Consider the following 269,959-nt stretch of genomic DNA (forward strand, 5'->3'; position numbering starts at 1 on the left):
TGTTCAAAAATTACTTCATGGCTGGGTGCTGTGGCTTATGCCTGTAATCCCAGCATTTTGGGAGGCTGAAGTGGGAGGATCCCTTGAGCCCAAGAGTTCAAGAAATTTCAAGACAGCTTCTTTCAATTTCTGTAGCTATCCAGTTGCAGACTGGTGAAATTTGCAAACCGTTGTTAAGCACAGACCACACTTTGAGTAGCACCAAAGAGAGGCAACAGAACAGAATGTATATATGTGGCCCTTAGAGCAGGAGGGCAGAAGGCAGAAAAAGAAGATTCTCTTAAGCAAACAGATAATAACCACATCATCAGTAACTACAAAAGCAATCCGTTCTCTGTACTAAGATATGGGTAACCCGGGGCAGTGCGAGTGCAGAGGAGGCACCTAGGCCAACCTGGGTATCAGGGAAGGCACAAGACAGGTAGGAGTCGGGTGGGGGAAGCACTAGTGATGAGTGGGAAGGACACTCCAGGCAGAGAAACAAGTTCTGGAGTCATTCTGCAGCATATGGGTTAGGGGATGACCTTTCCTGTGATTTGATGGTTACTTGTCTCTGAGCATCAGCATTCATTTTCCATGTGTATAAAATAGATATGATAATCCTTTCTTTGAATCACAAACAAGAGAGAAAGCATGAGATGTGCCTGCTACAATGCCTGGTGCTTGCTAATGTTGTTGTTTTGTGTGTAAAAGATGCAGGAGTCAGAGCCGCCACAGACAGCGAGTTGCAGCACTTTGCAGGGGACAGTTCATGGACCCAGGACTGGAGCCCAGAATGACCAGGGTTCTGGGAGGTAACAGGGAAAATGGCAGAGGGGTGGGCAGCATGCCTGCCCCTGAGTCACGCCCAGGCCCAGGTGTGTGTCTCCAGGATGGACTGTCAGTGGAGGATAGGGTGCAGTGTAAGGTTGGGGGAGGAGGCAGGACCCCAGGGCAAACTCCTCTGACCCACAAGCCCTAGGCATTCCAGATGTCCACACAAAAATTGGCTCAGAATTAAAAGGCTGAAAGGTGGGGCTGGCTCTGTCTTATTTTGATATGTTTTGAGGCATTTGATAAAGATGTTAATGGGATCATTCATAAATCAGGAAACTAATCCTCTGAGGTGCTGGTTGCTAATGAAGCAAGTGAGAATCAGAAAGATGAAATCACAAATTTCAAAATCTCAGGCTGGAATTTAATTCCAGACCTTGAGTCCAGACTTCATCTCAAGCAGATGGCACCGTTCGAAACATATACCGACTGCAGTAGTCACTTGGAAATGAGTTCCCAGTGGTCCTTGCAGTTCACCCAAAGACTACTCCTGGGAATGGGACACGGAAATGGGAGGTCGGGGTGCAGCAAAGGCTTCCTAAAGGAGGTGACCCCAAGGGAGAGTAGCCTATAGTAGACACTCATTAAATGTTGGTAAAACAAATGCGATTAGTAGATGAAGAAATGGGGGAAGAACATTCCAGGCAGAGATAATACAGGGCCACCTGGCAGGGTCAAGAAGACTTACAGCCCCTGGGCATATTAAAGTGGGCGGTGGTAGCAGTCTGTCCACGTGCAGGCTAGAAGGGGTGTATATCTATAAAGAGCTTAACGATAATAGATCCAATTAAAAGTTGGTCTGCCTTTTATTATTGCTGTGTGCCAGTAATTTTTAAATACTATTGAAATACTCCTCTCCTAAAAAATATTTTGTTGGTTTAAGTTCTAAATAATTGCTATAGATACTGGATTTTATTTGTATATGTAAACTTCACACTAACACTTTTTTTTTTTTTTTTTTGAGATGGAGTCTCACTCTGTTGCCCAGGCTGGAGTGCAGTGGCGAGATCTCAGCTCACTGCAAGCTCCGCCTCCTGGGTTTACGCCATTCTCCTGCCTCAGCCTTCTGAGTAGCTGGGACTACAGGCGCCCACCACCACACCCGGCTAGTTTTTTGTATTTTTTTTAGTAGAGACGGGGTTTCACCCTGTTAGCCAGGATGGTCTCGATCTCCTGGCCTCGTGATCCACCCACCAGGGCCTCCCAAAGTGCTGGGATTACAGGCTTGAGCCACCGTGCTCAGCCACACTAACACATTTTTATTAGCGATCCTTTAATAAATACTGCATTCTATGTAGAAATTCATTTGGAGTATGCTCGGTTATATAGTCACACCAATACCCATGTTTGGAGCTCACTTTAGGCAAGGGTCAGATCTCTAACCCCTGTGGTATTAGATACATCCAAGTTTACACTGTAGATTCAAAATAAACAATCATGAGTTACTGTCAGTGATGACAAAGACAAACAGGGCTTAACTTTTTTCAATTCTGTCATTCTTTGTAACCAGTTGGACTTTTGTGTTAAGACAGTGGGACAGGCCGGGTGCAGTGGCTCACGCCTGTAATCCCAGCACTTTGGGAGGCCGAGGAGGGCGAATCATGAAGTCAGGAGATCCAGACCATCCTGGCTAACATGGTGAAACCCCGTATCCACTAAAAAAAATAATAATAATCAAAAAATTAGCTGGGAGTGGTGGCAGGTGCCTGTAGTCCCAGCTACTTGGGAGGCTGAAGCAGGAGAATGGTGTGAACGGGGGAGGCGGAGCTTATAGTGAGCTGAGATTGTGCCACTGCACTCCAGCCTGGGCGACAGAGCGAGACTCCATCTCAAAAAAAAAAAAAAAAACGAAAAAAAAAAAAAAGTGGGACAGAGTGCAAACTGAGAGGCAAAACATTTTTGTTTGTTAAGTGCAAATTTTTAATTTGTACATGAAATATTTTACTGAATTTGAATAAAAATGTACCTTTGAAATGAAAACCTATTCCTTTAAACTTGTTAATGGTTTTGAAATGAAAGATGAATAAAGGAAATAAATGTTGTGGCCTAAGTGTTGTTGCCTATGTTGTATCTTATTTAGATGTTTTGGTTTTATTAAACTTGACTTGTTGGTTGCTGGATGATTATTTACATAAGGGAGTATATCAGATTGTAAGGAAAGGATCAAAATTTAAGCAGGTAGATGTGAAAGTGATTGAAATAAATAGTGTGCCTTTTTCATTTTTTGGAGCCATAATATTAATTTTATTATTTATTTTATGATGTGAGTATGCATACAAAGTTTTGGCAAATAAATTTTTCACTTTTGCCTTTCCTTTTTCTGGCCATTATTACAATTTGTTTCATTTTATAATCATGTGAAAATATGAAATTTGAATTATGGAAATAATTTGTTTTTTTTTGTTTGTTTGTTTGTTTTTTTGAGACGGAGTCTCACGCTGTTGCCCAGGCTGGAGTGCAGTGGCGCGATCTCGGCTCACTGCAAGCTCCGCCTCCCAGGTTCCCGCCATTCTCCTGCCTCAGCCTCCTGAGTAGCTGGGACTACAGGCGCCCACCACCGCGCCCGGCTAATTTTTTGTATTTTTAGTAGAGACGGGGTTTCACTGTGGTCTCGATCTCCTGACCTTGTGATCCGCCCGCCTCGGCCTCCCAAAGTGCTGGGATTACAGGCTTGAGCCACCGCGCCCGGCTATAATTTGTTTTTTTTTTTTGAGATGGAGTCTTGCTTTGTTGCCCAGGCTGGAGTGCAGTGGTATGATCTCCGCTCACTGCAAGCTCTGCCTCCCGGGTTCACGCCATTCTCCTGCCTCAGCCTCCGGAGTAGCTGGGACTACAGCGCGTGCCACTACGCTCATCTAATTTGTATTTTTGTTTTGTTTTGTTTTGTTTTTTTGAGACGGAGTCTCGCTCAGTCGCCTAGGCTGGAGTGCAGTGGCACGATCTCAGCTCACTGCAAGCTCCGCCTCCCAGGTTCACGCCATCCTCCTGCCTTAGCCTCCGGAGTAGCTGGGACTACAGGCACCTGCCACCACGCCTGGCTAACTTTTCTGTATTTTTAGTAGAGACGGGGTTTCACCGTGTCAGCCGAGATGGTCTCGATCTCCTGACCTCGTGATCTGCCCGTCTCGGCCTCCTAAGGTGCTGGGATTACAGGCGTGAGCCACCGCGCCCGGCCTATGGTAATAATTTTATCTTTAGAGGAGGGGAGTATAAAAATGATCTGCTCTGTGTGTCAAACATGATCCATTCTACGAATATCTCCTAAATGCCAAGTTAGGAGAAACACTAGGTATGTGAGAACTGAAAGAGGCATCAAATGGGAGTCAGAGATGGCCCCAGAAGGAGGTGATCCTGGAGTTGAGAGCTGAGCAGTTGTTAGCCATAGAATCATAGCCACCACTTCTCAAGGGCCTGCTCTCAGCCCCACTTCATGCTAGTAGTTGGGGACCCTAAGATACATAAGAGCCTTCTTACCCACTTGTTATGATAGAGCAAATATCCCTGCTCTCACCAAAGGCCCACTTGTCTATTGGTACTCCAGATCCTGTCCTTTCGTAATTCATCCACGACTTTGCTCTTATAATTGAGCCCTCTATTTCTGTGTCAGTTTCTCCTTTGGTGCATCCCCATCAGCCTATAATATGCCCTCCCTTAACTGCCACCTCATTTTTCTGCTCTCATTCGTAGCAAAACTTCTTTGTTTAGAGTTTAGAGACAATGTCCCACTCCATCAACTCCTGTTCCCTTGGCAGTCCAGTCCAATCAGGCTTCCATCTTACTACACTTGGTTTTGGCAGAGTCACCAGTGACCTCTGTCTTGCCAAATCCAGTAGTCACTTACCTGTTTATCTCAACCTCTCAGGCTCTTTGGATGACTTTGCTGTTCTGCTGGGCCTTAAATGTAAGAGTCCCCAGGCTCTGTCCTCTGTCCTTTCCTCAAACTATCTCCAGTGTTGATAGCATCCACTCTAACTACCATCTCTCTATGCTGACAACACCCAAGTTTACATTTATAGCCCTGACCTTCTCTGAGCATAATTAATAGACATCTCAAAATCAATGTCTAAAATGGAATTCTTGTTTCAGCCACTTCCAAATCTGCTCCTCTTCCTATCTTTCCATATACCAAGTGGCACGATCATCACACAGTTGCTCAAGCCAATAATCTAGGAGTCTCTTTGATTCCTCTTTCCCTTCCTTCCTACCCCCTTCTGATCCATTACAAGTCCTGTTTTTCTTTTTCTTTTTCTTTTTTTTGGAGATGGGATCTCACTATGTTGCCAAGGGTGGAGTGCACTGGCCATTCACAAGTGCAGCAATCCCATTACTGATCAGCATGAGTTTTGACCTACTCCATTTCTGACCTGGGTCGGTTCATCCCTCCTTAGGCAACCTGGTGGTGCTCCACTCCTGGGAGCTCACCATACTGATGCTGAACTTAGTGTGGACACCAGATCAGCACAGCACACTACAGCCCAGAACTCCTGGGCTCAAGTGGTCTCCCGCCTCAGCCTCCTGAGTAGCTGGGACTACAGGTGGGCACCACCTCCATGACCAAACACTGACATCTCCTTCTTGGACAGCTCCTTTAGATTTATTTATTTTATTTTATTTTTTGAGACGGAGTTTCACTCTTGTTGCCCAGGCTGGAGTGCAATGGTGCGATCTCGGCTCACTGTAACCTCCGCCTCCCAGGTTCAAGTGATTCTCCTGCCTCAGCCTCCTGAGTAGCTGGGATTACAGGCATGCACCACCACGCCTGGCTAATTTTGTATTTTTAGTAGGTTTCTCCATGTTGGTCAGGCTGGTCTCAAACTCCCAACTCAGGTGATCCGCCCACCTCAGCCTCCCAAAGTGCTGGCATTACAGACATGAACCATTGGCCCAGCCACAGCTCCTTTAGATTTCTAACTGGTGTCTCTGCACCCCTCTGGCCCTTTATAATCCATAAGGAGCCAAATGGCTTATTTTAAAAACATGTATCAGATCATATCAAGTTCCAGAATAAAATCCAAACTCCTTTCTACTGTCTTCAAGGCCCTATCCCTCTGTCCTCGTGTCACTGCCCATGCGGTATCACTGTGGTCACCCTGCCTTCAATTTCCTTCTAGCACTGTCGGGCTCTTTCTTGCCTTAGAGCCTTTCAATCTTCCTATGGCTGGCTCCTTTCAGGCATTTCGTTTTCAGCTCACATTTGTCTTTTGGTTTTCCATAGCACTCACCACCATCTAAAGTTATAATAGTTAACAACTTTATTACTCATTTCTTGTCTGCCCATGTAAAATGGAAATTGACAGCAAGGACTTTGTTCTGTCCTGTTCACCATTTTACCCCTAGTTCAGAGACCAATGCCCAACACACACTGGGCACTCAGTAAACACTGTGGAATAAATAGATTGTGCCATGAAGCTCGCAGTCTTCAGTTCGTGCAGACAAGGGACAGAGGTGCACAGACTGTAGCAGAAAAGCTCCAGCCCTCCCAAAGCTTATGGCAACTCCCGACCTGATAGAGTGCTGGTGGAGGCTCTCCTGTCGGCAGACGCCCTACACCCAGCCTTGCCTCTCTCCAGCCTCCTCCTGGGTGGAGTCTGAGACCTGGGGGTCCTCAGCCCCTACTTGGGTGAAACAGTTGCTCAGACTGAAGGGTGGAATGGGTGGGTTGGGTGGGCGGACCAACTTCCTTTAGGAAGCGTTCAAGGCCTAAGGTGGCTGTCCGTGATGCCGCCTTGGTTGGGGTGGGCAGCCTAGGGCAGGGCTGCGGGGGCGGCGCAGGGCGGGACGGGTGGGGCTGACTCCGCCCCCTGGCGCAGTTGTAAATAGGTAAATAGAAGGTGATTGTGGCGTGGCGATGTCCCGATACCCGCCTGCGACGCCGTGGTGGCTGGTTTCCTGTCTGTTCAGTAGAGTCTAGACCCCACCCAGTCTTCATGTACAACCGACCGCGGGCTGAGATGGAACAGGAGGCTGGGGAGCTGAGCCGATGGCAGGTGGCGCACCAGGCTGCCCAGGTGAGTCAGGTGTCAGCTCCTGGCAGGCCGGGGGCGGGCCCAGGCTAGGGGGCGGCGGGGAGAGGAGGCCGTGTAGGAGAAGGGAGGCAGAGGGAAGCAGAAACCCGAGGGGTGGAAATCCGAGGGGAGGGGTTGCAAAGGAAGGAATGGGAGATTGGGGAGGGGCTGCAAAGGGAGGGATGCGAGATTGGGGAGGGACTGGAAAGGGAGGGTTGTGAGATTGAGGGTGTAAATCATACGTCGTTTATTCCAATAATGTTCGCCCAGCAGTAGAGCTTGTGTTGGGTGCATCGGGGGTAAGAGGGTTCCAGGCAACTTTCTGGCGAGGGACTTGAGTAGGCAGGACAGCAAAGACCAAGTTAAGAAGTGAGCAGAAAATGACAGGAAAAAAAAAATGTTAATTGGAGCCCTACTAAGTGGTAGGCTTTTTCCAGACCGTGGAAATACAATGATGAATTTACCATGAAACAGATATATATAAAATTTTATTAATAAATCGTTAGCTGAATGATTGGAATTGTACGGCGTTACATGAAGGAGAAGTCGGGGGCGCATGGGAGCAGATACCAGAGGTGTTTGACCCGATTTGGGAGGCTTAATGACAGCTGAGACTCTGTTCTGGGACTAGAGAACCGGTCAGGTGAAGGGTTCCCCGGTCTAAGACCACAGGCTGTATGCTTCCTCTTAGGAGGAACTGAAAGACCAGGGCCTAGACAGTGATGGGAGGGTGGCCCCAGGGACACATTGAGATCATTCAGGGCTTGTTTATTCCAAGAGCAGTGGGAAGCCATTGATGAGTTTAAACATAGTCTGTCTCAATTAGATTTGCATTTTCAAAGGAGTGTCCTGGTGGATGTGGGCTGGATTCAAGGCAATAGTTAGAAAGCTTTTGTGATAATCCAGGTGAGAATTCAAATGGCGGCCTACCTAGAGAAGTGAGAGTGGAGATGGAGAAGCTAGATGTATCATAGATTGTGGAGATGTTTTGGAGACAGGGATCACAATCATTGCTCCCAAGTGGTGAGGGAGACATCTAGAGTAACAGATTTCTTGCTTGCACAATTGAGTGACAGCAGTGATATTTTCTGAGCGAGAAAGAAGGGTGAGAAGGACTAGGTTAATCCGTTGTTTGGGGGAGGTGGGCAAAGATGATAGTGAATTTTGGACACAGTCCATTGGAAGAACCCGTGGGCCATCCAAAAAGACCCAAACAATAGCTAGCTGGAAAATGCAGGAGCCATCTTCGCCAGAGCCATAGATTTAGGAATAGTTGGACTGTAAACAGAAACAGATCCACTGGCATGGGGAAGCTTGCCCAGAGAGAGTAGAGGAAGAGAAATCTGCAAAAGAGACTGTGAAGGAGGGGGTCTGAGAGAAAGGAAGGAGAAAAGGTCGGAAAGTGTGTCCATGCGTGTGAGAGGCCAAGGGAAGCATTATAGGAAGGGTGTGGCCAGTGGTCGTATAAACTGAGAGGTCAAGCCAGGAGTCTGGAAAGTGCTGCTTGGTCATAGTGGGATGGAAGTTGTCAGTGGTGACCTTTATGCAAGCTGGCTCTGTGGAGAGATGGAGGCCAGAGCAAATTTGGGAGAATCATAAGGCAAAGTAGTGGTGAAGGCATGTTTAGACAACTTAATTTGCCATGAAGGACTGGGAAAATGAGAGGGCCATTGCTAAGAGTTAGGGAAGACAGGCTGAGCACCCCAGAGGTGCCCACCCAATAGTCATTTACCTAGTTCCTATTATATGTCTGTCTTATGCTAGTTGCTGAGCATATAGTGGTAAATAAAACTGATAAGGCCAGGCACGGTGGCTCACACCTGTAGTCCCAGTGGCCCGGGAGGCTGAAGCAGAAGGATTGTTTGAGCTCAGGAGTTTTAGGCTGTGGTGCACCGCAATCACGCTTGTGAATAGCCACTGCACTCCAGCCTGGGCAACATAATGAGATCCTGTCTCTAAAATTATTTAAATTAAAAATAAAACAAGATCTTCCCAACTCTTCTAGAGTTTTTTTAAAAAAGAACATTTTCCTCTATAGCCAAAACCACATAATCAAATGTATCAAAATTGTATATATATATATATGTATATGTGTATATATGTGTATATATATATACACTGTTTTTTGAGACAGGGTCTTGGTGCTGTTGTCCAGGCTGGGATGCAGTGGCGCCATCTCGGCTCACTGCAACCTCTGCTTCCCAGGTTCAAGCAATTCTGGTGCCTCAGCCTCCCCCCAGGTAGCTGGGGTTATAGGCGTGTGCCACTCCACCCAGCTAATTTTTTGTATTTTCAGTAGAGAGGTTTTGCTATGTTTGTCAGGCTGGTCTCAATCTTCTGCCCTCAAGTGATTTACCCGCCTCAGCCTCCCAAAGTGCTGGGATTACAGGAGTGAGCGGCCACGCCCAGCTGATAATTCCTTTAAATCATCTTAGATGCAAGCCTTATTCAAATGCCCCTAGCTATTCCTAAAATGTACTTCGTAGCTGGTATGTCCAACCAGAATTTAAGACCATACACTGTATCTGGTGATTATGTCCCTTGAGTCTCTGAAATTAGAATAGTTTTATTTTTTCATGATTGGGATTCAGTTTTTCATGATGCTGACTTTTGTCTTATAGCATGTTCCTTTCAGATATATCAGATTGCTTCCTCATGATAGCATTTAGCTTTATCTTCTATCACTTGTATTACCTTTAAGTTATGATTAGAACTTACAGCTTAACTGGATTCAAGATTTTTGGCAAGAGTGCCTCATGCCTCATGCAGGTTTTATCCTGCATAACATCAGGAGACACACCTGGCTACCATTTGGTGATACTTGTATTAAGGTAGTGAAAAGCTTCATTGATCTCTCTGTTGATATTTACCTTGCGGTCGGAAAGTAATCTGTGTGATTCTGCTTTGTGTGTATCCAATGTCCAGTTCCCTACCAGCCATTCATCTACTGGTTTTAACACCACATTTAAATTTTTCCTCAATTAAATTTCCTTAGGGGTGGCAAAATACATTTTCTTTTCCTTTTTTTTTTTCTCTTTTCCTTTCCTTTTCTTTTCTTTTCTTTTTTTTTTTTTTTTTTTTTTTTTTGAGACAGAGTCTCACTCTCTCCCCCAGGCTGGAGTGCAGTGGCACAATCTTGGCTCACTGCAACTTCTGCCTCCCAGATTCAAGCGATTCTCGTGCCTCAGCCTCCCGAGCAGCTGGGATTACAGGCATGCACTACCACGCCCAGCTAATTTTTTGTATTTTTAGTAGAGACAGGGTTTTGCCATATTGGCCAGGCTGGTCTTGAACTCCTGACCTCAAGTGATCCACCCCCCTCGGCCTCCCAAAGTGCTAGGATTACAGGCGTAAGTCACTGGACCTGGCAGAAAAATAAATTTTGTAATTCCACCATTCATTCTACATTTATTAGTTTGTATTCTTCTGTAAAGTAGGAATTAATATTTAACTGCAATCATTTGGTAATTTTGAAATTTTTTTTCTTTTAGAGGCAGAATAAATGCTTAATTTAATCACTTCAATTAGTAATGTTCAAAGTTAGGATAAGAGCTCAGCTTTTTCACTTGAGGTTGCAGTGAGCCATGATCATACCACTGTATTCCAGCTCAAAATGAGCCATGATTGATTGCACCACTCACATCTCAGCCTCTGGAGTAGCTGGGACTACAGACACTTGCCACCACACCTGGCAATTTTTAATTTTTTTTGTAGAGATGGGGGTCTCACCATGTTGCCCGGGCTGGTCTTGAACTCTGGCCTCAAGTGATCCACCTGCTTCATAGTCTCAAAATGCTCAACCTGTGATAGTCTTGATAGGTTTTGTATTTCTAGGAATTTGTCCATTTTATCCAGGTTATCCAATTTGTTGGTGTGCAATTTATCACAGTACTGTATTATAATGTCTCCAATTTCATTTCTCATATTTAATCATTTGAGCTTTTTCTTTTTCCTTAGTTGATCTAGCTAAATGTTTCACAATGTTGTTAATCTTTCCTAAGAACTTAGTTTCATTGATTTTTCTCATTCCTTCCTTCTGCTGGTTTGGGGTTTAGTGTATTTTTCTAGTTCCTTAAGGTATAAAGTTAGGTTGTTGGTTTGAGATCTTTTTTATTGTAAGCATTTAAACCAGTAGATTTTCCCCTTACCACTGCTTTTGCTGTAGCTCATAAGATTTGGTAGCTATGTTTTCATTTTTATTGGTCTCTAAGTATTTTCTAATTTTCATTGTGGTTTTTTTATTTGCCCCATTGATTGTTTCAGAGAGTGCTGTTTAATTTCCAGAGATTTGTAAATTTTCTAGTTTATCTGGTTGTGGGTCAGAGAATATTCTTTGTATGATACCTTATGATACCTTTTTTTTTTTTTTTTTTGCTTTTTTTCTAAAAGCGGCAAGAGAAAAAATATCTTTCTTTTAAAATCTATTGAGACTTAATTTGTGATCTACTATCCATTTTTAATCCATTCTACCAATATCTGTCTTTTGGAAATTATTATCCATTTACTTTCCAAAGTATTTTACTTGCAAGGAAGGATTTAATTTTGCCATTTTTTTCCTCATTTCCAGCATTGTCTTTTTGTTTAATTGATTTTTTTTAAGTGAAACTTACATTTCCTTATAACACAATTTCTTTTTGTGTGTGTGTGTGTGTATATATATATTTTATTTTATTTTTTTTTTTTTTGAGACAGAGTCTCACTCTATCGCCCAGCTGGAGTGCAGTGGCTGGATCTCAGCTGACTGCAACCTCCACCTCCCAGGTTCAAGCGATTCTCCTGCCTCAGCCTCCCAAATAGCTGGGACTACAGGCATGTGCCACCATGCTCGGCTAATTTTTATATTTTTAGTAGAGATGGGGTTTTACCATGTTGGCCAGGCTGGTCTCGAACTCCTGATCTCAAGTGATCCACCCACCTTGGTCTCCCAAAGTGCTGGGATTACAGGCATGAGCTGCTGTGCCCGGCCCCTTTTGCATATATTCTCTAGCTATTTTCTTTGTGGTTGCCATGGGGAATACATTTGACATCCTACTTATAACATTCTAATTTGAATTTATACCAGATTAACTTTAATAGCACATAAAAACTGCTTCTGTATAGCTCCATTCCCACCTCTTTTCAGTTACTGATCTCACAAAATGACATTTTTATGCATCGTATGTCAAAAAATAAAATTATAAATTTTATGCATTCTTTTAAATCATGTAGAAAACAAAAAGTGGAGTTATATATCAAAGTTAAAATAATACTCATTTTTATCATTGTCCATATATTTACCCTTATCAGAAATTTTTCTTATGGCGGATTTCTTCACATGGCTTCAAGCTACTGTCTAGCATTGTTTCATTTCAACCTGAAGGATTGCAATTAGCGTTTCTTGCAGGACATGTCTAGTGGTAATGGTCTCTCAGCTTTTGCCTATCTTGGAATGTCTAATTTCTTCCTCATTCTGGAAAGACAGTTTTGCCATATATAGGATGGTTGATAGTTATTTTTTTTCCTTTAGTACTTTGAATATATCAACCCATGGTCTTAGTGTCCAAGGTTTTTGATTAAAGAACTACAGGTAATTTGTGGGATCCCCTATAAGCGATGAGTCACTTCTCTTGCTATTTTCAAGATTCTCTTTGTCTTGGGTTTTCAACAGTTTTATTTTTATTTTTTATTTTTGAGATAGGGTCTCGCTCTCTGGAATGCAATAGCACGATCTTGGCTCACTGCAATCTCCGCCTCCTGGGTTCAAGCGATTCTCCTGCCTCAGCCTCCCGAGTAGCTGGGATTACAGGCACCTGCCACCACACCTGGCTAATTTTTGTATTTTTAGTTGAGACGGGGTTTCACCATGTTGGCCAGCTGGCCTTGAACTTCTGACCTCAAGTGATCCACCTGCCTCAGCCTCCAAAAGTGTTGGAATTACAGGCATGAGCCACCGCGCCTGGCCTCAACCGTTTTATTATAATGTTTCTTGGTATAGGTCTGTGAGTTTATCCTACTTGAATTGTGTTGAGCTTCTTGGATGTTTGTATTCATATCTGGAAGTCTCTTCAGTGGGAAGGGGTGGGGGTTGTAACATTGGGAGTTAAGTTGCCACAATGGCTGCCTACCTCTGTCTGCACCTCATAATCAGAAACAGCAAATAACAATCAGGACATAGATCCCCAGTAGTTGGAGGACAAGGTTTTTATTGCCCATTCTGGCTCGTGCAAGTTGCTCCAGGAACATGGGGTGTGTATGGGGAGTTAATACCTACCTAAGAATTTAGGTTGACCAAAATTAACTGCAATTTACTTTCAAAGCCTTCCCTTGGAAGGTACAAGCCTTAAAACCCTGCACCATTCCAAAAAACTTATAACAGGCAAATGCTACCAGTGCGATAGTTACCTTGCTGGGGATACACGTTCCTGGTGCTTCCTACCCTGCCGTCTTCCTTGATATCACTTCCTGTCTCTTTTTGACCCAGTCCTAATCTTTGAAAGCTCTCTTATTTTCAGGCACGAAATGTACCAGCCTCCCTTAAACCTTCCTTTTCCCAGTCTTGGAGTCAGGAAATTCTTGGTCTAACTTCTAGCAAGGAATAGAATTAGAGACAAGTCTAGGTTCTAGAGGCATGCATTGTTACTAGAGTCACAGTTGCTTCGATGGGCTATTTTACTGGACAGAGCTAAAAATATATATATATATTTTTTACACTGTGAATTTGTATAGAATATTGCCTATTTAAATTTAGCATTATTATTATTATTTTTTTTTGAGATGGGGCCTCACTCTGTCACCTAGGCCGGACCGCAGTGATGCGATCACAGCTCACTGCAGCTTCGACTTCCCAGGCTCAAGTGGTCCTTTCCACTTCAGTTTCCTGAGTGGCTGGGACCACAGGCACATGCTACCATGCCTGGCTAGTTTTTTGTTCTTTGTAGAGATGAGGATTCCCTATGTTGCTCAGGCTTGTCTTGAACTCCTAGACTCAAGCGATCCTTCCACCTGGGCCTCCCAAGGATCTAGGATCATAGGCATGAGCCACTGTGCCGAGCAATACTAACTTATTTTAAACCATATTGCTAAAAATAACACTCAAACAGAAAAGTGAATGTAAGTACAGCTTCTACAAAGTAATGAACTGTTACAAAGTAAAACCTGTGAAACTGTCATTCAGGTCAAGAAATAGAAGCCCGTCCAGTGTCCCTTTCTTATCTTTCCCCATTTCCTACTCTCTAATATAACTCCTATCCTGCTATCTGGATGTTTTGTTTTGAATTTCCCTATTTCTGACCTGTGATGTTCCTATAATTGCTGCAAAAGTTGTAATTGCTTCAAGTTTTGCCTTATTTCCTCCCTTCCTTCCTTCTTTCCTTCCTTCCTTCTTTGAACTCCTGACCTCAAGTAATCTGCCCGCCTCGGCGAGTCGATCTCTTCTCTTCTCCCCTCCCCTCCCCTCCCCTCTCCTCCCCTCCTCTCCTTTCTCTTCTCTTCTCTTCTCTTCTCTTCTCTTCTCTTTCTTGTATTTGAATGTTGTTACATTTTCCCTTGATTTGTAGTAATAATTTCTGGTGATTTTTTTTTATTGCAATCTTCAATTTCTTTCTTGATGGTTTAGTATCTCGTATGGATACCCTACTTTAAACTTCTCTTTTGGTTGTCATATTTGAATGGATTGTTCTTTTCTGGACCATCCCAATTGAAGAGTGAATAGGATGATGGGGTAGCTTTATTTGTTTCTCAACTCAACAGCTCCCTCTTCTATTGCTACAGTAATGGATTTTGTTGTTGTTGTTTGTTGCCTGTCTTGTTGAGATAGGGTCTCACTCTGTCAGCACAGGCTGGAGTACAGTGGCACAATCTCAGCTCACTGCAACCTCTGCCTCCTGGACTCAAGTGATTCTCCTGCCTCAGCCTCCCAAGTAGCTGGGATTACAGGCACACGCCACCATACCTAGCTGATTTTGTTTTTGTTTTTTGAAATTTCTGAGCTCAAGCAATCCACCTGCCTTGGCCTCCCAAAGTGCTAGGATTACACAGTTGTGAGCCGCCGTGCCTGGCCTACTGACAGGTTTTAAAAACATGGTTCTTGGCTCCTATCCTATTTTAAGACCTTCTACCACCAATCTCTTTCCTACCCTTCATGCAAGTCAGTCATCGAGGGATACTGCCCCTGACTTCCAGACAACCCCCATCCCTTTTTTTAAGAAGTGTTTTTGTCATATCTGCCTTTTCCCCATATCTCCACCAATGCTTGATCTCCGACCTGCCCAGGCAGTTCCCACTCAGGGCAGATGCTCTTCCATAGGCAAATATTTGCAGATGATGTCTAAGTTTTGCTAAAGCCAAGACCCATCTGCAGCCTCAATTCCTTCTATCTTTGTGGCTTTCTGCACCCGTTCTGCTGGTTTAGGATGTTCTTTCACTTTCACACTTATGTATAATTTGGAGTTTGGGCTGGGCGCGATGGCTCACGCCTGTAATCCCAGCACTTTGGGAGGCCGAGGCAGGCAGATCACCTGAGATCGGGAGTTCGAGATCAGCCTAACCAACATGGAGAAACCCCGTCTCTACTAAAAATACAAAATTAGCCGGGCATGGTGGTGCATGCCTGTAATCCCAGCTACTCAGGAGGCTGAGGCAGGAGAATCACTTGAACCCAGAAGACAGAGGTTGCGGTGAGCCGAGATTGCGCCATTGCACTCCAGTCTGGGCAACAAGAATGAAACTGTCTCAAAAAAAAAAAAAAAAATAAATTGGAGTCAGAACATTTTCTCAGAGTTTTGCTGAAGGTGTAGGTTATGGACTGTTTTATTTGTTCTCTTTGTTGCTTTGTGTGAAATAAAAACCAAAAACATGTCCGAGAGAAAGTGGCATGAGTTACGGCTAGGCTTCTATGGGGCTTGTATCAGCTAGACCGCATGTGAGAAAGCCCAAGCTGGAAAATGGTCTGGAGGCAGGATATTTTTCAAGCAAGAGATGGAAACAGAGGGCTGGATTAGGATGGGGTCTGGGAATGAAGAGGAGGGACATGTGGAACTGGAATTTGAGCAAAAATCACCTGACTCTTTCTCCCCAAGGATAATGAGAACTCAGCGCCCATCTTGAACATGTCTTCATCTTCCCGAAGCTCTGGAGTGCACACCTCTTGGAACCAAGGCCTACCAAGCATTCAGCACTTTCCTCACAGTACAGAGATGCTGAGGTCCCCCTTGGTGTCTGTTGAGGCGCCGAGGCAGAATATGGATGAAGGAGGGCCACAGTTCAGTATGCCACTGCCTGAGCGTGGTGTGAGCTACTGCCCCCAAGCGACTCTCACTCCTTCCCAGATGATTTACTGTCAGAGAGTGTCTCCCCCTCAGCAAGAGATGATGATTTTCAGTGGGCCCCAACTAATGCCCATAGGAGAGCCCAATATTCCAAGGGTGGCCAGGCCCTTCAGCGGGAATCTAAGGATGCCCCCCAATGGGCTGCCAGTCTCGGCTTCCACTGGAATCCCAATGATGTCCCACGCTGGGAACCCTCCAATGCCTTACCCTGGCCTCTCGACAGTGCCTTCTGAAGAAACATTGTTAGGCCCGACCATGCCTTCCACTGAGGCCCAGGCAGTGCTCCCATCCATGGCTCAGATGTTGCCCCCACAAGATGCCCATGACCTTGGGATGCCTCCAGCTGAGCCCCAGTCATTGCTGGCTTTAGGGTCTCAGGACTCTCTTGTAACTCAGCCGGACTCTCAAGAAGACCCATTTCTACCAGAGCAGCCCAGACTTGCTCCACAGACAGCAGAGAAGAACTCCAGGCCTCAGGAAAGGACTGGTAGAGGGGGCTCCTCGGAGGCAAGGCCTTACCGCTGCAACTACGAGAACTGCGGAAAAGCTTATACCAAACGCTCCCACCTGGTGAGCCACCAGCGCAAGCACACAGGTGAAGGAGGTGTCAGGTGGGGTGGGGATGGAGGAGTCTCTGGGCTTTTGATTTGTCCTGGGACACTGGTGGGTAATTGTTTGGGATGAGCCTTTCCTCTTCCAAGCTTGGAACTAAGCTAGACTGGCTCCCCGACTTGCCATACAGGAGGACTGGGGTGGGCACTCCTGATTATGTTGCCTCTCCCTGGTTCCCTGGACCTTCCCTTTTGAATCCTCAACCTGGACTGCTCTGCCTCAGAGTCGGACCCCTTCCTTCCTACTCTATTCTAAATTCCATCTCTCCCTTGTCATTCCCAGGTGAGAGGCCCTATTCTTGCAACTGGGAAAGTTGTTCGTGGTCTTTCTTCCGTTCTGATGAGCTGAGACGACATACACGGGTACACACCAGATATCGACCATATAAGTGTGATCAGTGCAGCCGGGAGTTCATGAGGTCTGACCATCTCAAGCAACACCAGAAAACTCATCGGCCAGGACCCTCAGACCCACAGACCAACAGTAGAGAGAAGGACGGTCCTCCTGCTGCTGGTCCTTAGGTCAGTCTCCTCTCCTCATTCTGGCTTTTTCCTTTTTTTTTCTTTTTTTTTGAGATGGAGTCTCACTCTGTCTCCCAGGCTGGAGTGCAGTGGCGCGATCTGGTTCACTGTACCCTCAGCCTCCCGAGTAGCTGGGACTACAGGCACGTGCCACCATGCCTGGGTAATTTTTTGTATTTTTAGGAGAGACAGGGTTTCACCGTGTTAGCCAGGATGGTCTCAATCTCCTGACCTCGTAATCTGCCCACCTCGGCCTCCTAAAGCGCTGGGATTACAGGCATGAGCCACCATACCCAGCCTCATTCTGGCTTTTCTACACAGATCTTACCTGCCTCTGGCTAGATCTTCTCTTCAGCAGGTGTAGGATTAGATGAAGATAGGAAGATTATGGGTCAGTGTTGAAGCCCACACGAAGTTCTGCAGCCAGTTAGAGACTCCTCAAACCTTGTCTTGGATGCTGTTAACCTCTCTGGGGCCACCTGCTTCTGCTGGAGTTTAGTCAGATGGGAATGTGGAGTACAGTAGAGATTGGGAGCTTCATTTAAAAGCTCTTGATTTCTTTTTTTTTTTTTTTTGAGACGGAGTCTTGCTCTGTCGCCCAGGCTGGAGTGCAGTGGCTGGATCTCAGCTCACTGCAAGCTCCGCCACCCGGGTTTACGCCATTCTCCTGCCTCAGCCTCCCCAGTAGCTGGGACTACAGGCGCCCGCCACCTCGCCCGGCTAGTTTTTTGTATTTTTAGTAGAGACGGGGTTTCACCATGTTAGCCAGGATGGTCTCGATCTCCTGACCTTGTGATCTGCCCGTCTCGGCCTCCCAAAGTGCTGGGATTACAGGCTTGAGCCACCGCGCCCGGCCTTAAAAGCTCTTGATTTCTTGTCGCTCTCCAGCTTAAAACCCTTTAATGACTCCTTCGCTTGCTACATAAAATCCAGTTTCCAGAGCCAGACTATTTTTAAATCCTGAATTTGCCGCTTAATATCCTTGTGACCTTGGGAAAGTTCTTGGATCCCTATGCCTTGTTTCTTCTTCCAGAAAATGAAAAAACTAGTTTTGGACTGTATTGGACATGGCACATATGGCATCAGATTCTCTCTGGCACTCACTGGCCACATACCCAGAGTTTCTGTTTCTTCCCACCATTTCACAGACTTGGATGGAATGCCCTAGCATAGGGCATGGGATCTGGCATCCCAAGTTGCTGCTAGCAAACTTAGAAGTATGGGGAAATTTATTTATTTATTTGAGACAGAGTCTTGCTCTGTCACCATGGCTGGAGTGCAGTGGTGCAATCTCAGCTCACTGCAACCTCTGCCTCCTAGGTTCAAATGATTCTCCTGAGGCAGAAGAGCCTGGATAGCTGGGATTACAAACACACGCCACCACGCCCGGCTAATTTTTGTATTTTTTGTAGAGACAGGATTTCACCATGTTGGCCAGGCTAATCTCAAACTCCTGACCTCAAACGGCCCACCCGCCTCAGCCTCCCAAAATGCTGGGATTACAGGCATAAGCCACGGTGTCTGACTGGGAGTTAGTATTCATGGGATAAAATTTGAGGCCGGGTGCGGTGGCTCATGCTTGTAATCCCAATGCTTTGGGAGGCCAAGGCAGGTGGATCATAAGGTCAGGAGTTCGAGACTAGCCTGGCCAATATGGGGAAACCCTGTCTCTACTAAAAATACAAAATTAGCTGGGCATGGTGGCGTGTGCTTGTAGTCCCAGTTACTCGGGAGGCTGAGGCAGGAGAATGGCTTGAACCTAGGAGGTAGAGGTTGTGGTGAGCTGAGATTGCACCATTGCACTCCAGCCTGAGTGACAGAGCAAGACTCCATCTAAAAAATAAAAAATTTTTGGCTGGGCGCGGTGGCTCAAGCCTGTAATCCCAGCACTTTGGGAGGCCGAGACGGGCGGATCACGAGGTCAGGAGATCGAGACCATCCTGGCTAACACGGTGAAACCCTGTCTCTACTAAAAAAAAAATACAAAAAACTAGCCGGGCGACGTGGCGGGCGCCTGTAGTCCCAGCTACTCGGGAGGCTGAGGCAGGAGAATGGTGTAAACCCAGGAGGCGCAGCTTGCAGTGAGCTGAGATCCGGCCACTGCACTCCAGCCTGGGCAACACAGTGAGACTCCGTCTCAAAAAAATAAATAAATAAATAAAATAAAAAAATAAAAAAATAAAAAACTTTTTTAACTAGTGGAAAATGAGAGCTAGTTGAGACTCGGGCAGATCAATTCTCCCCTTTTCCCTCCCTTTCATGAATTGCTGCCTGGCACCAATTCTCCAAAACAGTACCATCAATAGGGAGACCTCCCAAGTAGCTGGTGGACACAACTACTGTGGCCTCCGCAAGGCGCCGCAAGGCTTGTCATGAAGCAGTGCCCAGACTGCTAAATACATCACCTTGGGTTACTTCCCTTTCTTTCCTGCCTTTCTTCCATTTTCTCACTTCCAATGCCTTGGGTTTGCACCTCTCCAAGTAAAACACCAGTACTGAGTTCTTGTTTTCAGGCTCTATTTTCTAGGTGACTGAGGGCTAGGAGGGAAAGGAGGGCCTAAGACTGGGGCAGATAAGGATGAATCCCACTGTAACTTCTGCTCCTCCCACCTTCCTTAGGTCCCTGGACTACCAAGCACCAGATATTAAGTGGCCTATCTTTCCCTGCTGTCCCTTGGGGTTAAGGGGATAATGACTATCCTGGCAAACCAGCCAGGTTGTTTAGAACCTCATATCTAGACTTGGCAGGCTGTTTTACTCTAGCAAACTGATAGAGAGAAAGGAACTTGGCCAAGCTATCAAGTGCAGAGCTAGAATCCCAACCAGGATCTGTCTGCCCCAGAGGTGGTCTCTTCCCTAAGAAGATGGTGGCTTCTATGGGTGTTTCCTGAGCCCAGGCTGGTGCCAAGCACAGATGAATCAGAGCTGGTTTCTGTGCTCAAGGGACTGTCTTAATCTGGGGACTCAGAGGTCCACCTCTGTACAGTGGCCATGGGGAGGAGCCCCTAACTGGAGGGGTCAGAAAGGCTTGTCATGAAGCAGTGCCCAGACTGCTAAATACATCACCAGGTAATCCCTGGGCCCAGTAAGAGTGTAACACCTAGTAATCCCTCAAATTTTGAAATAAACTGAACAGGTGAATGAAGAAGGAAGAGGATTCCAGGCAGAGAACACTGGACGTGGCAACTGCTCAGAGGAGAGGCAGTCTTCAAGTTCTGCATTCATTCAGCAAATGTTTTTTGAGCCTACAATGCTGAGCGCACCAAGGCTGTGGAGACCCATGGTGAGGAGCATGAAGGTAACTAAAGGATGTGTCAGAGAAAGACTTCTCAAGGAGATGCCTCCGTGAGACCCGAAGGACTCATGGGTGCTAGCTGCACCTCCCATTTCTTGGACATATACCGTTGGACATGTCTATCTTCTGGAAACTATGGCATGGACAGTAAGGATTCAGAGGTGCATGAAGGCACCCTGCCTCTGCAGAGCAGAAAGATCATAGACAACATTTTTGAATGTACCCAGGGCTGCCAAGAAGAGAAGCTGGTCCTCTGCAGGTTCAAGCCTATCTAGGCCTCTGGGGAAGCCCCACAGCCTTGGCTGTGCCTGCCCCTGCCCTCCCACCCCTACCCTGACCCTGTCCTGCTTTGCTGCCTTTGTCTGTGTTACTAGTGGCCCCAGTATACCTGGGATGGACATCCAGGTGCCCTTCATCCAAGCTCCCACGTGAGGGGAGTGGACATGATTAAAAGAACAGGGGCAGAAGGGGCTCACTTATGACCCATTCCCTAGCCCCAGGGATTGAAGTCTTGGGTACTCAAAGTTTCTTTCTACCAGGGCACCAGATCCCTTCCATGGAGCAGGCCATCTCGGGTTCACTGGGCCAGGGCTGGTCTCTGTTCCCCAGCCCACCTGGCTCACACACAGCCTCGTGGGTAGGGTCAGCAAACCAGATTACTTGATATTGGAATGTAGGATGAGAGGTCTGCTTGGTGATCTAGCATTTTCACCAAGAAATGGATGTGGAGAGGACCAGAGTGATCAAGGGCGTGTGATGTGCACTACAACGGTGGGCAAAACAGGCTCCTGCTCTTGTGGAGATCACAGTCTAGTGGAGGAGGGGTGTTACTAGAAGTGCACAAAGTGGGCCCGGCGCGGTGGCTTACGCCTGTAATCCCAGCACTTTTGGAGGTCGAGGCAGGCGGATCACTTGAGGTTAGAGGTTCGAGACCAGCCTAGCCAAAATGGTGAGACCCCGTCTCTACAAAATACAAAAATTAGCCTGGCATATGGTGGGTGCCTGTAATCCTAGCTACTCGGGAGGCTGATGGGAGAATCACTTGAACCCGGGAGACGGAGGTTGCAGTGAGCTGAGATCTTGCCATTGCACTCCAGCCTGGGTGACTGAGCAAGATTCTATCTCAAAACAAACAAACAAAACCAAACAAAAAAGATCTGTGAACTCTTTAGTAGATTTTGAATCCTGCCTCTGCCGTTTCCTGGCTATGAGGTGTCTTGGGAAATGTACTTGTCACTCTTGCTTCTGATAGCAAAGGGGATGGTGAGATAGATTCAAGATGGAGAGAGAAGGTTGAAAGTGTTTTCTTTGGCTGCAATGTGGAGATAAGATTAGAGCGAGGCTGTAAGGGAGAGGAAGGGACATAGCAGTATTTCAGGTGAGAGTCAAGGTGGCTTTGGCCAGGGTGTGAGAGTGGAGGTAGGGAGAAGTAGGAAAGCGATAGTTAACTGGATTTGGTAGATGAGGGCGAGGTCAAGGGTGACTTCCAGGTTCCTGGCTTGTGTTATAAGTAACACAGAAGAATGGATGAACTTCATTTGTTTTCCATTGATTGTGATATCTATCATAACCTGCAAGAAATATTTTGTATATCTCCAATTTAATAATAAAATGCACTCATGTTAGGAAGGTCAAAAAAAAAAAAAGGAAAAAAAATAATAAAAATATTTAGTTACCCCTAAGATCAGGCCTGTAATCCCAGCACTTTGGGATGCCAAGGCAGAGGATAACTTGAGGCCAGGAGTTTGAGACCAGCAAGACCTTGTCTCTATAAAAAATAAAATAAGAAAAAGAAGGAAAAATAATCTAGTACATTTAAAAAGCTTTGAATTCCCCATCCTTCTTTGCAGAGGTAACCACTATACTGAATTTTGATTAATCTCGCCTTAGCTATTTATTGTTTTTACCACATAATGTATCTGTTCTTAAATATAGTGATTGGTTTTGTATGGTTTTGAACTTACCTTTATTCTGTTTAGGATTCATTGAACTTTTTGAATCTAAATGTTTAGTAGTCTTAATAAAATTTGGAAAAATTTTGGGCATTGTTTTGTCAAATTTTGGGGTTCTCCTCCACCTTCTATTTCTGACATACAGTCTGCCTGTATGATGGAGCACTTGATATTGTCCCTCAGGTCACTGATGCCCTGTTTATTTCTTTCAGTTCTCTTTTCTTTTCTTTCTTTTTTTTTTTGAGACTGAGTCTTGCTCTGTTGCCCAGGCTGGAGTACAATGGCTCGATCTTGGCTCACCATGACCTCCACCCCCCGGTTCAAGTGATTCTTATGCCTCAGCCTCCCGAGTAGCTGGGATTACAGGTGCGTGCCACCACACCCAGTTAATTTTGTATTTGTAGTAGAGACTGTGTTTCTCCACGTTGGTCAGGCTGGTCTTGAACTCCTGACCTCAGGTGATTTGCCCTCCTCGGCCTCCCAAAGTGCTGGGACTACAGGTGTGAGCCACCACACCTGGGGATTTTATATAATGTGAAATCCTTGGTGGATTGTTATATAAGGGTTGTAGTGAAATTTGAAGAAATATTTGGTGTTTTTGAATGGGTTGGAAATATGTTACTATTTTTCATATTTAGGTTAATGAAATAAAAACTTTAAAAATTCATGATCTAGCAGATTAGATCTGGATAATGAGGAACAGCTGTATGATCTTTTCTTTTTATAATTGTGCTTCATGTAAGACTCTAGTGCATTCTCAGATTTCTCTGGTCTCTCACACCCCCGCCCCCACCCTGGTGTGTTAACAATGTAGAGAAGTTTTGTTTGGGGTTGTTATGGATTCTTTATATTGACCTTAGTAATAACATGGATGAAATCTTAGAGATATGTGTTGAAAACAAGGGAGTTTCAGAAGACTATATATAGCTCAGTATAATATTTATGAAGCTCAAAATAAAAAAACCTACAAATTATCTTTGAATACATGCATTTTTGATAAACGTATCAAAGGGATTTATATATACAAAATTCAGGGTAGTCATCAATTCTAGAAGATAGAAGGATGGGTAGGGGAGCTCACCAGACTTGGCACACAGCCAGGGCATTGCAGTTTTCTGAAAGGAGCCATAGTCAAGGACTTGGCATCCCCACCGTAAGGCAGATTCACTGTGCACTGGTTATCAGCTTGTCTGAGTCCAGTGAGATCCAATGACACCCATACACACAACAAGCTAAATAAAACAGGTTTATTACTAACAGGCAGCAAAGGACAACAATCTAGGATTCCTTGGGAGTTAGTCCCCGAAAGTTCAGGAAAGCTGCCCGGGGGGATGGAGTCTTAACTGCATGTGCCCCACTTGTACCACAGCTGAAGGGCCCCAGAAAGCAGCCAGCCCAGAGTTTTATACCTTGGGTTTATGTGGGTCGTTGAAGGATGATCGTGCTTCCGTGCAGAGGCCTCCTTATTTGGGGTCTTGGCTAAGGCTGTCTCTCCTATCTGTTCTGTAGCAGTCAGTAAATAAGGCTTCATCATTCCTTCCATCTGGCTCATTGTTCTGACTGGCCATCTCAACACTTGATTGCATGACACTGATTGCATGACACTGGGTGATGAGCTCTTACAGGTGCTCATTTTTTTCTACTTATAACTTAAATATCTTATTCAATATATTTCATATATAATATTACACAATATCTTTTTTTTCTTTTTTTTGAGACAAGGTCTCACTATGTCACCCACGCTAGAGTGCAGTGGTGCAGTGGTGTGAATACAGCTCACTGCAACTCCAACTACTGAGCTCGTGATCCTCCCACCTCAGCCTCCCAAGTAGCTGGGGCTATAGGTGCACACCACCACACCCAGCTAATTTTTTTTTTTTTTTTTTTTTTGTAGAGGCAGAGTTTCACCATATTGCCCAGGCTAGTCTAGAACTCCCCAGGCTCAAGCAATCTGCCCATCTTGGCCTCCCAAAGTACTGGGATTACAGGTGTGAGCCACATCTGACCCAGGTTGAACTTCTGAATAGGCTAAGTACTCATCTAAGCAAAGTCCATTTAACCTGAGACCACTTTACACTGGACGTGACTGAGCATCCCCTCCTTTTCAACACAGGAATGAAACTCCAAAGAAACATAGACTCAGCTACAGACAAAAAAAAAGTTCCATATTCTTTACCCTCTAAGTTATATACATATCAATCTCAATCATCTACACAGATACATTTTTACAAGTACACATACAGGTAAATGCAGAGTAAGATCTAGAAGGATTCACAGCATGCTGATAAAAGCAGTTACCCTGAGAGAGGGCAATGAATGAAGAGTGCTTCCGGTTTCAAGTTGAAAGTCATCCAGTTTTTATATGAAAATCCATATACCTATTTTCTCTGTATGTTTTAGAAAACTTATGAATATTAAGCACCTACTAGCTACTGGCATAGGGAAATAGGGGAGCTTGTTCAAGGGAAACAAACTCAGTAGGGAGAATCTTTTAGCTGTACACATTTCCTCATGGACTGAAGGGTTCATAATCCTGGGTGAACGTTGTGGACCTTTGCATGCTGCTTTAGGTGATCAGATCTTGCAAAATTCTTGTTGCATATTGAACACAGGTAGGGCCGTTCCCCTGTGTGCCTTTTCTTGTGTCTGTTGAGCTCATCTGAGCGGGTGAATTTCCACATACATCCCTCTACATCGCATATGTAGGGCTTCTCCCCTGGACCAGACAGAGAGAGAGAGACCCGTCATACATCAGGGTGAGGTAGGGCAGGGACATTGAAAGTGAACAAGAAAAAGTTTTTGAGCAAGTTGGAGTGGGAGAGGGAGAGCCAAAGGAGACGGAGGTGGGGGAGGTGAGTGAAGGAGGGGAATGAGGGCCACAAAAGCTGGAAAGACAAGAGGAAAACTGTGAAGAAGGGAACAAAAGGAAAGGAAGAAGAAAAAAAAAACAGGAGGAGAGACAGTTATTGGCAGGCAAGTTAGTGGGGGGAATAAGGAGGATGAGGGAAGTGGGGCCTGGGGGCGCTGTCACTATGAAGTGACGATCCCAGTAGAAATAGCGTCAAGAACATCTACCTGCAAGAGGCCAGAGAAATCCCTTCACTTCTTCCCATCAAACCAGCAGTCAACATCACTAAAGGCTATAGCCAGCCTGGCTCTGGTCCAAGACTAGAGCCTGTCCCTAGGACTGCTTTATCCCCGCTTCTGAAGGTGCCAACCTTTTCTATTATAGAATCTTCTTGAATTCTTGGCTTAAAGGAAGTGGCAGCAATCTCAAATGCTCCCAGGGCTTTGTAAAGGCACAAATCTGTAGCCACTTGCCCCTAACCCCGTTCCCAGGCCCTCACTCACCGGTGTGCTTGCGCATATGGGTTCGGAGGTGGCAAGCCTTTTTATAAGACTTCTTGCAGTTCTCGTAAGTGCAGATGTAGGGCCTCGAAACCTCAGGATTCTTCCAGAACTGGCAGCTCTGTGTCTTCTGCTTTTCTGGAACTTGTCCTTGAATCAAATGGGAACTTGAAAAGCATGGGAATCCTGGGTGTGGCAATGATGAGAACTGATGGGATATATATCCCCCATAAAGGCTGTGGTCATTAGTGAGCATTGTCATATTGCCCACCTGAAGAGTCAGCATCTGGTCCCCATAGAGGGTCGGGTTGCCACTATATGTTGCCATCTGGCCTCCACAGAGAGCCTGGTTATCAATGGAGGTCATATTCTGCCCCCCATAGAGGGTCTGATTACCAGTGGAGGTCGTCACCTGCTCCCCACAGAGGGTCTGGTTACTAGTGGAGGTCATCATCTGCTCCCCACAGAGGGTCTGGTTACTAGTGGAGGTCGTCATCTGCTCCCCACAGAGGGTCTGGTTACCAGTGGAGGTCGTCACCTGCTCCCCATAGAGGGTCTGGTTACCAGTGGAGGTCGTCACCTGCTCCCCACAGAGGGTCTGGTTACCAGTGGAGGTCGTCATCTGCTCCCCACAGAGGGTCTGGTTACTAGTGGAGGTCGTCACCTGCTCCCCATAGAGGGTCTGGTTACTAGTGGAGGTCATCATCTGTCCCCCGTAAAGGGCCTGGTTACCAGTGGAGGTCGTCATCTGCTCTCCACAGAGGGTCTGGTTACCAGTGGAGGTCGTCATCTGCTCCCCATAGAGGGTCTGGTTACTAGTGGAGGTCATCATCTGCTCCCCGTAGAGGGTCTGGTTACCAGTGGAGGTCGTCATCTTCTCCCCGTAGAGGGTCTGGTTACCAGTAGATGTCGTCATCTGCTCCCCGTAGAGGGTCTGGTTACTAGTGGAGGTCGTCATCTGCTCCCCGTAGAAGGTCTGGTTACTAGTGGAGGTCGTCATCTGCTCCCCGTAGAAGGTCTGGTTACTAGTGGAGGTTGTCGCCTGCTCCCCGTAGAGGGTCTGGTTACTAGTGGAGGTCATCATCTGCTCCCCGTAGAGGGTCTGGTTACCAGTGGAGGTCATCATCTGCTCCCCATAGAGGGTCTGGTTACCAGTGGAGGTCGTCATCTGCTCCCCGTAGAGGGTCTGGTTACCAGTGGAGGTCGTCATCTGCTCCCCGTAGAGGGTCTGGTTACCAGTGGAGGTCGTCATCTGCTCCCCGTAGAGGGTCTGGTTACTAGTGGAGGTCGTCATCTGCTCCGCGTAGAGGGTCTGGTTACTAGTGGAGGTCGTCATCTGCTCCGCATAGAGGGTCTGGTTACCAGTGGAGGTTGTCGCCTGCTCCCCATAGAGAGTCTGGTTATCAGTGGAAGTCATCATTTTCCCTCCATAGAGGTCTAGACTGGTTGTCATCTGGCCCCCAGAGAGAGCCTCATCGCCACTGGAAGTCACTGTATGACCATCAGTGAGGGTCTGGTCACTACTGAAGGTCACCTGGTCCCCACAGAGAGTCTGGTTATCACTGAGGGTCTTCATCTGATCTCCATGCAGGGCTGGTATCTGACTCTCATTGAGGGTCTGGTCACTACTTGGAGTGTTCAGCTGGTTACTTTCACTGGAGATTGTCATGTTGCTTGCAGTGATGGCTGTCTTCTGACAATCAGTGGGTGATGACTTTGGGGTGTCTGTAACATCTGTCATCTGGGAGCCTGCTGTGTGTTTTATCTGATCAAAGGAAGTCACTTTCTGGCCCATGGAATAAGTCTCATTTAGGTCTTCAAGTGCCATATCAAGGGCTTTAAGAGGGTGCATTGTTAAGTCCTGGGTGAGAACTGTCCCAGGGATGTTAGTGTATGCAGAAGTCATCATTGTGGGCCCCAAGGGAGGCATCGTCTTGCTCCTGGTTGACTCATGTTGGCTCTCCTCAGCATGGGCAGTCAGAGGCATACAGTTCTGTGGTTCTGGTGCATCTGGGGTTTCTGCCTGTTTTGTATGTCGCTCAGAGAGATGCTGGAAAAAATTCTCAATTTCCTCAATTGCCTGGAGGAGACTGGAATCCATCTCTTTGCTGTTGCCTGATAACTAACTGAATCTTTAGTTATGGGATCCTGCAAAAAAGTTAATAGGTCAGGGGTTCATCGCAGCTCAAATTCTCCTTCTCCATCCCTGTTGAGCCCACCATTATCTCTTGCCTAGAAGCCTGTAGTTGCCTCTCAACTGACTCTGGAGTTAACTTCATCCAGTGTACCCTCCACACACAGAGTAACATTTCAAAAGCGAAAACATTTCTCAAATGCAAACTTTTACTAAGCCACTCCTATCTACCAATGGAGGCAAGAATCTAGATGGATGCTGTGAATGTCCCATTATCCTCTGAAGAGATCTGACCCCAGAGACTTTTCCAAAGTCTCCTCTCCAGACATCTTACCGGAGATTCAGCTGATTAAACTTTCAAATAAATTATCTCATTTCATTTCCACCATGACCCCAGAAAATAAGGGTCACAATTAATCTCATTTTAAAGAAAATAGAGGTCCAGGGAGGTGAATTGGCTTGGCCCAGGTGGAAGACTCTTAACTTGTACTGGACCTATCTGGCTCTGGGTCCTTACAGTCCCCTAGATAAATGGGGACATTTCTCCCAGAGATCTCCCTGGGGGCACCCACTGATTCTGGCCTCCTGAGAACCATCCTGGAAACCACCAGCTTCTAGGAACCATTCTACTATGGACTGAATGTGTTTCTCCAAATTTTGTATGTTAAAACTGAATTTCCAATGTGATTGGAAGGTAGGGCCTTTGGGAGATGATTAGGTCATGGAGACAGAGCCTTCAAGAATGAGATGAGTGTTCTTCTAAGGGGCTGAGTTCTCTACTTCTACCAAGTGAGGACCCAGCTAAAAGGTGCCATCTATAAATCAGAAAGCATGCCCTTACCAGACACCAAATCTACCAGCTCCTGGACAGAACAGACTAAGACACATTCCAAGGAGCAGTTTCTTTGGAGACAGAGGCGTAATTGTGCATATATTTCTGTTCAAAGTGGCCATCCATATGCTTCTAGGCTTCCTATGTCTCTGGTATGATGTGTATGTATGTATGTATGTATTTATTGTTTCCTCTGCCCCATATGATCTGCAAGAAAAGTGTCAAATTTATAATGAGCTCCCCAAAGCCATTATCTGGGTAGCCTCACATCTTTTTCATTCCCTGTGCTTCTTCCCTGCTTTTGTCCTACTCTGGCCAGATCAGTCCACTCAGTTTTGCCATGTTCCTATCCAATCCATTGCTCAGTCTGCCCTACCTAGCCAAGTTATCTTATCTAATACGTTCTCCTTTCCTATCTCTGCCATCAAAGCCTGGTCCCTCCTGCCTTGTCCTGACTCTCAGAATAGAGAAATACCATAATTCTCCCAGGCTGTATTCAAAATGTGTGACAGGACTGCCATTAAATATGGTGGACTGAGGAGACCCTGAAGTCCTTCCCTTCTATACCAAATCATAGAAATGATAGATGGCTTTAAATATGTACATATATACAATGTATATATATTATATCAATATTTATATATACGTTTTTTATATTTTTATTTTATTTATTATTTATTTTATTTTATTATATATATATTTATATATATTTATAATATTTATATATAATACATATAAATTATAACATATAAAAATATTATATATAATATATAACATACAAATATAATATATAATATACAATGTTTAATATTATATAAATATATATTATATACACTTAAAGAAAAAATTTTCTATAAGTATTATATATACTTTAAAAAATTTAAAAACTGCAAAGAATATATATATAATATATATCTATTTATGGTTGGAAATAAGTGGAATTTCCCAAGAACTAGGAGGTACCCTTAAAAGAAGGGAGATAATTAAAGCCATAGTGGAAGCAGAAGCCACTTTCACTTGGAGGTCTAGGCTGATGCCACTTCCTATGGTGACACCCTACCAAGAGGAGCTCTCAAAACCTAGGAATTATTTTTATTTTCAGAGTTGGATTCTCTCCAAGTTGCCCCAGCTGGATTTGAACTACTAGGCTCAAGCGATCTTCCTGTCTCAGACTCCCTAGTATGTGGGACTAGAGGTGCTTGCCACCACATCCACCTCTAAATCCATAATAGAAATCCATAATAGAAGTAAAACTGGAAGGCTAGGCATGGTGGCTCACACCTGTAATCCCAGCACTTTGGGAGGCCAAGGCGGGTGGATCATGAGGCCAGGAGTTCAAGACCAGCCTGGCCAAGATGGTGAAACCCTGAACCTACTAAAAATACAAAAATTAGCTGGTGGTGGGCACCTGTAATCTCAGCTACTTGGGAGGCTGAGGCAGGAGAATCGCTTGAACCTGGGAGGTGGACTCCAGCCTGGGTGACAGAGTGAGACTCCATCTCAAAAAAAAAAAAAAAAAAAAAGAAGAAGAGGAAGAAGTAAAGCTGGAAAATTCACAAATTTGTGGAAATGAAAGAACATACTCTTAAACAAACAATGGATCAAAAAGAAATCACAAGGGAAGTTATAAAATGCTTACAGATGAATGAAAATAAAAACACAATAGACCAAAATTTATGGGATGTAGCAAAAGCAATGCTAGAACAGAAATTTACAGCTATAAACACATTTCAAAAAACAAGAAATAGCTCAAATCAGTAACCTAACTTTACAATTTAGGGAACTAGAAAAAGAACTAAAAGTTTGCAGAAGGAAGAAAATAATAAAGAATAGAACAGGCCAGGCACAGTGGGTTAGGCCTGTCATCCCAGCATGTTGGAAGGCTGAGGTGGGAGGATCCCTTTGCCCAGGAATTCTAGACTAACCTGGGCAACATAGTGAGATCCTGCCTCTACAATTTTTTTTTTTAATTAGTTGAGTGTGGTGGCACATACCTGTAGTCCCAGCTGCTTGGGAGGATGAGGCAGGAGGATCACTTGAGCCCAGGAGATGGAGGCTACAGTGAGCTGTTATTGTGCCACTGCACTCCAGCGTGGGTGACAAAGCAAAACCCCATCTGTAAAAAAACAAAACAAAAAAGAACACAGCAGAGATAAATGAAATGGAAATTTTTTTTAATTTTTAAAAATAGAGAAAAATTAATGAAACAAAAAATCAATCTTTGAAAAGATCAGCAAAACTGACAAACCTTTAAGCTAGGTGGACTAAGAAAAAGAGACTCAAATTACTAAAATCAGAAAGAAAAGTGGGGACATTACTACTGCTTCTACAGCAATAGAAAGGATTTTAAGACAGTACTATGAACAGTTTGTACACCAACAAATTGGATAACCTAGGTAAAATGAAGAAATTCATAGAAACACAAAACCAGGCCGGGTGCGGTGGCTCAAGCCTGTAATCCCAGCACTTTGGGAGGCCGAGAGGGGTGGATCACGAGGTCAGGAGATCGAGACTATCCTGGCTAACACGGTGAAACCCCGTCTCTACTAAAAAATACAAAAAACTAGCTGGGCGAGGTGGCGGGCGCCTGTAGTCCCAGCTACTCTGGAGGCTGAGGCAGGAGAATGGCGTGAACCCGGGAGGCGGAGCTTGCAGTGAGCTGAGATCCGGCCACTGCACTCCAGCCTGGGTGACAGAGCGAGACTCTGTCTCAAAAAAAAAAAAAAAAAAAAAAAAAAAAGAAACACAAAACCTACCAAGACTGAACCATCATGAAGAAAGAAAATCTGAACAGGTCTATAAACTAACGAGATTGAATCAGTAATCATTATCTCCTAATGAAAAAAAAGCTGTGGACCTGATAGTTTCACTGGTCAATTCTACCAAATTTCAAAGAACTAATATCAATCCTTCAAACTTTGACAAAATATTGAAGAGGAGAGAATACTTCCTAACTTACTCTATGAGCCGAGCAAATACCCAGTGTCAAAGCCAGAAATGATGCTGCAAGAAAAGAAAACTACAAACTCATATCCCTTAAGAACATTGATGCAAAAATCCCAAGAAAATACTAGTAATCCCAATTCAGCAGCATATTACAAGGATTAAACAACAAGACCAAGTGGGATTTATTCCCAGAATGCAAGGATGGTTCAACATATGAAAATCTATTTTCAATATATTTATTGAAAAAATATAGCTATAAGTATATATGCAGTTCAAACCTATGTTGTTCAAGGGCCAAATGTATACACAAACAACTGAATATACAACTGAATATCCAGCCTTAAAATGGAAGGATATTCTGACACATGCTACAACATGGATGAACTCTGAGGATATTATGCTAAGTGAAATAATCCAGCCACAAAAAAGTGACTCGCATAAAAAAAATCATGTGATTCCACTTATATGAAGTATCTAAGAGTAATCAAACTGAGAGGCAGACAGATGGTTGGGGGGGAAGCGGGGAGGGGGAGTGAAGAGTTAACTGTAACTGGTACAGAGTTTCACTTTTATAAGATGAAAGAGTTCTGGAGATGGATGGTGGTGATGATTGCACAATATTATGACTGTATCTAAATACTGCCACTGATCTGTAAACTTAAAAATGATTAAGATGGTAATTTTATGTTATATACATTTGAAGATCATACAAATAACTGAGAAAAATTAAAAAAAAAAATCCCAAACAGGAAATCTTTGAAATTATATCCTCTGAGATTAAAATCAATCTCTAGCTATCACAGCACCTCTAGCTCTAGGTACTCAGAGGCTGTGGGGTGAGGTTCCCTTGAGCCCAGCAGTTTGAAGCCAGCTTGGGCAATATAGCAAGACCCCCTCCTCTCTAAAAAGTAAATACATAAAATTAAACTTTAAAAATCAACCTCTGATAGCATCTTACTCTTACACTTAGTTTCCCACCATTCCTGCCCATGTAAAAGCTTAACTCCTGTCTACCCCATCTCCCCACTAGAGCTCCTCTGAGCAGAACTCTATTTCATGCTGAGCAAGGCCTGATGGATCCCACTGGGAACCTTAGAAAACAGGAACTCAGTGAAGGACTCATTCCCACTCCACCTGCTCTAGGTCTGCTTCTGGTCCCTAAAGTTTCTGGCCCTTGGAAAAACAGATGGATTTCATCCCCAGTTAAAGGAATTATTAAAACGATAGTTCTGGCTGGGAGCGATAGCTCAGGTCTGTAATCCCAGCACTTTGGGAGGCCAAGGCAGGCAGATCACCTGAGGTCAGGAGTTTGAGACCAGCCTGGCCAAAACAGTGAAACTCTGTCTCTACTAAAAATACAAAAAAAAAAAAGAAAGAAAGAAAAAAAAAAAATTAGTCGGGCATGGTGGTGCACATCTGTAGTCCCAGCTACTTGGGAGGCTGAGGCATGAGAATTGCTTGAACCTGGGAGGCAGAGGTTGCAGTGTGCGGAGATCGTGCACTCCAGCCTGGGCGACACAGCAAGACTCTGTCAAAAAAACAAAAAACAAAAAACAAAAAACAAAAAAAACAAACCCATACCAAACCAAAACAAACAATAAACCCTGATAGTTCCATCCACGGGCTATGCCTCCTTCTCTTGATCTCTAATAATTCAACCGAACCCACCCAGGCCCCTCTGACTCATGGGCCTAGCATTCCTTGTATATTTCCATGAGCCTTCGACCAGACCACGATCTCGTCCTGGGCTCCTGCCAACATGATAGCAAGACTTCGGGTGCCGTTGAGAGACCCCCAGGAATTACAACCACAGCTGCCTCTGCAGACCCCGCGTCTGTCTGATGAAAGGCATGCCCTGCACAGGGCAGGCTCGTGGAAGTAAAAATGATCCTCAATAAATGAACCGTTTCAGACACCTCTCTGTCCTTCCCTATTAATGGGTTCCTTTGCTAGCATTCTGGACGCCTACATCTTTGAATTTCTGACCTACCGCTCCATGACACCAACCTTTGCCCTTTCGTTTGGAGGCAGACTCACCAGAAATTGATCCGTATTGCAGGCCGGGCACTTTGCTACTTGCAGACAGAAAGGAACACACTCTGAAACTGCTGGGCGCCTTCTGGGGCCTGGGCTTTTATAGAGCCTGGCCGGATGCACCCAGGTCACTGCTTTGCGTCTTTGGTCGGCCACACCCCTCGGGGCGGAGCCCAGGGCACCAGAGACCTACCGCCTGTAAAAGCAGACTGATTGAGCTACCTACCAGAGGCCTCCGGACATTAATGCAATCACTGCCCCTGTTCTCATTGTGCCCGCAAGCAATTGGCATTAATTAGCGAATTTTACCCTCACCAGTATTAGGAGGTGGATTTTATCATTGTTATCATGTAAAGCAAAAACTGAGACTCAGAAATATTAAATATTTGCAGGAGGTCGCAGAATCAAACACAGATAGTAGATTTGAACTCAAACGGTTTTGCTCCTACGATCTGAGTCCTTAAACACACTAGAGGCGTCAGATTCAATCAGCTGTTCACTTATGCAGACTCCACCTCTTTGGCAGCTGTAAACTTAATCAAATTATTTCTACTATGAAATCCTGATAATTCCATCAGTTTACCCTGAAAAAGATTATGACTTTTTTTTTTTTGGCTGTGATTTTGACTTATTTACTTATTTATTTATTATTTATTTATTTAATCTTGCATAATTATCTTGATAATTCCATCAGATTACCCTAGAAATTATCATAGTACCCTTTTTTTCTTTCTTTCTTTTCTTTCTTTTTCTTTCTTTCTTTCTTTCTTTTTTTCTTTCTCTCTTTCTCCTTCTTCTTTCTTTGTTTTTTTCTTTCTCTCTTTTTGGCTGTAGTTTTTACTTACTTATTTTTAATTTTATCTTGCCATTTATTTAGTTTTGAGACAGGGTTTTACTGTGTTGCCCAAGCTGGAGTGCAGTGGTGCAATCATGGCTCACTGTGGCTAATTTTTAAATTCTTTGTAGAGATGGAGTCTCATCATGTTGCCCAGGATGCTCTCAAACTCCTGGACTCAAGCAGCCCTCTCACCTCAGCCTCCTAAAGTGCAAAGATTACAGGCATGAGCCACCATGCCCAGCCTTCATTTTGAATGTAAAAAAACAGATAATTTTATTTTACATACAGAGCATGTTCATCCACTCATCGTTGATAAAGTTTTAGAAATATTTGCTATACAAATTTAGTATTTGGGAATTAATTTTTGTTTCGTTCTGTTTTGTTTTGTTTTTTTTGAGATAGAGTCTCGCTCTGTTGCCCAGGCTGGAGTGCAGTGGTACGATCTCGGCTCACTGCAACCTCAGCTTCCTAGGCTTAAGTGATTCTCCTGCCTCAGCCTCCCAAGTAGCTGGGATCACAGGTTATGCTGCCACGCCCGGCTAACTTTTTATATTTTAGTAGAGACGGGATTTCACTGTGTTGCCCAAGCTGGTCTCGAACTGAGCTCAGGCAATCCACCCACCTCGGCCTCCCAAAGTGCTGGAATTATATGTGTGAGCCACTGCACCCAGCCAGGAATGAATATTACAGCGTGATTTCCACAGGCACAGAGTTCCCATACTCACCCTCATTCCTACTAATTCTGAGAAATTCTAAAAACACGGAAAAGTATAAAAGATAAGACTAGAGATCCACATACTACAATCCAGAATTATCAGTATCTTCATCTATTTACTTGTAGTCTTTTTTTTTTTTCTTTTTTTTTGACACGGAGTCTTGCTCTGTCGCCAAGGCTGGAGTGCAGTGGCGCGATCTAGGCTCACTACTTGCAGTCTTTTTAAAGAGAAGAAGATATTTAGACACAAAGCTGAAGTCTCACACTCACTCTTCCCTTCTTCACTCTTCACAGGCGACCACTAGCAAGTGTTGGGCTATATTCTTCCAAACCATTTCAGAAACATTTACGTACATACATGTATAGTATGTGTATAGTACTGAATTTTGTGAGGGAACTTTTAATTCAAATTTACAAAAAGTGGCTGGACATGTAACCCTACCCTTTGAGAGCCTGAGATGGGAGAATTGCTTCAGTCCAGGAGTTCCAGACTAGCCTGAGTAATGTAGCAAGACCCTGTCTCTATTTAAAAATAAATTAAAAATTAGGTCGGGAGCAGTGGCTCACGCCTGTAATCCCAGCCCTTTTGGAGGCTGAGGCGGGCGAATCACTTGAGGTCAGGAGTTGGAGACCAGCCTGGCCAACATGATGAAATACTGTCTGTACCAAAAAATACACAAAAACTTAGCCGGGAGTGGTGGCATGCACCTGTAGTCCCAGCTACTCAGGAGGCTGAGGTGGGAGAATTGCTTGAACCTGGGAGGTGGAGGTTGCAGTGAGCCGAGATCACGCCACGGCACTCCAGCCTGGGCGACAAAGCGAGATCCTGTCTCAAAAATAATTAAACAAATAAATAAATAACACAAAATAGCAAACACATTTACAGAAAATCATTGTACTATAGCATCATTCTGCAACTTGATATTCCCCCCTCTCAACATGATTCTGAGATCTTCCTGTTAATACATGCGGATCTCAGGTGTTGCACTTACAGATATATATTATTCTATCATAAGAATTTCTCCTTTTCAATGTTTCTAGTTTTTGACTACTACAAATCAAACCGTAGTAAATATCCTAGTACATATTTCCTGAGCACACACATTCAAAAGTAGAATTGCTAAGTATTTCTGAAGTTGTTACAAGGAATGTTTCCCTACTCCCAAAGTCATACAATTTTAGTACATAGCTTTTTCTCTTTTTTTTTTTTTGAGACGGAGTCTTGCTCTGTTGCCCAGGCTGGAGTGCAGTGGCATGATTTCGACTCACTGCAAGCTCCGCCTCCCAGGTTCACACCATTCTCCTGCCTCAGCCTCCTGACTAGCTGGGACTACAGGCGCCCGCCACCACGCCTGGCTAATTTTTCTGCATTTTTAGTAGAGAGGGGGTTTCACCGTGTTAGTCAGGATGGTCTCGATCTCCTGACCTTGTGATCTGCCCTCCTTGGCCTCCCAAAGTGCTGGGATTACAGGCGTGAGCCACCGTGCCCAGCTGTACATAGCTTTTTCAATGCCTGCTTTTCATCTCTGTGGATTTTACTTTTGTATATAGTTCATGGTCTATTTTCCCCCACTTGGAGAACAAATTACCTCCAAACCATTTTCAAAATTGTCCCATATTTCCTCCCATCCTGATCCACTTCTATCATTATCATATTCCAAATTCAAATAATGCATAGGTCTCTTTCTGAAATCTGTTCTGCTCTGTTCAGTCAACACAAGAGTCTTATATATTTATAGATGATCATATCTAATTTTGTGTCTTCCTTTCCAATGCTTACAACTTACTGCACTGGTGAAGATCTCCAGATCAATGCTGACAGTAATGCTAATAGGCATCTGTTTTCTGTTCCCAATTTTAGTGGAAATGTGTCTAAAGATTCATCATTGCCTTTGCTGTAGGTTTCTTTGTTGGACCTAGGCTTTTTTTTTTTGTTTTTGAGATGGAGTCTCACTCTGTCGCCCAGGCTAGAGTGCAGTGGTGCCATCTTGACTCACTGCAACCTCTGTCTCACAGGTTCAAGTGATTCTCCTGCCTCAGCCTCCCAAGTAGCTGGGATTACAGGCACCTGCTACCACACCCAGCTAATTTTTGTATTTTTGGTAGTTACAGGGTTCACCATGTCAGCCAGGCTGATCTTGTACTCTTGACCTCAGGTGATCCGCCTGCCTCAGCCTCCCAAAGTGCTGGAATTATAGGCATGAGCCACTGCACCCGGCCAGACTCAGGCTTTTTATCATATGAATACCCCTCTCTTCAGAAGGACATTGAATTTTCTGATGTCCCACAAGTTACATACATAAAGTATCTGTTAAAATTTACTTTATTGATGGTGCTTTGCTACAAAATGATTATTTCTGATGCATTATGAGGTGTACATTCCTGATAAAAGCGTTCCCATTTTCAAAGTTTTTATTAATTAATTTTTTTTTTTTTTTTTTTTTTTTGTAGAGGCGGGGTCTCCCTATGTTACCCAGGCTTGTCTTGAACTCCTGGGCTCAAGTGATCCTCCTGCCTCAGCCTTTAACAGTGTTGGGATTATAGGCGTGAGTCATCACGTCCTGCTGTGGTTTTTAAATGAGTATGACTTTTCTGGAGTCTGAGGCGGTGTGACTTCTGGCTGAAAGCTTCCCACATTCACCATATTGATAAATCTTCCTACCTGTGTGGATTCTCAAATACAGAGCAAGAGTTGAGAATTAGGAGAAAGCTTCCCTGTAGCCATGGAAACCACAGGGCTGCTCACCTGCGGGGCTGCTCACACACACAGGAAGTGATGAACTCTGAGACAAGGCTCTTCCACAGCAAGTTCATAGGGTTGATCATCTGAAATCTCACATCTACACTAAGGGGTATTTGCTGACAGAAGATGTTTTCACATTCCTTACACTCATAGCATTTCTATCCAGTGTGTATGTTTTGGTTTCTTATGAGGTATTTCTTCTGGCCAATAGCTGTTCCACACCCACTACATTTAAAGGGTTTCTCTCCAACATGAAATGTCTCTTGCTCAGTTTTGATTGTCCACTCAAGGTTCTTCCACACTCCTTACACACGAAGGGTTTCTCTTCCGTGTGCGTTCTCTGGTGCTGGATGAGGTTAGACTTCCGAATAAGAACTTTCCCACAATCTTTACACTCAGAAGGTCTCTCTTCAGTGTGAATTTTCTGACTGGTAAGCAGACTTTCCTTCTGGAAAAAGAATTTTCCACATTTCTTATATTCACCAAGCTTCTCTGTGGTGTGAGCGTTCGGATGGTTAATCAGATACTGCTTTTAGTAAAGGCTTTTCCACAGTCATTACATTCAAAGGGTTTCTCTCTACAGTGAAAATGCTCGTGCGCAGTGAAACTGACTCGTGGCTGAAGACTTTCCCACATACCATGCAGGCGGAGGGGCTTTCCCCACAGAAACCCTCTGCTGACTGAGAGGGATGTCCAAACAAAAGCTTTCCGGCATTCACGAGGTTTCTCTCTAGTGTACCTTTTTTTTTTTTTTTTTTTTAATGATTTACTTTTGGCTGAAGATATTCCACACTTCTTACCTTTATAAGGTTTATCTGTGTAAGAACTTTCAAATGCAGGGTAAGGAATAAGGTGTGAGAGAAAATGTTGTCATATGTAGCACATTCAAAGCTTTCTTTGCAGTATAAATTTTCTAATATTCAATGACGTTTTTGCTGCTTTCACTGGCTTCTCTCCAGCATGAATTTTCTGCTGCTTTATGAGGCTGGTAATCTAGCTAAAGGCTTTTCAGTATTCCCTAGAGGCACAGGGTTTCTCTTCAGTGTGACTTCTATGTTCCATGAGATGGCATGTGAGTAAGTTTCCCCACATTTTGTAACTTCATACTTTCTCTTCAGTATGAATGCTCTTGTCTCAGATGGGGTACAAATTTTTTTACCCCATCTGAGGTAAAACGCCTTTTTAAACTGAAGGCATTTTCACACTGATGTATACTTAAAGGAGGTTAATATCATAAGGAGTAAACTGTGGTGGAGGGGATTCAAATTAATTAAATGAATGATTCTTTCCTACACAACATCCCTCGTGATTAACTCCAAACTGTGTTTCAAACTCAAAACTTCAAAAGTATATTTCCTAAAAAGAAATAAGGTCTGAGATCAGAGGAGGTAGTTTTCCAATTTTCTTTTTTTCATTTTTATTTTAATTTTTTGAGACAGGGTCTTGCTCTGTGGCGGAGTGCAGCAGCTTGATCTTGGCTCCCTGCAGCCTGGACCTCCTGGGCTCAAGCAATCGTCCCACTTCAGTCCCCAGATTAGCTGGGGCTACTGGCACTCTCCACCACACCTGGCTAATTTTTAAAATTTTTTGTAGAGATGGAGGTCTCACTATGTTGCCAAGGCTAGTTTTGAACTCCTGGGCTTACACGATCCTCTTGTCTCCACCTTCTAAAGTATTGGGATTATAGGCATGAGCCACCATGCCCAGTCTGCCTTCTAAGTCTTGTTACCTCTCTATCTGCTAATCATCTTCTCAGGCTTCTGGATAGATTTCTTTTTGACTTCTTGCTCCACCATCCAGTTTGTCTTCTTGCTTCAATAGGGGATCATATAACCTACTATTGGGGAAATGACACAGCACTCCAATGTTAATGCTAGGGCTGAAGTACCATCCTAGAGCTCAGGATGAGACCTGGGGCCTCTCAGCCTTCTCCAGGATGAAGAAGGCAAGATGAAGTTTCCAAGTTTGCACAAGGAAGCAGCCCCATTGGGCAATTCCACCGGTAGCAATAGATTTTAGACATACTCCTACTTTTATTTTTAATTAATTTATTTATTTATTATTTTTATCATTTTTATTATTATTATACTTTAAATTCTAGGGTGCATGTGCACAACGTGCAGGTGTGTTACATATGTATACATGTGCCATGTTGGTGTGCTGCACCCATTAACTCGCCATTTACATTAGGTATGTCTCCTAATGCTATCCCTCCCCGCCTCCCCTCACCCCACGACAGGCCCCAGTGTGTGATGTTCCCCATCCTGTGTCCAAGTGTTCTCATTGTTCAATTCTCATCTATGAGTGGAGGTACTCCTATTTTACCCCACATGGACCCAGGGACCATACTGACCCTGCCAGTAAAGATCAAAATGTCTACCCATAATGGCGTTTTTTAAAAGCCAGCCAAATTTCGCAGTGGGGGGTTGTATACCAACTTTAGCAACACTAATGTTGATAAGTTCTGATAACCCACTATCATTGGGCCAGCCATGATAATGGCATTTTTTGATGTCCATCTCTTCCCTGTCTCCAGGTCCAGAGACTATTGCACCCTAGCAGGGCCCAACACACACTTGGAGTCACGCAAGTGACTTCTGACTTCATTCCGACTCCACTCTAAGTCTCCGTTGGGTCCTCATCACTTCTGGCTCATCCATCACCAACAAGCCCTGGGCTCTACCAATTTTTAGAACGACCAGTCCCACCCAAGGCCACCCCTCTTGGCCCAGGGTTCTATAATAAAATTTTTCACCAACATCCCCTGGAGAGTGAGGAGTTTAAAAAATGGTCCATGGTATGAGTCTGTGATTTTACCACTATGAGAAATAAACATGCAATATATCATTTTAACTGATGCAAGATTGGATTTTGTTTAAATAAAAAGGCTAAATTAATCACCTAAATTATTTAGAATTGTTTATGAGTCTTATAGTTTATTACTATTTACACTATTTTAAAGAATCCTAAATGTAAACATGGATATACAATTAAGTTGAATCCTAATTTAACCAATGTTTTTATAAATTCTGTTCTTGTAAATCTGAGACAAAACTGAAACTTATGTGAATCTGTGGAGTTACTCTATCTACACTAACTGGGGCACATTTTTATTTGTTTAGTTTTTAGAGACAGGGTCTTGCTATGTCACCTAATATTCTTGGCCTCAAGCGATGCACCCGCCTCTGCCTCTCAAAGTAATAGGATTATAGGCCTGAGCCACTGGGCCCCGCCCACCTGAATAAAGTTTTAAGGGGTCATATTTCACTGTCAGATTCTTAAGATTAACAGTGATTGTATCATTCTTTAATGACAATTTAATTATGTTATCCAAAATGAACTGACTTAAGGATCTTGGACTTAATACCACATTGAAATAATTAGTAATCACTGTTTACCTGGAAGCCTTCAAAGAAATTAAAATTCGGAGAAGAGAAGTAAATAAAATTCATAATAGCCGTAGACTATTCAAATGAATTTTATTCTGAATATATATTTTAATAATACGGGCTTTATTCATAAATAAGACTCCATAAAGTTAAAAGCAGGAACAGTTCCTGTTTTAAAAAGGGAATATACAAATGCAACATGCCATTTTATTTATAATTGCAAATTAGGTTATTTTAGATGGATGAGAATTGAGATATCATTAAATCCCATTCCTGCTTCTCAGATGCCACAAAATAATAGAACCTCAAGTCCTCAGATCTAAGCAATCATAGCAGATTCCAAATGGCCTCTAAATATTGGCGGCAACAGCCCAGTTTCTTCTCTTGCAATAAATGTGCATCATTTGGTAAACAAGGGAACATGGCATTCAGATTCCTACACGATTGTGTCGTAGAAGTAACTTCCATGTCTTCATTCCCAGTGTGTATTCTCACCTTTATTTCCCATTCAGTAACACGGCCAGTTTCATCATCTTTCGTTTCAGCTTTATTTATGAGAGAATGCTGATTGCAGACAACATACAACAGAGGCATTTCAAATCAGACAGTAGAGTTACTTGAGATATACTTGATTTTAGTTTCAGGCAGAATGACTTCCTGGAGAGTCTTAGTTACAATACCACAGTAATGATGATGGCAGAAAAATTTACAATAAACATTTGGCAAAATGTTAGGTTACAAGGCAGTCATCACCTAAAAACATTTCATCAGGGTGCATATACGAATTGTGAAATATCGTGGATTTAAGCCTGGCACAGAACCAAAACTGGGTGCGCTGGACTTGAACAGCTGCTCAGTCCCCAGCACAGGTCCATATCAAGGAGTGAACCAGAAAGAGCCCTTTTAACCCCAGGAAAGTCTTCATTTGCCCAGACTAGAAACCGAATCTCATTCAGAAATCAGTTATAGGCCGTACAGTGACTCACGTCTGTAATCCCAGCACTTTGGGAGGCAGATGCAGATGGATCATTTAAGGTCAGAAGTTCGAGACCAGCCTGGCCAACGTGGTGAAACCCTGTCTCCACTAAAAATACAAAAATTAGCCAGGTGTGGTGTCATGTGCCTGTAATCCCAGCTACTCGGGTGGCTGAGGTGGGAGAATTGCTTGAACCTGGGAGGCAGAGGTTGCAGTGAGCCGAGATTGCACCACTGCACTCCAGCCTGGATGACAGAGCAAGACTCTATCTCAAAAAAAAAGAGAAAAAAAAGAAAATAGTTATGCATTTTTGACTATGTATTTGTTCTTCATGATGTTCAAATTAAGATAATAAAGCCAAGTCTTAAAATCATTGCTCCAAGATAGCACCTTTGGGCTGGGGGTGGTGGCTCACATCTGCAATCCCAGCAGTTTGGGAGGCCGAGAGAAATAGATCACCCGAGGTCAGGAGTTCAAGACCAGCCTGGTCAACATGGTGAAACCCCACCTTTACCAAAAATACAAAAAAATTAGCTGGGTGTGGTGGCACACTCCTGTAGTCCCAGCTACTCTGGAGGCTGAGACAGGAGAATCGCTTGAACCTGATTGTGCCACTGCTCTCCAGCTGGGCAAGACAGAGAGAGACTCCATCTCAAAAAACAAAACACAACAAAACAAAAAACACGAAATAGCACCTTTGCATTAACTTTAGCGTTTGTAAGCACCACCTGGAGAATACATTCAAATACAGATTTGTGGGCCCGGCCAGCCGGGCACAGTAGTTCACGCCTGTAATTCTAGCACTCTGGGAGGCCGAGGCGGGTACGTCACTTGAGGTCAGGAGTTTGAGACCAGCTTGGCCAACATAGTGAAACCCCGTCTCTACTAAAAATACAAAAATTAGCCGGGGGCGGTGGCTGCATGCCTGTAGTCCCAGCTACTTGGGAGGCTGATGCAGGAGACTCACTTGAACCCGGGAGGTGGAGGTTGCAGTGAGCCAAGATCACACCACACTCCAGCCTGGGCAACTGAGCAAGACTCCATCTCAAAAAAAAAAAAAGAAAAGAAAAGAGAAAAGCTTTCAACAAATAATCATTTAATCATGTTGTTTGGTGTGACTATATAAATATGTAGATGTACACACATATATACCAGTGCATAATAAAATTATTGAATATAATGCCGGGCGCGGTGGCTCACGCCTGTAATCCCAGCACTTTGGGAGGCCGAGGCGGGCGGATCACAAGGTCAGGAGATCGAGACCACGGTGAAACCCCGTTTCTACTAAAAATACAAAAAATTAGCTGGGCGCGGTGGCGGGCGCCTGTCGTCCCAGCTACTCAGGAGGCTGAGGCAGGAGAATGGCGTGAACCCGGGAGGCGGAGCTTGCAGTGAGCCTAGATTGCGCCACTGCACTCCAGCCTGGGCGACAGAGCGAGACTCTGTCTCAAAAAAAAAAAAAAAAAAAAAAAAAAAAAAAAAAAAAATTATTGAATATAAGGAATGTATAAAAGAGATACTGGTAGCTCAGAGAAAAAAGAATTGTGCTCTGGGTATATAATCTGTTTTCAAAATTCTGTACAAAAATATTCTTTGTTTTTCATCTCTTAGACAAGGATCTCACTCTGTCACCCAGGCTGGAGTGCAGTGGTGCAATCACAGCTCACTGCAGCCTGGAACCCCTGGGCTCCAGAGATCCTCCCACCTCAGCCCCCAGAGTAGCTGGAACTACAGGCATGTACCACCATGCCCGACTAATTTTTGTGGTTTTTTTTGTTTTTTTTGGTAGAGATGAGGTTTTGCCATGTTGCCCAGGCTGGTCTCGAAGTCCTGGGTTCAAGCTCTCCGCCAGCCTTGGCCTCTCAAAGTGCTGGGACTACAGGCACGAGCCACCTCAACCAGCCGCCTGGCTAATTTTTTTCTTCAATTTTTATTTATTTTTTTATTTTTTGAGACAGAATCTCACTCTGTCACCCAGGCTGGAGTGCAGTCGTGTAATCACAGCTCTCTGCAGCCTCAACCTCCTGGCTCAAGCGATTCTCCCACTTCAGCCCCTCAAGTAGCTGGGACTACAGGCATGCCCTACCACGCCTGGCTAAGTTTTGTATTTTTTGTAGCGATTGGGTTTCACCACATTTCCCAGACTGGCCTCCAACTGAGTTCAAGTAATCCGCCTCCCTTGTCCTCCCAAAGTGCTAGGATTATAGGCGTGAACCACTAACCGCGGCTCTGCTGATTTTTAAAATAACTTTTTTAGGTTCGGAATGATTGCTTGTGGGTGGAGTCAGTGGAAGGAAACCGTGATCAGGCACAGTGTGGCTAATTCCTGTAATCCCAGTGCTTTGGGAGGCTTCGGCAGAAGGATTGCTTGAAGCCAAAGTTGGAGACCAGCCTGGGCAACAGAGAGAGGCCGTGTCTTTAAATAATAATATGTGTGTATGTGTGTGTGTGTGTGTGTATATATATATATATATATATATATATATATATATATATTTTTTTTTTTTTTTTTTTTTTTTTTTTTTTTTTTGAGACAAAGTCTTGCTCTGCCGCCAGGCTGGAGTGCAGTGGCAAGATTTCGGCTCACTGCAACCTCGGCCTCCCAGGTTCAAGCGATTCTCCTGCCTCACCTTCCCGAGTAGCTGGGACTATAGGTGCACGCCACCATGCCCAGCTAATTTTTATATTTATACTAAAGATGCAGTTTCACCATGTTGGCCAGGATGTTCTCAATCTCTTGACCTTGTGATCCGCCCACTTGGCCTCCCAAAGTGCTGGGATTACAGGCGTGAACCACTGTGCCTGGCCTAATAGCAATACATTAAAAAAGAAAAATAAATCAATAAATTAATAATTTTTTAGGCATGTGGCCTCACTCTGTTGCCCAGTCTGATCTGGAGCTCCTGGCCTCGAGATCTACAGCCTCAGCATCTTGAGTAGCTGAGATTACACACATGAGCCACCACGGGCTTTTATCTCTTCTGCCTATGCTGTCTCATGAGGCTACTCCCTGAGAGTGTTAACCTTCGGGTTGACTTGCATTACATTTTTGGATAGTTCGACTTGGGACATCTTTGAAACCATAAGGCATCTTCCATTTGAAGGAGTATTTCTAATAATCCTCATGTAACTTTCTGTTGAGATGTAATACAAATATTCTCACTGATTAATAACATAGGCAGACGTGTGGCTGTTGCTCATTGTCAAGTCACCTTTGGTCTTATCTCTGTGAACCGACCCGTTCTTTCTCGCCACTTTTCCTGATACTGCCTTTCTCTATGATCATGGTTTCTCTTGCACCCAGGCTCTTTTTGCCTGTGCCCCTCCCAGATGGCCACTTAATAGCATCAAAGATTTGCTTCCTCATTTTGCTTGGGCATCCAAAGGCAATGCACCCTCAAAGGCATTCTAGAAACAGTTTGCTACACTCCAAGTTCTTCTAGAGTTGTTCAACGGTATATTAAAAATTGCCTTGTCATTTTTACAACGTGGGAAAAACTGGCAAGACAAAGAGAAAAACATTACGGGTGCCGTAAGGTTGTTTCTACCCGGAAGAGTACTAAGTTATCTTCTGGTCATATTCCCTGGGGAAGGTGCTTCAAGTCTGTGGAATTCTTTCCCCAAACCTATAACCTCAGCCTGATCATGAAAAACCCAAATTGAGGGACATTCTAAAAGAATATGTGGCTAGGCATGGTGGCTCATGCCTGCAATCCCAGCACTTTGGGAGACCAAGGTGGACGGATCACTTGAGGTCAGGAGTTCGAGACCAACCTGGACAACATGGCGAAATCCTGTCTCTACTAAATATACAAAAATTAGCCAGGCGTGGTGGTGCACACCTGTAATCCCAGCTACTGGGCAGGCTAAGGCAGGAAAATCGCTTGAACACAGGAGACAGAGGTTGCAGTGAGCCGAGATTGCACCACTGCACCCCAGCCTGGGTGACAGAGCAAGACTCTTCATCTCAAAAATAAATAATATAATATAATATAATATAATATGTGACCAGCACTCTTCAAAAATGTCGAGGTCATGAAAATCAAGGCAACACAGAGAAACTCATAAATTGGTGGAGAGTGATGAAACATGCCAATTAATGCTATGTGGTATCTTGGCCTGGATTCTGCAAAAGAAAAAAGAGTCTAGTGGACAAACTGTTTTAAACCAAATATAGTCCTCTTAGTCAATCTAGTTAAAGGTTCATCAATTTTGTTAATGTTTTAGAACAACCAGCGTTAGGTCTCATTAATTTTCTATTTCTGTTTTCTATTCTTTATTTCATCTCTGCTCTAATCTTTGTTATTTCCTTCCTCTTGCTAGTTTTGGGTTAGTTTGCTGTTCTTTTTCTAGCTATTAAAGTCTAAAGTTAGGTTGTTGATTTGCAATCTTTCTTTCTTTCTTTCTTTCTTTCTTTCTTTCTTTCTTTCTTTCTTTCTTTCTTTCTTTCTCTCTCTCTCTCTCTCTTTCTCTGTCTCCCCCTTTTTTTTTTTTTTTTTTTTTTTTTTTTGAGACAGAGTCTCACTCTGTTGCCCAGGCTGGAGTGCAGTGTTACGATCACAGTTTACTACAACCATCCAGGCTCAAGCGATCCTCCCACCTCAGCCTCCTGATAACTCTCCTGATAACCGGGACTACAGGTGCACACCACCATGCCCAGCTAATTTTTGTATTTTTTTGTAGAGACAGGGTTTTGCCATGCCCAGGTTGGTCTCAAACTCCTGGACTTAAGGAATCCACCCGCCATGGCCACCCAAAGTGCTGGAATTACAGACGTGAGCCACAGCACATGGCCTGATTTGAGATCTTTCTTCTTTTTTAAAGTTAAACATTGACAGCTATACATTTCTCCCTTAGCACTGCTTTTACTACCTCACAGAAGTTTTCTTTATTTTTTTGAGATGGAGTCTCGCTCGTCACCCAGGCTGGAGTGCAGTGGCGCGATCTTGGCTCACTGCAAGCTCTGCCTCCTGGGTTCATGCCATTCTCCTGCCTCAGCCTTCCGAGTAGCTGGGTCTATAGCCGCCCGCCACCACGCCCGGCTAATTTTTTGTATTTTTATAGAGACGGGGTTTCACCGTGTTAGCCAGGATGGTCTCAATCTCCTGACCTCGTGATCCACCCACCTCGGCCTCCCAAAGTGCTGGGATCACAGGCGTGAGCCACCACGCTCGGCCAGTTTTCATATTGTTATTAGGTATTTTCATTTATTGAGGAAATAAAAATAGTGTGTTTTAAATTCCATTTGTCTCTATCTCCTAATTTCTCTAGGATTTCTTGTTTGACCCATTGGTTGTTTAAGAGTGTGTTTTTTAAATTTCCACAAATTTGTGCATTTTTCAGGTTTTATTCTGTTATTGATTTTTAACTTACTTTTGTGGTCAGATAAGGTACTTTGTATCACACCTATTTTAAAAAAATCTATTGAGAATTGATTAGTGGCCTACTCTGTGGTCTATACTGGGGAAGGCCCACGTGCGCTTGAGAAGAATATGCATTGTGTTGTTGTCGGGTAGTGTTCTGCATATGTCTGTTAGATGTAGTCGGTATATTGTGTTGTTCAGGGCCTCTGCTTCTTTCCTTATATTCTGTCTGATTGTACTATCCATTATTGCGAGTGGGGCATTGAGGTCTCCGATTTCTTTCTTTTTTTTTTTGAGAGATGGTCTTGTTCTATAGCCCAGGCTGGAGTGCAATGGCACCACCTGATCTCGTCGGCTCACTGCAACCTCCATCTCCTGGGTTCAAGTGATTCTCCCGCCTCAACCTCCGAGTAGCTGGGATTACAGACATGTACTACGATGCCCAGCTAATTTTTGTATTTTTAGTAGAGACAGTGGTCTCTGCCATGTTGGCCAGGCTGGTCTTGAACTCCTGGCCTCATGTGATCTGCCCATCTCGGCCTCTGAAAGTGCTGGGATTACAGGCATGAGCTACCATGCCCAGCTCATATCTCTGACTATTATTGTAGAGCTGTTTCGTTCCCCCTTCAATTCTTTTTTTTTTTTTTGAGACGGAGTCTCACTCTGTTGCCCAGGCTGGAGTGCAGTGGCTGGATCTCAGCTCACTGCAAGCTCCGCTTCCCAGGTTTATGCCATCCTCCTGCCTCAGCCTCCCGAGTAGCTGAGACTACAGGCGCCCGCCACCTTGCCCGGCTAGTTTTTTGTATTTTTTTAGTAGAGACGGGGTTTCACCGTGTTCACCAGGATGGTCTTGATCTTCTGACCTCATGATCCGCCCATCTCCCAAAGTGCTGGGATTACAGGCTTGAGCCACCGCGCCCGGCCTTCTCCCTTCAATTCTATCAGTTTTTGCTTTATATATTTTGATGGTCTGTTATTAAGTACATAAATGTTTATAATTGTTTTATCTTCATGCTTTATTTTACCTTTTATTAACATGTAATCCATTTCTTTGTCTTGTGTAGTCTTTTTTGATTTAAAGTCTGTTTTGTGTGATGTTAGTATAGACACCCCACTCTCTTTTGTTTACTATTTGTATATAATATCTTTTTCCATCCTTTTACTTTCAACCTATTTGTGTCTTTATCTAATGTGATCTCTTGTAGACATCATATATTTGATTCATGTTTTTTATCCATTATGCTGATTTCTGTATTTTGATTGGAGAGTTTAATCCATTTACATTTAAAGTATCTACTGACAAAGAGGGATTTAATTCTGTTTTCTATATACCTTATAGCCTTTTTGTTCTTCATTCCTTGCATTACTGTCCTGTGTTTAGTTAAGATTTTTGTAGTGAAAAGTTTTAAATGCTTGTGTGTATGTGTGTGTGTGTGTTTGTATCCTTTTGCACATATGCTATGGATGTTTTCTTTGTGGTTATCATAAGAATTACATTTGACATCCTGAAATTATAATACTAATTTGAATTTATTTATGTATTTATTTAGATGGAGTCTTGCTCTGCTTCCCAGGCTAGAGTGCAGTGGTGCAATCTCAGCTCACTACAACCTCTGCCTCCCTGTTTCAAGTGATTCTCCTGCCTCAGCCTCCTGAGTAGCTGGGATTACAGAAGTGTGCAACCATGGCTAACTTCTGTATTTTTAGTAGAGATGCGGTTTTGCCATGTTGGCCAGGCTAGCCTTGAACTCCTGACCTCAGGTGATCCACCTGCCTTGGCCTCCCAAAGTGCTAGGGTTACAGGTGTGGGCCACCGCGCCCAGCCTAATTTGAATTTATACCACCTTAACTTCAAAGGCATACAAAAACTCTGCTCCTATACAGCTCTGTGCCCATCCGTTTCAGTTACTGATGTCATAAAATTACATTTTTGTGCATTGTATGTCCAAAAACACAAGGTTCTAATTGATTTTTTTAATGCTTATTCTCTTAAATAACATAAACAAAATGTGGTGTTTTAAATGAAAGTTACATTAATACTAGCTTTTATAATGGCACATGTATTTTTTTGTAGAGATGGGGTCTCACTATGTTGCCTATGCTGGTCTCAAACTCCTGGGTTCAAGTGATCCACCCATATTGATCTCCCAAAGTGCTGCGATTACAGTTATGAGCTACCATGGCTGGCCTCTTAATTTCTTCTTCATTTTTGATGGACAGTTTTGCCAGGTAGAGGATTCTTGCTTGACAGTTTTTTCCTTTCAGCATTTTTGCATCTATCAATCCACTGCCTTCTGGCCTCCACAGTTTCTGGTAAGAAATCAGGAGACAATCTTATTCAGAATCTCTTGTATGTAAACAGTTGCTTCTTCCTTGCTGTTTTCAAGATTTTCCCTTTGCCTTTGGCCTTCACAGTTTAGCTATATTTCCTGGTGGGACCTCTCTTGAGTTTATTCCACTTCAACTTTGTTGAACAACTTGCATGTTTGTATTCATGTCTTTCATCCAGTTTGGGGCATTTCTAGCCCTTATTTCTGGAAAAAAAAATTCCTTTTTCCCTTTCCCTCTTTTTCTTATGAAACTCCTACAGTGCATATGTTGGTCTGAATCTTCCTTCTACCTACTCAAATCTGCTTTTTAATCCCTTTAGTCAAATTTACATTGTAGTTATTGTACTTTTCAGTTCCAGAATTTTTTCTTCCTTTCTATGTTTTCTGTCTCTCTGTTGAAAGTTCCATTTTATTTATATATCATTTTCTTGACTTTGTCCACATCTTCATTTAGCTCTTTGAGCATCTTTAAGACAGTTGTTCCGGAATGTTTTCTTTTTTTTTTTTTTTTTTTTTTTTTTTTTTTTGAGACGGAGTCTCGCTCTGTCTCCCAGGCTGGAGTGCAGTGGCGCAATCTCGGCTCACTGCAAGCTGCGCCTCCCGGGTTCACGCCATTCTCCTGCCTCAGCCTCCCGAGTAGCTGGGACTACAGGCGCCCGCCACTGCGCCCGGCTAATTTTTTCCATTTTTAGTAGAGAGGGGGTTTCACCATGGTCTCGATCTCCTGACCTTGTGATCCGCCCGCCTCGGCCTCCCAAAGTGCTGGGATTACAAGCGTGAGCCACCGCGCCCGGCCCGGAATGTTTTCTGTTGACATTTTTTTCCTTAGATAGGCCACACTTTACTGTTTCTTTGTATGTCTTGTGATTTTGTTGTTGTAGTTGAAAACTGGACTTTTGAATCTTATAATGTGGTAACTCTGGAAATAAAATTCTCTCCTTCCCCAGGGTTTTTTTTTTTTTTTTTTTTTTTTTTTTTGGCACATGGATAAAAAAGCATGCTGTTTTTATTTTATTTTATTTTATTTTTATGGTCATATGGTGTCTCTAAGCTGGGGATAAGATTGGGAAATAAATTGAAGGTCTTCTCTGAGTCTGTGCCTTTCCCTGGACATGCATTGTGACTTTCCATATTCCCTTGTATATGTAGTTACTTTGGATGTCCTAGTCCTTAAATGTCTGGCCCCTAAAAGGGGGAAAAGGGAAAGATGAGGGGAGAAAAAACAGTCATTGGCTTTTTAAGTCTCCTGGAAGTCACTTTTCCAGTGTGGATTGTAAAAATGGCAATGGGAGTTACAACAATGGCAGCTCACTTCTGTGTCTACACCTCTGCCATCAGAAGCAGCAATCAGAGATCAAAACATAGATCCCAGATACATGGAGGACAAGGTTCTTATTGCCTACCCTGGCTCCTGCAAGCCAAATTCAAATTGCTCCAAGATTGTGAGAGCTGAAATTGACTGAAATTAGCCACAGTCTTCTCCTGGAAGTTGCAAGCTTTGTAATAGATTCCAGAGTTCCAACATAGTTATATCAGACAGATTCTGTCAGTACAATGACTAGATAGAGAGATTGATTCCTGGTGTTTTCTACTCTGCCACCTTCCCTGATGTCATTATGATCTTATTATTTTATTTTGAGACAGGGTCTCACTCTGTCACCCAGGCTGGTGGGTGACAATCACAGCTCACTGCAGCCACAACCTCCCGGGCTCAAGTGATCATCCCACAACAGCCTCCTGAGTAGCTGAGACTACAGGCACCATGCCACCATGCCCAGCTAATTTTTGTTGTTGTTGTATTTTTGTAGAGACAGGGTTTTGACACGTTGCCCAGGCTGGTCTTGAACTCCTAGGCTCAACCGATTTACCCACCTCAGCCTCCCAAAGTGCCAGGACTATAGGCATGAGCCACCGCACTCAACCCTTATTACTTTGTATTTACTCTTTTCAATAGTTATTTCTCACTTGTCATTTATTTGATTTTTATTGTTGTTGTTGTTGATTTGTTTTTGAAACAAGATCTCACACTGTTGACTACCTGTGTAATGTTGCAGTCACGACTCACTGCAGGCTCAGCCTCCTGGGCTCAAGTAATCCTCCCGCCTCAGTCTCCAAGTAGCTGGCATGTGCTACCATGCCCAGCTAATTTTTAATTTGTTTTGTAGAGACAGGGTCTCATTATGTTGCCCAGGTTGGCCTTGAACTCCTGAGATCAAGCAGTCCCCTCACCTTCGCCTCCCAAAGTGCTGGGATTATAGGCATGAGCCACTGCATCCCATTCATTTGTCATTTCTTACTTGGTTATGCTAGATAATGGTTTTCTATAGTTTTGATATTTTTCAAGGAACTAATTTTTAATTGCTTGATTAGCATACTTTTAATTATGTAGACTTTTTTGTTTTCTGATTCAATATTTCCCGTTTTCATATTTAGCAATTTCATCCTTCTGTATTTTTTCAACTTGCTTTGCCATTCTTTTCCTTTTTGAGTTGTGTGTTTAATCCGTTTATTTTAATCCACTTATCAATCATTTATTTTTGTTTTCTTCTAATAGGTCTTTTAAGCTTATTTACATTTATTTATACAATGTATTTGTTTAGTCTCAGTTGTATTATTTTGCATTATCTTTTCTGAATTTTCTGTTTTTACCATACTCGGTTGTCTGTTTCCTTTGCTCATTTTCATCCTTAAAAAAAAAAAAAACTCAGAGCAGCTGAACCACTGCAAATGGTACAAATAACAGATTTATTATAGGTACTAGGCCTTATATAACTTTAGGATTTAGTGAATAAGTCTTTGTGTCTCAAAAGACTTTGCCTGTGTGACTGATGCTGGTCTGAAGTCAGCACGGCCAGCAGTAAGGAAGGGAAGATGGATGCGAAGTTAGGAAATCAGGGATGGGCAAACGGGAACTTTTGAGGACAAACTAGAATGGCATCCAATCTCATGCCTCAGGTCTCAATGTTGTAGGTGACCTGTAGGAGAAACTGGTTCTCTTCACCATGGGTAGCACACACACCTGGCCCAGGATTCAGAGAATTTGAGAGAGATGGGACAGGAGCTGGGGTAGCAGCTGGTCTGGCTGTCCCACTGCAACAAAGTGAGCAGTAGATCAGGAACAATGCAACTATAATTGTATCTTGTGGCCAATCCTAACTCAGAATGATACAGGGAAGGACATTTGGAGAAACCGTTTAAATGGATTTAGCCAAACTGAAACATCACAAAATCCGTGTGTGTGTGTGTGTGTGTGTGTGTGTGTAAAATGTAAGATTTTAATTTTTTCTAATATTTTGTACTTTCAGTTCCCACTTTCCTTTAGGCAATGACTTAAACAAAATTTTTTAAACAATATTTTCTGTAAGTTGTTACTTTTTTAAGAGATGGGATCTCACTATGTTGCCCAGGCAGGTCTTGAAGTCCTGGGCTCAAGCAATCCTCCCACCTTGGCCTCTCAAAGTGCTAGGATTACAGGCATGAACCACCAGGCCTAACCTCCTTTTGTTATAAAACTATTGTTATAAAATTAACTTGTGCCAGGCACAATGGTTCATGCCTGTAATCCCAGTACTTTGGGAGGCTGAGACAGGCAGACTGCTTGAGGTCAGGAGTTCAAGATCAGCCTGGCCAACATGGTGAAACCCCATCTCTACTAAAAATGCCAAAAATCAGCTGGGTGTGATGGTGGGCGCCTGTAATCCCAGCTACTCAGGAGGTTGAGGCAGGAGAATTGCTTGAACCCAGGAGGCAGAGGTTGCAGTGAGCTGAGATTGTGTCATTACACTCCAGGCTGGGTGACAGAGCGAGACTCCTCAAAAAAAGAAAAACAAAACAAAACAAAAACTAGCTTGTAACCTCTTCCTCACTCTTTCCTCTCTTCCCCCATCATCCAAAGTTTAGTTTTTCTTTGTACTTTCAAATAAACCTACGCTTCCATGTTTTGATTTCTCCGCTTTATGTAGTATCTTGTGACATATAGCTATTGCTTCTGAATCAGTTAATGAGTTTCTGGGCTTTCCTGTCTTCTTCCCCTTTTTAAGTGATATTATTTCCATTTTGACAGAGCATATCAGATTTTCATATTAGTTACTATCCTTATCTCCACATTTGTTTTAGTCTCACATTTTCAGCTAAACGCAGTAAAGCTGTGCCACAAATATTTTTGCCAACGTTTTTCCAATTATCTTTTCTAGCCCATTCCCTCTTAGGTTCATCAAGAAGAGGCAATGGGAACATTATTCTCCAAGTTCTGGCATGTTTAAAATTGCTCTCCTATAGCCTTGATATTACAAGTTAACTTATCCACAGTGTCTTTCCCGTGTCTTCTTGTATTGAATGTTTACGTCAAAAACATAATGTCAATATATGTATCATGGTCCATGGCTATTCCTGCACACGCTTTTAGTTTTTGTTTGTGTGGATTTTTTCCCCATCCCTTCATGTCTTTTTTGTTTGTTTGTTTGTTTTTGTTTTGTTGAGACTGAGTTTTGCTCTTGTCGCCCAAGCTGGAATGCAATGGCGTGATCTCAGCTCCCTTCAACTTCCGCCTCTCAGGTTCAAGCTATTCTCCTGCCTCAGCCTCCTGAGTAGTTGAGATTACAAGCACGCACCACCACGCCTGGCTAATTTTTGTATTTTCAGTAGAGACGGGGTTTCACCATGTCAAACTCCTGACCTCAGGTGATCTGCCCAACTCGGCCTCTCAAAGTGCTTGGATTACAGGCATGAGCCACCACGCCTGGCCTCTCACCCGTTCATGTCTATGTATGTCTTTTTTTTTTTTTTGAGAGAGTCTTGCTCTGTCACCTAAGCTAGAGTGCAGTGGCACGATCTCTGCTCACTACAACTTCCACCTCCCGGGTTTAAGCAATTCTCCTGCCTCAGCCTCCGGAGTAGCTGGGATTACAGGCGCCCACCACTGTGCCTGGCTAAGTTTTGTATTTTTAGTAGAGACGGGGTTTCACCATCTTGGCCAGGCTGGTCTCAAACTCCTGACCTCAAGTGGTCCACCTGCCTCAGCCTCCCAAAGTGCTGGGGTTACAGGCGTGAGCCACCACGCCCAGCCCTAGGCAAAGTGAGTTTCCTGCAGGTGGCATACTGTTGGGTCTTGTTTGCTTTTTTTTTTTAATCCATTCAGGCAGTTTGTTTTTTAATTGGGGAATTTAAATCATTTACATTCAAATTCAAGGTTATTATTGATAGGTTGAAAGTAAAATACTCCTGTCATTTTGTTAGTTGTTTTCTGATTGTTTTGTATGTCTTATGTTCCTTTCTTTATCTTTTATTGTTTACCTTTATGATTTGGTGTTTTTTTGTAGTGATAATGTTTGAGTGCTTTCTCTTTCTCGTTTGCGTGTCCTCTCCACCAGTGAGTTTTATACTTTCGTGATAGTTATTGTCCTTTTTCTTTCAGATGTAGGACTTCCTTAAGCATTTCTTGTAGGGCCAGTGTAGTGATGATGAATTCCCTCAATATTTCTTTTTCATTTTTGAAGAATAGCTTTGATGGATATAGTATGCTTGTCTGAAAATTCTTTTCTTTTCGCACTTGGAATATATCATCCCATTCTTTCCGGGTCTATACAATTTCTGCTGAGAAATCCACTGTTAGTCTGATGGAAATTTCCTTATATGTGACTTGATGCTTTTTGCTTGTTGTGTTTAGAATTCCCTCTTTGTCTTTTACTTCATTTTTTATTTTTTTGAGACAAGGTCTTGCTATGTTGCCCAGGCTCGAGTGCAGTGGCTACTTTACAGGCACAAACATAGCACACTACAGCCTCAAACTCCTGGCCTCAAGCCTTCCAAGTAGCTGCCTCAGCCTCCCAAGTAGCTGGGATTACAGCTGTGTGCCCAACATCTTTGACTTTTGGTAGTTTGATGATAATGTGCTTTGATGAAGACTATTTTTGGGTTGAATCTATTTGGGGATCTTTAAGCTTCCTGTATCTCGATATCTATATATCTTAGAGAAGACTGTAAAAGTTTTCAGCTATTATTTTGTTAAATAGGTTTTCTATGCCTTTGCCCATCTCTTCTCCTTCTGAAATTGCCAAAGTTTGAATATTTGGTTGCTTTATAGTATCTCATATGTCATCCATGCTTTTTTTCATTCTTTTTTCATTTATTTTTGTCTGACTGGGTTATTTCAAATGACCTGACTTCAGGTTCTGAAATTCTTTCTTGTGCTTGATCTGGTTTATTGTTAAAGCTCTTGAATGAATTTTTTATTGATTCATTGAATTGTTTGGTTCTAGGATTTCTGTTTTTCTTTTACATCTTTTTGTTGTAATTTGTATCTTTGTTGAATTTTATCTTTTTGTTGAATTTTATCTCTGTTGAATTTCTCATTCAGATCATGAATTTTCTTGATTTATTTCTATCATTTATCTGTGTTCGCTTGTATCTCACTGAGTTTCTTTAATATCATTATTTGTATTCTTTTTCTGGCCACTTTATAGATTTCCTTTTCTTTGTGCTGCTACTGGAGAATTATTGTCTTCATTTAGAAGCATCATGTTTCCTTGCTTTTTCATGTGTCTTGTGTCCTTATATTGATATCTGCAAGTCTGGTGTAACAGTTGCTTGTTCCAGTTTTATAGACTGGCTTTTGTAGGGGAAGGCTCTTTCCTAGAGTTGCATCTATAGTTGGTTGGCAGGGTACTTTGGCTTTGACTCTGGGTGGGTGCAGTAGTGTAGTCTCCATGTGATGTCTTCACCTATAATCAGCATCAGTGGTGGTTGTGAGTTCCTCAGTGGCTTGGGATGTGGTTATTAGTAGGAGCTGTGACAAGGCTTTCCTGCAGAAGGGGATACCAGTTGGGCCAATTCTCAACTGCCAGTGGTGGCAGTGGTGGGTCAAGTGTGCCAGTCCTCAGGCCCTGGATGGTGTATGTGGGTGCTGGCAGTGGTGGGTATGAGCAGGCCAGTGTTTAGGCTTCCAGGTGGTATGCTCAGGTACCAGTGGTGGCAGTAGTGAGCTGAATGGGTATGCCCTTGGACCACCAGGTGGTGTGTATGGCATTGGTGGTGGTAGTAGCATCAGCGGACAACCCTTAGGCCTTGGAGCAGGATGCATAGCAGTCAGTGCTGGTGGTGGACTGGGAGGGCCAGCCCCTTGTCCCCTGAGAGGTACACATGTAATCTGGTGGTGGGTGGGCCTGTCCTTATGCCCCTAGATGGCATACACGTGCACCAGTGGTGGAGGGCAAGGTGGCCAAATTATCCCCAGGCCCCTGGATAGTATAAGTGGGTGGTGGTGGCAGATGGGGCAGACTCATCCTGAGGTCCCTGGATGATGCACATGGGTGCCAACACCTCTCCTCCAGCATAAGGACAGTACACAGGTGGGCTGTTCCCCAGGCTTTCTGTAAAGGCACATGCAGGTGCACGGTGGCCCTTCTTCTGAAAGTAGTGGGGTTGCTGTCAGTGGCAGTGACCCTGGGGCAGGCAGCACTCAGGCTCTGGGAAACGGATGCTTTGGCTTCCTTTGTCCCAAGTCAATCTTCCTGGTGCACTCCTTTGCCTGTTCCCTAGGGTATAGAACATGGCATGGGCTAGAGTGTTGGAAACCCAGCAACACTGCTAGGTCCAGCTGGCATCTCAATACTACCAGCTTCTGAGGATGTGAGGGGATGTCACTGGGGTCCAGGGATGTGGAAGTGCAGGGGCTCTTGGGCCCCAGGGCAGGATGCAGTCTGGTGGGGAGCTCTCAAACGCCCTATGCTGCAGCTGCTTGGGTCTCGGGGGGATGTGGGACTTAGCATGAACTCCCTCTCTGAAACAATGCCATCACGTGTCTCCAGGCAGCTCCCTATTCTAGTCTCAGGGCTTGCAAGAGCCAAGGGGCCTTCCCACAGCTGGGCTTGCAGGAGTCTGCAGTGGGAATGTAGGCTGCTGGGGATCTCTCAACATCTCCCTGCAATTGGGAGTTGTAAGCCCATCCTGGCAGGCCTGGCTGCTTTACTTCTCTTGCCTTCCATGCCTCAGAGATTCCCTGCCACTTCCCTGATGAATTCCAGTGTTCTCTCTTAGAAGCTCTATTTGACATGTGGTTATCTACTTGCTGTGTTGGTCATTCTTTGTGGAGGAGGCACAGTAATCAATTATGCCTACGTAATGGCGCCTCTAGTCAGCTATCTTGAATCCCCCTCTTAAGGGTTTTTATAATCTCTTGGAGTGCAATAGCAAGCTAGTTCTCAAAGGAAGAGTGTACTGAAGAGGACGTGCTTTCCAAATGATACTCTATCTAATAGAGGAAAGCTGGCCTCCACTGGAAATTTCAAATGAATAGTCCTTGTAGCCTTAATGTACTTATATTAATATCAAACCAGAGATTCTCAAACCAAAGGTCCTAAAGCTCCCATAGTTTCATTGTTTTAACTAGTCAAGTAAGAAATTACTTCAGGCTTCAATGTTTTCCCTCATCTTCTCCTACTGATTAAGGAAAAGAAGAAAAGGAAGAATGGAGTGTTAGAAAGCCTGTGATACAATAAGAAATATACATCTGGTCTTTGTCTTCAGTTGCTGACAGTTTCCAAAACTTGGAATTTTCTGAGTGATAGGGGTGATAGGGCATCTTTTGTTATTCATAAAAAGCCCTTTCAGCCACACCTAAGTTTATGCTAATAAGGTGGCTCTTGGTGGCCCCTGGGGAGCTAGGGGGCTGGCGGCCAGAGGAACCAGTCTTGTGATTAGAGGGCTGGAACTTTCAGCCCCATCCCTGGACCTCTAGGGGGAGGAGCTGAGCTGGAGATTGAGTTAATCACCAGTGGCCACTGATTTAATCAATTACGCCTACGTAATGAAGCCTCTGTAAAAATCCCAAAACAATGGGGTTCAGGACCATCTGGGTCAGTGAACACATCCCCATGCCAGGAGGGTGATGCTCCTCAAACTCCATGGAGACAGAAGCTCCTGTGCTCAGCACCCTTCCAGACCTCGCCCTAGGTGCCTCTTCGTTTGGCTGCTCACTGGTGTCCTTTATAATATCTTTTACAATAAACCAATAAACCCAAGTAAAGGGTTTCCCTGAGTTTTGTGGGCCATTTTAGCAAATTATCAAAAGTGAAGAGGGGGTCGTGGAAACCTCCAATTTATATTTGGTTGGTCAGAAGTATGTGTGGTAACCTGGGACTTTCAACTGGTAGTTGGGGCAGTGTTGTGGGACTGAGCCCTCAACAGGTTAGGCCTGCACTAACTCCAGGTAGCTTGTATCAGAATTAAATGGAATTGTTGGACACCTAGTTGGAGAACTGGTTGTTGGTGGTGTGTAAAAAATCCACACACTGGTGTTTGAAGTGATGTGAGTAAAAACAGTGCTGAGAGTCCTCTGGGAAATTTTCCTATAGTGGGCCCTGGATCCCATAAAACTGTCATATAACTATTTATCCTTCTCAGGGGAAGCATATGGGATTAACAGACTGTGACAGTGGTCTTTTACTTTTCCATAATATTTTAACTTTTATCTGTTAAAACACATCCAAGGCCAAAGAAAGCAACTTTTCTTCCCCCCTCAAAACAAACCAGATGCTTTAATGGCCTGCCTCCAGGGCCCACGGGCTCATCACAAACCCCTAAATAAGGCCCAGAGCTTGCCAGCCTCTGGTTCAGCCCAGCACCCCACAGGCAGGTGGCCCACAGCAGGCCTGGCTGGTGGGTTCTGGCTTGGGGAGTACCAGGATTCCCAGTCCAGATCTTCAGAGACTTTCCAGGACTAAGCTGTCACTCAGCCTGCCTGCACCAGTCCCTGAGTCCCAGCAGCTGCTTGGCTTCCAGAAAACATGTTTCCCGGCATAATGCCTGGGGTGGGAGAGGCAGCTCAGGGAAGCCACTGAGGACAGGTCTGGGGCGTCCTGGGGTGGGAGCAGCAGGCCCAGAACAAGGATGCCAGCCCCAGGTGGCATCGCTGCACCAATAGCAGGGATTGGGAGTGGGCAGCGCAGGCCCCCTCAGGGAGCTCCAGGCTTGGGGGTTGGGCCAGCCCAATCCCAAATACTGATGAGGAGGTGACTCTAGAAAATGTGAGCCACATCCACTGCACAATGTACCACTCTAAGACAGCCAAGTCCTAGGACACATGAAGACTTTCTACAGGAAGGCTCTCAGCCTCTGATTCCAGGCCCTGTCCCGGGGAGGAAGCAGAGACCAAACCTTAACGGGATATGTGTCAGGCAGCATCTCCACAACAACCCTGTGAGGTAGGTTGCGTTGTTCTATTGTACAGATGGAGGATGAGGGCTCAGCAGAGGTGAAGAGTCTTGCTCAGGTCATGCAGCAAGGAACGCCAGCCAGGATGCAAGTCCAGATCTGTCAGGTTCCGAAGCCCACATGTTTTCTCTAGGGAAGACATAGGAAGTGGTCCTATCCAATAAAGACCCTCAGGTTAAAACCTCAGGGGCTCTCAGCCCACCCTGGACGGGTCAAAAGCTGAAACCCCTCCAGGGGAGTAGCCCCAGCCCCAGCATCTACTTCTGGCCCTGGGGCAGCCAGGCAGGCAGGAGGGAGGGTTAAGAGTGATCGCTACCCACAAAGCACCAGTGACCAGTGCTACAGGTGATGGCTCTGGCTGCCCAGAAGCTGTGGGCGGGGCAAAGGCCGGTCTGGTCCTGAGGCCCTGTGGCCCCAGGTGGGCAGAGCCAGGCCATTGAGCCAGGCAGTCTCTAGCAGGCTGCAGAAGTGGGCCTTCAGTGTGGGGCCAGATGGGTTGGCACTGGCAGCAGGGGTCGGTGGGGCCCCACAGGACTCTTCCCCAGCAGCTGCTTTTGCTCAAAGAAAGCAACTTATTTGATCTAACACTTGACCTTTTTAGCTCAGTGCTTCGCCTGGGGAGATGGGAATGAGGGAATTAATACCTTTTTATTATGGAAAATGTCAAACACACACAAAGCAGAGAGAATGGTATAATAAGCGTCCACACACCTATCACTCAGTTTCAACAGTGAGCAACATTCCGTTGCTTTTATTTATACTCTATCCTCCCTACCACTTTTTGTTCATTTGCTAGAGTATTTTAAAGCAATCAAGGATAAAATATCCTTTTACTTGTGAATTTTTCAAGAAAAATCTCTAACATAGACAAATTGCATAACCATAACACAAACACAATTTTATGACCATACCCAGAAAACTTAACAATAATTCCTTGTGAACACAAAATATCTGAGCCAGGTCTCAGTCAATTTAAGAAGTTTACTTTGCCAAAGTTAAGGATGCACGCCTGTGACCGAGCCTCAGGAGGTCCTGATGACATGCGCCCAAGGTGGTTGGAGCATAGCTTGCTTTTACACATTTTAGGGAGACATGAGATATCAATCCATATGTGTAAGTTGTACATTGGTTCAGTCTGGAAAGGCGGGGACAACTTGAAACAGGGAGGGGGTTTCAGTTTCCAGGTCATAGGTAGGTGAGAGACTAACAGTTTGCATTCTTTTGAGTTTCTGATTAGCATTTCCAAGAGAGACAGTCAGATGTGCATTTATCTCAGTGAGCAGAGGGATGACCTTGAATAGAATTGGAGGCAGGTTTGCCCTAAGCAGTTCCCAGCTTGACCTTTCCCTTTAGCATAGTGATTTGGGGATCCCAAGTTTATTTTCCCTTCATATTTCCCCTTTTCTTTTTGAAATCTTTCAGAGAAAGCATTTTAGAAGAAAATGAGTCTCTGGTCTCAGGTTTCCTGTGATTTCTCATTGTTAGGATGGTTTTCTACCTAGACAGGTAGGTCTCATGTTATTAGGAAAGTTCATTTTTAGCAGGAGTTTCATATCCTAGGAAGAGAAAATAGAGGGAGGAAGGGAGAAAACAACAACAAACAAAAAAGAATCCACACATCAGCAGGCAGGTGTGAAAGTGGCTTATGTATGTAAATAGGTTGCTGTTATTTGCTTTGGAAATTCGTTGTCTAGCTTCAGTTTGCAGGGCTTTAAAAAAGCGCAGCTTAGTTTTCAGTGATTTCAAATTAGGAAATATGGGGCAGGGGAAAAGAAAAGAAAGAAGGCAAACAATTGAAAACATTATTTTGGAGACTGGTAGCCAGGAAAAAATAGAATTCGGTTCAAACTGTAGAAAATAATAAAAATATAAAAAAATTAGGCAAGACTAGAATCTAATAACAGGTGTACTATAGTTTTTGAAACATTTTTCTTTCTCCAGTTTTCAATTTTTACTAAAGACCAATCATGGTAGGACCAATTTGCTTTACTATACTTGGCCCAATTATACAAAAGTGGAGCAAGAGTAATTATTTTTCACATAGGCTTTTTAAATTGGCTTTAATGGAACTGTGTTCCATAGAAGGAATCTCAGATCTAAGACTTTTTTAAAGCTGAGCCCAGTCATGGCTTTATACCATCAAATATCTACGAGTTGGGTAACTTCCTCTCCTCTTGAGGCCTCAGAATAACTTGGGGCTTCTGGACCCATCAGAAAGTGACATTCTTTACTTACCACAGGTCAAGAATGCTGTATAGGGGCTGTGTAAACAAGGTATGAGGCCAGTTTTCTCAAGGTGCTTTTATTGGCTTTATAAGTCAAGTTTAATTCTTTAAAGGAAAGCATATCATTCCAGTCAAAGCCTTGGTAAAATAAACAGTTTCTCCAAGTATGTCCTGTTACAAAACAAAACAAAACAGATTCTTATTGCACTTATGCAAATAACTGTATTGTCATAACAATACTCACAGTCTCCAAATTCTGAAGAAATCAGATAAACAAATAGGCTCCAAATTTTGTTTACAGAAGTGTGTTTAAGAAAACTTTTCTTGACTCTGAAAAACAAAACAAAGGATCAGCAACGTTTTAAGCAGAGTCAAAAAGGATTACTTCAGTCTTCTACTAGTTCAGTCCATGCAGTTAACTCCTGTTCTGTTTGGTATTCATGAATATTTCAGCTCTCCATGAGAATCCTGAAAGTTTTTTTCCTTTGTTCTAATGTCACAGTTTCCAAAGTTGTTAGAAACCTGCATTCAAGAGCACCTATCAAAGTCCTATCACTGATTATAAATCACCTTTGGAAGAGGATCAAAACAAGACAACAATTGTCTATGGATGACAAAAAGTCATAAGACAGCCATTATTAAAACCACAATTGAGCCAGGCGTGGTGGCTCACACCTGTAATCCCAATACTTCAGGAAGCCAAAGCAGACAGATCACGAGGTCAAGAGATTGAGACCATCCTGGCCAACATGGCAAAATCCTGTCTCTACTAAAAATACAAAATATTAGCTGGGTGTGGTGGCACATGCCTATAGTCCCAGCTACTCGGGAGGCTAAGGCAGGAGAATTGCTTGAACCTGGGAGGTGGAGGTTGTAGTGAGCTGAGATTGTGCTACTGCACTCCAGCCTGGGTGACAGAGTGAAACTCTGTTTCACAAAAAAAAAACAACACACAATTGACTTAGGAATTTTGGTTACTTCTATAGCATTCAACAATTTTACATAACAATTATAATTATTAATAATAACATACACTAAGTCATCAGATTTATAGGAGTTTCCCATAGTCTTGGAACACATACCAATAACATTTATACAAATATAGTCCAAAGAAAACTAAACAGCATTTCATATTTGACAATGCTTCTTGTATGATTTTTATACTAAATAAGCTGAATATGTCTCTTTTGGACTTCAGAGGACTGATATAAAAAAATTAATGAGAACTCAAGTTAGAATTTGACTTTGGAAAGTTGATCAAATATAAAAAATTTAAAATGCTTCTTATAACAACATAGCATCACAGGCCATTATAAAATAAGTCATTCATTTAACCAAACGGATAACTCAAAGATTTTTTTAAAAAGGTGAAAACCGGCCAGGCACGGTGGCTCATGCCTGTAATCCCGGCACTTTGGGAGGCCAAGGCAGGTGGATCATGAGGTCAGGAGTTCAAGACCAGCCTGGCCAACATGGTGAAACCCCATCTCTACTAAAAATACAAGAAAACAATTAGCTGGGCGTGGTGGCACGTGCCTGTAATCCCAGCTACTCTGGAGGCTGAGGCAGAGGATTGCTTAAACCTGGAGGGGCGGAGGTTGCAGTGAGCCGAGATTGCTCCAGCCTGGGTGACAGAGTGAAACTCCATCTCAAAAAAAAAAAAAAAAAAGGTGAAAACCATTTCTTTAAGAGAGGAGACTTGATTTCCCAAACAATAAGCCTAATAAAAACAGCATGAGGCTGATTACATTTGTTTTTCAAAATTTTATAAACAACCTATACAATTTTAATTATCTTGACCATAAGATATAATTTCCATAAGCCTTTTATAACTTATATAATTTTTATTAAGGAATGGGTTGATGCTCCAGGAAACTGTGTTTATCTGACACAGGGGCTCATATACTGGTCTTGCACCAGTGTGCCGTTGACATTAATGGTTAATTTATAGAGAACTTGAACTTAATTTATTTCTTAAAGTCAGCCCTTACAATCTCATGTGCCCCTCTCTTCTGTGATAGTACCTGAGTCTTGAGGAGTTGAATAGTTTTAATTTCTGGCCCTGTGTCTCATGAATGCAGTTTATTTTGATTGGCATCTTCTATCAGGCCTGAAGATGAGGGTTTAATTGCTGTTAGTGTTTAAGATTTAGCAGGACTTGGTGTCCTTTTTAGACCCAGAAATCAAAGCCCTGTAACTCAATGGTACAAGGACTTTAAAAGTACATACAGGGCCGGGCGCAGTGGCTCATGCCTGTAATCCCAGCACTTTGGGAGGCCGAGGCTGGTGGATCACCTGAGGTTGGGAGTTTGAGACCAGACTGACCAACATGGAGAAGCCCTGTCTCTACTAAAAATACAAAATTAGCCGGGCATGGTGGCATATGCCTGTAATCCCAGCTACTAGGGAGGCTGAGGCAGGAGAATCGCTTGAACCTGGGAGGCAGAGGTCGCGATGAACCGAGATCATGTCATTGCATTCCAGCCTGGGCAACAGAAGGGAAACTCCATCTAAAAAAAATAAAAATAAAAATAAAAAAAGTACGTACAGAAAGATATACTGATGTAATAACCTTAATTAAAATTTTTTTAATCTCAGTTTTCTTCCTAAGCAAACCAAAACTTTATAGTAATGGTATAGGAATTGTTTTGATAAAAATATAAAATCTGTTGGGTCAGTTACCAAAATGCAAAAGAAAAGACCTTCTGCAGTGCACAAAATATTACATTGAAAGAAAACATTTCCTTTAGACCTTTAAGAAAACATTTTTAGCATCAGACACAACAAACAGAACCCAAGGCAAAAACTACTTACATGATCTGAAAATGAGTTGAAGGAGAACATTATTATTTTGCACCTTTTAAAAGGGGAGAGGAAACCAAAAATGGTGAGATGCAATAAAAGTTGAACTTTGGGTTAAAAAAATTAAAATCTCATATAATTTATTAAGAGTAAATGAATCCCTAAAGAAAATTTCATTGTTCTAAACAATTCTTTAGTGTATACATGTTTCTTTTTTTAACATCAAGACCCCACTTATAGAAAAACTATTATACATAATTTGTTTAATTATAGACAACTTGATACAAATCATTTATGACATACTTGTACTTCCTGTTTTATCCTAGACATCTTTCTTTCTTAAATAACCAGTTATTTTATTTTAGGACAAAAATTTACCATACAATATTCTCTCCCATAGACAATTATTTTTCTTTTAACATTTCTTGCCCAAAATACCTCTTGAGGTTTATAACTTTTTTTACATTGTTCTTATTCACTGATTGCCTTTACCTAATTTCTTAAATAACTCTTAAATACTCTTTGAATTAGATAAAAATTATTTCCCTTTGAATAAGAGCACCTTTCGTTTTTTTTTAGAAAAATGTTTTCCTATAATTTTAAAAAATTTGGAAATGGCCCATTTAATGAATATCTATTATTTAGTTTAATATAACTGTAGACTTTAAATTATATGACAAGATTATCTACAAGCATTTATTCCATTTACCTAAGTAGTTTTTAAAAAATAGTTTACTCAGATTACTTACTAAAACTGTTATAATTTAAAGTTATTTCCTTGTTAACCATTTTTATGACCTGTGCATTTCAGGTTTTCATAAGTAAGAAACTTAAGGTTAAATAGATGGGTTTGTTTTTTTGCCAATAATTCAGGATTTAGCTGTTTTCATTAACCAAACAATATTAACTATGTTATTTATTACATTGACCATAAACAAAGAAAACTCTCTTTTCAGCTGCATTCACAGCTTTATAACCTTCATGCCAAATTTTGACATCTAGCAGAGATAATGTATGTTGACAATTCCGAAGCCATTTCTAATTCTATTTCACCAAAAATTTTAAAACCAATTTATTTATTAAAGTTTACTTAAGTCATGTGAACTTGAAAAAGTATTTGGCTTAAAGTCTGTTTTTTTTGATAAATTATTTGATTTAAGTGCTTTTTTAAGCCAATTAATTAGAACTCTTTTATACATTGTTAGTACTAAAATATCATACGCATGACACATACATACATAGATATATTAGACACTAGATAGAAGTCGATCTTACAGATTCATAAGTCCTCTATTTTTTTTCTCCTATTTTAGACTTTCAATTTCTTGATAACCTATTTTATTACCCTAGGCAATCGTCCCCTAGATAGCCCTAAATTTGCATATTAAAGGAACTCCTAGGTTAAAAAAAAATCAGATAGCAAAATTTACATCTCCAAGTAGAGAGAGAGAATCTGGTGGTGGTAGAGGGAGATTAAAGATGGATACCAAATCAAACATAAAATTATAGAAATGTATCATAGGATTGTATAAGGAGACCAATTTTATTTAGATAGGAACTACTGATATTTAAGTGGATCCCAGAGCTCTGGGAAGAGCCTACACTGAATCCTGGGTCTCCAAAAAGAAATAATTAGTATGAAGCTAGACTATAGGATGCTTTTACCGTGCACTTAAAAACAAAAAAAAATTTTTTTTTAAGTGAAGACACTTCTAAGTGTCTAAATTACACTCTTCTTTGGCCGGGCATGGTGGCTCACACCTGTAATCCCAGCACTTTGGGAGGCTGAGGTGGGCAGATCACCTGCAATCGGGAGTTTGAGACCAGCCTGGCTATCATGGTAAAACCCCGTCTCTACTAAAAATACAAAAATTAGCTGGGTGTGGTGGCATGCTTCTGTAATCCCAGCTACTCGGGAGGCTGAAGCATGAGAATCACTTGAACCTGGGAGGCGGAGGTTGCAGTGAGCTGGGATCACTCTGTCACCGCACTCCAGCTGGGTGACAGAGTGAGACTTGGTCTCAAATAAGTAAATAAATAAATAATAAGTAAATTACACTCTTCCATAAAAACCCAAGAATAGCCTCTGCTGTAATAACTATTTTAGTTAAAAAAAAAAAAAAAAAAAGCAAGCAGTTTAAGATCTGAGACAAACTTGTCTGTTTACATTCTTGGGGTTCCATAAGAAAAAACAGAGGTAACTCCCCAAAAGAAAGTCTGGTCCTTCTCCATTTTCTTTAAGGAATCCCAGGCTATTATAAACTATTTTAGTTTCCTCATGCAGCAGAAGGTGGCAAGAGGAAGTAGAGACAGCAGAAGTAGATGAAGGAAACAGAAATCAGTCAACTGAGAAGAAAAAAACTTTTTTTTTTTTTTGAGATGGAAAGCGATCTCAGCTCACTGCCATCTCTGCCTCCTGGGTTCAAACAATTCCCTTGCCTCAGCCTCCCGAGTAGCTGGGATTGCAGGCACACACCACCATGCCCGGCTAATTTTTTTGTATTTTTAGTAGAGACGGAGTTTCACCATGTTCGCCAGGCTGGTCTCGAACTCCTGACTTCAGGTGATCTGCCTGCCTAGGACTCCCAAAGTGCTGGGATTACAGGCGTGAGCACCCAGCCTGAAAAAAAAACTTTTGCTCAAGAAAAAGACAAGGTCCTAGGAGATAAAGAAAATAAAAAGCCTTTTAATACAAACACACATCTTGAATGTTAGCTTTTAATTAAGCTGACTTTTGAGCTCCTTTAAAAAGCCTTTTTAAATCTCGTTACCATATTTTATCTAGGACAAATTGTTGATATTTCAGAAGTAACAAGTATCAAACCAGAAAGGACATAATTAGGAACCAAACCTAGGCTGTTGTGGTGAAAAGGAAAACAAAAGAAGGCAGGACCACAGTGAGGGCACTGCAGCCTGGGGCAACCGCCATGCTCTTTGTTTGGCTTGGCTGGTAAAAAGGTGGCTTTGTTATGTAAATAAAGCTCCTTAAAGTAGTCAAAATAAAAAATCTTTCCTTTTTTTCCCCCCTTTTGCTGGCCGTTTTTCTCTACCCCCCCACCTTCTTTTTTTGGCAAGAATTTAGCCACTTCAGGGGACTTGTTCCCCGTAATCTGGAACTTTTCTTCAGATTTGATCAAGTTGAATAGAGTTGGTCAAACCCAATGGGAAAAAGACGGAAACAATAACAAAAACAGAAATAAACAACAGCAACAACAAAGCAGTTAAGCAAAACAAACAGAGGATTACTGCAAAGGATTACCGAGTACTCTAATGATAATGGGAAATGAAGACCAGCTGGTTGTTAATCTTCATTTCAGCCTAGACAAAACCCCAATTCAGGAAAAAAACTCAAACCCACTGTCACGCGCGTCCGTGTGAAGAGACCACCAAACAGGCCTTGTGTGAGCAATAAAGCTTTTTAATCACCTCAGCCCACCTGCAAACAGGTGATTAAAAAGCTTTAATGCTCACACAAAGCCTGTTTGGTGGCCTCTTCACACGGACGCCTGTGACACCCACCTTCCCTGTTGGAAGCGAGCTCAAACTCCAGAAAGGAGTTACCTGCCTTCCCTGTTGGAAGCAAGTAAAAATCCAGAAAAGGGAGTGTACAGAGAAATAAACTTCAGCTGTTTGGGATTCTCTGGAGGGCAGGGAGCTTCCAGGCCTCAGCAAATTGTCCTACAGGTTGGAGCCATAAAGATACAGCTCAGGCTGTTACCAAGCACCGGCAGGAGAATTATCAAAGGTCAGGGCCACCTCCACTCGGGGTCCCTTGTGGTTGCCAAATGTGAACACAAAATATCTGAGACAGGTCCTAGTCAATTTAAGAAGGTTATTTTGCCAAAGTTAAGAAGGCACACCCATGACACAGTCTCAGGAGGTCCTGATGACATGTGCCTAAGGTGGTCAGGACACAGCTTGGTTTTATACATTTTAGGGAGACATGAGACATCAATCAATATATGTAAGTTGCATATTGGTTCAGTCTGGAAAGGTGGGACAACTCAAAGCGGGGAGGAGGGGAGGGGGTTTCCAGGCCATAAGTAGGTGAGAGACACAGTTACGTTCTTTTGAGTTTCTGATTAACCTCTCCACAGTAGGCAATCAGATATGCATTTATCTCAGTGAGCAGAGGGATGACTGAATAGAATGGGAGGCAGGTTTGTCCTAAGCAGTCCCCAGCATGACTTCTCCCTTTAGCATAGTGATTTTGGGATCCAAGATTTATTTTCCTTTCACATCCCTAGTATAATGACCGGTCCGTGTTCAATTTCCCTAATTGTCCCTAAATGTCTTTTGAAAGTGGTTTATTTAAATCAGGACTTAAACAAGACTACATATTTCATTCGATTGATAAGTCTCTTATCTCTCTCTCTCTCTCTCTCTGTCTTTCTCTGTCTCTCTCTCTCAAGTTAAATACAGGCTTTTCCATTGAAATAATTAATATTTTTCCTAGTTTCTAAAACAGAAATCAGATTTCTTTTCTTTTCTTTTTTTTTTGAGAGGCAGTCTTGGTCTATCGCCCAGGCTGGAGTGCAGTGATGTGATCTCAGCTCACTGCAACCTCCACCTCCCAGGTTCAAGAGATTCTCCTGTCTCAGCCTCCCAAGTAGCTGGGAATACAGGCATGCGCCACTGCGTCCAGCTAATTTTTGTATTTTCAGTAGAGACCGGGTTTCACCATGTTGGCCATACTGGTCTCGAACTACTGACCTCAAGTGATCTGCCTGCCTCAGCCTCCCAAAGTGCTGGGATTACAGGCATGAGCCACCACACCCATCCCAGAAATCAGATTTCTAAACAGAAGAAAAGGCCTTAGCCAAAGAGGTGCAGATTAAACATTCAGATTGGGCTAAAAAAACTGACAAATTCAGTAAATTAACTTGAATAAATTGAACACACATTCAGAACAGAATTGTGTCTTTTGGTCAGCAACATGTAAACCAAAGGCAAAAGTCTGCCAAGATTAAAGCAGGCTTTCTTCTTTTAAAAAACATATACAGCACAATATGTTTTCTTTTTTCCAAGTTCATTTAGAGTTCACTTTGACATTATTTAATCTAAGTTGGAATGCAAACTTTCTAGTTAAAAAAAAAAAATATATATATATAGTATAGAAAGTTCCTTTTTAGTCTTCTTCATACTTTTTAAAAACATTTCCTTTTTGACCTCACATACTTAGTGTAAGAAATTACTGCAATAATCATGTGACTTGAGGTAAAGGTTTGGGCACAAAGCATGCTGATGGTGACAACTCTTGTCGAAGTTTAAATAACAAACAGAGAGGCTTTTTAAAAGAAAAAGATATTTATATGGGACTAGAGTTGTAATAGTAATACATTATAGTATAACTATGAGACACTGTATTGTGTGAAGCCATGTGTATATTTATGGAGGTAAAGGAAGACAAAAATTTTTAAAGAAAAAAATGAGGATTTGTACAATTGTTTTGAAATAATTATCTTTCGCTATAAAGATAAATAACAAGAGTGACACCATTTGCAGTTGTTGGGCAAGTGTCCATGGAGAAGTATTGTTTTTGTGTGTATAAAATTGTGAGTCTGTGTAAGGTTGTAGTTTTTGTAGTGTTTTGTGATAGTTTCTGTTATTAGGCATGCAAGTATGAGAACTCTCACTTTATCACTTAAGTCTTATGGGTTGTTTTCTTTTTTTTGAGTGTCTTGCTCTGTCACCCAGGTTGGAGTGTGGTGGTATGAACCTAGTTCACTGCAGCCTCAACTTTCTGGGCTCAAGTGATCCTCCCACCTCAGCCTCCCAACTGGTTGGGACTACAGGTGCACACCACCACACCTGGCTACTTTTTAAATTTTTTGTAGAGACAAGGTCTTGCCATTTTGCCCAAGCTGGTCTTGAACTCCTCAGCTCAAGCAACCTGCCCACCTCAGCCTCCCAAAGTGCTGGAATTAAGGCTGGAGCCACCGCACCCAGTCAATTTGTTATCATTTTAAAAATATTCCTGATTTTATTATGATTTTGACAACTTTTATGTATTTTGATTAAAAATTTTTTTAAATAATTAATTTTTTAAAAAAGGACAAAAAGACAGAGGTCTTGACACGTCGCCCAGACTGGTCTCGAACTCCTGGGCTCAAGCGATCCACCTGCCTTGGTCTCCCAAAGTACTGGGATTACAGACATGAGCCACTGCGCCTGGCCCACATCTTTTTTTGAAAGTATTACTAATCAATTACTTTGTAGTTAGGCTCTGATGTCCTTCGGTGTCAGGATTAACCTGTCTTAGTTGTTGGTCTCATCTCTTGTTGCGGGGAATAATTGGCCATTGAGAGTCAGTGTCAAAACAATTTTAGTCACATTTGAGTAACAATGGAGTTTGAAGAAAATGGCCCTTAGGCTGTTTATCTAGTGTGTATTATTTAGTTTGATTTTGTTTGTTTTTCAGTCTTTTGTTCTTATTTTAAAGTTTTGGGGCAGCATTATTTTGTTAAGAGCTGTATTTTTGTGAAAATTTAACAAGCAGTAGTTACAAAGTTTTAAAAGCGAAAATTAGAATAAATTATTAGCAATATGACAATTTTAGTTTGTATAATGGTTTTGGGCCATGAACTGAGACTTAAAGACTACCAACTGAATAAATTAAATGACCATAGGGAATTCAGTTACACTTGTTGTAATTATATGACCTGTTTTGTTAATTTTCTATGAGTGGATCTTAACTTTTTTAGAATAATTTATTTCGGTATAGCATGTAATATTAGTAATAGTATAGACTTTTAAAATTTATTTATTTTAAATTTAAATTAAATTAAATTAAATTAAATTAAATTTTGAAACAGGATCTTTCTCTGTCACTCAGGCTGGGTCATGCTAACTACGGCCTTGATCTCCCAGGTTCAAGCCATCTTCCCACCTCAACCTTCCGAGTAGCTGGGACTACAGGTGCGTGCCACCACACCTACCTTTTTTGTTTGTTTGTTTGTTTGTTTGTTTGTAGAAATGGAGTCTTCCTATGTTGCCCTGGCTGGTCTTGAGCTGTTGGGCTCAAGCAACCCTCCCAGCTCATCCTTCCAAAGTGCTGGGATTACAGGTGTCAGTCACTGCACCTACCACTCTAGCCTTTTACAATTTTAACTAATGGATATTAAAGGATTCTTTAAAGTTCTTCTTTTTCTTTTCCTTTTTTTTGGTCAAGAGACAGGGTCTTGCTCTGTCATCCAGGCTGGGGTCTAGTGGTGCCATCATAGCTCACTGTAACCTTGAACTCCTGAGCTCCAGGGATCTTCCTGCCTCAGCCTCCTGAGTAGCTGGAACTACAGGCCTGCACCACGAAGCCTGGCTCATTTTTGTTCTTTTTTGTAGAGACAAGGTTTCATTATGTTGACCAGGCTGGTCTCAAACTCCTGGCCTCAAGTGATCCTCTTACTTTGACCTCCCAAAGCACTAGGATTACTGGCATGAGCCACCACGCCTGGCCTACGTTAGCTTTTATGTTACTAGTAGAAGTTATTGATTGTGAAATTTTAATTATATCTTTTTGTTCAATGAAAAAGGTAGGCATTAAGAGGGATAAAAGTTTTATTATGATATAGACTCTTGCTTTGATATCTTGGAAAAAGTTGTCTATAACATGAAAACATTAACTTTTTTTTTTTTTTTTTTTTTTTTTTTTTTTTTTTTTTTTTTTACCAAGACTTTCTTCCACAAGTAAAAACCATTAACTTTTTCTGGGGGTTGCAGTTTTAATGTCATGACATTGGGTGGTTTGGTGAATGTTTTGTGTGGCATGAGACTTGGTTTTTAAAAGTTATTTCGTTTTAGTTTAGAAACAGAGTATTTTTTGTTTTTCATTGGGGAGTTGTAGCCAAATTTTGGAGGAAATTGGAAAAATTTAAGATTTAGTATAGTGTACAGGTAGACAAAAGGAATTTGAAAATAATGTAAGGGGTTATAGTCTAATAATAGGTGTTTTACAGATTTTTTAGAAACATAATTTTTTAAAAAGTTGATTACATAGAAATCTCAGATTTGTAAACTTTTTTGAGGCTGGCAAACCAAATCAAAGCAGATTTTAGATTTTTTTAATAGTCTTATGGTTTTTGAGCCTGTAAGAAAGTAACCATTTTTATTTATTTATTGTAAGATTGAGAACTCTTGAAGTTAAACATTTTATGTGCATTTAAAAATATGACAGTTTAGTCAAAATCTTAGCAATATAACTAATATTTTTAATTGTATTTTTTATAGAGTAGATTTTAATTGAATTTGTGTAAATAATTATGTTGTTATAAAAATAATACAAATAGTTTTTGAATTTTTTAAGAAATTAAGTAGGAAGAAAAAGCAAATGTTTTTATCTTTGTTTATAAAAGTATATTTTATTAAATTATTAACATTATTATTTTCGAGACAGGGTCTCACTCTGTCACCAAGGCTGGAGTACAGTGGCACTATCAAGCTCACTGCAGCCTCAATCTCCCAGGCTCAAGCGATCCATCCACCTTAGCCTCCTGAGTAGCTGGGACCACAGGGCACGTGCCACCATGCCTGGCTAGTTTTTTTTTTATTTTTAGTGGAGACGAGGTCTCGCTATTTTGCTTAGGCTATTACTGTAAACTATAGATAGCATATGAGAGAAAATTTTCTTTATTTATATTTTTTATTTTATAGAAATGGGGTCTTACTTTGCTGCCCAGGCTGGAGTGCAGTGATGCATTCATAGCTCCATTGCAGCCTCTGAACTCCTAAACTCAAGCAATCCTCCTGCCTCAGCCTCCCAAGTGGGGACTACAGGCATATGCCACCACACTTGACACATTTTAAAAAATTTGTTGTAGACATGGGGGTCTCACTTTGTCACCTAGGCTGGTGGTCTTGAACACCTGGCTTCAAGTGACACTCCTGCCTTGACCTCCCAAAATATTGGGATTACAGGTGTGAGCCACCATGTCCAGTTGAAAATTGTTTAATGGAAAAGGAAATAGTACTTAAAGCACTACTTAAAGAAGTAACAGTATTTTATTTTATTTTATTTTATTTTATTTTTTTATTTTTTTTGAGACGGAGTCTCGCTCTGTCACCCAGGCTGGAGTGCAGTGGCCGGATCTCAGCTCACTGCAAGCTCCGCCTCCCGGGTTCACGCCATTCTCCTGCCTCAGCCTCCCGAGTAGCTGGGACTACAGGCGCCTGCCACCTCGCCCGGCTAAGTTTTTGTATTTTTTTAGTAGAGACGGGGTTTCACCGTGTTAGCCAGGATGGTCTTGATCTCCTGACCTCGTGATCCGCCCGTCTCGGCCTCCCAAAGTGCTGGGATTACAGGCTTGAGCCACCGCGCCCGGCCAGTATTTTATTTTATAATTGTTTAAAAAGTGATAGAGACAAGGTCTCATTATGTTGCCCAGGCAGGTCTCCAACTCCCAGGCTCAAGCAGTTCTCCCACCTTGGCTTCCCAAAGTGCTAGAATTATAGGGATGGGCCACCATGCTCAGTCAGAACTAACAGTATCTTAAATAACAGTTATAAAACATTGCTTTCATTTTTTTAATTAGTTAACTTTTTGTTTTGTTTGATCTTGTTTAGTAGTTTTTATGAACCTATTAGTTTTTTTGTTTTTTTGTGTTTTTTTTTGAGACAGAGTCTCGCTCTGTCGCCCAGGCTGGAGTGCAGTGGCCGGATCTCAGCTCACTGCAAGCTCCGCCTCCCGGGTTTACGCCATTCTCCTGCCTCAGCCTCCCAAGTAGCTGGGACTACAGGCGCCCGCCACCTCGCCCGGCTAGTTTTTTGTATGTTTTAGTAGAGACGGGGTTTCACCGTGTTAGCCAGGATGGTCTCGATCTCCTGACCTTGTGAGCCTCCCAAAGTGCTGGGATTACAGGCTTGAGCCACCGCGCCCAGCCATGAACCTATTAGTTTTTTATTAGAGTTTTAATAATTTTCATTTAGTTGATTGATTTTAAAGTTATCAGAAATGTGTGTCTAAGAGTATTTGCTAGAGGCCTTTTTAGTGAAAAGTAATCTTATAGCTGATGGCAAATGTTTTTAGGAAAGAATTTAAAATAATATCTGTGGATTAAAAAAAGTCTTATAATAGCCATGGTTAAAATTTGATGAGAGTTTTTTTTTTGCCCGAAACCATACAATTGCAGGAAAATTAAACAACCTGCTCCTGAATGGTTTTTGGGTAAACAACGACATTATCACAGAAATCAAGAAATTCTTTGAAACTAATGAGAACAAGGATACAACAAAGCAGAATTTCTGGGACACAGCTAAAGCAATGTTAAAAGGAAAGCTTATAGTTCTAAATGCCCAGATCAAAAAGTTATAAAGATCTCAAATTACCAACCTAACATCACACACAGAGGAACTAGAAAAATAGGAGCAAACCAACCCCAAAGCCAGCAGAAGACAAGAAATAACCAAAATCAGAGCTGGACTGAATGAAATTGAGATGCAAAAAATAAAATAAAAAAAAATAAATGAATCCAGAAGTTTGTTATCGGAAAGAATAGTAAGATTAATAGATCATGAGCTAGACTAATAAAGAGAAAAAGAGAGAAGACCCAAATAAACACAATTAGACATGACAAAGGGGACATTGCTACTGACCTCACAAAAATACAAAAAACTATCAGACACTATTATGGACACCTCTATTCACACAAACTAGAAAACCTACAAGAAATAAAAAAATTCCTGGAAACATGTAACCTCCCAGGATTGAACTAGGAAGAAACAGAAACCCTGAACATGCCAGTAATGAGTTCTGAAATAAAGTAATAAAAGGCCTACCAAGTGGAAAAAGTCCAGGACCAGATATATTCATGACTGAATTCTACTGGATATATAAAGAAGAACTGGTACCATTCCTATCAAAACTTTCCAAAAAAATTGAGGAGACAGGACTTCTTCCTAACTCATTCTATGAGACCAACATCATTCTTTTTTTTTTTTTTTTTTTTCTTTTTTGAGAAAGAGTTGCTCTTGTAGCCCAGGCTGGAGTATGGTGGCACAATCTTGGCTCATTGCAACCTCTGCCTCCTGGGTTCAAGCAATTCTCCTGCATTAGCCTCCTGAGTAACTGGGATTACAGGTGTGCACCACCACACCTGGTTAATTTTTGTATTTTTACAGAGTTGGGGGGTTTCACAACGTTGCTCAGGCTGGTCTCGAACTCCTGACCTCAGGCGATCCACCCACCTCGCTCTCCCAAAGTACTGGGATTACAGGCACGAGTCACTGCACTTGGCCACTGGTAGTAATTTTATTAAGTGTAAATTAATATTTTAAGAAAATCTTATTGTTTTAACATAGGGGACCAATTTTTTTTTGTTTTGTATTAATGTAGTTTTAGCATTAAAGTTTAATTTTTAGAGAGATAAATAATTTTTTTAATTAGTCAATTTGATTATGCACAAAACTTAAAATAAAATTTTAAAATGAACCTTATTGTGACTTTTTTAGATCATTGATGACATGTTTGGACTTTTTGTCTTGCTTTATTTATGGTTGATCATTGAACAACAGAGGTTTGAACTGTGCAAATCTACTTACATATTAATTTTTTTCAACCAAACATGGATCAAAACAGCAGTATTAATGGGATGTGAACCCCTTGTATATGGAGAGCCAACTTATTGCATATGCAGGTTCTGCAGGGCAGACTGAGGGACTTGAATATGCATCGATTTTAGTATACATGGGGGTCCTAGAACCAATCTCCCTGTGTACACCAAGGGATGACTCTGTGTGTGTGTGTGTGTGTGTGTGTGTGTATTTTTATTATTATTATTATTTTTATTTTTTTGAGACGGAGTCTCGCTCTGTCGCTCAGCCTGGAGTGCAATGGCACTATCTCCGCTCACTGCAACCTCTGCCTCCCAGGTTCAAGCAATTCTCCTGCCTCAGCTTCCCGAGTAGCTGGAATTACAGGCGCCTGCCACCATGCCCGGCTAAGTTTTGTATTTTTAGTAGAGACGGGGTTTCACCATGCCGACCAGGCTGGTCTAGAGCTCCCAACCTCAGGTGATCTGTCCGCCTAGGCCTCCCAAAGTGTTGGGATTACAGGCGTGAGCCACCATGCCCGGTCTTTTTTTTTTTTTGAGATAGGCTGGAGTGCAGTGGTGTGATGATCTTGGCTCACCACAACCTCTGCCTCCTGGATTCAAGCGATTCTCCTGCCTCAGTCAGATAATTTTTTGTATTTTTAGTAGAGATGGGGTTTCACCATGTTGGCCAGGCTGGTCTGGAACACCTGGCCTCAAGTGATTTGCCTACTTTGGCCTCCCAAAGTGCTGTGCTGGGATTACAGGTGTGAGCCACTGTGCCCGGCCACCTGTATATATATATATATATATTTTTTTTTTTTAATAAGTAGTTATTTTAGGACAAAAATATAGCATATACAATTTTTTTTCATTTTTATTCAGAGACGGTTTCGCTCTATTGCTCAGGCTGGAGTGCAGTGGCATAATCATAGCTCATTGCAGCGTCAATGGCTCAAATGATCCTCCTGCCTCAGCCTCCTGTGTGTCTAGGACGGCAGGTGTGCCCCACCATGCCCGGCTAATTTACTTTTTACTTTTTATTTTTTATGAAGGCAGGGTCTTGCTATGTTGCCTGGGTTGGTCTTGATCTTTTGGCCTCAGGTGATCCTCCTGTCTCAGCCTCCCAAGGTGCTGGGATTACAAGTATGAGCCACCATGTCAGGCTGTTTTTTTTATTCTGTCGCCCAGGCTGGAGTGCAGTGGCGCGATCTCCGCTCACTGCAAGCTCCGCCTCCTGGGTTCACGCCATTCTTAAGCCTCAGCCTCCCGAGTAGCTGGGACTACAGGCACCTGCCACCACACCAGGCTAATTTTTGTATTTTTAGTAGAGACGGGGTTTCACCGTGTTAGCCAAGATGGTCTCGATCTCCTGACCTCGTGATCCGCCTGCCTTGGCCTCCCAAAGTGCTGGGATTACAGGTGTGAGCCACCACACCCGGCCAATATAAAATACTTTTAATCTTTTTTAATTAAAAATATATTTTCAAAAATATGTATTTTTTCATATTTACAACTTTTAATATATATTTTCCATTTATTGTTTTTTTAATTTTGCTTCCCATTTTGAAATAACCATTAAGTTAGATTAAAAACATTTGTTAAAATAAAGAGCATATTTTAAAAGTCTTTTTATAATTTTTAAATTAAAAACATTTGGAAATAAGCTATATATTTCATGAGTACTTATTATTTAATTTAACATAAGGAATTACTTTCTTCCTCTGCTGATGTCAATTTGAATGTTGGCAGTTTCCAAGGAGGAAGTTGAGGGTTTTGGTGAAGACTGTCATCCATCTCCAACGCTAAGCCTAAAATAACTATTTAGGATAGCATCGCAAAAGGAACGCAGGTTGGAGAGAGATTCCAGATGTTCTTGTAACTGAGCTTTAGGAAAGTGCACTTTATGCAGAGGTACAAGGAAACCAAACACATAGGTAACCACAGTAGAATGCGTATCTCCAAGGAAAAGCTGAGATGTTCACCATCTATCTGCCAGAAGATTTAGGCACGTCTTAGCATCTCTATATCCACGATTCCACTTCTCGCAGGTGGTAAAGGAGAGGCTCTCCTCTGGTCAGGAGAATCCGATCAGTGCTCTTGCAGACATTTTTCCAGACAGGATCAAACCCAAGGGAAAAGGAATCAATGAAGCAAACCAACACCATGGCTTTGTCACAGCAAAGTAATTGTTGCTTTCCACCCAGAATGCGTGAAGCGCTAGAGGAGGCAGCTTCTATTCAAAAAGAACAGTGAAAGCCAGTGTGTCTGCCTTTTGTTTGGCTGGAAATTCACAATAAACATTATATTTCTGTTTTCCTTAAAAGTTGAATATTTTTGCCAGCGAAGAAACAATTTTGTCTTCAGTTGTCAAAATTGATATATCTTCCCTTGAACCTCTCCAGTGGCTATCTATGACATTAACTTTCTTTTCTTTTCTTTTCTTTTTCTTTCTTTCTTTTTTTCTTTTGAGGTAGAGTCTCCCTCTTTCACACAGGCTGAAGTGCAGTGTCACGATCGCTGCTCACTGCAACCTCCGCCTCCTGGGCTCAAGGGATCCTCCCACTTCAGCCTCCAGAATAGCTGGGACCATTGGCACACGCCACCACACCTGGCAATTTTTTTGTATTTTTAGTAGAGATGGGGTTTTGCCATGTTGCCCAAGCTAGTTTCAAACTCCTGAGCTCAAGTGATCCACCGTCTGGGCTTCCCAAAGTGCTGGGAGCCACCACGCCTGGCCCAACATTAACTTTCAAGCGTGCACCAGATAATTTGGCATAAGCCATCACCACCACATGCTCGCTGTGTACTGATAGGAGCACCTAGCCGCCTCCCAGCCACTGAGCTCCAAGGAGCCACCATCTTGACAGGGCTGATGGTTGCTGCTCTTAAGTCTCTTTTAATCAACAGAATGGCTTTTTTTTTTCATTCCTTGTGTCATTTAGTTTTAGTTTTATGCCATTTATTCATTGAAGAAACTGGGTAATTTGTCACTTGTGATTTCCCACATCCTGGACTTGAATTTGTAACCTTGGGATGTCATTTAATATATTTCTCTATCCTCCGTGTAAACTGATACTATATTTCTCAGAGTTCTCCAAATAAACAGAAACAATAGAATACATAGAAATATAAGAGGGAATTTATTATGGGAATTGGCTCATGTGATTATGGAGGACAAAAAGTCCCACAATATGTCATCTGCAAGCTGGAGAACCAGGAACGCTGGTGGGTGGTAATTCAGTCTCAGTCTGAATGTCAGAGAACTGGGAGTGGGGAGGTAAGGGGAATGGGGGAGGATGAGTGTCACAGATCACACACATTTCTTTTTCTTATAAATTACCCAGTCTGTGGTATTCTGTTATAGCAACACAAATGGACTAAAATATACCGAAGATCTTGGTTCTTGGTGGCATTTGCTTTATCCCATTATATAAATATAATACTTTTGAGATGCCAATCCCAGTATTATTACCAGCAATAGGTTTACTGAATACTGCTTAAGATTTCTTTTTTTTTTCTTTTGAGACGGAGTCTCGCTCTGTCACCCAGGCTGGAGTGCAGTGGCGCAATCTCGACTCACTGCAAGCTCCGCCTCCCAGGTTCATGTCATTCTCCCGCCTCAGCCTCCCGAGTAGCTGGGACTACAGGCGCCCGGCACCGCGCCCGGCTAATTTTTTTGTGTTTTTAGTAGAGACAGGGTTTCACCGTGTTAGCCAGGATAGTCTCGATCTCCTGACCTCGTGATCCGCCCGCCTCGGCCTCCCAAAGTGCTGGGATTACAGGCGTGAGCCACCGTGCCTGGCAAGATTTCTTTATATTTGTTTTGTTCAGATATATCTCACTATATATTGTACAGCCTATATACACTGTCCCACTGTACGCTGTACACAATTATACTGTTTCAAAATTAGGTGAAAGAATTCTCTGTGTGGTTATGACACAGCTTGATAGACCAATGGGTTTTCATTCAGTTTTTTGTAAAATTTATTTTTAATTTCGTATATATTTTTATCAAAACTATAAAACAAGGCACGTTAGAAAGTTATAGCTTACATCCCTATCCTTTTTCCAATAGGTAATTATTTCTATTAGTTTTTATTTTAATACCTTTAAATTTTGAAACTGGAAGACAATATATATGCATATGCTTTTATTTTTATTCCATTCATACACAAAAAAATGCAATACTGTTAATACTCTTCTGTATGCTACTTTTTCTCATTTTCATTCTCTAACAATTTATACAGATATTCTTTTTTTTTTTTTTTTTTTTTTTTTTTTTTTGAGATGGAGTCTCGCTCTGTTGCCCAGGCTGGAGTGCAAAGGCACTATCTCTACTCACTGCAACCTCCGCCTCCCAGGCTCAAGCAATTCTCCTGCCTCAGCCTCCCAAATAGCTGGAATTACAGGTGCCCATTGTGATGCCTGGCTAATGTTTGTATTTTTAGTAGAGACAGGGTTTCACCATGTTGGCCAGGCTGGTCTCGAACTCCTGACCTCAAATGATCCGCCCACCTCAGCCTCCCAAAGTGCTGGGATTACAGGCGTGAGCCACCGTGCCTGGCCTTATAAAGATATTCTTAATTTTTTTTTTTTTTTAGCAGCTGAATAGTAGTTCAGTGCATGTATGTACCATTCATTGTCTATTCACCCGTTCTCTGCAGATAGAGATGTGGACTGCTTATAGTCTTTCATGATTACAAAATGTGCTGTAATAAATAGCCTTGAGCAGTCATCCTTTTGTGGTTTTGGCATTGTATTCTCAGATGCAGATACTTGGAAGAATGGTTGCTTGGGCAGAGTAAATACATATGTAATGTTGCTAGATGTTGTCAAATCCCCCGCATAGTTGTACCATTTACATCTCCATCAGCAATACAGGAAAGTACCTATTTCTCCACTGTCCCACCAACTCAGAGTGTCAAGTTTGGGATTTTTGCAAAAATGATAGATGAGCAGTGGTATCTCCGTTTAGTTTTAATGTGCATCTCTTTTACTATTTCTCTTAATATGAGCAAAGTGAACATCTTTTCATATATTTAAGAGCCATTTTCATTTGTTTTTCTGTAATTTCCCCATTTTTCTAACAGGTTGTCAGAACAGGATTTTACATATTAGGGATGTTGGTATTTTGTGATATAAGTTACAAGTATTTGGTCTCAATTGTTTATTTAACTTTTGACTTTCCATACAGTATTTTGCACATACAATTTTAAGAATATTTAAGTAGACAAAGTTACCCATTTTTCCTTTATTAAATCTGAATATGGAATCACAGTTAGGAAAGTCCTCGTCATTTCCAGATTGTGAAAAAAATTAACCTATAGTTTTCTCTAATTTTTAAATTTTATATATATATGTGTATATATATATATATATATTTTTTTTTTTTTTTTTTTTTTTGAGACGGAGTCTCGCTCTGTCGCCCAGCCCAGGCTGGAGTGCAGTGGCGCGATCTCGGCTCACTGCAAGCTCCGCCTCCCGGGTTCACGCCATTCTCCTGCCTCAGCCTCCCGAGTAGCTGGGACTACAGGCGCCCACAACCGCGCCCGGCTAATTTTTTGTATTTTTAGTAGAGACGGGGTTTCACCGTGGTCTCGATCTCCTGACCTTGTGATCCGCCCACCTCGGCCTCCCAAAGTGCTGGGATTACAGGCGTGAGCCACCGCGCCCGGCCAAATTATATATATTTTTTGACAATGAATACCTAAGAAGTTTTTCTCTAATATTTTATGACTTTACTATTTTTATGTTTAGATATTGACCGATTTGGAATTTATCCTAATATAAAGAATGAAGAATTAATCCAGTTTTACCTTTATCCACATGATTATCGGTCATCCCAACACCACTTGTGTTAGGTCATTCTTGGATTGCTATAAAGCAATATCTAAGACTGTGTAATTTATTCTTATTTTTATTATTTTTGAGATGGGGTCTTGCTCTATCACCCAGGCTGGAGTGCAGTGGCACGATCTTGGCTCACTGCAACCTCTGCCTCCTGTGCTCAAGCAAATCCTCCCACCTCAGCCTCCTGAGTAGCTGGGATTACAGGTGCCCGCCACCGCACCTAGATAATTTTTGTATTTTTTGTAGATAGAGATGGGGTTTCACCATGTTACCCAGGCTGGTCCCGAACTCCTGAGCTTAAGTGATCCACCTGCCTCAGCCTCCCAAAGTGCTGGAATTGCAGGCGTGAGCCACAGCGCCTGGCCTCTCATCTGCTAGTTTCTGATGGTTTTTTCACTTCATCCCACGGAGACCAGGAAATAGTCCTGCCGGTCTCCTCCATCGTAGTGCTAGTCAAACTGTGGTTACAGACTGGTGCCAGTCCATGAACTGTGGCTACCAGATGCAACAAGGTGGATGCTTGCTCCAAAATATAAATCAATGCATTATTTCTTTCACAGAGAAAATCATGCTTTAAAAAAAAAAAAAAAAAAAAAAAGGCAGTGGAGTCTAAATATGCGCTCAGTGACACAGGAGAATGGCTACTTTGAGTAGCACTGACCTAAGCATCACAGTCAATATGGAAACTTACAAATATATATAAAACTTGGAATTTCAATACTGGAAAATACACTTTTTGAAGTGCACATGGAATGTGCATAAAAGTAGATATTTTAGGCCAAAAGAAAAAACCTCAATCAAATACAAATAACACAAATAGCATTTTCTGACTACAATGCAATAAAGCTAGAAACTGATAATAATAATAAAGTTTCTACCACTGGGAAGTTTTTAAAAATGCACATATTTTAAAATAATTCCCACAATAAATGGAAAATAAAAAGTTTAGAATTACTGAAAATGGTAAGCCGGGCGAGGTGCCTCACGCCTGTAATCCCAGCACTTTGGGAGGCTGAGGCAGGCGGATCACCTGAGGTCAGGATTTTGAGACAGGCCTGGCCAACATGGGAAAACCCCGTCTCTACTGAAAATACAAAAATTAGGGCGGGCGCGGTGGCTCACATCTGTAATCCCAGCACTTTGGAAGGCCAAGGCGGGCGGATCATGAGGTCAGGAAATCAAGACCATCCTGGCTAACACTGTGAAACCCCGTCTCTATTAAAAAATACAAAAAAAGTTAGCCGAGCGTGGTGGCGGGCGCCTATAGTCCCAGCTACGTGGGAGGCTGAGGCCGGAGAATGGCGTGAACCCGGGAGACGGAGCTTGCAGTGAGCCGAGATTGCGCCACTGCACTCCAGCCTGGGCGACAGAGCGAGACTCAGTCTCAAAAAAAAAAAAAAAAAACCATAAATAAAAAGATGATTTAATATCAGAAAGATACCAATCTACCAATCCAATTCTAAGTTAAAATTTACAAACTAAATGTGATTTCTATTTACAGTTCCAGGTTTTATAATTTTCTGGAACCAGAGAAATTGATTATAAAATTCTTTTGGAAAATAAATAGGGCCCAGGTGCAGGGTGGGTCATGCCTGTAATCCCTGCTTTTTGGGAGGCCAAGGAGGGTGGATTGCTTGAGCCCCGGAGTTCAAGATCAGCCTAGGCAAAAGGGCACAACCCCAATGTCACCAAAAATACAAAAAATTAGCTGGGAGTGGTGGCGGATGCCTGTATTCCCAGCTACTAGGGAGGCTGAGGCAAGAAAATTTCTTGAACCTGGGAGGTGGAGGCTGCAGTGAGCTCAGATGGCGCCACTGCACTCCAGCCTGGGTGACAGAGTGAGACCCTGTCTCGAAAGAAAAAAGAAAAGAAAAGAAAAGAGAAAAGAAAGAAAAGGAAGGAAAGGAAGGAAAGGAAGGAAAGGAAGAAAGAAAGGAAAGAAAGGAAAGAAAGGAAACAAGCAGATGAGGACTAAAACGATCCCTAGCTGCCCTCATTTCTCATTAGCATAAGACATTCATACTAGTGCCATGACAGCTTACAAATGCCATGAAAATGACCTGGAAGTCCCCTTTCCTAGAAAGTTCTAAATAACCTGCTTCTCAGTTGGCATTAGCCCACCCCTTAATTTGCATGTAATCAAAAGTGGGTATAAGTGAGTATAAATACAACTGCCAACAACCCATAAGTTGCTGACTTTGGGCACACTGCCTATGAATTAGCTTTGCTCCAAGAGGAGCAGTACCATTCAATAAAAAATTGCTGTCTAAGACTACTTTCTTGTCCTTGAATTTTTTCCTGGGGAAAGCCAAGAACCCTCCTGGGCTAAGCACCAATTTTGGGGCTCGCCTATACGGCATCAAAGATGTGATTTTCTAAATTCTTATTCACTTTTTTGTCCACTTGATTTGTCTTGGAATGAGTGTGTATTAAAATTTTCCCTTGCTAATATGCTTCTACTTTGTCTATAACTCTTGTAGTTTTTATGAAAGTTGATTGTTGTTATTGAGTATGTATATACATTATATATGTGTACTATATATATATGTAGTATCTCCATTGTTCATTTAGCCATTAACATTATGAAAAGGACCTCCTGGCCGGGCGGGGTGGCTTACGCCTATAATCCCAGCACTTTGGGATGCTAAGTGGGGGCAGATTACCTGAGGTCAGGAGTTCAAGACCATGTTTACTAAAAATACCAAAAATTAGCTGGGAGTAGTGGCGGGCGCCTGTTATCCCAGGAGGCTGAGACAGGGGAATCACTTAAACCTTGCACTCCAGCCTGGGCAACAAGAGCGAAACTCTGTCTCAAAAAAAAAAAAAAAAAAAAGGTCCTCCTTTTTCTTTTTAATGCCCTTTGGTCACAATTCTATATTGACAGGTATCAGCATCATAACTTCTGCCTGTATTTTACATTTTGCCTAGTATGTGTTTGTCCTTCCTTTTATTTTTAAATGTTCTTAATTTCTTTGTTTAATTTCTTTGTTTTAGGTGTATCTTATACATAGCATAGAGCTAGACTTTGCTTTGTCTGACAACTTGAAAATACTTTTATATAATATGTGAGTTAGCCTCATTTACAGTTTAGATACAGATCAATCCACGTGCTTGTTTTTTCAGTCATGGAGTATTTTACTACATGGTCATCTATCTTCTCTCTCTCATTCTCTAGCCCTTTAAAAAATATTGCTCTTGGGATTTAGGGAGTTTAATATTTTGTTCTGTTACATTTATTTTTTTTATTTTATTTATTTATTTTTTTTGAGACGGAGTCTTGCTCTGTCGCCCAAGCTGGAGTGCAGTGGCGCAACCTCGGCTCACTGCAAGCTCCGCCTCCTGGGTCCACGCCATTCTCCTGCCTCAGCCTCCCGAGTAGCTGGGACTACAGGCGCCCGCCACTGCACCCAGCTAATTTTTTCTATTTTTAGTAGAAACGGGGTTTCACCATGGTCTCGATCTCCTGACCTTGCGATCCGCCCGCCTCGGCCTCCCAAAGTGCTGGGACTACAGGCGTGAGCCACCGCGCCCGGCCTCTGTTACATTTAAAATAATACATTTGCAGGCTGGGCACAGTGGCTCATGCCTGTAATCCCAGTACTTTGGGAGGCTGAGGTAGGTGGATCACCAGAGGTCAGGAGTTCAAGATCAGCCTGGCCAACATGGTGAAACTCTGTCTCTACAAAAATACAAAAATTAGCTGGGCATGATGGTGGGTTCCTGTAATCCCAGCTACTCCAGGGGCTGAGGCAGGAGAATCACTTGAACTTGGGAGGCAGAGTTTGCAGTGAGCCAAGATCGAGCCATTGCACTCCAGTCTGGGTGACAGAGCAATTCTCCATCTCAATAAATAAATAAATAAATAAATAAATAAAATAATACATTTGCAAAATACTATTTTCCATCTTCTTAAAGATAATGGTCTGTTAGTTCCCTGATTTGAGAAATATTAAAATTCTTAACTAGTGACAACTTCCTCATCTTTCCTTCCCTCTCCCTGACATCTATGTCAAGTAATATATTATTACTTCCTCTTTATAACCACAAAGCAATTGACGAGTTTAGCCTATTTTTCATATATTCTCCCTTCTTCCCTCCCTCCCTTTTTTTTTTTTTTTTTTTTTTTTCCCAGAAACAGAGTCTCACTCTGTTGCCCAAGCTGGAGTATAGTGGCAGAATCAGCTCACTGCAGCCTTGAACCCCTGGGCTCAAACGATCCTCCTGCCTCAGTCTCCCAAGTAGCTGGGACTACAGGTGTGTGCCATCACATTTGGCTATTTGTTTTTATACACATTTATTTTTGTAGAGATGGAGTCTTGCTATGTTGCCCAGGCTGTTTTTGAACTCCTAGCCTCCAGTGATCCTCCCACCTCGGCTTCCCAAAGTGCTGGGATTACAGGCGTGAGCCGCTGCGCCCGGCCCTCCCCCATTTGTCACAGATGCACTTTATCTACATTGTCAGCGCATATAACAATTATACACCATTCTGTCACCTTTCTCCTCAATATTTACTTTTAGTGTTACAATTAAATATATTCAATGTTTACCACTAATCCTCATTTTGAAGCGTATCCAGGTTTTTCTTGATGTCTGAAGCTTGTTCTCTGGTAGATTCCTCAGAAATAATCTCATGGGAACAATATTTCCTGAGTTCTTACATGTTCGTCACAGTTTATCCATGGCCTTTGTACTGTATGGTCAGCTCAGCTGGATAAAAATGCTTGGCTTATATTTTATTGAATATTTTAAGCATGTCACCTTATTGTCTCCTGACATAAAGTGTTTCCATTGAAAACTCTGATGAAAATCTGATTTTTTTTTTTTTTTTGAGATGGCGCCTCACTCTGTCGACCAGGCTGGAGTGCAGTGGTGCGATCTCGGCTCAATAAAACCTCGGCCTCCCGGGTTCAAGCGATTCTCCTGCCTCAGCCTCCTGAGTAGCTGGGATTACAGGTGCCCACCATGATACCCAGCTAATTTTTTTGTATTTTTAGTAGAGACGGGTTTTCACCATGTTGGCCAGGCTGGTCTCAAACTCCTGACCTCAAGTGATCCGCCCACTTGGCCTCCCAAAGTGCTGGGATTACAGGTGTGAGCCACCATGCCCGGCCTCTTTTCTTTTTTCTTTTTTTTTAAGTTCCTGCCCAGAGATCAAAAAGTTCAGTAATTTTTTTCTTCCTGTGATTAAGAGCAATGGAGAAAAGTTCAATGCTTTTATTAGTGTATGTCTCAGTGTGGATCGTTCCAGGCTAATTTTATCAGTTATGTGGTATGCCCTTTCAATACATCTTCTTACATGGCAGGCATGTTTTCTTGAATTACAGTTCTTAGCAGTTGCTTTGTTTTATTGCTTTGACTTTCTTTTTCAAGTTCTCCTGTTATAGACATTCTGAATCATGTTTGCCTGCCCTCTATATCACTTTCTCTCAAACCTTTTCTTATTTCTTCCTTAATTTTCATTTGATTCTTTTTTCTTTTCTTTACTTTTTTTTTTTTTTTCGAGACAGAGTCTTGCTGAGTCACCCAGGCTGGAATGCAGTGGTGTGATCTTGGCTCACTGCAACCTCTGCCTCCTGGGTTCAAGTGATTCTTCTGCCTCAGACTCCCAAGTAGCTGAGATTACAGGTGTGCGCCACCATGCCCAGCTAATTTTTTTTTTTTTTTTGTATTTTTAGTAGAGATAGGGTTTCACTATGTTGGTCAGGCTGGTCTCGAATTCCTGGCCTCAAGTGATCTGCCAGCCTTGGCCTCCCAAAGTGCTGGGATTACAGGCACAAGCCACTGGGACAGGCCTTGATTCCTTTCTTTTTTCTCGTTTCCATCCTCTGTTTACTGTGTGTAATTTTTAGTGCTATTTATTATTCGCTCTTTTGTTCCTTCCAGTTTAGTCTTTATTTCTGAAACATTTTTCTGTTATTTCTAATTCTTTTCTTTCTTTTCTAAGCTCTGTTTTCTCTTTATGTCTTCTTACTGCTGACCCACTCTGAGTGAGCTTTAAAATGTTAACTTTGTATCACTCTTTCATAGCTTCTATTATTTTCTTAATTTCCTTTGTTCATTTAAAAATATTATATTACAGGCCAGTGTAGAGGTTCATGTCTGTAATCTCAGCACTTTGGGAGGCTGAGGCGGGCAGATCACCTGAGATCAGGAGTTTGAAACCAGTCTGGCCAACATGGTGAAACCCTGTCTCTACTAAAAATACAAAAATTAGCTAGTGTGGTGGCACGCACCTGTAATCCCAGCTACTCAGGAGGCTGAGGCAGGAGAATTGTTTGAACCCAGGAGATGGAGGTTGCAGTGAGCCAAGATCATGCCACTGCACTCCAGTCTGGGGCATGGAGCGAGACTCTGTCTCCAGAAAAAAAAAAAAAAAAGAAATATATTTGCCCAATGTAGCCACCTTGCCAATAGTCTTGGATATGTATCCCTCCTGTTCTGTTGCCAACAGGTATCTACACTTTCTTTCTCCTTCATCTCCAGGCTATCTGTTCAGGTCTATTTGTACACTATTCACTTAGATTTTCCTCAGTGAGTGAGGGCTTCAGGTTTCTCTCTGGAGATTTTCTGGAGCATTGAGGACCTGGGCTGCCCTGCTTCCCTCAAGCCTTCCAGTACTCCCACTGTACTCACCTGAAAACCAGAACATGCATAGCCGCCTCCAGCTGTGACTGTTCCGTTTCACCAGCCAAGGTCTCCAGTCTGAGTGGGCTCCTTCCTTTCACAGGTGAGTACTTGCTGGTGATTTCTAAATTCAGCCTTTGGCTTCTCTGTGCCTCCTCCTTCACTGTTGATGATACTGCACAGGTCCTTCTGCAGTTTGGTTGCACCAGCTCATATTCTAAGGTTTGTGGGGGATATTTTGTCCCCTGGTTTGTTGAAACAATCACATGCATCTTTTTTTTTTTTTCCTTTTCTGTCCTTGTTACTTTGCTTGGTGGGTTCTATGCCACATGGATCTGTCTCCCCAGCAGCTGAAAGCTAAAATTGTTTCACCGAATAGAGTTACCTTACTCAAGAATAGCCTCCTTCTCAGGACGGCTCACAACTGATGGCTGGTTGACATGGGAAGATAAGGGCCTGGGCTCCTCACCCCATCTGGGGACAGACAATTCTGAAGGGTCATTCTACCCATGGGATCAAGGAAGGCCTCATTGGGACTTCAGTCACTGTCACACTTCCCCCTTTTCCCAGTCATGCTTTTCTTTTTCCCTCCACAGGTGCTGATACTGAGAGTACGCCCTAATAAACTTCCACTGCGCTGCTCTGTTTCAGAGTCTGCTTCCAAGGAACTCAACTGGCGGCACTCTCCTTTTTTCCTTTTTTTTTATAGAATCTCAGCCCCACAACAATTTTCTTTAAAGATCTCAATTGGTTTTATTTGTCATTCTAGAATCAGGTAACACTTCATTTATAAAATAGAAAAAGTGTTTCCGGTACTCGGTTTTCATGAGGGGATATGGAGGGATACAAACAACTCCCCTGTTCTCTCCAGCGTACTCTGGCCTTTCGCTCTGGAGTAAGGTGTGTGTGCTCTTGCCTAGAGACGGGAGGCAAACATGTAACTTCAGGTCACCCCCTGCTAGAAAGACCCCCAGATAACTTTGTTTAGAACCCATCTCAGTGTTTTTTGTTTTGTTTTGTTTTTTTTAAAGAATAAGCTGGCCGGGTGTGGTGGCTCATGTCTAAATCCCAGCACTTTGGGAGGCTGAGGTGGGAGGATCACTTGAGGCTGGGAGTTTAAGACCGGCCTGGGCAGCATAGTGAGACTCTGTTTCTATAAAAAATAATTAAATTAGCTGAGTGTGGTGGTGCACACCTGTAGTCCTAGCTACTCAGGAGGCTGAGGCAGGAGGATTTGGGCTTGAGCCCAAATATTCAAAATTGCAATGAGCTATGATTACCCCACTCCATGCACCCTGGGCAACAGAACTAGACCCTTTCTCAAAAAGAAAAAGAAAAAAGAACAAGCCTAGCTCATAGTATACAGAACAAGGTAAGAGGGACAGGATTTCAAAACATGCCTACACTTTCTGAGCGTGAGAAAGTAATCACAACCTCATCCCCATTTCTTTGGCACCTGTTTGTGTCCACAGATTCTTTTTTTTTTTTTTTTTTTGAGAGGGAGTTTTGCTCTTGTTGCCCAGGCTGGAGTGCAATGGCATGATCTCGGCTCACCGCAACCTATACCTCCCGGGTTCAAGCAATTCTCGTGCCTCAGCCTCCCAAGTAGCTGGGATTACAGGTGTGTGCCACCACGCCCAGCTAATTTTGTATTTTTAGTAGAGACGGGGTTTCTCCATGTTGGTCAAGCTGGTCTTGAACTCCCGACCTCAGGTGATCCACGCACCTCGGCCTCCCAAAGTGCTGGGATTACAGGCGTGAGCCACCGCACCTGGCCTATGCCCACAGGTTCTTAGCGGCATTTCAGGCACCCATCTCCGGTCTGACCCCACTGCTACAGAAGCAAAAGCAGCTGTGGGTCTTAGGACTTCTTGGACAATTAAACATTCTTTCCTTCAATCAGAGGACAAGAGCAGTGTGAGTGCTCGGCAATGAAACATTCTTTCCTTCAATCAGAGGACAAGAGCAGTGTGAGTGCTCGGCAATGGCTTTGATAGGGAAAAGGAGGAAAGACCTTTTGACAGAGCCTCTGTCTCTGGGTGAAATTTCAATTTCCATCCTATGTGGAATATAAAATCAAAGTAGTCTTGTTTATAGAAGACACATGGCAAACCCTGAAAAGGGTCTATTATATGAAGCTTTTATTCCCCCTGTCAAATCCTCTGTTTCATTTTAACACAAAACAGTTTTGAGGGATGGTGATGGTCCCTGCATTGTTTTTGTCTTTAATGGCAATGCCTTTAATATTTAGCCAATTAATACGTTTGCTCTTAGTGTCTGAAAACAAAACCAAACACACACACAACTCTTTATCATGATTAGGAAATGTCCTTTTTCTCCTGTTTTACTTAGTGTTTTTACTAGAAATGGTTCTTGAATTTTCACCACTGCCATAAAATATAATTGTGTGGTTTTCAATTTTTTTTTTTTTTTTTTTTTGGAGACAGGGGCTGGTTCTGTCACCCAGGCTGGAGTATAATGGCAAAATCTCAGCTCACTGCAGCCTCTGCCTCCTGGGCTCAAGTCATCCTCCCATCTCCACCTCCCAATTAGCTGGGACTACAGGTGTATACCACCATGCCTGACTAATCTTTGTGTTTTTTGTAGAGATGGATTTTCATCACGTTGCCCAGGCTGGTCTTGAACTCCTGGGCTCAGGAACTCCTCCCACCTCGGCTTCCCAAAGTGCTGGGATTAGAGGCGTGAGCCACCACACCCGGCCTGTGGTTTTCTATTTTATTTTATTGATGTGATTAATTAGATTGTTGGGTTTTCCTAATGTTGAACTATTCCCAAGGGCTTCAAATAAATTCTATTTTCAGGTTTATTCTTAGGTGCTTAATAGTTTTTGTTGCTATGGTGAATGGGATCTTACTTTCGATTACATTTTCTAATTGGTTATTGCTGTTATATAGGAAAGCTATTGATTTTGTACATTGATCTTGTATGTGGTCACCTTGCTGAATCCTCTTACTAGTTCTAATGGTTTGTCAATTGATTTTTTTAGGTTTCTCTATATAAGCGATAGTGTCATCTGCAAATAATCACAATTTGTCTCTTTTTTTCTAATGTTTATGCTTCTTAGTGCCTTCTTTCTCTTCTTGAATTAGAGAGAACATCTGGTGCCATTCTGAACAGTAGTGGTAAAGGACATTCTCATCTTACTTTCTAACTCCAGTTGGAAAGCTTCTATTGTTTCACCATTACCTAACATTTGCTGTAGGTTTTTATCATTGTTTTATTAAAAACAAGACATGTATCAATTAAGCATTTTTCCCTAGTTTGCTAGGAGAGGTTTTCTTCTTTTATATTATTAATGTGCATTTAATTTATTCAGATAATTGTGTTTTTTATGTTTACATCATTAATAAATACATATATTCTAATGCTAAACCATTTTAGAAAGCTGGGATAAATCCTCCTTACACTTGATGCATTGTTCTTTTTTTTTTTTAGACAGAGTCTCGCTTTGTCACCCAGGTTGGAGTGCAGTGGTGCGATCTCAGCTCACTGCAACCTCTGCCTCCCAGGTTTGAGTGATTCTTCTGCCTTAGCCTCCTGAGTAGCTACGATTACAGGCACATACCACCATACCCGGCCAATTTTTGTATTTTTAGTAGAGATGAGTTTTCACCATGTTGGCCAGGCTGGTCTCCAACTCCTGACCTCAACTGATCCACCTGCCTCGGCCTCCCGAAGTGCTGGGATTACAGACATGAGCCATCACTCTTGGCTGAATTGTTCTTTTAATACACTGTTATATTTAATTTGTTGTTGTTGCTTTTTGGGACAGGGTCTTGCTCTGTCACCCAGGCTGAGTGCAGTGGCACAATCACAGTGCACTGTAGCCTCCAATTCCTAGGCTGAAGAGATCCTCCTGCTTCAGTCTCCCAAGCAGCTGGGACTACAGATGCGTGCCACCATATCAGGCTAAGTTTAAAAAAAAAGTTTTGTAGAGATGGGGTCCTGCTTATGCTGCCCAGGCTGGTTTCAAATGCCTGGCCTCAAGCAATCCTCCCTCCTCCCAAAGTGCTGGCCATACAGGTGTGAGCCACTGTGCCCGGCCATGCTACATGTAATTTATTAACATTTTATTCAGGACTTTTGTTTTATTGTTCATAAATGAGTTTTTTTTTTTTTTTCCTGTTGTCTGGCTTTGGTTTCATGATATACTAGTCAGGAAATTGTGCTGGGTGGCATTCCATCTTTTCTTACATTCTTTTCTTCTTTCTCTCTTTTTTTTTTTTGACAGGGTCTTACTTTGTTGCCCTGGAGTGCAGTGTCCACGTCCTGGGCTCAGGCAATCCTCCTGCCTCAGCCTTCTGAGTAGCTAGGACTACAGGTGCATATCACCATGCCTAGCTAATTTTTACTTTTTTTTTTTTTTTTGTAGAGACAGGGTCTTGCCATGTTGCCCAGGTTGGTCTTGAACCCCTGGCCTCAAATGATTCTCCTGCCTTGGCCTCCCAAAGTGCTGGCAATCCATGTGTGAGCCACTGTGCCCGGCCCTTACTTTCTTAAATAGTTTACATAAGATGAGAATTACATATTCTTCAAAGGCCCCCTTGATAGGCTCTGGTATTTATATTATGCTATTTTCATAAGCTGAGAAAAATTTTAACTAATATGCTCTAAAGCTGGGGTCCCTAACCCTCAGGCCATGGACTGGTACCGGCAGACGGGCGAGCATTATCGCCTGAGCTCCACCTCCTGTCAGATCAGCAGTGGCATCACATTCTCAAAGGAGCACGAACCCTGTTGTGAACTGCGCATGCGAGGGATCTAGGTTGCGTGTTCCTTAAGATAATCTAATGCCTGATGATGATCTGAGGTGGAACAGTTTCATTCTGAAACCATCCCCACCCCGTCCTTCCATCCATCTGTAGAAAAATTGTCTTCCACGAAACCGGTCCCTGGTGCCAAAAAGGTTGGGGACTGCTGCTCTAAAGTTAACTTTAATAGGCTGGGCACGGTGGCTCACGGCTATAATCCCACAACTTTGGGAGGCTGAGGTGGGCAGATCACTTGAGGTCAGGAGTTCAAGACCAACCTGGCGAACATGGTGAAGCTCCGTCTCTACTAAAAATACAAAAATTAGCTGAGCGTGGTGGCGGGCATCTATAATCCCAGCTACTCGGGAAGCTGAGGCAGGAGAACCTCTTGAACCCAGGAGGCAGAGGTTGCAGTGAACCAAGATCGTACCACTGGGCTCCAGCCTGGGCAATAGAGCGAGACTCCATCGAAAAGAAAAGAAAAGAAAAGAAAAGAAAGTTGACTTGAATTAACAATAATCTGTTACTTGAAGGTCAAATAGAATTCACCCATTTATAATTTTCAGTCGGTTACCTTTCAAAATTGTAACTCATTCTTGTTTTTCTGTGGTTGTTGCTCTATCTGGTTCTCCAACTCTTTTTGGAACAATTTTGGCTGCTTGTACTTCCTGGAAAATATAACTAAGAACTATGACTTGTAGCTGACACAGGAATTGGTATCAGAAAGGCATGAATTTGGTATTTAGGTTTGGGCAGTAAAAATCTAGCTAAACTTAAAGATAGCATTTGGCTTGCAGAGAATAGATTACCACCTTCAATTGATTATTACCCTGAATGATAGATTCCTTGAAGGCAAAACTTTGGGGAACCAAGTAATTTTTCTCACAGAATTTGATGGGAGGCGGGGGCAGAGGGAATTTGTGAACTGTGCACTGAAGAGGGGTTTCTGTTAACTATTCTGGTCAGACTAAAAAAAAAAGACTGATAGGCTCAATACCCTAAAATTTGGCTCAAGATAAGTCTCAAATCATTGATTTTCTATGTGTATGATAAAAATAATTTATCTCTTGCAGTTGTGGAGCTGATTATAGCTGGAACTGAAATTCGAAATGTGATACTGATAATTGCTGGAGCACAATATGAGTGAAATTCACACACTGCCAGGTCTCTCGTGAATGCTGGGGTACTGATCAGAAAAGAAGGCATTTAGATAACTCAGGCCATCCCAGATTCTACCCTCTTGAGCCTCTCTCCTGCCAGCAGAAATGGCTCCTCTTCCCCTGATGTGGCTAATGCATGACTTCTTAAAATCACTGTCAGCAGGAGGAAATACAAGTGATAGTTCCGACACCTTCTGGCAAATCAAGAATGCACTAGGGTCAAAGCAACTTAGATTCACTGAAATAAAGTACGGTGGACCCTTGAATACACGGGTTTGAACTGCAGGTGTCTACTTATGCATGGGTTCTTTTGTTTTTTGTTTGTTTGTTTTTTTGAGATGGAGTCTCACTCTATTGCCACGCTAGATTGCAGTGGCGTGATCTCGGCTCACTGCTACCTCTGCTTCCCGGGTTCAAGCAATTCTCCTGCCTCAGCCTCCCAAGTAGCTGGGACTACAGGTACATGTAACCAAAAAAATTTAAAAATTTTTAAATTTTTAGTAGAGATGGGGTTTCACCATGTTGGCCAGGATGGTCTCGATCCCTTGACCTCGTGATCTGCCCGCCTTGGCCCCCAAAGTGCTGGGATTACAGGCATGAGCCACCGTGCCCGGCCTGCACGGGTTCTGCAGGCCCAACTGCAGGACTTGAGTATGCATGGATTTGTGTATACACAGGGGTCCTGGAGACAATCCCCCAGGTACACTGAAGAACAAACTACAAATCCCATGAAAACACATCTCGGCCGGGCGCGGTGGCTCAAGCCTGTAATCCCAGCACTTTGGGAGGCCGAGACGGGCGGATCACGAGGTCGGGAGATCGAGACCATCCTGGCTAACACGGTGAAACCCCGTCTCTACTAAAAAAATACAAAAAACTAGCCGGGCGAGGTGGTGGGCGCCTGTAGTCCCAGCTACTCGGGAGGCTGAGGCAGGAGAATGGCGTGAACCCGGGAGGCGGAGCTTGCAGTGAGCTGAGATCCGGCCACTGCACTCCAGCCTGGGCGACAGAGCGAGACTCCGTCTCAAAAAAAAAAAAAAAAAAAAAAAAAAAACACATCTCAGTGATATTTCTGGAGGTCCAGTGTTCTAGGATATGTCACAATGTTCCCTTAGAACAAGTTGCTTCACCTTATACCCTGCAAACATACAAAGAGGAATAATACTATATGTTATAGTTTCTAAGATGCATATTTTTTCACATTAAAAAATAATTTATTGACATGAAATCTACCTAACGTAAAATTAAGATGAACAATTCAGTGGCATTTAGTCCAGTCGCAAGGTCGTTGTCATACCCTGTCCCCCATTTTAACATCTCTGAAATGGTAATGCATGCTTATAATTAATGGTAATCATGGCTTAATTGATGGTGGGTTTTTTTTCTCTTTCTTTTCTTTTTCGTTTTTCTTTTTTTTTTTTTTTGAGACAGGGTCTCACTCAGTCACCCAGGCTGGAGTGCAGTGACATGAACATGGCTCACTGCAGCCTTGACATCCTGGGCTCAAGAGATCTCCCTGCCTCAGCCTCCCATGTAGCTGGGGCCACAGGTGCACACCACTCAGCCTGGCTAATTTTTTTATTTTTATTTTTTTGTAGAGATGGGGTCTCACTGTGTTGCCCAGCTGGTCTCAAACTCTTGGCCTTAAGTGATCCTCCTGCCTCAGCCTTCTAGGGTGTTGGGATTATAGGCATGAGCCACCATGCCTGACCTGATAGTGTTTTTAAAAACGTTCTTTCATAGTGGAACATAAATGAAGATGTGCCTTACAGTTCATGGCATTTTTTTTTTTTTTAAGACGGAGTCTCGCTCTACCGCCCAGGCTAGAGTGCAGTGGCGCGATCTCGGCTCACTGCAAGCTCCACCTCCCGGGTTCACGCCATTCTCCTGCCTCAGCCTCCCAAGTAGCTGGGACTACAGGTGCCCGCCACTACGCCCGGCTAATTTTTTTGTATTTTTAGTAGAGACGGGGTTTCACTGTGTTAGCCACGATGGTCTCAATCTCCTGACCTCGTGAACCGCCCACCTCAGCCTCCCAAAGTGCTGGGATTACAGGCGTGAGCCACTGCGCCCAGCCGATGGCATCTTAGATGAGTTGAAATATGGTACTTGGTGCCTTTCTCGGAATTTGGGGGCAACATACATCATCTTTAAGTGTCGTGCACTCATCCATTTACTCAGTAACCTGAAAGGCTGTCAGCATTCAGAGGAAATCTGAGTAAGGGAAATTCTTGAATTGGTCTAGGCTGCAAGGTAAGTCAATATGCCCCCTGGCCTGCATGACCCACCAGATCCAATCATGCTTAGATCACCATGCTGATAGAGTCTATTGCAAGCCCAGGAGGAACACTGCAGAAGCCTCTGAGATTTGTGAAGAAAGCCATGCCCTCTGGAAAATAACTGATCTTCCTTTGAGAAAGAGCTTCGACTCACTCCTGGGCCCTGACAGACACTGAATGCTTGCCCATGGGACAACTAGGCTGCCTTGCAAACTGAACTGACCTCACAGCCTGCAAACAATTTTTTTTTTTTGAGACAGAGTCTCACTCTGTTGCCCAGGCTGGAGTGCAATGGCACCATCTCGGCTCACTGCAACCTCCGCCTCCCGATTTCAAGCGATTCTCCTGCCTCAGCCTCCTGAGTAGCTGGGATTACAGGTGCTCACCACCACACCCAGATGTTTTTTGTTGTTGTTGTGTTTTTTTGTATTTTTAGTACAGACAGGGTTTCACCATGTTGGTCAGGCTGGTCTCGAACTTCTGACCTTGTGATCTGCCCGCCTCAGCCTCCCAAAGTGCTGGGATTACAGGCGTGAGCTACCGTGCCCAGATTGCCTGAAAACTATTTTGATCCACTAGGAAATCTGTAAACAGCACTCCATCATCAAGTAGAAAGGATACAAATGAGACCCAGCCCAAGCATTTCCTCCTTTGCCATCCATTCCTCAACCAACACTGTGGGCTCAAGAGGCAGAGATTGTGCAAATTGTTTTTTTGTTTGTTTGTTTGTTTCTTTTTAAAGCAAAACTCAAATATCTGTACTTTAAATGTAACATATAAGTTGAAAGAAAATGGAAGAAGACGACATACCATGCAAACAATAAGCTTACAAAGGCTAGAGTAGTTATTGATAAAGTACACTTCAAGACAAAGCCAGAGATAAAGATGAATATTTCATAAAGAGGTCAGTTCACCAGGAAGATAATAACAATTATAAATGTGCATGTGCCCAATAACAGAGTTTCAAAATATACGGAGCAACAATAGAATTAAAGAAATAGACAAGCCGGGCATGGTGGCTCCTGCCTGTAATCCCAGCACTTTGGGAGGCTGAAGTGGGCGGATCGTTTGAGCCCAGGAGTTTGAGACCAGCCTGGGCAACACAGTGAACCCAATATCTAAAGCTGTGTGTGGTGGTGCATGCCTGCAGTCCCAGCTACTTGAGAGGCTGAGGCGGGAGGATCACCTAAGCCCAGGGAGTTGGAGAATGCAATGAGCCAAGATCACGCCACTGCACTCCAACCTGGGCGACAGAGACCCTGTCTCAGAAAAAAAAGAGAGAAGGAAGGAAGAAAGGAAGGAAGGAGGGAGGGAGGGAGGAAGGAAGGAAGGAAAGAAGGGAGGGACAATTCCACGATCATAGTTGGAGACTTTAACTCCCCTCAGCAAATGACAGAAAAATAGCCAAAAAAACAAAACAAAACAAAACAAAAAAAACTGCCCTCTAGTCTCCTAAACTCTGGCCTGGTCCACCTTCCACAGCGCACAGTCTGCTTGTCTTTCCTTCTTCCTTTCCTCCTTCCCTTCGTTCCTTCCTTTTATTATAGAAGAGGTACACATTCATTATAGAAAGTATAGAAAATATAAATTGCCAGATAAAAATAACTGACAGAATCATTTTGGTTTAGTCCTTTCCAGAATTTTTTCTATGCATATGCACATTTATAAAAAGAGAGAGACCACTAACTTTCCCTGACCAGACTATGGAAAGCAGTTCTCCATCCCATCGCTCTATTTCATCTCCTTCCTAGCTCTTGTTGCCATCAAAACTTATATTATCAATTTTATTGTCTATTTGCTTAGGGTTTCTCCATCTCCACTAAATATAAGCTCCACCAGTAGCTATTTGTATCTCGTTCACCCACTGCATGCCCAGAGTCTAGAACGGTGCCTGGCACATACATTCATTTATGTACTGTGATCCCTGTCTTCACAGAAATGAGTCTATTAGAGATATATATTAAACAAATAATTACACAATTAATTAACTACAACTAGGGTCAAGTGTTTCAGGCAGCCAATTGCTCTGTCCCCTTCCGGCTCTAAGGACCATTTCCTTACCCTGTGGACAATTTCTGCTGTAAGACTGTGGCCTTCTCTGGAAACTGGAGCTCAGTGGATCCATCCAGGAATGAAGCCCAGGTACAGGTATGTACCTCCAGGCCTGGTTCTCCAAAGTTTTGGGGCCTAGTCAGGCTTGTGGCTACAGTTGTTGCATCCCCTTGTCTTCTCCAGGCCAGAACAGGCTACAACACTTAGAGCTAACTTGTGCAAACTGTCTGCTCCTCTAGTCCCTGCTGGGATCCTTGGCAGGTCTTGACTTGGGGTCTGGCCTTCTTAATGCCTTAACAAGCCCCACCCTATCCCCCAGGCTATGTGTCCTTCAAATTGAGAGGCTGGTTTGCAGACTGCTGAAGCTGGGAGCTGCTTTCCTTGTCCCTTCGGCCCTTCCTCAGGACCTCCTGTCTGTCTCTCTCTTTCCAGGAAGATCCCCAGGTTTATTCCCTTGAAGGATACTTCTAAGCTGCTTCCTGCTTGAGGCTGTGTTTTGGGCTTCTTTGTAACCCAAAGAGTGCAGCTAGCTCCTGTACTAGTGAATTTCCAAGAAGCTGGCCTCCAGGAAAGCCCCACGAGACCACAACCCACAGATATTTCCATCAGAGGAGGTTCAAATGAGGGCCCACACCTTACTCCATTTTGGCAGCCGCCCTAGGAAGCTCTGCCTTTATTTCTTCACCCTTAAGCTTATCACAGTTTGAAGTTCACCTCCTTCATCTCTTCACCTCCAAGCTTAGCACAGTGCGGAGTACATAGCACTAAATGAAGGGGGTCAATTCAAATCATTAACTCATTTAATAAAAAAATAGTAAATGTCCCAGGCACTGTGCTAATGTTTTACACGAATTCTTGGTTTTTCATTCACACAGGTGCCAATACAATTTCCATTCTGCAAATGAAGAAAAAGGCCCAGAGAAATTAAGTTACTTCCCAAAGTCACAAAGTTCTGGTATCTCTTTTCATTGCCTGAGACGCAACGGAGCATCGTAGACGGAAAATGCCAGAAAGCAGGCAGTGCACCAATGAGAACGGGCTCACGGGAGAACCAAACGGTGGCAAGCTCAGCACGGCCAGTAGCTTTCGCCCTCGGTTGCCAGTCGGCTCCGTTTCCTACAACACCGACCGGAAGCGTTTCTGTCGACCGCGTTTCGAATGAGCACCGCCGGAAGTTTCTGCCGCGGCTTTGCGGGGACGGGGGAGTGGTAGTGGGGGCTGCAGCCGCTGGACACGGGTGCGGAGGTTCGAGGGCCCAGGTGGCTGAAGGGGCCGTTAGGAACATCCAAGCGGTGGGACACAGGCAGAACCCTGACCTGACCTGGACCACCCTCGTCCTCTTGGCCCCCCTCTTCACCTCGCCTCCGCTTGGCTCTGGATTGGCCCCGCCCCCTGACCTGAGCCTGGTCCTCCCTCAGGCAGTGACCCTTGACCTCCGGTGGCTCCCCCCTCTCTCAGGCGCGATGGCTACGGGCGCGGATGTACGGGACATTCTAGAACTCGGGGGTCCAGAAGGGGATGCAGCCTCTGGGACCATCAGCAAGAAGGACATTATCAACCCAGACAAGGTAACAGGGGCACCAGAAAGCATTGGCTAGGGGAGAGTAGGGGAGTGAAGATGGGGAGGAGTGACAACAGAAGAGAGATGGGGCAAGGGATGGGTGCTACACTTATAGTGAGTTGGGCGATAAAAGGGGTGACATAACAGGACACAGAATGTATGTCATCCTTGATGGGAGGGAGGAGGTGGGACATCGTGGGAGACGGTGGGACCAAGAGGGTATGACACCTCTGAGAGACGAGAGGACCAGGCAAGTGTGATTTTTGCTGCAAGATATTGTTGGGGAGAAATCAAGACATTGTAATAGTCTGAGAGTTGGTGGAATGGGCAGGCGACTGCTCTGATTTCGGGGTAGGGTGGTGTCCCTGGGAGTGGGGTTTCTGTGCCTTTACAGTGTGTCAGTTTGCCTGTCATTGACCCTGTAGGTGCTGGTTTTTTCAGGGATTGAGCTGGACTAAAGAATTGTCAGGAAAGGCAGTCTAGACTGTGGTTCCTTTCTGTGGTTTCCTTCCTCAGAAAAAATCCAAGAAGTCCTCTGAGACATTGACTTTCAAGAGGCCGGAGGGCATGCACCGGGAAGTCTATGCCTTGCTCTACTCTGACAAGAAGCAAGTATTGGAATCCCAAGTCCCCCAGGTTTTGGCCCCTGATTCACCTGCCATGCCCCTAACTCCTAGTTTTCTCTTCCAATTCTCTCCTTCCCAGCCAGGGCTCCTGCTTGCTTAGCAGGATGCAGGAGGACCAGAAATCTCTTGCTCCAGGTCATGACTTTCTTGCTATAGGGCAGGGTAGATCAGCTCCCTGGGACAAAAATCTCTTTAACACACCTTCTGATTCTAACCTGCCATCTCCCTAAACCTCACTGCCAGGGATGCACCCCCACTGCTACCCAGTGACACTGGTCAAGGATACCGTACAGTGAAGGCCAAGTTGGGCTCCAAGAAGGTGCGGCCTTGGAAGTGGATGCCATTCACCAACCCAGCCCGCAAGGACGGAGCAATGTTCTTCCACTGGCGACGTGCAGCGGAGGAGGGCAAGGACTATCCCTTTGCTAGGTTCAATAAGGTGAGCTACCTTCATTCGGACACAGGCCAAGATTGCCCTCCCACTTTGAGCCATTTGTGCAAGCTCTCCAGTCTCCTAGGGTTGGCTTCGGGGGCCTGCTCATGCCCAACTGTGATTACCCACCCAGTCCTCATGGCAAATGCATGCAGAGTAGGACTCCATGGGTCTTTTCTGCCCAAGGGATCCTGTTCTTTCCCAGACCTGCTCTGGTTTTTCATGGCTTTTCTTGGTCTTTCAAATGTTGCTGTTCCTCAGAGCTATATCCTAGGTACTCCACTCTTCCTGCTCTATACTTTCTTAGTATGAACCCTGTGGCTTCAGTTACCCTCTCTACACGTCACCAATCCAGAGCAGTGGTTCCTTCGCATCCAGTCATTTACTGTCTCTTTCTGAATGCCCCACAGGTACCTTACATCAGGTAGGTACCCTGAATAGAACTCATCATGTTCCCTCTGTCAGTCCCAAATCTGTTCCCCATCTTAGTGAATGGCACCATCTTCCACCCAGTTGCCCAAACTTGGGGGATCGTCCTTGACTTAGTCTTCACCCTTAGTGCTCACAATATTTAAATCAACAGCAGGACAAAGAAGATAGGGAAAACAAACATGTAAGGAAATGGATTGAAGTCTTTCAAATAAGAGCCATCAATAACATGAACCAGGATTTGAATGGGTATGAAGTGAGATAAAGAGTGAAGTTGTAGGTGTGTGGCGGGGGTCCTACCTTAGGATGGTCAGGGAGGGCCTCTCAGAATGCGCACAGTATTTGAGCTAGATGCCAGTGACACATCTATTTATTGAGTCCTGTTGATTCTTTTTCCATAATAAATCACATCTCTGACTATATTCTTTATCCCCTATGCCAGCCCCCTAGTCCAAGCTGAGTTATCTCTGGTCTAGATTACTGTAGCTCAGCAGAGCAGGACCTTCCCAGACTCACCCAGCCAGTGAGAGGCAGAGCTAGATTGGGCTAGGTTTCCTAGTCCATTACTTAAGTCATTGTACAGTGTGGCCTCACAGCTGCTGCAGCCTGGAATAGCCTAGACTTAGAGCCTGAAAGCCTCATTTACGTCTTCTCTAACCAATCTTTGTCCCCAGGCTGGAGTGTCACTTGTTATATCCTATGTATCAAACTTCCCACATGGTACCAAAATTATTTTTTCAGCTGCAGTATGAGCTCTGAGAGGCTAAGACCCCTGCCTGTCATATGCAGCACTGTGTCTCCAGCATAGGTATTGCAGGCCCATGGTAAATATTTGTTGAATGAATGAAAAAATGTCTTCCTCACTTGACTATGAGCTACTTGAGAGGACTGGCTGCACGGTTCCTGAGGGTTTTTTTTTTTCCCTTCTTCTTCTTTGAGACAAGGTCTCTTTTTGTCGGCCAGGCTGGAGTACAGTGGTGTGATCTCAGCTCATTGCATCCTCCACCTCCAGGGCTCAAGCGATCCTCCCACCTCAGCCTCCCGAGTAGCTGGGACCACTGGCATGTACCAAAATGCCTGGCTAATTTTTGTGGTTTTTTTAGAGACCAGGTTTCACCGTGTTTCCCAGGCTGGTCTCAAACTCTTGGGCTCAAGCGATCTGCCCACCTCAGCCTCCCGAAGTGTGGGGATTACAGGCGTGAGCCACCGTAGCTGGTCCTGAGTTGTTGGTTTGTTTTTTAGTTAAATTGAATTAAAATGCATAGGAGAAATACATAACCAAACCTGGCAAACCAGAGAGACTTCCCAGAGGAGATGATGCCTGAGAGCTCGAAAGGTTGAGAAAGTTATCTAGGTAGAAGGAATGTGGAAGTGGAAGGCATTTCAGGCAAGAGCAAAGGTCAAGGGGGAAGTCTGCTATGTTCTAGAAACTGCTAGTCATTTGGCTGCAATTTAGGGTTCATGAGGGACAGTGGCTGCGGGAGGAGGCCAGGTCATTTATTTGCGTGTTCATTAATTGATTTGGTAGACACTGATACGTACAGTGTGCTGAGTCCTAAAGGTGGGAGATGAACTGGACACCCTTGCGCTTGAGGAGTTTGTGAATTATCTAGAAGATGCTTTATCTTAGATGGAGAGCCTCTGAGGATTTTAATAAGGGATAGTTGGGGGTAATGATAAGATATATATTCTGAAACACTAGGACAGTGTGTCTCAAATCATCTGTGGTGAAGGACATTTTTCTATTTTTACTTCCAATCCATCAGAGACTGATAAAGATAATAAAATTATAAAGGCAAAATGCAAGGCCATGTTTCCTCATATTAGATTCAACAGCATATAATTACTGTAAAATTGTTATGTAAGTTTTTTAGTGTCTACTTTCAGTTTCCATTCTCATCATAGACCGGGGTAAGTGTAAACAGCACTTGGTTTGCAGACTATCCTTTAAGTAGCACTGTTCAAAGAGATCACCTTAGCTGCAGATGGAGAATTGATTGGAGGAGGATTGAATGAGGGCAAAGATCAGCAGGGAGGCTATTTCTCTGATCCAGCCAAGTGACAGCGGGTAGGCTGGACTGGGAAGTGGCAACAGAGACAGAAATTTTGGAGGTAAAAGCCACAGATTTGGTCAAGGGGAGTTGGGAGTCAAGGGGAAAGATAGGAATTAAGATGCCTCCCAGGTTTCTGGCTTGAGAACAGCTGGGTTGGGTGATGGTGATAAAAACTGAAATCTGGACTGGAGAAGATAATGTTTGAGGGAGGGCCAAGAGTTCAGTACTGAGGTAAGTTTGAGGTACATGGGGGACCTCCAGTAGGAGACGTCCAAAAGGCGACCAGTTTTGGAGCTGGTTGTGGTCTTTAACTGAGAAGAGAGACTTTCCTGATCTAGTCTAGCATTGACTCCTTCCTTGGGTCTCTGACAGACCCAGCTGGTGGTAGTGCTGTTTGTCTCTGGGGGAGGTCTGTAGGATTGGGGGTATGGGAGAAGGGAGGAAGGGGCATTGGCAGGCCTGCCTATGTTGGGAGTAGGATTCAGGCCCAGCTTCTGTAGAGATGCCTGACCTTGGCAAACTCTGGGGGAGCAGCAAGTCCCACTGTCCCCACTGGGTGGCAGTAGTGCTTCAGACAAGAGTTATATGGACTAGGGGCTGCTGGGCCTTTCTCCAGGTAATTAGCCATCTGTCCTACTCCAGAGTTGACCTTTGGACTCCACAGAAGCACTTACATGTGGGCCCCTCACCTTAACCATGGGGGCAGGAGTGTGTGTCCCATGACTGAGGCTCTGGAGCTGGACACAGTGCAGTTGCTCCTGGAATGAATCAGGGGGAGGCTACAGTCCCAAACCCTGCTAGGACCTCTAGTCAAGCAGACAGGTTCTTTCCTCACTCCATGCTGCAGGGGCACAGGCCCAGGGGCTGGCAACAAACAGGAGGAGCTGTGGTCACTGGGGGCTGGAACCTGCTAGACATGATATGATGTGGGCATGCCCCTACTGTGTCCCTCTGTGCCAGCAGACTGTGCAGGTGCCTGTGTACTCAGAGCAGGAGTACCAGCTTTATCTCCACGATGATGCTTGGACTAAGGCAGAAACTGACCACCTCTTTGACCTCAGCCGCCGCTTTGACCTGCGTTTTGTTGTTATCCATGACCGGTATGACCACCAGCAGTTCAAGGTGAGCCACTGTGCATTTGCATGTGTGCCCAGCTTCTCTAGCAGGCCCTTTTATGCCATCTCTTCCACATGCCCCTGAATGTTCATTCCTCTACCCTGTCTTGCTTCTCAGAAGCGTTCTGTGGAAGACCTGAAGGAGCGGTACTACCACATCTGTGCTAAGCTTGCTAACGTGCGGGCTGTGCCAGGCACAGACCTTAAGATACCAGTATTTGATGCTGGGCACGAACGACGGCGGAAGGAACAGCTTGAGCGTCTGTACAACCGGACCCCAGAGCAGGTCAGCCCAAGGCCACATACCTGTCCTCCATGCCCCAAACTCCTTGCCCATTGCCTCCATCCTCCGTACCCCTCAACTCCCACTCCAGGTCCCCCTGCCTCTCACTGATACCCTATTAACTGCCCCAGGCCCATTCCTACCTCTCATGGGCCATCCCCCCTGCTTTTCATAGCCCTTCACCTCCCTCATGATCCCTTACTTCTCAGATTCCCTCACAGACACCCCAGCACCCCATCACCTCCGTGTCTACCCTCACTCCTAGAAGTGCCCTCACACACTTTGCATCCCTCACTTTCCCAGGTGGCAGAGGAGGAGTACCTGCTACAGGAGCTGCGCAAGATCGAGGCCCGGAAAAAGGAGCGGGAGAAACGCAGCCAGGACCTGCAGAAGCTGATCACAGCGGCAGACACCACTGCAGAGCAGCGGCGCACGGAACGCAAGGCCCCCAAGAAGAAGCTACCCCAGAAAAAGGAGGCTGAGAAGCCGGTGCGGAGGCTCAGCCAGCCCAGCTCAGGGTGGAAGGGTCACCTGGCACAAGGCCCCACCCCGAGTGGAGGGTTCTGAGAGCACCCAGTGCTGATGGGGTGCTGGGACTAACCCTGGGCTCTCTCCCCGTGACACCTTGATCTCCATAATGCCTTCTCCCCTAGGCTGTTCCTGAGACTGCAGGCATCAAGTTTCCAGACTTCAAGTCTGCAGGTGTCACGCTGCGGAGCCAACGGGTACGTGAGTCACCTCCTTTAGCATGTTTGGGCCCTGGGTTCTGCTCTGGGCTCCATGTGGCCCAAACGCTGAAGGCAGGTGGGGATGGAGCGGTAGGAGAGATTGCTGCAGACAGAGGTGGCCTTGCCAGGATCTCAGTGATGTGGCCAGGCTAAGGTCACAGCTTTCACTATATTCAGCTTCCTGGCTATTTCCTTTTCTGGCCCACAGTTAACCTCCATGTGTTACCGTCTCTTCCACACCTCTTTCCCACTGCCTTTTGTCCCCTTCATCCTAAGTCTCTTGTGGCTGGGAGAGGCTCAGCTTGCCAGCTTTCATTGCAGATGAAGCTGCCCAGCTCTGTGGGACAGAAGAAGATCAAGGCCCTGGAACAGATGCTGCTGGAGCTTGGTGTGGGTGAGTGTGGGGACTGGGCCCCACAGGGTGTACCCACCCGAGGCTGTGGATAAAGGCTGGGCATGGGGAGGGGAGTTCACGTGGCTGGCCCTCTACCACACCTGGGCTCTGCCCCTGTGCTGCCCGCCACCTGCCTGCAGAGCTGAGCCCGACACCTACAGAGGAGCTGGTGCACATGTTCAATGAGCTGCGAAGCGACCTGGTGCTGCTGTACGAGCTCAAGCAGGCCTGTGCCAACTGCGAGTATGAGCTGCAGATGCTGCGGCACCGTCACGAGGCACTGGCCCGGGCAGGTGTGCTGGGGGGCCCTGCCACACCAGCATCAGGCCCAGGCCCGGCCTCTGCTGAGCCAGCAGTGACTGAACCAGGACTTGGCCCTGACCCCAAGGACACCATCATTGATGTGGTGGGCGCACCCCTCACACCCAATTCGGTAAGCGCCTGGACAGGCTGGGAGGCATGCCTTGGCCCTGTGAGTGAGCACATGCACATGGGTGTAGGGGCTCCTCTCCCTCTAGTACCTGCAGCAGGGATGATCATCACTTTTGTGTGGGTCTGAGACTGAGGGGTAGGAGTGGGTTGACCAGTGGGTGTCCTTGTCCCTGAGCACGTGAAACACATGCACTAAGCCTGACTCAGGCCTTGGGGGTCACTGACCTCAATGCCTTCTGTGTGTCCTCAGAGAAAGCGACGGGAGTCGGCCTCCAGCTCATCTTCTGTGAAGAAAGCCAAGAAGCCATGAGAGACCCCACGGGGTGTGGGCGACGCTGTTATGTAAATAGAGCTGCTGAATTGGACCAGGCTGCTTCCTTTTCCTTTCCTTCACTTCTGATGCCCCTAGTGGGAAGGGTGGGCCAGGAGGGGATTGTCACAGCCACTCCACAGGGTGGCAGGTAGGTTTGCCTGTGTTCAGGCCCTTCGCAGCTCTCTGACCACTAACCACTATGAGTTTCACCCAAACTCCTGCACCTCAGAGCACCTGTGGTTTACACTTAAGATGGCTTTGCACACAGCCTGTACTGATAGTCCCTGCACTGCCACAGTTGTGTGCATATTGAGTGAGGGTGTCACAGGTGCTGCAGTGACGGCCAGTCACACACGGATGGCCTTGTGCACAGAGGCAGTCTGGAGCATGCTCTACCTACCTTCACATCCTGACAGCTTTGGCGCAGCAGCAGCCTCACATACACAGACGGCTTTGCACACACACCCACTGCCTCGTTTCCCCGACTTTATTCAGTGGCACGTTCACAGCGGGGATGGGGGTAGACACAAGGTGGGGCCTGATCTGTCCTGGAGCCCTGGGGGCACCACACACCATGCACTATGGATGGGAGGGGGCACAGGGGGGGCTTGGTGGCCCCACAGAAGCCTGTGTACCAGGGAGGAGGCGGTGAGTGCCTGGGTTCCCCTAGCCCAGGCCCGCAATGGGAGGGGCTAATACTGGGCTGAGATTGAGGGGTGGGGATGGGGGGCACAAAGTGTCTGCTCCAGAAGGGCCAAGTGGCCAAGCCCTTGCAAGGGCACAAGCCCACGCCAAGGGCACAAGCCCACAGGGCAGCTGGGGGACACTCTGGATGCAGAGCTATGCCACTCTCCCTCTTCCCCTCTGGTGAGGGAGAGGAGGATTCTGGGCTGGGCCAAACAGCTACCCTGTCCTGCCCCATCCTGTCCTCGGCCAATCAGAACGGCTTCGATGTCTGCTTGAAGATGAAGCCTCGATAGGCGAGTGTCTTCATGATGTTGGCAATGTTCTTGCAGTCGTCTAAAAAGGAGAGAAGACATTTAGATCGGCCCCAGATCCTTCCCCTCCATGCCCACAGGTGCTCTTACAAGGGCGGGGGTGGGAAGCAGGGTCAGATTCAGGAGCCACAGGCTTTAGAGAGGGTGGTCCCATCCCCTGGTGGCAGCATCCCTGGCTTCAGGTTGGGCTGGGTGATGCTGGGCCAGCAGGAAGCCTGGTCTCGATGCTTCTCAGTTCCATAATTCATGCTGGAAATTGGCCGGCATGTCCCGCCCCAGCCCCAGCGGTGATGTATGGGCGCCGTCGCAGTAAGAAAAAGGCAGAGTAAATGTGTAATTTCTCCCTTGACGGCCCCCGGCCGCTGGGCGATCCTTCTTGTTGCCGCCGCGTGGGGACGGCCCGTCCGCCACACTCCGTCTTCCCGCCACCCGCCTTGATGTCTCCATTTCATTACTGGGCGGCCATTCATCACACCCACGGCCAGGGTGACTTTGCCGGCACTTTCGTGTGTGTGGAAGATGTGACCCAGGCCATAATCACTAGTGACAAGGCACAAGGCTCGGCACTGCTGGCCAGGGCCCTGGGAAACACACCTACCCTGTGTCCTGGGCTTGTGTGCTCAAACAGCAACTTGCCTGGGCACCTGTTCCTGTGCAGCTCCGATAGGATGGGGAGGGTCCAGATTTGTGGTCCTCCTCATAGCCTTGGCCATCAGCCCTCTACCAGACACTCCTGTATACGTCAGCGGAAGCCCTGCCTCTGTCCTAGTAGGCTCAAAGTGGGTGCTAGTCCCTTTTTGGGCCCTGTTTCTGCCCATACCTTGTGGAATGTCTGCCTGTATTAGACTATCACAAACAGTTTCTCCAGTATTGGATGCTTTCAACTGTCCTAGAACCCTGGAGGCTGCAGGATCAGGCCTCTGGGGCCTCAGTATCATGGACATGGGCCAGGATTTGTTTCACCACTGCCACCACCAGCAGGAGGTGCACCTGCCCAGAGCTTATTCAACTAGAGGAAGCCTAGGAGAGAAGCAGCCTGAGTGCCTCGAGTTTTTCTGTTCAGCTGCCCACGCAGCCACCAACTCATTATCCCCTCACCTGCCTCTTCTCCCATCTCCCTTAGCTGCTCCTGGGCCATAACCAGGGCCTCAGCCACCACCAGCCTTCATAGGATCGATGCTGTGATTGTAGAAATATTGTACATCAATGTCATACTCAAGTGTGGGGGGTAATAAGCTCAAGGTGGGGTCAGGAGTTCTCTGCCTGTCAAGGCCCACCTTTGCCAGGACCTTAGCCTAGGAAGGGGACCCTCCAGCACTAGACAAGGGCAATAAGAGGCGCAGTCTCTGGTCGGCCCACACCCTGCATCACTAGCCAGATCCTAGCTCTGCGGAGCCTGCTTTGGGCAGGCAAGTCAGAAAGGGTCCTGTCTCGCAGAGCTCAGTGTGGATGTACCTGCAGTGGATGTGGGCATGGAGAGGTGACACCTTCCCCCAGGGACTCAGGAAGCCGTACGGGCTGGTCTGAGGCAGAACAGTGGGAAGACAGATGGGTGGGTAGTGGCGGCCATGGCAACTCCAGACGTGACCCATCTCCGTGGTTTATGGGCCGGACACGCACCCCGCTCAGCTGAGGCCCCATCATTTGTCTCTCTTAGTGTGTGCGCCTGTGCTGTGGGGGTAGAGGGTGGAGGAGGGAGGGGCTGTGCTAGGCAGTTGACAGGATAGGGGAATGGGACAGGAAGGGGCCTAAGAGGGGGAGGGGTTAGGATGGGGCCCATGGGCTGTGGTGGTGCCAATAGAGGGACTATGATAGGGTGATTTTCTTGCCAAACAAGTCTGGCCCTTTCAGGGCACCTCCAATCCTTCCTGTCTCCTGTACCCTAGGGACCATGGCCGCTGTGCATATTAAGAATAAGTCCCCTCGTTATCTGCAATTACCCAGCGGCCACACACCTCATTTCTTCCAGCAGAAAAGAAAATTAGTTTTCTATTGACTTCATCTGGCTCCTCCCTCATTGCTGGACAAATCATTCAATTTGCTTCCCCTGGCCCAATTGAATGTCCCAGCCCCAACCCCCGGGCCACCAGCCATCCAGTGGGCAAGCACTGATCTCCCACCTGTGCCTGGCCCTGTGCTGGGAGAGGGTCCCCATGTCCCAGTCTCTGTCCTTGACCTCTCCCCACTCTACACACTGGATGACTTCATCTAAATCGTGAGTTTCGGCTACCCCCTGAAGATCACCGTCTCCAGCCTGGACAGCTCCTGGGCTCCACACCACATATTCCTGAACATCTCTTTCTAGATAAACCCTAAACGTCCAATCATGAGCTAATTTTCTCTCCAAGCTGCTGCTTACCCCTCAACCTGCTATGTTCTCTGTCCCAGTGAATGGCACCATAATCCACCCAAAATGCTCAAAGAAGAAATCTGAGTCATGTTGCCACTTTGCTCTCTCCCTCACTCTCCAAATCTAATCAAGTACGAACTTCTGCAGATTTTCTCTTCTTAGTCTCTGCCTAATCATCTTGGATTACAACAGCTGTCCTCTTTCTCCCCCGAATTCATTCTCTTACAGCCAAAGTGATTTTTCTGACATAAATCTGATCATGTTCTTCTTCCTTAAAGCCATTCAATGGCTCTCCTTGCCCTCAGTTTAAAGTCTACACTCCGTAATGTGTCTTAAAGACTCCACAAAAATTGATCCCTGCTATTTCTGGTCTCTGCCATACTCAACCCTCAATCCCTGGACTCCAATCTAAAGGACCCTCACTCACTGTTTTCTGAAAATGACAAAGTGGGTTTTGGAGCCAGAAAGACATGTTTCCAATCTAAACTTCACCCACTGGCTGCATAACACGCAGCAAGGGCTTAGCGTCTCTAATACTTAGGTTCCTCTACTAGGGTGATAATGGCCTTGCTGTTATTGTGAGGACTGAACAAGGTGTTGCACCCATATCTTTGCACATGCTGTTCTTTATGCTTGGAATACCTCCTCTTTCTGAAGAAAAGGCAAGGAAGCTAGTTTTCTGGAGGAACTAGTGGTGAGAAAGTGTATACAACTGATAGCACTGATGACTGATAGGGGCCGGCAGACTTGGTGAAACCAAATTGGCATTCACTCCAAATTCTGACTTCGGATCCTGTTTACTGGGTATTTCTGGAGTCTAACTTGTTGCAGTTGGCCCACTACAATAAAGAGAAACCAGGGAGAGGAAGAAATTTGCTCCAGTTCACCTAGCAAGTCAGTGGAATGGCAGCCACGGACTTCCAGCTCCAGGCTCTTCTTCCAGCCCTTGAAGCCTTGATTTTTTTTTTTTTTTTTTTTTTTTTTTTAAGTCTATGGCCCTACTAGAAAGTGAGGAAGCTTGGCAGAAGCACTAGAGACAGATCTGGGGCTTTTAATAGGCCAAAAATTCAGAGAGAGTGAGCAGCAGGGTGAGTCTGGTGGCAACATAGTCACTTGGAAAGTTTTCTGCTTGAAGCTCTGGGGGCCACCTGGGTTAGCAGGCTTGCCTTCCAGGACCTCTCATTGAGCTACGGAGGCCAGCATGAAGCTGCTGTAGGGTGAGAGTGGGGTGGCAGGGAGCACAGCCTTGCACCCACAATAGAGGCCTCCAAGAGTAGGTCTACCTCACCTTCAAATTCTAGAAGGCTAACCTTTGGTTTTGTTTCCTTTTGTTTTGTTTTGAGACAGTCTCGCTCTGTCACCCAGGCTGGAGTGCAGTGGCGTGACCTCAGCTCACTGCAACCTCTGCCTCCAATTCTTGTACCTCGGCCTCCCAAAGGGCTGGGATTATAGGCGTGAGCACCTTGCCTGGCCAGGCTAACCTGTTTTTATGTTTCTGCAGGATCATCAATTTGTGACAAGATGACCCTCTCCTCTTTTTTGAGGCATTAATATTCTCAGTGTTGGAAATATTTTTATATTGCCAGGACCATAACGTGAGGAGTGCAGCTGCATAAATCCCTGAGAGAAGATTAGTGGGGCTAGCACCTAACAAGGAAGGATAAGCTTGTTGGCTGGGCCCAAGGACAGTCAAATGTCTGCCTGACAAAGAATCTGCACACAAAAGAGTTGCTCAGATCACTTAGGACACCCAGAAAGAGCTCACAAAGGGCAAACAACCTGAGGCTGATATTCTTCATTAGTGGTACTTACCTGGGAACTGAGTGGTAGTGGACAGGAAGCAGGGCCTGGACTAGGGAGACCCTCAGGAGGAAGGGGACCCAAGAAGTGAGAAGTCCATTCATTCATGTACTCATTCATTCAGCAAACATGCACTGACACTTTCTGTATGTTCAGTGATCTTGTACCATAATGCTTCTGAGGGATGTGCAAGACTCTGTAGCTCCCTGCCCTCAAGGAATTCAAAGACAGCCCTGTCAGGTGTGCAGTGCTATGAGAAAAGGATGCATGGAAAAGTAATCTAGTTCTGTTTGAGGATTAGGAAAAGACTCCAGAGTTAAGCAGAGGTCTCAGGGGATGGGAGAGGGAGCTAGCCCACCCAGTTAGGGTTGGGGTGAGGAAGGTGTTCTCAGCATAGGCACATTTATGGAGGTGAAATGTGGAGTGTCCAAAAAAAATTAAGTTTATCAGATGGGTGGGGGTGATGAAGAATCAGAAGGGAGTGTCAAGAGATGAAGCTGGTGGTCAGTGACTGACTAAAGGGAATCCTAAAGAACCCAAATGCTAAACTAAGGAGCTTAAGATGTTAATATTCTGAGAATGATGGACATTAACATGTTTAAGGAGGGGAATGACAGTACCAGATCTGTGTTTCAGAATTACCATCCTAGATGTGAGGACCGCATTAGAAGGATTAACCCTGAAGGCAGACAGATCAATTAGCAGATTGTACTGTGGTCCAGACCAGAAATAATGGCCCAGAACTAGGCCAGTGGCAGTGGAAATGGAGAAGATCTATTGATGATGTGGGGGAAGTGGATGGAGGTAAGAGAATTTTTAGGAAATAGAATGAGCAAGCCTTAATGGGGGGATTAGGATGGCAGAGGGAAAGCATCTAGGATCTCAGTGCCACTCACTGAGATAAGGCATACCAGGGAAGATGCAAATTTGGTGCAGTGATGAACTTAGCTTTGGATAAGTTAAGTCATACTCCTATAGGACATCTAAATTTGTCAGGCATTTCTTTATGGTTTCTAGGCTAATGTCTTCTCTATCTCAGCATTATTAAACACACACACACACACACACACACACCCCTATCCTATGTTTTCTTCTAATACTTTCAGTTTTTTTATATTAACTTTTTAATCTGTCTGGAATTTATTTTTGTGTGTGGTAAGAAATAAAAACTCTTAACTTTTTTCCCCCGATAGCCAATTGTCCTACCACCATTGATTGAACTGTCTACACTTTCCCCATCCTTTTGAAATGACACCTCTATCATATATATAATTCCCATACATGTGTCTGTTAGAGGCAGGAGAGAATGTATGTGAAATGATCAAAGAAGCCAATCAAACTGGGGGAACAGGAGGGACAGTAGGGTGGCAAGCTGCTGATCTTATGGGACTAAGAGGCAGTGTGGCCTAAAGGAACATGCAGACACATCCTGAGGTCTGCTGGAGTCTCCACAGGCCTCCTGCCTGCGGAATGCTTAGCTTGGTAACGCACTGTATTAGTGATCTTCAGGACATGGTGAGGAATGAGGCGAGAGTCCATGGAACAGGGACCAGCTGAGATAGGGTAAGGTAGTTGGGAGGTGGTATGGAAAACAGTGCAAGGAGCAGGAACCACACATGGTAAGGGTGACACAGCAGGATCGCTGGGTGTGTCCACATTCTAGAACCTCAACTATTGCCACATCTGTCTCTCTAGACATCCTGGCAGCAGTAATGCCCTGAGAGCAAAGTGCCAGTGCCTAGGTCTGCTTGACACAGGACTGCCAGATTAAATGCAGCCCCAGCTCCATATAGGACATACTTATTTTTTTTTAGTACTAAAAATTATTTATCTGAAATTCAAATTTAGTGTCCTGTATTATTTGTAACCCTGTATTATCTGGCAACTCTGTGATGGGGACCCAACAGCTAGGTGCAGTTTAAGGTTTAGCATCAAATGTTAGCTTAGAAGGAAGATGGAGGCCAAGACAGTGAGTTTAGGACTGACACAGCAGACAGCCCCAGTATATCCTGCTTCTGGGTTTGAATCCAAACTCCACCACTCAGTAACTATGTGAACTTGAGCAAGTTCCTGAATTCTATTTAACTTCTCTTTGTTTTGGTTTCTTCTTCTCTAAAATGGGAATAATAATAATTATAGCAATAACTTCCCTTAAAGTGTTGTTAAAAAGATGAAATGAGTTATTTGTGAAGTGCCTAAAACAGTAGCTCGGTTAGTTATTATTTTTGTAATTCCAATAACATCTAAAAATAATATTATTCCAACAATAATATCCTGATATCCCCACCCCCCTTGTCTCAGACATGGCCTACACAGTCCCGAGCCCCCATTCACGGCCACCTTGGCCCACCTGACACACTTCCTAGACACACACTCCCTTCTCTCCACAGCCATGGCTCCCATAGCTTCCTCCCCCTCCCCCAGACGGGGTCCTTACAGCCTCCACTCCAAAGTGACCCCTTTCAGCCCCTCCCCTCAGCCCCCTCCACCCCACCGAGGTGCCTGGAGGTGCCACAGGCTGATGGTGAAGGATGACGATGGTTCCACAATAAGGGGAAAAGGCAATTTCATCTTGATTAGCAGGCGATTTCTCTCACCGTAATAAGCGTGCTCCAAATAATTAGCGTGTTTTACGTAATAATGAAATTACAGAAATGCAGTCCACTTATTCAAACAACTCACCATTACCATATTTTTAAATATTAGACTTAATTAGAGTTTATCACTTCAGAGAAGTATGCGGACCGAAGATGTTTTTAAAAAAATCCTCATAAAGTGTTTATTAAGCGCTGGTAAAGCTGGGATAATGATGTGTTTGGAAATTAAGGCAATCAAACACTTACCGCCGCTCCTGGAGGCCAGGCATGGAAATGAGGCCATTACACGCCCATTACCCGCCAGCTCACAGCCACTTGGGGGCAGTGGGGTTGGGGGGGGATGTGCCTGGCCGGGAGGGCATGGTGCCCGGAAACCCCTTTGCTAGCATCCCAGAACTGCCTGACCAGTAAGCACAGCATCAAACCCCTTATGTCACTTACAGTGCATTTGGCCACCAGGAACTCAACTCAGATTTGGCCAACGGACAGGATTGGTCCCAAATGCCAAAGATGATACCCAAGACCAACCCTTATCCAGACTCCCAGGCTTGGCAGGACATGTCAACTTCATTCAAACCCCAATACAGAATGAGGACAGAAACCACACTGGGTAGCCAGGGAGGTCCACAAGAAGAGGTGGAGGGAGGATCCCACCTGCTGGCTCCAGCCCTGCAGAGGAAGCTACAGGCCCAGACCAGGTGACCACTCCCAAGTCTCGGCCACACAGGAGGAGGTAGCTGGAGTGGTGGGAAGAAACTGAGGAATTGTGCTGTGAGCCAAAGAGGCAGAAGAGTCAGGCGCCAGGCTCAAGACAGACATGGGGCCAGAACCTGGATCAGGGAAAGCAGGCAAGAACGGTGGCAGGGAGAGTGGCTGGTGGCTCCGGGCCCCATTTATCCCGGTGAATAACTAATTCTAGAATTTATAGTGCTGGGTTTTTGTTCTGTGGCCATTTATATCTGCGAGGGAAGGAAATGAAGAGGCAGCACGGACGCCACATCTTTCTGTGTTATTGCTTGTCTGCCATTTGCAAATCATTATTAATTGTGGGCCCTGGTGGCAGGCTGGGTGGGGGCCGGGCTGGGTACATCCACATAGCTCTTCATCAAGGACCCCAGCCGCTGCCCCAGAGAGCCAATTACCCCGCCCTGATTGGGATCAGATAAAGAGGGAATTTTTACAAATTAGGGAATAAATAGAATTTCCACACAGGGCGCGGGCAGGACCTGAGAGGCTATAATGAAAAACCATCCGTCACCATCAGTGCGGCCTGGGCACGCAGCCCCGGCACTCCCTCCCTTGTGGGCTCGCCCTAATGCTCAGGGGCCTGGGCGTACAGATCTAAGGACACCCCCAACCCTTCCAAGGCCTGGAAGCGGGAGCGAAGTTCTCAGGGGGTGCATACACCCTTTGGGCTGAAGATGCTTGGGCCCTAGCTCTGGCCTGGCCCTAATGCTGCCTCTTCCTTTCCCTACCTCTTCCTTCCTCAGGCTCTTGGGAAGGAGACTGAGGCAGTCCTGAGAAAGACCAGAGTTGGGGACCATAGGGCAAAGACCACATCCATGTCCCCACAGCCATGGCAACCCTAGGGCAGAGCCCCAGCCCCATGGACCACTCACTCGACTCCCATTAGCGCTCCTCCCCTTGGATCATTAAATATGTATATCTTATTACACGCCTTGTTAGAGTATCGAGCTCTATTGACTGATGATAAATCCTGAGCCTCGTCCTGGCCATAAATTTATCTGGAGATGATGAAGACTCAATAATCTAGTCAGGCAGATAATATCATCGGGCCTTAAAAAAGATCATTACATTATATGTCAGAATTAAAAGTGAAATACGCCGTAGTAACAGGGCGGCTGCTCTGGCCATTACATAGGATGCCCGCCTCCCCCAACTCAATCCCAGCCAAGGCCCCATCCAGGTAGAGGGGCCAGGAAGCCTCACCTTCCTCCTGGTCTGGGATGCCACAACTAGAAGTGCCAGGTTATAGCCAGATCACCTATGGCCAAGTAAAGGGAACCCAGCCAGGGAGGGGTTGGCTACTGAGAACAGCTGAGCTGATCTGCCATACCTGGCAGCCTCATCAGTCTTCTGGGCCCTGTAGTGGTTCCAATAGGAACATGTCAGGGCCTCACCCTCTTCCAGAACGGCCTGAACTACCAGGACAGATTCCTTGTAAAATGAGGATACTGAGATACAGAGAGGTTATGCCACTTGCCTGTGCTGCCCCAGGTAGCTGGAAAGTACCAGGACCTGTGACCCGGCCCCAGACCCATGTACCAGCAGACTACCTGGAGACTTTCTTGTGAGCACGTGCTATCAATCCAGACCATGGCCACCTCCCTCCCGAGAGACCTGCCTGCCATAACCTCTATATCCTGACCTTTTGAGAAATCTTGTTGCCAGCCTCTTCATTCTTTGACTTTAGCACTAATGGCCTTCTCCATTGTATCTAATTTCCACCCATATTCACAGTAACACACTCAACCTTTTAAACATCCTACTACTCTTCCTTTGAAATATTAAATCCAAATATCCCTGGTTTCTGACAATAACGAGGTTATTATCCAAGTGCTTGGAGACCAGGAGTGTTTTGAATTTTGGATTTTTTTCAGATTGTGCAATATTTGCATATACATGAGATATCTTGGGGATGGGGACCCAAGTCTAAACACAGAATTCATTTATGTTTCTTCTATACTTTATGCACATACCCCGAAGGTAATTTTATATAATCGTTTATATAATTTTGTGCATAAAACAAAGTTTTGATGGCGACCCATCACATGAGGTCAGGTGTGGAATTTTCCACTTGTGGTGTTATGCTGGCAGTCAAAAAGTTTTGAATTTTGGAGCATTCTGGATTTGGGATTTTCAGATTAGGGATGCCTAACCTGTCTGTATACCTTTTTTTTTCCACTCACTGAAACCTTAAAATTTATACCCTTACTCTCTCCATATGTATTGTCTCTCCTGTATTCACATTTTTCCTTGCCCACTTCTGTTTCTTTGAATTAGAATGTTACTCTGTCACCCAGGCAGAAGTGCAGTGGCTTGGTCATAGCTCACTGCAGTCTTAGCCTCCTGGGGTCAAGCAATCCTCCTGCATCAGCCTCCCGAGCAGCTGGAACTACAAGTATGCCACCATGCCTGGCTAATTTTTTTTTTGGTAGATATGGAGTCTTGCTATGTTACCAAGGCTGGTTCTACCTTCCCCAGCCTCCCAAAGTGCTGGGATTATAGACATGAGCCATTGGGCCCAGCCCTTGTTCACTACTGATGATGTTCCCAAGCGCCACCACCTTCTGCCCTGTTGGCAGAGCCCACTACTCCTTCAAGTAATCAGAATTAATCCTCTGTGGTCTGAGCCATTTTTGGTGACCCGTTCTCCCTTGCCAGTCATTGACATAGGGATAGGCATGTGTTCTGGCTACTGAGATGTGAGGGTAAGTTTGCTGAAAGGCCTTCAAGGGAAATTTCTTCTCTCTTATGAAGACAAGAATGAGGGAAAAATAGTCCTTTATATTCTGCTGGATGTTTTCGTACCTGCACATAATGTCTGGGACTGCAGAAGCCATCTTCCAACCTTGAGGGGAGTTAGCCTATGAAGACCATGCTGAAGATGAAAGAAAACTGGAAACAAATCTGGGTCCCTGATAACATTGCTGAGATGCTGAATTAACCAACCTTAGGATCACCTTACTGCCGAATTTCTTTTGTGAGATAATAAATCCCCTTATTGTTTAAGATATTTAAAATTGGGGTTTCTTTTTCTTGCAGCTGAAAGTATACTAACTGATACAGAATGTAAAGGCAGGAAGGAGAATGACATAAGGAAGGGACCTTACAACATAGAACTCACTGAATAAAGGAGGCAGGCCGAAGGACAAAGAGGACGCTGCTATTTCAGGCTGGGAAGTTGGTAACCCTTTTTTTCTTTTGCTCTCTTGAAACATTTGATCAAATTGTTTCTAGCTGTATCTCAGGACACAGGCTATGTTAGGAAAAAGGCTAAAAGAATCAAGTTTAGACTAAAACCCCAGTGAAAACAGAGAGGGAAGAAATATAGCTTTACTAAGAAAGGCATTCTACGAGTATGGCTTGCAATATAAGTTGACTAAACGCCCCTCAGTTCCACAAAGTCATCAGACTCTTCAGACTTCTTCTTTCTTTCTGCCCTGCTATTCTCAGCATGTGGTTTCCAACCCTCAGACTATTTCATAGTCCAAAACAGCTGCTGGAGCTCCAACCATCAAATCCACATTCCAGGAAAAAGAAAGAGGGAAGGTGGGAAAAGGCAAGAATAGTGTATTTCCCAGCTGAGTTGTTTCCCTTTAAACATCATTCCTGGAAGTCCCAGACAACACACTTCCTTTTGTTTCACCAGCCAGAGCTCAGAGACATGGCTGTACCTAGCTGTGTGGAAAACTAAAAAAGTAGTCTTTTAACTAGGTACACACTGATTATTATACAGGGGTTCTATAATTATACAGGGGTTCTATTTAGTGAAAAAGAAGGGAAAAGTCATAGTTTCTGTCCTAGCAACATAACTGACATGTCTGCCTTTGAAGCCCCTCAACTCTCTTATTCCCTTTTCCTTATCACCCTTGCCTGGAAAAACCCAAAATCTGCCTTCTCTGTGCCTGCCACCTGGAGCGTGTGACTAGAGAAAATCCCAACCATAGACTAGTGCCACTAGTGCCACTTACAAAATCAGAGTCATCAGCCTCAGTTGGGTATATAAAACTGCCCAGCCAATCTCCAGTGTTCCTGATTAGTGTGCACTCTCTCTCCCTTCAGCCCTAGTGACAATTTCAAGTTTCTCTCCTTTCCACAAATCTCAAATCCCCTGCCCTCAATATCACCACAAACCCCTCACCCATGCAAACAATCTTATCTTCTACTTCACAGGAGCCACATAGAAGCCACTCTTCTGAGTCTGCCCCAGTCCTCTTATCCTGTCACAAGAGAGGGCCAAGCCTGATGTCACTTTTTTTTTTTTTTTTTTTTTTTTTTGAGATGGAGTCTCGCTCTATCACACAGGCTGGAGTGCAATGGTGTGGTCTCGGCCCACTGCAACCTCTGCCTCCCGGGTTCAAGCGATTCTCCTGCCTCAGCCTCCAGAGTAGCTGGGATTATAGGCTCTTAACACCACGCACCGCTAATTGCCTGATGTCACTTTCTAAGCCCATCCCTCCGCTCCACCTGGGTAGGGTCCAACCCAGAATCCAGGCCTTTTCAGGGTCCTTACATTATTGAGTACTCCTATTTCCACTGATACAGCTTCACTTTTTTCTTCTGCATTGGCTCCTTCACATAAGCATGTAAATATATTAATTCTCTCCCATCTTGGGAGTAAACAAGTCTCCCTTTAACTCCCTTTTCCATTTGGCTAGTACCCAATCTCTCCTCCCTTTTAGAGGCAAACTTCAGAGTTGTTTACACTCAGTATCTTATTTCTTCATCTCCCGCCTTGCAATCTGATCACTGCTTTACCAACACTGCTTTCTCTAATGATCCCTATGACTCATGAGGATGAAGCTTTTCAGGTTTTGATTGATAGACAATTGGTGAACAGTTCACTCCTTAAAGCTCTCTTCCCTGGGCTTCAGTGGCCCACCCTCACTTTCCATGCAATTCTCCTTGGTTCCTTTGAACACTCCCTTTCTTTTGATCACCTCTTAGATATGGGTGTTGCTCAGAACTGTCATTGGTCCTCTTCCCTTCTCACTCTCCTTCCCTGGGCAAACTTTCCCCTCCTGGAGCTTTAATTACCATATATTTTCCAATAATTTCTAGGAGCTTTAATTACCATATATTTTCCAATAATTTCTAAGTCCATATTCCCATTACCACCATCCTGGTCCAGCCCACCATCATCTCTCAACTAGGTAATGGCAGTGCCCCTGCCAATCTTTCTTCCATGGTGTCCTATTAAACCACCAATCTGGTCATTTCATTCCCTGTCTTAAAACCCAGGCTGGGCGCGGTGGCTCAATGCCTGTAATCCCAGCACTTTGGGAGGCCAAGGTGGGCGAATCACGAGGTCAGGAGTTCGAGACTAGCCTGGCCAACATGGCAAAACCCCGTCCCTACTAAAAATACAAAAAATTAGCTGGGCATAGTGGCACCTGTAATCCCAGCTACTCAGGAGGCTGAGGCAGGAGAATCGCTTGAACCCAGGAGGCGGAGATTGCAGTGAGCCGAGATGGCACTACTGCATTCCATCCCGGGCAACAGAGTGAGACGCTGCCTCAAAAAACAACAACAGCAACAACAACAACAACAACAAAAAACTCTTCAATGAACCTGGAGCAGAAAAAGGACATTAATGGAAACACTGGTGAAATTAAAATAAGGCTTTTTTTTCTGAGACAGGGTTTCTCTCTGTTGCCCAGGCTGGAGTGTAGTGGCATGATCTCGGCTCACTGCATCTCCGCCTCCCAGGTTCAGGCGAGTCCCGTGCCTCAGCCTCCCAAGTAGCTGGGATTACATAGCTGGGATTACAGGCGTGTGCCACCACACCCGGCCTAATAAGCCCTTTAATGTAGCATAGCACCAATGTTAATTTTCTGGTACTGATAACTGTATTGTGATTATGTAAGATGTTAACATGAGGGAAAGCTGGGTAAGGGATACATAGAAACTTTCCTACAGATATAAAATTAATTCAAAGTAAAAAGTTTAAGAGTCAAAAATTAAAACCACCACCACCACCACCAGCACCACCTCCAGTGGCTCCTCACCCCTCTCAGGACTGCTCAGCTAATCCCTATTAAGTTAAATATTGCCACCTCGCCTGACTCAGCTCCCAATGCATCCAAACCCCTTTATAAAAGTCTGAGTTCTGGACCTGTTTACATCTCTAGTCTCATCATTCCCACTCCCCTGTTGTACAGCCAAGTTCAGGCTCATGTGCCCCTTGAGTTTTCAAATCCTCTGCCTTCTGCCTAGAAAACTCCCCACTTCTCACCTGGCTCATTGCCCTCACCTCTCAGGACCCAGGATTGCTAGTGCTTCCTCTAGGTGCCTTCCCTCCATCCTGCCTTCACGTTAGGAACCTCTTCTGTGTGCTCCCACAGCAGCCAATTTGCGTATCGTAACTGCCTCTCCTTCACCTCCTGCTAGACCATGAACTCTCTGAGGGCACAGATGTTATCCACAGAGACACGCAAGAAATACATACTGAAAAGAAGAAAGGACCAGAGGAAAAGAAAGAGGGGCAAGATTACAGGCAAACCAACTCCAGCCCTGACATTTGCCACCCAAAGCCTTGACATGCCCAGGACCTGAAACCCTGTCATGGTCTTTGTCTCCAGCTTCCAAAGCCCTGAAGGTTTCAGACCCTTCCCCACCTCCATTCCCTTCTAGCATCTTGGTTTCCCCAGGACTTTGCTGTGCAAGGAGACTGGCTGGGACCTGAGCTCTCATCTGTCTGGCCAGCCTGTCCTGCAAACCCAGGCAGCCAGGGGTGGCAGTGGTGGTGCTGGGGTGCCCCAGTCCTAGCCAATGATGCCCTGGAGAAAGGCCTAGCTATGCCTATGGTCTCCGGGAAGGGGGGATGCCCTCCCTAAGCCCTGTCCCACCTGGTAAATATTTCATCCTCAAGCTGCTCAGCTAATCCCTATTAATTTCAATACCGCCGCCTTGCCTGGCTCAGCTCCCAATGCATTATTTATCCCCTTTGTTTGTTTGTCGCTAACAGGTGGGCCCCAGCGGAGGCGCTGACTGGGGACAAGCCCACTCTATCACAGTGTGGCTGTGAATTAATCATGAGGACTAATGGGAACCACCTCAGCTCCAGGCACTTCCCTAGCTGCCTCCCCTGCCCTGGCACCCAGGGGTGGGCGAGGGCCATCTCAACTCAATTTAACTCAATTCAATACAGCACATTTTATTTACTATCTGCCTACACGTGTCAGACACTGTGCTATGCTTTGGGGATATAAGCCGAATGAAACAGACATTTCTTGCCCTCAGGGAACTTACAGTCTAGTGAGGGAGACAGGCATTAAACAACTTTCAAACAAATAATTTCTTAATTACAACTGTGATTAAATGCTATAAATGGGGAGAGCAGGGTGCTGAGAAAAAGTACATGGGGAGACGGGGACTTGATCAAGTCTAGGAGTCAGGGAAAGCATCCCCGAGGAAGCAAACTTTAAGCTGAGCTCTGAGGGATGAGGAGGAGTTAATTAGGTTGCGGGGTGGGAATATGGGGCTCTGGGGGAAAATAAAGCCACACGGGAAGGCAATGAGGTAAAAGAAGGTATGACAGGTTCCAAGAGATGAGGGAGGGGCGTGGAGTGTGGGGAGCAGGAGGAGACTGGCTTAAGGGGGACAGGAGAGGCCAGCAGAGGACAGAGGCTGAGTCTGTGCCCAAGTAGACAGGGGACTTCCCCTAAGCCAACAAGGCTCCGAGTGGGGACTCTCTTCTGCCAAAATGATCAAGCTGTCCTGATGGATCACCATGGAGCCCTCCTGAACACAGGATTTTCACTCACCACCTCCCAAACACACACTCCCACTACTTCTGCCGACTTGAGCAACTGCTGATTTCTTGACTTTGTGCTTATGGCCTTCTGAGGCTGTCCCTTGTGCTAGGCCCACCTCCTCCAGGGACTCCTGGAGTCCTACTTGCTCTTCTTGCCCACCCTTGAGGTGGTCAAGAGCATTAACCCTCAACTGTGCTGGTCAGGGGACTCAGGGGAGCGCCTGGCCCGAGGACTTGTGAGGAGACCTGCATAAGCCTCTCAGCACCCTGAAGGCTTAGGTGCTTCCATGGAAAAACAGGGCTGGATCTGGCACCTCAACCCTGTGGTGGAACCAGGAACACAGCTGGGAACGTTGACCTGCCTCAGCCAAAAGTGCTCACTTCACCTCCCACGAAGGAGCATCTCTCACCTCTGAAGCCCTGGTACTGGCCTGGGCACCCAGAAGACCTCAGCAAACATTTTCTGAATGAATGACTGAACACAGGGAAGGCTCCATCATCTCCCACAATGATCTCTTTCCCAGACACTTCCCTCAGAAACTTTTCTAGAAATTTAAATAGATGAAGGAGCAAATATGGGCCAAGGATTTTACAGTTCTTGCTTCCAGTGAGCCTGACGGTTAGGGGCCAGCATCAACCCCATTTTAAAGAGGAAGAAATAGAGACCCCGGATGGGGAACGACTTACCTAGTAACACTCAACCTTGAAGGCATGAGCCTTAAACAGAATGAGGTCAGCCCGGCTCCAGGCTCCAGCATATCCAGAGATATGCTCCCTCTGTGGGCATTTCCCCAGGCATCCTAGCTCTCTAGAACAATCCTAAAAGGCACCTGGTTTATGAACTAGGTGTAGCTCTGCCAGGGCAGAGGCCTCACCGTGCACATGCTCAGGGTTTGTAATTCTATTCAAAGTGGCCACTTTGAAAATCCATATGTCTCCAGGCTCCCTGTACATCATGGTGTCAAGTCTTGGAGCAGAGGCATCCATCAGGGACTCCCGAAGGCCACGGTCTGCATGCCCACATGCCTGATCCCACCCACGTGCCTGGCCTTGGCTCCCGGCGGCCGGCAGCACTACCTTGTCCTGTGCACAGGCTCACTGTAGCCCTAGCCCATCTGCTTGGCCCTGTCTTACACTGGCCTTAGACTCCTCTGGTTGCCCTGCCCCACCCCCGCCCCAGAATACCTCCTTGGCCCTACCCGGCCTCTGCTCTTCTCTCTTGGAGCCAGGCAGCCAGCACGGAGGCAGCCTCGATAACTTGCTAACGTGCTGCCCATGCTGTTCTTAAAAATTTATGACTCTGCAACATGAAAAATCCGGCTGAGGAGCCATCATTAGCGGTGCTGCCTCCCTCCCCCACCACAGCCACCCTCGTAAATTGAGATTTATGGCTGCGGCAGGCGGGGCGGGGGCGTGTGCAGGCAATGAGGATGTTGGAGGGGAGACAGGGAAAGACCAATGAGGCAGCCGTGGGGCCAGGGGCTCCCCCCTGCGGCAGCTCCGGTTTATCGCAGGCCACAGTGATAATCCCTGCGGAGAATAAGTGCCAGCCTGGGTGGCAGCGCAGCGCAGCGCTAGATCCCGCCTAGCAGTGGGACTGGACAGGTCCGGAGGGGCCTAAACCAATCACCGGCTCCTTTCGGTGTATAGGGCCAGATTTTGAGGTGCCAGGTTCCAAGCAAAGGCCTCTAGGGAGGAAGCATCATCGTTGGGGAGATCACAAGGCCTGGCCACCAGAGTCAGCTTCTCCCACTAGAGTCAGCTTCTCCCACCAGAAGCATCTGGGTTGGGCTGACTGTTCTATCCCAACCCAAGAGTGATGGGGAGGCAGGAAGGATGCCTGAGAGCCTCCTCTCCCCTTCCTCTGGTAAGATGGGTCTGTGGAAGGGATATTCAGAGCAAGAGTATAGGCCTGAACCCCATCACACAGCCTCCCCTGACAGAGGCCAGGCTGGGGCTGAAAGGAAAAGGAGGTGATCCCACAGCCTGCATCCACCCTGCAGGAGGAGGGGAGGAAGAGTCCCCTCCTCCTCCTCCCCTGCTCACTTAGCCCTGTCAGCCAGGCCATTATGAAATTGGGGTTTCATTTACAGACTAATTAAACATTACAGCTTGTTCACAATTACAACGCGGGGATGAGGGAGTAACTAATTACGGAAGAAATGAGCTAACATTTATCTCTGCTCCCACCCTCCCTTTCCCCACTGCTGCCCCCTCCCCCCGCAATCTAGCTTCTTCCCACTCCCTGGTCACTACCAACTCTCTAAGCTTATTTCCTAGGGTGGGAGACTGGAAGAGGCCTAGTAACCCCCAGCCCTAGACATAAGATCTAACTGCTATTCTTAGCTATTCTGGGAGAGGGGCTGAGAACTCAGGGCCCTGTGGCAGGGGACAGTAGGTGCTTTTGTGCAAGACCCTGTGGGTATGGCCTGTGACGGTATGTGTGGCTATGATATCTGGTGTGGGGGTCTGCTCTGGGGTGTGTGACAGTGCTGTGGGGCTGCGAGGCTCTACATTATCTCCATCTTGTGGCAAAAGGTCTTGATGTGACTGCTGCAGATCACTGTGTGATGGGATATGAGCGTGAATGAATCATGCCCTCAACCCTCAGCTCCAGGCCAGGACAGAAAAGAACTAAGCGGCTGCAGGAGGTGATGGTTAATGCAGGCCTGGGATATGGCCCTGAGAGCCCAGAGCCCAAATTCCCGCTGGGCAGCCCCATTCACTCTCCTGCCCCAGAAGCAAGAGGGGCAGGGTAACCCTACCCAGGGGCTCAGCTGGCCTGGCCTTGGCCTCTGGCCAGATGCCCACTCTGGGGCCCAAGGAACCTCCTGGGGGCCTGGGGTGCCCCCTGTGGGCAGGAGTCCTGGGGTCTGGCTGGCCTGCCGCAGGGTTTAATAATAGTAACAGTGAGTGTAAGCGTTTCCATCCTTCCTGCCTTTGGGCAGAAGAAGAAAGGAAAGAGGAGGGAGAGGAGGGAGTGGAGGGAGCCGGCTGAAGGGAGGCTTTGAGGCCTCAGAACTCACATCAAACGGCAGGATCTGGGCCTAATTGTCTGACCCCTGCCCCTGCCTTCAATCAGCTCTGCGGCTCCCCGCCCGCCCCTTGCCTAACTAGCAGCCATGTTCTCCTCATTAGGACAAGCTCCCCTTGCACACGTGTCCCCGGACATGTCCCCAGCACTCCCAGCTCCCAGCCCTGCCTGGTGGGAGGGTACAGCAGGGACCCAGTTTTGGAGGGGCCTCTGGGACAGCTATACCCTCAGCCACCACAGCAGGCTGGCTTGGGCAACCCCAGCCCCTCTCCTTGAGATACACGGGCCTGGAGGCCGTATGCTGGGACACACTCCTGGGCTGGCTCAGCTGCTGGGTACATTCTGTCCTCTGTGTGTCCTTCTTGCTACAGCCCAACTGTCTCAGACACACAGCTTCTGAAAGCAGGGCCTGTTTGATTCCAGTCCCCTTTGGCCTGGTTCAGCCTGGCTTGGGCTGGTTTAGCCTAGTAGGAGGTCTGAGTCAGGGTCTGTGTTCACAGGCTAGTAGCTGAATGAACTTCTCTGCCTACGGTACAAGGATGGCTCTTTTAAATGGATCCAGGCGTGGTGACATGTTGCATGTCTACAGCTGGTGGAATGGCAGGAAAGCAGTACTCATGGTGGTGAAGAACTCCAACCCTAGACTAGGAGAGATCTGTGTTCAAATTCCTGCTCTCTCACTTCCTTGCTGAGCAGCTCTCAGTCATGACAACCTTCTGGAGCCTCAGTTTCCTCATATCCAGTAGAGATGACAGCCCTTATCACGGGGTTTGAGAATTCAGTGACAGAACAGATATAAAGCCCTCTGTACTAATACCTGGCACTCAGCAAACATAGAATGACACTGGTGTGATTCAGACCAGGCCAAATTCCCCTCTCTGCAGGCCACAGGCCCCACTTTGCCCAGTGGGGCCTATGCCTGGTCAGTAGTGTCCAGGATGGGAGAAACTAAGAGGAAGGGTCCAGAACCCTGCAGAAGGAGAGGGGCAGCCCCAGGGGGCACAGCTAATGCTGAGGACAGAGCACCTATGCTGGAGCCAAAGCATAGGGAGGGATGTCCCACAGTAGTTGCAGGTGGAGGGGCAGGGCCAAGCTTAAGGAATGTCAGCTGGCATGAGGTCAGATGGGGTGGGCCAGCAGGGCTGGTCCATGAGGTGTGGACTGCTCCATGAGTACTGTGAGCCTGAAAGGAGGGGCTGCTGTGAATGCCACTGGAGTGAAGGCTGGCTGTGCTGCTCTAGGGACTGATTCTCAGGGTACCAGGGACTGGGGGAGGGGCTGGCCTGGCCTGGGCCCTGACATTGTCTCTCACCTTAAACCAGTGTTAATGACTTGCAAATATTGATGAAAACACAAACTACAGAGATTGTGTTTTTCGGGGAGTGAAGGTGGGGAGAGGGGATAAGGAGGAAAATAAACTGAAATGAAGTCCAGTTATCTCCCATCTGTGGCTGCTCCTAATCCCCCAGCCCAAAGGAATCCAATGCAGTCCCTTATCTGCCCTGTCAATCACTCAATCACCGCCCAGTGCTTGGTGGGCACTGCACTCCCTCACACACACTCAAACACATGCTCACACATGCACACACACGCACACACTCCAGTGACTCTTGCTCTAACACTCCCGCCCACCCCCAGCCCATTACTCCTCTGAGTAGGAGCAGCCAGCACGCGGGTCCTGCCAGATGGATGCAATTTGCATAATATCAGCAGCGGAGGCTGCAAGATCACCAGGGGTCAGGGCGCTGACATCCCCACACAGTCTATCTGCAAGTGCTAATTTGGCTGGCATTGATCTGTCTTTCTGATTTCTTTGTCATTTAAGTCTGCGATGGTTTGACAGGAGATACAGAGAGAGACAAGCGGAGATGAGGCCAGGGCCTGGGGCTAGGAAGGTGGGGAAACAAAGATTGTACTTCCTGAAGAATCAAACACACAGAACACATACATACATACATACATACATACATACAGGAGAACCTTCCTCCATCCATCTGTCCATCAACTCACCCATCCATCTAGTCATTCTTCCATCTATGGTTGCTACTGAAGAGTAGTCTGGTGTCTGTTAAGAACCAATTCCTCAGATGTCTCTGGGGCTCCAAGGGGGTCAGCTCAGGGAGGAAGGAGCCAGCACCCTCTCCCAAGGCACTATCCAGGCAGGCCAGTGCAGACCCTGTCAATGACGGGGGAGTTAACCCTTCTCATGACCATCCACCTCCCTGGCTTCTCACATTCTTAGGTCCACACCAGAAAGAACTGGATGGGAGGGGGCAGTAGTGTTGGGGAAGCAACACTCCACTGTGCTCTGCCCCTCCCCATAAGGCAGCTGGGCTGACTCCTCCCCTCCCAGCCCTGAAGGTGGCCAAAGCTAGGGGAAGCAGGCAAGGTACCTCTCTGGGACAAATGGGGAGAAGGACATCAAGGTCTGTAGAGGTCTCACATCGACGCATCACCACTCAGATCATCTGAAGCCCAGAAGACTCCACGAATCTCGCTGATTCTGAGGCTCTCTAGCTGAGCCAGAAAGTCCCACATCCTATCAGATCTAAATGCTACCTCCTGAACCCTCAGCCAAGGTCCTCACATTCTTCCTTGCCTTGGGTGGGGGGTCCCCCACAGGAATGGGGACACTGCCAGGCTAGATGTCATGGAGAAAGGGGATGGGAGGAGAAGACTGCAGCTCTGGGAAGCAAGAACCCTTTGCAGAGAGGTGGACATGGTCATTCTGTCAAGGGATGCAGAGGGGCTTGAGGCTTCCCAGAGGTGCAAGGCCCCCTCCCCCAGGCCACAGTGGCTCTATCTTGGTACCACCCCCTTTCCTTGCCTATGGCAGCAGGAATAGGGTGATCAGAAGGAACTCCCTGCTGGGCAAGAGGGGGGCTGGCGTTTGGTGTGTGCTAATCCCGGGCCCGAGGTCTTCAGAGGGACCCGGGAAACTTCAAGGAGGCAAGGCAAAGCTGTACTGCAGACGAGCTCATTAGCCAGCACCCCCCCACCCCCCCAACGAGGAGGAGGGCGGGCAGCCCAGTGAGCGTGGCGGCAGAGGCGGCAGAGAAAAGGCTGTCACTGTCCTTTCTTCCTTTTGGTACAAGCGTCTCCCTGAGCCGACGATTCTCCCGCAGTGACACCTCTCACGGGCACTAATGAGATCCATGTCACAGAGCTAATGCGTTCTGACTGGACTCTTGATAGACACCCCACTCCTTCAGGGGAGACCACAGGCCAGCCCACTGCCCCCCTGGGGGCCAGGCCCCCACCCTGCCACCTTCCAGCCCAGCTCTCTTGCCAAACAGTTCTGGGTAGCAAGCTCTTGAGAGTCCACTTGGTTTTTGGCCATGCCACCTGTACCACAAGCCTCACTGGGATCCTTCTCCATCCCAGAGCAGAGGGGCCAAGCTCCTAGGCAGGACCACCCAGCCAGGCATCAGGGAAGGTTCCAGTTACTCTCCTAGCCAGCTGAAACCAGCAGTAGTCTGTGGGGCCTCCAAGTTACAACAGCAGGTGAGATTTTACTGACATTTCCTGTGCAGATTTCCAAAAAAGAAGGGAAGGAGGCCCAGGCCCTGCCCTTAGAGAACCCAAGTACGTAGGGCCAGATCATTACCTCTGACAAATTATAATAGGGCCCAAGTGTGTGTTTTGAACACTCATACTGGGAGGGCCAGGCAAGATTCCCAGAGGAGGTGGCCCCTGGAAGATTAGCAGAATTTTCCTGGGCCATGAGGTAGAGAGAGAACTGAAATCACAAAGAACCGTCAGGGCCAGAAGGAGGTCAGATGCCAACAGTTGCAGGTCCCTGGCTCAGGGTGACTGTAGCAGCAGAGAGGGAGTGGTGATACTGCCTTTGCTTTCTTCCTCAGCTGCTGCTACTAAAGCTCTGCTCAGGCCTGCATGTTTCACTTGACACTGAGGGAAATGAGGGAAGCGAGCTTGTTTTCTTCCACATCGTCTCCATTGGTAGCGCATAGCCCAATACCAAAAGGGTGCTTCATAGTTCCGCAGTGATAACACAGGCTCTGCACTCAGATGGGCTTGGGTTTGAATCCTGGCTCCTCAATCAACTGGCTGTGTGACCTTAGGCAGTTCACTTCACTGAGCCTCAGTTTCTTCATCTATAAAATGGGAATGATGATGCCTGCCTTCATAAGACTGTTGTGAAAACTGAATTAGTTAATAGAAAGTGTTTCCAACTAATGTGAGTGCTTACTGCCCCTTTGCTGAAATGAATGAAGGACCACTCATCAGTCCCCTGTGGAGGCTGCCCTCCCTCAGAGCCTGTGGTCCAAACCAAGGATGCTGACAGAGACCATCGGCAGCCCTGGAGTCGGCAGTTCTAGATGCATGCAGGCCCTACTCACCACAATCTGCTCTGGCACCAGGCTGTTCACCAGGCTCCCAAGGCAAAATCTGCTACCGCAGAAGGAAGTGCCCTCCCCTGACTATGATGTCACGCTGACAAGCCTCCAGCAGCCTTTCTGCCCAGTGCTGCACCACCTCTGGACCCTCCTTGGCCATCCCTAAACCCAACTTCACCTTCAGTCCCCAGGGCCAAGCCCACAACTCCACTTGTGAGCTCTGTGGGGGCAGAGCACTGTGTCTGCCATTGTTACCAATACATTTCTAGCACCTACCATGGTTCCTGATGTATGGTAGGTCCAAGATAGTGTGTACGGAATGAAAGAAAGTTTTACCTGGTGTCCTACCTCTATTTCCAGGGCCGATGCACTCTTGCTTACCTTGCTGCCCCTCCCCTTCAGCCTCCCTATCTGCAGTCTCTCCTCACTAGTCCTTCCCCTACAAACTATGAGCATCCTCTGACTGAAGCCAACACTGACCATGTAACTCCCCTGGCCAAAACACTCCTACAGCATGCACAACCATCCTATAGCCCTCTCCCCTATGGCCTGAGCCCCTTCCCCACACCCATCACCCCAAGCCTGCCTCTGTGCTCTCTCAGCACCTTCACACCACCCATGCCACACTCCTGTGGCACTGCAGGAGGACTGAGCAGACCCTGGACATGGCTCAGCTGTGGGATCCACAGCACCCTTGCCTGGCAGCCACCCAATGCTGCCTCACCGCCCACCAGCCAATACACATACCACTCCCCATTCCAAGCTGGCAGCTCCTCACACAGTTAATTAGCACCATGTCACTAAGGACCAGCCTGAGTGGCCAGTGACAGGAGCTGACCTCTGACCCCCAGGGCTGGGAAGCAGTCCACATCAAACTCTTACAGCGCGACCCTTTTAGCACGCACAGTAACTCGGGGCATCGCCAGCTGAAGCTCATTAAAGCTGTCTCTTTGGTGCGAGGGCCATTAACCTCACTGCTCAAAACCCACGCCTCCCCTTCCCCGCCTCTCCCAGCCCAATTAATGCCCTATATCCTCCCTCCCTTCCAAGCACCCTCACCCACACCTCAGAGCCAGCCTGGAGGTGGCAGGGCAGCCCTCTTCATTCAAAGACTACAAAGACCAAGTGTCAAGAAGCCCAGTATCCTAGGGAGCCCCTGGTGCTGGCAACAGAGGAGGGAGCCCCTTTAGCCCCACAGTGTGCCCAGCACTGCATGAACACTTTCCCAGGGGACTCACTGAGCCTTCCCAACAACCCAGAGAGGCAGGTGGCACTGTCCTTCATCTACGGTCACAGGGTTCTGGGTGGAAGAACCAGAACGACTTCTGGCTCCAAAGCCCTTACCTCCATTGTCACTCAGAGCCTTGGGCTGCCCCATGGGGCCCACCCAGATAAAGAAACCACCTTCTCTGAAAAAGCAGAGGATACCTCAGAGGTCCTAACCTAGGGTCAACAGGTGAACAGACAACAGGGGCATTGCTGAGTCTCAAGAAGCACAGAGCGGGAACAAGGAACCCCTTCTTCTCAAACACACACCCTGGGACAGATGATAGAAGGGGCACCCAGATAAAGTGTATGTGGGGTGCATTAACCCTGGCTGTCCCTAGCCCCCAGCCAGTTCTTCCTTCCGTGGACCAATGCAAGTCTTCTCACTGGTCCTCTTTGGTTCCTCCCTTTCCCATCACTCTTTCATTGATTCATTTACTCACCTACTCATTCATTCAACCACCCACAAGCATTTATTGAGCACCTACTAAGAACTAGTTTTGTGCAACACAAACTGCCTCATTGATTCTGAACCAGAGCTTTGATCACATCATTCTCTCACTCACAAACTTCCTATGTCTCCTCAAAACTGCAGGAAAAGTCCATACCCTTTAACCAGGCATTCAAGGCCCTGCTTATGTCTCTGATAATTTTCTAGCTGTTTCCTAACCCAAATTTGCCACTTCAGTCATGGGAAGCTTCTTGTAGGTGTCTGAACTTGTCCTCAGCACACTGGGTTTCTCATGCCCACAGGCCTTTCTACTGAGTCCTCCTATCTAAAATACCCTCCCCCCATTTTTCTGACTACCAAACTCCTATTCATCCTTCAAAGATTCCAATTCAAGTGTCCTCTTCTATAGGAAACTTCCTGCTGACCTCCCAGGCATATTACCCTGCTGGGTTTGGCATCTTCTCTAGATTGTTTGGAAAATATCTATGAGAGGGAACATCAGTTATGGTGGAGTAACCCCAGTTCCCCAGGCCTGTTGGTCACTTCCTCTTAGCCTGGACCCTGGGAAACCCTTGAGATGTCCCAACAAGAACATGGGGGCATCCCTCCTGGGGTGAGATGCCCCCAATATCACTACCTCTTAGTGAGAGGTAACTGAAGAAGTAGAAGCTACTTGGCAACTAAGGAGAGGGAAAACCACCTTTGGGGCAACCCATGTATTTTCTATCACGGCCCTTAGTACCCTGGGTGGCAAGCACCTACTTCAGGCAAGTCCCTGTCTCTTCCCAGGATGTGAGCTCACTGAGAACAGAAACTTGTACTCAGTGTGCCCAGCATCCACAAGGCACCAGTGAATGTCTGGAATGGATAAATGGTCTACTTTGAAGGAGGTGACTGGGTCCTTCGGACCTGGTATTCTCTCTCCAGTTCCCCCAACAATGATGCGACCCCAAAGGCTCACAGGTTGTGGTAATGTCAGAGCACTGCCCAGAGACTCTCTGGCTCTTCCCCACTTGGAATAAGGCCTATGCCTGGTCAGGTGCCCCACCTGAGAGCATGTGCATGCACACATGTGCATATGCAAACAAAATAAGATACACAGAACTGAACAGACACACTTGACAGATACACACAGAGACTGGTAGCTGCTTCCACACAGACTCATGCCCTCAGAAAAATACAGATATACTGTTAACACGCCCCCCAACAGACATGTATAATCATGGACACATTATACTCTCAGTCTGACACAGAGACATACAGCTAAAGGTGTCACACATATGCAGACACACAGATACAGACAGATATGTATTCATACTGATAGATCAGAAACTAAAAGAGCCTCCAACTGCCTGGAATCGTAGCCACTCCAGTTCCCTTCCAAACAAGAATCCCCCTGAGGGTATGCCCCCATTTGGTACCCCAAGTGGCCCGCCTCAACCCAGGCACCGCTCAATGGAGGCTGCTGCTCCTGCGGGGGAGTCAATACCCTGTGGACGGAGTCATCGGTCAGAAGGACCCCGACTAATTAAAAGCTGGTGAGGTTTAAATAATTCATCTCCTTAACTCCCATTGATCGTCCAGTTTAGTGGCCACAGACTTGAAACAATATTAAACAGCCTCCTCCAGCTCCACGGGGGGTGGGTAAGCTGACATGTCCCCACCCGCTGAGGACATTGCCCACTAGAGATGCAGCCAGTGAGGGGGGACCTTGGCCTGAGTCCAAGGCCACCTGTGACTCACCAAAAGCCCGGACCCAGCCTCCTCCAAAATACCACTTTGAGTGGTGCCTTCCAGTGGTCCCATTCAGTAATTTTCTCATTCCACCCGCCTTCCGCCATTCCCCCAGCTATGTAGAGAGCCCTGTTGGGGCACTGAATGAGCCATGGAAACTCTCTGTGTGCCTGGGGACTGGGGCATGCGGGCAAGGGACGATGGATGGAGCTGCCAGGGGAATATGCGAAGGGACTGACCAATGCCGCTGTGGGGCCGGCCTATGTGTTGCAGGCTGAGGCCCTTGTTCATGTCTAGAAGTCCATTCTTGGGCCAGCAGCCCATGGCGAAGCTGTAAGCCTGGAAGACAGGAGGCAAGTGGTTAACGGAGGCCCTGACCCTCTGAACCAACCCCACTCACAAGGTCTTCCCCCCGACCCCCCAAATCTTTCCAACAAGGAATCCCTCTCACAATGCCATCTCGTGAGAATCCCTTCTCCACCCAGGTCCTCCCGCAACCCAGCAGAAAGTCCCTTCCTTCTCCAGAGTGCGCTTTCTCCTGGGCTTCTCCCCATCTGAGTCCCTGGCCCTCACCGGGTGCCCCTCACCAGAACTCCTCTCTAAGGAGTTCCCATTCACTAGGCTCCTCCTTCTCAGGAGCCCTCCTCTCACAAGGGCACACCTGTACCATGCACACCTCCTTAGGATCTCCCCTTTCCAGATCCCCCAGCACTTTGCTGGGCCCCCTCCTCACAGTACTACTGTTCACAAAGACTGGCCTCAGGCAGGACCTTGGAAACCAGCACATCCAAACTGCACTCCACAGACAGAAATGTTGAAGTGAGAGCTGGCTAGCAAGGTGCCATGGTCAAGGTGCTTTTGCCCACAAGCAGGCCAGACTATGGAAGGCTCTGGGAGTTTTGTGGGGGCTCAACTGAGGAGAGGAGCAAGGTCACTTGGTCAATTCAAGCAGCTGGGAGGGGAGTACATGGGGCGTGTGTGTGTGTGTGTGTGTGTGTGTGTGTGTGTGTGTGTGTGTGTGTGAGTGTGAGTGTGTATGTGTGTGTGTGTGGTGGGGGGAGCAGATGCTCTGCTGAAGGTCAAGTGCTCACTTATGCATATTCAAAGCGGCCACCTATCGATCTGTACTTAATTGTTTTCCTGGGGTTGGGGAAGGAAGTGCTGGGGGCATCGATCTGCTCAGGCCCCAGCACTCCACTGCCTCCCCCTCCGTCCCCTTCCCTCACCACCTGGCTGCCAGCAACCTCCACCTGGGGGGGCGGCACATGGCAGGGCAGGGGCAGCGCCTTCCCTTACAGTCCCTTTTAGCCATGACTGACCTGACACCACAGATGAGGAAACTGAGGCCCAGAAAGAAGAGACTTAACATAGGTTAGATCACTATGAAGTAGCCGAATAGGATTTAATTCCTGCTCAGCCTGTTAACCAAATCCTGGGCTTCTCCTGGTGGGCCTGGTAGCTAGTCAGGCTTTCAAACATTACCCACACCTCACTTTAGAAGTCCGCAAACACCAGGCCGCCCTTCTAGCAGTGGCAGGACAGCATACAGGGCGGTGGTCAGAATAAAGCTTGGGTGAGTTTCCAGAAGTTGGATGGGGGTCCAGTGACGGAACCAAAGTGACTGCCAGCTGTGAGCAGATGAGCACTGCAGTGGTCCAGCCCTTTGCTAGTCCCAGGAGGTCTCCATCCCACTAACACACAGGGGAGAGCACCCAGCACAGGGTCAGAAACACAAAATGGGAGGCTGCACACAGTGCCTGTGCCAGGGCCCAGGGCCCAGATTCTGTGTCCACCCTTCCTTTCCAGCTGCAGGAACCAACACTCCAGCCCCATGGGTACTAGGAGGCTAGGAGAGAGTGTACTTAAACCTTAGCACCCTCTAAAGCCATTCTCCTTGACCACAGAGGTACCAGCCACAGCCCAACTTCCCAGCCAGCCTTCCCCCACCCTTTCCCAGGCCACAGCTGAACCCACAAATCAGGGGCTGAGTGTGAGGCTCAAGGACAGGGAAGAAGATGCTGGCCCAGAGCCAGGGCAGAGCTGGGGTGGAGGCAGTGAGGGAAGCAGCCAGTGGGCGGTGCACAGTCAGAGAAGCCACTGAGCCTGGTCAGGGCTGAGGCTGGAGCGCAGTGGGCCAGAGAGCAGTGGCGGCCGCTTTTCAAGTACTTTAAAATCACTTACAAAGGCCGGATTAAACGATCAGAAATTCCATTTAATAGGACAAATAAAGAAATAACAATCTACTCTATCAGCCTGGAGAAGGCGAGCTGGATGGGTTTTTTTTCCCCCTCTAAAAAGGAAAACGGGAAGGAAGGGGGAAAAAAGAAGGATAATGTGTGTTTACTCAAGCAAAGAAAAAAATATTTAAGTGATGTCGGGGAGAAGATTGCAGTAACTAGTGAAGAATAACATCGTCTACTTTGCTGTCAAATCACACCCGAATTTCAGTAATAGATTCTCGGCTGACACTCAATTCAATTCGAAGGTGATCCTGCTTTATCCCAGCCCATCAAATATTAAACACTTGCATTAGCAGGTGCTGCCGCTTCCCGGCTTAAAGCGACGGGCGGGCGGCAGGGCTGCTGGGGCCCCTCCGCTCTGCTTATGGCTTGGGGACAGGGCAGCTCAACGTTATCTGCACGTCATCCTGAGTCTTATCGCAGTTAAGTGGGAAGACCACTTCAGATAACATTAGATGCTTGCCCCGCCGCGTCACCGTGATTAGATTATTATTGTAATTATGACTCCCCAAGATCTTCCACAGACTGGGATGTGTGGAAGGGGGACGGAGAACAGCAGAGCCCAGGAGGGCCAGGCTGGACCAGGGAAAGCTGGGCCCCTGGCAGGAAAGCAGAGGTGCCAGGCAAGGCGGCAACCCGGTCCCGCCTGACGGATGCCTTTCAGGAAGGGCAGTCTGGCTTGTCAGAGCGAGGGCGAGATGAATTGGCGTCTCCACTGTGGCCACGGGTGTCATGCCGCACAGTTTCATATTCCTAGATAAGGCGTGATAACCAATTGCTGCTGTGACATGGCCTCATCCAGCACTTCCTCAGGGGGGCATGGGGCGGGGGAGGGGGCGGCGCATGCACATGGGTCTGCCAAGCTCCTAATAAGAGGGATTTAATTTTTACAAATGCTGCTTCCAGCGGGGCCTTCACATACCAGCCAAAGTCCAAAAACGATATTAAAAACGGTTAATTAAAACTGCTCTCCCTCAGCCTGGGCTCTCCCGCTGTTGGCCCTGCTGAGAACCCTGGCACGTCTTCCCCAGGTACTGACACGTGCACCTGCAGAGCCTAACCTTCTGATGTGACCGCCAGCCTCATGGGGCCGCCCTAGGCATAATACCAGGGCCCAGCACCTCATGCTCCCCTCAGCTCCTGCCATCTTGGGTACTGCTCAGGCACAGCCAACAGATGCAGATAGCTGCCCACAAAACATCGGTGGTCCCACAGCAACCTGTGCTCCTGCCAACATATGGTCTGGATCCTCACACCTGCTGCTCCTCTGCACCTAGACTCATCGGTGCCCACCACTCACTTTTAAAGCCCACGCCTCTCCCCACCAGATATGCAGGCCACGGGGTGGCCCAAGCGCATATATGCTGGCACGCCACACATGCATCGGACTTGCCCTCGGGTGACTCTGCCACCCTTCCATGACTTGCTCCCTCCATTCGCCCTCCTTAAGAGATTGTATCTGTCTACAAATCTCAGCAGAGACCTTTCTGGGAGTCCTGATCAGGGTGAGGTGTCATGGGCTATGTGTCAGAGATTCCGGCTGAGGAGCCAAGGCCAGCCAAGGCTGGCCCCACCAGAGCAGGAGGATCAGCAAGACTGAGCCCTGTGGATTGCCCACAGGGGACAATGAAGACAAGCACACCCCGGTGAGATTGGAGGAGGCTAGGAAAGCTTCCTGGAGGGAGTGGTGCTGGCAGGCTGGGAGGGTTTGACAGGTGGCAGGGGACTATAACATTCCAGACAGAAGGCACAGCAAGGACAAAGGAAAATGGCATGAGCAAGCACAATAAAGGCTTGGGTGTGGCTGGGACAGCCAAGTTAGAGAGGGGAGCGACATCTTAAGGCACTGCCTCTCAACTCTGTGTACCTGGCAGCAACATGGCATCAAGGGGCCTTGTGTCCATCCCTTTACTCCTGCCTGCTCCCTCTCACTGCTCCCTTCCCTCTCCTGCCAGCTTGGGGGAGTGGGGGTATGGGGCCCAGAAGCTTTCTGACCTTCATCAGTGTGGGGCAGGAATCTGATTTAAGAGCTCTCTCCAAGAACTTGTGCCCAAGCCTGTTTCCCAAAGCTGCTTCCAAATCCTCTGGGTGCCACTTCTTTGGCTGCAACTCTCTCAGCCATCAGGGTCCACCTGCCCAGCTATGCACAGTCAGCACCTAGCCCCTGGGGTTCCCAGCCAGAGGGTGGGGCAGGTAGAAGGATGACTGAGGAGCTCCTGAGTCCTGTCCAGGCCAGGTACTGATACGAGCCACAGGGACAGGTGGAACTGGCTGGGGTGAAAGATGCTAGGCCTACCAAGTCAACCCACCCCAGCCCTGTGCCAGGCAGGCACGCACGCTTCCCTTCCCCTGGGCTGCTGCAATTTCCATGCGCAGGGAAGCAGGTGCTGAGCTGTTCCCGGCTGGCTCTCCTCTCTCGTGGCTCTGCCCGCCTTGGCTGCTGCCCCATTAGCTTAGTGGCCAGCCATCTGCGACGGGCCTGCCGCATAGCCCTGCTGTAGGCGCGGCGGGTGGCCCCCTGTGTAACAGGGAGCTTTGCCATTAGCGCCTTTAATATTCTGACACCTCAGCACAGCCTGCTATTACATGCAAACGCTGATCGCCCTGTGAAATTACATTGCTAGGCCCGCGCGAAATGGAATCGTGTATAATCAGCCTCCTCCATGCACTGTCAGTCCCATCACAAACACGGCGCCCGGCGGCTTACGGGGGCTTAGCAGCTGCGACAAGTGTATTGGGTTTAATAGATGAAGTAGCCCTCATCGGCTGCAGCATCAGCTCCTTCAAAGAGGAAAGAAGAGGCCTAAGCAGCTGCTATGGTGTCTCTGCCCACCCATATACTACCTACCAGGACCCTGAGAGCAGGGTGGACACACAGTGGGAAGGGCTGTGGTTGGGCTAAAGGGCTAGAACCCAGTTCAGGCTGCAGACAGAATAGGCTGCTCTGCAACTTCCAGAAAACCCAGAGTTTCGAAGCCTGTGCTAGCACATTCAGCCTATCCAGCCCACCTAGAGGTGAGGAGGAGCAGGCTTTTAACCATACCTCTGGATGACTTGTCACCCTGCAGGCGATTGCTCAAGACTAGGAACCAAATCAAACCAACTGCCATTCCCCTAACCCCCAAGAGAGATGAAGCTGTGATGGTGATACTCCAGAGGATAGGGGAGAGAAAGTCTGGCAGACACAAATACTACCTAACTTTCTATCCTGACCAACATTTCCACAGCTGGCGAGCCAAATACCTAAGGCCACAGGTAAACAGTAGGGTGGAGTACACCACATATACTTATGGCACACCCAGCAGCCCATGCCTCATAGAAAGGCTCAGTTCTGCCAGCTATTAGCACTATAACTTTGGATGAATTATTAAACCTCTCTGAGTCTGTTTCTTGTACTGCAAAATGAGATGACAGTACTTTCCTCCAATTATATCTGAGATCACCCAGGACTACTCACTCCCACTGCTACCTCCAGATATTTTTGGTGCCATTGCTCAAAATGCACCTTGCCTTTGAGAATACAGTTCCCTCTCCCTTTCCCAGGGAACCCTTTTCCACGTTCAGCCTAACACCAGTTGTGGCAGAGTGTATTTTCCTGTGATGGGCTGCAACACTATCTACCATATCTCACACGCTCTTCTTTCACTGTGACTTTGACATACCTACCATCAAGACTAAGTCTATGTCACCATCCCTGCCCTTCAAGACTACTGCAAAAATGCTTAGGCAGCTTCCACCTCAATCACTGGAAAGTTTCCCTGCAGTCTCGGGCTGCTGTGTTAAGTAATGAGACTGCCCCAAGGTAGCCATGCTGTGAGGAAGCCCAAACTAACCCATGCAGAGAGAACAGAGACAGAGGCCATGAGACTCAGTGAAGAAAGAGAGAGGTCCAGCCAGCCACCAACTGCTCTGACCACATTGTGCCAGCCCCAGCCACTGCCTGACTATATAACCACACAAGAGATCCTGAGCCAGAACCACATTACCTATCCCCTCCTGAATTCTTCAGTCACAGAAGCCATGAGGGATAATACAGTATTTGTTGTTATTTTAAGTCACTAAGTGTCAGGGTGATCAGTTATGCAGCAACACTAACCGGCAAGCCAATACCTACTCAATCCTGGATATACTCTGCAGATGTCTTCAAATTCTTTCCTGCTGCTTCTAGACTATTCTTCCTCTCCCTCTGGGACTTCATTCCAAATCATCATCACTCTGGGTAACTTCAGTATCTACAGAATAACCCAGCCATGGACCTTGCCTCTCAATTTCTTGACTCCCTGTGCTCTAATGACCTTCTCCTCTACCTATTTCAGTCATCTTTCCCCACAGCCACCCCCTGAGCCTTGTTATCACCCAGAACTGCCCTCCCTCTGAAACCTCACAAGGACAGATTCCACTCTGGCCCCAGCCTCCTATCCTTCTAGCTTTTGTATGCTTTCTCCTTCTGTTCTTGCTTCCTCCCAGGCCCCGCCTGCCCCTAGTCTGTCTATCCCCTTTTCGGGCTTCAGTACTTTTCTACTAAGCCTGAACCCTTGAATCTGTAACTTCAACCACCCATCCCCCAATTTTCAATGCCCTGCCCACTTGTCCTAGAGCATGCACACTGTTTCTGGAAAACCCCAACCATGACTCCATTTCTCCACACTTGCTCCTGAGCTCAGCAATGCCAGAAAAAGTCATTCTTATATACAGAAAGTGGTTACTACAGATCCAAGACCATAACCTTAGCAACCCTCAATGGTACTCACCAACCCTACTCCCTTCCTGCTTTCACAAAGATAATAAAGCCACTAGGCAGAGCTCTTTCTGCATTCCCCTTATCTACAAATGCATCTGCATCCTTCCCCACCTGTTCCTTTACCTCCCCTGTTCTAACAGGGGAGACACTAGGCTTCTTGTCTGAGGCCAACCTTGTACTTGTGCTTTACATGCCATCCTTTTCCCACCTCCTCAGGCCCTTGCTCCATCTAGTATCTTTTGTCTTTCTAAATCCTTAACCTCCTCTTCTCTGCTGGCTTCTTCATTAACATTAAAGCATATACTTAGATCTCTATCACTTTCACATAACTTCTCTGTGTCTTGGTTTCCTCTTTGTAAAATAGGGGTTATAACAGTTCCTACCCCATACAGTTGATGTGAGGATTAAATGAGTTACTGTCTGTAAAGTGCTTAAAACACTGCCTGGCTCTTTGAAAGCTATGTTAAGTTTTAGATTACTTTTAAAGTTCTGTATGCATTCCACATCCTATCCAGTTACTGCTGTTCTGTTAATGATTAACTTCTCAAGACTGCCACCACTCCCTCCCTCACTCCTTCACTCCCTGCAGTCAGGTCACAGCTGCCGCCATGCTGCCCCACATCTGTGGACAGTTGCAGATTCTTACCTGCCTTCACCATTTTGCAGCCTGCTCCATCTCTGAAACCCTTCTCCCTTCTTGACACTTTACTCAGTTTTCCTAGCTCTCTGCCATTTTCCTCACAGTCTCCTGTATAGTCTCCTCTGCATTGGGTCATTGTATCTGTGTACTCACCCACTCTGCACTCTCTTCCTATTTTTTTCTACATGCTACCACTCTTCTTGGGTGATTTCCTCAAGTCCATTGTCTTCAACCTTTCTAATTTCCAAATCTGTATTTCTTACCCCTACTTGTGTGTCAAACATATATACTCTATTGCCTACCTCGAATCTCCCCCTGGATTTCACACAGACGCTTGATTCTCAATATGTTTAAAGCTCATTTCAACATCTCCTCTTCAAACTGCTTCTTCTCCTGGGCTCCCAAATTCCAGTGAAAGCTATTACCATCTACCTGGTCTACCAGGCCAGAAATGTGGGAATCAATCTTGATTCCTTCCTCTTCCTTACTACCCACCAAGTCCTGGATTGCTGTTTCATGCCTTCAAGCCTTTGATGAAGCAGTTCCTTCAGCCTGCCTAGAACACCCTCTGCCTTCTCCCACATTTTGTCCTAATTTGAACACACACTCCTCTTTCAACATTCAATTCAAAAAGTGCCTTCCTTTATAGTCTTTCCTGGCTCATCCCTCCTTTAAATCCCCCATACTGTTAATGGCACCTGTAACATAGATTTTGTCTTCCATTATGCTGAGAGATTCTTGAGGGGGGTGGGGGGTTGTATTTGCTGTCTCTGAGTGGTCTCCACTGAGAAAAGGGGAAGCGAGAGAAAAAGGGGAGAGGAAGAAAAGACATCTCTTCGGGTATAAGTCTACCACGCATGGAGGCCTGGTTTCCGGAGCTGCTACTCCTGCCAATCCTACCCAGTCTCCTTCAGGAACCACAGCTGTTCCTGCCCAGCAGAACATCAACGGCCTGCCCCATAGCCATTCTTGGAACTAGGGGCTCAGTTGCCTGTTTTAAGGAAGAGGGAACTGTTGCTGTCTCCTCCTTTTCTGAACTCTCAGCCTACGGATATCCCCCAGCCCATTCCTCGGGCCCAGCAGAGGCTTGACCAGCACAGCTGAAGCAGTAAAGGGGTGGTCACTTGCATCGGGTGACACAAGCCCATCCTCCCTAACCCCAGATGGCAGTTCTGTTGTGTGTACAGTGTTCTCTGGCTACCAACATACTTCAGGGGCCCCAGAGCTGCTGCTGCCTCTCTTCATCAACAGAACTTGAGTGGGATAATTATCGTCTCTGTGTACTTAACCTTACCGCTCACTGCCTCCAACATGATGGCTGCCTCTAGTGTGCTGGGCCACCACTACAGCAAAGGCAGGGGCTATGCCACAGGTCCAGGTCCCACAGCATTTGGCACTGGGGGTCCCAGGAGTGGAAGACAGCTACCAGCTCAGTTTGATCCCAAGTATTAGGGTCCCGAGTATTTTCAGGTGGAGTTACCTCCTTCTTGCTCCCAGATTTCTTGACTTCACTGCTGAGTCAGAGGGGCCTTGGGGACAGTGAAGTTTCTGGGTTGAGAATAAGATAAGTAGCTCCTGAGCCATGCTGCCTCAGTCCCTGCAGAAGAGGGTCACCTGTCTGGGGCTCCACATGCACTGTCACAGAGTCTAAGGCAGCAGGTCAGTCTGAGCCAGCTGCCCAGGGTGAGAGCTACATTGTGAGTTTTCTTTGTTTTCATTACAATTTCCTCTACTACCGCTTCTTTTTAGCCGGCCCTTACCTCCCCGGGGTGCTGGGGATTGAATGAAACACCACCCCCGGCTCCAATAAGTGTATTTCAATTACATCTGTCACTGCATAACAATATAATGATATATCATGTGATATTAAATCCATGGTAATCATATCAGGGATTTTTTTTAATCGTGCACTAATCACATTATTACATCTCTATAATTAACAACAGGAGGTATGGAAATTCAGTTAAGGCAGTTGGCTCGATGTACTCCCCCCAACCCACCCCCATCCTAGCTCCCCCAGATCAGGACCCGATTAGGAAACAGGGACTGCAGGGCACTTGCCAGCTGGGCCAAAGCCCCACTCCCAGTGCCTCAGTCATGGGCAGAGCTTTCCACATCCAGGGCTGGCAGGGACAGTCCAGGGTTCTTGTCCATCTTGTGGCTCCCTCAGGAAAGAAGCCTGGGGCAGAAGCCAAACAGAGAGGCCCAACTACAGGGCTTAGCTGGGGCCTTCCAGACCTCCCACCACTGCTGCACCAAATCATCTCCATGGGGAGGGATGTCACCTTTTCTTTCAGCAAGGCCCTCGAAGGCGCTTGTAAGGCACAGGGGTGAGTTTCTCCCTCATGTCCTCCTGCGCCAGAATTCCCTCTGCTCCTGCTACATACATACTCCCTTCCTCTAACACAGCCCTCTGGCGGCTCCTAACAGCACCAGGCCCAGCAGCTGTGATGTCTCTGCCTCTTGGTCCTATCATCCCTGGTGACAGCTGACCAAACCCAACTCCCTGGGGCCATTCCTCCTCAATCCTCTCTCAGAAGTTGGCCCTTCACATCATGTAACAGGTGAGTTCTGATAACCACTGGGATGTTCCTCCATTTCCCCCAAACAGTCTAAGTTCTATGTTCTCCCACCCAGGTCTAGATGGAGAGAGGAGGGGCTAGGGACTGCAGCTTGAACTATGTCAAATGACCCTGTCTCTCCCACCCCCCTTCCTGCTACTGAGCTGTTAGGGCTAATCCCCTCAGGGGTGTCAGAACCAGTCTGCAAAGCAGAATTCTGTGTTTCAAGTCCAAAGCTTTGAACCTGGCATGTAACTAGTCCTCAGTAAGGGGCAGGCATTTTGCTAAGTTTGACTCTCAGAAGTTGGACAGGCCTGAAGATAAAAGAGAAAAATCATGTCCTTTTTCCTAATAAAAAGGAGACACTAATAGCAGTCAGCACTTAGGTAAAGCACTTTAAGTTTCTAAAGTGCTTTCCAAATTAAAACATAATCCTTTATTGAGCATGTGGCACTACTGCCACCACCACCCACCCAGCCACCCCTCACATACAAAGGTATATGCATGCTTGCACACAGCATACACGCCTTCACTTTCTTTCCCCCTGGGAAAAAGGAGAAGGGTGTTCAAAACATTCATCCCAGATCCCCCTCCCTCTTCATTCGATTGTTCATGTAACACCCATTTATTGAGGAACTACCATGTGCCAAGCCCTGTGCTGGGTGCTGGAGATACACAGATCAAGCACACCAAGCTACTGCCCTCAAGGAGCTCCCAGGTGAGAAGGAGAGATACGTAAACATACTTGCAAAACGACACTGAAGGAAATCAGCAAGAAGGACCCACATGGCCTTCAGTGGGCCATACATAGGTGGGGCACCTGGGGAAGGTAGACATGTAGGCTAGGAATCTTAAGAAGCAGATGAGTGCTACAAGAAACTAAGAATAGATAAGATCACCTAGGAAGAAAGTAAAAACCTTTAGAATCAGATGAAGCCCTTCTCTTCTCTGATGTTTGGAGGGAAAAAAAGGATGAGAAGGTTGAAATTCCAGCCTCCAGAGCTAAGGCCCAAAGAACCTTCTCTTTGGGGTGCACCCAACATCCTGGCTCCTGTACCTTCCTTTGTCAAATCAGTCTTCACTCTACTGTAATATGATGGAAGAGTACAGGCTTTGGAATCACACTGACTCGTTCACAACATTTACTGAGAGCCTATTACATGCCAGGCTATATGCATATATATAGCAACAGAGCACAATACTGTCCTCAGAGAGCTTCCATGGCTTTCTCCAAGAGACTTAAGCTCAAAGAAGGAACTGTAATAAAGGTTCCAACAAGACACATAAGCTTTTATAATAGGACAGAAAAGGGGAGTTTGACTTAGGTGGGGAATACTTCCCTGAGGACAGGTAAGTAGAAGCTGGCTGACTGGCTGGCTGACTGGCTGACTGGAGGTGGGGTGGGGGAAGGGCAGAGGTGGGGTGACTGGGGGCATGCTAAGGCCTGGAAGGAATCAAATCAAGGCCAGAGTCCCTGAGCACAGAAAATCAAGCACGAAATGTGGCTGGTGAGGAAGGCAGGAGATGCAGTCCATGCAGGACCTCAAAGGACACGGTAAGGGATTTGTACTGTTTCCTAAGGCCATTCAGGGGCCCTCCACTATCATGCTATGTGATCTTGGGGTGCTCTACCCATATGATAAGGTAGTTCCAGCCAGGCACAGTGGCTCATGCCTGTAATCCCAGCACTGTGGGAGGCTGAATGGGGAGGATTAATTGAGCCCAGGAGTTCAAGACGAGCCTAGGCAACGTAGCAAAAATCCTATCTCCACAAAACACACACACACACACACACACACACAAATTAGCCAGGTATGGTGGCGTGCATGTGCACCTGTGATCCTCGTTACTAGGGAGGCTAAGGTGAGTGAGAGAATCCCTTAAGCCCAGGGGGTTGAGGCTGCAGTGAGTTGTGTTTGTGCCACTGTACTCCAGCCTGAGTGACAGAGCAAAACCCTCTAAATAAATAAATAAATAAATAAATAAATAAATAGTAGTTCCTTTGCACATCTACCCCTCCTTATTCCTAAGGGCAGCAAGGCCTGGGAAAAACTAATAGGGAACCAAGATAACAGATCCTTCTAGATTTTCCATCTAGAAGGAGAGGAAGAAACAACACAAGCATTCATTCACTGAATATTCACACATTCACTGAAGGCCTGCCAGAACCCAGCAACTCAAAGAGAATCACATGTAGACCCTGCCCTCACAGAACTCATAGTCCTTTGACGGGAAACAGACACAGAAACCAGTAACTCCCTCTAACTGTGATACAGCGAGTGGAGAGAGCCACAGTAGGGATTGAGAGGAGGAAAGTTCTCAGGCCCAGTGGCCTCTGGAGCCCGGAATGGTGGGTGTTGCTTCTGATCCTGCCCCACTGCACAGGCAGCAATCGGTTGGCTGTGACAGCATGACCCACACAGACTGCGGATTGAGCAGGGGCAGGAGTGTGAGGAGGACCCTAAGCCAAGGCTCCTGCGAAGGGGCTGGAGACCAAGCAGCGGTGAACCTAAGCCTGGATCTTCTGGTTACAAAAATGAAGGTTGAAAGGATGTGATCAGAGCCACAGAGGAAAGGAGACAGGCCCACTGTATAGTCTCTGGATGGCTAGAAGGGGGTACCTTTAGAACTAACAACAGGGCTTGGATAAAAAATAATTTCAGAAATGGAAACTCTAGCCCCTGGGTTTCAGCTTCTTCATTGAAAAATGAGGGACTTCACTACTGGATTTCTTAGGTCTCTTCTTGATCTGAAATTCATCAGATCTGAGGTACTTCATTCAACTCCGCCGCCTCCACCCCAAGAGTCGGGCTTATTTCTGTCCCATATGTTTGCTTATACTGTATTTCCCCACCTGGAACACTCAACTTCCTTTCTCCAAATCCTGTCTGCTAGGACACTACCTTCAGGAAGCCCTTCATGATTTCTCTTTCCCACTCCTCCATGCCCCACCCTGACCTCCACACCCAGTTCTCCCAACAGCACTTTGCTTAATCAGATATTACATAGGTCCGGTACTCTTACCTCATTGGTCTAGGGATTTTTTTTTTTTTTTTTTTAATCACTCCCTGACCCCTGACATCCATTTCTTACAGGTCCTAGAAGCAGGGAGGTGCTGTTCCAGCCTGAAGTCTAGGTCCCCATTCCCTCTGCCCACAGTCCTTTGAGAACTCGACAGGCCTCAACTTGAAAAGGGTGCTAAAAGCAATGATGTCTCCAAGTGCGATGGGAGATATTTGTGTCTGCTTTACCCTTGGCTTTTTGCTCCGGTTCAGGTAGGAGCGGGGTGGGCCGGCTGGCAGATCTGAGAGCGCGGCACGCCCCAGCGGGCAGGGCGCACAGCGCGGAGGAAGGCGCGAGTCAGTCTGGAGTGCTCCCCATTTATCAAGCTCACGCAGGCCGCCAGCCGAGCGAGTCTTTCTATCATTACACCTCTCAAAATCCGATTCATACCACTAATCCTGCCTTCATTCTCCCAGATTAATAACATCTCTTTCAACCTTCACAGTGTGATAAATAGACAAAGAGAGAACAAAAGGAGAGACAGAAGAGAGAGAAAGAGCTGGAGCAAGTCCCCATAATAGAGAGAGCCGAGAAAGAGGAGAGGGAAAAAAGGAGAGCGAACGAGAGCAGGCAGCGGCCAGAGACTGCAGCTACCTTAGAGAGCCGCTCTGAGGAGAGCTGGCGGCTGCGCCCCGCTATGCGCTCCGCTCCGTCCCCAAAGAGAAAGAAAGGCTCGTTAACAGCTCCTTCCTGCCTGCACTTTTGTTCAAATTCTTTTCTTCCCTTCCAATCCGGCTTTAGGTCAAATTCCAGTGAAAATGAGTCTCCTGGCTTTCCCATCTACTCCCAGCTTCCCAAACAGGCCCAGGAACCCACCTGGCCCTTGGCAGCAGGGCTGGGTCTGGGTACAAGACAGGGCTGGGAACGGGTGTGGCAAAAGCATGCCTAAAGCTTCCCCAGAGCTGTTCCCCTAACCTGAAACCTCACCCTTTCCCTGCTCTTTCAGCAGAACAGGAAGGGAACAGAGTAGATGGAGGATCTGTTGGGGTCGTTCCCAAAGGCTCCGTCCTCACATCTTTCCAACCTGAGGCTCCAGACGGTAAAATCCAAGGCCCTCCACCCTCGGCAGCCCAGTCAGATGGTGAAAGTAGGTGCCCCTCAGGCTCCCTAAAGCAGAAGGTGATCCATGTCTCCATATTATGATGGAGAAGTGCGACAAGGACAATAAACCCCACTGGGCCCAGCCCCACCCTAACCAACTGATCTCTGACACTTGTCCTCCCTGCCCCACAACTAGCCTATACTTGTCCCCACAGCACACTCCCATCCTCCACAGAGGCCCAGTTCAAGGCCCCCTTCTGGATGCCCATCTGAGCTCTCCCAAGAGAATTCAGTTACTCCCTCTCTGGAAATCCAGCAGTTCCATTAACCTTCCCTCTCCGGCTCTGCAACACCATTTATATTACCCTGTAGAGACGGTGTGCTTCTCTCACTCCCCTGGGAGTCTGTCTTCTGAGTTCTCTATCTCCAAGTCCAAGCTGCCCATGGCACAGCACTTCCATCTGGGCACCCACACCTTCACAATCCAGCAGAGTGGGGGAGGCGGGGCTACACCAGGCTCCCAAGACTACCCTATCCCTTAGCACATTTGTGACGGGTGCGGGGTCAGTGGAAGTGGCACAGGCAGAGGGAAGGTCTGCCCTGCCCAATCCAGCTTAGTGGGAGGAGCCTTCTAGGAGTGTCAAGGCTTCTCTGAGGACAATGCCTTGTGATGTACAGGAAAGACTTAAGCGGACCCTCAGCAGAAAGCTGGTGGCCTGGTGGTCTATTTAGAGCAGGTCCCATCTAGGGAACATCTTACAGACACTCTTCAGATTCTTTCCTCCCAAAAGCTTCCCCACTTCCCTCCCTCTATCCCCTGCCCCAAAACTCAGCCTTTTTCTGGGCCAGAATGGCTGCTATCTACTCCAACTGCTCACTCCCAGGAACCCCATCACTTCCAGCCACAGCTCTCAAGTTTGCCCAGTCGCAATTCCACTTGGGGAAATAACTTGAAAGCAGAAAAAAAGAGGCTTCACAGGGCCAAGTAAAAGAGCAAACCACAAGGGGAAAGAGATGTTGAAATGGGCAGTCCTTGGGATCCCTTTCATAAAAAAATCCAGAAGTTCCATTAACCTTCCCTCAGCTCCTACATCAGAAAGATTCTCACACTTTTTTCTATCCCACTAGGCCTCCAGGATCAGACACTTGCAATAGGGAGGGTGAAAATGACAGTAACTGATGTTCATCCACGGGCCCAAGCGACCCAAGGAGGTGGGGGGGCTGAAAAGGAAAAGCAAGACGGAGAGAGACTGTACAGCCTCAGTGAAGGGGAACTGTCCTCCCTACAGTAAGCCCAGCCTGCTGGTGCCCTGGCTTTCAGGGCAGGCTGGGTCCAACTGGCCACACCAGGCCCATACTGTCTCTTGGCCCAAGGTCACAGTAGGGTTCCAGAAACATGGAATGGAGCCCCAGTCCTTCTTCCACTAAGCCTGTGTTGTTGGCAGATCAGATAGCCTCAGCCGGAGTCAACTTTGTAGTACCTTAGATACACACAGGCAGCAGGCCCAGACACCCTCAGCTTTGTTCTAAACAGGTTCCACACTCTCTAAGCAGCCAGGTGGCTTCCTGGACAACTTCCCCAGGGGCTCAGAAAGATGCTCTGGTCCTTGTAGCCCCACTCCTGAAAGGAGTATAGGCTTGGGCTCTGAGAAGAGAAGTCATGGTGTCCTCTCTATTCTCTGCTGCTATTGCCAGTCCTGACCCAACACACACTCTTGCCCCTCGCCTGGCCTTGCTTCCTCCAACTCTTCTAGCCCTCTCTGAGCCCTTCCTCCCAAGATAAACCACCACCCGGGCATCCAAGGCTGACGAATAAATCTCATCTCCTCAGGAGAGGGACAACCCTAGACCCCAGTAGGGGACAGGTCTGGGGATCAGGTAGGAGGAAGTCAGTCAGATACCAAAAGTCAGCAGATCAAGAAGCCAGATCCAAGTGATGCTTTTCCCTCGCTCCCTGAATATTCAGTTCTAGAGCTCACTCCCTCCTCCAGGCAGCCAGTAGCACAGAGCAGGAAAGGAGAAGTTGGGTCCTAATGTGTAAAAAGCTCCGGCAAAGCAAAATCATTTACTCTTTGGTGTGACTGCTCAGCAGAGCTAATAAATCTTGCATGAGCAGGGCCAATTCTAATTTCCTAATATGAAAAGGCATTTGGATTGAGAGAGAGGGGGAGATAAAAGTGATTGAATCTCCAATAGTCCAGGTTACTGACAAGAAACATCCTGCTCAGCCCTGAGAGAAGGATGGCAGCACCCGCCCGCCTGCACACACCCATCCGTTCTGCCCCCCTCTTGGCGCGATACATCTCAGTCTCTTCTATTGACAGGACGTGGCTTTAAACACAGTTACACAAGTTATCATTTCTGCCTTCTGATCAATCTGAATTTTCAGGACAATTACCCTCTTAATCAATGATTGCTATCAGCAGCCCTGCGCCTGGACGGATTTCTCAGCAAGGTAATCATGCCGCCAGGCTGGACGGCGCGTGCATAGGCAATGAAGCTCCGGGTGGGGTCTCCTCCCTCCTTCCTGAGCCCCCATATCCCAGCGCTGCTGCCAGCATCGAGGACAAGGACGGCAAAGTGTGAAGGCCACTTCAAGGAGTGGTGGGAGTACAAGGAAGGGGGGGCAGCCACCCAGTCAGCCCTCCAAACCATCTGATTACAGAACAAACCTATTAAAAGCCTAGATTTACTGCCCACCACACTGATGCATCTCCACATGCCCTCCTGCCATCATTCCTTCCTCCTAATTAGCCTAATAAAGCCCAATTCTAATTATGGGCTCAAACTATTAGGGTGAGTAAGTACAAAGAAAAGAGAACTATTGGTTTTACTAATCTCTCAGAAGCTATTGGTTCTAGAAATTCCTTTTCTTCCATGGACCTGGTTCATATGGGCTACTGACTGGAATGGCAGGGGCAGCCTCTTCTCCTCAGATGCCAGGTATCCAGAGCTATCATAAAGCCGGCCTGGCTTTGAGCCAGGAGGCCACCCAGCCCAACACTCCCTCCCGCAAGCATCCTCCCACAGATCCAGCCCTCCATGCATAAAACAATTCAGAGGCCCCCAGAAGAGGGAAGGAGAGAGAACAGTGGAGTCAGTGTTGAGTCTGCTCAAGGCCATATCTGCTACCCCGGGGACAACTCAAGAAAGTTTCCCAGATCACCTGTTGTTGGTGAAGGATTTAACTAGAGAGGCTTGGTCCAGGGCACTGATGAATGAACTTACACTCCTGCACAGGTGGCAGATACGCCTATACAGCTATACTCACAGCAGAGTGGGCTAGGGGGTAAAACAGGTCCCACCAATTTGCTATTACATCACAAGGGGGGAACGAGAATGAGAAAGCTTGCATGCTTTTATTCACTGACATTTACTGAGTATTATCCACAGGCTAAGTGGTGGGGGTACAGCAGTCAACAATATAGCAGTGACCCCTATTCTCTTGGAGCTCACAATGTACTAGGAAAGACAGATACGTGTTTTTTTAAAAAGGCAAAAACGACAAAGTGAACTCGCACATGAAAGTTCTTAACAGCCAAAAAGTAGAAATAACCCAAATATTGATCACCTGATGGGAGAATAAAAAAAAAGTGGTACTATCTATACAATGTAATATTATTTGGCAATAAAAAGAAACGAAGTACTAAATTATAATACAACATGGATGAACCTTGAAAATATACTAAGTGAAAGAGGCTTGTCACCAAAAAACCACACATAAGAAGTTCCCAGAATTGCCAGAATAGGCAAATGAATAGAGATGGAAAGTAGATGAGTAGTTGCTTCAGGCTGGGGCATTTGTGGGGAAATGAGAAGTAGCTGTTAATGGAGTTTCTTTTAGTGGGGACAAAAATGTAAATTTAGATGGTGATGATGGTTGCACAATCCTGTAAATACACTAAAAAACAACAAATTATACACCTTAAATGGGTGAATTGTATGGTATATGAATTATATCTCAATAAAACTCTTCTTTAAAATAAGTTAATTCTGATCAAAGAAGTGCAAGGAACCCACAGCAGGCTCACCAACTGTGAACAAAGTCAGAGGAGGCTCTAGCACCATGCCTAGCCCTCTGAAGGCACTCGATATAGGTGTGTGAAGAGGGAGGAAGTTCCACTGGGAAACTGGACAAGTCTTCACAGAGGACATAAGAGGAGTTAGGTCTTGAAGGATAAGCAAGGCAAGATGTTGCCTAGATGTTCACTAGGCAAGAATGCAGCAAAGGACTTCCTAGCCAAATGGAGTAACTGTGAATAAGGCTTGGAAGTTGACCATACAGGCTATCTTGACATAGCTCAAAGGGACTTCGAGTGTCTCAAAGGTCAGGCTAGAGAGCTTTATACTTCATTCAGTAGACACTAAGATTTTTCAAGTAGAGAAGATCAGTACATTGATAGTCTAGGGTTTGATGGTTAAGGCACAGGAAATAACTTATCACAGTTGAAAGGGCAGGGTTTTTGGAATCACAATATCCAGAGTTTAAATCCTTAAGTCCTTTTCCCAATAAACTCTAATGACCAGTGACGGCTAGGATTTTGTCTATTTTGCTCACTATTTTATCCTCAGTGCTTGGCAGAGTGCCTGACCCAGTAGGTGCTCAAAAGCCATTTACTGAATGAAAATGAATGAATGAACGGCTATGTTGAATTCAATCCCATTTGACACACATTTATTGAATACCTACCATAAACCTTGGCACTCTGGTTACATAGTGTGAGCTCTTCAAGGGGAGGGTCCCTGGGAGTCTGATCTCTGATCTCTGTCCTCAGTGCCTTACACAGGTTCTGTTTGGCACAGGGTAGGTCTTCAATCTGTATTAATTCCCTTCCCTCTCATAGTCTACGTAGTTTCCTTAAGACCCAGTGAATTCTTGGATAGGCTCGTCCTGAACATACCACTGTAGTTAGTAAGAGAAGGGAAGCTGAAGGGGTGGAAGGCTTCAATTGAGCAATAGGAGCAGGTGGCAGTGCTAACAATATTTGCCCCAAAGCAAGCAATGGCGCTCTAGGAGGCCAGTACACAATCTGAGTTATCCAAGCTGGTAAAGAACTGGGTGGGAATGAGAGACCATTCTCACAACCCTGTCCTGCATCCAAGGCAGGGGGCCTAAAGCAGGGAGAAGCTAGCATACTTAGGTAAGGTGGAAACATAAGCTGCAAGACTTGTAGGTGGATGAGGAGGGGAAGATCTGGGGCTTATTTCCTAAGCAGTTTGTCCTGACCCTGGAGATCTGCCATTTCCATATCATCCTTCTGGTTAGGAGAGCCCTTCTGACCACAGTAGAAAGGGGCTTATTCTCCCAACCCCCAATTCCTATGGGCCTCTTCTCCCCTCTCTCTTCTTCCCTCCCTTTCTTTCCTGCAGAGCTTCCCTCAAGCCATAAAAATAAAATAAAACACAAACACCCACAGTCCAGGAGGAGGGCGTCAGACAGATAATGGGCATTTTATATCTTTTTATGACACTCCCCATAGGCAGCTCAGCAATCACAGCGCAATAAAGGCAGGCATGCAGCTTGCATAGTTAAACAACTGCCGGGTAATTAGGCACAGCAAACACACCACTGGGAAGGCCTCAGGCTTGCCCTGGGATCTGCCTGCAGCCCGCCCGCCTGCTTGCAGCCAAGTAGGTGCCAAGCCCAGGCCTAGCAACATAAGACCTGGTTGTGGTGCTGGGGACAGGCCACTGACAGCTGCCATAAGCACACCTGGGTTCATGCCTGTGCACACTCAAGCCCACCTGCCCACATCCACACCAAAACACTTCCTAAGCAGCCAGCCTGGACCTTATCTCCCCAGGGGGGCCACCCTCTTTTCCAACGAGGGCAATCTAGGGTCTCCCGAGGGCCCTGCTTTAGGGCCTTTAAAGAAGTCACAGCAGGCACTAGCAGGGACCAGCTCATCAGGGTAGCTCAGAGCTTACCGAGTGGCACAGGCAGGAGGCACATGAACACACAGACGTGTTTACATGGATCCTCTGTCTCTTGTAAATTTTGACTCAGTACAGAGCTGAATTCAAAATAATTTTTTAACACAGATGATTCATACACACCCCATACACATATTTCTATCACTGTACTTACCACTTCTACTGTGTTTTCCCCCCATCTGCCTATTGACTCATCCATCTTCCCCACCAGACCAGGAGCTCTGTACAGGTGGAGACCAGGTCTGAGTCACCTCTGAGTCCAGAGGTCCCAACCCATAGGACTTCACAGGGTGACTGGTGGCTGGAGGTGAATACAGACGTCCCAGCCCAGGCAGAGCACAGGACTCTTGCTACCTGAGACCTAGGTCCAGGGGATCTAAGCCCAACCAAGAGAGAAATGTCTTCATTAGTGCGGAGGGCACTGTACTGTACATTGTCCACCTCTTCTCTAGCGCCCCAGCCGGTCAAATTCAGAAATTATAGGGAACTGAAAACCAATTCATGGGAAAAATAAATAAAAACCTACTACAATCCCACTTGAGACAGCCAAAGGTCCCATCTATAGCTGCCACCCAGATCAGTCCTGAGGAGTCAGCCAAGGAAAGGTAAGGCACCCAAGCTCAAACCACTCTTCCCCCAAGGGAGGTGGCAGCAGGCCAAGTCAACTCACAGAAAGACCATGGGTTGAGCCAGCATGGTCACATATGAATGTGAATACACATCCAGCTACTTTATCCTAGTCTCTACCTGGCCATCACTTGGTGTCTGCCAAGAGAACAAATAGAGGATAAGAGATCAGAGGAAGGGCCTAGGTTGTTCCCTGGCTTTAGGGTACTGAGAGGCTCCTCTCCTTTCCACCCACAAAGAAGCAGGGAGACAATGAGCTTCTTCTCATCCTGTATTCTCATGGTGAAGCCCAAAGCCTAAAGGCATTTGGCTTCAGTCCAAGCCAGCCCAAAATGTGACAAGTGACAGCTATCCAAACTCCTCCACAACGCCTGAGTCCCTAGCTCTCCTATCCTGATGCTGAGCAATGCCCTGCCTTCCCTGGACCCTCAACTTCTTCCAGTGGGACAGTGGAGCCATCCCAAGGCCAGAGATTGAAGGTGGTAAGGGTAAAAGAGGAACTTCTGCTGTCTTCCTTGCATCTGTCTCATTTTTAGATGGGAGCAAAAAGGGAAAACCTAAGTTTCCATGAATGATCTCATAATGGCAGAGATAGAAGAGGCCAAGAGACCACAAGAAGAAACTCCCTCACATCCAACTCCCTTATTTGTTAAATGAGGAAACTGAGGACTCAGAAAGGACAAGTAACCCAACACCAGAGCCCATGTCTTTCACTTCTAGAGTCAAGTTCAGTCCAGATCTCTCTGTGTTGCACCATATTGCCCTCCAAGGACAAGGGCCTCATCTGCCCACCTCCAGTACCTAGAGTCAGACCACAAATCCCATACCGACACATTCACCCACATTCCCATTTGCGGGCCCATGCACACATAAGAATATACACAGACACACTCAAGCCTGCACAGACCTCCCCAACTGGGTGAATGCACTTCTTTAAACACACACAGACACACATATACAAATGGATGCACTCTCTTACAGACACAGTGGTGTCACTCTCAAGAGACCTGGAGTACAAGGCCAATTCCTATCCTTGCCCATTCACTGACTGTCATTGACCACACAACTGATAATGGCGGCTGTGTGTTTGCCTGGGTTCAAACCAGGCCAGACTGCCTTCAGGTGGTATCTGCTATGGGCCAAGTGACAAGAGGGAAGCTATGGAAGAAGAGAAACTGAATTTGCATCCTCCTGGTCATGTGGCAGGCAGGCTTCTGAGTTTCTATTTCAGCACCCACAAAATAGAGACAATAGCCCTCGCAGCCCCTTAGTAGCTATGAGGATTAAATGCAATAATGTGTGTAAAGTATCCAACACAGATGGCATCAACTGGGGCTCAATGCATTGGTGCTCTATTATTACTGATACTGATAAACATGGTGAAACCTGCCTTTGCAGACTGACCTACAGGCAGTGTGGGAGATGGAAGGCAGGACTGTGCCTCCTGCCTTGAGGGAAGTTACCCTGTCTTTCTTTTCCTCTTCTTTTCTACAGCTACTCCCAGTTTCAGGGTCTAGAATAGCAACAGCAAAATCAAAAGAAGGGGAAACACACACACACACACACACACACACAAACCCTGGGGACAAGGCAGACTAACTGTAACCCTCTCAGACTCAATAGATACGTTCATCTTTCCCCTGCCACCACACCCCATCTTTCTCCCAAACTTTTCTATAGTATTTATGCCTCTTAGTTTGCTGAAGTCCCCTCTGCTTGCCTAGCTCTGTGGACTAAGAGAAGCAGTATATCTAGTCCCTTTCCTCAAGTAGCTTGTGGTTCCTCACCCAGACAGACCAGCCCATACACAATAACAAAGAGGCATGGGCTCTGAGCTGCACTGGGCCCTAGTAACTGGCCCAAATGGTTGGAGTACACACTCAACAGAATACCTAGGTTTAAATCCAGGTCCCAAACACACGCAGCAGAGCTCCCAACTTTCCTGTGCTCCAGAGCGAGCCCAGAATTCACTTCCTCAAGGATGCAAGAGAAAGGCAGGTGGGGCTCATTATGGGACTAGGACTAAGAGGCTGCCTCATTTGACAGAATACAGACTGTGAGCAGCAGCCAGCAAGAGAAGGCAGGCCCTAGGGTGGGCCTGCCATAGAGGGCACTATAAGAACTCCAGTGGGGAGGTCGCTTTGCAGCAGCTGCAGGGAACCTCAAGAGAAAGAAAGAATCCCAGCTGCCTTGAGCTGATTCCCTCACCTGCTTCTTTCCTGGTCCCCCCCCCTGCCGTACCCCGTGTGGCCACACCCACCAGGGATGCAGAGCAAGGCAGGCTAGCTCTCCAGCTGAGGGTGTGCCAAGCTGCTCACCTAACACTGAGTGCCAGCATTCCTCTAAGAGCTTTACAAGCATGATCTAATTGATTCCTCACACTGTGACTTCCCACATTTACCATAAGGACATAGAGGTCTTCTGCCTACGGTCTCAGACTGTCCATAGCTAATATGCTAAAAGGTAGGGTGGCCGCTTCCCTCCCTGCTATCGCTGGCCCACGGGCTCTCTCTTCCCTTCATGCACGTAAACGTGGCAGTTTTCTGGAGCTACTATACCACTCTTAGAAGGCAGTTTAGGCTGGCAGCACTCTAGACATCGGCCAATGATTCCTTATGGTACACTCTGACTCCTCTTTTCCTCCAGTAAAAGCATACACATGGCTGGTCCACACAAGTAACTTAAAACACCTGAACACTGCTGTGTGTAGTTCCCCAATCCTGCAAAGTGCTTCACCACTTCAGGCCTTTCTTCACACGCTTCCCTTTGCCTGGATGCACTTGCACCGTCACCTGAGAACGTACTCATCTTCAAGACTCAAGTATCTCCACCAAAACCTTTCTTGATTTTCTCTCACACACCCCAAATAAAAATGACTCCTCCCTCTTTTGCACTGGCAGCAACAAAGTAAAGCAGTTAAGAGCATGGACTCTGGAGTCTACTGCCTAGATTCAAATACTTACTCTATCACTCACCAGCTGATGAACCTCTCTGCCCTTCAGTTTCCTCAGCTGTACAATGGCTAATAATGGAACTTCTCCCTTAGAATTGTTTGAGGATTAAGCGAGTTAATTTGTAAAAAGCATTTAGAACAGCACCTGGTTTTATTATTAATTATTTCTACCTTACAAAAGAAAAAACCAAGGTTCAGGGAAGGTAAGTAACTTGTCCAAGATCGTAACACAGGTAGATGATAAGGCCAGGAATTGACCTAAGGTGAAAGTGCCTCTGTACTCCACTGGACAGCCAGGCATGCTGATGGCAGCCAGAATCAAGGGCGTGAGATGATCGACTCTGTTCCTCAGTGTGAGTTCAGGGTAAGCTGGTCCAATGACAGCATTAAGCTCATCCTTGCCAATGCTCACATGAACTCTGCTGTGAGAGTCTCTTTTTCCTAGCTCCTGCCCACAATGTCCTGTATGTCTACCTTGATCTCCTGTCCCCCCGACTCCTCTTCTCCCTGTAGCCTAGTCGTCTCATCTCCAGTGGCCAGTACCAGGGCAAGGGAAGGGCAGGGGCATAGAGCTATCATTTCATCCTCAGGTCAATTCTAGAAAGTGGATATGATTTTTCTTGTTTTATAGAGGGAGCTACCAAGGCTCAAAGAAGTTAAGTGACTTTTCTAAAACCCCACAGTTAGTAAATGTAGAGCCAAGATTCCATATCAGGTCTACTCGACTCCAGAGCCTAAATTCTGTGTGACAGATATTAGTCATCATTTACAGGTTGAGAGAGGGACTTGCTCCAGATCACTCAGCTAGTGAGTAGCAATATTAGAAATCCAAGCCAGACTCCTCTGGCTCCAAAGCTCTTCCTTTGCACAGCGGTTTCCAGCTGTGAGCCACATCCCACCTCCCCAGGACTCAGTGTATACACCATGTATCACCTGAAGACTAAATGAGGGGTAAATCTCACATACAGCTGTACTATTTTTCCAGGTTTCTGCAGATAATATTGTAATTAATAAAACACAGGGCAAGCACAGTGGCTCATGCCTATAATCCCAACACTTTGGAAGGTTGAAGTGGGTGGATCATTCAAGGCCAGGAGCTCGAGACCAGCCTGGCCAACATGACGAGACCCCATCTCTACCAAAAATACAAAAATTAGCTGGGCATAGTGGCACACCCCTATAATCCCAGCTACTCTGGCAGCTGAGGCATGAGAATCGCTTGAACCTGGGAGGCGGAGATTGCAGTAAGCTGAGATCATGCCACTGCATTCTAGCCTGGGTGACAGAGCAAGAGACTGTCTCAAAAAATAAAATACAAATCCACATTAAAAAAAAAAAACGAATTTACTACAGTTTTTTTTTCCATTATGTACTTTATCACTATATACCCAAAATACAAGTTCCACAAGTCCTGAAGGAGGAAGGGAATGTCTGTGGCGTTTTCCGACATTGCTAAGAGCTCCTTGTACTCTGCCTGCTTACTTCTCTAAGAGCTCTCCAAAACAACACTTAGGTACCTTTCCGAAGGTACTGTCCTGATTCTCGGTTACAAACTCACAATCAAGAAACGTCTTCTGTATGGAATAACTGTCCAAAGGTCAACAGCAGCAACAGGAGGCACAATCCCTTCTGGGACCTGAGTTCCATAAATGCTAAGAACTAATGCAGTTTCCAGCAAAGTGGACCCAAGTCCTGGGCTATGGAAGGAAGGAGTCAGGGCAATGAATTTCTTTCGTCCCTTAACCTCTAATTCCTTCCCTGCCCACTTCCCTAAGATACATGGTCTGGAGAAAAGAGCACACTGACCTGGGTTCAAATCCTAGCTTCACCTCTTCCTGGCTATGTGCCTTTAGGCAAGTTTCTTAATTTCTCTAAGTTTATTTGTCTGGGAATTCCAGCAGAGTAATAGGCATCTGGAAGCTGGAGCTCTTTAGTCTAGCCCAAGATTCAGTGTGGATTCAATTAATGCTTGTTGATGCCTACTGTGTGCCAGGTCCAGTGCCATGCACTGGAAATTCAGAGATGGGTGGTATATAGACTTCAGTGAGCTCACAGTATAGTGGGAAACAAAAACATGTAAGCAGATAATTACAAAAGCATGTAATACACTCAATACAAAGTTCTGAAGCCATACAAAGGAGGAAGTGACTTACTATTTCTACCAGAGGTGGGGGAACATCAGAGAAAGCATCACCCACAAGGGTTCTGAAGGATGAACAGGAGTTTCCCAACACACTAAAAGGGGAAGGCAACGTAAGAAAGGGAACAGTATATGTAAGGGGAGGTGAAACAGTCATGTATATTTGAAAAACAGTAAGAAGTTTGATATGGCTGGAATGTTATGGAGAGACAGGAGTTGTAGAGCTAGAAATGGTGCAATCAACTAGATCATCCAGGGCCTTGGTATCTTGCTCAAGAGAAAAGATGGGGCAGAGCCTTTAATACCTACCCTTGGCTCTGGTGCTCTTCCTGTCAAAACAAGCACCCTGCAATCACACCCTTTCCTGTGCCTTTGATTTAAGAGTTCCCCTCCTGGCCCTGACAGTAAGGCATTTCTGTCCCACAGATTATAACTCACTCTGGGCTATTATTCAGCTCCCCAGCCCTGGCCCTGCTGCAGTTAGTCCAAACATAATATCCTTCATGCATATATTATCTGTCTCCCTATTATCTGGAATCATTTCGGAATTAAATTTCAGTCCTGCAATATTGGCTTCAGGAGCGGCGCGCTTTATGGGCTAGTCAAAGGTTAGAATACCAATCAAAATAACAGTGCCGATGCAGCGAGACATTTTAATATTCCAAAACCCGGTAATTGTAAAAGGACATAATATTTTTTCCCTGATTACCCCAAAGGCAACACATGTTAACAAGGCGAGGGAAGGAGTGAAAGAAATTTCAGAGTTCAGACAGCTGTAAGACATATTTAAAGGAAAAGCCCAGGCTGGGCACTACACCATGGGGGCAGGGAGATGGGAAGAAAGGAGACATTCCCTCTAGCTCTGGCAGCCCCTGACTCCAAAGACAGCACTTTCCCTCCTCTATCTCTGGACTACACTCCAAGAGCTTATTCCCAACAGCAGATGTTGCAGACAGTGGGATGAAAGGGGAAAGAGCTCAGGATCTGGAGTCTCAAGGCTCAGGTTCTTGTTTCAGCTTACAATTCAGTAGCCTCCAGCCTCCAAGACTCATCCCTCCCAGGGTTCCGGCATCAAACCCAGCAGCAAGCACTCTGGGCTGCTCTCCCACTCACTCTCTTCTTATCTTATGCCTGTGCTCACACCTCCGCCTCATCTATACCTAGTGCTCTGTGCACGTGTTTTTTCTCAAAGAGAGATGAAGGCCCTGATCTACTTGGCCTGCAGAGCCGATTCCCATCAGGACACTAGCCCACAACTGCCCACTGCCCCACAGACAATGCTCTGCACTTTGGATGATGCCCAAGACCGAGACCACAGCCCCAGTCTGGTTCTGACCTCAGAGTGACCCAGAAGTAACTGCCTTCAGCGCAAACTCTCTCCCTCTCCAAAATAAAACCAAACACCTTGCGGAGCCCCCTAGCTATTCACATCTCTCTTGGTTTTCATTTTTGTTTGTTCTTTTTTCCAAGTTAGCTTCTGAAAAGCCCCAGCAGAGGAGCTCTGTGGCCAGCACCTTGCAGCCACCCTTCTACAGCATCCTAGCTTCTGTAGCAGCTTAATCCTCACAGCTCCCCAAAAGTGAACTGACTAGCAGGGTTTTCGATCCCCTCACTCCTGATGACTTCCCAGCCAGCTCAGCCCACTTGCTGAAGCCTCCAATCTGCATCATCCCGACCTGCTGACCTGCCTATGGCCCCCAGCAAAGAACTTCATTAAGGCCGAGAATTTATTCCTCCATAAGCCCTTAATTTATTACTGCACTGATTGGGACTCTGAATGCTCCAAGGTCAGGAAAAGTCGCTCTCAATCGTAGACACCAACCCTCCCTTCGGCAGTTTCTCCCGCTGCACCCTCCCAGGGGAGGGGGAGAGACAGAATGCTTCTTGGAGGGACCCAAGATTTTCTTTAAGAGCTGGTCCCAATCCTATCCTCTTTAGAGCACCCAGAAATTGCAGTAAGGCATAGTGTACAGATGGCAGAGGAAAAGTGGAGCAGCAATCTTCATACCCTGATATATCAGGGTCTGTTAAATTCTGGGTGGCCCTTGTCCCTACAGCTGCTGGATTTGACTGGCTGAGCCCTGCCTGCCAGGACTGACTCAGAATCCTCCTAAGGCTGCCTGCCTGCTTCTCCAGAAGCCCACCTCCCTCAGTCCATTTTGTGTTGCTATAAAGGAATACCTGAGGCTGGGTAATTTATTTTTAAAAAATGGTTTATTTGGCTCATGATTCTGATGCCTGGAAAAGTTAAAGACTGGGCATCAGGTGAGGGCCTCAGGCTGCTTCCACTCAAGGCAGAAAGTAAAGGGAAGCCAGCTTGTTCAGAGATCACATGGCAAAAGGAAGCAAGTTGAGACAGGGGGAAGTGCCAGGCTGTTAACAACCAGCTCTCTTGGGAGTGAATACGGTGAGAACTCACTGACATCCACCACTCCTGCCCCAGGGAGGACATTAATCCATTCATTCACAATGCAGACACCTCCCATTTGGTCCCATCTCTAACATTAGGGATCAAATTTCAACATGAGATCTGGAGAGGACAAACATCCAAACCATAGCACCACCCTCTCAGGCCCAGGCGTCAGAGGGAATTCCACACAATTTGCAAATATGTGTGATGTGCATATGCTTGTGTGGCTATATGTGTAGGTATGCATTTGTATTACATTTATACATATGTGTCCATGCACATGCAAGAGGGAAACATATTTTATAAGTGCATGCATACATACACATACTCACATCCTTATGGAGGTCTCATCCATCCTGTTTCTTGATTCCTTATTCATAATAACATTCTTTTCCATTCAACATCAGCTACCCATTTCCATGGCCATACCTTGAGACTCAGAACCTGCCAACACCTAGAACTGCCCCATCTCTGAAATCACTAATTCAGACACCTATTCTCTAACCATAATCTCTAATCCTTCCATCTGGCATGTTAAACTATACCTAGCATACCAGTTCCTCATTTTATTGGTACCTATTTACTTTTTCCACATCCATCAGACTCCCTGCTGTCTTCTTTTCCTCCAACATCCAGCTTAGATCCCATAATCCATCTTGTCAACTGCTGTCTTACCAATATTTTCAATTCCCTATCCCTTTCATCAAACCTCCTTGAGGAAAATCTCCACCCTGGATGAATCTAAATGTCTACTTTCTCCATGCCCACAACCAGGCAGCTGAGGTTCAATAAAGAAAAGTCATACAACTGAAAAGAGTGGTTCCACAATGAATTAATACAATCAACCTCAACTGGATCCTCAACACTGCCTAGAAATCCTACTATACTTCTCAAGTCAGTTCATACATCTATTCTTTACTAGAACTACAGCAATCCTGTAAACCCTCCCAGCCCTTCCCTATTAGTGATCAGCAAATGACTCATCTTGTTTCACACAGAAAAATAAAAGCCATCAGATGGTAACTACCTCAACTTGCTGCCACCAAATCTATAAGCCCACCTACCTCCATTTGTGCCCATCTTCCTTTCCTTCCCTCCTGTCCCAGTAGAAGCAGGGACCTTCCTCCTAAAGAGAGCCAGTTTCAAGAGTCTAGGTTCTCCAATCCTTCTCCTCTCACCTCCTCAGATGCCTCCCTTACTGGCTGCTTCTCCCTCCTGCACCTTCAACAGGATTTCCTTTTCTAATAGATCCTACAGAAAAATGCATCTTCTACCTTAAAAACAAAACCCGCTTTAACCCCCACTTGCCCTGCCACAGCTCTTGTCCTTTCTCTCTCTTCAAAGCAACATTTCTGAAAAGGCTGAAATTTCTCTATCTCCTCATTTCTCATTTACTCTTTAGTTCACTCCAATCTGGCTCCTGTCCCTATCATGCCACTCAGGACCAAGATCACTGAGGCCCTTGTTATTAAGTTCAGGGCTCATATTTTAGTCTTCCCCTTGTGCAGCCCTCTCTGAACTGACCACTCCTCTTCTGAAACACTTTTTCTTGGTTTCTGCAGTACCACACTCTTATGACCTTTCTTCTTCTATCACTTTTTTACTCTCTCTGTCTCTTCAGCATTTAGCAAAATTAAATTTAAGTTCAAGCTCTGCCATGTACTAATATGAAACCATTCAGCAAGTTTCATTATTGCTCCACACCCTGGTTTTCTCAACCTTAAAATGTGAAAAATAATAGCAACCACTGAACTGGGTCCTGTGAGGACTAGACAATGTAGGTACATAACCATAGTGTCTAGCACAGCACTGTCCAATAGAAATATAATGTGAGCCACATATGAAACTTAGAATTTTCTAGTAGCCACACTAAAAAGTAAAATGAAACAGATAAAATTACTTTAATAATTTATTTTATTTTAGTATAGCCAAATATTATTTCACATGTAATCAATACAAAAAATTATGAGACATTTTTCATTTTTTCATACCAAGTCTTCGAAATCTGATGTATAACTTACACTTACTGTACATCTCAATTGGGATGCTAAAACTTCACCAGAAACACTTAATCTGCCAAGCGCAGTGGCTCATGCCTGTAATCCCAGCACTTTGGGAGACCAAGGCAGGTTGATTGCTAAGGCAAGGAGTTGGAAACCAGCCTGGCCAACATGGCAAAACTCTGTTTCTACTAAAAATACAAAAATTAGCTTGGCATGGTAGCACACACCTGTAGTCCCAGCTACTTGGTAGGCTGAGGCACAAGAATTACTTAAACCCAGGAGGCAGAGGCTGCAGTGAGCCAAGATCATGCCACTGCACTTTTGCCTGGGCAACAGAGCAAGACTCTGTCTCAGGGAAAAAAAAAAAAAAAAGGAAATACTTAATCTGTATTTAGATTTTATACAATTAACAGTTTAAAATGTAGATTCACCAACTCACGTTGTACTAAACATAAAATTTTTCAAGAAAGTTTTTAATTAATTAATTTTTTTGAGATGGAGTCTCACTCTGTTGCCCAGCCTGGAGTGCTATAGCACGATCTTGGCTCACTGCAACCTACACTGCCTCCTGGGTTCAAATGATTCTCATGCTTCAGCTTCCCGAGTAGCTGGGATTACAGGTGCCTGCCACCACATCCGGCTAATTTTTTTGTATTTTTTTTAATAGAGAGGAAGTTTTGCCACGTTGGCCAGGCTGGTCTCAAACTCCTGACCTCAGATGATCTGCCCACCTCAGCCTCCCAAAGTGCTGAGATTACAGGCATGAGCCACTGCACCTGGCCAAGAAAGTTTTTCATTTAAATTGATTAAAATTAAATAAAATTTAAAATGTGTTCTTCAGTCATACTAGCTATGTTTCAAGTGATATACTGCCACATGTGGCTAGTGGAAACTATGTTGGAAAACACAGGTCTAGCACACAAAATGCAATCTGTAATTCAGGACTATTTATTATATTTTCTTTCTATTTTTGACTATTCCTTCTCTATCTCGCAAATGTTGATATTTCTCAGTCCTAGGCTTTCTTCTCACCCTATGCCCTCTTCTTTGGCAATCTCATCCACTTTCATGCTTTAATTATCAATCACAGACCAATAACACTGCCAATGTTTTTTATTTCTTTGAGACAAGGTCTTGCACTCCAGGCTAGAGTGCAGTGGCACAATCATAGCTCACTGCAGCCTCAACCTCCTGGGCTCAAGGGATCCTTCTGCCTCAGCCTCCCAAGTAGCTAGGACTGCGAGCACGCATCACCAAGTCTGGCTAATTTTTTAATTTTTTTGTTGAGATGAGGTCTCACTATGTTGCTCAGGCTGGTCTTGAGCTCCTGGCCTCAAGTTATCCTCCCACCTCAGCCTCCCCAAGCACTGGGATTATAGGTATAAGCCACCATGCCTGGTCTTCAAATCTGCATCTCTTATCTAGGCTTCACCCCTAAGTCCCAGACCTATGTACTTAACTGCCTCCTCAATGTCTCAAAATCATCTTAACTCCTATGCCCCACATTGACTTCACCTTCTTTTCCAATCCTGAAACTTCTCCTTCTCCCATTATCTCAGTCAACTCATTCCAGTTCAGTTGCTCAAATCATAAATCCCGGAGTCATCATGGTCTCCTCCTTCATCCTCAACCCTCACAACCAATCACCATTTCCTGTTTATTATACAATCAGTGCTACTATAATACTGGTTGAAAGAGCAAAGTTGTCCAATGCAACTGATGTATTGGGAACAATTTATAGTAACACAAATTTTACATTTGCTTATGTGCAATTTTGTTCACAAGAAACACTAGATAAACACAGGAAACTATACCTCACTGAACAGGGCTGGGTAGGAATATATAAAACACATACATGCACACATCTTAAACATCTACCAGTCACCTAGATCACTGCATGTTATGGACCACATTCATCTGGTTACAATTTTCCATCTGATTTCAGATGATCTTCTTCCACTACTTCACAATAACTCACAAGCTGCAACCCTTCTCATGCCCATTTCTATAAGCAAACTTTGGGGTTTTACAGAGTAAAGTACCGTATTTATTGTGGTATTTATGTATTTCTTAAGCATTAATGTATAAAACTATGCTACCATTTTTATTAGATTCCTATCTTTTCTTTTATGTGTCACTAACTGAATTTTTATTGCATGACTTTCTCTAGCACAGTGATTTTCAGAAATCTATATATGTTGCATTATAGCAGAACCGACTATACCATTTAATACTCAAGAATTGGCCCATTTCTCTACATTTCCACTGCTATCAGTTCAATCCAAGTAATTACCATCTTTCACCTGGACCACAGAAACAGCCTAATTCTGTGGTTCTCAACCAAGGACAGTATTCCTCCACTCCCACCCTGGCCAGGCCACTAGAAATGTATACGGGGTGATATTTTTTATTATCACAATGACTCAGAGAGGGGCACTATTGGTATTCAATCAACAGGGGCTGGGGATGCTACAAGTTCAGCAATGTCACCCACACAATGATTTGTCCCACCCAAAAATGCCATAGCCCTATAAAGAAAAACCAGCAACTGGTCTCCTGTATCTGCTCTTAACTCCTTCTACACTACGGCCAGAGAGAACTTTCTTAGAATGCAAATCAGATGATACCCCTCTTATATTTAACACCCTTTAATAGCTTCCTCTTACCCTAAACATCAAGGTCAAAATCAAAGTGTGGTCTATAGGCTCCTGACTTCCTTCTAGCCTCATCTCATGCCACTCTCCTTTTGCCACCTTCACTACGTTTTAGGCATTCATTCACTCAACAAATAAGGATTAAACATCTGTGTGCCAGGAACTATTCAGAGTGATGGCGGTAGAGCAGTGAACAAGAGACACAAATTCTTTCTCCTCCTAGAACTTACATTCTAGTTTCATAAAGTTGCCAGGCTTCTCCTCACCTCAGTCTCTCGTCACACGCTACTTTGTGCTTAGTCAATTCCAACTCACTCTTCAGGTCTCAGCTTAGACATCCTTCCTCAGGGAACAATTCTCTGACCCCACCCTACTAAGTTAGTTCCTTCTTATATGATCCATGACTCTGAACTGTTTAGTGTTACTCAATGCAACTAAAATTATTTATTCAACATCTACCTTCTTATATCCCCAGGCCCTCACACAGTACCTGGCACACAGAAGGCATTCAAAATATTTATTGACCAGGCACAGTGACTAATGCCTGCAATCCTAACACTTGGGGAGGCTGAAGAGGGCGGACTGTTTGAGCCCAGGAGTTTGAGACCAGCCTGGGCAACATGGCAAAACCCCATGTCTACAAAAAATACAAAAACTAGCTGGGCATAGTGATGGGCACCTGTAGTCCCAGCTACTTGGAAGGCTGAAGTGAGAGGATCATCTGAGCCCAGGAGGTCAAGGCTGCAGTGAGCCGTGTTTGTACTACTGCACTCTAGCCTGCGTGACAGAGTGAGACCCATCCCCCGTCTCACAAAAAAAATAAAAGAATATTCATTTACTGATGAAGATATATATATTTTATACATATGTCTGTTTACCTTTGTGCACATATCTTTATACCTTATGAATACATATGTATAAAAACCTTCATGTCTGGGTATGTCTCCAAATACTTCTGCAGGTGACTGCTTATATGAATATGTGCATATACATGAACGCATGTATGGATACAGACATGCAATCTGGAGTATACTCACTTGGGGTGTATGCATTCACATGCATATACATGTGTATATTTATGCATGTGCGTGTGTGTGTGTGTGTGTGTGTGTGTGTGTATGTGTGTGTGTTTATTCTTCTGGCCCCTCAGTGACAGCTCTGATCTCCTGGAGGGAGCTGGGAGCAGGGCCCCAAGTCCTCTCTATGCTGACAGCTCAATAAGAATATAAGATCATTCAGTGACATTCCAAATGTCAGCAAACACAGGCCTGCTCCACTCTGCTACAGGGGAAGTAGGTGGCAGCGGGAGATGTGGAAACTTGGCCATTGAAAAGTGCCTATTTCCTGATGCAACCCACACCATTTCTGGAGAAGTAAGGGCAGCTGAAAGACATTTTGCCTCTTCTCAGATTAGAGGTCTTAGGAAATAGGCATGGTGAATTCATCCCCAGTTGCTCACTCACTAGGCAAGTCTCAGGTGACCAAGCAGACCAGGACCTTCCCCACCTTTCTCAAGGAGTAATGCTCTGCTGGGGGAGTGGAGGACGAGGAGAGAAGAAAGGGAAGGGAGAAACACAAAGTAAGATCAAGGACAGGAGAGGACCCTATAGAGAACCAGAGCCTGGGTCACACAGGGGACACAAGGCATGGAGTAAGGCTTTTACATAATATTCCTACAACCTTGACAATGACCTCTCTGGCTTTGCTTTTATCATTACTCTTTTTAAGCAGGAATCTTAGAGCAGCCTGCACCAAGTCACACAGCATAAAGGTCAGAAAGAGTACCATGCCCCTGGGCCTCCAGGACTCAGCAGCCTCTATGTCCTGAATGGCTGTTGGTAAGGACTGAGCTGAAGTCCAGAGTTAAGCCATCTCTCCTGTCGGGCCTTTAAGCACCCTTGCAATACAAAGTGGCTAGAGTACAGAGAGGAAGGGGTTAGACCCCTTGTTCTCCCAGACTTGCTCAGCTTACCTCACACAAGGAAATCACGAGGCTAACTAGGAACAGAGTCCTCAGTTTCCCCTTGTATCTATTCCCTTCCTCTTCAGGTCAGCACAGTCTGCAGGGAAACCAAGCTGAACAGACTCTGGGCAGCCTGCCTCTACCCCCACCCTTTGGGCCAGCAGCACCAAGGTGACCCTGCGTGGCAACGTTACAACATGGGTTGGCTGCTTTCCTGCCTTTCTGCCAAGGAACCTGGAGGCAGGGAGCTATCCATACACCAAAAAGTCTAGTGAACTTCACAGGGTAATTGTTCATGGTCAGCGCCTGCCTCGCCTGGCCGGGCCTTCACATTGCATTTGCTGAGGCCAGCAAGCAGCTCAGATGTGCTCTGACAGCCGGTATGCTATATTCCAGGGTCCATGCCTCGCCACACCCACACGCCTAGCCCCATCCACATGCCTAGCTCTGCCTTGGGGGACCTCTATGGAACTAGTCCTCAAAGATGAATCCATCAGCCAGCAATTACTCACTGAGCACATACTCTATACCCAGCCCTGGCCTAGTCACCGGAGACACAGAGAGGAACCAGACTTCATCTCTGTGATCCAGATGGCCATGTGTGGAAGGAAATACACATGGATTCAATTTCAACTGAGATAAGTGATTTCCCAAGTGCCAAGGAACCTCAAGGCAAGAGACTGACTGCTGGGCTTCTCAGAAGTGATAACTGAGTTGAATCTTCCAGGGCAGGGAATATGTCGATGAAGATGACTGAGGGACATTTCAGACAGAAGGCAGGCCATAGGGCAAGGCCCAAAGCTAGGGCAGTGCCTAGCTTCTTCAGCATAAGAGGAGTAGTAAGCAGCAGTTGCCCAGTTTCGTGGGAGATCACCAGGAAAGGGGGGTAGGAGTCAAACTGCAAACAAGCCAAGTGCAAAGCACCTGTCCACCAGTGGAAAGCAAAGGACTTCACAAATGATGCCACAAAGTATGGAACTAAGTCCAAGGTCATTGTCAGTGTCGGACAAATACTTATAAAGCTTTCTCTTCCACTGCTACTCCACATGTTTGCTTAGCTCCAGCCCCCACACACACCAAAAGCATGCTGCCCTCCCTGCCGAGAAAGCATTCTCTTCTCCTCCTATCCATATCCCACCTTCCTTGAATGCCCAGGTCAAGACTCAAATCCTCGCCATACCTAGCCTCACCCTCCTTGACCTCTCTCTTCTCTAAGCGCCCTGGGAGCCACTACCTTGACCCCTGGTGTGTTCTCTTTTCTCTGAGCTTCCTTTGACTGGTAGCATGAAGCTCCTGAGGCTGCTCCAGGACTGCTGCCCTTAGATCAGAATGATTTATGGAGGTGAGTCTCCCTAGTGCACTGGGCCTCCCAGAGCAAGGATCCCTCTAGAGCAGGGATACTCTGCTAGGAAAGTACAGTTTTCTAAGTGATTCGTTCTCTTCCAGGGCTCACTATCCTAGCCACACAGGGTCCTTGTCGGTCCATAGCCTCAGCATCAGCTCCCCAGATGTTTGATGCTACATGAGTTCCAGTCTCTGCCCTCATGTCCAAAGGGAACTGGACTCTAGATTCCATGGCTCTTCCTCACATGAACCAGGCTCTCCTGGAGCAAGGCAGGAACAAAGCCAACTTAAATGAACTCTGCCTCCCAACCAGAGTGATATATCAGGACCAGTCAGGAGGGTCAGAGGCCACATTCATGATAACAACAAAGGAAAATACTTTCCCAGAGGCTCAGCTAGTGCCACGTCTCTCCTATAGACAAGGCAGCTCTGCCCACAGACTCAGCTCTGAGCAAGAGCCCCCAAAAATCTCCTCAATTGGGACTTCTCTGCATGTCTGGGGAACACCAACTAGGGCAGTGTCATAATCTGCCCAGCTGCCTGGTCCCCAAGCAGCTCTCCACTGTCAGAAATAACCACATTTCAGTGCATATTAGCTAAGGAAAAGGAAGAGGTTAAGAAAAGAGAAGAACAAAAAGAAAAGGAAGGAGAACAGATAAAAGAAAGCAAAGGACAGGAGCTCTGAGGCACAAGAGCACCAGGGGAAGCACCCAATTGGGGCTCAGACACAGTACCTTTTTCAGATTAATCCACTGCTTGAAGTAATCCGCCACTGGCAAGCCCAAGTACTGGCACTGGCCTGGGAGCCTACAAAAAAAGGGAAGAGAGAACAAGTTGGGCGCATCCATGTCCCAGGTATGAAGTCTTAAGATAGGAAGTCCAACAGAGCCTATGAGACAAACAGACCTGAAAAGATCAATCCATTAGCCATGAGTCCCACCCCACCAAAGAAAGGGACCCCACCTCCAGCACCATGGACACCGGACTCCAGCTCTAGCCCTCAGATCCAAGTGTGAGAGCCCAAAAACTCTTTTCGAAATAACAGCAGCAGGCCACTATTTCCTAATGGCTTACAGTATGCCAAGCACCTTATATTTTCACATTTCATCTTCAATGCAATGCTGAGACATAGGTACTGTTGTCTACATTTTACAGACTAGAAAATGAGATTTAGAGAGGTTACCCAAGGTCCCACAGCTAAAACATGATAGTGCCAAGAACTGAACCCAGTTCTGTCTGACTCCAAAGCCTATGTTCTTTCTATGCACTGGTTTGTTGTTTTGCTACAGCAGAGAGGCAGACAGACAAGACAGGAGGAGAGAAAGGCAGAGCATATGATTTAGAGATAGATGAGCAGGGGTTTCAGCTCACATTTAAGCCTCTGGCTAGAGGTTTGTTTCAGATAGAGAAGAGGCCAGGCAGAAGGATAAGAAGAGGTCAGAATTTAAATCAAGGGTCTGTTCTTGTTTTTTTTCTTTAAATTAGAATTTATCAACTATCTCCCCCTCTAGTTGGTGATGCTGTTTTACTCAGACAAATCCACTCAATCAAACATGCATTGATGCTTAACGAGGGTCAGGAACTTACGAGTCAAAAAGTAAGATGTAACTCTTGCCCATAAAGGGCTCAGTTTGTTCAGAGGTACAGGCAATGAAAGAAAGACAAAAACAGCCTTAAGTTGGAGCGTGGGGGCATATGCAAGGATGGAGGAAGACAATACTGGAAATAGCAGCCAGGAAAGATCATAGTCTTATTCCTAAGAGAAGAGCTTTGTCACAGGCAATGGAGAGCCTCTGATGAGTTGTGATTTACCAAGACTGTTCTAGAGGCAGCAAAAATAATAGACTAAAAGAGCAGGGTAGGAGCCAGGAGAGAGAAACAGTAGTGGTAAAGGTGGTGATCAAGGAACAGACATTAAGATGTAAAGGAGGCCCCGGTGACTAAATAAAATGTGGGACCCAGTGAGAAAACAGTAGAGCTCTGCTTGCTAGCTTCATGCTGCTCACTAAGATGGATCCAAAGAAGGAAGCAGTGGCATGGAGAGCCTATGTGACATCTGGAGCAAGCCAGTATTTGATCAATTTTATTACGGTTTTTAAATGCTCTACCTGTAGCATACCCACTTTCTGCCCAAACTCGGGGGGAACTGCTCCCCTGCCCCATCTTTAGTATGCCACTAGAAGGAAGCATGAGGTTGGGAATGCAGTTGTAGATATATGCCTGACACACAATAAGCACTCGATGTCTGCTGAGTTTGAGGTGCCTAGGAGATACTTGGCAGTGAAATGGTGTCTCAGAGGCAACTGGATATCCAGTTTTGAAGAGAGGTCTGGAATAAAAATACAGATTGCCAAATCATTAATATCATTATTAATGTAATCATTCACATAACCTAAGTAAAATTAAAGCCAGGAGAGTAAATCAGATCACCTGGGAACAGTATAGAGTGAGGTGAGCAGAGGGCCCAGGCTAATGCCTTGCAAGTTTTATTAAGCTAAAATGAAACCAGGTTACCTCCATCAGACCATCATCACACACAAGGACCTCACTTCATGAAGCGGCCAGATCTAATTTTGGACTCGATTCTTAGAACATCCTTCCTTAAATACTAAAGTCTGTCTCCCTGTAACATCTACCCATGGGTCCAAAGTATGTCTTTAGAAAATACAGAGAAAAAGACTTCCATCTTTTCCTCACAGAACCCTTCCAAGATCTGAGAGTCTAGAAAGCTTCCATGAGAGTCCCCTTCTCCAACCCACATACCCTTATCAACTTTAAGAGTTCCTCAGGAGACAATATGCCATGAGTCAGGACTTACCCAACCTATCCCCATTCCCAAAGGGCAAGGCCCCAGACCTTTCTCAGAGTATTAGACACCTAAAGTCAGACATGCTCTTTTGACCTCACTTCACATTACCTGTGGTCAATCTAAACTGTGATAAAAGCGTGCTTCCCCTTTCTGGAATATATAGAACTGATTTTTGAGTTTGAAATGTAAGTCATTAGTGTCAACTGCCATAGAGTGGTCAAGCAAGATGACAGTTGGGAAAAACCCAATGGATTTAGTAACGAGAAGGTCACAAATAATCTTCGTGAAAGGGGGATCAGTGGGCTGAGTGTGGGAGGCGGAAGGCACCTGCAAAGTGTGGAAAGAGTGAGAGATAAGACAGTGGAGATTACAAGTGCAAAATCCTTTTCTAGAAAGTTTGGCTACAAGAATCCAGTTAAGATGACTGATTCCACTCCAGAAAGTTCAAGGCCGTCCAGCCTTCCCTCCATTACCCTTCAAATATTTGACAGATACTAATAGAAAATTGATCCCCTTGTTTCAGGCAGTGTATAGTAAGGATTTACTTTTATAAGACCCAAGATATCTCACCTGAAGAACAGGTTACTCTCAAACATCCAAGTGGCACAGTGACATTAACTACAACTGGTCAGTTTCCCGGAAGGGAAATTCTGGCTGAGGCCAAGATGATGAAGGGGTATCCAGACAGATGTGCCCATGTGGGATGAAGGACCCAGAACATGAGGAAATAAGGCAAGGTTTTTAAGGATGAAAGGTAGCCTTAGGAGCTAGAATGTGGTTGCCTAAAAAGCAGAACTGTAATCTGACAATAATTCTATTTCCTTCAATCTTTCTTTCATGTTCTTTATCCTTGGTATTTGTGAAAATCCTTGCTGAACTCAGCTATTTTAGAAAAATCACATTAAGGTCTATGAGTGAAGGGGGCCACCAGAAGCAGCAGAATCTACAAAGGGAATAAGTCAGGGGGACTGGCCAGCAAAAGGCAGGGAGCCTCAATCTTATTCTCCCCTAGCCAGCTGCAGCACTCTCTTTTAGTTGACACAGGCCAGCAGTCCTTTTGGCTCTGGCTAGCCCTGGGAGAAGAAGGGGCTCTCTCTTTAGCAGAATTTTAAGGGAAGACACAGCTGTAGACATTTCTACTGTCTAGGAAGGGTCTAGGTCAGTGGGATCATACCTATCCTTCTCAGAGGAAGACCTATCCCAGAGGGGCCACTCTGAGGACAGACCAGACTGTCAGGTTGGATACTCAGCCTGAGATATGGCTCAGCAGCAGTCCTGAGTGTCATTCTGAATTCCATGTCTGACTGATGCACATGGGGGTTAGGCACTATAACTCTCAGGGGCTCTAGCGACTTGCAGGTACACACGCAGTTTGCAGATTCACTCACAGGGATTCAGGTTGCTGAGTAGTCCTCTGGGTGGTCCTAGCCCTATGACTCCAAGACACAAGCCATACAAATGTGGCAGGGCCCAGACCCATCTTCATGAGAGACATAGGACCAAATGCCAGAATTTGAGCTCGCAGGTGCCTCATGGGAAGACAGCTACATATCTCTATCACACACCCTACCCCAGCTTAGAGAGGATCAAGACAGAAAATCTGTGAGGAAGGTGGGTTACAGTGGTCATCATCCCTTACACAAAAGAGGAAACTGAGGCTCAGAGAAGAAAAGGATTTGCTCAAACAACAAGCCAAGGGTCGTACTAGAAATGGAACCCAAAGCTTCTGACTGCACAGGCATAAGCTGTATAGATACACTCAGGGTTCTCTACAGTCCCTGGGAAGGCAAAGCCTGGGGCCTTAGAGAAGCATGTAGCATAGTGGTCACTGCTCAAGGCCACGCCTGGGTTCAAGGTTCTTAAGCGCCTAAGGTCAGTGGGTATCAGTGGGTACATGGTTCCACCAAACTGTCAAAAAAAAAAAAAAAAAAAAGTGCCCCGGGGACAAAGGGTCTGAATGCTGTACATTCCTACCAGATCTTGATTCCAAGAAAACAGCCACTGGCAGTGGGCCCTGGACTAGCCTGCGGGCATGAATGTGCAGGCAGGTTTATGGTGCCCAGGTCTCCATGCAGCTGGATTCACTGGGCACAAAGCAACCCAACTGCCCAAACATCATCTGGTCATGCTTATTACTGCTGCCCAATGAAATTTTATGCACCGAGTCCACAGGTGTGATTTCCCCTTTTTTATGAGGCCGGAATGACATCACTGATGGCCAATAGAAAAGAGCCAATTATGTCCAGGCCATAAAAAGGAATGAGATTTTTTTCAACCAAATCAAAAGTTCCTTCAGTTTCATGAATGCAAGAGGCCTCTTTAAGGAAGGGTCCCCCAATCCTGCCTGTGGGCTCAAGGGACATGATTGCTTTCCAAAGACTACGGGTCTAAGGCCAGAAAGGTGGTCCACCCTTGGCATTTATCATGTGACCTGCTATCACCACATTAGCCCCTCAGGGTCACCAGAACAGATGAACAAACCCTACCCTCAGACCCTAGCCAGATCCTCTCTACTCCATCCAGGGGAAAATTAGAAGAGACAAGATACTCAAGTTCCTTTATTACTCCTTTTGAATAACAGAAAAGAAAGCAAAGAGCATTCCCCCCGCTTAGAAAGAACAATATAGAGGAAACGGGGGTGTAAGAAACTGCCCCTCACCCCCATAAGCACACAGCACAAAGCAAAAGGAGCCAGCCTTCCCCACCCCACCCCTCATTCAGCTCTACCACCTGCAACTGAGCCACACTGGCTCGGCCCGAGACAGCCCTGATGGCAAACAGGTGTGGCTAGCCCGGCGCCAGCCAAGGCAGGGGAGTAGCTCATTAGGGGAACACCCCCATCGCTAATGGGTATGGCCACGGTGAAGCTATTGTGAGCAGGAGCTCAGCTTTGAAGCTTAGGTGAGGCAGACGTGGGGGGAGAGCTGCTAGGCTGAGGCAAGGAAAGCTGCACATCCATGGAGGTCTGCCAGACAGACTGGCAGACAGGCCAACAGCTAGGACCAGCAAAAGAGCAGGCACCATGCTGGAAAAGGTGATGGACACTCTGCCTTCCATGCTTTCATCTCTTCAAGACTTAGGGGCAAACCCAACTCAGGGAGATGCATGTCATTCTCACTTTTAGCAAAAATTTGAAGAGGAAGGGGACCAGCAGACTCTGGAGGCCTCCTTGGCTCCTTTCTCCCTCTCAAGAAAGGCTGTGGTACCTGGATCTTGGAGTGATGTGGGCTGGCAGTCCTGGTGCCCGCCAGCTCCAGGACAGGCACATACTATTTGCCTGCAGGAGCAAACTACTGTATTCCATGTGATATGCAGAAATGACGGAGTGTGGAGAGGCTCTGTCTTCTTCAAAGTCATCATTGGACCATGGAGGCACAGAAGGCCCAGGTTTGGGGAGCAGTGGGCCAGTAGAAGCCCACCAACCAGCCAGCTGGAAGATCCTACCACAGGGATACCTGTGAGGGGTGGGTGGGCTTGCTTCTATGCAGAGTTGCCACACTTGCTCATTCCAATACACTCTCAAAGAATGCTGTCGCGAGCAACCCTGCAGCTCATAACTGCCACGATTTCCTATGCTTCTCTCCAAGTCTTGAGCCTTAGGAAAGGGCCCATTCCCACTGGATCCCAGTCAGGGAGTCCTATCTAGTCAGAGCCTCCACAGGCAGCACGATGTGAGTCTGTGTCCAGCACGTTCAGGCTACTCCAGCCGAGGCAGCACTTAGCTGGGGACACAGCTCTTTGTCTCTCCTGTTTCCGTTCCCCCACCCAGAGGAGATAAACAGACCCTGGGTGATAAACGGCCCGCCTTTCACGATCACTTTTCCTCAAGTTGAGGAGAGTAGCTAGTGATGGATGGGCTGGAATTTGGTTATCAGGAAGGGCTGTCAGCCAGAGGTGCCTATCTCCTCCCCCACTACGCAGGGCATCATTACACTGTGGCATCGAGGTAAAATATGACCAAGGGGAGGGAAGGAAGAAAGAGGGGAAGGCTGAGCTTACACACGGAGCAAATTGAGCAACAATGAGAGCAGGCACGAGGCTGGGACGTTAGTTATCTGCCCGTGACACCTTTTATCTCTGCACAAATTGGTCCTTCCTCCCCCACCGCATCCTCTTATACAAACAGAGGCAGACACGATGTGTCACCACTGCAACAGCATAGCAATTTAACCCGAATTAGTGAGGGGGTCAAGCTAGGAAATAGGGGTTTCTCATTTCAACAGGTTTCTTAGTCTCAGCTCTGAACTACCACATTGAGCGAAGGAGGGTAGAGAGAAGGCAGACTCATAATTGAATTCACTCACTTGGCCACTGCTGATGTATAAAAAATTAATGCATGAGCCTCCTACTTATCAAAGCTGGTTAGTATCTATCTCACCTGCGAGATGCACCATGTCAGAAGACACAGCATGGGCCCGCCCCAGGCAGGCCTAGCACTCAGTGCCTTTAGCCAGGATAGGAATCAGCAAGAACAGGAAGAGAAAAGCACTGCCCAAGGACATCAGCCCCAAGACATAAACCCCTGCTAGAAGCCTACAGGACAAAGTGCTGGGGAGGGCTGGGGATACTATAGGAGCAGATCGCATCAAAGGTGGTCCTTGACAGTTCAAGAATACACTTCAGCCTACACAGAAAAAAGGCATCCTGGCTCCACCTCCAACAGAAGAGGTCCAGGTTGTTCTGTGAATAACCCCTCAGACAGACAGTCCCACACTGCTGCGCCTGAAACTGAGGATGCCAATGGCAGCACTGATGGCACTGACAAGGCAAAAGAACAGGGAGGAGAGGAGCCTAGCCTTTTCCCCAGTGACCTCGCCTACTGCAGGACCTGGAGTGACAGATGGAGAAGGCACCTTGGGATTCATTCTCCCCATCAAAGTCCCCTGACGGTGCGGCATGCGGCTCAACCCCTGCCCAGTACCACGGCTCCACTACACTAAGATAACTTGGTCAAATGACCACGTGTCCTGGGGTAAGTGACTTCACCTCCATGCCCTGCTCTGTGAGGGTTAAAGGAGCCAACCAAGGGAAACATGCTTTACAAATAAAGCCTCATAGAAGGGATTCCAGCTATAAGGAGATCGATTAAGATCAAACCTGCAGCCGGGCGCGGTGGCTCAAGCCTGTAATCCCAGCACTTTGGGAGGCCGAGACGGGCGGATCACGAGGTCAGGAGATCGAGACCATCCTGGCTAACACGGTGAAACCCCGTCTCTACTAAAAATACAAAAAATTAGCCGGGCGTGTTGGCGGGCGCCTGTTGTCCCAACTACTCAGGAGGCTGAAGCAGGAGAATGGCAGGAACCCGGGAGGCGAAGCTTGCAGTGAGCTGAGATCGCGCCACTGCACTCCAGCCTGGGTGACAGAGCGAGACTCCGTCTCACAAAAAAAAAAAAAAAAAAAAAAAAAAAAAAAAGATCAAACCTGCAATGGCCTTTGGAGATGCTTCCAGGCCACCTGCATTGACAAGACAGTGCCTTGGTCAGGAAAAGGATACTGGAGAAGGCTTGCTGGGGGTGACAGGAAAAGGGAAAGTTCCAGAACCACTCTACAGCTGCAAAACGAATTCCAAGAAGCTTGGGCTGAGGGGAGGAGTTATGAGTAGAGGAAGCACCTTGGGACTCATTCTCCAAATCCAAAGATTCAGCACACAAATACCAAGGAACAAAAGCCAAGACCCCAGGCCAGACACAAAATGAGAGAGCTTTCTACCTCAACCAATCACTTCATATTCAGGAGTATCACTGAGACCCAGGACCCTCAGACAGAGGCTAATGGAACTTGATTTCTCTCTTGAGAGAGCTTCCAGGCCCACCTAGAAGATAACCATAGCAGACACAGAACGGTCACTGTAGGAGTGACTACTGAGAAGTGGCCATCTCACTTCTGCTGGTGGGAGGGGAATGTCGAGGGTACTCACAGACTCAGCTGCAATTCCCCAGGCTCAAGCAAGTGCGCAGGCGTGCACACATGCGATCCCTCCATTCTCCGCTGCTGGCCCACAGCCCTGGGGGGAATGCACTGCTGACTTATCAGCCCACTTTGCCCCCACACTTGCCCCCATCCTCTGGGACGGCTGCAGGTTACAATTCCAACCACAGGCTTCAGAAAGATGATACACTTGCTGGAGCCTGCGAAGGGTCAGGAGAGAGTACTGTTTGAAATACCAGCATGACAGCTGGCTCCTTGTCTGTCTCTTCCTCCCCAACCCCCTCCCCAAACTTGTCATGGTACAAGAAGTCTATAAGCAGCCCATCAGCTTTAAATATCAGTGTGCGTGAAGCAGGAGCACGAGAGCGAGGGAGCGGGAAGCCGACAGCGAGCGCCTCTGTCGCCACTGCCTGTCAGGGAACACTAATGAATTTCACCACCAGCAGCCAGGCTTCAGATGGGGGTGAGCTAGGGGCTGGGGGGTTTTCTAGGGAGAACTCTGGCAATATTAAAACATATTTTCCCAAAGCGCTGTTAATAAATGTCACTGCGGAGCTGAGAACTACGGCCTACCACCAGGACTTCAAGGGCAGAAAGGCATGGAGCAAGCCCCACTGTCCTCTCAAACACGGACGAGAGTGCAAGTATGAGGCTGGAGGCAGCCGGTTGAGCCCCACAGTGAGGCTGGGTGACCTTGGCAAGCCTCTCACTTCGTCTTGCCACCGTTACCCTCACTCATCTCATCAAGCCTTGGGATGCCTTGTTGAGAGGACTAGGATAAGAAGGAAAGGCCTGAGGCAGGGAGAGATGACCAGCTGTGCCTTCCTGGCCAGACTTACCATCCACCCCACCTCAACCAACTTCAGCTCACTCACTTCACAGTGAGGCCCCACAGCAAGGGGTTACAGGCCATGCTTCCAGACTCAGGTGAGGTGGGGTGAGAAACTCTGGCACCAGTCCTAACAGGAAGCTACATTTCCCCCACAGATGTCAGGAGCCAGAGCTCCTTATTATTTTACAGATAAAGAAATGGAGTGAGAGTGGGAATGTGACTTTCCCAAGACCCTACAACTAGAAAGCAGTAAAGCCAGGAATGGAAACCAGGTCTCGTCATTCTAAAAGCCCTGTTATTTCCACAATGCCACACAGCTTCTTTGAGGCAGGGCTGATCACCTCACTGTCTCCTGTGTGTCCTCTACCCCCAGGCTCTGCCCTTCCCCTCCATTACCCCCTACTGGTACACATTCACCTCTGGCCTGGCATGGGCCACAGCTGCCATGTAGCACTGGGCTGGGCTCAAGGCCAGGGTGAACCCAGCTGGGCAGAGAAAGCCCTGGGAATGAGCCAGGCCATCACCTGGGAGTCTCTACAGCTCACAGGACATGGCTGCAGGCATAAGCCCTCCCTCGGGTGCCCTCTGCACAGCTCTGAGCAGGAGTGTCTGATCTGGCAGCGACCTGCTGTGCAGGGGGCAAATGACATTTAATTTCCTCTTGGTTTCCCTATAGTACAGACGAAAGGCCGTCACCTGCGTCTGGGTCTGGTGGCACAGCTGGAAGTGTTCCCAGACATGCTGCTCTGGAGAGTTCCCAACAGAAACCAGAACACAGGCGGTGCAGAGGGATGCCCCATGGTCCAGGTTGCTGGTGTTCCCAAGGAAAGCCAGCTTCAAATCCCTAGTGCCAAAGTTGCTCAAAGTCTCCAAAAGGCACTGTATATGCACATAGCGCCTCCCTGCTCCATGGCTCTTTAGCCTATCTGCCAACTATCTCTCATTTCTTCCCTATGGAGACCACATGAAGCATACAAGTGCCACAAACACCCTGTGGAACCATATGACAAGCACCTCCCCAGTGCCACAAATAGTCCTTAAAATTCTATAACTTGTATTTCCCCAGCCCCTCTCTAGGGAAACAATAAGACAAGTGCCTCTCCAGTGTCCTTTCCACGGCAACTCATCAGGGAAAGGCACAGTGCCCCACCTGTCGTGACTGTATAAGTGCTGGAATTGCCACCAGGGCCTGGACTGAGCTCTCTTTCCCAGATGGAATGGCAGAAGCCCCAGTAGGGAGTGGGTATGGAGAGGAGGCTGAGCAAGTGGTGGGAGGTTTCCAGGACACTTTGGTCAGTGCCTCAGCTAATGAGCTATTCTCTTTTTGGTCAGGGAAACCAGGAGCTCCTTAGCAGATTGAGCTGTCTCTAAGACACCTTGCTCATCCCACTACAGTCTTCCCCTGGCCTGTGGCCATCTTGACCCTATGCCTGAGCTGCCATTGTGTGGCCTACGATGCCCTCTGGAGGCTCCGCAGAGAGGCATCCTCCTAGTGTTCAGGATCTGGGATGCAGTCTAACCTCCACTCTCAAATAGGTACTCAAGACACAGCTGTGCCCTTAACCCTCTAGCTGGTCTCCTCTGCCCTGATTCCAGCTCCCCTGACTCCTTCAAGAGGTATAGGCACTTGTCCTATACAGAGTAAGACTTCTAGATGGGCATTAGAATAAGCTAGTGATTTTTAAAGTGTGTTCCATGGAGTCCTAGGGTTCTAAGGAGGAACATCAGGCTAATTCACGGACCTGGGGAAGAGGAGGAAGAATGGGAGAGGAAGAATGGGCTGGGCTTTTCCCCATCTTCAACCAGATCACGCTGGGCTTTAAAATTCTGTTCAAAAGAAAACAAAGTTTAGTGCTAAAAAAAATACTACCATTCCATCTCTCTACAGTGCTCCTCTGGGTTCTCACAGCATTTCTTTTGTGCCTTTATTGTAGTGTCTTCATACTCTACCTTACTTACCCTATTATTAGGTATATGTGTACTGGTCTTTCTGTCCTGATCACTTGGCAGTCCCCATAGTCCCCAGCACAGTACTTACAGGGTCCAGAGCAGCTCTCAACAGGTGCTGACTTTAGGCTACTACAGGAATGCCAGCACTTCCGGGATATGCTGGGGTCAGCACCTTAAATGGCAATTTCCAACGGGATTCCTTGGGAGGGAAGAGCTGCAGTGGAGGGTAACTGGTATTTACTGAAAGGTCCTTGTGAAGATGTATAGCACATGCCACTCTTAAATCAATGAATGGGACACATCTGCTACCATGAGCAATCATCTAAATCAACTTCCAGGGGACCAAACAGACTTTTGCATTTGGCCAATCTTTGGGAAAAATGCAACAAATTTCAACAGGAAATACCACTCATTGGAAGCTTCCAAACCCTGTGTGTGGGACCATGGGAACACAGGATGACATTCATCAGATGAGCATTCACGGGTGTGTCCCCTGGCTTCCTATAGCCTGTAGAGGAGTCACTGGTCCCGTGTTTCTGGTTATAGGACTGAGAATGGGCAAAGCCCCTTGGCCCCATCAACCAAGCCTACTGCCTGGGCCTCCTTCTCCAGCTAGGTTTAGGGAGGGGGCCAGGAAAGCAGGGGACTGTGCTCCTCCTAGCTAAAGCCACTTGTTAATAGGCCTTAGATTCCTTTATCCCTGGGGAAAGGAAGGTAGCAATGAGCTCTCTTCTCCACCCCCCTCCACCGTGCCTCCCAGCAGGGCCAGGGAGGACAGCCATTAGTGTGTGCCTCAGCAGACAATGGGGAGGAGAAGTCTCCAGAGCAAAGGACAACTGCAGCAATTAGAATGCAGGGAGGTTCAGAAGCTATTTAACTGGGTGACCCCTGAGGTCGCTGCATCTGACTCCCATCCCTGGATAAATATTGTATGAGAGGGGAGGGGGTGAGCGAGGGAGCCGGAATGCTGCTCCTCCTTCCACTCCTTTCCCCACCCCATGCGCTGCCTCCAGCCACATACACCAGGAACATTATTTACAGTCCTGACAGTCAGAACAATCACTCTGCTAACCAAGAGGGAATGGACAAAGTCGACTTACCAAAAATTGACTATGGCAATTGAAGAAGAAACCAGAGCTGAGCCAACACAGATGCAAGGCTCCCTCCACAATCTGGGTCCAGCCGAAGCAAATATTCTGTCACCCCAAAACCCCAAACTACTGGCAGGTGAGGCTGGTCTCAATGGCAGAGAGTAAATCAGAAAAATAGAGCATCCTTCCACCTTTCGGGGGCCCCACAGTGAAAAATTCCTGGCTCTCATCATTACCTAGGTGCTCCTTGGAAAAAATGGGAGTCCTAGCTACCTGCCCAGAGGAAGCCAAACCAGCTACATGCCACTTGTCCAGCTTGCCCCTTAGCTGACCTAGTCGGGTAAGGCCAAGAGCAAGAAAGTCAGATATCGCAGGAAGGGGTCAGGGTGGGGGAAGAAGAGAGTGTTTGAGAGCAGGCTGTGCCTCAGCCCCCACATGCACCGCTCCTCCAGTCCTGCTCTAATGCACCCTGACATGCCTCTGAAGACAGAGAGCTGTTTGCAGTCAGCACCGTGATTTGTTAGTAATTATTTCCATGGTGTCACATTGCTGTCACTCTGTTAACAAAGAGACAGGCTGCCTCGGGCTGCCTGCGAGAAAGAATCGCAGAGAAAAAGGCCTGTCAGGCTCCCGGGATTCTCTGGGCTGGCTGGCTTTCTTCCCCAAACCAACGTCCTCGCAAGCTTTGGAAGAAACAGTTTTACAGAACTATCAAGTCTGAGTTGTGTCACCCTTTAGCCAGGGACACTGAGAATTTATCCCACCCACTCACAGTTGCCCTTCCCAAAGCCCCACAAAGCTAAGCCCCCAGAGTCCACAAATCATTCAGGCATGGGCCACTATGCCAGTTGAAGCCTTGAGTTCCCTGGCCTTCAAATCCTAAGACCTCTGCTCCCTGACTCATCTTCTTCACTGGGGTGTTCACAGCCTCTCATGTGCTCTTAGAAACCTGACCAAAGAAACCTAATTCAGACCAAACAGAAGCAGACACCCTAATGGCATGGCTGGGGAATAAGAAGAATATGATGACAGGGTATCTTTGCCTCTTGCATCTGCCAGCCCCAGTTCAGGAGCATAGTGGCTCAGGTGCCAACACCCCTGTAGCCTTCATGTGCCTCTGCATCTGTGAAGAGACACTTGCGGAGCTGTCTCCGCATGTGACCTGTCTTTCCCAGTGCCTGGATCTGCACAGCATCTGCACTAGGAAAACTGGTGGTTTGCTTTAGCACAAAGTAATGTCTCCATTACCCTGGCTGGGAATTAGAGAACAGATTGGCAAGTGCTGACAAAACAGAGGTCACTCACCTTACAGGCATGGAAAGTTGGAGATTAATTCTCTCCTCTCACAGAGGGAATCAGACTCCAGGATAGTGGAAGGGAAGCACCAATACTGAGAAACCCTTTCACTGCCAAGCAGCAGCAGCTAATGTCACCTGTACCAATATCAGCAGAAAAGGCAGATAAAAGGCCACAAGCCCTAGAGAAGTCCTGCCAAGGTGGCAAGGCCCTCGCCATCTAGCTCCTGCAGAATCCCAAAGGACAGAAGAGCCTGGACAAGACTAAGATTCTTCAAGCATTAGATCCAAAAGGCAGACAGCTGCAAGCACTGGAATGCAAACTCCATGAAGGCAGGATGTTTGGGAAGTTTTCTTTCTATATTCACTGCTGTATCCTTAATACCTAGAGCAGTGCAGGGCACATAGCAGGTAGTCAACACATCTGCTGAAAGAATAAATAAATGAGTCAATACAGCTCAAAGGCCACTTCCACAGGGGCCCGTCTCTCCCTATCACAAGGCCTCAGAGAAGAGGGAGGCCAGTGTGGGTTCCAGAATAGACAGGGAAGACCACATGGCCAAAGGACTGGAATTAGGTTTGAAAGCGTGAGGGGGATTGGGACAAGCTGATGGACATAGGGAGATTTTCATATTAAATTGAAGATTCACATATTCATTCAGCAAACACACACTAAATAACTCAATAAAGTATAAGAGATGTTCCAACAAAAAAATAAAATGTAGTATAATACAAAGGAATACTACATAGAAATATAATAAAAAGCCTAAATTCTTTTTACATACAATGCACATGAATCTCCTATACATTATGTTATGCAAAAGAAGTCAGACACAGGTCGGGTGCGGTGTGTCTCATGCCTGTAATCTCAGCACTTTGGGAGGCCAAAGCAGGCAGATTGCTTGAGCTCAGGAGTTCGAGACCAGCCTGGGCAATGTGGCAAAACCCTGTCTCCACAAAAAAAATACAAAACCTAGCTGGGTGCAGTGCACGTGCCTATAGTCCCAGCTACTCGGAAGGTTGAGGTGAGAGCATGACTTGAACCCAGGAGGTAGAGGTTGCAGTGAGCCAAAATCACACCACTGAACTCTAGCCTGGGTGAAAGAAGTCAGACACAAAAGAGGATGCCTTGCGTGACTCCGTTTATACGAAAGCCAAGATTAGGTAAAAACTAACCAAAACTAAAAGAAGTCAAAACGGTGGTTAGTTGGCAAGGGGAAGGCATCACTGACTGGGAAGAGCCACAAGGGAACTTTCTGGGATGATGAAAAAGGTTCTTGATCTTGAGCTAGGTGGTAGTTACCCAGGTGTATACTTGTATAAAAATATATTGAGCTATACACTTCACATTTGTATATTTATGCATCTGCACCTATTTTATACCTCAATTTTTTTTTAAGAGACAGGGGCTTACTCTGCTGTCCAGGCTGGAGTACAGTGGCACAATCATAGCTCAATGCAGCCTCAAACTCCTGGGATCAAGCAATCCTCCAGCCTCAGCCTCCTGAGTAGCTAGGATTATAGGCATGTGCCACCACACCAGGTTATACATATACATATATATATATATATTCTAATAGAGACGGGGCCATGCTACCCCAGGCTGGCCTCAAACTCCTGGCCTCAACAATCCCGCTTCAGCCTCCCAAAGCACTGGGATTCCAGGTGTAGGCCACTGTGCCAGGCCTTAATTTTCTTTAAAGACCCCAAAACAAGCTGATGCTCAAAAAGTGCTTTTAAAAAAACATAGATCTAAACAATATCTCATACAAAGGAAAATATTTTCCAGGAGCACCAGTGGTTCCTTCTTGGAGCTTGGGAAAAAAAGTCCTCCAGCCTTCACTCTCTATCTGACAGAGGTCAGAAAGGCCCAAGCAAATGGCCAAGGCCTAGGAAGCTGAAAAACGTTCAAAATACAAAAGAGTAGAGCCCAGGTCCCCCACCTAGGAGGTTGTGACCTGGTGGGAGGCTGCATGGAACCTCTATTCCATGCCAGGTAAGCTATAGGAAAGCAGAGAGAGGTCATACAGTGCAGCCAGGTGTCCAGCTGGTTCTGAGGCCCTCTGAAGCAGCCTGGATTCTGCCACAGAGCACAGAACCAGAATTCCAAAGACTGCCCTGAAGAGCCACCAACATAGGATCCAATTTGTCTTCCTGACAAACCAGGCAGAGACTGGCTGAGTTAGCCCAACTCTGGGCTAAGGTGAAAGTCTCAGAACATATAGCCCCTCCAGCCAGCAAGGAGGAGGTGACAAGACTCTCATCTATGGTCAAGGGGAGAGCCTCATATCAAATCCAGGGCCAGAACCAAGGCAGCAACACTCACTTCTGGACCAGTTAAGCAGTAAAGAACCACTCAGTTATCAACTCAGGCCAAAGCATGAGGCTCCTACTGCCTTGAACATCTTGAAGCCTGATCAGTCATTAAGCAAGTATCTTTATCTTTTATCAGCATTTTCACTGAGCAGAATTTCCATTCCAGGGGTTCCTATAATCACTACAATGATTTAGATCCTCTGACACCTTCCTAGGGGGTGAGGAAATGAGGCTGCCACTGGGGTTCCACCCTACAGCCTAGAAGTACCCAGAAAGTAAAACGCCAGAGGCCCTGTCTGCCACATAGGGGCTGTGCTTGTTGACCAGACAGCAGAGCTTCTCTTCCAGCCCCCACTGAGGCACAAAGTCCTTCCAGAGCAGAGCAACTATCCCAAACTCAGGCTCCGAAGGAAGGACACGGGGTGAGATGCCTGTTGACTTGCAGCTCCAGGATCACATGGATAAGTGTGAAGGGAGCTAAGGTTGGGAACCAGAAGAGATGCTTTGGCTCCAAAGAAACCTGCTCCTACCCTCAGGCCTGCATCTAGGAAATGGTTAATCCCCAGCCAAGCCCACCATCAGGAGCCCCTTTAGTGCCAGTTCTGGGCCCGGGGACATGCGCAGGAGGGGGCTTTCACGTTTGTGAGTAGGCTAGCCCCAGGGGCATCAGGCAGAGGCGGAGCACCTCTCGTTCCTCCAAGCCCAAGAACTCTCAGCCCAAGGAGCTGTCAGGCTAACGAGGCTACCCCACCACCACTCCATCTGAGCGTGGCAGGCTGCACCGCACGACTGGCTTCAGGTGGCTCTTCTTTAATTAATGGCATCCCGGGCTCTGCAGGGAGCTTCACCCCACAATGAATGGCCCTCTCTCATTAGAGGCAAGCCTGCCATGATGTATTCAGGGTGAGGGCCAGGATTCATTTCCCTGTCTGTGGGTTGGGGATGTGAGGGAGGGGAGAGGCAGCAGGGAGAGATTTATATCGAGTGACTTGGATTAGCTGCAGCTGAAACATGACCCCATCAACTCACGCTGCCTTCTTGGGGCTAACCCGGTGCACCTCTGCTGACGAGAGGGCTCCAGGGAAACTGAAGGGAGGGCAGAAGGTCTGGTTCCCATTCTCTCTGAGCTCAGACTATAACTCTAAGTCCCAGAATTCCTATACAATCTTCAGAACCTCCACCCGTGCCCCCACTGTGCACTGGGAGCCTGGGCTGATTCTGAGCCGACCTTACCCATCAAGAGACTTTTTATGGCCAGGAAGTTGACCCACTGCCCTCATGCCCACAGGACTGAGACCCTGACTACGGCCTCAGTTGACTCTTCTGCTTTGGCAGAAGGCAATACCCTCATTCCTTACCTCACAGAAGGAGGCCATGACATAGTTTGCCCCCATAACTGCCACCTGGATAGGACCCAAATATGTTCCGCCACAGGGCATCTCAGACCTCAGGCCACCCTGCACTAGGGAAAAGGCTCCAGTCTGACACAAAAACATGCCATCAGTCATTACCTCACTATGATGATCCATCACGATGAACCCAACCTCCAGGGTGGGGAGGCTCTGGGCACACTAGTCTCCTTCCCTCCACTGCCCTGACCCACCCACTCCAATGGCTGAGCAGGGGAATTGGTGCCCTTCTAGGCAAAAAAAAAAAAAAAAAAAACTGGGGCCTTTGGCTATCCAAGTTTCAAATGCACTTCTCACAGACTTGGAAAGAAAGTCACCCTGCACTGTGCTAGCCACATAGGTGGTTGTAGGCCTAGGAGCTAGGTTGATTCAGACTGGTAGCAAACAGCACACAGTCCTACAAATTCCTCATGCAAATATCACTAAACTTGACTTTCAACTTTGCTTGTGCTTGGAAGAAAAATACTTCAGAACCTGCCCTCTTTCCATTCTCGGCCCCCTTAGAATGTCCAATTCACTAAGAGAGCTGGAGGGTGGGCTTTCACCTGTCCCTGTCAGCCAATCAGAAGGCTGCCTGGCAGGCCTGCTGTGTCCCTAGGAAGGCCAGGCAATGCCTATCATCTGCACGCATTCACTTCATGTAATCCATGCTTCTTCCTGGCCCTTGTGGAGGAGCATTTATATCTCTTTCCTTCCCTACTCAGAAAGAGATGTAGCTCAGTTCCGCTTTGCTAAGCCCTATTTGGCAATATGTCTAAACACATGCAAACTTAATTAGCTCAGGAGGGGAGCCCAAGAGCTTGCAAGGACAGATAAAAGTAATGGGAAATGAGACAAGTCAAGGCTGGCAGGGAGTTCTTACTCAAGCCCCTTCCCCCAGCAGGCTGCTAATCAAAGGTGATGCAGTTCAGTGCTGATACCAACTGGCACACCTGTGGGCAAGGGGCAAGGCTCTTGTGAGCCTGGTGACACGGTGCGATGCCCCATGTGCTTCCAAACATAAATACAGAATAGAGGTGTCCAAAGTGATGCTGGCTGAGGTTTCCTTAAAACAGATTTGAAGATTCATTAACTTGTAACCCTTCGAGGAGACTCTCAGGCAGCCCCAAATCATACCCACCACATCTCCTGGCCAACTAGGCTCCCATATCAAAAGAACTTAACAGTCCAACCCCTACCAATACCAAATGAGGAACCAACAGCCTAGGGTGTCAGAAAACATCCCGAGGCTCTGCCACTCGGTGCGAACAAAGGAGTGGAGGAGGGTATTCCCACCGTGTATCACCAAACCACAGCCATGGAGGAGGACGGACAGACAGGACGTTCATTAAACACATGGTTCTAGAGTCAGAATGCCCAGGTTCAAAGCCCTGCCCTGCCACAAACAGGTTATGTGTCCTTGACAAATTACTTACCTCTCTAGGTGTCAGTTTCCTCATCTGTTAAAAAAGGGTTATAAAATGAACTTATTCCACAGAACTGTGGTAAGGACTAAATGACATCATATGAGTAAACAGCACAACAGGGCTCCTGGTAAATAATAAGTGCTCAATAAACAGTGTCTCTCTTTATTCTCTGATGTTCACTTTTCCAGGAGTCCCAACCCTCTGTTTCGGAGGCACAAATCTCTCAGAGAAAGCATTTTGCACTGCTCCTGGGACCAAGTTCCTCCTCCCTGGCCTAAGCCTGTGGGCTATCTCACCCAGTACCCACCATGGAGGGCCCAACACACAGTGGCAGTGAGGAAATCCAGGGCTTCCTGACGTTAGCAGCATAATTCTCTAACCCTTAACATTCAGGCTGGTGTAGCAAGGCCTAAGAATTGCTCCTCTAGTCCATTTGTCCTGTACACTGGCAATGAATGCTTCCTGAATCTACCTACTAACAGTCCTCTGTCGTTCTTCCTGAGCAGAGATTCCACAGGAACATTCCATTACTTAGTTGTCACTTATTCAACAATTATTTATTGAACAACTACTACATGTCAAGCCTTGTCCTTGTCCTAGGGTTACAACAGTGCTCACAATGTAGTGCAAGAGACAGACAAGTAGAGGCAGCCACAGCACCATTTTATGTATTAATGTGTACATGTGCTCCAGGAAAACAAAGGAAGGCACCTAGAGAAAGAAGAGGGATCACCAGGAACCGGCCAGCTTGTGCATGTGGCTGGTGGGGAGGGGTGCAGGGGTGGCACACAGAATATTGAGAAGTGAGGCTAAAGATGTAAGCAAGAACCTTGAAAGTCCCAATAAATGGTGTGGACTTTACCCTTGAGGGCAAGGGCAAACCTTGAAGGGTATTAAGCCAAGGGGTGACATAATCTGCTGCAATTAGGAGAATGGAATAGAAGCAGCAAAACTGGAGTCAAAAGGGACTAGTTAGAAGACTTTTGTAGCAATCCAAGAAGAATATGATCATCTTGACTGGGCAGGGCAGTAGGGATGGGAAGAAAGGAATAAATCTGAGAACCTCTGGGAGGCAGAATCAACAGGATTTGGCAATTAACTGGTGTGGATAGAGAAGGGATAATTTTCAGATTTCCAACAGAACAACTCAGTAGATGGTGGCAGTCATTATTTGAGGGAATGATGGAGGACAGGGTGTGAGGAGAAAGATAAACATCTGAGCTTGAAGGGGCCTGTGGACAACTAGGTGGACATGTAGAGTAGGTAGCTGGATATGCAGGTGTGGCGTTTAGGTGGCAGATTAAGCCGATTTCTTTTCTCCAGTTGGAGAAAAAGATTAGAAGACATCAGCATACAGAGGATAGTTGAAGCTATGGCAAAAGATGAGATCACTGATAAGTGTGAATGTGTAGAATAAACAGAAAAGACAACCAGGATAGAAATCAAAGGAACACCACTATTTAAGAAACACCAACATGAAAAAAAGGAAGAAAAGAAGTATTAATATCTACCCAAGTGACTGAGGAGGAGAAGCCAGAGAAACAGAAAACATAACAAAAGTACAGATAAAGATGATTTCAAGAAGATTGCAGTAGTCAGCTGTTGAGCAATGCCAAGAGGACCCAGCCCAACCCGCAGCAAGCATGTCACTAGGCCCCCTTCTAGCCATCTTCTACATCCCCACAGGACAGTCACGACCCCACAGTGCTCACCCAGGTGTGTGGTTCCATCATGGCACCTTTCACTCCAGGTAACAGCAGTCTCTTCAGTGGTCTTGACCGCTTGACAGCAGCCTCGAGGAAACCTCAGTAGCCCCTGCTGAGTGCATGCTCCCCATCTCCAACAGTGACAGTGTAATCTGGGCAAGTATCTTTCCATCTCCAGACCTCCTAAAACCTGAAGTGAACTCCAGGTCCACACCAGTAGAGCACAGCCAGAATGTAGTATGCACACCCCAGCAAGAAGGCAGGGGGGAAAAAGGAAGTCAAATGCCTGCATTTATGTGTTCAACCTCCCTTCTCCCTCCAGGGGGAGGAAAACTTCCTGCTCCAAAACTGAGGCTGAGCCTAAGTGAGGGTCTTCTCACCAGACTCTGAGCAGGCCCCTGGCCCCTATTCCACCAGAGAATAGCATCTGATTCTCCTACCCTCTCTAAAGGGGACTCTTCCTAGACTGCACTAAGGGCCAGGGCCTCCCTCAGGTCAGCTCTTTCCCTCCAGTCTTTCCCTCTTCTCAATCTTCCTTCTTCTCAGACTCAGGGCCCACTGGGAAAGCCTCTAGTCTAGCTTCTCAGCCATGCTGTGCTGTTTGGCTGGTGAACCTGGATCTTCAAGCTACAGGCTAAAATCTAAGTTCCTCAAGTGGGTGCCTGTGCAGGTGTCCCTCCTCAGTCTATACCAGCGCTAACCCCACCACAATAACAAAGATGGAGCCCTCTGAAAGAGGCACTTTCTACCTGGGTAAGCAGAGAAACACCACCAAACCCTATGGGAAGCTTCAAGAAACACCAAGCAAGGTGAAGAAAAAGTAGGGCAGGCAGGGAAGGCAAGCTGACCAAGAGCCAGACCCGCAACAAGTGGTGTTTCTTCAAAAACATTGAGAGGAAAATTAAACCCGCACCACTAAATAACAACTCACCTTAGCAGGGTCTGTGACTACACACCAAAGCCCACGTACACCTGGAGAATCAACTCATCTGGCTTTGACAAAAGATGGACATAAAATGATTTGTCAGGATGGGAGCAGATATCTTTTCTCCAGTGGGATTTATGCTGCCACTTCAGTTCCCATTTCTCAGTGCCCCACTTATCAGCCCCTTTCCAACAAAAGTGATGTGAAGCTGCTGGGGAGAGAAGGGGAGGAGGAGGTAAGGACAGCAATGAGAAGGAACTATGGCTTCCGGAAACTAGAGTGTGAAATGAAAATGTTTGCTGAATTCCTAAGACTTAGTTAAATCTGAAAACGGATGTCAAAATAAGAAGTAAGCCACAGACTAACAAGTTGTGAGTGTCAATTTAACACCACCCTTGTCAGGCTCATCTGCAGCCTTTACCGGGCGCATAAAAAGGTGATGGCTCTGACGAGAGCCATATGACGAGCCTCTGCCAAGAGGTTCCAGGAACACCGATTAGCTGTGCGCTGTCACGCAGCACTACTTAGGTTTCCTCTCCGGCTGTTTTTATTTTGTTACACATTTAATTAAGAGCCTTCCCAGCAGTTATGCAGAGACCTGTTTATAAGAGGCAGCCACAGAGCTCCCTCCCCCAAGCCCTGCCACCTGCTTCCTTTCTGAAAACCCTTTTCTGAAGCTTCACCAGCCTTCCCAGTCCAAACCCAAACCAGACAACCAAGTCTGCCCTACCCATCTCTTTTGGAAACTACACGGTCTTAGAATTCAATTCTGTCTAGCTACATGTCTTTAGCTCTCCGAGCCACAGGGGTTTTTGGTTTGTTTCATCTATAAAAGAAAGACAATACCACCACCCACCAGAGATGGTAGTCAGGAGGTGTGGATGCGGCAAGGTATGCGCTCATTAAAACTTGGCTTCCTTTCATATACGGTTGGGTTCCACAACCCAGTCTCTCTTCTTGATGATATCATTTTTCAGGAAGAGGCAGGGCAATCTCCTGAGTCACTAACACCTGTCCAGGGTCCACTGTGCTACAGAACAGGCCAGACCAAAAGAAGACAGCACCCTCTGAAATTCCCTCTCCATCTCATGGGGAGATCAACTCCAAGTTTATAGTCTCCAACCTCATGCACGGGAAAGTTTTCATATACACACATATGTACACATCGTGCACAGTTAAAGTAGAAGATTCTGAAATGCATGTGTTTGGAAGGTGAAGATGCCAAAGAGAGAACAACACTGGATGAAGGCAGTCCTGGGGAGGCTACCTGGAGGAAGTAGAACTCTGGACTGGACCAAAGGGCCTTCCTCCTGGGCCATATGAATCCCAGAATTCTGGGTATCAGCCTGAAACTGGTCCCACCTTGAGTAGCTTCTCTTGGGCTACAGAGATCCACGTCAAGTCCCTTCCTTGCTTTAAGGACTCAAAGCTGCCCAGGATGCCATTAACAAGAACAAGAGCCTTCTTCCTCCACTCCTTCTCCATGGACTCCTTCTGAGTCATATTTGCTTCTAATTCCAGCCTGTATAATTTCCCTGACAAAGAGGTGTCACATGGGAATATGGAGACCCTCTGGAATAAACCAAGAGGGGTGCAGTCAGTGTGTGTACACACCTAAAGGGTATGAGAGATGAGGTCTGTGTGTGCTCATGTGATTTGGGGCCTTTTCTTCCTCCTGTCTCACCTAGAAAGTTGGGGTCCAATAGCAGGCTTGACACCCACCTGGGTACATAACTTCACCTCAATGTCTAGCAACCAAAAGGCTTACAAAGGGCCTTGGTGAGGAGATGACACCTGATGTGGTAGAAAATGTTACTGCAGAGCTACTACACCACACACCTCACAAACATCCCACTTTATGCTCAAAAGTTCAAACACACACACACACACACACACACACGGAATACCTGTTGCTACCTTCAGTCACAATGAACACAGAGGTAACAGATTCTATGACTCCTCAGCAAACAATGCCCCCACCACCTCCATCCCACTTCAGTTCCCTGGGGGCCATCTGAAGCCATGTATTCATGAGGGCAGACAAGATGCACAAGTGTCAGCCCAGCAAAGAAACTGATTCTGTCTTCCATAACCGGGACAGGATCAGGAGACAAAGGTAAAATAAGCAGTGGGGACAAAGGAGGAAAGAGGAGGCTGGTGGCATGGGCAGCTCCCAGAGCAGCCCTCTCTCATCCCACCACTGGGCTCCTAGTTGGATCACCAGGGTCCTGCAGGCCAGATAAAGGGGCAGCATAGTATAATAGTTAAGAGCAAGGACCTGAGTTTGAATCCTGGCTCTGTGTGTCCTTCGGTAAATTACTTAACCTTTCTGTACCTTTACTTCCTCAGCTATAAAATAGGAAGAATAATAATGCCTACTTTATGTAGTTGATAAATAAGTTACTATATTTCATTACATAATAAACATGGTATTTGGCTTAATTTTTTTTTTTTCCAAGACACTCTTTTAACTCCTCCCTTCCAGGGCAGTAACACACGGCCCCAGCAATTGGAAGGGCTGTCATGAGCAGTGAGACCTGGCAAAGGCGGGAAGGCCCCGACTGTCCAGGCAGGCCCTTGACTTGCCCACACCCTGCTCCAGAGAGACAGAAGGCAGGGCTCCCAACCCTCTTCTATCCCTGGCAGCCTCAGAGACCTGAAGAATCGCTGACCCAGCTGCCTTGTAGACATTTAAGCCTCCAAAAGGCAAGACCTGGTCCCACAGATTCCAAGCTCTGCCAGCAAAGTAGCCCTTCTCATACTCACATGACTTTTAAGTCCCAGTCTCCACAGGTGACAAAAATTGACTTGACGTTTGGATCTAAGAGGCCTTCCTTCGCCATCCACTCATCGACCCTCTGAAAAGTACACAAGAACAAATGAGATTTTCCTTTTTTTTTCCCTGAGCCTGTGAAGAGCCACAACAGTGAAACACAGATAAGCTGCTTGTAATCAGAGCAGGAGAAAATTGTAATCTTATCCAACTATGGCCCCCGCTGTGGGCTCTCAGGCTTGGCTGAGAACCACGGAGGTATTTGGAAGACAACCCCTTAGGAAGATTCCGCAGCCTGAATGTGTAGCCGGAGGGAGACCCTACACTCGCCTATTGCCTAGCAGCCTGCTCCAGATCCCAGCAGGTCAGTTCAAATACCTTGCTCTGACTTGGCTGTTCCTCTCATTGGTCCCCTGGCCCAGCATAGACAGGTTGTTGTCCTGGGGCATGAGAACACAGTAGAAGGAGGCCCCAAACAGGGGCTCCAACCCACAGCTTCACTCATTCATTTATCTGTTTTACTCTTTTACCAAATGTTTATCAACCAAACTTACAAATTTGGTTATTCACCAAATGAAGGTGATGAAAATTTTCACCTTAAGGGTCCCCTTTACTGGACTGGAGCCCCATCCTGACACCTGGGATAGTGCTGCCTGCTCCAGCTGCTAAAAGTTCAAAACTGGCCCCCAACTTCGTATTTCTCTTCTTCATGGTTGAGGATTCAAATTCAGCAGAATATTTTGAAGGCTGAGCTCAATTTCTACACAGGGAGAAAAATTGCTCCTAAACACTCTAAATCCTTCTTTCCCTTCAACCCTTTGATCCATTTATTTTTGCTCACACTGGAAATTCAAATACTAAAATCAGTATACAACAAGAGAAATATCATAAACAATTCAAGACTGGGTGTGGTGGCTCAGGCCTGTAATCCCAGCACTTTGGGAGGCTGAGGCAGGCAGATCACTTGAGGCCAGGAATTTGAGATCTGCCTGGCTAACATGGCAAAACCCCATCTGTACTAAAAATAAAAAAAATTAGTTGGGTGTGGTGGTGCACTCCTGTAATCCCAGCTACTTGGGAGGCTGAGGCAGAAGAATTGCTTGAGCCTGGGAGGTGGAGGTTGCAGTGAGCTGAGATCACACCACTGCACTCCAGCCTAGGTGACAGAGCGAGACTCTGTAAAAAATAAATAAATAATAAATAAAAAGAATTCATGAAGCATTGCCTATTTTTCAGAAGACCCCAGGCATGGAGAGGGAGTCACACCACTGCTTCTACCCATGCAAGAGATTATTTTTTAAGGCTATCTCACATAGTCGTTAAAAATGCAGGATTGGAAGTCAGACACATCTGGATTCCAACCCTTGGCTATTCTATATCCTGGCTGTGTCACTGATGGAGAGTCATTTAAAAGTCATGTAACCTCTCTGAACCTCAGTTTCCTTCATCTATGAAACCTTACACAGAGTTGTTCTGAGAATTAAATGTGATAATGTTTTAAGTACCTACCACAAAACAGGCAGTAGGCTGAGAAGGGGAGAAAGGCAGATCATCATAATACAACAGATCCAGCACTGGAGACGTGACCACAGTGCTACAGGACCAAGAAGAGGAAGTGGCTAGCCCTACCTTTCACAGGGAAAGGAGTCAGAAAAGGCTTCTCAAAGAAGATAACTGAAGTAGGAACCTGACATGGTGGAACATAGTAAAGGATACTACAGGTAGAGGCAAAGGTACATATGCAATAATTTTGTATTTGAAGCAATTATCTGTTAAATGTCTGCTTTCCCTGCGAATATAAGCACCACGAAGGCAGGAACTCTGCCTTACTCACTACCTTAATCTCTCACCCAGCACAGGATCTACTCAAGAGATATTTGCTGGCTGACTGAAAACATGAGTAGGTAGAAGTTTAGGGTGACTGAAGTCCACAGTATACAGAAAGAAAGGACAGAGGCTGGAGGACTAAGTTAGGCCAGACTGTAAAGGGCCTCGTGTGCTCAGCAGGAAATTGAGAGTCCATGGATATCTTTAAGTATCTTAAGTAGGATTACTTCTAGCAGGTATAGGCTGGCTCCCTGGATACCTCTGTGATGCCAGAGGCCCAGCCCACGCTAAAGTCATCCTTGACTAAGGCCAAGGATCCTACCTAGTTCCGCGGCTATAGCAGCCCTATCAACCAGAATGTCAGAGTTGCTCCCCGGTGCCAGACTATGCAGACCATGTGGTCTCTATAAACACTCTTTACAGTCTGTACACCACAGAATCCTCCTCAGCCAAAGAATCTTCCCAAAAGATAAATTCTGGATCCTCTACTGCTGAATGATCTGTCTCCTCAGTTACTCTGGCCCAACTCCTTGCATGTACAGGCATGTGCGTGTGCACGCACACACACGCGCACACACACACGCGTGCACGAACACATGCGCGCACACACACGTGCATGAATCCTTTCCCCAGGGTCACCTAAGAAAAGAGGTAAGGTGAAACTAGGGCTCCCTAAATCAGCATAACCTCCCCCAAGCTCACTGTTTTATATCCCCAAGTTAAGTGCCCCACATATTAGAGGGGCTCCCCGACGCCCCAACTCCTGCACAGTGAAAGAGAGAGCAAGACACAACAGGAGGCCACACTCAGCAAAACTGGGCCCTTATCACAGGAAGCACTCAACACTCACTGGGGTCCCTGGAAGCTTAGGACCCAGGCCATTCGCTTGCACAGCAGCTATTTAGTGAGCACCTTTTACCACGAGTCAGGTAAACATCTAGCTGGCTGCCTGCTAAGGGCCTTGGTTCGGACAAGAAATGAACTCTTTATCTCCATAAACATCTCAGGACTAATGAGATGAAGCGGAGTCCAGTCTGGTCTCCTAGTCCAGCCAGAAACTCTCTTCAAGCTGATACCAGGAATTTTCCCCCCTTACCCACAAAGCATGTAGTAGCAGAAAGTAGCTTCCTGGGTGAGACTCAGAATTCTTTGAGCACCCTGCTCCAGGGCTGGCCTAGAGTTAGCAGGGGTTGCCTCCTCAAGATCACATCTCCTCCTTGACAGGGGCCACTGAAAAAAAACCCCATAACCTCAACAGTCCTGGTTTGGTGCTGGCCCAGAGCAAGTATCTTCCTCCAGGATCCCAGCTACAGATGTTCCAGGAAAAAGGTACCTGTCTTCTGGCATCCCTCAGGAGCCAGGCCCTGGCAGGGGATGGTGGCCGGGACAGAGGAAAGAATGAGTTCCCTCTGTCTCCTTGAGTCTGTTTTAATGGGGAGCAGTCCATGCTAAGGAGCTCCCTTGGTCATAGGAATGAATCTCTTCAAAAAAAGATGGTCAATGTGGGAAGCATCTCAGAGCTCATCTTATCTTCTCCCAATCTACTGCAGGTGCCCAAACTCTGACCCCCAACCAGACTGGTCACAGCCTGGGTTCCCACACTCCCAGGGAGAGGAAATACCCTCTGCCGCTGAGGTGAGCCTAAACTTGCCTCTCTGACCCTGGTTCCATCCTTCGGGGGCCCCCACGAAATTCAATCTGCATCTCTCTCCTGCATGGGACAGGATCTCCTGGCTAAAAAAAAGATATCTTGCCCTGCTCCCTGCCACTACGCTACTTCCTCTAGGATGCACACCTCCAGTGTAGATGTGCCGTGCTATTCTTGCAGATATTCTGCTTTCTCCTACGCTTTGATTAAGGTCTGAGCTTTGGCTTTATTGGTCTTAAAAAATAAATAAAGCACCTAATGAGATCCACAGGCTTTTTCTCTTCTCCCCTCACCCCGCCCATAGAGAAAGACATGGAAGGGGGACCTTCTCCCCCTGTGAAAACCTCCAGGCCAGAGGAGGGTGGGAGACAAGCTAAGACCAAGCACTGCCCTTCCTTATTCCCTCGGGCTACAGTGCAAGAAACAGCATCTTAACCTTTTCTAGCTCCCCGAGGAGAACATCCTGGAAGTGTGGTCTCTGCCAAGGGTTTTAAAGTCTTTAATTTGATTTCCCTCACATAGGCAATTGTTGTAATTATTCTGATTAGGAATCATTACCCAGTGCAGCCTCTGCACCCGACAGGCACAAAGCATCCAGCGGCAAGCTGCAGTGGGCCAGGCGGGCCCAGCCACAGCTCCTGGAGGAGCTCTCAGCAAACAAAAGCCATCGATGGGGAGTTCTGGGTGAGTTAATGAAGTGCTCACATGCCACAAGAAGCCAACACTAAAGCTAAACAAAAACACCTCCAGTCCCCGGGGCTAGTCCCACAGTACCAAGCTCAGCTCCCCTACTCCCCAGCACACCCAGCACAGGCTACCCCGGAGCCAGCCAGCACAGGGCCATAGGCCAGGAAGGGGTGGGGGCCCCTCTGCCCAACTCCTGGCAGCACTGGGACATCTTGTCAGAAACCCTGACGGGAACAGCTGGAGATGACAGATCAATGGTTCAATACTCTCAACAGCATGTCACTGATGTGACAGCAAATGTTATTCTAATCAAGCCATAATCATAGTCAAATTACACAGCTACATTCTCAGGAGGGGAGGGAGAGAAAGGCAGCAGGAAGGGGTCAGAGGTCAGGAATTAAAGGTCACTCAACCTACCTCCAGCACTTGCTGCAGGCTTGGCTGACCATCCACCATGGCTTGAATAATCCCGGTGAGCTGAAAGGAAAGAGAAATAACTGATGGGTAGAAAACCAGGGTGAAGGGACTCAAGGCTGAACAGAACCCTTTCCTTTCTGTTTTTCTCCTTCTGCTGTAAAGGGCTCTGATCTGGCACTGCTTTAGGTTCAAAGCCCAACTAGAAGACTTGAGAATAAAGACCTAGGACGCAGGACACAATGTGAGCTTCTCCCATAAAATCCTGCCCTGAAATGGGTGTACACATACACACACTGACCACAAGGCATGTTCTCACACCTGTTTCAGCTTTCAGCTTGCAAACAAATTGATGTTACATGTCTTTTGTATTCAATAGGCTCAATAACTTCCCACAATTACAGTTTCAAGTAAATTCAGCTCCTAGCTTCACAGAAGTTCCTGTAAAACTTGGGGAGTTCTCATACAGGACAGGCACACTTGGCTTCAAGTCCACCCCTTTTCTGAGCCTTGGTATCCAGCACTGCCCCCTGCCACACTCTCCCTAACACCTTCCCTAACATCTATGAAGTCCCACAGGCTCCTATCCTTCACCCTGCATACGTGGGTCATCGATATGAACTAGCCAAGCAAGAGACAGAGTCACCTTTAACTGATGGGGAAACTAAGACAAAAAGGCCTAATGTTCAGACTATGACCTAGAGAATTTCTGACTCAGGCCTATGCTCCACCTAGGTCATGCCTGGGTTCAAACAAGCTTGTTGTTTTCCTTTGTTTTGGTTTGGTTTAAAGTAAAAATATCCCTCAGGCACAGACTGGGGACAGACTACTTAACAAGGATCTGAGGGCATAAGGCCCCCATGTCCTGGACACCAACTGGAAATCACCACCCCCGGCATGTCCCTGGCTACTTTCAGAAAGAGCAGTATCTCAGACTTGCTTGGAAACTTCTTTTTTTTTAAAGTGTGTTGGGGGGGAGATTAAACTCCAATTAAACTATAATTATACTTAATGAATACCAAATACCCAATGCACAGAAATCTCTGGCTCTAAGTGGGAAGGTTATTTTCTCATGGTGACTTACATGGAATGGTAATATACACCTTTTAGGGAGAAATTTTCATTTTAAAAACGCTGAGCTCCTCTAGGTGGGTTTCTGTAGTTCATCAAGTCATTATTAGGTGGTATTTTAAGGAAGTGTAAGGACACAGCCACTCTATTTTATATTCCAGAAACTGTTTTTATATTAATCTGTATTTTAATTGGGTAACAGCTGCTGCCTACAGACTTCCCATGGTCTAAAAGGAAAATAAATTAGAAAGATTAACTACACTGTTGCTTCGCAAAGCTTTAACCCACAGCATGCCCACCCGGCTGGCACCTCCACACCCCTTCCTTGCTTGGAAGACCAAAGAACTGCCCAGCAGAGGGAGGGCCTGAGTCAAAGAGAAGAAAAGATGGTCCACTAAGGGCTGGGGGGCTGGGGGTGGGGGAGTGCCCTCGGTCAGCAGCTTCAATAATCTTGGAGTACAAAGGACTCCTCCTTTTATTTAGTCAATAACTATTCATAGAAAGTCTGCTGCGGGCTGGGCCACATTACAGGAACTAGGGATCCGGCAGTGAAGAAAAATGTAAAAACTCTGCCCTCATGGAATACGCATTCTCGGCAGCCCCTCCTACGCCCAGCCCCAACTAGTACCCAGAGCCTGTACAACTTCCAGAGCCACAAACTGAGTAAGCAGATACCCTGTTTTGCCTCAGTCATGAAGGGGCCAAAGAGAGTCAGGAGGAGGCTTATTACCAATCCCAGATTAGTGACAGACACCCACAGGCCCACCGCTGCCCGTTCTGGTCCAGCTTCTCTCCTGTTAAGCCTAGGGCTTAGACACACCTTCAAGCCTGGAGCTGAGGCTCAAGATCAGGACCATCCTGGAAAAGGCAGACCACAGCTACTCTCACTTCTTAGGAAGCTCCAGGGTCCAAATGTTAGTCTTGTGTCTGGTCTGAGTTTCAGGGGGCAAGGTAAGGTCCACTTCTTCTCTTGGCTCCCACCAACAGTCTCTCAAATGAGCTGAATGCCAAGGGCTTCAAGAAAGTCTCACTCACACAGGAAAGCAATGCACGCTTGCCAAGAGCCCTCCCTCCCTGGAGATAAGGTTTAGGTCAGCACCTGTGTACCCCATAAGCCCCTGCCCTGGGCCCCAGGAAAATCACTGATGTGGGGCAAGAAAATCACTACATCAAAATGGAAAACCAGAGTGCTGCTCCGGGGTTCTGCTGCAGGATGCCTCACTGCAGACTAAGCCCAACTCTCCCACCAGGAGCTGGGGAAATGGAGCTCCAGCATCCTGAGGCTTTCACAAACTCCACTCCAGTGCTCCGTGATCCTAGAATCATCAGCCTGGGAAGAGCCTAGTGAGGTAAGCTCCTTCTCTCGCTATGCTTCCCAGACAACAGCCATTTTCATTTGTGGCCCAGTAAAGCACGGCTCACAGCTGAGTTCCTCAAGGATTTGCATTTAGCCCCCAGAGACACAGGGGCTTGAGCAGTTGGCTCAGCTAGACAAAGCCTTCTCAGGGAAGGCCTCAGGCCCCTGTATTAATCCCTCCAAGGATGGACCACCCCGTATCAGCTCTGCCAAGGCACTGGACAAAGAAGGGATGAAATTAAAGTTAGTTCTGGGCTGGGCGTGGTGGCTCGGCGGGCAATCCCAGCCCTTTGGGAGGCTAAGGCAGGAGGACTGCTTGAGCCCATGAATTTGAAACCAGCCTAGGCAACATAGAGAGACCCCATCTTTTTTTTTTTTTTAGTAAAAATTAGTTCATCTACCTGATAAGAACACCTGTAAGGCTTATACAGGATGCTATGAGGGAACGAGACAATTCTGTTAAATTAATACTGGGAAGTTCTATCTTAGGCCTAACTTAAATCCTTCATGTCACAGTTTAAGCCCAGTCCCACTTGGGTTAATACATGTTTGTAAAAAGCTTTCACTCCTCACAACGAAAGGTACTAGAGCAAAGCCAAGTATTATTAAGCTGAGAACCAGGATTCACAGGCTAAACAGAGCTCAGAGACCTTAGCCACTTAAAGCAGGAGAGGTGAGAGGAAGAATTAATGTGTGCTCTGTGGCTCCTTTCACTGAGGGATTACAGATTAACTCCCACTTCTCCAGACTCAGAAACCACAAGGCAAGGGGCTTTTGACCCTGACTGATAACATGGCTGGTTACTGAGATCCCCTACCCTCACAAGGGCTTTGTCCAGGAATGAGCTGGCTTCATCATAAACACTAGCAACTACAGGAAGCAGCCCAGGAAACTCAGTGCCAATAGCATGTCAGCATCCAGCACTTTCTCCTTTCACAGTTTATCTCCAACACAATCGTATTCTGACACCAAGACAGTTTGTTGATTACATAAGCACTTGTCTCTGGTGTGCAATCTGATAATCAGACCCACTCTTTCTCCTCAGACAAAGAGACCAACAAATCTCACCCTTTATAAGTACAGGTGCAAGACAAAGCCCTTTACTGCATTTAGCAAAATGAGTATTTCTCTAGTTTTTTTCACGATAACAACAACAAAAAGAAGACATGGTTAGGGGCTGTGCAGCAGCCCAGCTGCTAGAGACAGAGACTTGATGAGCTGAAGCAGATTCCAGAGGTCACAGGGAAAGGGCTCGGGAAGGAATGAAACACATCCCATCCTATCTCTGTCAGAACCATGTCTCCAGGCCAACTCTCAACTGAAACTAAAAAAGGACCTCAAGAAGGGTACTAACACTTTCCTAATATGAAGCAATAAAAGTAAGAGTCTCTCTGTGTGTGCTAGAAACTTATTCAAAGTGGAATCCTTTTTCCTACTGTCCAGTACTGAGCCTGCTTCTCTCCCCACACAAGCATGTGCCCATGTATGTGCACGTCATATGCATGTGCGTGTGTGCGCGCACACACACACACATATATGCTGGGGTTAAGAACTTCTTGTGCACAAGAGAGAAAATCCTGCCAGAGGAACTACTTAAGTATAATCTGGAGGTTTGGGGTTGTTCCTCACACTTACTAATGAGAGATTTCCTCTGGTTGGAATGACCTCCATCCCTACCCGCAAAAGGCACCAACTGCCAGATTGGATGAGGTCTCAGAATGACAGTCCCCATCCTGTGTCTATGTCTCTTGGAGATACAATTCCATCTGGTATGGAGACAGGGGAAAATTTATATGATCTGAGGTTTTCCAAATAAGACTTCACTTACTCAAAATAACAAGTTAGCAGTACAGTTGTTTTTGGGAGAGACAGAAAATAACTTCTTGACAATATTCATTCATTTAAGGGACACCTATCAAGTGTCTACTTGGTAGCAGACCCTAATGATGGGATGGAGACGGATCAGGTCTAGTTTCTTCCCTCAAAGAACTTAGAGTCTAGTGAAGAGAGAGATAAATAATTATAGTATAAATTATCTGATCAGTTCTATGTTGGAATAAGCACAACTCAATCTGAGGATCAGGGAAGGTGACCCTAAGCAGAGTCCTGGAGGTCAAGCAGGAGTTGGCAGGGAGAGTGGGAACTCTGTGCAGGCAGAAGGACCATCATGTGAAAAGACAGACTATAAGAGGGCAACCTCTGGGTGAGGGGAGCTAGGTGGGAGACGAAGCAGAGAGAGATGAGGCTGGTCAAAAAGGGATGGACAAGATCATGGCGAGTTTTGAGCTCTGGAAACCTGAGACAAAATGGCAGACCCAGTGCCTACAGAACAACCACATTTTCACTTTCAGAACAGGCTTCATAATAAGGATCCCAACCACCACTCCTACTCCCTCCAAATTATGCACGTGCGTCCTTGGGTGAAGCTTTCTAGAAAGAAGAAACTGTTCATCATAGCCTCACAATCCCTCCTCCCATCCCCACAAAAAGTAGCAGCAGCAGCCTCACTCTAAAAGAAGTCCCTCTTCTTCCTATACTCTCAAGCATCCACTCCTGCCCAGGGTCCAGCTCCAGCAGAATTCTGTTCCATTCCTAAACAGGTAGCAAACTTACCAAAATTTGGGCCTGCTTATCTATGTAAGGACAAAAGGACATTAGCCTTTCAGGCCAGTGGAGGGATCAGGGAACTGGCTGGCTTAAAGAAGTCTTTCCTTCCCTTCCCATAAGCAAGGGGATTTTCATCTTCATTAAAATGGTGATTTTTCAAATGGGGCAGAAAAGTCAGATTAGCGCCCCCTGGTGGTATAGGTAAATCCCAGGGGAAAGGGGAAAACCCAGTAGAGGAAGGAGCGAACCAGAACGCAACATCATTAGTTGGAGTAACAAAAGGCTTAAGAGGCTAGGCACCTTGGCAGATAGATGCCTACAGCAAAAGCCCCACCTGGGTCAGTTGGCAAACACTGGCATCGAATTCAGAGCAATTTCGAGGCCTCATATCTGGACTAAGTCAGCCTCAGGGCCTACCAGGGTCAGACACACTCATTCCCAGCCTTCTCACCAAGGAGATTTTTTGGGATAACTCAAGAACCCCTTTCCACCTATTTCATTCACATGTAGCAGACAGGTGTCTAAATGAAGGCACAAAGTCTCTAATGTACCTCAGCCCCAGACTCTTAAAAGATTCTCATCATCCCTGCTACCACACATTCTTAACCCGATTGCACCACAGCCTGTTGGCCACCACTGAGTGTCACAGGGAAAAGTGTGACATGTCACAGGGAAAAGTAGCCACAGAAGGCTTCACACAGTTCTGGGAGTTAGAACTTGCAGGGGCTCCTCCCCTCTGCCAATGGCTCTTTTGAGCCTCCAGCAAGCATCAAAATCTCAGTTAGGCCCAGTTTCACAACCTGTAAAATGGGATCAATACCTCCCTGCTGACAAGGAGGCCAAGTACAGTACCCGCCTAGGATAAGGAGATTTCAGCCTTGGCCAGTCAGGCCTCATGCTTCACTCAGACCACTCTTCTCTTCCCTCGGTGACAGAATGTACCTCCGACAAACAACCTACGCTTCATGCAGGGCCACTTTACAGGAGGACAGAGTAACAATGCCAGAAAGCTAAGAAGGCCTGAACATAACCCTGCCTTGCAAGTGGCTGAAATCTTTACCTCTTGCCCAGGGGCCCTAAGGGAAATTGAACTGGAAAGAACTTGAACCCCAGAAGTGCCATTCTGCTCCTGGTCTCCAAGTGCCGGTCACCAGGAAGGGATGCTGGGGAAGCAGGGGTAGACTAAGCCACTGCTCTCCCTGGGTCCCCAGTAACAACAGTGACCTGAGTGGAGCGTCAGACTTTATAAAACCTAACTGCTAGGTCCAGTGCGCACTTGCCTTAAGCACTGAGAATCCCTATGCTTTCTCTAAGTGGCCTATATAGAGCACCAAGGATTCCAAAATTCCCCTCCCAGCAGCCCTTGCTGCCCACTTCTAGGGCTCTTACCTCTGTACAGAATGGGGTAAGCTGTGGATGGACTACAGGCTGGACATACATGTGAAAGGTAGACTCAATCTCCATGGTCCGGCCATTTAGCTTCAAGATGGGGAACTCGATGATTTCCTAGAGTGCCAAAGATACAGAAAAGGAAAAATAAGTTATTGTAATCGACCATTTCCAACAGTAGCTCCAAGTCAACAAAAAATGAGTGTTTTGGGTTCATTAGCTCCTGCCAGGCCAAACCCAAGATTGAGTGAAACGGCACCAGCAGTTACAATCCTAACCCTCCCACTGCTAATATCCTCATAGGTTCTAGGGACCGGACACAGCCCTCAACCCCATTGTTTCTGGAAACGGGAAGGAAGACAGTGGTGCCATCTGCCCCAGTTTCTCCAACTGGTTCTCTAGCAGAGGCTTGCTAACTCAAGCCCCTAAGAATACCCCCTTCTTTCTCTTGCCCAGGTCCCTGTCCTGAAATGGGTCTGATCTCCTGCCATATAGACAACCAGCCATCAGACCAATGCGTAGACTTCCTTGTATGAAGTTTGAACCAAGCTAGTAAGTTTCTTCATTATTTCTTAATTTTTTAAAAAGATAAAAAAGCCAAGGGGATCCCAAAGAGGAGGAGAAAAGTGAGTAACAGTAACAGGAGCTAGCACCTCCCACCTTTCTTTCAGGCAGTACACACTCCCCCTACACCGCCAGCCCAATTGCTTAGCCAGCCCTTCCCAGTCCACTGAAACATAATGGAAGAGAAGGAGGAGGAGTGACAATTTGTTTGGAGTCTCTAAGATTAATTTGTCTCCGCTATTTAATAGAGATGCACAGCACCAAGGTCCTGGTGTGCAAACAGGCTTGCAGAACGCTGGCTGTGCAGCACGCCTCATACATCGCTCCTGGGAAGGGAGGAACACACCAGAGGGGGGAGAGGGCAGAAGAGAGCACATGCGTACCAGAGAGAAGAGGGAAAGCAAGGAGAGAGAATAAAAAAAATTATTGCTTTTTAATATTCAAAAACAGTTTGCAAAATTTAATCAAAGCAGAGGAAAAGCTAACATTTTTACCACTTTGACATTTTTATTAGCGCTTTCATAAATTTTTAAAACATGAATGGAATTAGTTTACAACACACACACAAAAAAACTGCCCTGAAAACATCTGGAAGAGACAAATAGGGAATAATAAAAAAAATAAATAAAAGCAAAATTCTCTGAGAAAAATTAGCATGTGGAAAGGGCCTCCACTGCAGAGAGAAAGAAAGGGGGCTCTGCCCATTCAGTGGCCCCAATAGCTCCGGCAGCACCCCTTCCCCGGGTCCTTCATTCTGGAGAAGACCTTTCCAGTATCATTAAAATCAAAGTAAACTGGTTCTCTCCAGAGACAGCCTGGAGAAGCAACACGAAACAGATGACACCTGACTGCACTTAGGAAATGAATGGCTGGGAAAACACAAGGAGAAATGGTCAATCTCCTTGATGTCCCAGGAAAGTCAGGCATCCTCCCCGCAAAACATACCCACTAATATTGGGCTTGTTTTTAAAGCATCTATTTCAATCCAATACATAACAGTAGGACCGAAAACCAAATCAAGTCCATCAGATTTCATGCTAGAGAGATTCAAAGATTCTGGTTGCCTTGTCTCCGTGGGCTGATCTCCAAAGATGAGGAAGCTGACAGGATCTTACTCCCAGAGATAGAGAGGGCAAAATGGCTGCAAGGCTGAGGCAGAGGGGAGAGAAGGGAGGCCCAGGCTGCTGCTTAGACCAGGTGATACCTCTCCTCTCAAGGTGAAGAGAGGGGAACACTCATTTCCCAATTCCCTGGACCTTCTGTTCCCCATGAAGCATTACATACAGAGTAAACGGGGGTTTGGAACTGAATAACAAAATTGAACACACACCAAAAAAACACACATTGGTCCCCCTGCAAAAAATCAGGTATCCAGGATTTCCAAGAGCCAACTCTGAGGTGTGGCCCATGAGTCAGGCTCATCTGACTCCTGATTTTTCTGATGTGTCCTTCCTCTCCCCCTAAGTAGAAGAAACACTTCCTCAACAGAAAGAGCTCTATAGCGTGGTGAGTTTGGCTGCCCTGGTGTCTAAGGAAACAAATACAGCCAGCTCCTCACTAACAATGTTAGCTGGGCCCACAATGAAATTTAACCTGTGACACAACTGTACTTTTCATTTAAACTTTCATTTGGAGAGCAGCAGTGTTTGGAGACCTACAGTTTGTCCTGCTAATAAAGACAAGTGTTGGGACCTTTAAGGATGTCATTCATCTTTGGCTTTTTATTAAATTCAATTTTCTTAAGCCCATGATACATTATGAAATTAGGAGTTGACATTCCTCTGGAAATAAAAATATCTATCAAACATAAATAGAAAAAAACCCTCTATTACCAAGAATTTATGGCTTAAAGTTGATCTCTTTCCACTTTTTTACAAGCACATGGTTTGTTTTAGATATCCGAAATGCTATTATAGATCTAGGATTTCATTAGTATTTATTATAAAATACTATGTGCTTCAGCTTCCACTCTGACCAGCACCAAGTCAGCATCCCCAGCACACTTTCTAGAAATCTGGCCTTTGGGTTTCCCCATTGCAGCAAATAACAGCAAATACTGCAGCTCAATATTCAGACTTTCCTGATCCTTCGCTTCCTCACCCAGAGGGAAATGGGGCCAACTAAGTGCTGAGACTCAGAGCCATGCTCCCAGAGAGGAAGAACAAGCCAGACTCGCATCCATGCACAAAAAAAAAAGGAAGGGGGTAGGTCCCTGAAATTCTCAGGGGGCCTAGACCCAAGGCCCAGGACACATCAAATTTGGCCTATTATAAACATATCTCTGATAATGCTAGCTTATCAGCCAAGCCTTCTTCCCAAGACCAAGAAGAGGCAGTTTCAAGGGCCAGTCTCAAAACATGACTTTTCAGGGGCCCTTTCTCCACAACATGAGGAGCTGTTGTAACAATGAGCCTGCACATTGGCATATTCACTTGAGCCACTGAGGATGCAAAAGAGAAGCTTCTGAGAAAAGACCCTCTGAGAAGTTACAGAAGCAAGGACCTCACTGAGGCACTTCTTACCTTCCCATGTTGCCCAGTCAGTACTTCCATACTTCCCAGAACCTTAAAATACTGGCCCAAACAGCCCAGTAGTGGGAGAGGTGCCCCAATCTGCATCAAGTTGGCACAACTCTGCAGCCAGGGCACCTGGAGCATGACAAACATTTTGACGATTTTTAGCTGATAATGATCAGAGATGGAACCCCATCGCTACAGGTTAGTGGCATTAATCCCAACACAAAGATTTGTGACAATGTGCCCAAGTGCCAGCCACTATGTCCAGTTGCTCAGATAATGAAACTGTTATTCCTGACCCTCACCTTTTCTCTCAGCCAATTTCATCACTCCCCTAGGAAGGTTTATTTCAGAAACAGTTTTGTGTAAAAGTAGCACCAGGAAGGAAGGAAGGACCAGTCATATTTACCAGCCCTCTTTCCCTATCCTAATAAGAGCTTCACAGTTCTTTGCCTTTGTATGCCATTTGCATTTAATTAAACTACCTGAGTGCCTACTTTGTGTAGGCTATCAGACAGGGGCTGGAGCAGGACTAGAGATAAGATGTAGTCTCCACTTTGGAGAAGTGCATGGACTATGAGTAGAAAAGACAGGCAAACAAATAAAGAACAGTACACCGTGATAAATACCTTAGTGGAGGGACGTACACTGTGTTATGTTTTTCCATTTACAAAAGCGTAGTTTCACATACATTTTCTTATTTTACCTTCCTTAATACTAGGAGATAGGTTACATCATCATCACCATCACCATCTTCAGGTCATAAATCAATACTATTAAGCATCCACTATTCACCAGGCAGGGGCTGGCTGTAGACACAGAGATGAATACAATGAAAGGTGGCTTCTTTCTCTGAGATGCTCAAGTCTGGGCAATGGGTGGAGAGGAGCTGGCCTCCAGTGCTCTCCAAGACACGTGGAAAATGCAATCATTTTATTCCATTTATTGTATACTACATGGCAGATACTGTGCTAAGAGGAATGATCTCATTTAATCCTCCTAACTCATGAGGTGGGAATCATAGTCATCCCTATTTCACAAATAAACTAAGGCCCAAAGATGTTAATTCACTTGCTCACACTTACACTGCTTGTGAGGGACAGAGCTGGAACTCCTAAAGGGGAAAATGAGAATGAGACTTAAAAACTGAGTAGGATTAGCAGCTTTCAAAATCTGAAGGGTCAAGAAAGATCTGGTTCTCTTAGTCTAAAAGGTTATCCTGTAGAGAACTCCAGTCTACTATCTCCTAGAAACAGAGTCTGCTCTCAAATTTTAAGAGCAATGAATGTGGACTATCCAGGCAGAAAAGTTCTAGAGGTTTGCTACTGAAAAGATTCCACCATGGCTGCAGTAACACAGATGGCAAGGCAGGAACCATGTGCCTTCAGTGTGATCTCTAGCACCTAATTCCTATGCTGGCACACCAGCTTCACTCTCTCAACTTTTGTTGGGTAAACATATGAAAGAGCGGCTAAGTGGAGGATACAAGCCAAGGGCCTGGCTGTACCAGAAGACACAAAACTCTCCGCAGAATCAGAGAGGGGAAATGATCTGCCTAAGATGTCAAAGATGGTCAGTGATACAGCCAGGATTCAAACCCAGACATTTAACAGTTCAAAGCACTTTCTATCAGATCTACTCTCATCTCTAAGTGGTTTCCTCCCTCAACTACTACAAACCACCAAATCCCAGTCTTACCTAGGGTAATCAACCATCTTGTTGATCAGGACCAAGGGTTTCCTGCAACATGGACTCTTCTTTTTTTTGAGACGGAGTCTCGCTCTGTCGCCCAGGCTGGAGTGCAGTGGCGCGACCTCAGCTCTGCAAGCTCCGCCTCCTGGGTTCAAGCCATTCTCCTGCCTCATCCTCCCGAGCAGCAGCTGGGACTACAGGCGCTCGCCACCACACCCAGCTAATTTTTTGTATATTTAGTAGAGACGGGGTTTCACCATGTTAGCCAGGATAGTCTCGATTTCCTGACCTCGTGATCCACCCGCCTCGGCCTCCCAAAGTGCTGGGATTACAAGCGTGAGCCACCGCACCTGGCCAACATGGACTTTCAATGCTAACACTGAAACACCATTCACAAACTACCTATAGCACTGGGCTGTCTGCCAATGGTGCATGAAAACTGGCCATAACTTAACAGCTAAGAACAAAAGCCTCAGAATTAGGATTTTTCAAATATCCAAGGTTCCAAACCTATTGTACCTACTGTCTCCCTCAATATTGTTGAGGGGAGAGAAGACAGAAATTTAAAAAAAGCACCAAACAAGCATTCATCTACCTTGTAAAATGGGTTGGAGCAGGTATTTCAAACCTAGCTTTTTTTTTTTGAGTCGGAGTCTCACTCTGTCACTCAGGCTGGAGTGCAATGGCACAATCTCCGGCTCAATGCAACCTACACTTCCCAGGTTCAAGCAATTCTCCTGCCTCAGCCTCCCGAGTAGCTGGGATTACAGGCACCCGCCACCACGCCCGGCTATTTTTGTATTTTTAGTAGAGACAGAGTTTCACCATATTGGCCAGGCTGGTCTCAAACTCCTGACCTCATGATCCGCCTGCCTTGGCCTCCCAAAGTCCTGGGGTTACAGGCTTGGGCCACCACGCCCGGCCCCTAACTGCTCTCTAATTGCTCAGCTAGGAACCCCCAATGATTTCCTTCATAAACGGAGGACACAATGGCAACAGCATTTCAAATGAAATTTCACACCCACAATCAGTAGATTACAAGAAATAAATGTGTAAGTTGCTTTTGGGGTATTCAAACTCCCTTCAACTACAGTGTCTGCAGCAATACAAATACATTTGAAGACAGAACAACAAGAAGAGGATTTAAGTAGAAGGGACTTAGGTTAGACTGTTGGAGTTCATAAAAATGGGACAGAGGGTTAATAAATTCTGGTTTTTGTTTGTTTGTTTTTGAGACAGGGTTTCGCTCTGTTACTCAGGCTAGACTACAGTGGCACGATCTCAGCTCACTGCAACCTCCGCCTCCCAGGTTCAAGTGATTCTCATGCCTCAGCCTCCCAAGTAGCTGGGATTACCACACCCAGATAATTTTTGTGTTTTTACTAAAGACAGGGTTTCGCCATGTTGGCCAGGCAGGTCTCGAACTCCTGGCCTCAAGAGATCTGTCCACCTTGGCCTCCCAAAGTGCTGGGATTACAGGCCAGAGCCACTGCGCCCAGCCCAGAGGGTTTAATAGAGTAGCATTCTAGCCCTTTTTCCCTAGGCGTAGATTCTCCTCTGCCTGAGCTGATGTTTCTATGTCCTATCTGAAATAAGAGAATGATCAGATCATTTTTCATGGCTTCCCCCTCTTAACCTAGGAAGAAGGAACTGGTTTTCCTTCATAACAACTAATCTATTCCTTCAACCCTCGGAAGAAAATTCCAAAAAGTGTGTGTCCCTGCACTGAAAGGTTTGATAAAATCTAAAAGCAACACATAACACAAGGTAGAAAATGCAGTCCCTGACAAATATGTCGGTTCTACCCAAATATTTAGTTTTGGATAAAAGTCTCATGCAAAGATGGTCCCTTTCTCCAAGGATCAAGGAGCCTCCCGGCCACAGGGAAGAGGGGAAGTTGGATGGGAAAAGTGAGGGCTACACTGGGCAATGGGGTACGGTTTGCAATAACAGTTTCTCCCTTGGAAAAAAAAAAAAAGACATTTTATGCACAAGGAGCTTATTTCTTAAACAAACACTCATGGTTTTGATTTACACCACAGTCTGCTCCTAAATAATTTATGGCGGGTTAAATTTATTGCCAAGCCCTGGATGGCTGCAAATTCGAATTGCCAAATAATTAGATTTTAGGGCAAAGCTTATAAATTACCCGTCGATTTGTCCGGACTTGTTTGTCAGTTGCTTTGTGCTTCGGGTCATCTTTGGCATTTGGCTGTTTGGGTTTTAATTGCTGATTTACACTTTGACAGATGAGAGCTGATGCTCGAAGTTTCAGGACAAGGAAGGGTAAAAAATCGGAGCTTTAAAAGCCTGATTTTTCACCTACATGTCCCCCCTCCCCATCTCCATAGACCCCAAAGCAATTAAAATATAGAAAAGAGGCTGAAAATAGACACTGCTATTCTTTATTCGAGGAAGGTATGGGCGCAGAGTGAATTATAATTTACCTTTATGGAAATCTGAATTTTTCAAACAACACAATACCAATAAATGAAGCAGACAAAGTCTTAGAAACCACATCCTCACCCGAGGTGTGCACACCTGCGTCTACCTCTGTATGCACATGACTCAGAAACAGCCACAGTTCAAACATTTTTACATACTCAATTGTAAATAACTTCAGATATTAGTGGCCTCTGGGAAGCCGACCCTTCAGGGCACCAACAACCAAATGATTTCTTTGTAGCTACCTGTATACACACATTTGTCATGAAATTAATTTAAACAAATCTCAGGTTATGTGCTAGAGAGGTCCCCTGGAGGCATCACTAAGGAAGGGCCTAGAAGTGCAAGGGTGCCAAGCCCAAAAAATCTCTCTGGATAGTACCCTGGCTCTATCACTATGTTGATAAGAGGGCCTGATCTCTCTGTGTTTCCCAGAGAAGCAGGGCCTGCCTCCCAGTCACCTGCTGTATCCCAACAGCTTACAATGAGGTTGTGGATCAGAATAATACTAGTACTAATTCTACGAATAAGAGCTAATACCTATAAGCCATTACATATCGAACACTGTTTTGAGCATTTAATATGTTTAACTCAGTTTATCCTCCCATCAGTCCTGTAAGAATGGTGCTATTATTAACCCCACTTTGCCAATAAGGCAACTGAGGCATAAAAGAGTACAAGTAACTTGCCCAAGGTCATACTACCAGTAGGTAGTCACGACTCAAATCCAGACAGTCCAGTTTTGGAGTCCATGCTTTTAAACACTATGCTCTACTGATTCTCATCAGAACAGCGTCTACCTCAGCTCCCTTCACTTTGAAGGTCCCAAGTCCACATTCTGGGACTTGGGCACATGCAGCCAAAGCCTGTTCCATCAGTCACCCAACGAAATGAAGGAAAGGCATGAGTCTTGCTCAAGATCACAAGACGAATTAGAGACTTAGTTAGACAAAGACCATTTTTCAAACCAATCCAAATATTGCCTTAAGATACACTAGCTGGGGGTGAAGAAATGGCGGTGAGTAACAAGTGATCAAGACAGGACCAGGCCCACTCAGGCAGACTGAGAGTTCTGGTCAGACCACTTGACCAGGAGCCCAGGGAAGCTGGCTGGGCTACAGGAGGCCTTACTCAGTAATCCCCATCCATAGCCCCAGGGACTGCTGATCTCTTCACAGAATACTGCATGCCCGTGGGGTGGTTCATAGATTCCCTGTTCTCTGCCCACAAGTGACAGCCAGCAGCCAGGAAGGTAAACAGTTGTGCTGGCATGACAATAGATTTTTAAAAATTCACTGACTAGTAAGCAAGCAATACACAGACTGATACCCCCCCACAATGCACTGAACACATTTCTCATACATTGTCCCATATGATCCCACATCTCTGTGAGCAGTTTTACAGATGAGAAAGCTAAGAGGGTCAACTGTTGTCAAACCACAGTCCCATCACTTGAGAACTTGTTAGAAATGCAAATTTCTGGCCTCCACCCTAGCCTTTCAGAATCAGAAGCCCTGGGGATGGGGCCAGCAGCCTTGGTTTTAACTGCCCTCCAGGTGACTCTGATGCTTGCTGAAGTTTGAAGTTTGAGAACCGCTGGTCCAGACTACAGCAGTGTTTCTCAGACTTCAAATGACCTGAGGAATGTGTCAGATTGCAGATTCTATCTCAGCTCTGGAGTAGGGCCTGCCTGACATTCTGCATTTCTAACAAGCTCCCAGGTGATAAGGATGCTGCTGGTTCTCAGACCACAATTTAAACAGCAAAGGTGTAGTCTAGAACATCTATGTGACTAACTCCTTATCGCTGAGGTACTGACCAAGTGAGAATCAGAGCCCAAGGCTCTCAGCTCCCCTCGCAGAGCGAACCCTTACTTGGCCCACTTTAAGCACCCGAGTCAAGCCCTCTAAGTCTGCTAACCATCCCTAGCTCTTACTGCCGACATTTCATCCACCTTGCTGCCAAGAGCTAGGGCAGAAAAACAGGCCTGTCACATCCAAGAACTTCATAGAGTAGACTGGCACATCTCTGTCAGGAAGCGAGCAAAAAGTCTTCTTGTCATGGCAGTGCCTGCCTCCTTTCGGAATACTGTCAAGACCAGGGCATCAGCTACCCTCAGAGTGCTCAGCACACTACTGTCTCAGCCCTGCAGAAAAAAAACCTTCCTCTGTCCAGATGGAAGCAGGACTGGATACCTCTCCTATGAGAAGACCACTCATTACATACACAAGCCAGGAGCTTATCTGGTCTATCTAACTGCCTCTGGTCCTGAGAAAGGCCTCTCCAACCCTGGCCACAAATTTGGAGCTGCATTACAGAATTCCTGTATATCCTAAGGCACCTGCTTGGGGACTCCTTGCTATCCTCACCAGCCACCACATTCAACACCATACACCATGAATTTCCTTTCAGGTCTGCCCCCGACATTGTTTCTCCAGTCACATTACCTTTCCAGTGAAAGCAGACCTGATCAAAATGCCATGTTTCATCTCATTCATCAGCCCTACCCACCATCTGCAACTACCAATCCCGTTCAGTTGATCAGTTGGCCTTTAAAATGCTGCTAGTGCTGTGAACAATGCAGACATGGTTCCTGCATTTCCAGACAATGCAATCTCAAATCTTGGCTCTGTTTTGTCACACTTTTAGAGAGCAAGATTCCAAGCTTTCTAGCCAGTTATTATCCTATCTACCTAACCATCACTACCTACCTCCTGTAGGCCAATGGCCAAACAATGCATCAAATAGGTCCTAGAGGAATAACTACCCACATTACCGCTAAGGAACTCAACTACAACAGCGCTGCCTGTTATGTTCTCCCTGATACGGATCTTCTACTCAGAGTACCCCATTTACAACAACTATAGATTCCATGCGCCACTCCTTAAGAAACGTCAGTACCACTGACTCCTCAGTAGCCCACTAGTATCCAAAAGAGTTATGAGCTACATAAGAACATGGTTCTCAAGCTTGTTTCCTTCCCAGCACACCTAAGGGTTACAACATGTAACTTCTCCCCATTTTCACCATCACCAACCAACTAACAACCTAGTCCAACCCACTAGCATCTTTCTCAAGTACTGCATCTGTACCAGTCTCCCAACATACATTTTTAACCTCTTGGAACAACTTCCTTTCAATTCCCATAAACTTTGGTTTACAACATCTATTTCTGTTTCTTCTTTTCCACTCAGTAACACATTCAAATTTCCTTTTCAGGCTCCCCAATGAACACTCCTTTACTTTCAGCAACATCGGCATCTCCAAATAAGTGCCTCTGCCAGCACCGAACCCTCAGATTAGTCCTTGGCTGGAATGGCCTTCCAGGACTAGATACTGACCACAGCACAACAACAGAAGTAGAGCCACTTGTGTATCAGATCTGTTTTGCCGCCCACTGACCTTCCAGATCTCCTTACTGGCCAACTACATGCAGGGACAGGACTAAAACAGCAGCCTATCCCAAGGCACCTCTACATCCAAATAAAAGCTGCCCTGGGCCGGGCGCGGTGGCTCAAGCCTGTAATCCCAGCACTTTGGGAGGCCAAGACGGGCGGATCACGAGGTCAGGAGATCGAGACCATCCTGGCTAACACGGTGAAACCCCGTCTCTACTAAAAAATACAAAAAACTAGCCGGGCGAGGTGGCGGGCGCCTGTAGTCCCAGCTACTCGGGAGGCTGAGGCAGGAGAATGGCGTAAACCCGGGAGGTGGGGCTTGCGGTGAGCTGAGATCCGGCCACTGTACTCCAGCCTGGGCGACACAGCGAGACTCCGTCTCAAAAAAAAAAAAAAAAAAAAAAAAAAAGCTGCCCTGATGTTTGTCTCTCCCTCCAGATTTCTCCTTTTTGATTTACCTCCTTTCTGACTCTCCCAACACCTGACAGGGTTTTGTCCATGGCAGCAGCATCAATACATATAAACGCCTTTCTGCCTGTGCCAGCCTGTTCACCCTTCTGCTGCAGACCTGCCAGCCTTTGATGGGGGGGGGGAGCTGGTGTCAACGTGGGTACACTCTTGTTTCAGGCTTTCAGGTTATGGCCCGATTTTCACAGCTAGAGCTCAAAACTCATCACATAAATGTAAGGCTGTGGGGGTTTTTTAAGTATTGTGAACACCCAGGATAAGAGGATAAAAAATAATCATCCCAATGGCATCTTAATCAAAATGATGCAAGATCCTTTTTCCCAATGAGACACAGAGATGGAGAAAGGGTCTCCTGATATCAGTTTCCTCATGTCAAACAATGGAGATCAGTCTACAAAAGAAACGTAATCAAGAGGGGAGAGGAAAAGCAGGGCAGGAAGGAGGTAGGGAGAAGTGAAGCCTATGGACTTAACCTAAACACTCTTAGATTTCACTTCCCCCACTGCCCCCACTTTCCGACCTGCTGGCTTGCTTTTTATGGCTATACCTGTTGCCAATGCTCAGAGGAAGCTCAGCCTCCACCCCCATGCCCTCCAGTCCCTTCTGCTCCCACTAATCTCCACATTACCCAGACCTTCCTGCCTCTTCATCAGTCACTCCTTCCACACTAATCTCAATGTTAGTCAGTCAGATGTTTATCTTTTTGAAGGGTCTAAACCTCCCTGGTCTATTGAACGTGGGTCCTAGCAGATCCAGATCCAAATTCCCAGTATTTTTTTTTTAAGCAGGGGGAAGGTGAAGGGGAGGCGTCATGTCATGTCATTCCCCAGCCTCTGACTCTTCCTGGAGACCTAGCAGCCCACCCAAATGCTATGCTGAGGTATCAGCCTCCTGAAAATGCCTCAGAGCCTTAGTCTCCCTGAAAATACCTCAGAGCCTTAGCTCACACCATATCCACTTTCACCCACACCCTTTTACCCACATTTTATTGGGTAAGATGCTCTTAAGCCTCTTCTAGCTTTTGTACTTTCACTTATAGCATCCCAATAAGACCTTCTAGCTCAAATGTGAGAAACAGCATAAAACTGACATATATAATCCAACTAACTGAACAGTGAAATACTTGCCAGGTTCCAAGTCTTTATTCTCCTTCTACCTCATTTGCAACGTTTCCACAAACAAGCCTGCAATCAAGGTCAGTTTTTCCAGACTTAGGCCATTGCATTCTGGCTTACTATGTGAACCCCTTCTTCTTTTCCTGCTATAATAGTTCTGAACGGCCTCAGGCCCACTTGGCCCTCTCTGGTCTCCTGAATTTCTTACAACATGAAAACTCTGCAGCCCTCCTGCACACTGTGAGCAGGGCTGATCATTCCCATCCTTTGTGCCCCACTGTACCCAGCACTTACCCATGTCATGGTAGTTCTCATACGGCCTAATGGTTGTCACACAAATGTCTGCCCTCCTTGACTATGAGCTCCTTGAGGGGAGGGACCATTTCCTGTCTTTATACCCCCAGCATCTAACACAGAGCTTGAAGTTACTATCCAAAGAGTAAAAAGAAGCCTTTTCATTGCCTCTAAGGTGGTTACAATGAGGTCTTCCCCATTCCTTTGCTGACTTAGCTGGTTTTGTCATGTCCAACAAAAACTTTAAAAGGCAGCTCAGTGTCACTGTTATTTTACAGTCCCTGATTTCATTCACCATTTATCAATGGCCCTATTCTTTAGAGCTCTTCCCCACCACCAACCTTAGCCCAGTGTCTAAAAAATCTGCATTCCAACAGCTGTCTCAGCCCTGGGGAGGCCACCAGGATAATAAGAGGCTGGGGGGATGTTTCCTGATTTGCACTGAATTATGTGGTGATTTTGTTACCAGTGACTCAGTGTTCCCCAAGGAAAGTTCCTGGCCCCACCCCCAGGCAACTCCACAGCCTACTACACACCATGGCAGCTTAAAGGTATAAGCCCGGGGGAAGGTGGAGAAGCAGTCTGAATAGAGCAAATAAACCGCTTCGATCCTGCCTCTGCTATGCCAAACACACAAGGCAGCGCCACCATGCATCAGTGCTCCATTCCCTGAGATGTATATTTTACTTCTACGTTGCTATGTCTGCTCCAAATACAGACAGGCCCTTCGTGAAGTCGCAATACGGCCAAGACTCGAACACAGCAAACGCTTGTTCCCATTCCGGGAGTACTAGTGAGGAGCCACAGTGGGAGCCAGGGGGAGGCCCAACCTTATGAGGGACCACCAGGAAACAGCAGCCTGTGGAGGAAGATGGCTTTGGAAGGAGGAGGGGCAAGTACCACATTTATGGAGGCAGTGACAAAAAAGACAAAGGGGCCTAGTGGGCTGTCCCATTCCCACCATCACTGGCCATCAATAGAGGAATTCATTTATAGTGACCCTGAAAGAAGAGATGTGTTAAAGTAGAGATATAACTAAAAAGAAAGGCAATAATTGCACTGATGGGCAGGGGAAAAATTATTCCAGGAGTCAGGAGCCTGTGCAAGAACACTTAAGGCTCACACAGTCGTCATAACTCAGCCCCCTCAAGCATTTTGTGCTCTGCTTATGGTGTTAACTTTAATGTCTTAACATATAACACCATCCACACTAACACAAAATACTACACACGCCAGATGAGGCTGAGTTATAGTTGCTGTGGGAAGCATAACTTTGAATTTCCTGATTTTGGTGCATTTAATCTCAACCATAATGTTACATTAATGTCGGTATTGCATTTCATTTCCCAGTTTAGAAGAATAGCGTCAGTGCCTTCGCCTGTCTGTACAGAAAAAAGTGCGTGCTGACTGGGGCCACAGACAGAGGGACCGCAATCCAAGGATTAGGCTCTCCAGGAAAAAGACCTGGGCCCCATCCCTCCCGACTGGAGGAGTTACAACAAGGACAAGCAAATGGGAAGGGAAGGGTGGGTTCTTTCTCCAGGGAATTGCTTTTCTGTTCACTTAGTCACGGCGGGAACCAAGAACAGAGAGAAGGAAAGAAGCTAAGCATGGAGCAAAGAGCAATGTGTGGGGCAGGGCGGGGAGGCAGTACGTGGGGTTAAGAGGATTTCTGCCTTTCAGCCTCGAACGAAGGAGAAAGAAATCAATATAGTTCGCTTTGTAGGGATCTTAACCAATTTCCTGTAAAGTTTTCCAAAATGTCTCTTTCACAAAAGACTAGTAACGATGTGGCAACTCTAGGTCACACTGAAACCCTCCGCATCTCTTCTATATCAGCCCTCTCTGTCACCATCAACCCTCCCCACCTACCCTTCAAAAATAACAGCATCTGGACAATTTTCTGGAAACGAGAAACTCCTTTACTCATAGTTCTAACTCAAAATGCAGATGGACTCTCTTCAAGGTTTCCGTAAAAGGGAAAAAAATGCCCCTGTGGACAAAGACCAAACACTAGAAACCTCAACCCCAAAGGTCATTTTTCTCCAAAGGTATGGGCACTTGAATACAGATGAGAAGGCAAACAGTCAGTGGGGCTGCTGCAGAGCAGAGACAAAAAGACTACCCAGGAGCCTGACGGATGGCCAGAGCACTCGGGGAGGAAAGCAGGTAGCCGCCAGGATGGCAGCTTCTCGGATGGGGAGAGCTGGGCTGCACCCTCCCTCCCTGGTCATCCAGACAGCTAAGGTTACCTCCTCCTCCCAACGTGCTGTGGCCTATACCTCATTTTCCTCACTTACATTTGCTTTGGTCTCTTCTGAACACTGAGGTGGTGAGCGAACTTGCCCCAAGGTTAAAGATACACAATTAAAGATCCCACCAAAGCTTTCAGGCTGCTCTCTGGGCCTCAGGGTCACAACAACCATCATTCGGTGCACATCCACACCAAAATGAGCAACATGAACTCCTGCTAGCGAGGACAAAGGAGGCACAATTCTCCTAAACCAGATACAAATCTGCCTCTATGTCAGGAAACAATTCCTAAAACAAGAAAGGAGCCGCATTCCTGAAATGTAGACCCTCTAAAACATTTTAAGCCATCTCAATTAACATTTAAGTGAAAAAAACGTTTTCAAATGAAAACCAGTCTCCTATTCAACCAATACCTATCATGTTAATCTGAATCAAAACATGTAACACAAATAAAATGAGTGCAAAAACCAGAACACCAAAGCCTATGACTGGCAAGCCAAACACTCCAGTTTCACCTAGCTGAACAAAGTACAAAAGTAAACAGCAAAACTGATGACAAATGGAAAATACCATGTTTTACCATGTTTATAACCAATACTGTTACTCACCCAACTACAACAGGGCTTACACCTGTTAGTTTTTCACAATGGCATTCCTTTAGGATAGTCCCAATAAGCTGACTCAGCTAACTTAGGGACTTCTGGAAATCATAGATAGATAAAAGAGCCCCACATTAAGCCTCCAAATAGGCCATGGCCTAAGACTGTTTCTGCCTCCTATATACTCAAGGGGTGTGACACACTCTCATAAAAACAGAAGTGTACCATGCAGAGTCTTGAGTACTGAAAGTTCCTACTGGCTGTGGTGGCTCACACCTGTAATCACAGCACTTTAGAAGGCCGAGGTGGAAGTATCACTTGAATTCAGGAGTTTGAAACCAGCCTGGGCAACATAGTGAGACCCCATCATTATAAAAAATAAATAAACAGAAAATTAGCCAGGCATGATGGGGTATACCCATAGTCCCAGCTACTTGGTAGGCTAAGATGGGAGGACTGCTTGAGCCCAGGAGGTTGAGGCTGAAGGTTGAGGCTACACTGAGCTGTGATCACACCACTGCACTCCAGCCTGAGCAACAGAGCAAGACTCTGTCTCAAAAAAAAAAAAAAATAGAAAAGGGAGCTGGTCAGGAGAGGAGCCTGGATGGTTCTCATTCATGAGCCCAGCCCTACTCCCAGGAGGCATGCAGACCTTACTCATACAGAATCAGGCCGGGGGTGGTGGCTCACGCCTGTAATCCCAGCACTTTGGGAGGCCGAGGTGGGTGGATCACCCGAGGTGGGGAGTTCGAGACCAGCCTGACCAACATGGAGAAACCCCGTCTCCACTAAAAATACAAAATTAGCTGGGCATGGTGGCGTATGCCTATAATCCCGGCTACTCGGGAAGCTGAGGCAGGAGAATTGCTTGAGGCAGAGGTTGCGGTGAGCCGAGATGGTGCCATGGCACTCTAGCAGTGGACAACAAGAGCGAAACTCCATCTCAAAAAAAAAAAAAAGAATCAAAGAATCTCTGTCAAATGGACAGCCATCAGCCATTTTGAGAGAGCACTAAGGAAGGCTGATCTAAGGTGTATACCTTATTCTGGTCCTTTTGCTGTCTCTTCTGGCAGTTCACTCTCATCCCAAATCTCAACCTTTCCTGCTTCCATTTAAACTTCTTTCTTTTTTGTCCCTACTAAAATCAAGAGCAAGTTGTTATCATACTCCTTGGAATAACTACTCCTCAAATGATGAATTTATTCAGTCTGGACAAGAAATCAGTCACCAAAACTATATTCAATTTATTTTCTAAGTTCTATTTTTGTGCCTCTAATGATTTTTGGTCTAATTCCTGAGCTTTTCCAATTTCTCCACTTCCCTTGTTGACCAGAAGACCTAAACAGCACAGAGACTCTAATAAGAACCTGACCTATGTTGACCTCAATGGAAGGATGCTATTCTATCTAGGACTGACAACTTCTCCAATCCATCTTCTTGGCTTTCGCTGAATCCCATCAGGATCCTGCTACCTGCAAACCTTAAAAAAGCTCTCCCATAAAAAAGGGAGATTTTAAATTGCTATAACAGGTTTCAACCTGCCGTCCCTTTCCTGAAGGTGGTCTTTCCTGAAGGTGGTCTGATGGGTAGTCCAACACAGATGTCTGGCCCCAAACTCACCTTCCCAACTGTTGATCACAGCATTGTAGAGGTTTAATGAAGTCAAGACGCATTACATTTATCACTTGCCCTAGACCGACTCAAATCCATCACTATGTCACAGCAAGAAGTTAGATTGATCTGACAGGATTTGCTCTTCTTCACAAACCCATGTAAGTTATTACTCAGTGCCCCACGCTCTTCTAGCTGTTTGCTGATTGATTATCTGACGATCAGGTCAAGTATCTTCTCTGGAATCACAGTAAACTAACGGGTCTATAATTTCCAAGATCATTCGTATTCTCCTTTTAAAGATAAGCAAGACAGAAAATGCTTCTTCCCGAGTTCTCTAAAGCAACAGCTAATGCTTTGCTAATAATGAAGCAGGGCAGCCAATTCCTTAAGTGCCCTTGGAATCACATCATCAGGGTTCATTGATTCTGGAGATAATCTTTAATCAGGCCCAGATCCTGGTAAACAATGTGAAGCCCTAACTCAGCCTGGGTCTGGAAGGTCTTGGTGCCTAAGTCTGGGAAGGAAGTTGGTGACACAAGCTGTTTAAATCTGTACTGCATGATGTCTTCAGCATTGTGATAAATAAATAAATAAGTAAAAATAAAGCCCTTGAAAGAGAGATGAAAGGAGACATTGACAGACCAAACTGAGACATGATTCAGGCTTCACCTTCAGGAATATTGGCAGGACCCTCTGCAGGACAAGAAAACAGAGCTACATAATTATCTGAGCTTATAATCTAACCGATAAGGTAAGAAAATACACATATATAAGCATATGCCAGAAAGCAGTAAATGCCATAACAGAGGTGCCAAGCGATTATGAGGGATCAGAAGAGGGATGAATCCTATGTGACAGAGATGTGTTAGATTTTAGTCTCATGTCCCACTAGGGCTTACCCAGTGACTGAAGTAAAAGAAATAATATGACATATTAAGATTTGGATCCCTGATTCCCAATGTGGGAGAATCTACAAAACCAAAATTCCCAACGTACCACCCAGCTGCCCCCCCACCACACCAGAGAAACTCCAGTAGCTTGGGGAGGCAGGGAAGAAGACTCTACAGTACAGGCAGGAGCAAGAGGCAGAGAAAGTAAGCGTGGCTTGAGTAGCTCCCAAGCTGCACTCCCTTTCACCCAAAGGACCTTCCTTTAGGATATTCTCCTTATCCAGCTCCTGTGTTCCCAGCCCTCAACAGAACTCACTCCAATGCCCCAAGGCAGACCAATGCATTAAGGGAGTATAGAAAAGAGGAGAGGAGAAAGGGAAAACTAAAGAGGTTGTCATATCTGCTTTATGTAAAATAATCTACCATTCTATCCCTTCCTGAAAAAACCAACCATGACAAATGAACCCAGTTTATCTTTGAATGGACCACACTCCTCCCTACCTTCCAAGTGCCCAATGCTGAGGTCCCCTTCTCTCCCTCCTCCTTACGACTGAAAGTTGTTCCCAGAGCAATATGTCTATGCATCCCCAAATCACAGTCTATAACCTAACCCTGTAGAGAAGAGTTACAGTCCTAGAGCCAGGCATATTCAATGCACCAACACTACAATGAACTGCTACATCAGCCCCCAATCATTCCCTCAAAGCAAACACCACATACTTCAATATCACCTGCAGCTAATCCAAGCCTCCTAGTAGCATTAACTTAAAAGCTAAAAGGTCTTTGAACACAGCTGGTGGCTAATGAAAAAAAGCAAGGAAAGAAATTGTCCTTTCCAACAGACCAACAATGGTACTTACTCAGGTTATCTAATGCTGCATAACAAATCATCCCAAAACTTGGGGCTTAAAACGTCAATAATCATTTGTTATCCCTCACAGTTCCTGTGAGTCAGGAATTTGACCATGGCTCAGCTGGCTGGTCTGGCTCAAAGTCTCTCCTAAGGTTGAAGTCACATGTCCACTGGGGCTGCAGTCATCTGAAGGCCTGACCGGGGCTGGTAGATTCACTTCTAAGAGAGCTCATTCTCATGACTGGCAAGTTGGGCACTGGATTTTGGCTAAGAGCCTCAGTTCCTACATACATGTGCCTCTCCACAGGGCTGCTTGAGTGTCCTGGCAGCATGACAGCTGGCTTCCCCCAGAGCAAGTGGTCCAAAAGAGCAAAGTGGACTGCAATACTTTTTATAACTTACCCTCAGAAGTCATACATTATCTCTTCCACTGTATTCTATTAGCTCTACAGGGATATCTTTGATTCAGTGCAGGAGGGGAACTACCAAGGGTGTGAATAGCAGGAGTTAAGGATCACTGAGGTCATCTTGGAGGCTAGCTACTATAGTATTCCTTAAAGGAACAAGTGGCAGTAGCAGGAGAATGGAGGAAAGAAGAGAACAGAGAAAGGAAGGACGGGAGAGAAGGAAGTATGTTGATTCCCAAAAGCTGAGACCAGAGAAAAACAATGTACCCAGTTCTCTCCAGAGACTTCTCAGGTCTACCTTACACTAGCATACCTGAAACAAGTCCTGCTTCCTAGACAGGAGCTCTAAATGAGTAGCTAAAAGACAGGAAGGCATGAGAAAGCTCCTTTCGGTCCCAGAAAGCAAAACTATCCTCCCTCCCTCGTTGCCCACCCCACCTTTTCTAAAGCAATGATGGAACAGTTACCTGAGGATGAATCTGTGGCTTGTCGCACGTGGCCTCAAAGTCCAGCACTAAAAAGTAGTGATACCTCTGGGGAGGGAAGGACACCATTGCCGCCATGGATGCGCCAAAGCCGTGGGCCGCCAGCTTTCTGGTGGATATGGAGCAGAACTCCGGAACACCACAGGGAGAAAATAAGTGGGAGCCCAGCACTTTTCTTGCTCTTGAAAGTAAATACGAAGAAAATCGAGCTGCTCCAGTCTGTAAAGGTGCTAGCATTGAACATCCAGAAGCATCTAAAACTTAGGGGAGGAAAGTTTAAAAAAAAAAGAAAGAAAAAAAAGAAAAAAAAAAAAGAACAGAGAGCCTGGGTTACTCCCTCCCACTGTGGCCCTGTTCCATCTAGTCTTCAGGAGTATCCACGCAACATGGGCCACTCCCCAGTGTTTCTGGGCCCCTTTTCTAAATCATAGTATTCGTTACCGAAGTTCAAGACCCTAATAGCAGCACCTGCAGCATTATTACAGCTCTGAGTCTCCCAGATCATTCTCAAAACAACATGCAACACGGGCCTTCATCTTTAAATGGAGCTCTAAAGTTCAAAAGAGAGAAAAGAGAAAAATTGTGCAGTCACTTCTCAGGTGGCAACAGTTAACATTAAAGCTATGGGCCCAAAGTAACATGAGGTGACCCTGTTGTACAATCAGTCCTGGAAGCTAAGTAGACTCAGACAAGCAGCAGAAAATGTCCTAGGCTCTTTTCTCAGCTCCACTAGGAGCCATTTGCCCCTGGCTTTCCAGTCTTTATCTTGATGTCTCCACATACCCTCCTCCCCTCTCCCAAGGTGAAGGCAAACAAAGCAAATCACAGGGGAGTTTGCTCCCAGCATTCTGGTGATCCCCCAGCCCCCACACTAGTAAGTGGCACCCGGGGGGAATGAACAGTGCCTGGAGAGCACAGCTGGCAACAGCCTTAGGCCTTCTCATTTGCTGCCTTAGACTCAGTCTCTACTAGAGGCCCTGAATGACTGCAGGACTTTTTAAATAGGGAAGAAAAAGAAAACCCAGATGTGGCAGTAATAGGAGCACGGCTAAAAGTCTAGTAAAGTTTTCTGAGTTACATGTGCAAAAAAAAAAAAAAGGAATCACTTTTCCTTTAAGTTTTCCCCTTAAATTTGCAGAATGCCTGCTCCTCAGAGGCCTAACCAAATATAAAAATCAAAGCCTAAGTTTTACTCATGAATATCTCAAACTTCCTTAAAAAGAAAGAAGGAACAAAGCAGAAATGTTGTCTTTCTCCCTTTAATACCCAACATTCAAATTTCTCTCAACTTTAATCCTCAAATAAGAAATCTCACTGTACAATACAGTAATGGCCATAGTTTGTGCTTTCTGAAGCCCCATTCCAACACAGCCAAAGGCTTGCCTCTGATGGCTGCAAGTGGGCACCTGGCTCCCTTCACACAGGGTAGAGGGGATAGCACCCTGTGAAGTCCAGCACATACTCAAAGGCAATTAGGTCACTACCTGAACAGAAGCAGATAATGCCAAGTATGGCTGTCTTCCCATCTCTCTCCTGACTCACTGAATGAGCTACAGTAACTTGCCTATATATTTACTAGGATATACGCTAGCATAGCTCCTCGATTTCTCTATCCCTATAATGAGATTTCAGGGGGATTCAGTGGAGCTAAGACCAAAAAATATTTTAAGTTCTTTGTGGATCCTGCACAAGCACAGCACTTGTTTTCACCACTGCTTTATAGCCTCACCAAAAATACAGCCAAAACTCAGCCCCAGTAGACAAACGCCAGCTTGAGTTTCACTATGGAGTTTCCTGGAAAGGCAAGAGGGCCAATATCCTTTTGAAAGCCAGAATCTTCTCATCACCTATTCCTGAACCGTACTGGAAGCCTTGATGAGATAGGAGACACCGGTCTGCTCAAATTACCCATTCTAGTTTGGATTCAAAGTGCCTCAAGGACTTAGACTCTTCTCTAACCCGATAAAAAAGTGTAAAGACTTCCAAAAGTCTTAATGTTCCACAATGTGCATAGAATATGCATTGTATGTACAGTCAGTCAGATCCTATCTACCAAATACTATAAGCAATTAAGCATGATGAGCAAGGAGGGCTTCCAAGTTTGAATCCTGGCTTTACCACTTACTACCCATGGCACCCTGGGCATGCTGTGTTCTTCAATTCCTCATCTGTAAAATGACAATAACTATAGCACCTATTCCTTAAGTGAGAATACCATGAGACAACACATGCAAAGCATTAAGAGCAGTGTCTGGCATATAAGGGCTTAATATATATTAGCCTAATGTTATTACTACTATCCTATTGGGCTATGCCTAACTGGCCAAGCCTGGATCCCCCAGATTCTGGGCCTACAAATCCAATTAATTCATAAGCCAGCCTCAGAGAGTAGTATCGATGTCTTCTGCAACCCTAAAATGCTCTAGACCTCTGACAGAGCATACTATACATACCCTATTCTGATGGCCAGTGGTTCTCTTGCCTGCAGGCCTTGCTTTTTCACCTGATTTCATCTACATCAAAAAGCTTCTTTTGGTCAAGCACAGTGACTGACACCTGTAATCCCAGCACTGTGGGAGGCTGAGGCAGAAGTATCGCTTGAGCCCAGGAGTTTGAAATCAGCCTGGGAAACACAGTGAGACCCCATCTCTACAAAAAAGAAATTAAAAATTAGCCAGGTGGGGTGGTGAATGCCTGTAGTCCCAGCTACTTGGCAGGCTGAAGTAGGAGGATCGCTTGAGCCCAGGAGGTTGAGGCTGCAGTGAGCTGTGATGACGCCACTGCACTCCAGTCTGGGTGACAGAGCAAGACTCAAAAACAAAACAAAACAAAACAAAAAAGCTTCTCTTGTAGGAAGTCTTGAGAGTAGACATTAGGAGGTCAGGCCTCCACATATCAGCAGTTACTGGATTCCACACTTCCCTTACTTGTAACAACCAAGTTCAGTTCAAGTCAAGAAACAGAGGGTAGCTCTTCCTCTTCCCTTCCTGAAAAACTCAATCCTAAAGCCATTAGGTGCAGCAGAAGAGGGCAGATATCTGTAACAGGTGGAGTAGGGTGAGCCAGAGAGGTCTGGGGGACACTGTCAGAGCCTTGGCAGGGTGAGGAACACATCCTTGCAGAGATGGGAAGGTGTGGTACAGCATGTCAGAACCAAGGGGGTGTGGAGAGCATCCATGTGGGCTGGCAGTCTGATGTGGGGTGACATAGGCAGGGTAAAAGAGGCACTCATGAGGGGTAAAGGGCAGTGGCAGTAACAGGAGATTAGCTACCTACAGAGGAACTGATCAAGGAAGTGCATATATTAAGGATAATGGGACCCGAGTTTCTCACTGTTACAGAAAGGACTTAAAATATGGAAAGGGAGAAAATCTGTGGTGTTGGATTGGAATTGGCAGGAAGAATGTGAACTCATGGTTTTTGATTAGATGTATATCAGATAGACAGATGGATACACACACACAAATATACATACATATGCATATATATTTCTGTTTAAGGAAGAGCCAGGGAGCAGTAACAATGGCAATGAGCACACCTAGCACTCCATTGCCTTCTAGTTTTTTTTTAAGATAGGGTCTTGCTCTGTTGTCCAGGCTGCAGTGCAGTTGCACAATCACAGCTCACTGCAGCCTCGAACTCCCAGGCTCAGGCAATCTTCCCACCTCAGCCTCCCAAGTAGCTTGGACCACAGGCACATGCCACCACATCCAGCTAATACTTTTATTTTTTTGTAGAGATGAGAGTCTCACTATGTTGCCCAGGCTGGTCTCAAACTCCTGGGCTCAAGTGTTCTTCCCACCTTGGCATCCCAAAGTGCTGGGATTACAGGCATGAGCCACAGCACCCAGCCCCAGTTGCCTTCTAAATACCATTCTCCACTAAAAGAAACAGAGGTCCTTGAAGAAATGGCTGATTCCAGGGATGCAGCAAGAGAAATACAAGATAAGCCCATAACATCTTATACCACAAAGCAAGGAAACACCCAAAGAATGATGGGAACATACCAAAAGGATACAGAAGCCACCTACTGGCCAAGAAACAATGATAGTAATGGATTATAATGCACTGAATAGAAAACCATGAGTCCATAAAGATATAAATCAATAAATTAAACTTTGATGTGAGATATTTACATAGTTTCAAAGTATCTCCCCAAGAAATACTTATTAATTACAACGAGGAGTAATTTTATGATGGAGAAGCCTGGCAGACATCACCTTAATCAAGTGATCAAAGCGAACATTATCAATAATGGGATAAATCAAAATCATGTAACGAAAAGAACAAAGCATCATTTCTGATACATTCCTGAAGATACACAACCTAAATCTAATCATGAGAAAATGTCATACAAACCCTAATTGAGAGACAATCTAAACAATAACCAACCTATAATCTTCAAAAGTATCAAGGTCATGAATGCCAAGGAACGTTTACTGAGGAAAGTCTAAAGGAGACTAAAGAGACTTGATAACCAAATGCAACCCACAATTCTGAACTGGATCATTTTGCTGCAAAGAACATTCCTAGGACAACTGGCAAGACTTTAATGGGGTCCGAGGATTATATAGAGGTTTTGTATCAATGTTAATTTCCTGATTTTGATGGTTGTATTGTGACTAGGTAGGAAAATGTCCTTGTTTATAGGAAATGCACACCAAGTATTCAGGGTGATGGGGTATTAGGTCGGCAATTTAACCCTCAAATGGTTCAGGGAAAAAATTCCTTCTACTGTACTTACAACTTTTAAGTAAATTTGGGCTGTTTCAAATTGTTTTTCAAAATTGCTTTTTAAAATCAGCTGGGTGGGGTGGGGTGGCTCACACCTGTAATCCCAGCAGTCTGGGAGGCCAAGGCAGGCAGATCGCTTGAGGTCAGGAGTTCAAGATCAGCCTGGGCAACATGGCAAAACCCCATCTCTCCTAAAATTACAAAAATTAGCCAGGCATGGTAGCACACGCCTGTAATCCAGCTACTCAGGAGGCTGAGGCAGGAGAATCGCTTGAACTCAGGAGGCAGAGTTTGCAGTGAGCTGAGATCACATCACTACACTCCAGCCTGGGTGACAGAGACTCTGTCTCAATAAATTAATTGTTTTTTTTAAATCCATGTGCAATGTAGTTAAAATTTTTAAATTAAAAATATCACACAGACAGTATTTGAAGGGAGAGATCTCCCTGTAATGCCCACAGAAGGTAGGCTGCATGTTCTCTCTGGCAGAGAGGCTCAAAGCATCTCTCAGCCCAAACAGTATCTCTATCCAGCCGACTTTCCATTAGAAGAGCACCCACTCAATGCCCACCTCACTGGCACTCCTGCTACCATAGAGCCTTCTCAGGAAACACCCCTGCTCCCTGCAGCAGCATCCCACCTGCCCTCGCACCCTCTGGTGTCTTAGGGATTTCTCCTTCCTATTGATGTCTTTATGTTTTAGTCACAAATTTGCAGGCTATAAGTCTATAGCTTATAAAATCAACTGGGACTTTTAGTATCTAACTGAGGACCAAAACTCAAAAGAAAGTTTATGATTCTGCCTATTTCTGCAAACTATCTTTCATCAGAGACAAAGATTTATACACATTTATTCTCAGACATCCTTTTCCCTCTCCTAGCAAATTAAAGGTATTAAGTAGCCCATGGCAAGGAGGAAAATGAATGATTCTCTCCTCAATATGAAGGGCCCAGGTCCCCAGTGGGGACAGGGGAGGGGTAAATGGGACTGCCACGGGGCCAGCCCAATTTGGAGAAACAGGCCTGCGCCAGAGCCCCTGGAGGATGGTCTCTGTGCAGAGTATTTACACAACAGACACCAATGGCTCCTCTGCAGCCATTACTGTCTATCAGGTAAATAACACATGTGCCAAAACACACATTTAATGAGGGAAATAATATGCCTTTATAAAAAGACTCAATCTGTATTTACCTGAGAGACCAAAGAAGCACCAAATCACCAGATTAGAGGAACCACAGAGGAGTCGTTCTGGTGTCTTGGGTAAATAGACATTTTATAGCCTCCATTACTGGAGGGGTGAGTGGAGGGGGTCGACCTTTAACATCCACACACACAGGCCAAGGGAGTCCTCAGGATGGGAAAACAAGAGGAGCCCATTGTGAAACACGTGGTCTACTCCCACTCCCACCTCCCCAGCCATGTGTACTTGGGATTTCTGGGAGGGTGTATGTTTATACCATCCCTGGATTTAATTCATTCCATTAGAAGCCAGACTAAGAGGCAGGGATACATTTGAGTAACTCCAAGTTACCAGCAACAGGTTCTGAGTCCAGCTGACTGGAAGCACCTAGGAATACAACAATCACAGCTTCCTCAGTTCTCAGTCCTGGTGTAAGCCCCGACCCAATCTGACCTGCAGTATCACAAGTGCTCAGGCACCTGAGTCACAGAAACAACAATAAAAAACACAGTAATACCTGTCTGGAACTCACTTAGTCATAGGCTTTGTCTCAAGCAGCTAAAAATAGCCTGGGAAAAATACAAATAAACTGCATGCCTTCAAAAGTCATAATCTTCCATCTAATGAATATATCCTTACTGCCAGAGCACTCTCTGTGTAAAAAACAAACTGTCAGAGGTGAAAGAAACCCTAAGAGGCAACACAGTCCAACCAGCCAGGAAAAATGAGATTAGAAAGAGAAAAGGACTGCCCAAGCTTCACATTGCAAGAAATAGTAAGAATAGAACCTAGGCTCTCGACTCCAAGGCCAGGATCTCAGGCTGGGATCCAACACAAGGAAAAGGCCTCACTAGTCATTTCCCAAGCTGTGCAGTCTCATAGAAGACGCCAGGAGCCTGAGGACTCTGTCTAGTTTGCTGAAGGCTAGAGGTTGAAGACAAAACAAAGCTTGACATGCCCTGGAACCTCCACGTGGTCCCAAAGCAGAAAGGAAGCAGGAACTCTAAAACTGGGTCCTCACCTCAATAAAACAGTCTCCTCTTCTCTACATCCAGTCCCTGCCTTGGCCTGTAGCTACAGCTGCTTCTGCTCCAAGGCATGGCTAGGGAGAGCTCCCCCAACTCAGAAGCAGCTGCTAATAATCCCAAACTACCAGCAGAGCTAAAATCACTAAAGGCCTTCAAGAACACCAAATTCTGATGGCAACATCACAGGTCACAGCAGGCTTGCTCTCCCCTTCAACTGGTCTGTTTCAGAGGCTCCAAGAAACACATAAAAAGAGGCAATTGTTTGTGATTTGCCTGTTGTTTGCTAAACCATCAGCCATGCCCAGTAGCTTGGGCAAACTCCTTTCAGCCGCCAAAGCTGGAAGACATCTTTTTGCAAAGTCCTGCAAGTCTGTTGCAACCCCATCACATATGAGAAGGGGCAAAGCCTTGCTTCCTAACACACCATAAACGGACTAGAGATGGATGGAGGGCAGGTATAGTAGCATCAACCTTTTAAGCACCTCTCACACTTGTAGACAGCATCTGATCCCAGAAGAGAGGTACCTAGAACTGTTAAATACTTCCTGTACTCTCGGTCCCAAGATGGGGAACTGGTGTAAAAGCAGGGAGTTATATAATCTAGTGTTAAAACACTGGTAATAGACAAACCTAGGTTCAAATCCTGACTCTACTATAAATTATTTGTGATAATAGCTATAATAATAATACCTGTCTTTGGGTTTCAGTTTAACCATACAATGTACAAAAAGTGCTTTGCACAGTAGCAAGTGCTCAGTAAAAGGGAGCTGTTACTACCTGAGAAAGAGAAAAGGGAAACACCCTTTTCTGAAAATCTACTCAAGCCAGGCACTGTATTGATGATTTACATATTTTATCTCATTTAATCCTCCCAGTATCAAGCAGAATGGGTAACAGTATTCTCATATTCCACATGAGGAAACTAAGGGATCGGAGTGCTCAGCTCTTCGGGGTCCTGTTCTCTACCACGACCCACATTTCCCCACATGATTGATTCCCCCCATCCAACAGAGAGCCAACAATGCATATCAACTGCAGTTTTTCTTTTGAGGCAAAGTGTAACTTTAACTAAAAGTAACTCAACCTTAAGCAATAATTAAGTCTATCCAAATCATCCTAACTTGTTTTCCTTTTTTTTTTTTCTGTATTTTAAAAAGAAAAATTACAGGCCTGAGCACAAAAGCAGAATTAAAACAACGGCAGCACAAGGAACTCGAAGCCTCTTCTCAAACAAAATTCCAGAGGAACAAATCTTTCCATCTTACAGAGTGGAAAACTGGCAGGAGGCAGGGTTATAATCAATTCTTACTCAAGTACCCAAATGTAACATTTCCTTTTACAAATCTGTGCTTTGGCAAACGCTGCTCCCTATTTTGGAATGCACTTCCATTTTTTGCCAGACAAATTATGACTGCTTCTACAAAATCCAGCTCAAATCTCCCCCCTCTTGGTGGCTTTCTCTGACACCATCATAAAGCTAATTGCTTAAGTATGATCCAGTGGCACAGTTTATTCCTACTTCATAACTTTTATCTCACTATGTTGTAAGGTATTAGGTATGTTTCTTCTACTACCAGTAATTTTTAAGGAGTTAAGGGAGAAGGATAGAAGACAGCAGTACAGGTATATGTGTGCATGTGCATGTAAAAAAAAAAAAAGAAAAAAAAAAAAGCATATTTGACATAATTCTTTGACTTATCAGACTAATGCATTTTAAAATTTCAAATAGCATTAAAGAAGAGCATAAGATTGTTTTGTTTTGTGTGTGTGTGTGTGTTTTAATCTAAACTGTGTTACGTCTAAACACAGTTTTTAAAGCCTGAGAAACACTGAGCTAGATCCCTAAGCGTAAGGACCACATTTTATTCATTTCTGTATTCCCAGCACCCAGCACAGGACCAGGCACAAAGTAAGCAAGAGTAAATGTTTGCTAAATGAATTAATATGCCCACAGTCAAGATGGCAACTGCTCTGGAATTAGAACATGCTAATTAGAACAGAGCAGGGCCTAAGCACCAAACAAAGCTTCTTCTCTTCCTTTCTTTATCCTTCCTCCTAGCCCACCCCATTCTGTCCTCCCTAGTTAAAAAGAGCGAAAGAAAGAGCGAGAGAGAGAGCGAGACAGAGAAAGAGCCAGAGAGAGAGAGAGAGAGAGAGAGAGAGAGAGAGAGAATTGCCTTGGTGCCGGAATACCATTAAAAGGATTAATTTAGGGACCGGTGTTTGGACTGTCACATCCAATCACTACCCACAGATCTACAGCTTCCCAAATCAGGCTCATGCAAAGAGGAATCAATTGCAAGGACACAGAGGGTCTGAACAGGCATACTAATGGCCTCCTGAGGTGCCAGCGGCCAGCTCTGACACTCCCATAAATTATCCGCCTTTTGATTTTACCTGTAGCTGTGGGGCACAAGGCACAATTTTGAACACATCAAAGCAATCCCTAGTAACCCAAAGCTCCTCAAGGAATGCCCCCAAAGAGGAAAGGCTAAAAACAATGACCCAAAGGGAATCTGCTTCCCAACAGTTCTGGTTCTAGCAATCACTAATTAAAACCCAACAGAACCAAATGGATAACGTAGGACCCAAATCAAGCCTAGTAGATCTGGACAAGGCATGCATCAGATTGTAGTTCTGGAATGACTATGCACCTCTCACTCAAGGAAAGCAAAATCATAGCAATAAACTAACACACTTTCATCTGGATGGCAAATCTGCCCTAGCTTTGACAGTACCTCACAGCAGGACCTCAGGCAACTCATTTAACCTTTCTGGGCCTCAGTTTCTTCATACGGTATCAAGGACAAGAATGCTGACCACCTGACCCACTTCCCAGAGTGCTGGTGAAAAGTAATTTTAAAAAATTTGAGAGGCACTTTACAGAGATGTAAGGCCACAGGGTGGCAACACTAATAAATGACCCCAGACAGACAGGGAGGAATGCTGGTCACACTTTGGTGAATTTCTATCGGGAAGCTGCTCACTCAATTTGCTTTACTGATGGTGCTGGAACTAAGGTCCACACTGAAAAAAGTTCTGGGATTGCTTGGTGTTTTTTTTTGTCTTGAGTCTCACTCTGTCACCCAGACTGGAGTGCAGTAGCTCAATCTTGGCTCACTGCAACCTCCACCTCCCAGGTTCAAGCAATTCTCCTGCCTCAGCCTCCTGAATAGCTGGGTCTACAGATGTGTGTCACCATGCCTGGCTAATTTTTTGTATTTTTGTAGAGATGGGGTTTCACCATGTTGGCCAGGCTGGTCTCAAACTCCTGACCTCCTGACCTCAGGTGCAGGTGATCCACCCACCTCGACCTCCCAAAGGGTTGGGATTACAGGTGTGAGCCACCGCACCTGGCCAGTTCTGGGATTCTGAATGGAACACCCATTGTCTGAAAATTTTCCATTATGAAGAGCAGTGCCTTGCTTTAGTTGTCAATTCCTCCTGTCTGCTGGCTGCCACCATGAGCGGCTATGTTTTTATCGTATGTTCACAATGACAACTGTGAGGACACAAAAAATATGAAGTCAAAAGCCAAGTCACCCAAATACTGGCTGCTTTATAAAAACTTATTAATTATATAAAATTTTATTAGTGATAAAACTTATCAAGACACTGTGCAAAGAGTTTTACAAACATTATTAAATCCTTCAGCCAACTCGATTGTATCATTATCTCCATTTTACAGATAGCAAAGTGAAGCTCAGAGAGGTAAGTCACTTGCCCAAGGTCAAGTAAACACTGCTACCAGAAACCTACACTGGGGTTGTAGGATGAAGACCTCCTACAAAGGGAATGTAGGAAGTAAGGGAAAGCACAGACAAGGGACTCTCAGCTCTAACCTATTCATCAGACGCTCACCAAATACAATACTTTATTTGGTCCCTTTCCTTGACATATACCTGAACTAGGAGACATCTCCAAAATATCTGGAAGAGGTCATCAGTCTTCTACAAGCCAGGAAAGGAGACACCAAGTAGGACATATATAGAATGAGGGCAATTTCCTGGAAGGCTTAGGAAAATGGGTCATCCTCTCTGTGTACAGTTCAAGAAGTTCAAATTAATTGACATTAAGTTATGAACCCTAAGACCGAGACCCTTTCAATGGCTCTGCTTATTCCATACTTCATTAAAATATAGTTTCCAAAGCATTTTTCTTTTTTTTTTTTTGAGACAGAGTCTCACTCTGTTGCCCAGGCTGGAGCATGGTGGCGCAATCTCAGCTCACTGCAACCTCCACCTCCCAGGTTCAAGTGATTCTCATGCCTCAGCCTCCCAAGTAGCTGGGATTACCAGCACATGCCACTACGCCCAGCTAATTTTTGTATTTTTGGTAGAAATAGGGTTTTGCCATGTTGGCCAGGCTGGTCTCAAACTCCTGGCCTCCAGTGATCCACCTACCTTGGCCTCCCAAAGTGCTGGGATTATGGGCATGAGCCACCGTGCTCAGCTCTTTCAATTCATTTTATACCAACTTTCCCTTTCTACATCTTTTCCAGTGTGTAAAATAGGAGCCAGTATCTCCAACAAATTCTTTGGTAGACATTCTATACATTCTAGTAGATGGGTAGGAAGTTAGTAAAGAGAACCGTTACACTCATATATGCAGATTCATTTATACTCATTTTTTTTATTTATAAGAAAAGCATATTTATAGATCAGTTTTTGTTGTTGTTTTGGTTTTTTTGTAGAGTTGCGTCTCAGTATGTTGACCAGGTTGGTCCTGATTTCCTGCCTCAAGCCTCGGTCTCCCAAAGTGCTGAGATTATAGGCATGAGCCATTGTGCCCAGCCATATACTCAATTTTTAAGGACCAAAATAATGCCACAAAAGGGAAAAATAAAATGCTATCCACGTAATTTTCCACAGCCTCCTGACTAGTCTCTCTGCCTCCAGTATTGTCTGTCCCCTTCAATCCATTTTTCACAATGAAATCAGAGCAAATTTTTTTTTGGAGACAGAGTCTTGCTCTGTCACCCAGGCTGGAGTGCAGTGGTGCCATCTCAGCTCACTGCAACCTCTGCCTTCTGGGTTCAAGCGATTCTCCCACCTCAGCCTCCCAAGTAGCTAGGATTATAGACATGCACCACCACACCCAGCTAATTTTTGTATTTTTAGTAGAGACAGGGTTTCAACATGTTGGTTAGGCTGGTCTCGAACTCCTGACCTCAAGCGATCTGCCCACCTCAGCTTCCCAAAGTGCTGGGATTACAGGCGTGAGCCACCACGCTGGCCTGCCAACTTTCTAAAACACAAATCTAACATCAGTCTACTGCTTAAAACCCTTTAGTGGCTTCTTACTGTTCTTAAATCTGATCCAGAGGTCAGCAAACTATGTTCCATGGGCCAAATCTAGCTGCCACCTTTATTTATTTTATAAATAAAGTTTTACAGGAATACATCCATGCTCTTCCTTTTCATACTGTCTGTGGCTACTTTCATGCATAACTGCAGAGTTTAGTAGAGTTGAGAAGTTGTGACAGAGACCCAAAGCCTAAATATTTACTATCTTATCCTTTACAGAAAAAGTTTGCAGAGCCCTAATCTTTTTTCTACTCCCTGATCTAATCCTAAGAGTTTATAAGCTAAGGCTCTGGCCTCTGCTTACCTCCTGCTTCATCTCTCCCCATATTCTCCTGTCCCCTGCCAACTAAGTACTCTGTTTCAGCCACACTGAACTTTCTCATATTCAACAAAGCTCTGACAATTGGTCCCTCATGTCTTCATCTTATTTTTTTCTTTTTCTTTTTTTAAATTTTCAGCGTTCTTTGAGGGTTTGTTTAATTCTATGTGAGGAGGTTTACTTCCTCTGAGAGGCCTTCCCTGAGTCTACAACTCTGGGTCAGAGACCCCTCTGAGTATTTCCAAAGCCTCTACACTTCCCTTACTATAGCACTCTCAGATCATATCATAACTGCCTTTTTACTATCAGTCTCTCCCATGAATTTGTAAGCTCTATGGTGTCAGGGAAGGTGGCTTTCTTGTTCACCACTATAATCCCAGGAACTAGCACAGTGCCTGGCCCTTAGCTATTGAACAAACAAGCTCAAGTCCCTGGATATCAATCATCCAGAGTATGCCTCTTTAGCTGGTCCCTGATCCTTGTAAAACAGACAGGTTGGAACTAACCATCCACCAAAAGGCGACATGCAACCTAAATTAAACCAAGATCCCAAAGGCCTTGGTCAAATACATTAGCAAAAGCCAAATGAGAGCCAGGCGTAGTGGCACATGCCTGTAGCTCCAGCTACTTGTGGGGAGGAGGATCACTTGAACCCAGGAGTTCGAGCCCAGCATGGGCAACCTAGCAAGAGTCTGTCTCTTAAATAAATAAATAAATGTTTAAAGTCAAATGAAGATGTTTCTTCCTATTTTCTTAAGATGTGTATTTCTGGCCGGGCGCGGTGGCTCAAGCCTGTAATCCCAGCACTTTGGGAGGCCGAGGTGGGTGGATCACGAGGTCAGGAGGTCGAGACCATCCTGGCTAACATGGTGAAACCCCATCTCTACTAAAAATACAAAAAAATTAGCCGGGCGTGGTGGCAAGCACCTGTAGTCCCAGCTACTCGGGAGGCTGAGTCAGGAGAATGGCGTGGACCCGGGAGGCGGAGCTTGTAGTGAGCCGAGAGCGTGCCACTGTACTCCAGCCTGGGCGACAGAGTGAGACTCCGCCTCAAAAAAAAAAAAAAAAGATGTGTATTTCTCAGGATAATGGGCTATTCTGGTTCTATTCAACCATCCTGAACCTAAAGTAGGTGCTCATGAGATGCCCATAAAGCAATTGTGACAGAATTTCAGAGTCTGGATCTCCCACCTCCAACTCTTACCACTTTAGAAACTTTAAGTAAGTTTCTACAGACTTTGAACATATGTTACCTTATCAGAAGAAGCTACAAAAAAATACAATTTGTTTAGACTTTGGGGATATGTGGGGGAAAAAAATACAATCTGCATCAATCCCCACCCCCTACCCTCCAAGCCCAAATACTCAGAAGGAAATAAAGCCAAACTTGACCATGCAACAGGATTCTCACCTCTCCTTACTTCGAAGATGCCAAGACCGGCAGCTGGGGATGCTGAAGGTTCTGTGAGAGCTGGAAAGCCCCAATGCTGTGGATAAACACACATCTCTGCAACAAGTCTATTTCAATACCAAGGATCAAATCCCCATGAAGGATACTACACCTCAAACTCTAAACTCAAACTTTGGGATAACTGCCATCTATGTGGAAAGACAGTGCCCCCACGGAGCTTTCAGAAACTATTAGTACTATATTTGTAATGATTTTCATGTTCTCTAGTCATATACTTTTCCTCCTATGGAGGCTCACCTCCTAGAAACACTGAACATTTACCGAGAAAGATAGCCATGAAGTGGTGCCTCTTTGGGTAATTTCAGAATCCTAGTCTAGTCAAGGAGGAAGACACTGGTAAGGCTGACAATATTCAGAACTAAGGAACTAAGGCTGGGCCAGGATTGGGGGAGGGGCTGGTTGCCACAAATCCACAAGTCATACTGCAAATGGCCACATAGACTAGGAAACACTTTCGGGATACTTCCAAGCCTGCTTCAAACTCTAAGAAAGTCAAGGTAACTAAATCCCAAGTCAAAACATCAATAGATACCTATCATCCTTTTCAACTAATTCATATCCTCCAAAGGACCAGAAGTTGCAGAGATGCCCCCGTTAGTGATGTCTTTTGCATAAACACCTAGGGTTGGAACTAATATATTCCTGTCTACCATTCCACACATTTAAGACTTTCTTCTACTCAGATCCGCTGGGAAAAGGCCACTCACGGATTTACCCCACCACAAAGAAAACACTTTTCAAAATGAAAGGGAATAAAAGCACTTTTATTTGGAAATTTCAAGTTGGAAGAAGAGCTCTTAGCCAAGCTCTATGACCTAGCTAGCTGATTATTTACAGGATCTTTGGGCAGGAATTGTTAATGAGCTTTTAATTTGGAGTGCTTAAGTTGCCAAAGTGCTCTGAGCTCCAGTGAAGCACCACAGAATCCATAAAGGAAACCTTATCAATCACTTCCCGGCAGCTCCCTCCCCCCAACCCCCACCTCCTGAGGAAAAGGCAGCCAAGTGGGTTTCTAACCAGGATCACAGACACACATTAGTGGAGTCACACTTCAAGTCCCTGTTTATAAATTGGCTTTTAAATAGTAGGAGATCCAGGTATAATAAACTTAAGTTCCAAGCAAGAACCCACTAAAACAGGGCAGGCTGTATATGATAAAGTCAGAATAAAGCAGAATTTGATGAAGCCAATTTCTGGAAGAAACTCTACAATCAAAACTCATTTAGCCACTCACAACCTACTATAGTTTGAATAGCGTACAGTCTTTTAGCCAATATGATTCATGTTTTGCTGCCCTTCCCCTGGGAAACTGATGAAATGTCTGACAAGAGTAAATACCATTGAAGTGGCCAGAGACCTCAAGCAGACGCAACGATGGGCACTATTCGTTGCAAAATCCAGCTCTAAGGACAAAATCCAAACCCCCATTGGGGGCCCCACATCCAGCATCTTCCAAGTCAACAATGAGCAGTTAAATTTTACAAGAACTCACAGTCAAGCCTCAATCCAAATTCATGCTTTTTTTTTAAGAAAACACCTGTTGCTAGACCATTTGCAAGACAGGCACACAGAAAGATAGCCAGGTTAGGCCCCTTATTCACTCCTTCCACCATCACCACTACCACCGCTTCAGATTTACAAAGAGGTAAACTGCTAACCTGGTGTGTGTGCATGTGTTGGGGAGGGGGTAAGGGAATGTTCTAATACAATCTCCTTGCTCCACTTCTAGCCACTCTGGTCAAACCTCTTTTTCTTTTCTAGTAATCCCAGTAAGTCAACCCCCTTAATAAACTCACCCATCCTGTCTTGCAAAGCTCTGCCCCTCTCCCCCTCCGCCAGAACGTTACTCAGTAGATTAAGCATCCAGGGTTAGCACATGGGCCAGCACCCCAGGTTGCACAAATTCTGCGCACCGCGACCCTCGGCCCGCATGCATTAACCAGGGCCCAATCTTGGAGGGGGGCATTCAGCATCACCCACCCCGGGGTGTTGCCCCCAACTTGGGCCCATCCAAGTCCAGGGGAGAGTAAGGGGAGGGGCGGGGGGCCAGGAGACCAGCCCTCCTTCCCAGGGCCGCCCCCGTCCCCCGTCAGCAGCGGGAGAGGCTGTCGCCATGGCAACGCCCCCTCCTCGGGGCCAGCGCGGCAGGCTCCCTCCAGGTGCAGGCCCCGACGTCTCCCTCGGCCTCAGCAGGCGCTCAGGGCAGTTGGCGGCGGCGGGCGCAGCCCGCGCCGACTGCGGCGCCGGCCAGGCAGAGGCAAGGCCAGCTCCGCCCGCTCCCCACCGCCCGTTCCCGGCCGCCTGAACAGCGGCAGCCAGCACCACGAGTCCACAACACACCGACTCACCTCCGCGCACTCTGACCCCGACCGACGCGACGGACGGGCGGGCGCTGTGGCCAACCGCTGAGCCCGCTGCCGGTCCCTTTGACCAATGGGCTGCAGTCGGGCGGGGCTTCTTCTCCCCAAATGCTCACTCTCCCGCCGACATGCGCGCTAAGGTATGTCAAGATGGTAAGTCCCGGCGGCCGGGCTTATGGGACTTGTAGTTTTGACGTTGCACGAACTCAGAAGAGAAGGCGGGGGCGGGGACATCACTTCTGATCTGTGAAAGCAATTTTTTTGAAACGAAACTTTCTAAGGCCTACAGCGACCCAGGTCCCCCATCTCCGTTTTCCCGCCCTCCAGTATACCCGCAAGGTATATGTGGGCTCACAACGTGACAGATTATATTTACATGACTCTTCATGATTCGTTCATTCAACAAGTAATTATTGTCATCTACTCTGTGATGTGGGCCTGGGGGAGACCTGAGACAAAGAGGGGTTAAGCTAAGAGGAAAATGCTTAGATTTGTGAAGGGCCGTCCTAAGGAAGAGGGAACTGGCTTGTTCAGGTCCACTCAGAGGAAACTTCTGTTTAAAAGGTTTCTGGCCTCAGCTGTGAGGAACTTCCCCAGTCAGTCTCTCCAGTAAGCTGGAGAGACCTGTGTTTCTTCATCCTGGTTATGCCTTTCTGGGTAGTCATGAGTCCCAGGATATGAGCTGGGAAACCTCACCTTTAGCCAAGCCAATGATGGCTTTGACAGCTTCACAATCGGTCAGGACCCCATCTTCTGGGCCCAGCTTCAGTTACCAAGCCCCTCTGTGTGTTGTCTGCATATTTACACTTAGGATGATGTCATTTCTGGGCCCTACCACCTCTGAGATCGGACTTTAACATAACGGTTTCCACCTGAGCTGGGAGTGCCTGGTAATCCCCGTATCAGGGAATGCCATTATCTATCCCACCCACATAACAGGTTAGGTGACTCTGCTGTGCACCTACAGCATTTATCATATTGTTTTATAATTGTCTTTTTCCTTGTTGTCGCTCCCACAGGGTTTTAAGTCCTTCAGGAAAAGCATTTTTTTCCATATTGTTCATGTATGTTCCATTTTTTCCATTATTGTTCAGTAATACACAGCATAGTGCAGGCGTAAAGAAGGCCTGCAGTAAATGTCTGTGAACAAATGAGGGAATATACAGCATCGGGGACAGGCTTATCCCGAAGTCAGTAAGTGGAGGTACTATCCTCCAATTCTTGGAGCTGGAACAGATTCTCCTATTATTACCTAGACATTAACCCCAGTTGGTCAGTCAGTCCACCTGTATTTATAGTGCCTCTCTTAAGTGTCAGGCACTGTTTCTGTTGCTGAGGATTCATTGATTAATAACGACACACCTGTATTCTCAAGGAGCTTTTAAACTAGAGAGGGAAGCTGGGTGCCGTGGCTCATGTCTGTAATTCTAAACACTTTGGGAGGCTGAGACAGGAGGATCCTTTGAGACCAGGAGTTCAAGACCAGCTTGGGCAACATAATGAGATTTTCATCTCTACAAAAAATTTAAAAATTAGCCAGGCATGGTGGCACGTGCTTGTAGTCCCAGATACTCAGGAGGCTCAGGTGGGAGGATCACTGGAGCCTGGGAGGACAAGGCTGCAGAAAGCCATAATAAATAAATTGGAGAGGGGCTGTAGGAGGAAGGATAGATAATAAAACAAGCAAATACAAAAATAAGACAAGAGGCAGTGAGATAGCTTTGTTATATACTGAGTTATGGCCTAAGAGTAGGCACAGCCAATCTTCTTGGCTGTAAGAATGAAGTAAATCTATACTATCTGGATTCAAGGCTTTATTTAATGCCCAGCCCCAACATCCTCTGTGGAGCCTTCAATGGTCCCCTTGACTTCCCCAGAATGTGTCCTTTCCTCCTTGGTGCACCAGGGCTCAACTGTACAGCTTCCAGGACTTCACCACACTGTAAGCTCTTTTTGTACAAAGACCAGGCAAATTGATTCAAATAATAGAACAGTTTGACAGCTCAGTATACACTTGGTACCTTACACTGCCGCCTAGCACAACACTTGGATTTCTCAAGCCGTGGCTCTGTTGTGTGCTGTCTGGTTCCCTAGAAAACAGAGCCTGAGCCAGGTACAGTGGCTCATGCTTGAAATCCCAACACTTTAGCAGGACAAGGTGGAAGGATTGCTGGAGCCCAGGGGTTCATGACCAGACTGGCCAACATAGCAAGATCCCATCTCTATAAAAGGAAAAAGAAAAAAAAAGGAAACGGAGCCTGAGGCAAAACTTATATGTTCAAATTTAATTGGGGAGTACAATCCCAAGGCATCAAGAGTGAGGGGAGCCGGGTAAGGTGACACATGTAGTAGTCCCAGCTACTTAGGAGGCAGGAGACTGAGGCAGGAGGATCGTTTGAAGTCAGGAGTTCAAGGCTAGCCTGGGCAACATGGCAAGACTCCGTGTCTTAAATAAACAAATAAATAAAAGAGTAGGGGAAAGGGGGAAGTGAAGCAGGGAAGGAGGGAAAGAAAGTACCAGATAGTGTCTTACTGAGAAGTTGGCCAGTTCCTCAAAGAAAATACAACTCGTTGCTCTGTCGTACAAGGTGTGTAGAACCATCCTGTGTGACAGGGAGAAGGAAGGGTTGTGTTACCCCACCAATGCAGTAGCCCCAGGGGGTGCCCGATTCCACACCCTGAAGTATAGTCATTCATTTGAGACTAGAAATGGTGAGAGGAATCAAAGCCTCTGGTTGGGTCAGATCAGGTCCAACTGCAGTCCCGCCACAGTGGGCACATTGGAGGCTGTGTCCAAACCTAACCCTCATCCCAAGGGAAACGAAGATAACCAGAGGTGTTAGTAAATGAAGTGGGAGTGGCAGGTGGGTTGTCCAATAAACAAGTGGCCAATGGCCAGTGTCAAGGGTGCACACAAGGCAAGGGCAAGTGAATTTGGGGAGGCAGATGAACTGAGTCCAGTACACAGACACACAGACATCCTGGCTGCTGGATTAAGCGACTGAGCTAAAGTGAACACTGAGAGCAAGAACACAAGACAGGACCAAGTTAAGTCTTCCTTTTTTTTTTTTTTGAGATGGAGTTTCACTCTTGTTGCCCAGGCTGGAGTGCAATGGCACGATTTCAACTCACTGCAACCTCCACCTCCCGGGTTCAAGCGATTCTTCTGCATCAGCCTCCCGAGTAGCTGAGATTACAGGCATGCACCACCAGGCCTATCTAATTTTTGTATTTTTAGTAGAGACAGGACTTCTGCATGTTGATCCAGTTGGTCTCGAACTCCCTACCTCAGGTGATTCGCCCGCCTCAGCCTCCCAAAGTGTTGGGATTACAGGCATGAGCCACCGCGCCCGGTCAGTTAGGTCTTCTTATAGCCTGTCAAACCACCAGGAAAAGCAGCAAGGTGCCCATCAAAGCTAGGACCTTAACCAGCTGTCAAAGCACAGAGAATGCAGGACCCAAGGATAATGCGTGGCAGCCCCCAAACCTTGGCACAGCTGAGAGAACCCAGACTGGGTCTGAAACCATTTTATGCGGCAACTGGAAGAACTGCTGCTGCCATCGTAGTCCCTGTAAGCTATATAAGACAGCATAGAAGGGTGGACTCAGAGAGAACCTGTTCAGGTTTGAGTCCTGGCTCCATCTGTGACCTTCGGCAAGTCACATACCTCTCTGAAGTTCAGTTTCTTCATCTCTAGAATGTAGATAATACTCGTATCTACCTGTTATTGGAATTAAATACGCAACTGCTTAGCACTACCTAGAATAAAGAGTTCAGTAAACAGTGGCTATTACTACTATTCTCACCCTTCCCTACCCCTTTCTCCTACCCCTCTTCCCATCATGACCACCACCACCCCACCTCCTCTTCTCCCCAACCCAACCCCCCAGCAGTCTTCTGCCGCTCTGGGAGGAGTCAGGGCTGGATCTGGCCATGCCACTTTCTTCCTGCTTTTCCCCAGAGCTGTTCCCCAAGAGCCTGAGCCATTCATCTCCCTGGTGACCTGAATCTGAACTAAGAGATGGATGTGGGGTGGCTGAGGCCAGGGTGGTAATGTGCTCCCTTATCTCCGTGCCCCTCACTAGGGCCTAGTTAATTTTCCCTTTGATTTTAATATAGATTTATTGAAAGTTTCAGTTATCAAAACAAACTGCAGCAGCAAATTGGTGTTCTTTGCAGGCCTACAAGTGCCTATAAAGCTGCCATGCTCGGGAACGAATGGCGCTCTCCGGGAGGTCAGTCATGGCAACAGGAAGTCCCTGGGGACACACACACTGCAGTTTAATATTTTTCTTATTAGCCTTTTTCTTCTTGGCTATCTAAGCCTCCCCTTTAAATCGGAAATCAAATGGAGCCACCTGCCCAGGGAGGTTCTCTTCCTTAGGCTGCGCCACTCTCTGCCTACTCTCTGTCCCCTCTCTAGTCCCAGTGTCCTTACCTCAAATCCTGTGACTCCACCCTGATTTGCCCCCGGGCCCAGAGAGAGTCATGATTCACATACTCCAGAGGTGTGGCTCACAAATGTCATGAATCCCACAGCTTTGTCCCAACTGTACAAAATCTGCTTGGGCTATCCAGCCACTAGTCAGAGGCAAAGCAGCCCTAGAAAAGATTAGGGCCCCAGATTTCTTCCCTATCTGGTGCTCAGAAGGGAGGAAAAAGCAAAGTTTGAAAGCAAAGGAGTTGCTTTCAAAGAGGCAGATGATACTGTCAGGATGTGTTGAACTCAACAGAAATAAAAAGGAGACCGTGATCCTAGACAGTGGGCAAGCTCTCCTTCCAGCCCAAGAATTTTCCGATTTCATTCTCGTAGCCCCAGTGCTACTCCCAATATGGGTCCCCCTCCTCTCAATCACAGCTTGATTTTTGAAGCTCCTCTTTCTGGCCCCAATTTGCCTAAGGACCAGCCAGCACTCTCTGGTGCCCCAGGGGTCCCATAGCTAGAACCATTCACTGCCACTTCTAGGCTCTGAATCAGTCCTGTCCCAGCAGAGGGTCTCCATGCCTGGTAATCTTTTTTTGAGACAGGGTCTCACTCTGTCACTTAGGCTGGAGTGCAGTGGCACAATCACGGCCCACTCCCAGGCTCAAGCGATCTTTCATCCTCAGCCTCTCAAGTAGCTGGGACTATGGGTTTGTGCAACTTCGCCTGGCTACTTTTTGTTTGTTTGTTTGTGTTTTTTTGTAGAGACAGGGTTTTACCATGTTGCCCAGGCTGGTCTCGAACTCCTAGGCTCAAGTGACCTTCCTGCCTCAGCCTCCCAAAATGCTAGGATTTTAGGCATGAGCCACCCCACCCGACCCACACCTGGTAATCCTGAGGGCACCATCATCCTTTCTGGGTCTGATGTGCAGCTGCATCACGTTTGTGAGCCGCATCCCAATTCCCAATGTCCTCTCCTTGTTCTTAAACATTCCCTGCTAGGCCGAGCACGGTGGCTCATGCCTTCCTAATCCCAGCACTTTGGAAGCCTGAGGTGGGTGGGTCTCGAGGTCAGGAGTTCAAGACCAGCCTGGCCAACATGGTGAAACCCCGTCTCTACTAAAATACAAAAAATTAGCCGGGCGTGGTGGCGTGTACCTGTAGTCCCAGCTACTCAGGAGGCTGAGGCAGGGGACTCGCTTGAACCCAGGAGGCGGAGGTTGCAGTGAGCCGAGATTGTGCCACTGTACTCCAGCCTGGCGACAGAGCAAGACTCTGTCTCAAAAAAAAAAAAAAAATCCCTGCTAGTAGCAAAGGCTACTACTGCCCTTCCTCAGAACTCAGACTATGACTTAAGGGTCTGGATGACTATAGCTGTGCAGCCAGAATGGTGGAAGATGCTGAGGTTTGGACCCAGACGGTCCAGGATTTGAACCCTGGCTCTGACACCTACTGACTCTGTGACTTGGGAAATCTCTTTGTGGTTTTATTGCACCTTCTCCTTACATCTACTCTTGTCTGGGGAGCACAGTAATAAAGTGGTTTGCCTCTGTGTCTCTCTCCTACAATATTCTGAGATCCTCAAGGAACAGGACTGTGTCTCATCTTCATATTCCATGTGCATATAGTTGATGAATAACTGAAGACAGCTTCTCTGAGCCTGTTTCCTCAATTGTTTTTTTTTTTTTTTTTTTTTTTTTTTTTTGAGACAGAGTCTCGCTCTGTCGCCCAGGCTGGAGTGCAGTGGCCAGATCTCAGCTCACTGCAAGCTCCGCCTCCTGGGTTCACGCCATTCTCTTGCCTCAGCCTCCCAAGTAGCTGGGACTACAGGCGCCCGCCACCTCGCCCAGCTAGTTTTTTGTATTTTTTAGTAGAGACGGGGTTTCACTGTGTTAGCCAGGATGGGCTCGATCTCCTGACCTCATGATCCACCCGTCTCGGCCTCCCAAAGTGCTGGGATTACAGGCTTGAGCCACCGCGCCCGGCTCCTCAATTGTAAAATGGAGATAATGCCTATATCACCAATATAGTGAAGAGAGTGCCCACCCAGCACAAGGTAGGTACTTAGTGAGTAAACTTTCCTTCATCAATTTTCCTTCGAGTTTGGTCGTCAACCACGAACACTCCTACTTTTCGCCTGTTCCCACCTCAGCTTCAAGTTCAGCTCTCTCTTCTTATCTACTAGGGCTTTCGCATCACTGATCAGAGGCCAGCATTCACCCGGGTCCCTTTGGAGTGGTGCTGACTTCTCTCCTCCAGGCCAGGCTCCCTTTATCTTTCCAAACCCACTCAGAAACTGCTGCCTCCTGGTGGCTCTGTTTCTAGTCAAAAGTCCGATTCCCTAGACTGCCGTGTTAGTTCATCTGTAGCAATGCAGATATTCTCAGGCCAATAGTCTATACTGGCTTGTAGTACAAATGTGTTTACATTTATATTCATATACCAGTCTTGCTAATTCTAGGCACCCACCTGTTCCTATAAAAATACCAATCCAGGACCGGGCGCAGTGGCTCACGCCTGTAACCCCAGCACTTTGGGAGGCTGAGGTGGGCGGATCACCTGAGGCCGGGAGCTCAAGACCAGCCTGACTAACATGGAGAAACCCTATCTCTACTAAAAATACAAAATTAGCTGGATATGGTGGCACATGCCTGTAATCCCAGCTACTCAGGAGGCCGAGGCAGGAGAATCGCTTGAACCCGGGAGGTGGAGATTGCAGTGAGCCGAGATTGTGCCATTGCACTCCAGCCTGGGCAACAGGAGCAAAACTCCATCTCAAAAACAAAAACAAAAAACAATCCCTAGCAATGCTCCCCGCAAATTCTCAATTGTACCCATTGACTCAAGGTACTATGCTCTACTGGCTTCTACCACTAGGTGCATTGTGGATGCTGTACTTGAAGTTTCTGCTTAATGGGCTCAATTCTTCTGGTACCATGACAGCATGAGAACATGGCACTCTCCTGCAAAGAAGACAACTCCCTCCACATTACAGGTGGAAGATGTGGAGCCCCACAGCAGGGTTGTTCGAGCTCTTCATTCTTTCAGAGATAGCTGTTTCCACATATTCTAACAGCCCTTTTTCTTCTCACGGTGCACCTCTACTAGCACCAAAGTGGCCAAGGTAGGATGCGTTTATTTAGAGCCGTAATGCTGAACCAGAGGCAGCGAAAAACGCTTTAATCCTGTGGAAACTGGCTCACTCTACCAGTCTCTACCCTCCTATGTCATTAAGTCACTTGCTGGAGCTCTGCCGTCCTTCCAGCAATTTGGTGTCCATTGGTTTAACCATGTACCCTTACTCTAATTGTGCTGGTATATACCTGATCAGGTTATGGGCTTGGTTCAAATTTACTTGCTTTGCTCTGAGAGGCTTTTCAGCCCCCATATAAATTAGTGCATTCAAATAGATATTTGGGTCAGACAATGTTGCCTCCCTCCCCACACTGGATGTAGCCAAGTATCAGCTGCAAACCTACTAGGACTCCATTATACTACATATTTCCCCTAGGATTTAGTGAATAAGCTGCTTTTACTGCCAGTCACCTTTCCCTGGCTTCCCAGATTAGCGGGGCCTCTTCATTATACTGGACTCCTTGTGGTTTCACAGGTCCTCCTTCCTGGTCCTGATTTGGCAGTCAGATCCTCTATCCTCAGGTTCCAGCCTCTGCTTCTAGCCTTATTTTCTAGTCATTCTTTTGACTCCTCTTGTCTTCCAGGCCCAAGGGACAAATTACTACTCATCAGGGTACTTTGCACTTTTCAGCCTCCAAGCCTTTGCTGGCATTGTTCTCTCAATGGGAGTGCCTACCGCAGTCCTATCTCCACCTGTTGAATTCCTGGAGAATGATGCCCTGCTCCAAGAAGCATTTCCTTAGTGGCTGTTCCTTCCCGTCTTCTGAGTGCCCCAAGGCCTTCCTGCATCTTCTGCCCTGAACAGCACTCTCTAATTCACAGGGAAGGGACTTGCTGAGCAATCTTAATGTCTAACCAGTGTCTAACCACAGCCCCAAGACCTGAAGAGTTCTAGAGGGCTTTTAGGAAGGCATCTGAAGCCTTCAGAGCATCTCTTCTAGCAACCCCAGCAGAGTCCTAAGACCTTGAACCCATTGTTTGCCAAGTATATACTTTTTCAATGTTCAACAAACATTCTTTGAATACTTACGTTGTACCATGTTCCATGAAAAAGCACAGAAGAGGAACATGAACAAGAGACACGGTCCCCACCCTCATAGAGCTTACATTCTAATGAAGGAGACATACTGGTAAAGAAATAATTGTCATTCAGAGTGACAACTGTGATTATAAAGAGCAGTTGCAATAAGGATTTAAAGATGAGGCATCCCTTACAGCCTGGAAAGCCCTCCTAGAACAAGTGACATTTAAGTCAAGTCTTAAATGTTGAGTAGGAATTTCTTAGACCAAGAAGGGGAGAAGGGATTGAAGAAGGGAGAGCATTCCAGTAGAAGAGAGTAACATGAGCAAAGGCACTAAGCAAAGAAATGGCCCACGTGAAGATGGAAAGAAACTTAGTAGGACTGGAACAGAACGTGTGCAAAGGGAGTGACGAAAGAGGAGTTTGAAGACATAGACAAGAGTTAGATCCTGCATAGTCTTCTGAGAGTTCTTAAGGTGTTTGGACTTGGTCTTGAGGGTAACGAGAACCGCTACTGGAGCTTCTGTGTTAGGGCAGTGCTTCTCAAACTTTAATGTGCATTCCAGTCACCTGGGCATCTTGTTATAATGTAAATTGTGATTATGTGGGTCTGGAAAAGGCCTTGACTCTGCATTTCTACCAAGTTTCCTGGGGAGGCTTGTGCTGCTGCTCTTCAGACCACACCTTGAGTAGCAAGGTTTTGAGGGCACCATCATCCTATTTTAGTAGCGCTATCTCTCTGGTCTACTTTCCCCACCTTCCCACCTTCCCACCTTCCCCAAACATGTCCACTCACATCAGCAGGCACAGAGCATTTTTCTTTCTGCTCAGTCTGGTTTAAGACTACTGTGACTCTTACTTTTTTTTAAGCATCTATATTTTAGAAGCCGTTTATTGAATATTTGTTCCATATCCAGCAAGGTATCAGGTAAAGGGTGGGGGTGGGAGGCTGGGGGAAGATAAAAAGCAAGACATTTTCCTGCCCAAAAGTGTTTGGTGTCATCTCGATCTCTGAAGGGGCAGCTTTTCCTGAGCTGCCCTCTGCCAGACCTGTCATAAACATGCTAAATGAGGCCTGTCTCAGCGGTGCTCCCTGGGGTCCCACCACTTCTGCAGCCCCATCCAGAGATGAGCCTATTTATCCCTAACTATTGTCTCTGACCTCTAAATCAATTCCCTATCTGATACAAAACCTCAGTCCTCCTCTACCCTCCTCCCGATTCCAAGCTAGGTCAATTTGTAAAACCAGAGGCCGTGAACGATGACAGTGGTTACGCGTATGGGCTCTGAAATCAGACTGCTTGGGTTCATAGCCCAACTCCACTACTTATTAGCTGAGTGAACTTGGGCAAGTGGCTTAACTTCTCTAAGCTTCAGTCTTCTCATCTGTAAATTGGGGACAGTACTTTGGCCTGTACCATGGGGCTGTGGTGATGATCAGATACAACAGTGCAGATAAAGCACAGCCTTTGAAATGCACAGGAAACACCCAGTCACTGTTATCTGTTGTTTTCATGAAAAGCTATGTGCATGGAAGCTTATAAAGCTCTTTGAAAGCCTGTATATGTAAAAGTCACTGTTGTCCCTTATACACCTATGGCTTTTCCTACTTGTATCATCCCCTCCCTGATGCTGGGGAGGCAGAACACAGCCGGAGATGTTCAACCCAGAAAGAAGCCCTGCTGGATAAGGCAGCCTTCAGAAAGCTCTCATGGAACAAGAGGTTTCAGCTCCCAAAGCTGAGGCTCAGTGTTGGAGGGGGGATGCTTTGCAGATCCCTTCCCACCTCAACCCCATCCCCATAGTGTCCCCTCAGTCCAGGGTCACCCAGGCTACCCTCCTTCCAGCTGCAGTGAGAGGCAGCTTCAATCATTCATCTTAATGTCTCTATTAAGCAGGGTTATGACCAGGACGAGACAAGAAACAAGGTCTTTTAGTGTAAAAACACAGCTTCAGGGCTTGGTCCCAGGGGACTCCTTCTTGGCACTGCTGCTGCTCCTGGGCTACTGCTGCTGGGGGGCCACTGAGGTTCCAGATTGGGCAGGAAGATTCTGCTCTGAGTTCTCTCTCTTCTCTCTTCCCTTGAGCCTCCTAAGGACCTGCCCAAAGCTTCCATTTCCAACAAGAAGAGCAATGACTTGGCATTTGGAGGCAGCCATGAGGCCTCCAGGCTGTCTTTGTGTTAGGCCTGTACCCTGACTAGGGATCACTGTCCTCCTCATCGTCTCACCACTCACCAGCAATGTGGAGGTAGCTGCAGCCTTAGCCACCCGGCCCTGGGCGAAATAGCCCTCACCTGGAGTCTGGACTCAGTGCCTAGGGATAATAAGAGTATTTCTGATTATAGAAAGAGCCAAGGAGGAATCCTAACAAGGCTACACCACAAGTCCTTGTCACTCATATTAGCGAAGGTTTAGGAACCATCAGTGGAGTAAGCATGTGCTCAGACCCAGACCTCGGCTCTATGGCAATAGCTGTCAGCTCAAAGAGTCCAGTGTTTACCGACTCTCACCTACACCCATGCACGGACAGCAGCAGGTGAATCCACTCACCTGGAGAAATGGGCTGAGGCTGCTGGAGAACCAGAATTAAAAGGCAACTACCGAGAACCCATTTGGAAGGACTCAGTGGGAGCTGTGTGTACAGGCTTATCCTTCAGAGGATGCAGAGAGTTTGCAGGTAACTGCTCCCGAGTGTTAGTAACATCACCGTTAAAACACGAGTCCCTTAACTGTGGAACCCACAGTGGTGAAGATACAAAAGGGAGAGACAGGTCACCCAACACAGTTTGCTGACTGCAGTCCTGCTAATCCTCAGGTCACCAACTGCTATTTCCCACAGTGCTGCTGCTGTCTTACTGGTCCTTGTTTCTCTTTCTGTACCAAGACTTATCCTAACCATAACCTCTTCCCTGAGGTGGGCCGGCATAGAGGTAAACTTCAAGCCAGGGAGCCAGGCTAATCCTAGGCTTACATCGTGATTCCTCCTCTTCTGAGCAAAGTGATTCTGGGCAAATCATTGCTGCTCCCTGAGCTTCTGTTTCCCCTTTTGTTCCTTAAGGTCTTGAGTGAATGAGACTGTACATGTTCAGCTTAGTGTAGGACCTGGAACACAGTGGAAGGAGATAAGGGGTGGAGGAGAGAACTGGGAGTCTCATTCCACTCTGTGCAGAGGAAGGAAGCCTCTGTGCCTAGAATGCAGGGGGCGTTCTAGACTCTCATTGCAAACTGTGGGTGGTAGGACTGTGAGCGCAGTGGGGCGGTGGAGGGAATGCCAGAGCAGCTGAGGGCAGCACAAAGTCAGAGTGAGTTAGCACTGGTCCCAGGGGTTGTGTGAGCAAGGCAGGCTTTTACAGAGATATCCAGGGATAAGAAATACCAGCAAGGAAGTTGCCCCATTAATAAATAAGAAGGTGGGAAATTAATGATGCTCTGAAAATGGCTGAGCTACTGAACTCGTTCTTTAAATTTGTCTTTAACAAGAAAAATAAAGAAAAGAGATTTGGCCAATTAGGAGGTAATGAAGACATTGTAGAAATAGCACCTGACAAAAGTGCATATGCAGGGAGCGGCTGAATGAGCTTCCAGTGGCCTGGGCGCCCCTGCCCCTCACTGGACAGAAGAAGGGTGCCAGTGGAGGGGCCTCCTGCTTACAAGCAGGGAGGGTGGAGGATCATCCAGGGCCTGGGAAGGGACAGGGAAGAAACAAAGGTGGGGAAGCTCCAATCTGGGCTTAATTAATGTTTTTCAAGAGCCTGTTGTGAGCCCAGGCAGGATGCTCCACCTTCTCCGACATTGTCTCCTGTGAAGGCTGAGAATGAAGGTGAGGAATTGGGGGATAAAAGGAGAGCAAGAGTGGGGGCAGATGTAGAAATAAAGGGGACCCAGGAAAGGAGGGATCTCTGGGGGAAGGGAAAAAGCAGAAGGGCCCTGCTCAGAACTACAAAAAGGTTAGGCCCCTGACATCTAGGATGGTTCCTTCTAGGGAGTTTATACCTAGAAAAAAATTAAGAGAAGGGAATAGGAGACGAGGCATGGAAAGGAAAGAGAAAGAAGTCAAGAGAAGAGACCTGGAGCCTAGAAGAGCAGAGGGTAAGGTAACACATGGAAGAAGGAAAATTGGAGTCAGGCTCTAGGCAGAATTTAGGAAAGGCGCCGGGTTGGAGGGGGGGAGGGAAAAGAGCCATTCTGCTAAGTCCCTGACAAACCACACTGCTTGCCACACTGACCTAACTTCAGTACTCCACAGAGGGAGGTCCAGGTGGCCCTCCCGGTCAGCAGAATAGCAGATTCGGTGAGGTCTTGAGTAAGGGAGTGAGAATACAGGTTCAATCTAACCCCGGCCCCACCCCTTAAACACAATTGAACCTGGTGCCATGGCTAGAAAGGGGATCCAGTGCTCCCTTAGCCCTCCCCATCCTTTCCCAGCCAGGGCCTACGACCTCCTGCCGCCCCTGGGTGCAGCTCCAGCGTCTGTCTCCAAATGTGGTTCCAGGATTCAATCCAAAGTGGCTGGGCTGTAACCCTGACATGGTCTGTGGTGGAGGGGAATGAGGGGTGCCCTGAAACTGCAAGAGAAAGAGAGGGCAGCTAGTGATGAATAGGGGCAGCCAGAGACTTGTTAGAGAGGGGTGTGGAGAAGAGGGCCACTACAGGGATGAGCCCTGGGCCTGATTTATCATCTTCACAGCTGATCTGAGCAAGAGGGGTTAAGTAGCGAGTTAATGAAATCTGCAGATGCTGCTAAATGGGGGAGAGCTGGGAGCACCAAGGCTGGAGGGGATACCAGGCAGGACACAGGCGGCAAGTTGGCCACCAAAGAAAGAGATTCATCTGGGGGGAGAGACAGTCAACATATTCCAGCTGAGGGGGAGATCCTGTCTTAGTCTCTGAAATCCAGTTTTGGCAAGCCACGGAGAGAGAAGTTAAGAGATCAGGGATGCAGGAAGAACCAAGGTCCCATCCTAGAGATGTCTGCAGCCAAACTTCACAGCCCCCGCTCTAATCCCAATGGGCTTCATCAAACACAGGGCAGCCCCCGAGCCCTAGAGACAAGGAAGTGAATCAGACCAGTCTCTGCCATCTCTTCTCCCAGACTGAGTGGTGAAACAAGTAACTACAGTTCTCTGTGATAAGTGCTGTTCAGCAACACAAAGGAGGGAGCAATTAATCCTGACAGGGGAGGGCAGGGAGGTCAGGATGACATTAAAGCAAGGCTTGGTAAGTATGGATTTCGCCAGGCAGACAAGGGGAAAGGGGAATTCTGGGCAGAAGGAAAGGCATGAGCCAAGGCCAGGAAAAGAACAAGGGAAGCTGAGGGAAAGGAGCTGACATGGTGGAGATGCCTGTTCAGGCAAGGAAGCGGGCAAGGGAAACCAGCCCAAAGCTGCAGGCAGGCCAGAGCAGCAGGTCCTGCAGTGGTCTGGGTGTGCAGGACAAGTGAGGCTGGGGGAGCCAAGGGGCAGCAGAATCCTTCCCGAAAGAGCTGCTGCTGCATGCCAACTGCATTCTCCACCTCCAGCGCTAGCGCAGGGCCTCCATTAGAGGGTTGCCCCAAGGATGAAAGAAAATTGTTCCTGTATAGGGTTTGACACAAGGCCTGGCATACAGTAAGTGCCGACTAAATGTAAGTAGTTTTTTTGTTTTGTTTTGTTTTGACAAAGTCTGGCTCTGTTGTCCAGGCTGGAGTGCAGTGGTGTGATCTTGGCTCACTGCAACCTTTGTCTCCCAGGTTCAAGCAATTCTCCTGCCTCAACCTCCTGAGTAGCTGGGACTACAGGAGCACGCCACCACGCCCGGTTAATTTTTTTAATTTTTTTTTATTTTTTAGTAGAGATGGGGTTTCACCATGTTGGCCAGGCTGGTCTTGAACTCCTGACCTCAGGTGATCCGCCTGCCTCAGCCTCCCAAAGTGCTGGGATTACAGGCATGAGCCACCACGCCCAGCCTAAATGTAAGTGATTATTATTGTGGTGGTCAATATTCCCAGGCTGAATTTAAAAACCTGGGCCAGAGGTCTGACTGCAGCTCCAAATGCACCCAGGGAGTGGCAAAAGATTGAGTGGACAGGTGGCTATTTAATAAGTAGAAGCTCAGGTGCATGAGGCAGAAAGTCATCAATAGCTTTAATGATTAGGTGGAACAGGTTACTGCTGAGACATCAGGGACCGGAGACCTCTGAGAAGGGGAAGACTGACACACAGGCTTATATCAAAAAGAACTCTGAGGACCAGACTGTCAACACCTCTGCCCAGGACCTGCAGGGGCTGCTCTTGGAAGCAGGGAAGGAGAGCAGTTTGCATCTTAGGGCCAGATGGCTAAGCCTTCTTATCCTTCCTCCAGCCCTTAGAGCTATCCTGAGCAAGTGAATACCTCCTTTTCTACAGAGGCCTTCCTTTCTCTACTCAAAATGTGAGTAGCAACCCTCGCCTTGTAGGAAAGCCCTCCCTAAGGGAAGTCGCAAGGGTATAGTAGCAAAACATCTGTCTCAGTCCTTTTTATTCTGTATCAGAGAGGTATTCAGTGAACGTTTGCTGGATGTAGTACTGAATGAACTAGTAAGAATCTGGAAGCTCTTCAGCATAGCACAGCACAGCCACAGCTAGAAAAGTTTTCTCTACTCCCCATTGCATACACACATACATACACACACACCTCTTTCCTCGTTTTATCTCATGGCAGCTGGTGTTAAGCGAATGGATAGTAGTATATCTATTTAAAGAAACTTTGGAGTCAGACAGTCCTGGTATTCAGACTTTGTTCTTCTACTCACCAAATTATACTCCTAAGGAAGTTACTTAACCTGCCTAAATCAGTTTCCTTCTCTGTAAAATGGGTATAATGATACCTACTTCATAGGTTGTGTAGATTACATCAATAATACATGTAAAGAGCCTAGAAGAATACCTACCACACAGAAAGTAACTGTTCTACATAAAGCAGGATCAGTAAAATGAAAACAGGAGATATTTGAATTCTCCACTTGTCTCCACTGTCTTTTCAAACCTTCTCTGTGGGCCTGTGTTCTCTCCGCCCCTGCATGATTTTTTAATGCGGGTCCTTTAACTCTATTCTTTAATAAAAACTGGGTTCTGGGCTGGGCACAGTGGCTCACACCTGTGATCTCAAAACTTTGGGAGGCTGAGGCAGGAGGATTACTTAAGGTCAGGAGTTCAAGACCAGCCTGAGCAACATAGCCAGACCCTGTCTCTACAAAAATAACAATAACAAACTGGGTTCTGAGACCTACCAAGTCATAAGATTAGGCAGGCCAAGTAACAATTCATTCTAAGATGGAAGAGACACATGTTGAGATTGAGCATGAACAGGGCTAGAAGACACAAGCAAGCTGCAGAGCAGATATCCCAGCCCCCATGTCGTCTACCACATGGCATCAGTGCCTCTCCTCTGCTCACACACAGGTTGTGTGAAGAAGTGCCTTATGATCAGGGAAGAGGAGGGTAAAGCCCTACTTTGATGGATGGGTTTACCCAGTATGTGGGTACAAGCTGAAAATGGACAGTGGCTGCACTGAAAGAGGTGAGGGAAAATCCTCCCAGTGAATAAAGCACTGGTCATCTACTTTGTGTGGAAAGAGAAGTAATTCAAGGTTAGAATATATGGACTCATGGGGAGTGGACAATGATTGGGATGACTGGCCAGGGCCTGGACGCAAGATTGGAGGACCATAGACAAGACAATCTGGGGTAGTAGCAGGTGAATGGACATATGAGGATGAGTACAAAGTGTGAAGATCTTTATACCACCTGTTAATGCCCACCAGAGAGCATCCACCGTGGAAGAGGCACTAAACCATCAAGTAAACAAAATGACTCAGCCAGTTGATATCAGCCAGCCTCTGTCATTGGCTGCCCTGATGTTGGTGCAATGAATGCATAGATGAAGTAGCCATGATGGCAGGGATGGAAGGAAGTTATGCATGGGCCCACTAACACAGGTTCCCAGTTACCAAAGTTGATCTAGCTACTGCCACTGCAGAATGTCCAACCTACCAATGCTAAGGCCCCAAGATGGCAATGTCCATTGAGGAGGTCAATTGGCCACTTGTTGGCAAGTTGATTATTTTGGACCCTTTACATCCTGGAAGGAGCAGAAATTCATTTTGACAGGAATAGACCATATTCTGAGTTTGCCTTTTCTGCCTTGCAGGGCTTTAGCCAACACCACTTACTGAAGGCTTATACAGAATGTTTAATCCACCAGCATAGGATCTCATATAGTATCCACCACATCAGAAAAAAGGACCTACTTTACAGCAAAGAAGGTGCAAAAGTGAGCCCATAATGGGATCCATTGATTGTATGTATCACATACTACAGAACCCAGAAACTGCCAGCCCAACAGAGAAATGAAATGTTCTGTTGACACAGCTGAAACGCCAGCTAAGATGTGATATTTTATGAAAATGGGGCACCATTTCTTGGATACTGTCTCTCAAATGGAGGCAATTGTGCCTTCCATTTTTCCAATTCCAATTGTATAGACTTGGCAATGTCTGGCGATGTCTGGAGACAATTTTTTTTCTCTCTGAGCTTTGTCACTGAGAAAACGGAGACACAGCCAGGTGTGGTGGCTCATGTCTGTAATCCCAGCACTTTGGGAGGCCAAGACAGGCAGATCACAAGGTCAGGAGTTCGAGACCAGCCTGGCCAATATGGTGAAATCCTGTCTCTACTAAAAATATAAAAACAGTGGCCAGGTGTGGTGATGCACGCCTGTAATCCCAGCTACTCAGGAGGCTGAGGCAGGAGAATGGCGTGAACCTGGGAGGTGGAGGTTGCAGTGAGCCAAGATTGTGCCACTGCAATCCAGCCTGGGCGACAGAGTGAGACTCCATCTCAAAAAAAAAAAAAAAAAAAAAAAAAAAAAAAAAAAAAAAAAAAGGGCCAGATGTGGTGGCTCATCCCTATAATCCCAGCACTTTGGAAGGCTGAGGCGGGTGGATCACCTGAGGTCAGGAGTTCAAGACCAGCCTGGCTGACATGGTGAAACTCCGTCTCTACTGAAAATACAAAAAATTAGCCAGATGTGGTGGTGCACACCTGTAATCCCAGCTACTCAGGAGGCTGAGGAAGGAGAATCTCCTGAACCCAGGAGGCAGAGGTTGTAGTGAACTGAGATTGCACCATTGCACTCCATCCTGGGTGACAAAAGCGAAACTCCATCTCAAAAAAACAAAGAAAGAAAATGGAGACACCTGTTTTATTGTCACAACTGGGGGGTGGGGACAGAGAGGAAAGGTAATACTACTAGCATCTGGTAGGTAGAGCCCATGGGTATGCATCCTACACGTAGAACAGCACCTCCCAACAAGGAATTATCCAGTCCAAAATGTCAATAGTGCAAAAGTTGAGAAACTCTGTTCTAGGACACAGTATATACTTTAAATCAAAGACCTTTATATGGCGATGTGTCTGCAATTGGGTCTGGAAATCAAGGGATAGAAGCAGGAATATCCCCATTTACCATTACTCCTAACGATCCACTTGTGGAAATTATGGTCTTTGCAAATTTAGAGGAGCTGGTTGCCCAAGGGGAAACACTTCTGTTGGGAGACACAGTCAAATTCACATTGATCTATATAATATGGTTGCTGCCTGGATTCTTCAATCACATTCTTCATGCTAGGGGACCAAGAGGCAAGAAGAAAAGTCACCCTATCTTGGCGGAGGTAATTGATTCTAATCATTGGAAGGCAGTAGGGTTGTCATTACACAATGGAGGGAACCAAGAGTGATCCACTTGGTACTTGAGCATTTATTGACACTGCCTTCCTATTTTGATGATATATGGACAAGTGCAACAACCGCAATTTGAGAGGGGCATGGTGACCAGCCTGAGATCCCTCAGTGATGAGAGTCTGGGTCATGCCACAACTTAAGCTACCAAGATCAACAAATGCATTACCTGAGGGTAAGGGGAGCCTAGAATTGTTAGTAGAAAGGGAATAGAATAAGTTGCAGCCCTAAGACTAGCTGTAACAGTGGGATCTATAGTCTATTCTGAAAACCTTTCTCTTCCAAATTTTTCTTAGGAAGAGAGGCCTACCAAAATCCTTGAGGAGATGTTCTAGGAACTTATGTAAAGAAGTGAATCTGGCCAGCCTTGGTGGCTCACGCCTGTAATCCCAGCACTTTGGGAGGCCGAGGCAGGTGGATCACTTGAGGTCAGGAGTTCGATCTCAGCCTGGCCAACATGGTGAAACCCCATCTCTACTAAAAATACAAAATTAGCTAGGTGCGGTGGCACACTCCTGTAATCCCAGCTACTCAGGAGGCTGAGGCAGGAGAATTACTTGAATCTGGGGAGGTGGAGGTTGCAGTGAGCCGAGATCATGCCACTGCACTCCAGCCTGGGCGACTCCATCTCAGAAAAAAAAAAAAAAAAAAAAGAAGTAAATCCAAGTGGCACCGGGGTAAATTGCAGTAGTCGCTGTGGTCTATTGACTAGATCCACCTTCAGGAAAAAAGGAATTATTTCACCAGTCACTGGGAGCGCTGCTTACAGCTAGGCCTCAGCTGTGTTAGCCTTGTTGAGGGACTGCTGTAGTTGCAGAAAAACTTCTTTGGCTAACATCCTTTCTCCTTCTAGGGGCCAACCAACACTAGGATAGAAAGATCCCAGCTCCCTCACCCCAATTCAAATAATTTTGAAAGACCACCCCAGCTCCAGAGCTTCCTGTAGGATTGGTTGAGGCCTTTGTTGGGACTGCATCACAGCTCAACTTCTCCCTCTGCACCAGTACTGCCTCCCTCACTTCCGTTGGTGTTGATCCCAAGAACACTCTTTAAAAACTACTTGCACGCTAAACTTTGTCTCAGAATCTGCTTCCTGGGTAACACAACCTATGACAGTCAATAAACAAAACAAAATCATTGCTATGGTCTGAATGTCTGTGGCCCACCCCCCAAAATGTATACGTGGAAATCTAGTCTCCAGTGTGAGAATACTTGGAGGTGGGTCCTTTGGGGAGTGATTAGATCATGAAGGCTCAAGGAATGTGATTAGTGCCCTATAAAAGAAACCCCATCCACACCGGAAGACAGGGTGGGAAAAAAAAGATAAAAAACGAAAAGCCGGAGAGATCCCTTGCCTCTTCTACCATCTGAGGACACGGTGAAAGATGGCTGTCCCTCTATAAACCAGGAAATGGGTCCTCACCAGAACCTGACCCTCCAGCACCTTGATCTTGGCCTTCTCAGTCTCCACGATTATGAGAAATACATTTCTATTGTTTATAAGCCGTCTGGTCTATGGTATTTTGTTATAGCAGCCCAAATAGACTAAGACAGTTTCTGTCCATGTTTAGCTTACTTTCTAAACATGGAGAGCCAGACAAAAACCACAAGTATAATAAATAAGTAAATCATTAGATATGTTAGAAGATAAGTTCTAAGAAAAAGAGAAAAAAGTAGAGTAGGGTAAGGAGATCAAGAGTGTCTGGGCATAGGAGTAGGCAGTGGTAGACAGGATGCAGTATTAAATCAGAGGTCAAGCTATACCTCACTGAGAAAATAATATTTGAGCAAAATTTAAAAGAGGTGAGAGAATTGAACAAGTGGGTATCTGGAGACATTACAGGTAAAGAGAAAAGCGAGAGCACAGACCCTAAGGCAGGAGGCAGTGTGTTTCAGGGGCACCCAGCAGGCCAATGAGGCTGGAGTAGAGTGAGCAAGAAGGGGAATACAGTGATAGGAATAGAAATTAGAGAGGGAATGTGAGAATTGGGAGTGTCAGATTGTGTAGGCAATTTTATTTTTTTTGAGACGGAGTTCCACTCTTGTTGCCCAGGCTGGAGTGCAATGGCACAATCCCTGCTCACGGCAACCTCTGCCTCTCGGGTTCAAGCGATTCTCCTGACTCAGCCTCTTGAGTAGCTGGAACTACAGGCATGTGCCACCACGCCTGGCTAATTTTGTATTTTTAGTAGAGATGGGGTTTCTCCATGTTGGTCAGGCTGGTCTCGAACTCCCAACCTCAGGTGATCTGCCCGCCTTGGCCTCCCAAAGCGCTGGGATTACAGGCCTCAGCCACCGTGCCCAGCCTTTGTAGGCTATTTTAAAGACTATGAGCCATTTTAAAGATGATGGATTTTGCTTTGAATAAAATGAGAACTGTATACTATTCATCCTCCTCCAGGAAGCCCTCCCTGACTGTCTCTGGTTAGATTAGGTGCCTCCTCTGTACTCTCAGAGCCTCTTGGGCTTCCCCTGTAGTAGCACTTATCTATGGTAAATAATTGCTTCATTATCATCTGTGTTGCCTCCTCAATTGTGAGCTCCATGAGGACACACTGAAATTATGTTGATTATAGGGGATCTTTGTGAGGATATAGACAGAAATAAGAAAGTCAAGTCAAGATATATAGCCACACAGTTAGACTTCACAGAGATGAAAAAAAAAAAAAAAAAAACTTAGAGAACTAGAACTGGTTCAGGATACAGCATAGTTCTAGAAATTAGGTGGTTTCATTGCTGCCTCCGAATTGGGCATTCGTTGATCTCTACTCTTATGTTTCACTGTTATGGTCACGTAGTAGTCTGTCCTTGCTTCTATGCCAACACTTCCAGTCAATATGAGTTTATCTTTCCAAGGAAAAAGATCTTATTGGTTTGACCACACCCTAGTCACTAACTCTATAGGTCAGAGATTTCTTGTTGAGCCACACCGGGGATTCTTGGTCAGCCAATAGATTGGCTGTCATTGGGTCTGATCTTCACCTTTTTTGTTTTTGTTTTTGTTTTTGTTTGAGACAAAGTTTTGCTCTTGTCACCCAGGCTGGAGTGCAATGGCGTGATCTTGGCTCACTAAAGTCTTCGCCTCCCAGGTTCAAGTGATTCTACTGCTTCAGCCTCCCGAGCATCTGGGACTACAGGTGTGCACCAGTATGCCCAGCTAATTTTTTTGTATTTTTAGTAGAGACACACCAATTCTGGTTTCAACATGTTGGCCAGGCTGGTCTTGACCTCCTGACCTGAGGGGATGCGCCCACCTTGGCCTCCCAAAGTGCTGGGATTACAGGTGCAACCTACCGCACCCAGCCAGGTCTTCATCCTTCATTCAGTTTGCTGTGGCCAGGGCGGTAAAGTTGCTTAACACCACATATGATCACCTATACATGTGGAAGCACCCAGGGCCCCTCCTCTTGGCCAAGAGCTGTAGATGTAGCAGCTACTCATCGGATAATAGATTCCTCTCCAGTACAGCTTAGCACAGTGATTGGCAAATAGGAAATATCAGTAAATCCATCAATCTTGTATAGAGTCCTCATCTCTCAAGGGCCCAGCACAGTCCCTGGCACACAGTAGACTAAAATAATTATTTTGGAATAGTAGGCCAGTGTGTCCAGACAGCATAGCACAGAAAGAAGCAACATAGAGTAGTGGCTATGCATGTGGATTCTGGTCATAGACTGCTTAAGTTCAAATTCCAGCTCTGCCACCTAGCAACCATATGACCTTAAGTAAGCTACTTAACTTACCTAACACTTAGTTCTTATGCCTGTAAATGAGGCCACGAATGGCCCCAACATCATAGGAGTGTTGGGTGCATTACATGAGACAATACACAAAGTACTTTTCTGCATTCCTGGCACATGGTAGCATCTCAATGGATAGTAGTGCCAGTGCTATTATTTTTGTGAGACTCGTGCTGATGAACATGGACCTCTAGGCCAAATACTAGTCTGGATGACACTAGTCATCATACTATGCAGAGAGCTTCCTAAGGACACAACAATTCTGAGATGTGCAGGGCCATTGTCACTAGCAGACCCACTGTCTTCCCTGTGCCCTCACCCACCAGTTTATAAGTAACCTGGAGTTTATGGGTCATCCAGACAACCGTTGCTGAGTTTAACAAAGAAAGATATTAGGACCCAAACCTTTCTGGGTCCATAATAAATATCTTAGTTACTGGTCAACCCGCTGCTATACCCTTAATCTGAAGTGAGGTGGTATCCAGGCAGAGTATGGAGAGAGGGAGGCGGGGGCAATGACCATAGTCAAGGATTCTGTAAGTCATAACTCGGTTTCTATGCAAGTCAACCTTAATATATCCAGCATGGAGAAGCCGACTGGTCACCACTTCTAGGCACAAAAGGATCAATGAGAAGGTTGAGACAGAGACAGATGTTTGTGCATTTACATGAATATAGACACGTGTGAGGCTAGGGGCTCACTCAGTGCCGGGGCAAGCCCTAACCCTACACCTTCTTGAGCCCCTCTTCAGGCTGGCATACAAACTGGGACTGAGACCAGATGGAAGGTGAGGCTCTTCTTTGGGACCTACTTAGTCAGGAAGGGCTCACAATGGAGGAGATGACAGGAAGGTTTGGGGAAAGGAATAGGAATACCTGCCTTGGTTTGGGGTGTATTGAGGGGTTGGAGGGGTGATAGGCACTGGGAAGGAATAGAGAGAACCAAGGGAAGATGGAGTCCCTGCTGCAAACTGAGCCCTCAGTAGACTGGGCAAGGAACAAGGAGACATCCCTTTTCCACCAGAGCACTGTAGTGGCCTGCGCTGTGGGCAGGAGCCTGAACAGCTTCCCTTCAGGGCTTTCTGGGGCAATATGGCCAGGCCTCCTAGTTCCCTCCAGGTGCTCCAACTGTGACAAAGCCTTCTATTCAGCCTGCCCACACAAGGAGCACCACACAGCTGTGCCAACTCCACCTTTACTGTGCACAGCACCTGTGACTTTGAGGCACACTTGTCAAGGGAGAAGTTTTTATCCAGGCAACCAATTGTCTCTTCCCCGACTAACTCAGTTTTGAATTTCCTTTGAGGAAATGGTGCCTCAGGCACCACCAGGGGGCACTAGGGCCTCTAGGCACCAGGGGCCAAGGAAAATGAAATCCCCTTTCGTGGAGGCCCCAAGTCCAGGTTCTGAGCCCCCTGCCGCAGTTCTCTCCAGCAGCACCTTGGCGCCGCAGACCAGGGAGGCCGTGTTGTTGGCTTATCTAATGAGAAATGAGAGGACTGGGCCAAAGAGCCCTATTTCTGTCCAGCCCTACACTACCTGCCATAAAATTAAATGATCACAATGAGTACATTAATTACCTGACACGAATGCTTTAACATAACAAAATTATTAGCCATTCTAGATTTAGTGTTTGTACAGCACTTTATATTTGCAAGGGCGTTGCAATAACTTACGCTGCTGAGGGTGCGTTTCAGGCCCTGAACGACATCCTAAAGGGTTTCTTCTGGCCAGCCAGCTGTCTGGCCTCTCCACAGCTGGTCCCCTGCCCTTCTTGTCTTCACTGACTGCTTTTCTTCTCCAGCTGCTGCTTGGTGTCTCCTCCTTGCAGCTCCTTCATCTGTTCACTGAATCCCTTTTACCTTAGAGAGCCATGAGACAGTGCCTTCACTTGTGCCATGTTACCTACCTGATCCTGCGTCAGAATGAAAGGGCTCAAGGGCAGCAGCCGTGGGTGGGGTGGGTCTTGGTGCCCAGCAAGCCTCTTTCCTGTTCTGCTAGTTGTGGCTGCAAGTGTGGACGTGTGATGGACTCTACACACAGTAGGGGCTCTACTATGTAGGGGCTCCGAGTTTTGGACCTGCTGTTGCTCGAACTCCACAGGAACTGACTGCACATCCTGCCTCAGTTCATTTGTTGAGTACTCACTTTACCCACATGACAGCGAGCCCTGGGTCCTTGGGGAGCATGGCATTGAGGAGACTCACTACTGTGCAGATTCGGTTCCAGACTGGATGGGATTTCATAGGAGACCACACTAGTAAAACTTGTTGCAGTTGGCTTGAGTGTGAAATCTGCTTCCCAGGCAGAGAGATCAAAGCCCAGTTGATGGATGTGTGTGTACCCAGCTCTCCTTGCTTGCTTTCATCTTCCTTCCAGAAAGAGGAGTAAACAGTCAGCTAGTGAGCACTGCAGGTGTTCCCTTGAGTGGAAAGGAATATCACTGACAGCACATAAGACCACCAATGAAGGTATCCATGAGGATACCAAGGGCCTCAAGGAGGATTAAAACGAAGGGCATTTGCAGCAGTAGTTCTAGAAGTTTAATGTAGGGGCATCTTTGGGGCAGCAGCCATTTGGCTGGAAGGCAGCTGGAGAGATGTATCCTGAAGCTGCATTTGTATAGCTCATATGATACAGATCAAATGTTTCCTAACATGTTTTTAGTCATACTTTATGGAAGCTGAGAAAACATCCATTTTTAACATGAAGTATATCATAGTGCATAGTATAGCGGTTAAGAGCAGAATCAAGAGGTGGATTGCTTGGTTTTAAATGCCACCTTCATCGTTAACCAGCTAGGTGACTCCAGGCAAGGGCTTTAGCTTCTTTGTGCCTCAATCTCCTCATCTATAAAATGTGGATAACTGTAGTGTCTGCATCAGACTTGCCGTTAGGATTAAGTGAGTTAATCCACATAAGCCATTTAGCGTGTCATAAGTGCTCATTAAGAGTTAGCTGTTATTATTTATTGGGAGAGACTTGGAAGGGCCTGGTATTTGGGAGTAAATTTCCAAGTCATTCAAAGTGAAGGAGATAGGGAGATGGATTCAAGATTTAGGCTAACAGGGGGTTGTGCTGTGGGGTATTGAGGAGCCTCCTAGTAAGGTCCAGAGAATTCCACCTCTAAAGGGGTCTTGGAGGGGAAAGAGCTGTGTTCCAGGTGATCAAAGACCCTCAGTCTTTCTGTGTGCCTCAAGTTTGGGGATTGGGGGCTCCCCAATAACCCCTTTGGCTGGACTAGATGTTGCACCGAGCGGTAGTGAGGAAAATGAAGCATCCTCTTGCTTTTCCAGGCATAGTCTGGGGGACTCTCTCTAGTCCAGGACACAGCCCCCCTCAGGTCAGCTGGACTGAAAGGCCCTACTCCTCCTGCCCACCCTCACTGCCCTCCAGGCTCTCTGCCTCCTAGAGACTTTGAAACAGTGGCTTCACCAAGGGAGGGGACATCTAGGTTCCTGGCCCTGACCCAGTGGGGAAATGGAGTAGAAATGAGCCAGGCATGCAAGGAAACCTGGTCCCTGGTGAGGTCCTGGTAAGTCCCAGGCCCACAGGCTGAGCGTCCTGGGGCATGTAGTGCCACATCTCCCTCTTCAGTGAAACAAGAGGCTCTCACAGAGTTCCTCTGAAAGCCTCTTTCATCAACAAGTTCATTTGTGATTCTGTGTCTTCTTGTGGTGACCACCAGGAAAATGAGAGAGCAGAGCTGCATTCTAGGGTTTTGCTATGACTCTTCTAGGCCCAATCTTAAAACTGAGATGATCACTCCAAGCCCCAGCGCCCCCTCCTACACTCCAGACTCAGAGTAAGCTCATTCACCAGGCAAGTGCAAAAAGACCCAGAGGATCTGCCCAGCCAAGAAGGTATGTATTTCCTCCTTGGAACAGCATTTTCAGGAAGACTCTAGATTAAGAATCAGAAAGCCAATGGGAAAACTTCTCACCTTATTATTTGAGGCAATCCTTTTGCCTAGAGGTCTTCAAAGGTGATTCCTTAGGTCAGGAAGAAAATAGTAGAACTACAATTTATGTGTAGTTTTAATGTTAAAATAATGAGCTTTGCTGATATTTTACATGAACATTGAGATGGGCATCTTCACTTGTTAAGTCATTTGGTCACCTGTCATGTAGGGGACATGACGCACACTGAAGGCAGTTGGAGACCTCAACAATATAAGGGTTGACAGTGGTGACTATGATATGTTGCAGTTAACATGTGCCTAGTTAAGCGATTTGCTGATTGTGTTAACCAGTTTTAGCTAAACATGTTCATAGAATGAACCGATGGTTTAAAAAGATTCCTGGCAGATCGGGCATGGTGGCCCACACCTATAATCCTACCACTTTGGGAGGCTGAGGCGGGTGGATCACCTGAGGTCAGGAGTTCGAGACCAGCCTGGCCAACATGGTGAAACCTCGTCTCTAATAAAAATACAAAAATTAACCTGGCGTGGTGGAAGGCGCCTGTAATCTCAGCTACTCGGGAGGCTGAGGCAAGAGAATTGCTTGAACCTGGGAGGCAGAGGTTGCAGTGAGCCGAGATTGCACCATTGCACCCCAGCCTGAGCAACAAGAGGGAAACTCCGTCTTAAAAAAGAAAAGAAAAGAAAAGATTTCTGCAAAGAAAATATGACTTGAAAATAATACAAAATTCAAACACAAGCCATCACTTCTACTCTTAGTAGGAGCTGTTAGCCAGATGATCAGATATAGTCAATTATAAGCTAATCAGATCTGAAAAGAAGTCAGCAAAAACTTTTTGAAATGATTAAGAAGAGTATTTGAAACATCGATATACATACATTATAATGAATTCCGCCCTAAGCATATATTGTACCATAAGACATTAGCTGATATTTGGTCTGTGCTGTCATTTTTTAACTATGAAAACTTACACAAGTTTCTTAAAATTATCTGAACTCTGCTTCGCTATAACTATAGATCATTATAGGGTTGTTATAAGAATTACACTAAAAATTTTAAATGTCTGCCACATTGTGGGCCCTTAATAAGTGGCTATATTATTACACAT

General features: G+C 46.1%; 4 protein-coding genes and 1 pseudogene across 11 annotated transcripts; 2 read left to right on the forward strand and 3 right to left on the reverse strand.

Moving 5' to 3' along the window:
• The first annotated feature begins 6,647 nt into the window (after window positions 1-6,647).
• KLF17 (KLF transcription factor 17) lies at window positions 6,648-21,018 on the forward strand. Its single transcript, XM_050799951.1, has 4 exons — window positions 6,648-6,821; window positions 15,875-16,718; window positions 17,018-17,256; window positions 20,393-21,018. Exons 1-3 carry the CDS (start codon window positions 6,741-6,743, stop codon window positions 17,254-17,256), a joined length of 1,164 nt encoding a protein of 387 aa, XP_050655908.1. The 5' UTR covers window positions 6,648-6,740; the 3' UTR covers window positions 20,393-21,018.
• Window positions 21,019-25,028: 4,010 nt separating this feature from the next.
• Window positions 25,029-27,952, reverse strand: KLF18 (KLF transcription factor 18). The gene is made up of 2 exons (XM_050798219.1): window positions 25,855-27,952; window positions 25,029-25,219 (listed from the first exon to the last, which is right to left on the reverse strand). The coding sequence occupies exons 1-2, from the start codon at window positions 27,950-27,952 to the stop codon at window positions 25,029-25,031; spliced, it is 2,289 nt and encodes a 762-aa protein (XP_050654176.1).
• A 50,706-nt stretch (window positions 27,953-78,658) lies between these two features.
• On the reverse strand, window positions 78,659-82,737 carry LOC126951266 (metaxin-3-like; annotated as a pseudogene).
• An 18,059-nt stretch (window positions 82,738-100,796) lies between these two features.
• On the forward strand, window positions 100,797-108,066 carry DMAP1 (DNA methyltransferase 1 associated protein 1). Of its 2 annotated transcripts, none has more exons than XM_050799321.1 (10): window positions 100,797-101,214; window positions 101,724-101,815; window positions 102,077-102,272; window positions 105,713-105,871; window positions 105,983-106,150; window positions 106,451-106,636; window positions 106,801-106,872; window positions 107,197-107,269; window positions 107,410-107,702; window positions 107,952-108,066. In XM_050799321.1, the coding sequence occupies exons 1-10, from the start codon at window positions 101,110-101,112 to the stop codon at window positions 108,009-108,011; spliced, it is 1,404 nt and encodes a 467-aa protein (XP_050655278.1). In that variant the 5' UTR covers window positions 100,797-101,109; the 3' UTR covers window positions 108,012-108,066. The 2 variants fall into 2 exon arrangements, with proteins under 2 accessions (XP_050655278.1, XP_050655289.1); XM_050799332.1 differs by having other exon boundaries at window positions 101,098-101,214; window positions 101,649-101,815.
• Window positions 108,067-108,486: 420 nt separating this feature from the next.
• ERI3 (ERI1 exoribonuclease family member 3) lies at window positions 108,487-242,863 on the reverse strand. Of its 7 annotated transcripts, none has more exons than XM_050800158.1 (9): window positions 242,472-242,843; window positions 240,432-240,507; window positions 226,435-226,712; window positions 206,860-206,976; window positions 200,439-200,498; window positions 195,853-195,944; window positions 172,151-172,223; window positions 135,342-135,441; window positions 108,487-109,034 (listed from the first exon to the last, which is right to left on the reverse strand). In XM_050800158.1, the coding sequence occupies exons 1-9, from the start codon at window positions 242,604-242,606 to the stop codon at window positions 108,952-108,954; spliced, it is 1,014 nt and encodes a 337-aa protein (XP_050656115.1). In that variant the 5' UTR covers window positions 242,607-242,843; the 3' UTR covers window positions 108,487-108,951. The 7 variants fall into 7 exon arrangements, with proteins under 7 accessions (XP_050656115.1, XP_050656117.1, XP_050656118.1 ...); XM_050800160.1 differs by lacking the exon at window positions 242,472-242,843 and adding an exon at window positions 242,288-242,463; XM_050800161.1 differs by lacking the exon at window positions 226,435-226,712 and having other exon boundaries at window positions 242,840-242,863.
• Window positions 242,864-269,959: the final 27,096 nt, after the last annotated feature.

Source organism: Macaca thibetana, chromosome 1, assembly GCF_024542745.1.
Source record: "Macaca thibetana thibetana isolate TM-01 chromosome 1, ASM2454274v1, whole genome shotgun sequence".
In the NCBI taxonomy this organism is placed as follows: Eukaryota; Metazoa; Chordata; class Mammalia; order Primates; family Cercopithecidae; genus Macaca; species Macaca thibetana.

What these genes read in the sequence shown, in the direction of transcription:
- KLF17 (XM_050799951.1), top strand. Translation starts at nt 6,741, where the DNA reads ATGTACAACCGACCGCGGGCTGAGATGGAACAGGAGGCTGGGGAGCTG. An exon ending in TGGCGCACCAGGCTGCCCAG is followed by an intron (nt 6,822 to 15,874) that starts GTGAGTCAGGTG and finishes TTTCTCCCCAAG; the next exon opens with GATAATGAGAACTCAGCGCC. An exon ending in CCACCAGCGCAAGCACACAG is followed by an intron (nt 16,719 to 17,017) that starts GTGAAGGAGGTG and finishes TGTCATTCCCAG; the next exon opens with GTGAGAGGCCCTATTCTTGC.
- KLF18 (XM_050798219.1), bottom strand. Translation starts at nt 27,952, where the DNA reads ATGGATTCCAGTCTCCTCCAGGCAATTGAGGAAATTGAGAATTTTTTC. An exon ending in CCATATGCGCAAGCACACCG is followed by an intron (nt 25,220 to 25,854) that starts GTGAGTGAGGGC and finishes TGTCTGGTCCAG; the next exon opens with GGGAGAAGCCCTACATATGC.
- DMAP1 (XM_050799321.1), top strand. Translation starts at nt 101,110, where the DNA reads ATGGCTACGGGCGCGGATGTACGGGACATTCTAGAACTCGGGGGTCCA. An exon ending in CCTTTGCTAGGTTCAATAAG is followed by an intron (nt 102,273 to 105,712) that starts GTGAGCTACCTT and finishes CTGTGCCAGCAG; the next exon opens with ACTGTGCAGGTGCCTGTGTA. An exon ending in ATGACCACCAGCAGTTCAAG is followed by an intron (nt 105,872 to 105,982) that starts GTGAGCCACTGT and finishes CTTGCTTCTCAG; the next exon opens with AAGCGTTCTGTGGAAGACCT.
- ERI3 (XM_050800158.1), bottom strand. Translation starts at nt 242,606, where the DNA reads ATGGCGACAGCCTCTCCCGCTGCTGACGGGGGACGGGGGCGGCCCTGG. An exon ending in GTTGGGGGCAACACCCCGGG is followed by an intron (nt 240,508 to 242,471) that starts GTGGGTGATGCT and finishes GTTTATCCACAG; the next exon opens with CATTGGGGCTTTCCAGCTCT. An exon ending in AGCCACAGATTCATCCTCAG is followed by an intron (nt 206,977 to 226,434) that starts GTAACTGTTCCA and finishes TTGGCACTCTAG; the next exon opens with GAAATCATCGAGTTCCCCAT.